This window comes from Schistocerca gregaria, chromosome 6 (genome assembly GCF_023897955.1).
Source record: "Schistocerca gregaria isolate iqSchGreg1 chromosome 6, iqSchGreg1.2, whole genome shotgun sequence".
Lineage (NCBI taxonomy): Eukaryota > Metazoa > Arthropoda > Insecta > Orthoptera > Acrididae > Schistocerca > Schistocerca gregaria.
In genome coordinates this window covers 282955051-283181120 of record NC_064925.1, presented here as the reverse complement: position 1 = coordinate 283181120, position 226070 = coordinate 282955051, and the positions used below count along the sequence as shown (strand labels likewise).

General features: G+C 40.9%; 1 protein-coding gene across 5 annotated transcripts; it reads left to right on the top strand.

Annotated features, from left to right (window-relative positions):
- The first annotated feature begins 1338 nt into the window (after positions 1 to 1338).
- Positions 1339 to 190105, top strand: LOC126278387 (protein Spindly-like). 5 transcript variants are annotated; one of them, XM_049978480.1, is made up of 13 exons: positions 1339 to 1444; positions 2010 to 2183; positions 68056 to 68229; positions 85564 to 85737; positions 86224 to 86397; positions 108967 to 109140; positions 120511 to 120642; positions 146431 to 146610; positions 155861 to 156070; positions 156192 to 156293; positions 156410 to 156522; positions 163190 to 163362; positions 189659 to 190105. In XM_049978480.1, the coding sequence occupies exons 1-13, from the start codon at positions 1439 to 1441 to the stop codon at positions 189823 to 189825; spliced, it is 1953 nt and encodes a 650-aa protein (XP_049834437.1). In that variant the 5' UTR covers positions 1339 to 1438; the 3' UTR covers positions 189826 to 190105. The 5 variants fall into 5 exon arrangements, with proteins under 5 accessions (XP_049834437.1, XP_049834442.1, XP_049834439.1 ...); XM_049978482.1 differs by lacking the exon at positions 189659 to 190105 and adding an exon at positions 168946 to 170696 and having other exon boundaries at positions 1361 to 1444; XM_049978484.1 differs by lacking the exon at positions 85564 to 85737 and having other exon boundaries at positions 1361 to 1444.
- Positions 190106 to 226070: the final 35965 nt, after the last annotated feature.

Here is a 226070-nt window from a genome sequence, read left to right as displayed (position 1 = left end):
TCCACAATCTGTCTGAGAATGGTTGATTATGATGGGAGTGCACCAGTCGCATGTTAATTTGCGGACAATTCATAACTATGGACTCAAAAGATTTCTTAATTAATTTTCCGACGAATCCTGCAGCATATGAGAAGCTATTAATGCTGACTTTAGGTAACATAGAAAAACAAAATACGTCACTTCGAAGTGGAAGTCTTTTTCTAAGTTTCTGTTATATGTAATTCACCAACCTATAGACTTACTGTATCTTCAAATTAACAAAGTCAGGACTGTGGTAGAGAATGGTCTGTTGACCATCCTAAAATGTTACATGTTATGATTATTCTCGCAGAAGTATATTAAAAGTGTTTTCAGTTTTTTGATAAAACATGTCAAGTTCTGTGTCGCAACGAGATCAAGTTAAATCGTATTGTAACCAGTTTTCTATATTATACGAGTAATTTTATTGTATGGTTACTTTATCACAGCCATGTTTAAGATTATTAAAATTATTTTGTGTTAAGAGAGAACATGAAAAACTCAATCTACGATGTGATATCCACGAAGGCGAATTGAAAACAGTACACACTATCGCCATGTGACTGTTCATGAAGCTGTGTCAACATCGGAATGATGAATACTGTCAAAATGTCGACACTTGACGCCATACGTTCAATATGTATTGAAATTGCTAAACATGTTTTAGGGCGATGAATATTGTTCGTCAATATTTGCAATACTGAGAAAACACTACTATAGTACTATATTGGAGCTCAATAGGTTGCCTAAAAAAAAAAGTCACACAACCGGTGAATAATTACTTTACTATCCATATTCCACACTTGACACATGTCAGATTTATTTCTCTCACAATATATCAAAGCGCACCATGTATCCAAGCTTACTAAATCTGTAATTTAACATTGACTGACAGAATAGTGAGTAGTCACCATGCATGTTAATATGCATCTAGAAATGCTCGTATCCTGTTACCCTCTGTGCACTTCGATATCAGATTCTAGAAATAAATCCGATACACGTCACATGAGAAATTTGACTAATAAAATCATTTTGCGCCTGCTTTGCTACTTTCCTGACGCATCCTATTCACCTCCAATACAGTACTACAGAATAATGAAATTACTGCCTTCTACTAGATTTCGTGTCTCATCTATATTAACAATACGTTAATACGCGCCCTTAGTCAGTCAATATATTGTATGTTCGGCAATATTATTGACTGTGTGAGGCCTCCTTTGGATTGCCGCATCCAGAGCTCCAATTTTTCTGCACTCACAGACATACATTTCTATGTCTGTGGTTCCACAGTAGTCAGTGGTGTTGAAAGGAATGTCTTTCATTAATAAAATCTTTGGATGACGTTATCGTTTGGTGGTTACATTTGAACTTCGTTGTTTAGTGACTTAGCGTTGTTGTGACATTTGATTCATAACAGGATATGGAGGTAAAATTTTGTTTATGTGATGTGCTTCGGATGACCATAGAGAATAATTTTGTGCTACTTAATTTGGAGACTAGGTAGTTGTGTGTATAAGGATTTCAAAGTTTAGAAAATAATTGTCGGAACTTGCTTGTTAATAATATAACTTTATCAATGAAAATTATTAGACTTTAGTATGTTAAATATTATCATAATTGTACAAGTCTCAGTGCGCGAGATTAAATTAAGTCAAGTTAAACCTAAAAAAGAGCAATTCTGCAGCTGTCACCACAACCAGTATTTCAGAGTTCGGTCCACTTCCACGTACTGACCATTCCACGCCATCTGCGTTAGTGAAAGGCTTGTAAAGCCACTTGATTTTTGGAGGGATGTGGGGTGTGGTATCATCATCTTTAGTGAGGGAAGAAAGACTTAGAAAATTCCTATTTCATTGTGTGAAGTGAAGACTACATTTAAGGCCATTAACCTACTTTCTTTGCTAAATCATTGACCTCTGAAATCGGGTGGCATGTTTTCTTTTTTATATCTTGTGGTTTTAATTTGTTTTTAATTTCTGTTACCTGCATAGGAACAACAGCATGAAGTTCACAGGCTATGTTTACAGTTATCCAATTTAAAACATGAGAATGAAGGAATGCAGAATGTTATTACACCTTTAGAGGTGGAAAATGAGGAGCAAGATAAACTGGAAGCAAGCACTGAGAAGGTACACGAGACAGAACTAGCTGAACTGAGTAAAGAGGTGAGTGCCTGATGTTTCAACACAGTAGCGTATTTCATGGTTTTTTTTTTTGCAACATCTTTATCACGACCGAGTGAAGTAGCGTAGTGATTAGCATGCTGGAGTTAAGGTCGGAGTAACGATAGTTGAAAGCTATGTCTGGCCATCCTTATTTGTAACAAATTTCAAAATGAAAAGGTATGAAACATTCTAACGACCCGACGGGTTGAAATGTGCATGTCAATGGAATCAATGAAAACCTCGTAGCTCCATCTGTCTGTGAAAGCTTCGTAATTCCAGTAACCACTAACTCCATTATCAAAGAGAGGTTTGAAACTACATTGATTTCTCTAATTGTCAATAACTAGGTTTCTACTGTATGGTTACACATGTAGAAAACTGGAGTTATGAAGTTTTCGTTGTCTACCATTAATATGCTGCTTTTGGGTAACATAGTGAGGCATCTAGGAATGTGAATGTGGTGCATTGCCTTCCCAAAAAATTCAAAGCTGTGCACTAGGCAGGCAAGGTGACGTTCACAAAGTTTTTCAATGTGCGAGGTCAAATACTCAGTCATGGAAAAACCATTAACAAGGTAACACTCTTGTTGGATTGCATTATGGTGAACAAATTAGAATGGGTTGCTCAACAATCTACGCCGCTGACGGTATGGCTATTCAAAGCCTGCTACCCTCTCAACTCGGTGAATTGCAGGGGGTAGAAAGAGGAACTGCTAAATTATATTGACTGAAAGCTTGAGGACTCTGCTGACATATGATTAGTGTGTAAACCAAGTTGGTTGATTTTGCGCTTCGACGTTCGGAACCAGTCGGGTCTTATGCAGAGACAGCTGTGAGTAAAGCTCTGGTAAAGTTTGGCAGTGTTGAAATATGTTGCCAAACTATTTGGCCGAGGGGACAGTTGTAACATTGGTTGTGATTATAAAAGTTTTGCTGAAAACTTACGGTGCATGATATTGGTGGCTTCACCAGTTTTGCTTTTCATGCCACACATGGCTCCATTCTCCATGTATAAAGTTTCAGTAGCATTAATTCAATAAATAGAATTAAAGTACAATGATTTCATATAAATTTCAAATTAATAGAAATATAGTTGTATCAAATGTTGTCCGGTGCGTGAAAAGATTAGTTCATCAGGTCTGCGTCAGCCTGTTGTGAATACCATTACTGAACAATTAGACTTGTGTGTGTCGGTGAGTGGTCTTATTGGAATGAGGTCACTGTACTGGTACAGCCCACTGAAACCATCATACTGGATGAGTACCAGGGCTCCCCCTTGCATGGCCTGTGAATGCTCAGATGTCCTGGCACTGAAATCTGTCTGTGGTGCAGTGTGTTATGTTCGGCATATCTTGAATATATTCATGTTACACTTGCAACATGTCAACAAACAATAAAGTTCAAAAAAGATATGGTAGCAAGATGGTGTGGATCTTAAATAAATAAATAAATAATAATGCTTTCCTTGTGCTAATGAGGTTCAGAATTGAGACTAAAGATCAGAGTGATAAGACTTGCTGATGGCGTTGCTATTCTCTATGAAAGTGAGGAAGAATTACAGTGCCTGTTGAATCAAATGAGTCATCTGCTAAGCGCATAGCATTTATTTAGAATAAATCAAATAGACGAAAGTATGTGGTAGTAGAAATGAGATCTGCAATGAACCTACGGAAATTGTGGACTACATAGCAGACAGAGGTGGAATTCTGCTGCCTAGGAGGCATAAGAAGAAGATACATGCATTTTTTTCTAGTATTAGTCATTGGTCTTAATTTGAGAAAGAAATACCTTAGAATCTACATTTGTAATGCAACATTACATCCCCCCTGCGGGTTCGGGGGTACGAATAGGCCCGCGGTATTCCTGCCTGTCGTAAGAGGCGACTAAAAGGAGTCTTCAAAGTTTCGGCCTTATGTGATGGTCCCCACTTGGGTTTGACCTGCCATTTTCAAAATTTCCGTTGTTAGTGCGTGCCATTTGGGGAAGGACGCCTTATGTGGTGTTTTTCTATTGGTCCATCGTGCACCTCCATATTACATGCTATCTATTGTCGTGTGGAGGGATTTACACACCATGTCTTCTGGGTTGCCTCCTCGTCTTGTGCGCAATCCCCTTCTTAGCGCCCACGGCAAATGTGGACCCTTTCAACACCTAAAATCCAGCACGGTAGCCAGTCCGTTGTGGTGGGGTCGTCAAGTACCCTCTTGGTGGTAGCCCCCTGACCACGCAGGGATCGCACTACAGATGCCAGAGCTGTTTCCTCCCCATGCATGCCAAGGAGTATGTGCCCATCTTGTCTGGGGCACGGGGACTCCGGGCAATGGGATATCGGCCAGGTACCCGTTGCTTTGGCTGGGTGGCGCCCTTGGGGAGAGCCCTCATTCGGAGTAGGTGGCATCTGGGCGGATGTGGCGCAATGAAGCGCAATAAATCTCAGCAAGCTGGTGGCCGCACTGCCACCAGCGTCTCTAAGCGAGGTAAAATTGAATTCGATGCTGCACAATATGATCCTCAGTCGTTCCCCTCGTTGGCTGCGCCATGGGAGGGACGCAGATCTTTTGCCAAGCAAGAGCCTTATGTACCACAATACCTTGTCTGCAGCAGAAGTGATGGTGACTCCTTTCTTTCGACAAAGCCTATGTTTTTTTTGGAACACCTGGAGGATAAGTTTGGGGAAGTGGCGGGTTTGTCTAAAATGAGGAATGGGTCCATCCTCCTCAAGACGGCCTCCCCAGCCCAGTCACGGGCGTTGCTCTTGTGTGATAAGCTGGGAGACGTCCCTGTTACCGTCACTCCCCACAGTAGCTTAAATATGGTCCAGGGGATCATTTACCATCGCGACCTCTTGTTACAGTCCGATGACGAGCTGAGAGCTGACTTGGAACGACGTGGTGTGCATTTTGTCCGTCGTGTGCATAGAGGACCCAAGACCAACAGGGTGGCCACCGGTGCCTTTATCTTGGCCTTCGAGGGTGCTGTATTGCCTGAGAAGGTCAAGGTAATGGTTTACCGTTGTGACGTCAAGCCATACGTCCCTCCCCCGATGCGGTGCTTCCAGTGCTGGAAGTTTGGGCATATGTCCTCCCGTTGCCCATCCAGTGCCACATGTCGAGATTGCGGACGCCCCTCCCATCCCGATTCTCCATGTGCGCCTCCGCCTGTCTGTCAACTGTGGGGAACACCACTCTCCATGCTCGCCGGACTGCCCCGTTCTTCATAAGGAGCGGAAGATTATGGAATTTAAGACCCTGGACCGGCTTACTTATCGCGAGGCAAAACTGAAATTTGAAAGGTTGCATCCTGTCCCTCTTCAAACTTCTTATGCTGCAGCTACATTATCGTCGCCCTCGCGGGTGGCAGTTGTCGCCTCCTCTGTGCCGCCTTCAGTTGGCCCTCGGGGCCGTCCATCTCTGTCTGCCCCCCTTGTGTCTGGGGGCAAGCCTTCCTCTGTTGCCCCCTTAGTAGTTGGGGGCAAACCCCCTTCTGTCACTCCCCCCGCACATGCTTCAGGAGTGACATGTGCTCCAAAACCAGGGGGCTCGATCCCTCCCCCTCCCCCTTCTCTGCCGGCGTCGTCTCTGCCGGCTCCTCTCTCGCGGAAGGGGTCCCTCGGGGCCCTCCCTTCTTCCGTTTCTTCTGCTACCCCGCCGGATGTCAGCCAGTGGCTGAAGGTTCATCCACCTGCTGGTCGTAGGGCTTCTGCGTCGTCGTCAGCCTCTGACGCTCCTTCAGAGAAACTCTCCCAGCCCTCTAAGCCAAAGGACAGACGCGAGAAGAAGGACCGGAACGTGTCCAAGAAGAAGGACGCTCCGGCAGTTTCAGTACCGCCTGCTGTCAATAGCTCTGGCTCTGGGGATGCGGTGGAGATCCTCGCCTCTGCCGCGGATCTCACCCTCACGGAACCCTCGGGGACGTCTCCTATGGACACAGCTGGCTCTCGCTCGGTGGCGGCCGTTGACTCTGCGGCGCCGTCTGCCTCTTAGTGGACTTAACGCCCTCCCAGTCCCTTCCTGCTTCCATTCTCCAGTGGAATTGCGGCAGTTATTTCCGCCACCTGCCTGAGCTCCGGATGCTTTTGAGTGTTTCCCCTGTTCTGTGCATTGCTCTTCAGGAAACTTGGTTTCCAGCAATGCGGACCCCTGCCCTTCGCGGTTATCGGGGATACTATAAGAACCGCGCTGACTGTCAACGAGCTTCAGGTGGAGTTTGCCTCTTTGTTCACCACTCTGTCTGTAGCTCACCAGTACCCCTTCTGACGCCTTTAGAGGCAGTCGCTGTCAGGATTGAGCTCTCGCCGGCTATTACTGTTTGCTCTGTTTACGTTCCTCCGTATGGGCAACTCCCTCGACATGTCTTGGCTGCGCTGCTGGCTCAACTCCCGCCGCCATTGCTGCTTCTGGGCGATTTCAATGCAAACAACCCTCTATGGGGTGGGACTGTCTCCGATGACCGTGGTCGCGCTGTGGAGCATGTGTTGGCTCAGCTCGACCTTAGCCTCTTGAACACCGGTGCTCCCACGCATTTCAGTGTGGCCCATGGCTCGTTCTTGGCCATCGATCTCTCTCTTTGCAGCCCCGGACTTCTCCCATCCCTTCACTGGAGAGTGCATCCTGACCTGTGTGGTAGTGACCATTTTCCCATCTATTTGTCACTGCCCCAGTGTCATTCTTCTGGTCGCCTGCCCCGCTGGGCTCTCAACAGGGCTGACTTGCCGGCTTTTACTTCCGCTGCCACCATTGCTTCTCTCCCACAGGGTGACATTGACGAGGTGGTCCGTGTCTTGACCTCGTCAATTATTTCTGCGGCCGAGACTGCCATCCCTCGCTCTTCTGGACTCCCTCGGAGGAAGTCTGTCCCCTGGTGGTCGCCGGAGATTGCTGAGGCTATTCTCGACCGTAGGCGGGCTCTCCAGCGTCATAAGCGGCACCCGTCTCTGGAGACCCTCATCGCCTTTAAGAAGCTCCGTGCCTTGGCCCGTCGTCTTATTGCACGGCGTAAGCAGGAATTCTGGGAGAGGTACATTTCATCCTTGGGCTCCCGTGTCTCCCCGTCGCTCGTGTGGTCCCGCATCCGGCGGATTTATGGATACCAGACCCCTATGGGTGTCCCTGGAATCTCCCTGGATGGCGCTGTCTGCACGGACGCCGCCACCATTGCTGACCACCTTGCCACGCACTTTGCTACGAGCTCTGCGACTGCAACTTACCCTCCTGCCTTTCGCTCTCTAAAGGAGCGCGCCGAGCGGACACCGTTATCGTTCCACACACGTCGTTCTGAAAAATACAATGCTCCTTTCAGCGAGAGGGAATTCCTCGCTGCCCTCGCCAATTGCCCTGATACAGTGCCAGGACCGGACTGCATCCACGCGCAGATGCTGAAGCATCTCTCCAGGGACTGCCAGAGACACATCCTCACCATCTTTAACCGCATTTGGAGCGAGGGCGTGTTCCCGTCGCAATGGCGAGAGGGTGTTATCGTTCCCATCTTGAAGCCCGTTGCGGACCCTCTGGCGGTGGACGGCTATCGCCCCATTACACTAACCAATGTTTTGTGCAAATTGCTCGAACGTATGGTGGGGCGGCGTTTGTGTTGGGTCCTTGAGTCGCGCGGTCTCCTCGCTCCATCCCAGGGTGGCTTCCGTCAGGGCCGGTCTGCTGCGGACAATTTGGTGCGGCTGGAATCTGCTATCCGTACGGCCTTTTCCCGCCGTCAGCATCTCGTTGCTGTATTTTTTGATCTGCGGAAGGCATATGACACAACATGGAGGCATCACATCCTTGCTACGTTGCGCGAGTGGGGTCTTCGTGGTCAGCTTCCAGCTTTTCTTCAAAACTTTTTATTGCACCGCTCTTTCCGGGTGCAAGTCGGTGCCGCCTCTAGTTCATCTTATATACAGGAAAATGGGGTCCCGCAGGGCTCGGTATTGAGCGTTTCCTTATTTCTAGTGGCCATTAATGGTCTGGCTGCAGCTGTGGGGTCGTCGGTGTCTCCTTCTTTGTATGCCGACGACTTCTGCATCTCATTTAGCTCAACGACTACGGGAGTCGCCGAACGCAGGCTGCAAGCAGCCGTTCGCAAGGCGGCATCATGGGCTCTGACTCATGGATTTCAGTTCTCTGCGGCCAAGACTCGAGATATGCACTTCTGCAGGCGTCGGACGGTCCACCCTCATCCGGAACTTTACCTCGACGGTCACCTACTTGAAGTGGTGGACACAAGCCGCTTCTTAGGACTCGTCTTTGATGCCCGGCTCACATGGGTTCCTCATATTACTCAGCTGAAGCAAAAGTGCTGGCAGCACCTCAACGCCCTCCGCTGCCTGAGCCATGCATCTTGGGGTGCAGATCGCAGCACGCTGTTGCGATTGTACAGAGCCCTTGTGCAGTCCAGGCTTGATTATGGGAGCCTGGCCTATGGGTCTGCATCGCCCTCAGTGTTGACGTTGTTGGACCCCATACACCACTGTGGGGTTCGGCTTGCAACTGGTGCTTTCCGTACGAGCCCCGTGGATAGTCTGCTGGTGGAGGCCGGGGTTCCCCCGCTGCGGATTCGCCGCCACCGACTGCTCGCCGACTATGCTGTCCATGTGCATTGCTCACCGGGCCATCCCAATCATCGCCTGCTTTTCCCTGCCAGGGTCCTCCCTCTGCCCGACCGGCGACCTAGGTCTGGGCTTTCCATTGCTGTCCGTGTCCAGTCCCTGCTGTCGGAACTGGGGTCGTTCCCTCTTCTGCCGCCCTTTCGGGCCTGTGCACCCACGCCTCCCTGGTGTATGGTCCGTCCGTCCGCCTGGACTTGGCACGGGAACCCAAGGACTCGGTTCCGCATGTGGCCCTCCGTCACCGTTTTCTTGCGCTCGTCGCCTCGTTTTCAGGCTGTGAGCCTGTCTACACTGATGGTTCCCTGGTGGATGGTCGTCCTGCCTACGCTTTTGCTCACGCTGCCCATGTTGAACAGCGCTCCTTGCCGGCTGGCTGCAGTATTTTTACTGCAGAGCTGGTGGCCATATTGCGCGCTCTTGAGCATATGCGTTCCTGCTCAGGTACGTCCATCGTCATCTGCAGTGACTCCCTGAGCAGCCTCCAGGCTATCGACCGCTGCTATACCTCTTGTCCTCTGGTATCCTTTATTCAGGAGTCTGTTTTTGCCATTACCCGCTCTGGTCGTTCGGTGGTCTTTGTTTGGACGCCAGGTCACGTTGGCATCCCGGGGAATGAACGTGTCGACAGGCTGGCCAAAGGGGCGGTCGACGCCTCCACTTTGGCGATCGGCCTCCCGGCTCGTGATTTGCAGCTGGCGTTGCGCCGTAAGGTGCTTCAGATGTGGCGTGACGAGTGGCGTAGCCTGACTTCTCCGAATAAACTGCGGGCTGTCAAGGAGACGACCGATGTGTGGCAGTCCTCCCTGCGGGCTTCTCGCAGGGACTCTGTCATCCTGTGTCGGCTCCGCATCGGCCATACCTACCTGACGCACGGACATCTTTTGCGTCAGGAGGATCCCCCCCTGTGTCAGTGTGGGTCCCGGTTGATGGTCGCCCATATTTTGTTGGAGTGTCCCCGCCTGCGCACCCTCCGGCAGACTTTTAATCTCCCGGGCACGTTGCCTTTGGTTTTATGCGACGATGCCTCCATGGCTGACGACGTTTTAAATTTTATCCGTGGTAGTCCTTTTTATGGTTCCATTTAGGGGGGACCTGTCCCTTTCCCTTTCTGTGTATCTTGTCCTCGAGTGTCTCATTGGTTGCAGATTTTAATGTGTGTATTCGGATGGTTGACTCTTTCCCAATTTTTGTACCCATGGTCAGTCAACCAGTCTCCGACCCTCTTATTTTCTTCCGTTTCTTTCTGTCCAGTGTTCGTCTGTACTCTTCTTGTCTCTAGTGTTCGCTGACACATTGGTGTTCTTTCAGTGACTGGGGGGAGGAGCGTCTCCTCCCCCCTTGGGGTTTTACCTGTTCCGTAAATTTTGTTTCACCGGTTTTTTGGAATGGGGGACTGATGACCTTAGCTGTTTAGTCCCCCTTAAACATCCCAACAACAACAACAACAACAACAACATTACATGGAAGCATATTACAGGAAATGAAATTGCGCCCTCAAGACTGCTTTGACCTTCCCCCTGAGGTCGGCATTCCATGTCATGGGGGTGTCATGTTGCTCATACAGGATGACATTCATAGTCATCCCATCTCCCTGACGACCCATCTTCAAGCTGTTGCAGTTCGCCTTTTCCTTCCCCGCCTGACTTTTCCCCTCTGTACCTTAAACCTCCATTATTTGATGGCACCAGGGCAGACTTCCTTCAGCTTATTGGGCAGCTTCCTCCCCCATTTTTGCTACTGGGTGACTTTAATACTCATCAACCCCTTTGGGGTTCTCCCAGGACCTGTCAGAGGAGTTCCCTCTTGCCTGACCTCCTTAACCAACTTAACCTTTTTTGCCTTAACACTGGAGCACCTACTTTCCTTTCCAACTCCTTGCACACCTATCCCGATTTGAACCTATTCTTTTGCACTGCCCAGCTTGCCCCTCGTCTTGAGTGGTCCATTCTTTCTGACACCTACCTGAGTGACCATTTCCCATGTGCTCTCTGTTTGCTGACTCCTGCCGCATCTACGTGAACATCCAAATGGCACCTTACTTTGGCTGACTGGCAGCTTTACTTTTCCCTTGGTGACTTTCAGAGAACAATGTTTCCCCAGTTGTTACGACCAAGTGGACTACCTCACCAACATTATCCTTACTGCTGCAGAATGTTCCGTTCCTTGCACTTCCTCTTCACCACATCGTGTCCCAGTCCCTTGGTGGACTGAGGTATGCCGCGATACAATTCACACACAGAGATGTGCTCTCTGCATTTTTAACTGCATTAATTATAAACAGATGCGTGCAAAGTGTCATGTTCTTCGAGGTAGCAAATGAGCTAGCTGGACTTAATTCGCTAGTGCTTTTAACAGTTCCACCCCTTCCTGCATCATGTGAGCCACCCTCCGACGACTCTCTGGGACAAGATCCATTCCCCCATTTCTGGCCTGCCAGTAGCAGGCAGCACTATCGTGGACCCTATTGTTATTTCCATCTCGGGCCACCATTTTGCGGAAGTTTCTTGCTCTTCCCACTATCATCCTGCCTTCCTCTACCAGAAATGAGTGGAGGAGACTCGGGCAATACCCTTCTCTTCTCTGAATCGTGAGTGCTACAATGCTGCCTTTGCTACAAGGGACCTCGATCATGCTCTCAGTTCATACTGATCCTTTGCCCCAGCATCGAACGCGGTCCACGTTCAAATGTTGCAGCACCTTTCTCTTGCGAGCAAGCACTTTCTGCTTCACACATGCAACCACATCTGGACAGAGGGCACATTTCCCAGAAACTGGCGTGAAGCCACCGTCATACCCATACATAAGCCCGGTAAGGACAAATACCTTCCTTCTAGTTACTGCCCCATCTCTTACCAGCTGTGTTTGCAAGGTGATGGAACATATTATTCATGCCCGGCTGGTATGGTGGCTCAAGTTTCGCAACGTCATGAATGGTTTTCTGCGGAAATCGCAGACTGTGACCCTGCCAGGATTTCGAGGAGGCGAATGACACCTGCTGGAGAACTAGTATCATCTTTACTCTTTACATGTGGGGCTTCTGTAGCTGCCTGCCGTATTTCCTTCAGGAATTTTTATAGACAGAGTATTCAAGGTATGTGTGGGTCCTGCCTTGTCGGACACCTTTGTCCAGGAAAACAGTGTGCCTCAGGGTTCCGTCCTGAGCATCGTCCTCTTTGCTATCGCCGGTAACCCTAGAATGGCCTGTTTCCCGCCGACATCTCCAGCTCCCTTTTTGTTGATGATTTTACCATCTATTGCAGTTCTCCACAGTCCTATCTCACTGAGCAGCATCTTCCGCATTGTCTTGATCGTCTTTAGTCCTGGAGGATCAACAATGGATTTCGCTTTTCCACTGACACAACCCTCTGTATGAATTTCTGGCGGTGCAGTTGGTTCCCCCTGCGGGTTTGGGGGTAAGAACATGCCTGCGGTATTCCTGCCTGTCGTAAGAGGTGACTAAAAGGAGACTCAAACGTTTCAGCCCTTATGTGATGGTCCCCTCTTGGATGTGATGACCATAGTTCAAAATTATTCTGAAGGGCGAGCCAATTGGGGAATGGTGCCTTACTTGGTGCGTTGAGTCCATCATGCATTGAGACCTGTAGCCAGCTTATTTGTCATTGCATTGCAGTCCCACTCACTCTCCATCTCTTGGGTGAGGATACATTCCTGGGTGCGATTTCCGCCATGCACTCTGCAGTGTCCCTTTTTGCACTGACGACGACCGTGGACCACTCGTCACCTAATATCCAGCACGGTAGCCAGTCCTTTGTGGTGGGACTGCCATGTACACTGTTGGCTGTAGCCCCCTAACATCACAGGGATCACTCTACTGATGCCTGCACCGTTAACTTCCCACGTATGCCAAGGAGTAGATGCCTATCTCCCTGGGGCATTGGGACTGCCAGGTGGCCCTTGCTGTGGCGCCCGTGGGGAGGGCCTTTGGTCTGAGTAGGTGGCATCAGGGTGGATGACACACGATGAAGTGTAGCACATCTCTTGCTGGTGGCCAACCACCAGCAGTCTCTTGAGTGTTCGAGGGCTCACTTTAATGCACACATGTATGACCCCAAATCGTTCGCCTCCCTGGCCACACTATGGGAGGAACGAAAGGCCATGAATGACAGCAAGACATATTCACCCCAGTATCTAGTCTGTACGAGAGCTGATGGGGAGTCCTTTGTGTCCATGAAGCATCAGTTCTCTCTAGGGAATTTAGAGGACAAGTCGGAGAGGTGGAGGGCTTGTCAAAAATGCAGTCCGGGTCAGTCTTACTACAAACAGCATCCTCTGCCCAGTCACGAGCATTACTTCCTTGTAAGAAGCTGGGAGATGTTTCTGTTACTATCACGCCCCACAAAAGCTTAAGTATGGTCCAGGGCATTATCTTCCACAGGGACCTTCTTTTACAGTCCGTTGAAGAGCTGCGCGCCAACTTAGAGTGACAAGGTGTCCATTATATCTGGTGCATCCACTGGGGTCTGAGGGATAATCAGGTTGCCACCGATGCCTTCATCTTGGCCTTCGAGGGTGACCCATTACCCATGAAGGTGATGTCTATCACTGTGATGTTAAGCCATATATTCCTCCCCTGATGCGGTGCTTCAAGTGTTGAAAGTTCGGCCATATATTTTACCGCTGTGCTTCCAGCGTCATATGTCGCGATTGTGGTAGTCCATCCCGTCCCGATACTCCATGTGCCCCGCCTCCCATCTGTGTCAACTGCGGAGAGCACCATCCCCTTTGCTCACCGGACTGTAAGATTCTACAGAAGGAACAGCAAATAATGGAATACAAGACCTTGGACCAACTGACCTACACTGAGGCTAAACGGAAATTTGAACGACTTCATCGCGTGTGCATGACATCATCTTATGCTGCCATTGTCACTCCTGTTACATGTCCATCCGTTGCACCATATACAGTCAGCTCTCAGAGCCGAAGGACCACACCTGCCCCTTTGATGGTGGGGGGGGGGGGGGCTCTTCTCTCCCTGTTGCTCCCACACCACCTACCTCGGGAGCAGCAACCCCTCCCATCGGGGGCACCAGTACCCACTTCTAAGCTGGAGAAGCGTAAGTCTTCTTTGCCTTCTCTCGCTAGGAAGGGATCCCTTGGGTCGCTCCTTTCCCAGGTTCCTACAAGTGGCAATCCAGACACCCGCCAGGGACTGAAGAAGCCGCAGGTAGCTGGTCATAGGGCTTCACGGTCCTCTTCAGTCCCGGAGACTGAATCAAAGAAGCCCTCCTGGCAAGAACAACCAAAGGAACAGCGTGAGAAATCAAAGACACCTAAGACCAAGGAAATTGTGGTGGCACCCACTCCACCGCTGCCTACAAGTCCTGCATCTGAGGATGCAGTGGAGATTCTGGCGTCCGCTGAGGATCTAGATCTCACTGGTCCCTCAGACATGGATGTCGCTCCTGTCGGTACTCAGTCAGTGGCAGCAGGTGACCCAGCGGTATAATCTGCCTCCTTGGTCCCTTCATGCCTTTCTTGGCCGTGGACAATGTCATCCTCCAGTGGAACTGCAGCGGTTTTTTCCCACCATCTTGCTGAGCTCTGACAACTTCTCAGCCCTCACCCTTTCCTCTGCATTGCTCTTGAGGAAAGTTGGTTTCCAACAAGGCGAACCTGTGCCCTCTGTGGCTATCGTGGTTATTAAAAGAACCGGGCAGCTTATTATAGGGTATCTGGTGGCATCTGCATCTACGTACTTCACTCTTTTTACAGCGAGTCTGTCCCTCTACAAACACCTTTAGAGGCTGTCGCTGTTCGGGTGTGGACGCCTCAGGCTGTTACTGTCTGCAGTCTCTATCTTCCACCGGATGGTGATGTCCCACAGCATGTCATGTCCTGGCTGTGCTGATAGACCAATTGCTGCCACCTTTTTTGTTACTGGGCGACTTCAATGCCCATAACCCTCTTGTCCGGTGGATCAGTGGCAACAGGCCGAGGCAGCATCATTGAGCAAGTATTGTCACGGTTCGACCTTTCTCTTTTAAATACTGGTGCCTTCACACATTTTAGTGTGGCACATAGCATGTACTCAGTATCGACCTAGCCTATTACCATCTGTCCAGTCCAATGGAGTGTGCATTATGACTTGGGCGGGTAGTGACCACTTTCCGATCTCTCTGTCACTGCCACAGCGTCACTCTTCTGGGTGCCCCTGCAGATGGGCTATGAATAAGGCTGACTGGGACTTATTCCCTTCCATTGCCACTATTGAGCCTCTTTCCAATGACGCCATTGATGTGGTTGTTCACTCGGTCACCACCGTCGTGATTACTGCAGCAGAATATGCCATTCTCCGTTCTTCTGGGTCCCTGGGTGCCTTGTTGGTCGCTCGAGATCACCGAGGTGATTAAAAATTGGAACACATCATTACCTTTAAACAGCTCCGTGCCCGAACCTCCCGCCTCATTCGCCAACGTAAACAGGAGTGCTGTCTCCACCATTGGCCTCCGTACCTCTCCATCGCAGGTTTGGGCCAAGATCAGGTGACTATGGCTTTCGGACCCCTGTCAGCTTACCTGCACTTTCACTGAATGGAACGGTCTGTACTGACTCCGACACAATTGCAAACTGCTTAGCGGAGAATTTTCCTCAGAGTTCTGCTTCTGTGAATTTTCCACTGGCCTTCCGCTCCCTGAAAGAGCGGTTGGAACTTCGGAGCCTTTCATTTCACACGCGCCACGCTGAATCGTACAATGCTCAGTCAGTGAGTGGGAATTCCAAATTTTCCTAGCCACTTGCCCTGATAAGGCTCCCAGGCAAGATTGCATCCACTGTCAGATGCTCAAACACCTCTCGGTGGACTACCAGTGATGCCTCCTAGACCTTTTCAACCGTATCTAGATTGAGAACAAGTTCCTGTCGCAATGGTGGGAAAGCATTGTAATCCCCGTGTTGAAACCTGGCAAGAACCTCTGGAGGTGGATAGCTACCGCCCCATTAGCCTCACCAACATTCTTTGTAAGTTGCTTGAACGCATGGTGAACGGGAGATTGAGTTGGCTACTTGAGTCTCGGGGGCCTTCTGGCTATGTCTCGGGGTGCATTCCGTAAGGGCCGCTCTGCCACCAATAATCTGGTGTGCCTCGAGCCTGCCATCCATACAGCTTTTGTACGCTTCATAGTTGGGGTCTTCAGCGTCTGCTCCCGATTTTCATACAAAATTTTCTGTCACATCGTTCCTTCTGCATGCAAGTTGCGGCCTCCCATAGTTCCTCCCAAGTTCAGGAGAATGGCGTACCGCAAGGATCTGTCTTAAGTGTCTGCCTTTTTTTAATTGCAATTAATGGGCTCGCTGTGGCGGTGTGAATGTCTGTCTCAGCTTCCTTGTATGCTGACGACTGCTGCCTATTTGTTAGCTCCACTGTCATTGCAGCTGCTGAACGGCAACTGCAGGGTACTATCCGCAAGGTGCAGTCTTGGGCTGTAGCGCATGGCTTCCAGTTTTCGGCTGCCAAGACCTGTGTTATCCATTTCTGCTGTCGACACACTGTTCACCCTGAGCCACGGCTTTATCTTGACGGCAAACCTCTTGCTGTGGTGGAGACATATCAACTTTTGGGATTGGCTTTTTGATACTCAGTTGACTTGGCTCCCTCATATTCAGCAGCTTAAACATATGTGCTGACGACATCTTAACGCTCTCCGTTGCTTGCATCACACCAGCTGGGCTGCTGATCGGTCTACCCTTCTATGGCTGTACAAGGCGTTAATTTAGTCCTGTCTAGATTATGGGAGCCCGGCTTATGGTTCAGAATCCCCTTCCGCATTGCAGTTGCTGGACTCCATCCTTCACAGCAGGATCAGACTCGCCACTGGAGCTTTCTGGACAAGACTTGTCAACAGCATAGTTGTAGAGGCAGGTGTCCCTCCATTGCGGTTCCGGTGCCGATTACTGGCCACTTATGCTACACATGTTCATAGCTTGCCCGGGCATCCCAATTATCATCTCCTGTTCCCTCAGTTGGTCCTCCGTCTTCTGGAACGGTGGCCCCGTTCAGGGTGTAAGATTGCGGTTCGCGTCAGAGCTCTTCTTTCTGGGTTTGAGGTTTTCCCTCTTCCACCTCTTTCCTGGGCCCCTCTGCGTATACCTCTGTGGCATGTGCCCCACCCATGCCTTCGGCTCAATTTGGCACAGGGCCCGAAGGACTCAGTCACTCCTGAGGCCCTCTGCCGCTGCTTTCTTTCAATCTTTGACACATTTCAAGGCTCTGACGTTGTCTATACTGATGGTTTGATAGCTGCTGGTCATATCGATTATGCCCTTACTCTAGGGGATCATTATGAACAACACTCATTGACGGCTGGCTGCAGTGTTTTCACTGCCGAGCTGGTCGCCATCTGCCGTGCCCTAGAGTATATCCACTCCTGTTCAGGTGAGACCTTTGTTATCTGTAGTGACTCCCTGAGTGGTTTACGAGCTATCCACCAGTGTTTCCCACGCTCTCATCTGGTGATGGCTATCCAGGAGTCCCTCCATACTCTTGCCCTTTGTGGCCGCTCTGTGGTCTTTGTGAGGACCTTGGGTCATGTTGGCATCCCAGGAATGAACGTGTAAACATGCTAGCCAAACAGGCTGTCGGTGCACCAGCCTTGGAGATTCTCCTTTCGGAGAGTGACCTCAGGTCAGTTTTGCGACAGAAGGTACTTCGCATGTGGGGTGAAGATTGGCACCCTCTTCCTTCACCCAACAAACTTTTATTAAGGAGGCTACCGGTGCGTGGCGCTCCTCCTTGTGCGTCTCTTGCAAGGTCTCTGTTGTCCTCTTCCGGCTGCGCATTGGCCACACTTCGATGACACACAGATATTAATGGCACCCTGAAGACCCACTTTTATGTCACTGCGGGTTAGCTTTGACCGTGGTCCACATCTTGTTGGACTGCCCACTTTTAACTCCGCTCTGGCAGATGTTTGCGCTGCCTGATACGCTTCCAGCACTTTTATCAGATGACGTTGCAATGGCAAATTTAGTTTGAGTTTTATTCGTGCAGGGGGTTTTTATAGCTTGATCTGAGTGTTTGTCCTTTTTTTTGTGTTGAGTCTGGCCTTTGGCCTACGATTTTAGACTGGGGTTTTTAGTGCGTTTTTTGGTGGTTGGCTTTTCCTTTTTTGTTTCTGTGGTCGGGCAACCACTGTCACACTTCCATATTTCTGGTCTCTGTCTGTCTGTTTCTTGTGCTGTGTCGTCTCTTGTCTTCTCCATTGTTTGTTGTTATTCTTTGTGGGTGTTTAAAGTTAGTGGAAAAAGAGACTGATGGCCCTAGTAGTCTGGTCCCTTCAATTCCACAACCAACCAACCGCAGTTGGTTTCTCCCACCATTTTTAACATCTTTGGCCTTTTGTCCTTCTACAAAATCGGGCTCATGCTCGATAGGAAACTCTTAGTCCTCCCATGTGTGTTACCTGGCAGCCTGCTGTATGCAGTTCCTCAATAGTGCTTCCTGGGGTGCTGATCGAACCACCCTCCTCTGTTTGTACCGCTCCCTTGTGCGTTCGAAACTCGATGATGGGTGCTTTGTTTATGCGCCTGTGCTCCCATCCCTCATACGCTATCTCGACACTATCCATCTTTGTGGCATCAGTTTGGCCATGGGCACCATTTACACCAGTCCGGTTGAGAGTCTGTATGCTGACACTGCTGAACTACCGTTGTGACTTTCTTCTCAGCATGTATGCATGCCGTTTGTGTACTCTGTGTGGCCATCCGTTCTATGCCTCCTCCTTTGATCGTCAGTATGGAGCTCGTCCTTCTTATGTGTTACCTCGTAGAGTCCGCTTTCTGCACTTGCTACGGCGGCCTAACTTCACACTATCTGCACGTTTTCTGGTGGATCTGAACCCTTCACCACCTTGACTTCGTTAAGTGTCCCATGTTAACTTTGGCCTTGATTCGCTTCCTAAGGATACTATTCCAGCCTTGGTCTATTGCCTTCAGTTTCACGACCTTCACATGGAACTTCGCAATATTACCTTTGTATACACTGATGGCCCACGGACTGACTGTGTGGTTGGGTGTGACTTCATCATTGGCACCCGTGTCTTTAGATTTCGGCTTCTGGCACACTGCTCAGTCCTACAGCCGAGCTCTTCGTCTTGTAGCAGGCCACGGAGTACATCAGGTGACACAGGCTTCTCAATTGTGTCTTCTGCTCAGACTCTCAGTGCCCTTCAAAGTCTGTGTGTGCTGTACACTGCCCGTCCCTTAGTGCAGTGGGTCCAGGAAAACTGTGAACTGCTCACTCTTGGTGGACCCAGTGTGATGTTTCTGTGGGTTTCTGGTCATGTCGGTCTGCCATGAAACGAGGCTGCTAAAGCTGCAGTCCTCGTACCTCAGCCTGAGAGTTCCTATGTTCCCTCCAATTATATCTCTGTTGCCGTCTTTCAGGAGGTGGTGTCCCTTTGGCGTGGCCAGTGGTCCTTCCTTCACAGGAATAAGCTCTGGCTTATTAAGCCTCTCCCAGCGGCTTGGGTGACCACCTCTTGGTCCTCCCGGCGGGCGGAGGTTATTTTAACTCGGCTGCATATCGAGCACTGCCTTTTTAGCCAGTCATTTGCTAAGTGGTGCTACCCCACCACTTTGTACACATTGCACTCAAGTTTTAATTGTCCGCCACTTCCTGATGGAATGTCCATTTTTTTAACCTTTTACATCCCCGTTTGGGTTTGCTGTCTGAGTTATTGGCTGTTTTAGCAAATTACGCATGGCTGTCGACCGCATCATACTTTTTATCTGCCAAAGCAATATGGCAAAGGCCATTTAATTTTTTAGTTTTGGACCTCCATTTCTGTGCGGTGTCGTTTTAGCCCTTTTTCCACGTGCCTGATTTTAGTTGTCTTCTATTATGTCAATTGGGACTGACGTATAGTCATTTTTTAACTCTTCTCTGTCTTTGTGTTCTATAGTTTTGACATGAGCTTGTATGACCACAGTTTTTTTGAGACCTAACGCAAAAAGAGAGAGGGAGAGAGAGAGTGCTTAATATTTATTTGACAAAGATAAGAAACGAGAAGCTTCTCGACGTAATTAGTGACAAAAAAGAGTATGTGCAAAGCACTAATTATATGAAGTGACACACACAATTATACGAAGTGACACAATTAGATGGTTTTTGTTGAGACATCAGGAAATGAAAGAAACAAAGCCAAAAAGATATTTGCAGCATCCCAGAAGAAATCTTGGGAAGACTTTGGAAACAGGTTGGAGACTTTGGGTCAAGCTGCTGGAAAACCATTCTGGAGTGTAATTAGCAGTCTTTGAAAGGGAGGTAAGAAGGAAATGACAAGAATTTTGGACAGGTCAGGAAAACTGCTGGTGAATCCTGTTGATGCCTCGGGCAGATGGAGGGAATATTTTGAAGAGTTGCTCAATGTAGGTGAAAATATGATCAGTAATGTTTCAGATTTCGATGTACAATGGGATATGAATGATGATGGAAATAGGATCATATTTGAGGAAGTGGAGAAAATGGTCAATAGATTGCAGTGCAATAAAGCTGCTGGGGTGGATGAAATTATCGGAACTCATCAAATACAGTGGAATGTCAGGTCTTAAATAGCTGCACAGGATAACTGAAATGGCGTGGGAGTCGGGACAGGTTCCATCAGACTGGACGGCAGCAGTAATCACACCAATCTTTAAACATGGAAACAGAAAAGATTGTAACGACTACAGAGGTATCTCTTTAATCAGTGTTGGGAAAATTCTTCTCAGGTATTGTTGAAAGGAAAGTGCAAGTATTAGTTGAGGACAAATTGGATGAAAATCAGTGTGGGTTTAGGCCTCTTAGAGGTTGTCAGGACCAGATCTTTAGCTTACGGCAAACAATGGAGAAGTGTTAAGAGTGGAACGGGGAATTGCATCTATGCTTTGTAGATCTAGAAAAGGCATATGACCGAGTTCCTAGGAGGATTTTACTGTCTGTTCTACGAGATTATGGAATAGGAGACAAACTTTTGCAAGCAATTAAAGGTCTTTACCTGGATAGTCAGGCAGCAGATAGAGTTGACGGTAAATTGAGTTCATGGTTCAGAGTAGTTTCAGGGGTAAGACAAGGCTGCAACCTAGCTCCACTGTTGTTCGTATTATTTATGGATCATATGTTGAAAACAATAGACTGGCTGGGTGAGATTAAGATATGTGAACACAAAATAAGCAGTCTCACATATGCGGATGACTTAGTTGTGATGGCAGATTCGATTGAAAGTTTGCAAAGTAATATTTCAGAGCTAGACTGTAAATGTAAGGACTATGGTATGAAGATTAGCATCTCCAAAACGAAAGTAATGTCAGTGGGAAAGAAATATAAACGGATTGTGTGCCAAATAGAAGGAACAAAGTTAGAACAGGTGGACGGTTTCAAGTACTTAGGATGCATATTCTCACAGGATGGCAACACAGTGAAAGAACTGGAAGCGAGGCGTAGCAAAGCTAATGCAGTGAATGCTCAGCAAGAAGGAAGTCAGTACCAAGACTAAGTTATCTGTGCACTGTTCAATCTTTTGACCAACTTTGTTGTATGGGAGCGAAAGCTGGGTGGATTCAGGTTACCTTATCAGTAAGGCTGAGGGTACGGATATGAAAGTAGCTAGGATGATTGCAGGTACTAGTAGATGGGAACAATGGCAGGAGGGTGTCCACAATGAGGAAATCAAAGAAAAACTGGGAATGAGCTCTATAGATGTAGCAGTCAGGGCGAACAGGCTTAGATGGTGGGGTCATGTTATGTGTACGGGAGAAGCAAGGTTACTCAAGAGACATGTGGGTTCAGCTGTAGATGGTAGGAGGAGTCAGGGTAGGCCAAGGAGAAGGTACCTGGAATCGGTTAAGAATGATTTTGAAGTAATAGGCTTAACATTAGAGGAGACACCAATGTTAGCACTGAATAGGGGATCATGGAAGAATTTTATAAGGGTGGACTATGCTCCAGACTGAACGCTGAAAGGCATAATCAGTCTTAGATGATGATGATGATGATGATGATGATGATGATGATGATGATGGTGATGATCAGGAAATTACTTCTGTGAACAGCGAACCATCTACTTTTTGTGTGTGCAGTGTAAGCTCTGATACTTTGCCCTGTGTCAAACTAAAAACAAAAGATGTAGATGCTTCTTGCAGTCTTACGATTACACATTGTAATTAATTGATTATGCTGTGCTGAACAAATGAATTGTATTTACTGTCAACACTTCTGCAGCACTAGAGGACCACAAGGGGCAAAAATTGTAGTGCAGACATGGATTGGAATATTTGAAGCATATAATTTAGGACATTGGGTGCCAGGGCTACTCTTGAGCTTGGTACAGGGCAGGAAATAACAAGCTGGATCTAACCAGTTGGAGGAAAACAAAATAACAATTGCATCTATGCTTGATAATGGGAAAGTTATGTTTGTTTAGCTGCTAACATCTAGCTTTCTACTGAACTTGAATAGTGGGCTATGATCTATGGGTTATAGAAATGGATGTGTGTGTGTGTGTGTGTGTGTGTACCACATTTCCTCATAAATCACTGGATCGATTTAAACCAATCTAGGTACACACTAGATACTATTCTGCCAAACTAGTCAAGTGGATCACTTACACACAGGAGGGGGGATTGCTGAGTGTTGCCTATAGCAACTTCAAATAAATTTGCCATTACATGAATCATTTTTTTGTAAAAAGTACTGTGGGATGTGCATGATTAGAGGGTGATGAGCTGGTGGGAATACCACGTGGTGGCGGTGGTGGTTCAGGATGCTGGGATGCGAGCACACATGAAGTGGGGCAAGGACAAAGTGACTGACTCAGGTGTTTGTGTTGATGACAATATGACTAGCCTGGCAGTTCTTATGTTGATTGCAACTACATCTGATCATCCCTCTCCTCAAGCCATGCTCTTTTTCTGTATGCTAGTGACAGTAGTAAACATTTTTTGCATTTGTGTTTATCTGTTAGCTTGTCTCTACACTTTGTTTCATTGTTCTGCCCCCCCCAGTAGAGTGACTCGCATGTAGGTTTATGTTCCCTTTTTTGGTCTCAACTCACAGCTTTGCTGCTGAGCTGCTCTCAGCTCATATAGTTTACATTTGTGCCAGCAATGACGGTTCATGGCATTGTCAAGCCTTGCACAGATATAAAAGTGTGATGTAGGGTGACCTTATGTATGTGATACTTTTCTTTCTTCCTTTTTCATTGGTGTTAAATTGTGGCCATCATAGACCTGACAGTTTTGCAATGCTGGCAGTAGTATTTACATCTCCAGGAGTAACAACAGAAACTTCAGCAGGAGCAGATGCGGGAACTTTTCAGTGAGAATGCGTAACTGCTCCGTAGTCATGCTGTGCTGACAGTGAGTCAGGCACGGGCAGAGTAGCTTTCTCCATGCCACCCCAATGTGATCCTCCCCCTTTGATGAGTCTATGGAAAGTTGGGAATATTACCTGTGGCCATTCTTGCTGCACTGCCAAGTAAGGCACAGTGTCAATCCAGTTGATAAGGCTGCCTCATTAATGTCCCAACAGTACAGGATTATATCTGAGAAACGTGACTTTGATGAACTTCGTCAGTTGCTCACACAGTATTTTGGTGGCCAAACCCATGTGCTGGTGGCACAGTTACAGCTTGACCAGCACCATAGGCACTCTTGCAGTGTTATGCAGTGTGAATTGCTGACCTGCGAAGTCTCTTGCACAAGTGCCATTTTTTTCCCAGTGTGGACTCGCTCATTACAGACACAGTCTGATCCTTGGATCCAAACTAGGGTCCCCCTGCGGGTCCGGAGCTTAGAATAGGCGCGAAGTATTCCTGCTTGTTTTGAGAGGCGACTAAAAGGAGTCTCACAAATTTCAGCCTTTATGTGATGGTCCCCTGTAGGGTTTGTCCTCCATTTTTCAAAATTTTCATGAAGAGCGAGCCAATTGGGGGTGGGCGCCTTGCATGGTGCATAGTGTCCATCATGCACTGAGACCTCTCCCATCCTTCATCGACGTGGAACTGCACTACCGCTCATTCTCCAGCTGTCGGGCAAGGTCACCCTCCTGGGTGAGTTTTCTTCCATCCTCTGTGCAGTATCGCTTTCTGCGTTGTCGACGATAATGGACTTCTTAGCTTGTTTGCACCTGATATCCAGCACGGTAGCCAGTCAATTATGGTGGGGCCGCCATATACCCTGTTGGTTGTAGCCCCATGACCACATGGGGATCGCTCTGCTGATGCCTGTGCCGTTAGCTCCCCATGTATACCAAGGAGTAGATGTCTGTCACCCTGGGGCAATGGGACACCTGACAGTGGCCATCCTGGCAGGTGGCCTTTGCTGCAGTTGGGTGGCACCTGTGGGGAGGGCCCCTGGTCGGAGTGGGTGGCATCAGAGCGGATGATACGCCATGATGTGTAGTACATCATCTCTTGCTTGCTCTAAGTGGTCAAGGTCTAACTTCAGTGCTAAGAAATATGACCCTAAATTCCCCCCCTCCCCCAGGATGGCTGTGAAGCTTATTCACCCCGGTATCTCATATGTATGAGAGTTGATGGGGGATCCTTCTTGTCAATGAAACCTCAGTTTTTTGTGGAGCCTTTAGAGGACAAGTTTGGGGAAATGGAAGGATTATCCAAAATGCGGTCAGGATTGTTCTTAATCAAAACCGTGTCCTCTGCCCAGTCACGGGCCCTACTTGTCTGTGACAAGCTGGGGGATGTTTCTGGTTCCATCACGCCCCAAAAACCACATATCCCTCCCCTGATGTGCTGCTTTATGTGCTGGAAGTTCGGCCATGTGTCTTCCCACTATATTTACATCATCACCTATCGGGATTGTGGACATCCTTCACATCCCAATACTCACTGTGCCCCGCCTTCCATCTGTGTCAATTGCAGAAAGTACCATTTGCCTTGCTCGCCAGACTGCATGATTCTCCAGAAAGAAAGGAAAGTAATGGAATACAAGACCCTGGACCTACTGACCTACACTGAGGCTAAGAGGAAATACGATTGGCTACATGCTGTGCATATGTCTTCAACCTATACGGCCGCTACGACATCTGTTTTACCATCTTCCATTCCCCCCATGTACAGTTGGCTCTCAGAGCTGTCAAACTCCACCTCCCCCCTTGATGGTGGGGTGCACTTTCCTTCCTGTTGGTCCTGCACAACCTACTTTAGTACTTAAGGAGCAACACTCCTGCCCCCCCCCCTTTCCCCCATCCATCAGGGGTGTCAGTCCCCACTTCTCAGCCGGAGAAGCATTAATCTTCTGTCTCCTCTCGCCAGGAAGGGATCCCTTGGGTAACTCCCTTCCTAGGTTCCTATCAGTGGCAAAGCTGATACCTGCCAGTGGCTGAAGCAATCACAGGTAGCTGGTTGTAGGACTTCACAATCCTCCTCAGTCCCTGAGACTGCATTAATGAAGCACTCCCAGCCGAACAAACGTAAGGAGCGGCAAGAGATAATTAACAAGAAAAAGACCCCCAAGAACTAAGGCACTGCAGTGAGTACCACCACCACCACCGCCACCAACACTGCCACTACCTACAAGCTCTGTGTCTGAGGATGAAGTGGAGATTCTGGCATCTGCTGAAGACCTAGATCAAAATGGGCCCTCAGACACAATGGATGTCAATTGCACAGGTAGTCATCTGGTGGCAGCCGGTGACCCTGAGGCGTAGACTGCCTCATTGAGTGTTTCATGCCTTTCCAATCTCATGACCACGTAATCCTCCAGTGGAATTGTGGGAGTTTTTTTACCATCTGGCTGAGCTACGGCAACTGTTAAGCTGTACACCTGCTTTCTGCATTGTCCTCCAAGAAACCCGGTTCTCGGCAGTACAGACCCCTGCCCTCCGTGACTATAAGGGATATTACAGGAACTGTAGCGACTATAATCGAGTGTCAGGTGGAGTTTGCATCTATGTCCTGAACTCAGTATGCAGTAAACCTGTGCCCCTTCAAACCCCTCTTGAAGCTGTGGCTGTCAGGGTGACGACAACACAGGAAATAACTGTCTGCAATGTATATCTTCCTCCAGATGGCGCAGTAGCCCTGACCGTATTGGCTGCACTAATTGATCAAATCACTAAACCTTTCCTGCTTTTGGGAGATTTTAACGCGCATAACCACTTGTGGTGTGGCACCATGCTTACTGGCTGAGGTAGGGAGGTCGAATATTTACTGTCACTCACCCAGCATCATGCCCATGGACACCTACCCAGATGGGCTTCAGTAAGACAGACTGGGAAGCCTTCACCTCTGCTGTCACTGCTGAATCTCCTCCACATGGTGCCATTTATCTTGTCATTGAGCAGGTCACCACAATGATCGTTTCTGTGTCGGAAAACGCGATTCCTCGTTCTTTAAGGTGCCCCCGGCGAAAGACAGTCCCTTGGTTGTCGCCGGAAGTCGCTGAGGCAATTAAAGAGTGTCGGTGAGCTCTACAGCAACATCAGCAGCACCCTTCCCTAGAGCACCTAATAGGCTGTAAGTGGTTCCGTGCCCGCGTTCGCCAGCTTATAAAATGGCGGAAACAGGAGTGTTGGGAGAGGTACGTGTCGACCATTGGGTGCCACACGTCACCTTCCCAAGTCCGTGCGAAGAGCAGACGTCTTTTTGGGCACCAGATCCCAACAGGTGTCCCTGGCATTAACATCAAACAGTGACTGGAAGGGAAAGTCCTCTCGCTTACTTCATGCCACAGTGAATCCTATAATGCCCCATTTACAGAGTGGGAGCTCCTCAGTGCCCTTGCACATTGCCCCGACACAGCTCCCGGACCAGCTCGGATCCACAGTAAGATGATTAAACATCTCTCATCTGACCACAAGTGACGTCTCGTTGTCATCTTCAACTGGATGTGGTGCAATGGCTTCTCCCATCGCAGTGGTGGGAGAGCACCATCATTCCGGTGCTCAACTCAAACCCGGTAAAAACTTGATTTGGATAGCTATTGGCCCACCAGCCTCACCAATGTTCTTTGTAAGCTGCTGGAACATATGATGGGTCGGCGGTTGGCTTTGGTCCTGGAGTCACATGGCCTACTGGCTCCATGTCAGCAGCCTTTTTCAGAAAACAATACATGGTTGCTGTCTTTTTTTGCTTTATAATAAGCGTATGACGTGACCTGGTGACATCATATCCTTGTCACATTATATGAGTGTGGTCTCAGAGGCCCACTCCCGATTTCTATCCAGAATTTCCTACCGCTTTACCGCTTCATATTTTCCGTGTCCAAATACCCCCCCCCCCCCTCCCCCTACCATGTCCAGGAGAATGGGGTCCTGCAGGGCTCTGTTTTGAGTGTGTGTCTATTTTTAGTGGCCATTAATTGTCTAGCAGCAGCTGGAAGTCTGTCTGTATCACTTTCTCTGTATGCAGACGACTTCTGCATTTCATACTGCTCCACCAGTACTGGTGTTGCTGAGCGGTGCCTACAGGGAACCATGTACAAGGCGCAGTCATGGGCACTAGTCCACAGTTTCCAGTATTCGGCCGCAAAGTCATGTGTTATGCACTTCTGTCGGCGTCGTACTGTTCATCCAGAACCAAACTTTACCTTAATGATGATCCACTCACATTGTAGTGGAGACATATCGATTCTTAGGACTGGTTTTTGACTCCCGATTGACTTGGCTTCCTCATCTTCGTCAGCTTAAGCACAAGTGCTGGCAGCACCTCAATATCCTCCTCTGCCTGAGCGCAAGTGGGTAGCAGATTGGTCTACACTGCGGCAGCTCTACAGAGACCTTGTTCAATCCCGTCTTGGCTATGGAATTCTGGTTTACGGTTCGGTGACGCTCTCACTGTTGTGTTTACTTGACCCAGTGCACCACTGTGGCATTCGCCTAGCAACAGGAGGTTTTAGGACGAGTCCGGTGACCAGCGTCCTTGTGGAAGCCAGTGTCTTTATTACTCTCACTGTTGTGTTTACTTGACCCAGTGCACCACTGTGGCATTCGCCTAGCAACAGGAGGTTTTAGGACGAGTCCGGTGACCAGCGTCCTTGTGGAAGCCAGTGTCTTTATTACAGGTTAGGTGAGCACAACTGCTGGCCAGTTACGTAGCACACGTTTGTAGTTCTGCACATCCGAATCACTGTCTCCTTTTTCCACCCATGGCGGTTCATCTCCCACATTGGGCTTCCAATTGCAGTTTGTGTCCGATCCCTTCTTTCTGAACTGGAGTACTTGCCTTTACCAACTATACTTGAGATCCATTCATGTATACCTCCATGCGGTACATCTAGGCCGGAGCTTCGCCTGGACCTTTCACATGGCCCTAAGAACTCAGTTAACCCCACTTCCTCTCAATTTTTGACAAGTACAGCTCGATGGTAGATGCACACATCGGCTTCGCGTATCTCCATGGAAGACATATTGAACAACATTCCTTGCCTGATGGCTTCAGTGTTTTCACTGCTGAGTTGGTGGCTATAGTTCTTGCTCTTGAGCACATCTGTTTGTGCCGTGGGGAGGCGTTTTTTCTGTGTACTGACTCCTTGAGCAGCATAGAAGCTCTCAACCAGTGCTACCCTCATTATCCTCTGAGAACGCCCATCCAGGAGTCCATCTACTCCGTGGAACAGTCTGGTTGTTCAGTGGTGTTTGTCTGGACCCTAGGTCACATCGGAATCCCAGGCAAGTAACTTGCCAACAGGCTGGCCAAACAGGCTATGCGGAAACTGCTTATGGAGATTGGCTTCTCCGCAACTGACCTGCGTTCCGTACTATGCCGCAAGGTTTCGCAGCTTTGGGAGACGAAATGGCATAACCTCAGTACGCACAACAAACTGCGTGCCATTAAGGAGACCACGAATGTGTGGCAGTCCTCCATGCGGGCCTCTCGCAGGGACTCTGTGGTTCCCTGCTGGCTCTGCATTGGCCATGCTTGGTAGACACATGGCTACATCCTGCACTGTGATGGCGCACCTCAGTGTCAGTGCGGCGCCCAGCTGACAGTGGTCCATATCTTGGAGAGCTGTCCTCCTTTGGCTGCCCTGCGATGGACTCTTCAGTTACCGGACTCGTTGCCATTAATTTTAGCTGACATCGCCTCATCAGCTAATTTAGTTTTACGTTTTATATGCGATGATGGGTTTTATCATTCTATATAAATTTTAGCACATGTCCTTTGTCTCTTTGTGGCACATTAAAACACTCACCCTAAAAGCATTAGAGTGGAGAACACAGAGTGGCTGGCTTTTCCTTTTTATTCTGGTGGTCGGCCAGCCACGGTCATCTGCTCTCTTGTTTTTGCTCCTACCTGTTTGTTGCTTCTCTGTATGGTTTTCTTTTCCTGGTTGTTTTGCCCATAGTAGTATTGGTTGCCCTTCTGTCATTCTTCTGGTTCTTCCTTTCTCTTGTTATTGTGCTTTATGTCTCCTTTCTTTTCTTCGTTTAGTTGTGTGATTATTTTACTCTGTACAAGGGACCGATGACCTCGTAGTTTGGTCTCCCCCCCCCTCCCCCCCCCATTTTAAACCAACCAACCAAGTTGTCAGTGTACATGTGGGAAGGAAAAGCTGCAATGGACCCTGAAACCATTCGGAAACTGTCTGTGATGGACTAGGAACATCAACTGCATACTACTGCACACCATCAGAGACTCACTAAGCTGCTCTGTCTACCTATGCAACCAACTTCTCTTATAAGTATGGAATGTGTCAGACAAAAGTAATAGAAAATTGAATAAAGTAGCAACACCACCATTGGATTGATGAGCACGCCCCGTTTCTGATGGTCTTACGTTTGAAGATACTGATATCCACTTGTGGACCAAAGAGCTGGGCACAATCTAATGTTCCCCCTAACCTGTCGGGTGAATCATACCACTGAGTGAGGATGACAATGATAACCTTCTCTAATCAGTGGCTCCCACAGGGACTTCCGTGTTGCAGTAGAACTTAAATGGATACTGATGATTAGAGAATGGATTATATACATTTTCAAGTTGCATATGCATTTGTGTATTTGGCTGCTTTTCACTGGTTATTGCGTATTTTAACTAAAAACTAGTGATAATGCATAGTTTCGTTCTGCTCACAATATTTTAAAAATTTAGATGGGTGGTCTGAAGCTCGATCTAGTTTTGATGTCTCACAGATTGACCGTGACCTAGAATCGCATGCAGTCGCTAACCAAGAGGACACTGCCTAGCGAAATCATTGCGGAAGGGAACAGGAACAGGCAGATAGTCAATGCTCCTGTGCCTGCGCCCCGGTTAATCCCCTCTGCTGTCATACCGTACACATTGGCAACAATTAAATTAAACTACGCAAGCTTTTAGTTGCTCGTCCATTGTTTCAGTTTAGCTTTCTATTTACTTGTACACAGTTGAATGTGTTTGATGTGTAATGTGTGGCTTGTTGTGCGCCATGCTGCCCGAATAAAGAAACCTTTCATGGATAGCTGACGATCCTAGAACATTTACATATCATGGAATTGTTTAAGATTGTAGAGTTTGCAAGAAAATGTTTCATGCAAAACAAGTTTCAAAGAGACCAGCATGTCAAGACAAGTTTTCATATTGCAGGAGTGCAGAAGAAAGGACTGTGGCTACAACTTCTGATAACAGCAAGTTGCACTAGCAGAGATTTGTCCAAAGGTAACCAAAAAAGTTGGTTCAACAGGGATCTATGTGAAGCATTCATTGCAAGTCATATGCCTCTTCGCAAACTTACAAACCCTATCCTCAAAGCCTTCCTGTGCAAATATTGTTTAAATCAAAATATACCGGATGAATCAACATTGCGTAAAAATTGTATACTGACAATTGTCCTGGAAGAAATACGCAGTGTAGTCAAGGACAGTATTATCTGGATTTCAGTTGATGAAACTACAGACACTTGTGGCCATTCCCTCAGGGGGCTCAGCATTCGTTTGCTGGGTACGGACTTGGCGAACCCGGGGTTCTTGAGCTGTGGACTGGTGTGCGCCACCAGTCTGCTGATACCGTAAGCTCTGGGCATGCTTCAGCGACCACAGTTTGGCGCAACGGTGGAACATTGTGTTTCTTAGGGACGGGGGATCTTGGCTTGATTGCCTGGATCACGAGGACGGTACATACCTCTATAAAAAACCCTTCAATCTTAAGGTGTGCTGCTCGCCGATAAGATGCATGGCTGTTGAGGTGGAACAGTCGCTAGCGGGCAACCTCTGGGAACCTGCCGCACCTCAATTGTACAAGGCTTATCCAGGCATGCGGGGCTCTGTCTGGATGGACGTAAGTTTCCCTAGCTGCTCGTGGGACGACCATGAATACCACGAATTCTTCCTCTTTTCCTCATTCTAATTTTTTGCTGGCCAGTGGGATGGGTGGACCGCTGGTAGGCACTACCGCCCAATCCAACAAGAGGGCTAGGTTAGCCAGTCCTCCTGACTCCAGCGTCAGCAAACGTACAGCAGTTCAGAGTAACAGAGCACATACTGAAAACCAGAATGTGTTTTTAATTATAAAAAGGAAAGAGGGTTCCTTTGAAAAGGTTTCGCCATTCTATATTCAAAAGGGTCTAGAAGGAATAGCTGGAACTTTAAAATCAGTGAAGCGTTTACGGAATGGGACACTACTTGTTGAAACATCAACTGCTCAGCAAGCAGTTAACCTTCAAACAGCTAAAAGCTTGGGGGAATACACTATCGATACAGAGCTTCACAGCACCCTGAACTCCAGTAAGGGTGTTGTTACCTGTAGGGATCTCGTGGACATTCCTGTAGAAGAATTAAAGAGTGAGTGGGCTCAGGAGGGAATTGTTGATGTTCAGAACATCATGAAAAGGGTGGATGGGAACCTGGTGAAATCAGACTCCTTCATTCTTACTTTCAATACCCCCAAACTCCCAGAACACGTCAAGGCAGGATTTCTTCGACTAAACATCCAGTCGTATGTCCCAAACCCAATGCGCTGTTTTAAGTGCCAGCGTTTTTGGGCATACAACTCTAGGGTGTAAGGGAGAAGTGATGTGTGGCAACTGTAGTAAGGCTGCCCATGACGGAATTGACTGTTCGTCGCCTGTCAGATGTATAAACGGTTCTGAAAGCCACCCTGTTTGGAGTAGGGACTGTAGAATCTTCCTAGAGGAACATAAAATACAAGAAATAAAAACAACTAATTGTATCCCCTACAGTGAAGCCAAAAAGATCTTTAAGGCCATGCTGCCCCCCACATTCGTTACGTCTATTGCTTCCATTGTTCAGAAGCTGCCTCTGAAGGTCGATGCATCTACACAGACGGAGGTTGTTAGTGTTGGCACGAACACGTGCACATGTCAGTGCACTTGCAAGGCAGCAACTGTATCAGAGCCTGTAGCCCCTCCTAGAACAGCAGAGAAAGGTACAGTAGCTAACACTGAAGAGCCCCAGGCATCTCAGACTTCTGAGGCTGTTCCAAAGCCCAGCATGGTCATAAACACCACAGCTCCGGTTCCAGCAAAGCCCTCTAAACAAAGGAAAGCACATGTGAAGCAGCACCAACAGATTAAATCGGCTGGTAAACCCTCGGATCATGTTAATGTGGTCCCGCTAGACGCTTCATCAGACTCTTCCCCAGAGCTGATGGAGTCTGAGAATATGGGGCAATCATCTCGCCCCAAGACTGAGCCTCCACCCGCTGCAGTCTCCCCACCTCGGCGGAAAGATAGGCAGAAAATACAACCATTGTGATGGCTCCCATACTACAATGGACCCTGCAAGGGTTCAGGACACATGTGGAGGAACTACGTCTCTTGATTCAGGATAGACCTATGTGTGTATGTCTGCAAGAGACAAATTTCAGTGAAACATACACCCCAGAGCTACGTGGTTATGTCCTCCACAAAAAGGACGATCTGGGTGGACAGAGAGCTCTAGGAGGAGTAGGTACCTTCGTCAACACCGACTACCACTCCTCGCCTCTCTCCCTCATGACGGATTTACAGGCAGTTGCAATATTAGTACATGTGCGCCATATGCTAACAGTATGTTCGCTTTACCTGCCTCCACATGATGTGCTTGACGAAGAGGCTCTCAGTGATCTTATACAACTCCCCCACCCCTTCATCCTCTGTGGTGATTTTAATGCACACAATATGCTTTGGGGCTCTGTGAGTACTTGCCCCAGGGGTAGAGCAATCGAGAGGCTTCTTCTGTCTACCAGTGGCAATTTGCTAAATACAGCTCACAGCACGCATTTTTGCATTGCAAGTGGGTCGTTCTCTGCCATTGATCTATCGCTTTGCTCTCCAGCCATCGCCCACACTGCTGCATGGGAAGTGGTTGATGACTTACACGGCAGCGATCACTTCCCCATCCAGATTCACCTGCCACATGCAATGGAACCAGAAAGGAAACCGCCTCGATGGGTGCTCGGTAGAGCCAACTGGGCACTGTATAGTCAACTCGCCCAGTTTGAACATCGGGTCAGTGTCCAGGAATGGGAGAATCATATTACTGAAGTGATCCACCGTGCCAGTGAAGCGTCCATCCCACAGTCCACGGGACAACCGAACCGGCAGCCTGTCCCTTGGTGGAGCGACGAATGCCGCTGTGCAATCAGGGCTAGGCGGGCAGCTCTGCGTAGGTTCAAATGCTGGCCAACTGTAGAGAACCTTGCAGCTTTTCTGGTGGCGAGGGCAAAGTGTCGTCGGATTATACGAGAGAGCAAGAAGAGGTCGTGGCAGCAGTTCCTTAACACCATTAATCGTTCTACACGAAGTTCCATTGTATGGGAGACCATCAGGAAAATTTCAGGGAGAGGTGGGAGGTGCCCTATGGCTGCTATAATGTGGAATGGTACTCTCCAAACGACCCTAAAAGGTATTGCCCAGTCTATGGCGGCTCATTTTGCAGCTATTACTGCAACCGCCAGTCAGAATCCAGCTTTCCAGCCCCACAGAGTGGCTGCTGAGAGGAGCAGTTTTGACTTCCGCTCACCCAATACAGAGGAGTACAACTGCCCGTTTTCCATGTGGCAACTGGATTCTGCATTGTGTGGGGCTCGTGATACATCCCCTGGTCAGGATAGAATCCACTATACATGCTGCGGCACCTCACAGGGAGAAATAAAGAAATCCTCCTCCGACTTTTTAATCTAGTTTGGATGTCTGGTCACTTCCCCGACTCGTGGCGTGAAGCAATTTTAATTCCTCTTTTAAAACCTGGGAAAGACCGCACGTGCCCCGGTAGTTACCGTAGTGTTGCCCTCACTAGCTGTGTGGGAAAGACCTTGGAGCGGATGGTCAACCGCCGCCTTGTCTGGATGCTAGAATCCAGACAACTCCTTAGTTGCTTTCAGTGTGGGTTCAGGAGGTATCGCTCAACCTTTGATAACCTGGCCCTCCTGGAGGCGGCCATACAACAGGCTTTCCTGCGCCAGCATCACCTGTTGGGAATATTTTTTGACATTGAAAAGGCCATACGACACTACTTGGAGGCATCTTATCATCAGGCAGCTCCACGAATGGGGTTTTCGTGGATGTCTTCCCAATTTTATTCGGTCCTTCCTGTCGCCACATTATTTTCGGTACCGAGTCGGAGACGTACTGTCTAGTCGCTTTGAACAAGAGAACGGTGTCCCTCAAGGTAGTGTTTTAAGTGTGACGGTCTTTGCTATTGCTATTAATAGTATTATGTCTGTTGTGAAAAGTCCTGTGCAGTGTTCCTTGTTTGTGGACGATTTCTCTGTATTTTGCTCTCCTTCAAGCCTTGCAACGATGACTCGTCAGTTGCAACTCACTCTCCGACGTTGGGATGACTGGGCACAGAAGAGTGGTTTTCAGTTTTCAACTGATAAGTCGGTGTGTGTACTTTTTAACCGTTCTCGTTCCATTCCTGACTCGCCTGAGTTGAGGATGAGGGACACCGTTCTGAATTTTAAAGACACGGTGAAGTTTTTGGGCCTCACTTTTGACTCTAAGCTTACGTGGCTGCCACACATTAAGAAACTGAAAAAATGGTCTCTTAAGGCGCTGTCTATTTTAAAATGTCTTAGTTACCTCACATGGGGAGCAGACAGGACTTGTCTGCTCCAGTTTTACAGAGCCTTCGTGCGGTCCCGGCTTGATTATGGATGCACGGTATATGGGTCTGCAAGACCCACTTATTTGAAGCTGTTGGATGTGGTGCACCATGAGGGGATTTGGCTGGCCACTGGGGCGTTCAGACCGAGCCCCATACCGAGCCTGTGTGCAGAGGCAGGTGAACCGCCACTTCACCTTCGGCGGTGTCTACTAATGGTGTGCCAGGCCTATCAAACATTATCCACACCATACACGCCTGCAACGGCAACGAGAAACAAGGCCCTATGGGATTCGTGCAAAGGATTGCATTTTAGAGATGCGTGTGGCCGATTTTAACGTTTCATGTCGAGGTTGGAGCAGATACCCACCTTGGCTCCTCCAGAGGCCCAGACTGATTTTAGACTTGGCAAATTTTAAGAAAGACAGTACATCAGATTTTACTTTCAAATCTTTATTTTTTAACATTTTAGATAGGCATCTTGATTTTTCAGTAGTATACACTCATGGATCCCAACAGGGGGATTTTCTTGGCTGCTCAGTAGTGTTCCCCGAACGTGTCATTAGGATTCGCCTTCCCCAGGAATACACTGTTTTGTCCGCAGAACTTCACGCGATCCTGAAGGCACTGGAGCAGATACGGTGTACTCAGGGCAAAAACTTTCTAATTCGCTCTGACTCAATGAGCGCATTACAGTCACTGCAGAATCTGTAACCAGCGGAGAAGTTGGAACAGCTGATTTACGACCAACTGTACATCCTCCAACAACAGGGCAAGCAAGTGTCCTTTTGCTGGGTGCCAGGGCATGTGGGCATATGGGGAAATGAAGAAGCTGATAGAGCTGCCAAGGACGCCTGCAGATTACCGGAGGTGACACAATGTTCTATTCCTTTGCAAGGTATTGTTTCTGTGCTGCGGCGGAAGTGTATGCAATTGTGGGAGGAGGAATGGCTGGCGGTGAGGGAAAATAAGCTGCGATTAGTGAAACCCACCATCCAGCCGTGGTGTTCCTCCTGCCGGTCACCTAGGCGTGACGAAGTGACCCTTACACGTTTTCGCATAGGGCACTGTCCTCTTACACATGCCTTCTTACTACGGCGAGAGGAACCCCCACTGTGTGATGCGTGTGGCGTATGAATCACTGTACGCCACATTTTAGTTGAGTGTGATTTATATTGTTCTGTCAGGGTGGAAGTTAATATTAGTGGGGATCTGCCCTCGATTCTAGCTGATGACGAGGCGAGTGTCAAGAAAGTTTTAAGGTACTGTGATGTTTCTGGGCTTCAGACAAAAATTTTAGGTTGGAATTTTTAGTGTGTTGTCGAGTGGCTTACCACTCCTTTTTGTACTTGTAATAGGCCAGTTCCAAACATGTGCTATGTGTTTCATTTTAACCCTTTCACCTACGTTCTCTTGCAGTTATCCTCTTTATGTGCTGCATTCCACTTTGCAACTGTTGACGTGGAAATTGCGTATGTAGCCTTTCACTTTTAATTTTAGTCCTATTTTAGCACTTGCTGCATTTTAGTGACACTCGTCCGTTGTTGTTTCCATTCGGGCGCTAAAGACTACACTGTTGGGCGCCCATATCCATCCATCCACTTGTGGCCGTTACATTGCAAATTTAATTGTTGGTGCTTTGAAAGAAGAGTCTTCCTCTTCCTATTTAGTGGCCTGCAAAGAACCTGAAAAAGTAAATCATTCTATGATTGCCAGATTTGTGAATGAGGTTATTAGAAAAATATTTCCAAATCTTCTGCAAATGAAAGGGTGTTGGTGTGTATTTCAAGTGCTTCTCCCTATATGATCAAAGCAGCAAAAGCCCTTAGAGTATTTTATACCTTGATTCGTGCGACATGCTTTGCTCGTGGAGTACATTGCCTTGCTGAGGAAATATGTTCTACATTTGTGAATGTAAATAAACTGATTTCATCCACAAAGAAAGTGTTTCTAAAGGCTCCTGCTCACATCCATGCCTAAAAAGGAAAACTACTAATGTGCCTTTATCTCCTGTATCAGTGGTAACTTGTTGGGGTATGTGGGTCGAAGCTGTGTTGTTTTACAGTGAACATTTTGAGCTCATTAGAGGGGTAGTTAATGACTTCGATAGTGCAGAGGCTTTGACCGTTCGCCAGTGCAAGGAAGCTTTTAATGATTCCAGTATTAAAAAAGACATTGCTGTGATACACATTCATTTTTCCCATATACCTGCAAGCAATGAAAAGCTTGAAACTCGAGATTTGGTGTTGAATGAGTCTATTTAGTTAATGAATAAAATTATTCTAGTGAACTCTTCATTGCCAGAGGTGTTCCCAAGAAAACATAGGAAAAAGTTTGAAAACATTTTAAACAATAACCCAGGCTTTGAACCGTTCTGCCAAATTAATAGTTTTATTAATGGAACGGGTGAAATTTTACCAGAAACAATAAGTGGCAACAAAGCACTCAAATGCGAATACTGCCCAGTTACTTCATTTGATGTAGAACGGTCCTTTCCTGCTTGTAAAAATATTTTTGAGTGATCGAAGATACAATCTTACTGCTGAACATTTCGAACAGTACTTGGTTGTTTACATTTACAATAGTAGAAAGAATGTAAAATAAATTGTAAGTGATAATTAGTCATTGATGTTCAAAAAATTCCTAGTCATATGTTGCTTTTTAAATAGAATATTACGGAGTTTTTAAGTGTGTCCCGCTGCGTGTGATATATCTCAATGCTGGTCTGTACATATTGATTGTTTTGCTGCGACTCACACCCATCACATCCACATGTTACCGACAATAGCAAAGGAGGAACAATTCTTGAAACATGGTATACATCCCCATTTTGCAAATTTTTAGAAAATAATTCCAGAAAGACTCCCTTCCCAACCTCTGCCACAAAGTACGCAGAAAATATCAGTGTTCTAAATGTACCAATTTTTTGCGTGACCATCACTCTTCCTCTTGTAATTGGTATGCACAGGTTCGACTTTGACATATAGGACACACAGTAACTACCATGTTTTTTATATTTGATCTTGCATATTTCGACACTTTTCATGCATTTTTAAGCATTTGTAATTCATATTTGCATGTATATTTTAAGATTTTTATGATGCATATAATCTGGTCGCTACGGATGACATTTGGAATTACAGCTCCTGGCCCGAGAGAGACTGTACCAACATCTGTGTACTAGAAACTCATTTTAAAGTCACTAATTCTCCTGAGGTAAGGGTGTACCACTCATCCCTTTTGCTATAGCCATACAAGCAGTTATAGTTTTCACACCAGATAAGATCATTGTGTGTTCTTTACACTTTCCACCTGATTATCTATAGGATGCAGATGCACTGACAGAGCTCTTGCGAGCACTCCCCCACCCATTCCTCCATGTGGGTAGCTTCTCTACACAGTGTAGCTGTGGGGCTCATGTGCCACTTTAGGGGTCAAGACATTTAGTACCTCATCCATTTAGAGCAGGCATGGACAACTTTCGGTGACTCATGGGCCGGATTCACATACATATTTCAGCTTGCGGGCCGCATTGTCACGAGGCGACAGCTGTGCTCCTAACACATAAAGTCAAAACTAATGGGTCTGTTTATGTTTATGGAGTAATGGGGCAATATGAATGACACCCCTTTCTCACAAGTCATGCGAACAAATTATGACTCGAAATCAGCCCTGTTGACTGTAGGTTTATATTCACTCAATCTTAAAATTTTCATTTATTTGCGAGCCTTAAACAGTGTGTCTTTATCTATGACTTTTTGCAACAACTAGCTTAAAACTTCCATTGGAAAATTCTTCAGCTCTGTTAGTAAAGAAACAATGCTCGTGGTATATAAATAAAAGAAATTATGTGAAAATGGCACGTCAGGCATACTGAAATGTTATTGTGGAGAAATAAATTCCTATAAAAGTAACTGGTTGCAGCTACTTCATTATAAATTACCCACAGTTTCAACAGCTGCACTCTTCTAATACATTCAAAACAGAAAAGAATGAGTTGCTAATGTTTATATAAGAAAAACTGTAAACACGTGAACCGACTAGTGATTTGTTAGACTGATGATAATTGTCCTCACACGCTCAGTATATGTTGTAATACAGAGAATATTTTGGATGGCATCAATACTGTTTCTCGATATTTCTAGTATTAACAATAAGATAACACTCACCCTCAGATGGCCATTATATTGACGCACTGTTGTGTGAGGACCTCCTGACTTCAGTGTGAAATTTGTCGTTGCTAATGGTACACACAAATCGTATGTTGTTTATGCTGCGCGAAAAAGCTGAAACTGCCCACACCAATGACAGCAGAGGTTTTACAGTCAGTATAGTCAAAAAGAAGACATTACTCCAGCAATGTGATAGCAGTGCCTGTAATGTTTATGTCGAAGACATCTGTGACATACAGGTTTGCAAATAATATATTTGGACTCATCCCCAAGCTTTTCAAGAGAACCTGTATATTATCGTATCTAGTGAAATACAAAAACTTGGCCATACAGCCAATAGGAAACTCTCCTGGCATGATAGCAGCTTGCCCAGCTAATAAGGTGGAATTTTGTCATCTGTGACTGTGACAGTACATGACACCCTATCTTCCAATGTTTGTTTATTTTTGCATCATACTTTAACTCAACACCTTGGTTCCTTACAATTCATCACAATTACTCAGACCCCAGAATAAAACTTTTGAAGATTACGCAATTGCACAGTAACCCATGTGAATCATGGTGACTGTCTTAATCCAGTACGCTGAACACACAAATTTTGTGATGAGCCATTAGGAAAGCTGCAAAGCTACACTTAATAAATGTATTTACAGTGGTTTATTGATTTAAAAAAATAGTCAACAGCAGATTAATGTGAACTGTGAGTTTGAATTTTTAACACAAGATTGTTGATATCTGGATTTATGTCACTGATACTGAGTCTTAAAATATTTGCTGGGTTGTCGTCTGTTAACCTTGCACATATGTTGCATTTATTTGTTTTCATAAGAGAAAAAAGTTGTTAACACTTATGTGCTTCCAAAAAGACAAATTTTCCTTCTTGCAAATGATCTCAGTGGCAGATATTTATCTTCAGTCAAATAAGTTTTATAAAATTCGGCCAGGTTCATTTCTTCTAATTTAGATTTCAAAGAAAAATGAAGTTCAATATAAGTTTTATAAAATTGGAGTTCGTAGTTTGTCATTTAAATGAGCTGTGATGCCACCAAGAAATGTTAATCACAAATCCACTGGGGAATATTTATTTCAGACAATGGTTTCCCCTTGATAGCCATAGAATCTGCTATTCATTGTCAAAGATAATAAAAATGTGTTAGCATTTCTCCTTTACTCAGCCATCTCGCTTCGCAATTATAAGCTAAATTTTAATGTTTGGAGCACAGGTTGTCCAAATTCTATTTGAATTGGCAATGATTTAGTGCATGGGACTTAATGAAATTGATGATGATGGTAACCATGTCCATTACATTGCATTTTACGTGATTTAGGACACAAATTTTTGGTGAATAATGTAGTGAAGAAACTTTCTCAATATTTAGTTTAGAAGATTTTTCATTTAATATGCCAATAAAACCTTTTCATGAACTGACCATCACAGGTGCACCATCAGAAAAAACTCCAGTGAATCGATTTTACCTGCCTCAAGATGACTTGATGTTTCTGTTGTCCTCATCATTTCATCATCATTCATGCAAGTGGCAAGATTGAACTGAGAAAAGGTTCGGAATTTGTACGGTCGCTGATGACCGCGCAGTTGAGTGCCCCACAATCCCATCATCATCATCATCATCATCATCATCATCATCCAGCGAGTTGACTCCACTGCAGATTGGAGGTTTCAGTGATTTTTTTCAACTTTGTGTAAAACATCTTCACCAGTAGTGGTTCCTTTTAATGGCTGTAATGCTTATAATTCTTCCGTTATTTTGAAGTCCACATCTACACCACGAACAAAAATCGCTAATTGAGCTGTGTCTGACAAATCAGTGCTCTTGTCCAAAGCAATGTAAAATGCTTTGAATGCGGCAGCACAATCACACAAACTTTTTTTTTATGTTACCAGCCATCATCACAGTTGTCAAAGCACCGTTGTTTGTGACAAAATTATTTGTTCAAACACTTCTTTTTTATCAGAACATAATACATCTGCAATGTCTAAGAGGAAATTCTCCATGAATTAATCATCAGAAAAAGGCTTTAATGATGTGGCAATGTTTCTACTCACTATAAAACTAGCTTTAATCAAATTGTTGCAATGTGTCCTCGCTTTGGCAAACTTTCACTCTTGCTTGTCCAAACTGGAAATTAATAACTTAATTTTGTCTTTTTGCAGTTGCTGTGTAATCTGTTATTGAGCAGTGTGTTTCATAGAAAGTGCCTTTTCATGTTAAATTTCTTCACAACAGATAATGATTCACTACAGAACAAGCAAACAAGTTTCTTGTTGTACGTCATGAAGAAGTAATCCTCAGTCCATTTCTCATGGCATTGACAACGTTCAGTATCTCCTCTTCCTAACACCACACGTTATGTGAATAAACTGTACTCACAGACACACATTCATGAAATTAAGAAATAGCTAGCACAGAACTTCACATGTGAACTGACAACAGAGAACTAGTTTGTTCAGTGGCACCTGCTGCTGTTGTTGAAGTTGGCAAATTTTGCGGGTAGTTAGTAATTTTAGTGGCATTGTTGCCTAGTACAATTGCTTGCACTGTCTCAATGTGTAGCACAGACATAGGCTGTAAATAATGTGTGCATTTGACTCCCGTGCTGCAGCAGTGGTGGAAGGCAGCTCTGTACCGCACTACACATGCAAGGTACTAATGAGGTATTGGCAGCTTCCATAGCGATAGCTGACGCAGCAACAGCTAGTCACTGAGGCCAGCTCTTGCCTGTATGATGTCCCCTGCCTTGTAAACACTGGCCATCCAGAATGACCTAAGTTGTCTCTCCAGGCTGTGTTCTGTCTGGCCTAATCTTTAAGCAAGACTTTCACTGATTTGAATCATGCGCTACAAACCTGGGCCGATCCTAGCCGAGCTTTGGCAGGAATACCTGAAAATGTGTCCCGGTTAGAGTACAGTGCGAGCGCCTTGTCCTCTCCCATGAATATTGTCTTCAGGCCGGATTGAAATAAATTGTGGGGAGGATCTGGCTCAGTGCCGCCGGTTGCTCACCTGTAAGGTAGTGTATCTGCCTTTTGAACTCTGGCCAGATGACACTCTTTTCTACAGTTATAGGCTTGTCTTCAGCCATTGACCTTTGGTTTTGCTCCCCAACTATTCCAGACTCAGATGAACGGGAAGTGGCCACAGATTTACATTCCAGTGGCCATTTTAGGTTTGCGAGAGCACAAGTGAGGCAAATGATAAAAGAATGAGAGGAACTCCTGGAATGAATTAGTGATTCCATTAACAGGTCCACTTCCACTGCACGAGTTCGGGACAATAAGGCAGATTTCAGGCATTACGCTTCCCCTTACAGCCTTGTTGAATCAAAGAGTCTTTGTAAATGCACTAAGAAAGATGACTCAGGTATTAGCTCAACACTTTCTTACCACCAATGCACCCTCCAGACAACATCCTGCATTCCAGGTGTTCTGTCAGACAAACTCCTGTATTCCAGGTGTTCCATAGTACTTTGGAGATGTGGAGGCTCCACTTCTCATTTAATGAGATGATCTACAATCTTCAGTTTCCTGTACGGGAATTGGAAACAGCCTATCTGGAGCCAGAGATGCTGCTCCAGGACCGAGTCAGATTTATTATGCCAAATACAGTCATCTGCATTCTGGAGTCAAAAACAAAACCACATCTTGTTTCCATCAGATCTGGTTTGATGCACAATACCCTGTCACTTTCCTTTATGGAAACCAGGCAAGGATCACGTCAGCTCTAACAATTGCTGGAGTGTTCTTCCCATATGTATGGGTAACAGTCTAGATTGTATGGCAAACCAGTGTCTTGTCTGGCTCCTCAAATCCCTTACAGTGCAGTTTCAGGCCCCACTGTTCTGCCTTTGACTACTTAATTCTACTGGAGACAGCAATGCAGGAGCCTTAATAATGCAGCAACCTTTTCATATGTGTGTTTTTTGGTCTTGGAAAAGCACATGATACCCCTTGGAGATACGTCTTTCACTGACTTCATGAATGGGCACTATGTAGATGTCTATCGCTTCTTATTTAATCCTACCTCGAGGTCAGGCACTTTTTCTATTGTGTAGGTGATTCCCTGTTTGACCACTTTGTTCAGGGGATTGGGGTCCCACAAGGTAATGTTTTCAGTATCAAACTGTTCACAATGGCATCTCCTCTGCAATCAGAAGACCAGTTCAATGTTTTTTGTTTGTGGATGACTTCCCAGTCCCACAATCTTCCTCTGTTCTTATGACAACAATGAGATCAGACTCCCTATACCAACAATGCTAATTTCTGTCAACATGTATAGCATTATTTCTGAAACTAGTGAAGATATCACTACCAATTTATTACCAATTTAACATCTGGATATATTTATTTCATTGACCTAAAATGAAGAAGGTACACATACTGAAAATTGAGATACAGTTTTTTAATGTATATTCCTGTTCTTTGAAAAAAGAATTATTTCATACAACACAACATAAATTATATCACTCTCAAAACACTACTTGTAGGTCAGTGTAAGCATGTCCACTATATGAATAACTTCCACAAATTTTATGTTTATGTGTGTATTGGTTTCTGAGAAAATGACTTGTCAGAAAATTTTAGGGATTTGAAAAAAATTAAAGGTACAACAGTAAGTCTGTAGAAATGTTTCTCCCTGAAAAATCCCCATAATTGAAGGAGATTATTACAACACACACAATCTAACCTCAAAGTTTTCATGCCTATAAAGAAATTTTTTGGAATTGGAGTTAACGAAGTTAAATGCCTCTTTAAGATTTTGTGTGTTCAGATGGAGGCATTTCTTTAACAAGTCTGGAATTGCTAAGTTTTGAAATATAGGCTTAATGGCTTCTGTTACTGCAACAAGTATTGAATGTTTGTTTGAATGCAGCCGCCTTTGCCTTTCTATATTTGGATCAGGTATATGGTGCTGGTGGGCACAGGTTATGTACAGGGTTAGTATCTTGTGGAGAGCTTATGAAATTGTTACCCACACTGCTCTTCTCATACTACTGTAATCGTGTGTTTTCACCAATGTATTTGCTATAGTATTCCTGAAATTAATAAAGAACTTCATTAGCAAACCTTACATGTATTTCATACATCTTGTAATTTGATTTCACCAAGTTATTCAGCTGGCAAAAGTGGGCTCCCGTATTTTTTTTACACGGCGTACAATTTCAAGCTGTGTAAAAGGTTTATCATTTCCCCAGGGGGCTTGCGGTTCTTTCGTGAGTTTGCGCATGGCGCACATGGGGCCCCGAGCTACTGCAGCCAATTCTTCTTTCCCTGGCTGCATTTCCTTCACCCTGCCCTCCCTCCCTATCCTTGCTCCTTCCCCTTTGCCACCTCCTTCCCCTCTCTCGGTGTTCTGATTTATGTCAACCTAGCTATCCACTTGGTTTCCTGTATTGGTTGCAATTTTGTTGCTTTTGCTTGTCCTTTCATCCATTCTGGCATTTAGGTCCCCACTTGAGGTTTCACGTCCACTTCAAAATTTCCAGTTTTTAGAGTGAGCCATATGGGGAAGAACTCTGTCCCTAGCACCTATGGTGTGGATTCATCTCTCCTCTTTCTTCCCCTCTCCCTTCCCAATTGTAGCCCCCTTCCACTCTGCAAGGTCACCAGCACGTGTAGTGAGTCCATGTGGTGGGCCCTCTAACAACACAGGGATCCCACTACTGATACCAAAGATGTTCCCATCCCATGTATACCAAGGAGTGGTTGCTTATGGCAGTGGCAACGGCCGCTGTGGCAGACGGCAGAACCCCTAGTCAGAGTGGGTTATTTTAGGATGGATGCTTGGCGCATGAAACTGTTATGCCAGAGCCAATGTAGCCCCAGAGGGCTGGTCACCCATATTACACTGCAGAGGACGAGGTGATCTATGTCCAAGGCGTTCCAAAAGCACCATGGTAAACACTGACTATTTACATAGAAGATAATGGAAACAGACATTCTGAGCACTATTTCCTGCAGGGGAGCTCGAACCACGGCCTGCAGGATGTATTGCTACACCAAAACTAGATTGGCTGGAGACAGCTATTTAGGGGCTAGAACCAGCCCCGAAGTTCAGTTCACTCCGGATGCCGACTGCGTGTACTTCGACCATGGAAGATTACGTCTTAGTCTCTGAATTGGACTCTTACGTGTGTGTGTGTGTGTGTGTGTGTGTGTGTGTGTGTGTGTGTGTGTGTGTGTGTGTGTGTGTGTGTGTTTTACCATGAACCTTTGTGGAAAATTAGAAGTGAACTTTTGTTTGCCTCAATTAGACTTCTACTGGCATTGTTATTGTTACCTTTTCGTTTGTTGTTCAGTCATCAAACTTGTGAACTTACCTAAATACAAGTTGTGTTTGTGAAAAATTACGAATTGTCAGTCACAACAGAAATGTATCAAACTGCAAAAATCTGGCCGTTCTCAAATAGCCATCTCTTCGAATCATGAAGGATCATTGAATGCAACCTTCCCTTCTCTGGCTACACCATGGGAAGAGGGCCAGGTTCGCCATCTTGGTATGAAACCGTTTCCCCCTCACCTCTTCTGTAGTAGCCATTGCTTTTTTTGGAAAATATAGAGGGCAAGTTTGGTAAAATGGAGTCTCTTAGCAAGATGCGGTTGGGCTTCCTGTTGAGCAAAGCTGCTTCTGTCACCCAATCCGCAGCTCTTCATTCCTGTGATCGTATTGGAAATGTCCCGGTGTCCATCACTCCGCACCATTTTCTGAATATGGTCCAGGGAGTAATTTTTCCTAGGGACTTAATCTTGCAAACTGAGAGCAACTCTGGACTAATCAAGATCGATGTGCTGTCCATTTTGTTCGACGTGTGCAGAAGGGTTGCAAAGACAACTGCGCCGATACTGGCACCTTCATTTTGGTTTTCGAGGGGAGTACCCTCCCAGAGAAGATCAAGGTTTTGTGCTGCAGATGTGACATGAAGCAGTATGACCCTCCACCTATGCGGTGCTTTCGGTGCTTGCGTTTTTGGTGTGTGTCATCGCACTGTACGGCAGACCCTTTGTGTGATGACTGTGGCCACCCACTCCATGAGGGAAGCCGATGTTGCGCCACCTGTGTGTGTTAATTGCGCTGACTGCCACTCCCTTCACATTAGGGTTGTCTGGCTTATAAGAGAGAGAAGAAGATCCAAGAATACAAGTCCCTAGATTTTCTGTCTTATGCTGAGGGTCGCCAAAAGTACAAGAGACTCCATCCAATGTCATTATCTTCAAGTTTTGCCCCTGTTGCTTCATTTTTTTCTCCTCCCCCATCCCTCTCTCCCCTCCCCCACCCCTGCAATTTCCACGACCTCCTGTCACGAAGCCACTCTCCCTCTCCACCCGAAGAAGTGCTCCCCTTCTTCGTCATCTGCTGGTGACCGGGCTCCGTCCCAGGATTGCTCTCCCCGACATCTCTCAAGCCAGAAGACTGTTACCACCACTCGGCCTCGAGGTACACCAGCTGTGCGCCCCAAGGTTGCATGCTCTCTTTTGGTTCCAGATCTTGCAGAAGCCTGTACTCCCCCTGTGCCCTGCCTTCCTCCACTTTAGAAGAAGAAGAAGAAGAAGAAGAAGAAGAAACAACTTAAATACCAGGACAAGGTGCCCCCAGTGCTCCTGAACGTGCCATCTCCCCCCTTGCAACTTGAATCTGACATTTTATTAAGAATGTCACTCCATTCTTGTCAGTGACCTGACCTCCTCCTCGGCTTCATGTCTACCTTGGACTCTCATCACACGATCATCCAGTGTCTAACAACCCTACCACAACAAAGGTCAGAATTTAATAACGATTGTGGCGTTGCTCACGCTGCTATATATTGCATTTTCGGGTAACAACAGTCATATTATGTGGCAGGTGTCATTAGAGCACAGTTAAGTCATTTCATATAATAATTAATAAACTAGGCACTCATCTTTTCGAGTTTCCAATGCTGGTCTCGTCGTAAAATCATGGCTTAATCGTTGAAAATCTAGGTGGTTATGATTCCAAGCTCGGATGCAAAGAGGCCTAGGTGTTATTCTGCTATATTCAAAAGTTTTGTAGATGGGCTTCACAAACCATTCTTGAAGCTTACACTTTTACTGGACAATCGTGATGTAAAAAAAAAAAAAAAAAAAAAAAAGTAATCAGCACTCCGAACTTAAGTTACATTTTCTTTTAGTTGCTTTTATTGCAGTATCACGTGACACACAAACATCACTTCATGATACAAAACATACTTGAAAACATCTTCCTCACAGCCACTGTTAAAGTTCACATTTTATAAGCTGACGACAATATTTGTCTTTCCAACATGACGTCCACGACTTGACTTTTTCCACGTCTGACTCTTTAACAACTTAACTACTAACTAATTAATAATCGCTTACGCACCCAAAAATCAGAGTTACAAGTACGTCAAAGATCATAGTGATAAAAGAAAGAATACACATAAGAATAATATCATTGCAATGTAAACATATCGATGTATCACAAATGAAATCAAATCTGAATGTTGTCTCAGAAATATGACGAGTAGTTAACAGAAATGCTTCAGGTGAGGTACCATAATGGTTGTGTAATTCAAGTACCATTACAATACACCCCCTCCCTCCCACACGCCCGCCCCCCCCCCCCCCCCCCCCCCCCCCCACACACACACACACACACAATTCCATGCACAAGCTGCATGGGATTGGGTGTCCCAAACAGCAAGATAATAAGGTAGTAAGTTACAGTAATCATTATACAGAATAATAGTATCTTTGAAACAGTACATAAAGATTATTGATCCTTGTGGTATAATATTAAAGAAATGAAATGTAATAGATTAAAAGTTGCTTTAGCCATATCTTTTCAAACTTGAAAAAATTACTAAATTTTACAACAGGCCTCCCTTCACTCTCTTTACAGCAGTACATATAAATATCAAAATGTAATCTGTAACAATTGTATGCAAAGAAAAACTCATAAAATTTTTGAATCTTAGTTACAACTATGTACAAGAGTACACAATATGTCTCTTGGCAATAAAATAAGAAAAGTATTAAAAATTTTTCAAACAAGAGTCCAATTGTTATTTTCAGTCTATCATTTATATGTAACTCACTGTCCATTTCACCACTGTAGTTCCTGTTCTCCTAGTTAAGTTTTTCCTCTAATAGCAGGTCCATAGATATTCTCTTTACATAGTTCCTTTTAGCTGGTGGGTTTTTTATCTGAAATTATTACATAGGCTTTACTGTTCAGTTCAGTAAAAGTTCCTACACAAATATTCAGTGTTATATTGTGTCACCAAGAATGATCATACACTAGTAGAATGACGTAAAAGAAACAATATGAAAGATTATACCAGTCTACACAATTATGATTCATATTCAATAAAAATTCTATATATTACAACACACATTAAATTTCTCATTTTCTAACATTACTTGAAAAAAAATCTTTTTTGTGACATGTCATTAGCAAGCTTTTATTATTCATAGACCTTCAACATTCTGATTGAAAATAATTGGAATTTTTACTCTACTATAATAAGGTATGATTGTATATAAATAAATTTGGAAATTAATTTCAAAGTTACTCAACCAGCTACAGTTTACTACATTAACATGGAATTTTGTGACAAGGAAAGGTATTATCAGACAACATTTAAGAAAACAATTGCTTGTTGATCTGTATTGAAGAGCATGAGAACACGGTACAATTACAGACACTGCAACAAGGGAGGAGCGATACCTCAAAATATGTGTAGGGAAAAGAACGATAGAAATAGGTACTACTGGAGAGTTCAGTCTAGCCCCCTCTCATCATCAGCAGAAGAAAAATATAACAGAGCAGAATATCAACAGCTGCCCACCAATATAAAATACAGTGCAGACATGGCAGAATGGACGACTGTGATAATCCCCATACAGTAGAGTAAGAAACCCGTCACTGATATATATTGTCTATCCCAATATTCACACCCCCCCTCCAATACAGATCCAATCTAACTGTAGCATAAAAACCTACAATATGACATGTACAAAGGAAGAAAAGTGCTCAGGGCTACACTGAGTCTCACAAAAACAGAAGGAATATTATCAAAATGACAAAAGTAGAGGTTGGATTTTACAACAAGCATCCTCTTAATTTCATCGACATAATATGCAATATATCAAAAGGTATCACATTAATCCTAAACATCTTATATAAAAAGACAAAATTAAGAAAAATGACAATTATTAGTATCTGTGTGTTGCCTCCATAGGCAGACAGAATGGTTCATCAATAATATACAAAAGAATGATTTAATTCCACAGTGTGGAAAGTCTTCAATTTCATAAATCCCAACTGTCAAGTGGGCAAATAAGCAGCATAGCCTGTTCATAACATTCCAGTTTCAGTCTTTTCCAACATATAGGCTCAGAAAATATAATAGCAGCAACAAAATGTTTTCAGCATAAATGACATCAGTACATGATGAAAATAGTAGTAAGCACAAAATATGATTGTCAAAATGTTCACCAACATGTCTAACAACTAACATGAGTAAACTAAAACTACAATAGCACATGTCCTACCACACAAAGAAAATAAAATGCAGAAGCAACCAATAAATTATTTTCTTACATCTAGCCATATGTTCAATGAATAGTATGTATATTACATGTTATCAAAATAGAAATTACATTGAGTAAGCTTCAGTACCAAATATAGTTCCCATATCACATGAAAGAAAATTACTTCATAAACAATATAAAATGTGAAAATTTTTCCTTGTATTCCAGGTTATTGAGATTTGCAAATTTCATTCTAGGTATCAGACTTACAAGGTTTCAATTCAGTTACATTCCTCAAACCAAATAATTTCGTCAACTTTGGATAGATCAATCTGTAAGCATTTGGGTGAGGATTTTCTTTCACCTCAACTGGTCCTATATAAATATAAAAAAATTCCTTTAATTCTGAAGTCATAAGTTTAGATTTTTCTTTCATTTTAACCAAAACCAATTCACCAATATTAAAGTGTGAAAACCTGCCTTTTGCATCGTGTCTTTTCTTTCTCTAATCTGCTTGTTTTTTCATGGTGTCTTTTACAATTTGTTCTCTCTCCTGAGGTGACAAAATCTGACAAACTGGAAAGTCTGCGTGTTGAGTAATTAAGCTAGTGGGTCTTTTGTTAAACATAATTTCGAATGGTGAAAAGCCAGTGGATGTATGTTGCAAACTGTTCATTATGTCTTCGAAATCATTTACATATTCAATCCAATTTACATGGTTCTTACTACAATATGTTTTGCACAACCTCCCTATCTCTCTCATGTACCTCTCTGCCGGATTACTGGACGGGTGATAAACTGAAATCAAAATATGTTTTTATGTTTGCATTTTCAACAAAATCTTTCCATACTTTTGATGTAGATTGTGAGCCATTGTCTGACAAGATTGCTTGTGGAGTACCTACCTTATTGAAATAATCACTGGTTAATTTAGATAATCTGTTTATGTGTGGCTTTCCTTAATGGATACAATTTGTTGAATTTTGAGAATATGTCAACAATCACAAAGATAAAACTGTAACCTCCTTTTGACTTGGGGAGAGGTCCGTAAATGTCACAAGCTGTCAGCTCTAAATTTTTGCTGGGCAAAATATTTTGCATCATCCCTCTGCATGTTTGATTACTCACCTGTACTCTTTGGCATCGGTCACAGGCTGCTAATTTTTTCTTCACTCTTCTGGCATTATTATAAAAATAGATGTTTTCCTGAGTCTTTTGTATGCATTTGGCAGAACCACAATGTCCAAAGCTCTCGTGTATATACTTAACTAATGTGCCTATGTGCTGCTCAGGCCAACATAATTTCCAGTCATCCAAATCAGGTCTTAATCTTCTGAACAGAATCCCTTTGTGTACCTTATAATCGTCATCTACCTTTTGCTTAACTCCCAAATAACTTTTTACCAATTTCCAATTTTCATCGTGATTTTTGTGTCTCCTAATGTCATTACAAATTTTTAAATTTTCTCCTTCCTCTCTTATCCCCTTCAAATACATAATTTTGAAATTTAGGTCATCAATGCCTGTTTCATTATCAAAATTTAGCCCAATTGGTGACCTAGAAAGTGCATTAGCAATAACATTTTCCTCCACCGTAATTATTTAATTTCATAATCAAATTGTTCTAAGAATAATGACCATCTGGTGATTTTACTGTGATAAAGCCTACACTCCTGTTAGTAATTTAAATTGTTCTAAGAATAATGACCATCTGGTGATTTTACTATGATAAAGCCTACACTCCTGTTAGTAATTTAGTGCTTTGTGATCAGAGTAAACAATTACTTTGTGTCCAAGAAGACAATTTTTAAATTTGTTGAAGCCCAATGAATAGCCAGAAGTTCTTTTTCAGTCACAGTGTAAGTCTTTTCATACTTTTGTAATACTCTGCTAGAAAATGCAATGGAATGGTGTTCAATATGATCTGTTATTACTTTTTCCTGAAATAAGTGTGCTCCTAATCCTGTATCACTGCTGTCAGTCATTAAACAGAAGGGTAAAGACATGTCAGGCCTATATAGAATTCTGCTCTGTGAAAGTTGTTTCTTTATCTCATCAAATGCTTTTTGACAATCAGATGACTAATTCCAGACAGTATTTTTCTTTAATAGATCACGTAAACAAGAAGCGTTCATATCTTGAGAACTGACATACTTTCTGTAAAATCCAGCAAGACCAAAAAAAGATTTTAATTGTTTTTTATTTTTAGGAACAGGAAAATTGCCTATAGCTTCAATTTTTTCTCTGTCAGGTTCAATCCCCTTTTCCGAAATAATGTGTCCCAAAAATTTCAATTCACTTACTCCAAATTTACATTTTTCTAACTTTAAGGTCATACCCCCTTCCCTTAATTTTGTACACACCTGTGTTAGCAATTCAAAATGTTCTTCCCATGTTTTTCCAGAAATCAAAATATCATCTACTTATACAGTAAGTTTAGACAGTAGTTCATCCCCCAAAACAAGATCTAATGCTCCAATAAACTCAGCAACAGAAACAGTTAGTCCAAATGGTACAACACAATAATGATAACTTTTTCCCCCATACAAAAATGCAGTGTATTTTCTAGAATTTATTTCTAAAGAAATTTGGTGAAAGCCTGAAGTTAAGTCTAAGCTGCTCATGAATTTCACACATTCAAATTTATGTAACAGTTTATCTATGTTTTTCTGGATGAACATTTTCTATTTTCAAAAATTTGTCAACGTGCCTAGAATCAAGTACAAGTCTAACACCACCTCCACGTTTGAAAACCACCACCAAAGGATTATTATAATCACTGTTACTTCTTTTGATTATACCCCATGCTTCCATTTTTTGTATCTCACACTCTACTTCTTTTCTTTTTGCAAAAGGAATACTATAAGGCTTGAGGAAAAAAGGTTCATGATTTTTAAGGTGTAAAGTGCACTGATAATTCCTAACTCTTCCAGGTTTTTCATTGAAGACATCTTGAAATTCCCACAATAAATTTTCCAACTGTCTCTTCTGATCACTGTCCAAATTAATTGCTTCCTCTACTTTGCTTTTAACTAGGTTTTCATAATTTTGACCAGAAAAATTTAGCTCAGGCTTGTTATCACAACAGTACAAATTCTCTTCATAGTCCATGATTTTCCTGACATGATTGCAACCTTCTCCACAGTGTTTTATAATAAAAAGTTGTGTACACACAATAATATTGCTTTTGGGTTCACACACAATTAACTTTATCTCACTCCAGCTAAATGCAGCACTTACCAAACACCCAGTCCATGCCAAACAATATGTTCTCTTCTAAACTTGGAATAACAAGACAATCCTACTCAAATTTTACATTTTCTATTTCAAATGATAAAAATATTTGACTTTTGATGACTTTACTGTGTTTGCCTGTAGCTCCTCTTATCTTTACCCCCATCACAGGGGCCTCAACAAAATCAACACTGTCTTTAATTTTATTTCTGAATTTTTCTGAAATGACTGAAATAGGACTCCCTGTATCAATGAGACATTTACCCTCCCAACTGTTTACTTTAGCTTTAATGTATGGACACCCTAATTCACATTCTTGTACTTTTTCTTTTAATGGTTCATGTAACAGGTCATTTTCAATTTCTCTAAAATTACACTCATTATTTTCTTTATCAGTTTTTAACAGCTTCACACAAACATTGACACTTTCGTTATCATCATCTATGGATACAACAGTTTGAGCATACAACAGATATTCATTACATTTTGCACTTTGCCACCAGTGAGGATATAACCTTCTACAAATTTTAGCTAAATAGTTCCACAACTCTTCCCTATCTGTTTTGTAATTGCTACTGTTCCATAATATTTTTAAAATTTTTCATCTTTTTCTTGATAACTTGTATGTGGGTTTAAATACTTCATACTATTAGCTGGCATAACATTACAGTACTCTGCTACACTAAATTGGTTACACTGACTTAACTTTACCTGTTCTTCAGATGCATGAGTGTCCTCTTCCTCATTACTAACCACACTTACTTCATCGTAATGCTCACAATTATCAACCTCATTATCACATAGCTTCACTACTTCACTTGAAATAATCTCGACGAATACTTGATACCCAACCACTGCATTAATCTCGCCATTACTTACCTCTGTACAACTCTCAACATCATTAGCTTCAATATTTTCATCAAAATCAAAACTTTCCTCATCATGCATCCTATCCACAGTCACATTAAGTTCCATTTCTCTCTCTTCACATAACTTTTCATTTTCATTAAATAACTTATTCAAACCAGAGCTGTAATGTTTGTCAGATACTTCAGAATTACATAGATTATCATTCTCTACCCAATTATAAAATTCTGCCACAATTGCAATATCCTCATCTGGCTTGTTCTCAGAAGTAGTTACTTTACTGCTGTCAAAATTATTATTTTCTCTTATTGTATCCCAAAATTTTTGATCAAAATTTAAAGTATTAATTTGATATTGAACATGAGTGGTGTGTATTTGTTTTGTCTTCCACTGGTTTTATTATTATAATAAGTTACATTTCTCTTTCGTCTGTGTGTAAATTCCGAGTTGTTATTGTAGGTCCTATTGTGATTAAATTTTCTCGCCCCAAAACTGTGGACCCTCATTGATGCGGTCCGGAATTTCCCTGCTTGTTTTCTCTGTTTGATCTCCAATTTTGTGCCCCCATGTTTCTGTCATCCCATATGCTTCTATTTACTAAATTTCTATCCCTGTCTCCGTCATTACCATTATGATACCTATTGTTTTCGCTGTGTTGTTCATATCTATTATCTCTGCAGTCTCTTCTCTCTCCATACCTGTTTGAATACACCCCCCCCCCCCCCCCTACACCCCCTGTTGGTGTTCACCATTGTTAAAATTTTGCATATTCCGTCTTTCTAATGCCCTATCTAATTTATCCACATATTTTAAAAATTCTTCCAAAGAATCATCAGGCCCATAAACTAAATCCCATTGCAATTTTTCAGGTAGCCTTCTTTTCAACGCATCTATTTGTGTCATTTCATCAAAAGGATTATCTAAATGTATTAATTTTCTCAAATGATCTTTACAAAATGCTTTCATGGTGCCCACTCTCCCTCTGAAAATAGGTCCATTTAAAAATGTGGATTTAATCTCCCCTGTTCAGATTCTGACCAAAATTTGTTTAAGAAGCTTTTCTCAAAATTTGCAAAGGTTTCCCATTGATCAAAATTTTGGTTAGCCCAGGATAGGGCTTCCCCTTCAAGAAATTTTTTGACAAATTTAATTTTTGAATTATCAGACATTCCTGGCACAAAATTGTCCTTGCATTGATGTTGTGAACTTCGACACCTCTCTATCGTAGTCCATTGATGTAATCATGCAATGCGTTTCTGCCACCATTCTTCATGCTGCTGGCACTGCTGTCCCCCTATCCACAGGTCCCCATTGTGGCCCAAGGATGTTGCAGTCACTGTCCAGCACCACTGACAGGTGCTGCAACGATTTAAGTGACACCCTTCACAGACCAACTTCCTCACTTTTAAGCATCTCCATGCTAAGGTTCTTTACCTTAGTAAGTGGAGTAAAAGGGAATGCTGGGAATTCTGTTTCCTCCCTGAGGACATATGCCTCTTCATAGAGGTTTGGTCCACGTTCTGTAGCCTTCTGGGCCACCAGCTACAGGGTCTAAACCTCCATGGTGCTCTGTGCACTGATCGATGTTCTTGCAGAACACCTTGCAACACACTTTGTGATTGCATCGTTGTCCTCTTCCTACCCTGCTTCTTTTCTCCGGCAGAAATGCAGAATTGAACAGACTCCCTCTGTTTCATTCCACACCACGTTGAGCCCAATAATGCACCCATCACTGAATGGGAACTGCTGCAGGTTCTTAGCTCTTCATGAGACACAGACACAGGCCCATGCCCAGATTCCATCCACAACCGGATGATCCAACACTTGGACTTTCCCCTAGAGGCAACAGCTCCTCAGGGTCTTCAACCACATTTGGCTCATGGGTGCTTTTCCATCACATTGGCGAGACAGTATAGTTATCCCCATCCATAAGCCCAGGAAAAACCCAATGTCTCTATACAACTACCACCCAGTTAGCCTGACAAATATACTTTGACAATTGTTTGAAAGGATGGTCAACTTCAGGTTATGTTGGGTACTCTAATCTTGGGGCCTTTTTCCCCGTATCAGTGTGGCTTCCAGGCAGGGCAATCTCCAACTGACCATTCACTCCAATTGGAATCAGCCATCCAACAGGCTTATACTCACCGCCGGCACCCTGTTGAGGTCGCCTTTGACCTACATAAGACATATGACATAGCTTGGCACCATCACGTTTTAATTACCTTCCATGATTGGGGCTTCTTTGGTCCCCTTCAGATTTTTATCTGCACGTTTTTCTCTCACCGGCTCTTCCGGGTTCGAGTTGGCACTTTACTCAGTGCTCCTCAGATTCAGGAGAATTGTATCCCACAGGGTTCTGTGCTAAGTGTCACACTCTTCCTCATTGCCATCAATGGGCTTGTGACCTCTGTTGGGCCTGTGGTTACACTGGAATTGTACATTGACGATTTTTGCATCTGGTGCAGCTCCCACTTGGTAGCATCTGCTGAACGCCAGCTCCGAGGTGCCATCTGACCGGCCTCTGTGTGGGCTACTGCCCTTGGCTTCCAGTTTTCTCCCCCCAAAATGGGGGTTACGCATTTTTGTCGTCGACCCATAGTACACCCTGATTCAGAACTTCTCAGGAAACCAGCTCCTCAATGTTGTTGCACAGCCCCGTTTCTTGGGCCTTATTTTTGATAAGCTGGCATGGCTGCCCCATTTTTTTTGGTCATCAGTCTACTGACTGGTTTGATGCAGCCCGCCACGAATTCCTTTCCTGTGCTAACCTCTTCATCTCAGAGTAGCACTTGCAACCTACATCCTCAATTATTTGCTTGACGTTTTCCAATCTCTGTCTCCCTCTACAGTTTTTGCCCTCTACAGCTCCGTCTAGTACCATGGAAGTCATTCCCTCATGTCTTAGCAGATATCCTATCATCCTGTCCCTTCTTCTTATCAGTGTTTTCAACATATTCCTTTCCTCTCTGATTCTGTGTAGAACCTCCTCATTCCTTACTTTATCAGTCCACCTAATTTTGAACATTCGTCTATAGCACCACATCTCAAATGCTTCGATTCTCTTCTGTTCTGGTTTTCCCACAGTCCATGTTTCACTACCATACAATGCTGTAGTCCAGACGTACATCCTCAGAAATTTCTTCCTCAAATTAAGGCCGGTATTTGATATTAGTAGACTTCTCTTGGCCAGAAATGCCTTTTTTGCCATAGCGAGCCTGCTTTTGATGTCCTCCTTGCCCCGTCCATCATTGGTTATTTTACTGCCTAGGTAGCAGAATTCCTTAACTTCATTGACTTCGTGACCATCAATCCTGATGTTAAGTTTCTCGCTGTTCTCATTTCTACTACTTCTCATTACCTTCGTCTTTCTCCGATTTACTCTCAAACCATACTGTGTACTCATTAGACTGTTCATTCCGTTCAGCAAATCATTTAATTCTTCTTCACTTTCACTCAGGATAGCAATGTCATCAGCGAATCGTATCATTGATATCCTTTCACCTTGTATTTTAACTCCACTCCTGAACCTTTCTTTTATTCCCTTCATTGCTTCCTCGATGTACGTATTGAAGAGTAGGGGCGAAAGGCTACAGCCTTGTCTTACTCCCTTCTTAATAGGAACACATCGTTCTTGATGGTCCATTATTCACTGAGGCTTTTTGCAGATGATGCTGTGGTGTATCGAGAGGTTGCAACAATGGAAAATTGTACTGAAATGCAGGAGGATCTGCAGCGAATTGACGCATGGTGCACGGAATGGCAATTGAATCTCAATGTAGACAAGTGTAATGTGATGCGAATACATAGAAAGATAGGTCCCTTATCATTTAGCTACAAAATAGCAGGTCAGCAACTGGAAGCAGTTAATTCCATAAATTATCTGGGAGTACTCATTAGGAGTGATTTAAAATGGAATGATCATATAAAGATGATCGTCGGTAAAGCAGATGCCAGACTGAGATTCATTGGAAGAATCCTAAGGAAATGCAATCCGACAACAAAGGAAGTAGGTTACAGTACGCTTGTTCGCCCAATGCTTGAATACTGCTCAGCAGTGTGGGATCCGCACCAGGTAGGGTTGATAGAAGAGATAGAGAAGATCCAACGGAGAGCAGCGCGCTTCGTTACAGGATCATTTAGTAATTGCGAAAGCGTTACGGAGATGATAGATAAACTCCAGTGGAAGACTCTGCAGGAGAGACGCTCAGTAGCTCGGTACGGGCTTTTGTTAAAGTTTCGAGAACATACCTTCACCGAAGAGTCAAGCAGTATATTGCTCCCTCCTACGTATATCTCGCGAAGAGACCATGAGGATAAAATCAGAGAGATTAGAGCCCACACAGAAGCATACCGACAATCCTTCTTTCCACGTACAATACGAGACTGGAATAGAAGGGAGAACCGATAGAGGTACTCAGGGTACCCTCTGCCACACACCGTCAGGTGGCTTGCGGAGTATGGATGTAGATGTAGATGTAGATTATTCCCTCTTGGTTGTTGTACATATTGTACATTTTTCTTTAGCCTTGCTTCCATTATTAGCCGTAACGTCAGAATTGCCTCTCTCGTGCCTTTACTTTTCCTAAAGCCAAACTGATCGTCAGCTAGTGCATTCTCAATTTTCTTTTCGATTCTTCTGTATATTATTCTTGTAAGCAGCTTCGATACATGAGCTGTTAAGCTGATTGTGCGATAATTCTCGCACTTGTCAGTTCTTGCCGTCTTCGGAATTGTGTGGATGATGCTTTTCCGAAAGTTAGATGGTATGTCGCCAGACTCATATATTCTACACACCAACGTGAATAGTCGTTTTGTTGCCACTTCCCCTAATGATTTTAGAAATTCTGATAGAATGTTATCTATCCCTTCTGCCTTATTTGACCGTAAGTCCTCCAATGCTCTTTTAAATTCCGATTCTAATACTGGATCCCCTATCTCTTCTAAATCGACTCCTGTTTCTTCTTCTATTACATCAGACAAATCTTCACCCTCATAGAGGCTTTCAATGTATTCTTTCCACCTATCTGCTCTCTCCTCTGCATTTAACAGTGGAATTCCCGTTGCACTCTTAATGTTACCACCGTTGCTTTTTTTAATGTCACCAAAGGTTGTTTTGACTTTCCTGTATGCTGAGTCTGTCCTTCCGACAATCATATCTTTTTCCATGTCTTCACATTTTTCCTGCAGCCATTTCATCTTAGCTTCCCTGCACTTCCTATTTATTTCATTCCTCAGTGACTTGTATTTCTCTATTCCTGATTTTCCCGAAACATGTTTGTACTTCCTCCTTTCATCAATCAACTGAAGTATTTCTTCTGTTACCCATGGTTTCTTCGCAGCTACCTTCTTTGTACCTATGTTTTCCTTCCCAACTTCTGTGATGGCCCTTTTTAGAGATGTCCACTCCTCTTCAACTGTGTTGCCTACTGCACTATTCCTTATTGCTGTATCTATAGCGTTAGAGAACTTCAAACGTATCTCGTAATTCCTTAGAACTTCCGTATCCCACTTCTTAGCGTATTGATTCTTCCTGACTAATGTCTTGAACTTCAGCCTACTCTTCATCACTACTATATTGTGATCTGAGTCTATATCTGCTCCTGGGTACGTCTTACAATCCAGTATCTGATTTCGGAATCTCTGTCTGACCATGATGTAATGTAATTGAAATCTTCCCGTATCTCCCGGCCTTTTCCAAGTATACCCGCTCCTCTTGTGATTCTTGAACAGGGTATTCGCTATTACTAGCTGAAACTTGTTACAGAACTCAATTAGTCTTTCTCCTCTTTCATTCCTTGTCCCAAGCTCATATTCTCCTGTAACCTTTTCTTCTACTCCTTCCCCTACAACTGCATTCCAGTCGCCCTTTACATACTGCATTACCCTTTCAATATCCTCATACACTTTCTCTATCTGTTCATCTTCAGCTTACGACGTCGGCATGTATACCTGAACTATTGTTGTCGATGTTGGTCTGCTGTCGATTCCGATTAGAACAACCCGGTCACTGAACTGTTCACAGTAACACACCCTCTGCCCTACCTTCCTATTCATAACGAATCCTACACCTGTTATACCATTTTCTGCTGCTGTTGATATTACCAGATACTCATCTGACCAGAAATCCTTGTCTTCCTTCCACTTCACTTCACTGACCCCTACCATATCTAGATGAGCCTTTGCATTTCCCTTTTCAGATTTTCTAGCTTCCCTATCACTTTCAAGCTTCCGACATTCCACGCCTCGACTCGTAGAACATTATCCTTTTGTTGATCATTCAATCTTTTTCTCATGGTAACCTCCCCCTTGGCAGTCCCCTCTCGGAGATCCGAATGGGGGACTATTCCGGAATCTTTTGCCAATGGAGAGATCACTTCAACTACAGGCCACATGTCCTGTGGATACACATTACGTCTCTTTAATGCTGTGGTTTCCATTGCCTTCTGCATCCTCATGTTGATCATTGCTGATTCTTCCGCCTTTAGGGGCAATTTCCGACCGCTAGGACAAGAGAGTGCACTGAACTTCTATCCGCTCCTCCGCCCTCTTTGACAAGGCTGTTGGCAGAATGAGGCTGACTTCTTATGCCGGAAGTCTTCGGCCGCCAATGCTGATTATTTATCAAAATTTAGGCAGTGGCGGGGATCGAATCCAGGACAGAAGACGTTTTGATTATGAATCAAAGACGCTACCCCTACCCCACGGCTGCCCCATATTCACCACCTAAAGACTACAATGTATGCTCTCTGCCTTCTGACCTACACATCTTGGGGTGCGGTCTTCTGCATCTTAACTAGGCTCTGGTCTTATCTAGACTAGATTATGGTAGTCCGGTTTATGGCTCAGCAGCTCCTTCCACTTTGAAACTCGTTGCCCCTGTCCATCATCATGAGGTGCATCTGGCTATTGGTGCCTTTCGCACTAGTCCTGCTCATAGCCTTCTCACAGAAGTGGGTATGGCCCCTCTACACATCTGACGGAGCAAACTTCTTGTTTCTTATGCAATTGCCATTCCGCCAATTCCGTGACCACCCTGTGCTCTTCGCCAATGAGGGATGCCTCCCACCTAACACTTGCCCACGGGAGGGATTGCTGGTTGGAATGTGTCTCACTTCCTCCTGTTAGGTCAGGATCTCAATCTCTACTCACTGGACTGCACCCTGTGACAGTTCCCCCCACCCCCACCCTCCCACCCTGCCCCGCCCCGCCCATTCTGATTTAGGTTTTCCGCGATTTCCCTAAATCGCTCCAGGCAAATGCCGGGATGGTTCCTTTCAAAGGGCACGGGCGACTTCCTTCCCCGTCCTTCCCTAATCAGATGACCTCGCTGTCTGGTCTCCTTCCCCCCCCCCCCCCCCCTCCCTCCCCCTGGAATGCCATTTGGAGTGCTACAACAGCTCATAGTAATAAAGTCCTCACAATCGAGGAGTCTACTGCAGTTTGGCACTCCTGTTTTTGATCCTCTGAGAAGGAGTTCACTGTTTTATGCCGTTTGCGCATTATTCATACCCGGTTCACCCATTGTTTCCTCCTATGTAATGACCCGCTCCTACAATGTGGGTGTGGAGCCAGACTGACGATATCTCACATTGGTGGAATGTCCCCTTCTTTTGGCCCTTTGTGTTAAGTATAGTCTTCCTGATACCTTAAATTTAATATCAGCAGACAATCTGCGGATGGTTGAATTGGTCCTTAGTTTCCTCTGTCTTGGCGCAGGGGACCTCTTTTACAGTTTTCTCAGTCCAACCCCCTTTTTCCAGTTTTTAGATTTGGTCTCACCTATTATGCCTTTACTGCGTGTGTTTAACGGACTGGATCCCCTGACTGGATCCATCCACTTTTAGTAGACCCTTTTTCTTCTGTGACTCACTTCGGAATTGCAGGGCTGATGACCTCGCCATTTGGTCTCGTAACCCCTCTCAATTACTCAATCAATCAACAGATTCACCATAGGGTTTGTGCTTTGAAACAGTATCAAAGGATTTACAGTCTCCACCTGACATATATTTCATATATCAAACTAGTCACTCAGACTGTGATCAGTGAAAAATAGCCATAGCAACTTCTGCACCCATACTGCAACTTGACCACTCACAGTTCTTTGTACAACAAGGCCTGTGGACACTGTTTCCTGTTCATTGTCACTTCTTGGCAGTTTTTTGGTGAGAACTTCAAAACCCAATATTTTACTAGTATCAGTAGTTGTTGCAGTAGCAAGTACGTTTTTGGAAGTGAGACCCCTTTTCATGTCATGACCCATCAGATGCTACACTAATGTCTGTTACACCACCATTCTTATTTACTGCTTGTGCAGCTACAGTTTTCATAGATTCTGTTGCAGCCGAGCTCTGCATTTGCCAATAATTTCAGTGTATGATTTTGTTCACTGCTGCAGTTCAGCAGCTGCAGAATGTTTCAGAAAGGATAGTGTCTGTCAGCTGCACAAGAAAACCTTTATTTGGTTCCCTTTACTAGCTTCAACAGTTTAAACTGTCATCTTCAAAAGTGGAATAGTCTCAGATTATTGATAAGCCAATGTCAAAATAAGAATATGATGGTAGTGTCCTTTGCTACAGAATCAATCAGTGTCATTGCTGAGAATGTGTGAAACGTGTGATGAGTAACAAACAGTTAATTGATTCTTGCTGTCAGATTCCTATTTTGGCGTTGGCTTATCATTGATTTGAGCTTGTTTCACTTCTGAAGATGACAGTTTAAACTATTGAAACAGTAAAGTGAACCAAATGAAGGTTTTCTTGTGCAGTTGATGACTGACTTTGTTTATTAAATTTCAGTGTAGATTCAGGAGAGCACAAAGCAGTCTACCACCACCGCTGTCTTTTCCAATGCACCTAAGTCCATTTAATGACCTCACATTGGCTTCATATTGTTTGTTTGAGCATTTGGCAGAAGTTACATATGAGCTATCAACACCACAGTATGTGCACATAATTTTCAGTTTACAGTCTAGTCCATTCCTAGCAGTCACTTCTTTGAAAAACACTACACCCTCATTACATAATATGCATGCTACGTTTCTTTCAACACTGACACTAAAATATTCAGATCTGTAATTATATTTACACGAATACCTTCATCGATAGATGATGTCTCATATGCACTGAGCTCTTAATTTTCTTTTGGTGCACTGGGAGAAGTGTCAACCAATTTCTCACCACTGCTACTATCATTTTGCATTATTTCACTACTAACCATCTGGTGTAGTTCTGTAGTACTGTTTCCTTTGTTTTGGTGTCTCTAGAAGATACCCTTTGGTTCAGTGAGTGTGAAGTGAGAGCTCCAACACAGAATTACTTCTCTATAAACACAGCAAGCTACCAAATATCAAAATACAAATCATTCAATAATTAAAGAGACAAATTGGTCTGGAGTAAAAAGTGTTTATTTTTACAAAACAATACTTTTTCTACTTTTCAACATAATACCATTGAACATTGATGTTTGGACCAATTTCCCACAAACTTTTTCATGTCCTTGTCCTGGAACCTCGTCTTGCGTAATGCCATCTTCAGTGCCCCAGGCAAATGGAAATCACTAGGTGCTAAATCAGGACTGTAAGAAGGATAAAACAGTACTTTTCAGCCCATTTTGTTGATGGTTTCACGGGTTAGTTGAGCAATATGAGGACGTGTGTTGTCATGCTGGAGAATCGCACCTCTCCTCGGAGATCCATGTCGTCTCTCTCTCTCTCTCTCTCTCTCTCTCTCTCTCTCTCTCTCTCTCTCTCTCTCTCTCACGGCTCGCTCAACTCTCATGGCTCAACTATCATTTCTACAGTCACACGGCAGTTGTCATGAATAATGTCATCAATTTCACTTTCAAGTGAGGCAGTTGAAACTGCAACTGGTAGGCCAGGACGGTGTTCGTCAGTCACTGAGTTGCGACCATTTTTTAACTGTTCTACCAACTTCTAAAAATTTGCACGGTTCATACAACCTTCACCACAAACTTAAGACATTCTGCAGTATATATACACTCCTGGAAATTGAAATAAGAACACCGTGAATTCATTGTCCCAGGAAGGGGAAACTTTATTGACACATTCCTGGGGTCAGATACATCGCATGATCACACTGACAGAACCACAGGCACATAGACACAGGCAACAGAGCATGCACAATGTCGGCACTAGTACAGTGTATATCCACCTTTCGCAGCAATGCAGGCTGCTATTCTCCCATGGAGACCATCGTAGAGATGCTGGATGTAGTCCAGTGGAATGGCTTGCCATGCCATTTCCACCTGGCGCCTCAGTTGGACCAGCGTTCGTGCTGGACGTGCAGACCGCGTGTGGTGGGTCTGACACACCGGTGTCAATGTGTTCTTTTTTCCATTTCCAGGAGTGTATTTACTGGTACCTCGCCTACAGCAAGTAAAAAACGAATAACAGAATGTTGTTCAACTAAAGTGGATGTTTCAAGCAGACTTCTCAGTTATTCGTTCTACCCACCTGATCTTCAGCAATCTTCTGTAGCACTACTCTCTTCCTGCTGGAACTGTTTATCGTCCATGGGTCACTTCCATGCAAGGCTATACTCAAAACAAATGCTTTTCTAAAAGATTTTTTAATATTACAATTTATGTTCAGTGCTGACATTCCATTGTCAGATTTTTTGGTGTTATTGCCAGTCTAGGTTTCCTTTTTACTTCTGCCACCATTGGATGGTTTATTATCGAAAAAGTAAAATTTGTCTAAGGTATTTAGTCTCTCATTTCCTAATTTTTCTTCACATCATCTGATTTAATTTGACTAAACTCCAGTACTATTGTTTTTATTTTGTTGATGTTCATGTTATAACCTATTTCTGATGCATCATCTATCCCATTCCCCTTATCTTTCAAATCTTCTGTTACCCAACTTTCAAGGAATATGTACTTTTTCAGAGTTCGTGTTAGGTATGACAGTTCTAGGGTTCTCTTTACAAAATTTTAATAGTTCTACAGAATTTTGCAAAGGAAACAGTAATACTTGGGAAAATTTTAATCTTATACAAAAAAATTGCCTAATTTGTGAAAAAAATTAATGATCAGTTCCGAATAGCTCCTGATGAGTTCTACAGAAAGCTAACGACATTTTTTGTGCTGATAATAGTTTGAGATAGTGGCAGTAATAATGGACCCATTGGCACCTGACATTAGAGATACACATTTTTTCAGAGTTCTCAGTAGATGTGCTGCAGTTCTAGAGTTCTCTGTTCAAAATGTGAATAGTTATGCAGAATTTCGCGAAAAAACACCAGTAATTGGAAAAAAATTTAATGTTGAATAAAATTTTTTTGTGAAAATAAAACTGTCACAATTCTGAAGAGCTCTCCAAGTCGTCTACAGAAAACCTTAATGATATTTTTTGTGCCATGTATTGATTTGTGAGATAATAGCAATCACTACAGAAAATGTACAAAATCGCACAAGGCTTCTGATTAGAGTTGCGATCACAGTTCAGGAAGAGTTTTATTGTAAAATCATATGTAATTTCTTGTGAAGATATTTGTAATTGTGGGATCCTCGTCACTAATGTATAGCTTGTCGACCACAAGCTGAGCTGCCCTAGTTGTGATAGGTGCGTGTAAGTACAAGCGAGCACACATTGTGTTGGCAATCATGTATCTGACTGCTGACAACAGTAGTCGTTTCATTTTTGGTCTACTTATTGAGTTGTATGTAACAACTGTAATTTAATTTTGGTACTCTTTGCTACAATTAAATATTGGATGTGAAGATAGCTGTCTCTATAATGTGCTTTCACAAACTCCTGTTACTTCAGTATTCGATACGTACTGAAATTTTCCGACGGTAGAAAGACATAGGCTATTTTTTCACAAGGAGCGTCATACAGTTCAAGCACCTTTTGTGCCGGCACATGTTTAGTGTCAGAGTTCGATAACAGGGATGGGGGTAGGATCTTGTTCACTTCGAGATGGTGAAAGAATAACTGACTTAAGTGATTAGATCGATTAATTTACGTCAGTTTGTTTGTTTACATTGCTGTTATCTGTACCACATTCACTCTGTTTTTTCAGGTATGGAAATTGACTCAAATTCCCATTTTATAACTGAGAAATGATTAGTTCTAACACATTTTTAAATGGACTGATGCTTTTGCCTTCTAGTTTCAAATTTAGGCTTTGAGATAGCATCGAACTTCAGCTGAAAATGTGAAATCAAATTGATGATTGTCATGTCATAGTTTTCTTTTGGTAGTGTATTTTCCTGTTCTAAAAGCAACTTAGAAACAGCATTTTTCAAGTTCGAAAATGTATTGAGAACCTTTCCTTTAGAAATATGCACTTCATGATGATGAGATCATCATACTTGAAATCCAAAAATTCATAGCAGTCTAAGAATTCTTGTGTAGTTAATGTCGTAGTTCTAGGTTCAAGGTTTTTCCACACAGTGATTCTTGGTATATAATGTAGTGTAGTGTTGTTTAAAAAGTTTTTGAGCAACATTAGTACCATTGATCCTACCTATCATTGACGGATCTGTCTTTGGTAGCCACTGGCAAAGTCATGCCGTCTATTATGTGGCAGAGTACTTAATCAGACAAAGCAAAAATATGTTCCTGAAGGATGTGCTATAAATAGAAATAAGGAGTTCAAAAGTGTGAATGAAGTCCTCAAAAGATTCTACCTTTATTAACTTCTGGCTTAAATTACACAGTGAATATTTCCCAGAGCTAAGAACATTTTGTCTCGTATCTAGCTCATGAGCTCTCTCACCCCTGCCCTCCGCCCTGAGCTGTAGCACTTTATGCGGGGTCTATGACAGCTCTTACCCTCTAATCAAGGAGACAATTTCTGACTATTTATGACTGATGCTCTATTAAGCTTGTGTCATTTGAACTGAAGTAAATCAGTTAATGTATTTGTGTGGGTTATATATTCTTTTACCTCTTCTAAGCCAACAAGATCCTACTACAGTCACGGTTTTCGAACCCCGATGATGTGCTTATGAAGATACAAAAGGTGCTACTTTTGTATGAGACATCTGAGCTCGATTGTGGAGAAAAAAAAGCATGTGTCTTTCTACATGTTGGAAAATTTTAGTATATATCAAACACTGAAGTAACAGAAGTTTGTGAAAGCGCATTATAGAGACAGCTATCTTCACTTCTCGTAATTAATTGTAGCAAAGAGTATCAAATTAAACTACAGTTATTGTAATACAATGCAATAAGTAGATGAAAAATGACAACTACTGTTGGATTGCTGAGGTTGGCAGCAGTAGGATACATAATAACAGTTGAGGTAACTAGTAGTACCCCGGTTCGGAAATATCGTTGATCTGGGACTGATACATAGAGCAGACTGAGTTGTAATGTGGAGGTGGGTAGTCTCCACGCAACCCGTGTTTATGTGTAGTGATTTTGCTGTTTCCTCTTACATTATTTGTCTCACGTCAAACAAAAACAAAACGGATTTCTGTGGTGGGGAGCTATCAAGTGACTTAAAATACATTCACATAATTATGGAAGGCTAAAATATGTTGTTAGTTACAGATTTCAATTTATTTCCACCTTTTTGACAGGCAAGCATTAATTACCTTGCAGAACAATGAAGTAATTTCTGTCGGTTTGTTCGTGGGAAAATATTTCGAATGGTGGTTTGAGGAGCGTTACTTTCAAAGCAAGTTTACTTTTACGCAAAATGAACTATGTGCGAGAATGTACGGTGAATTTCTTAAATCACAGAGCGTTTGACTCCCATTTAAAAATCAACTTGTTGAGGATGAGCGTTTAGTAGAATTTTGAGCTCAGATGATAAGACATTTATGTCGTTATTAAAAATTTTACTGACACATTTATGTGATGTATCTTAAAGTGTAACATGGGCGAAGAATATCAATATTATATGTGAAAGCTTAGCTTCTCTTGCAGCTTATTAATCTTGGAGACCAATATCATATGTGAAAGCTTTGCTTTTCTTGCAGCAACACCATGTATATTAATTTAAACCATTAACATTTCCTGTTTGTGTGATCGCATTACTCAATAGTGATGTTGCTGCTATTGGCTGAGTGTGTCAGGTGTCCTCTGCTATGAATATCCGCTTTCATCGGCTGGCGAGATCACATGACTTGAGCTATGTCTGGCTTACAGAATTGGATCACAATCTCGATTTTGATGCTTTGGAAAGTGACACACGGTGTTAGGTGGAATTCCAATTTATACTTTTGAAGTGCGAAAACATGCAGAGCACATGTTTCCGCACAACACAGATACTCCCCCCCCCCCCCCCCCCCCAATCCCCCCTGCCCCAGTTTCATTCCGAAACTGCTGGGAAACTCTACACCGGTGTGGGTAAGGGAAGAAAGAGTTAGTAAATTTGTATTTCATTGTGTGAAGTGAAGACTACATTGAAGGCCATTAACCTACTTTCTTTGCAAAATCATTGACATCTGAACTTGGCCAGCATGTTTTTTTTTTTATGTCTTGTTGTTTTAATATATTTTTAATTTCTGTTAATGGAACAGGAACAGCAGCATGGAATTGACAGACTACATTTACAGTTATCCAGTTTAGAAAATGAGAATGAAGGAATACAGAATGTTATTACATCTCTGGAGGTGGAAAAAGAGGAGCAAGATAAACTGCAAGCAAGCACTGAGAAGGTACACGAGACAGAACTAGCTGAACTGAATGAAGAGGTGAGTGCCTGATGTTTCAACCCAGTAGCCTAGGTAATGGTACCCTTTTTCAACACTTTTATCACTCTCGAGCAAAGTGGTGCGGTGGGCAGCAAACTGAAGTTGGGTCTGGAATGATGATAGTTGATACCTCTGTCCTGCCGTCCAGATTTATAATGAATTAAATGGAAAGGTATGAAACATCGTAAGAACCAAACACGTTGAAATTTGCAAATGATGATATCAAGGAGGACCTTGTAACTCCATTAGTCTGTGAAAGCTTTGTAAATCCAGTAACTCCGTTACCAAAAAGATTTGAATGTGCATAGATTTATCTAATTTGTCAATAACTAGGCTTCTACTATATACTTACACATGTAGCAACATTTTGTATCACTTGAAAATGTTTGTAACAAACTGTTCTTGCTTCTTCTGTAAAATTAAACAAAATGGAGTTTTAGGTTTCCATTGGCTACCATCAATATGCTGCTTTTGGGTAACATAGTGAGGCATCTAGGAATGCGAATGTGGTGTCATCACCTATCACAAATATTGGGTGCTGTGCACTGAGCAAGCAACGTGAAGTTCATGTTTTTCAATGTCAGACGTCCGATACTCAATCGTGGAAAAATCATTAATGGAGTAATACTCTTGTTTGATTGCTTTATGGTGAACAAATTAGGTTGGGTTGCTCAACAGTGCACACTGCTGACAGCGTGGCTATTAGAAGCCTGCTATTTTCTCAACTCAGTTCATTACTGGTGGGAGAAAGAGGAACTGCCAAAGGGTATTAACTGAAGGCTTGAGGTTGTGTACTCTACTGGCACACAATTAGTGTATGAACTGATTGTGTTTGTTGCGTGCTTTGACATTCAGAACCAGTCAGGTCTGTGCTGAGACAGCTGTGAGTATAGCTCTGGTAAAGCCCGACAATATTGAAATGTGTCGCCAAACTCTTAGGGCCTGGGGAGAGTTGTGACATTGATTATGATTGTAAAAGTTTTGCTGAAAACTTAGGGTGCATTATATTGGAGGCTTTATCAATCTCCCTTTTCATGTCTCACATGGCTCCATTCTCCATACAAGTAGTGTTGTTTCTGTTTCAATGACATGTGTAAGTTGTGAATAGTGTTGCTGAGATAGGTGGAAAATGTAAATGTAACACAGCTAGATTCTGACTAAAGCAAGTGCTCAGCTCTGTTGAGAGCTATCAGATCTTAGCGCACATAGCACCAAAAACTTAGAGCAGTGGCAGTAAGACCATTATCACCCCCTTCTACGCGTAAAATATAGCCTCTTGCATGAAATTTGTGTGACGCTTTACAACAGATGATCCCCAAGAAATAGAAATATGGTGGGAAAATGACCCATGTCAAGTAGGGACATTTTTTATTGCAGCAGTTCTTTGGTGTGGCCTATTTGAGAACAGTAACAATGGGAAATGCTCTAAAAGGCTTCTGAAAAATGGGACTCTTCACATGTAACAGGCATGTTGTTGAATGGTTCAAATGGCTCTGAGCACTATGGGACTTAACTTCTGAGATCATCAGTCCCCTAGAACTTACAGAACTACTTAAACCTAACCAACCTAAGAACATCACACACACCCATGCCCGATGCGGTCGCGCGGTTCCACACTGTAGTGCCTATTACCACTCGGCCATCCCGGCCGGTGGGCATGTGGCTAAGACAGTGACTTCGCGATACACTGGGAGTTTGACTCTGAATGCATATTTTGCAGAGGTTGTTTGTCTAAAGACTAACATGTAGAAATGGAACAGTGCATGGAATGATGTCCTTGTTCTTCAGAAGAAAGTTAACTCGAAAAAGAGCTTTTATGTATCCTGAGTGCACTTCTTTTGTGCAACAAATGCAGGAAATGTTGGAGACAGGATAAGGAAGAGAGTATTATTACTTCAGGTTAATCAGGTGTTACATTGATTGATATTGTTTTTTCTGAGTGTCCCATATTAGGACACTTTATATTCAAATTTATTTGTTTCAATGTTTCTAAATCTACATTTATCTAGTGTTCAGGAGCATGAATTCAGTAAATAAAATGTAAAGTATAATGATGTCCTGTAAATTTCCAATTAACAAATGTACAGTTGTATCAAATTTTGGTGTGTAGAGTGGAGTAATGTGGGATGGAGTAGCCAGATGCTGTGGATGAGCAGTTCTAGGCTCTACAGTCCAGCACTGTGCTGCTGCTGCGGTCGCAGGTTCGAATCCTGCCTCAGGCATGGATGTGTGTGATGTCCTTAGGTTAGTTAGGTTTAAGAAGTTCTAACTCTAGGGGACTGATGGCCTCAGATGTTAACTCCCATAGTGCTTAGAGCCATTTTAACCATTTGGGACGGGGTAAGTTTAACACCAGGGATTAGGATAACATGAGAGCCACCCACATTGGCATCAGTTATCTGCCTCTCTTGATGAAACATGGAGGCCGTCAGCGTCGGGATATATCTCTTCATCAGCAAGACTTGCCCATGTATCTGGCACTAAAGTGCGTGTCATTTATGTTGGTGTCCGAGTTTAAGTGCATTCTGCGCATCTGATGTCACAAAACACAATCAGCCAATGAACAGAGAACGACGTTGCCAGGTCTCGACTGCAGTGCAGAGCACGGACGAGTGTCTTCAGTTTTAGAAACGTTCAGTCATAAATAAAGTAATAGGACAAAAGCAATGTCTTGATAACAGACTTTCTTTTATAGAAAGTTTGGAAAAAGCATTCTTTTTACCAGTTGCTCCATATTCTATTAATTAATTAAACCAAACAAGCAATAAGACTCCTAATTCAGGCGATAGCAAGGAAAGGTGTTTGTATCAATCTCACGAACCGCTTTTTCGCAATAAAGAACAGCAGTAATTGTTTATTTTCTATTGTACTTCGACCAAGTGTGATTAATTCATAGTCATACCAACAGTGTTTGTCAGTATTTTACGTGACCTATTAGACTCCTCGTGTAGTAATACTGTAGAACGAACTGCGTTAGCGTAACAGTTAAGGTGTTGGGTTGGTAAGCGGAAAGAGAAAAGTTCAATTCTTGTGCGGAGCATAATATTTTCTTTATTTAAAAACAATATCGAAGTGTCTTACTTCACGAATTTTATTCGTTTGAATGCAATTTTTTGAAATTTCTAGTACTTTGTCTCTTCATTAACACTTTGGCTTCTGCAGACACGTGCTGCCCGCATTCCGCACTGTGCTCGATTTTGTCATCACTGCAGTGCTCACCTGTGCAGACACATGGTGTTCCCACTGCTTTGACACACTTATCATTCGATTTCACAAAAACTATTTGGCCCAAAAATTTGATTTTTACACATCATCTTGACTGATACCTTCCCCCCATAAATGGCTTAATTTTGTTTCGATGTTCAACCCAGTTATTGTGCAGCATTAAATGTAGTAAACCATTGCACGAAATTTTGAAGAGTTTGCAGAGGTAAAAGTCCATAGCGTATAGTTTCCGTATGGTCGATTTTAGTTGCCAAAATGTTGAGAATGAAATGTGGACAAGATACCTAAATTTCATAAAAAATTTACTGTATAACAATATGTCATTTAATTTAAGTATCACATATGTGTCGTATGTAATATTGAGAAATATTCCGTCTTTCGCGACTGTAATAAAAGTTTTATTTACACAGGGCGCGTTTGGCTTTATTTTAAAGCCTTTCAATCAATGAAAGGTATGGCACATACACAATGGTACTCATGTTCTCTTTCTTGTTTTTGTTCCACAGTCACAGTTTTATCAATGTTATTGAAATATATTCCTCTTTTGCAACTGTAATAAGCGACCTTCAGTGGATAGTATTTTATCTCCTCCATTGCCAAGTCACCTTTCGTAGTTTTGTGCTGCGGTAACACAATATTCAACGTTTGTGTCGGCTGATCAGTGTTTTAGCAAATAAATGCTGTTTGTCTGTGCCACACACAAAAATTATATTTGACATAGCTCAGAGCACTTCACTGATAGACGGTATATTCGAGTCCTAATGTTTGTAAGTCCACAGTTTTGTTTAATGTACACTCCTGGAAATTGAGATAAGAACACCGTGAATTCATTGTCCCAGGAAGGGGAAACTTTATTGACACATTCCTGGGGTCAGATACATTACGTGATCACACTGACAGAACCACTGGCACATAGACACAGGCAACAGAGCATGCACAAGTACACTAGTACAGTGTATATCCACCTTTTGCAGCAATGCAGGCTGCTATTCTCCCATGGTGACGATTGTAGAGATGCTGGATGTCTGGATGTAGTCCTGTGGAACGGCTTGCCATGCCATTTCCACCTGGCGCCTCAGTTGGACCAGCGTTCGTGCTGGACGTGCAGACCGCGTGAGACTCCTCTTCATCCAGTCCCAAACATGCTCAATGGGGGACAGATCCGGAGAACTTGCTGGCCAGGGTAGTTGACTTACACCTTCTAGAGCACGTTGGGTGGCACAGGATACATGCGGACATGCATTGTCCTGTTGGAACAGCAAGTTCCCTTGCCGGTCTAGGAATGATAGAACGATGGGTTCGATGACGGTTTGGATGTACCGTGCACTATTCAGTGTCCCCTCGACGATCACCAGTGTAGGAGATTGCTCCCCACACCATGATGCCGGGTGTTGGCCCTGTGTGCCTCGGTCGTATGCAGTCCTGATTGTGGCGCTCACCTGCACGGCGCCAAACACGCGTACGACCATCATTGGCACCAAGGCAGAAGCGACTCTCATTGCTGAAGACGACACGTCTCCATTCGTCCCTCCATTCACGCCTGTCGCGACACCACTGGAGGCGGGCTGCACGATGTTGGGGCGTGAGCGGAAGACGGCCTAATGGTGTGCGGGACCGTAGCCCAGCTTCATGGAGACGGTTGCGAATGGTCCTCGCCGATACCCCAGGAGCAACAGTGTCCCTAATTTGCTGGGAAGTGGCGGTGCGGTCCCCTACGGCACTGCGTAGGATCCTACGGTTTTGGCGTGCATCCATGCGTCGCTGCGGTCCGGTCCCAGGTCGACGGGCACGTGCACCTTCCGCCGACCACTGGCGACAACATCGATGTACTGTGGAGATCTCACGCCCCACGTGTTGAGCAATTCGGCAGTACGTCCACCCGGCCTCCCGCATGCCCACTATACGCCCTCGCTCAAAGTCCGTCAACTGCACATATGGTTCACGTCCACGCTGTCGCGGCATGCTACCAGTGTTAAAGACTGCGATGGAGCTCCGTATGCCACGGCAAACTGGCTGACACTGACGGCGGCGGTGCACAAATGCTGCGCAGCAAGCGCCATTCGACGGCCAACACCGCGGTTCCTGGTGTGTCCGCTGTGCTGTGCGTGTGATCATTGCTTGTACAGCCGTCTCGCAGTGTCCGGAGCAAGTATGGTGGGTCTGACACACCGGTGTCAATGTGTTCTTTTTTCCATTTCCAGGAGTGTATTTTGTCTACTTCTTTTTGATTGATTGAAGTGCTTTAAAATAAAGCCAAACGTGCCCAGTTTAAATAAAACTTTCGTTACAGTCGTGAAAGACGGAATATTTCTCAATATTACATACGACACATATGATACTTAAATTAAATGACATATTGTTATACAGTAAATTTTGTATGAAATTTAGGTATCTTGTCCACATTTAATTCTCAACATTGTGGCAGCTATAATCGGTCACAGGGAAAGTATACTCTGTGGACTTTTACCTCTGCAAACTCTTCAAAATTTCGTGCAATGGTTTACTATATTTAATGCTGCATAATAACTGCGTTGAACATCGAAAAAAAATTAAGTCATTTATGGGGGGGGGGAAGGTATCAGTCAAGACGATTGTAAAAATCTAATATTTGGGCCAAATAGTTTTTGTGGAATTGAATGATAAGTGTCAAAGCAGTCAGAACACCATGTGTCAGCACAGGCGAGCAGTGTAGAGACAAAATCGCGCACAGCGCGTAATGCGGGGAGCACGTCTCTGTAGCAGCAAAAGGATTAATGCGGCTGTGGTGGCTTTACTTCATAAACTGCGTGCTCCCCTCTAAACGTAAGCTTGCGAACTACGCTGTACTATGGCGCTGCTTCTCTTGGCGCATGCGTCGTGTGTAACTGGCAACGCAGCAATCTCCTGCGTCTGGGCGGGCATGCGCGAGCTGCCAAGATGAAAGAATTGAACTACATTTCCAGGGGTCAGTATTGGCAAGTGGAAGTTCATTTTGACTCACAGGTTGTAGTGGAAGTAAAGTTGGATGCTCAAACAAGTTAGACTATAAGGCCAATGTGTCTGTTGTGTAAATCATTTCTGAACAATTGGACTCGTATGAACCAGTAAGTGGTCTTACCGGAGTTGGATCACTGCATTGGGACAGCACACTGAAACCATCATAGTACATAAGTTCCAGGATGCCCTCTCTCATGGCCTGTGTGTGCACAGATATCCTGGCAGAAAAACTTTCGTATATCAATCTGGCGCAGTGTGTTAAGTTTTTCATAACTAGACTATATTCATGTTATGATTGCAGCACATAAGCAAATAGTACTGTCCAAAATAGTGAGAGATTGTGTGGTGTCTGTACTAGTTTGCAGACAATCTTTTGCTCCCCGTGTTATATCCTATTTACCTTTACAATTTCAAAGAATGTTTTCTAGTCTAAGTTGTCAAAACATGTTTACTTGCTCAAGCGTAGTGCTGGAGAATCACAGTTCCATTACTCGACACTTGTAACTACTGGCACTGCTATTAATCCCATTGAGATCACTTTGTAACTTAGGCCTACTATCAAAATGCCCTATTTTTCCCTTTATTTCAGTTACAGTAGTTTCACTTACCCAGTTAAAATTTTATTATGTGTAATTACAGTTGTTTCATTTACCTATTCAGTCTCACTTGGTATGTAATATCTGTTTGTGATTCAGGACATTTTAAGGACAATATTATCTTGTTCAGTCACCCCCTAGGAGCATTAATTTATGTAAAGACATCTGCTGCAGTTGTACTAAAGATTTATTAAAACCACGGCCAGTTTTGGGATGTTTAAATCCCATGTCAGGAGTATAAAACTAACATACAAAGAGGAAGAAGGAAGAAATATAATAAATATATCTGGAAGAACCAGAAGAGCAGGCTAATTAAACAAGATGACTCACTTATGGTATTTGGTAATGCATAACATGCAGTCAGGTCAGTAAGAAAGCATTCAAAATCACAGAATCAAATGAGGATCTAGAGAAAAGAAGTTGTAATAATTAAACAGATCTAAGAATGTAGCTCTGGGTGGGTGGTATGAAGGAGAAAGAAACCAGAAACAAACACTGTACTCACACAGTTTGTTTTGGTTCCTCTCTCTTTCTTCCTGCCTGTCCAGTTCCAACATTCTTAAGTCCATTTTATTACTAGGTCCTATACTTTTTCTAGTTCTACCTAAAATGCAGTGATATGTAGAAGTGAGTCGCCTTATTTCATTTGTCTGCCCTTCTGTTTTTTCCAGATATGTTGTATTATGTTTCTTCCTTCCTCTCCTTTTTAGTATGTTACCATTTTATACACCTGACGATGAGATTTTAACATCCCACAACCAGTTCTGGTTCGAATAAATGATTCGTGCAAGTGAAGAGGATCTCTTCAAATTAATCAATCGTGCCTCTCAGTTGAGCTCCCAAAGGCAGATAAATTAAAGCCTCCAAAATTGTATATCATACGGAATTTCAGCAAAGGAAATACACGTTTATTCCACGGTAAACTAAGTTATGTAAGCAGGTCTGCAGAGCACTGTAAACTATGGCAAATTCTAAAAATTGCTTTTTAGATTTTTTTACTGAAACTTTCCCTTGTAGATCTTGGGAAAAGAATATAAGCAATAAATTTAAGTGGATTACACCAGGAATAAAAATTTCTGTTGCTAAAAAGAAAGGAAACTCCACAATGAGTTAAAATCAAATAGAAACCCTCGTTTTGTTATATATGTCAGATGCTATAAAGCTGTATTCAGGAAAGTTGTAGTTGCATCTGAAAAAATAGCCAATAATACTTTCATCCTCCAACACAGTAATAAGATTAATGGAGTATAGTCAATTGTTCATCAGAATTAGGAGCCAAGGATGTAGTCATAAGATTTTGAAAATTAGATTTGAAAACGATACTGAACATTATGTGACAACTGGAATAGAGCTTTTAAGTGTTACAGGGTTTACGTTGCCATCTCACTTTTGTAGAGCAAAAATGGAGAGAAAGGAGGAGTTATGACATTAATCGGGAATGTCATAAATTTAAGAAAACAGACAATCATAAATTTTGCCTATAACATCGTATGGAAGCATGTGCAACAGAAATAGAAATTCATAAAAAAAAATCCTTGATAATATTAAGTTATATTGAGTACCTGCAGGTAGCTTTAATTTGTTCATAAACCACCTTGAAACTGTACTGGTCCATTTAACAACAAAAAATGAAGAAGTAGTGGTTGCTGGTTACTTCAATGTAGATTTCCTTAGACTCTCCCAATAAGAACTTATTCGAGTTAGTAACACTCTCTTTCAACTTAATTGCCACTATAAAGTTGCCCACTAGGGCAGCCAATTGCTCACAAACAGCCATTGATAATATCTTGTAAATAAAACAGAAAGAAACTTCCACATGGGAAAAATATATTAAAAACAAAGATTCCAAGACTTACCAAGCGGGAAAGCGCCGGCAGACAGGCACATGAACAAAACACACAAACACACACACAGAATTACGAGCTTTCGCAACTGGCAGTTGCTTCGTCAGGAAAGAGGGAAGGAGAGGGAAAAATGAAAGGATGTGGGTTTTAAGGGAGAGGGTAAGGAGTCATTCCAATCCCGGGAGCGGAAAGACTTCCCTTAGGGGGAAAAAAGGACAGGTGTACACTCGCACACACACACACACATATCCATCCGCACATACACAGACACAAGCAGACATATTTAAAGGCAAAGAGTAAGGGCAGTGTCTGTGTATGTGCGGATGGATATGTGTGTGTGTGTGCGAGTGTACACCTGTCCTTTTTTTTCCCCTAAGGGAAGTCTTTCCGCTCCCGGGATTGGAATGACTCCTTACCCTCTCCCTTAAAACCCACATACTTTCATTTTTCCCTCTCCTTCCCTCTTTCCTGACGAAGCAACTGCCAGTTGCGAAAGCTCGTAATTCTGTGTGTGTGTTTGTGTGTTTTGTTCATGTGCCTGTCTGCCTGGGCTTTCCCGCTTAGTAAGTCTTGGAATCTTTGTTTTTAATACATTGATAATATCTTCATAGAAAAGTCCAATGAACAAAATTATATTACAAAACCAATAGTCAATGGCCTCTCAGGCCATGACATGCAGTTCCTTGGTTAAATGTTAATACAGAACAGGATATAAAATATGTTAACTCTGAGCTCAAGAGGGTAATCGATAAGCCAAAAGTTGATTATTTTATGATACTCCTCAAGTGATGAGTGATGTTTACAGTTCTCATGGCGTGAATGAAACATATAACACTTTTGCTAATAAAGTGCTTACCTAATTGGAACACTGTTTTCCCCCCAAAACTAACCAAGGTTGAGCAAAGTATACAAAGAAGCCACGGATTACACAAGGAATAGAGGTCTCTTGTAAAACAAAAGAAAACTATCTGTCAATCCGAAACAGTTCTGATGTCATGCTATAGCACATTACAAGAAATACTGCAAAATGTTAAAGACTGTTATACGGACATCAAAGCAAATATATTACAAGGAAAAGATAGTCGTATCAGATAACAAAATAAAGACAATATGGGATATAGTGAAAGCGGAGACTGGTAGAACCAGACCTGAATAGGGCCGAATAGCATTAAGAGTAAATGATACATTGGTGACAGAAGTGTATACGGTTGCAGAACTTTTAACAAATATTCCATAACTGTTACTGAACGGATGGGGTTGTCAGTTTCTGTAGATGCTGCTATGGAATACCTCAGACCAGACAATTCAAGTAGCTTCCATAATATGAATTTGACCCTCACTACCCCAGCAGAAGTAATGTCCGTCATAAAGTCCTTAAAATAAAAACATCTAGTGGTTATGATGAAATATCAATAAAGTTAATTAAAGAATGTGATTTTGAATTAAGTATTGTATTAAGATATCTGTGTAACCAGTCGTTAATCAGTGGAATGTTTCCTGAATGATTGTAATGCACTGAAGTTAAGCCACTGTTTAAGAAGTGATATTAGGAAAAAGCATCAAATTTCCACCCAATTTCACTTTTGCCAGCATTCTGAAAATTTTTAGAAAAGGTAATGTACATTTGCCTTTGTAACCATCGTATCACAAATAACATACTGTCAAAGTAGCAGTTTGGATTTCTAAATTGTTCTGGTATTGAGAAGGCTATCTACAATTACAGTGAAAATTTAGTTAGACAAAAAGGTAGCAGGCAACTGGTATATTCTGTGACCTTTCAAAGGCATTTCACTGTGTAAATCACAATATCCTTTGAAATAAATTAGAATATAATGGTGTAACGGGAAATGGTGTGAAATGGTTCACATCTTATATCTCTGGCAGGAAACAAAGGATATTATTAGGAAAGATACTTGTATTAAGCTATCAGGCATCACCCAACTGGGAACCAATTACGTGTGGGGTCCCATAAGGTTCCATCTGGGGAGGGCCCTTTTTTTTTCTTGTGTATGTCAATGAACTTACATCAATAACATTCCCAGATGCCATGTTTGTTTTGTTTTCTGATGATACAAACATGACAATAAATAGCAAATCAAGTGTAGTCTTAGAAAGATCATATAATAAAATACTTGTGGACATTAATCACTGGTTCCTAGCCAATTCTTTGTCACTAAACTTTGAAAAAACACTCCTACATGCAGTTCAGAACTTGTAAGGGGTGTATGCGTAACATACAATGACAAACAGATAGAGGAAGTGGACACTGTTGAATTCTTGGGATTACAGCTTAAATTTATTATCAACTGGGAGGAGCACACCACAGAAGTGCTGAAGCATCTTAACAAATCCCTATTTGCAATGCGATTTGTCAGACACAGGTAATATAAAAATGAAAAACCTGTCATACTATGCTTACTTTCATTCCATAATGTCATATGGTATTATTTTTTGGGGGTGGGGGGTGGGGGTAATTCATCAAGCCAAGTTTATGTTTTCCGGGCACAAAAATGTGCGATACGAGTTATATGTGGTGTGAGCTCAAGAACATCCTAGAGAAGCCTGTTCAGGGAACCAGGGATATTAACTACTGCTTCCAAATATATTTATTCCTTAATGAAATTTGTCATTAAAAATGTATCACTTTTTCAAACCAATGGCTCAGTTCATGGAATCAGTACTAGAAATAAGAAAAATCTTCTTAGTGATTTAAAATCACTTACTGCTGTACAAAAAGGTGTGCATTATTCAGGAACACACATTTTCAATAACTTGCCAGCAGCCACAAAAAGCTTAACAACCAATGAAATTCAGTTTAAGAGAAGCCTAAAGGATTTATTTATGGCCAACTCCTTTATGTGTGTGTGTGTGTGTGTGTGTGTGTGTGTGTGTGTGTGTGCACAATCTAACTTCTGCATCATTTCAGTGTAGTGATGTGTTAGTTGTAAATAAGTATTGTGGTAGTTCTATTAAATGTTCATTACCTTTTAAAATTTTGAATTCAGTGCAATAAATGATTGTTTGTAAAATGACTTATTTCATATAGTGTTCATATAAGAAAATGACGATCATTCCATTTGGGGCCTGTGGAAGTTACATTAGCTTATCTGTTTGAGTTGTAAATATTTGTCATCTATTATTGTTTTTCTGACACGTTCTACATCCTGGAGGACCTCCTCAGTATGGATCAATAGGAATGAAAATACATCTAACCTAATAAAACCTGTTGATAAGACATCAGATTGTTTCAATGAATTCTTCTTAAATGTAATAATGTAAGATGAAGGTATAGTGCCCTATCAAGAAAATGTAAATTACATAAACTTGGAAACAACCTGAATACATCTTTGAAACAGTTTGAAAAATCACTTAAAAGGACATGGAAAATAAAATTTTGTCTTTAAGAAACAAAACCTCATCTGGGTTGGATGAAATGCCCACATATGTAATCAACAGAGTGCATAATATAATTTCACAGTCACTGTCAGTTATAATAAAGCAATCTTTTGAGCAGGGATGTTTTCCAAATGTATTAAAATATGCTGAGATGCAACCAATATTCAAAAGGGTCAGCAGAAGATGAGAGGAAATTCTCTATTCTGCTGCTACTTTCTCATGTGTTTGAAAAGGCTGCAGCAAAACAAATTCAAATTGTTTTTTACTGTAAGTGACACATAATTATCACAAACCAGTTTGGATTCCAACAGGGAAAAAGAATTGACTTTAGACAAGGGAAGAAAGGTCACAGGAATAATTTATCTTAAAACAGCTTTAGATTCATGGCATACTCCTTACTTCTACGCATAATTCATGCATATAGAATCACACACACTGCTTTACTATATGTTCACCTCTTACCAGATAGGAAACAGAGTAAGTGTAACTCCAAATTCATGAAATTAAGTCTCAAACTGGAAAATAATTGGCCAAGGAGCCCTGCAGTGTTCTATATTGGGTCCGTCCATGTTCCATTTCTACATAAATGACCTACTATTTTGTACTGGTGCTCATCAAGGTTTATTTTTTGACAAGACATCAGTTCTAGTTCAAAATGAGGCATCTGAAATAATTCCGGAAAGTGTTGTAAATACTTTAGAGAAAATTAAATCCCAGTTCCATCAAAGTGGACTGAATGTAAATGTAACTGAAATCAAAATGGTGCAGTTTGAACTTAAATCATTAGAACGAAACAAAATAAATTTAGCTAGCAATGATCTTAATATCACAGAAGCAAACGTCATTTCAAAAGGTGAAAAATTGCTTTATTATTCAAATTTCTCATGTGATGCAATTTCGGATTTATTTACTTCACCATGTATCGAAGTGCACATATGGTCACAAGATGCTGGCGTAACTAAATGTATATGTAATATTAGCTGATACACTAGTGAGTACTCAGCTTGTGGTACATATACATCTAGAATCACTCCTATCCTGTCACCCACTGTGCACTTGGATATCGGATTATCGAAATAAATCTGAAACATGTCACATGAGAAATTTGATTATTAATGTCATTTGTTTACAGGCTGAGAGACTTTGCTAAAGTGTCCTATTCAACTCCAAAAAAGTACAGTAGGATATGACCATGGTCACCTGCCTCCTACAAGTTTATATGTCTCATCTATATTAACAATATTTTAATAGGCTCTGTCAAGCAGTCGGTGTATTGATGGTTCAACATTATTATTGAATCTGTCGGGGCACTTTCAGATTGCTGTATCTCAGAGCTCCAAGTGGCTCTGATGATACCAATGATGTGTAAATGAATGCCTTCGGTTAGTAATATCTTTGGATGATATGATGATATGCTTGTTAAATTTGAACTTTGTTGTTAAGTGTTGTTGTGACACTTATTTCTTAGCAGGAAATAGAGGTAAATTTTTGTTTCATGTGAATTGCTTTGGATGTTCTTAGAGAATAATTTGGCTTGAAATATGTTACTATGGAAATTTGATGTTACACAGTTGGCATATGTAGTGTGTATAAGGATCTCCAAATTCAGAAAATAGTCGTCGGAACTTGCCTGTTAGTAACGTAACTTTATCAATTCATTAGACTTTATAAGCTTTAGAATGTTAAATTGTACAAGCTGCAGTAAGCGAGATTAAATTAAAGCAAGTTAAACCTAAAGAGCGAGAAAGTTTAATTTTACCAATTCTGCAGCTGTCATCTCAGCCAGGATTTTCAGGGTTGGGTCCGCTTCCATGTTAAACGAATGCGCTGGCAGGTTGATACACACAAAGTTCAAGCATTCGCAACCAATGGTTGCTTCATCAGGAAAGAGGGAAGGAGAGGGAAAGATGAAAGGATGTGGGTTTTAAGAGAGAGGCTAAGAAGTCATCCAAATCCTGGGAGTAGAAAGACTTACCTTAGGGGGAAAAGAGGACAGGTGTACACTCGCATACACACACATATTCATCCGCACATACACAGTCACAAGCAGACATTTGTAAATGCAAGGAGTTCGGCAGAGATGTCAGTCGAGGCGGGAGCACAGAGGCAAAGAAGTTGTTGAAAGACAGGTGAGGTATGAGCGGCGGCAACTTGAAATTAGCAGAGGTTGAGGCCTGGCGGATAACGAGAAGAGAGGATACACTGAAGGGCTAGTTCACATCTCTGGAGTTCAGACAGGTTGGTGTTAGTGGGAAGTATCCAAATAACCCGGACGGTGTAACGCTGTGCCATGATGTGCTGGCTGTGCACCAAGGCATGTTTAGCCACAGGGTGATCCTCATTACCAACAAACACTGTCTTCCTGTGTCCATTCATGCGAATGGACGGTTTGTTGCCGGTCATTCCCACATAGAAAGCTTCACAGTGTAGGCAGGTCAGTTGGTAAATCATGTGGGTGCTATCACACGTGGCTCTGCCTTTGATCGTGTACACCTTCCGGGTTACAGGACTGGAGTAGGTGGTGGTGGGAGGGTGCATGGGACAGGTTTTACACTGGGGGCGGTTACAAGGGTAGGAGCCAGAGGGTAGGGAAGGTGGTTTGGGGATTTCATAGGGGTGAACTAAGAGGTTACGAAGGTTAGGTGGACGGCGGAAAGATGCTCTTGGTGGAGTGGGGAGGACTTCATGAAGGATGGATCTCAATTCAGGGCAGGATTTGAGGTAGTGGTATCCCTGCTGGAGAGCCACATTCAGAGTCTGATCCAGTCTTGGGAAGTATTCTGTCACAAGTGGGGCACTTTTGTGGTTCTTCTGTGGGAGGTTCTGCATTTGAGGGGATGAGGAAGTGGCTCTGGTTATTTGCTTCTGTACCAGTTCGGGAGGGTAGTTGCGGGATGCGAAAGCTGTTTTCAGGTTGTTGGTGTAATGGTTCAAGGATTCCGGACTGGAGCAGATTCGTTTGCCACGAAGACCTAGGCTGTAGAGAAGGGACTGTTTGATGCGGAATTGGTGGCAGCTGTCATAATGGAGGTACTGTTGCTTGTTGGTGGGTTTGATGTGGACGGACGTGTGAAGCTGACCATTGGACAGATGGAGGTCAATGTCAAGGAAAGTGGCATGGGTTTTGGAGTAGGACCAGGTGAATCTGATGGAACCAAAGGAGTTGAGGTTGTGGAGGAAATTCTGGAGTTCTTCTTCACTGTGAGTCCAGATCATGAAGATGTCGTCAATAAATCTGTACCAAACTTTGGGTTGGCAGGATTGGGTAACCAAGAAGGCTCTCCAGCAGGGATATGACTTCCTAAAATCCTGCCCCGAAATGAGGTCCATCCTTCATGAAATCCTCCCCACTCCACCAAGAGTGTCTTTCCGCCGTCCACCTAACCTTCGTTACCTCTTGGTTCATCCCTATGAAATCCCCAAACCACCTTCCCTACCCTCTGGCTCCTACCCTTGTAACCGCCCCCAGTGTAAAACCTGTCCTATGCACCCTCCCACCACCACCTACTCCAGTCCTATAACCCGGAAGGTGTACACGATCAAAGACAGAGCCACGTGTGAAAGCACCCACGTGATTTACCAACTGACCTGCCTACACTGTGAAGCTTTCTATGTGGGAATGACCAGCAACAAGCTGTCCATTCACATGAATGGACACAGGCAGACAGTGTTTGTTGGTAATGAGGATCACCCTTTGGCTAAACATGCCTTGGTGCACGGCCAGCACATCTTGTCACAGTGTTACACCGTCCGGGTTATCTGGATACTTCCCACCAACACCAACCTATCTGAACTCCGGAGATGGGAACTCGCCCTTCAGTATATCCTCTCATCTCGATATCCGCCAGGCCTCAACCTCCGCTAATTTAAAGTTGCCGCCACTCATACCTCACCTGTCATTCAACAACTTCTTTGCCTCTGTACTTCCGCCTCGACTGACATCTCTGCCCGAACTCTTTGCCTTTACAAATGTCTGCTTGTGTCTGTGTATGTGCAGATGAATATATGTGTGTGTGTGTGTGTGTGTGTGTGTGTGTGTGTGTGTGTGTGTGTGTGTGTGGGTGTGTGTGCGCGCGCGCGCGCGCGCGCAAGTGTACACCTGTCTCTTTTCTTTTTTCCCCCTAAGGGAAGTCTTTCTGCTCCCGGGATTGGAATAACTCCTTTCCCTCTCCCTTAAAACCCACATCCTTTCATCTTTCCCTCTCCTTCCCTCTTTTCTTACGAAGCAACTGTTGGTTGCGAAAGCTTGAAATTTGGTGCGTGTGTTTGTGTGTGTGTGTTTTTTTTATTGTGCCTATCAACCTGCGCTTTCCCGTTTGGTATGTCATATATATTAGAGGGAAACATTCCACATTTTGGGTGTATGTTTGTGTTCGTTTGTGTGTCTATCAACCTGCCAGCGCTTTCATTTGGTAAGTCACATCATTGTTGTATATATTCAGGAAACATTCCTCACACACAAAGAAAGGAAATATGTTATGTGGACATGTGTCTGGAAATGCTTACTTTCCATGTTAGAGCTCATTTTATTACTTCTCTTCAAATCACTTAATCATGGAATGGAAACGCACAGCAACGGAACGTACCAGCGTGACTTAAAACACTTTGTTACAGGAAATGTTCAAAATGTCCTCCGTTAGCGAAGATACATGCATCCACCCTCTGTCTCTTGGAATCCCTGATGTGCTGATGCAGCACTGGAGAATGGCATATTGTATCACAGCCGTCCACAATACGAGCAGGAAGAGTCTCTACATTTGATACCGGGGTTGCGTAGACAAGAGCTTTCAAATACCCACTGATGACCTTAGCTGTTTAGTCCCCCTTAAACATCCCAACAACCACCATCAAATACCCCCATAAATGAAAGTCAAGAGGGTTGATGTCAGGAGAGCGTAGAGGCCATGGAATTGGTCCGCCTCTACTGCCTGCCTGCAAAACCACGATCGTGATGAACAGTAACCTGTTGATGCTACGTACTGATGTGCTTGATGCTAGTAAGGTAGAGAAGTGAGTCGCATTTCAACATAAGCACCGAACTCAACATTACCTTCCTTCAATTGGACCAACTGGCGGTGAATCGAGGAAGTACAGTACATACTGACGAAACTAAAATGAGCTCTAACATGGAAATTAAGCGTTTCCAGACACATGTCCACATTCCATCTTTTCTTTATTTGTGTGTGAGGAATGTTTGCTGAAAGTTTGGCAGTACCTTTTTGTAAAACCCTGTATATATTTTTTGTATTTTTTACGTTGTTGTTTTAATATATTTGTAATTTCTGTATACGCTACAGGAACAACAGCAAGAAATTGACAGACTACATTTACAGTTATCCAATTTAGAAAATGAGAATGAAGGGATACAGAATGTTATTACATCTCTGGAGGTGGAAAATGAGGAGCAAGATAAACTGCAAGCAAGCACTGAGAAGGTACACGAGACAGAACTAGCTGAACTGAATGAAGAGGTGAGTGCCTGATGTTTCAACCCAGTAGCCTATGTAATGGTACTCCTTTTCCAAAAATTTTATCACTGGGTAGCACACTGGAGTTGCTTCCGGAATGATAATAGTTGATATCCCTGTCCTGGCGTCCAGATTTATAATGAATTTTCAAAAGAAAAGTTATGAAACATTGTAAGAACCAAACAGTTTGAAATTTGCAGATTGATGGCACCAACGAGATCCTCGTAACTCCACTAGTCTGTGAAAGCTTTGTAAATACAGTAACCAGTAATCTGTTACCAAAAAGATTTGAATGTGGGGGGTGGAATCTTCGTCTTTAGTAAGGGAAGAAAGAGTTAGTAAATTCGTATTTCATTGTGTGAAGTGAAGACTACATTGAAGGCCATTAACCTACTTTCTTTGCAAAATCATTGACATCTGAACTTGGCCTGCATGTTTGTTTTATGTCTTGTCATTTTAATATATTTTTAATTTCTGTTAATGGAACAGGAACAGCAGCATGGACTTGACAGACTACATTTACAGTTATCCAATTTAGAAAATGAGAATGAAGGAATACAGAATGTTATTACATCTCTGGAGGAGGAAAAAGAGGAGCAAGATAAACTGCAATCAAGCACTGAGAAGGTACACGAGACAGAACTAGCTGAACTGAATGAAGAGGTGAGTGCTTGATGTTTCAACCCAGTAGCCTAGGTAATGGTACCCTTTTCCAACACTTTTATCACTCTCAAGCAAAGTGGTGCAGTGGGCAGCAAACTGGAGTTGGGTCTGGGATGATGATGATAGTTGATATCTCTGTCCTGCCGTCCAGATTTATAATGAGTTTTCAAATGGAAAGGTATGAAACATCGTAAGAACCAAACAGGTTGAAATTTGCAAATGATGATATCAAGGAGGACCTTGTAACTCCATTAGTCTGTGAAAACTATGTATATCCAGTAGCTCTGTTACCAAAAAGATTTGAATGTGCATAGATTTCTCCAGTCTGTCAATAACTAGGCTTCTACTATATAGTTACACAAATTTCATTAAGGAATAAATATATTTGGAGGCAGTAGTTAATATCCCTGGTTCCCCAAACAGACTTCTGTAGGATGGTCTTGAGTTCACACCACATATAACGCTTATTGCACGTTTTTGTGACTGGAAAACTTTAACTTGGCTTGATGAGTAAGCCCAAAAAATAATACCATATGACATTATGGAATGAAAGTAAGCATAGTATGACAGGTTTTTCATTTTTTTTCATTTTTATATTACCTGTGTCTGACAAATCGCATTGCAAATAGGGTTTTGTTAAGATGCTTCAGCACTTCTGTGGTGTGCTCCTTCTGGTTAATAATAAATTTAAGCTGTAATCCCAAGAATTCAACAGTGTCCACTTCCTCTATCTGTTTGTCATTATATGTTACGCATACACCCCTTACAAGTTCTGAACTGCATGTAGGAGTGTTTTTTCAAAGTTTAGTGACAAAGAATTGGCTAGGAACCAGTGATTAATGTCCACAAGTATTTTATTATATGATCTTTCTAAGACTACACTTGATTTGCTATTTATTGTCATGTTTGTATCATCAGAAAACAAAACAAACATGGCATCTGGGAATGTTATTGATGTAAGTTCATTGACATACACAAGAAAAAAAAAGGGCCCTCCCCAGATGGAACCTTATGGGACCCCACACGTAATTGGTTCCCAGTTGGGTGATGCCTGATAGCTTAATACAAGTATCTTTCCTAATAATATCCTTTGTTTCCTGCCAGAGATATAAGATGTGAACCATTTCACACCATTTCCTGTTACACCATTATATTCTAATTTATTTCAAAGGATATTGTGATTTACACAGTGAAATGCCTTTGAAAGGTCACAGAATATACCAGTTGCCTGCTACCTTTTTGTCTAACTAAATTTTCACTGTAATTGTAGATAGCCTTCTCAATACCAGAACAATTTAGAAATCCAAACTGCTACTTTGACAGTATGTTATTTGTGATACGATGGTTACAAAGGCAAATGTACATTACCTTTTCTAAAAATTTTCAGAATGCTGGCAAAAGTGAAATTGGGTGGAAATTTGATGCTTTTTCCTAATATCACTTCTTAAACAGTGGCTTAACTTCAGTGCATTACAATCATTCAGGAAACATTCCACTGATTAACGACTGGTTACACAGATATCTTAATACAATACTTAATTCAAAATCACATTCTTTAATTAACTTTATTGATATTTCATCATAACCACTAGATGTTTTTATTTTAAGGACTTTATGACGGACATTACTTCTGCTGGGGTAGTGAGGGTCAAATTCATATTATGGAAGCTACTTGAATTGTCTGGTCTGAGGTATTCCATAGCAGCATCTACAGAAACTGACAACCCCATCCGTTCAGTAACAGTTATGGAATATTTGTTAAAAGTTCTGCAACCGTATACACTTCTGTCACCAATGTATCATTTACTCTTAATGCTATTCGGCCCTATTCAGGTCTGGTTCTACCAGTCTCCGCTTTCACTATATCCCATATTGTCTTTATTTTGTTATCTGATACGACTATCTTTTCCTTGTAATATATTTGCTTTGATGTCCGTATAACAGTCTTTAACATTTTGCAGTATTTCTTGTAATGTGCTATAGCATGACATCAGAACTGTTTCGGATTGACAGATAGTTTTCTTTTGTTTTACAAGAGACCTCTATTCCTTGTGTAATCCGTGGCTTCTTTGTATACTTTGCTCAACCTTGGTTAGTTTTGGGGGGAAAACAGTGTTCCAATTAGGTAAGCACTTTATTAGCAAAAGTGTTATATGTTTCATTCACGCCATGAGAACTGTAAACATCACTCATCACTTGAGGAGTATCATAAAATAATCAACTTTTGGCTTATCGATTACCCTCTTGAGCTCAGAGTTAACATATTTTATATCCTGTTCTGTATTAACATTTAACCAAGGAACTGCATGTCATGGCCTGAGAGGCCATTGACTATTGGTTTTGTAATATAATTTTGTTCATTGGACTTTTCTATGAAGATATTATCAATGGCTGTTTGTGAGCAATTGGCTGCCCTAGTGGCAACTTTATAGTGGCAATGAAGTTGAATGAGAGTGTTACTAACTCGAATAAGTTCTTATTGGGAGAGTCTAAGGAAATCTACATTGAAGTAACCAGCAACCACTATTTCTTCATTTTTTGTTGTTAAATGGACCAGTACAGTTTCAAGGTGGTTTATGAACAAATTAAAGCTACCTGCAGGTACTCGATATAACTTAATATTATCAAGGATTTTTTTATAAAATTCTATTTCTGTTGCACATGCTTCCATACGATGTTATAGGCAAAATTTATGAATGTCTGTTTTCTTAAATTTATGACATTCCCGATTAATGTCATAACTCCTCCTTTCTCTCCATTTTTGCTCTACAAAAGTGAGATGGCAACGTAAACCCTGTAACACTTAAAAGCTCTATTCCAGTTGTCACATAATGTTCAGTATCGTTTTCAAATCTAATTTTCAAAATCTTATGACTACATCCTTGGCTCCTAATTCTGATGAACAATTGACTATACTGCATTAATCTTATTACTGTGTTGGAGGATGAAAGTATTATTGGCTATTTTTTCAGATGCAACTACAACTTTCCTGAATACAGCTTTATAGCATCTGACATATATAACAAAACGAGGGTTTCTATTTGATTTTAACTCATTGTGGAGTTTCCTTTCTTTTTAGCAACAGAAATTTTTATTCCTGGTGTAATCCACTTAAATTTATTGCTTATATTCTTTTCCCAAGATCTACAAGGGAAAGTTTCAGTAAAAAAATCTAAAAAGCAATTTTTAGAATTTGCCATAGTTTACAGTGCTCTGCAGACCTGCTTACATAACTAAGTTTACCGTGGAATAAATGTGTATTTCCTTTGCTGAAATTCCGTATGATATACAATTTTGGAGGCTTTAATTTATCTGCCTTTGGGAGCTCAACTGAGAGGCATGATTGATTAATTTGAAGAGATCCTCTTCACTTGCACGAATCATTTATTCGAACCAGAACTGGTTGTGGGATGTTAAAATCTCATCGTCAGGTGTATAAAATGGTAACATACTAAAAAGGAGAGGAAGGAAGAAACATAATACAACATATCTGGAAAAAACAGAAGGGCAGACAAATGAAATAAGGCGACTCACTTCTACATATCACTGCATTTTAGGTAGAACTAGAAAAAGTATAGGACCTAGTAATAAAATGGACTTAAGAATGTTGGAACTGGACAGGCAGGAAGAAAGAGAGAGGAACCAAAACAAACTGTGTGAGTACAGTGTTTGTTTCTGGTTTCTTTCTCCTTCATACCACCCACCCAGAGCTACATTCTTAGATCTGTTTAATTATACAACTTCTTTTCTCTAGAGCCTCATTTGATTCTGTGATTTTGAATGCTTTCTTACTGACCTGACTGCATGTTACACATTACCAAATACCATAAGTGAGTCATGTTGTTTAATTAGCCTGCTCTTCTGGTTCTTCCAGATATATTTATTATATTTCTTCCTTCTTCCTCTTTTAATGTTAGTTTTATACTACTGACATGGGATTTAAACATCCGAAAACAGGCAGTGGTTTGAATAAATCTTTAGTACAGCTGCAGCAGATGTCTTTACGTAAATTAATGTTCCTAAGGGGTGACTGAACAAGATAATATTGTCCTTAAAATGTCCTGTATCACAAACAGATATTACATACCAAGTGAGACTGAACAGGTAAATGAAACAACTGTTATTACACAACATAAAATTTTAACTGGATAAGTGAAACTACTGTAACTGAAATAAAGGAAAAAAGGAGGGCATTTTGATAGTAAGCCTAATTTACGAAGTTATCTTGATGGGATTAATAGCAGTACCAGTAGCTACAAGTGTTGAGCAATAGAACTGTGGTTCTCCAGTACTCAGCTTGGGAGAGTAAACATGTTTTGACAACGTTTTGACTCTGAATGCATTTTCTGCTGTGGTTGTTTGTCTAAAGACTAACATGTAGAAATGGAGCAGTGCATGGGATGCTGTCCATGGGCTTCAGAACAAAGTAAACTCTAAAGAAAGCTTTTATGTATCCTGAGTGCGTTTCTTTTGTACAACAAATGCAGGAAATATTGGAAGGAGAATAAGGAAGAGTGTCTGCCCTTCTGTTTTTTCCAGATATGTTGTATTATATTTTTTCCCTCCTCTCCTTGCTAGTATGTTACGGTTTTATACACTTGAAGAATGGGATTCATTACTTCAGGGTTAAGCTGGTGTTACATTGATTGATTTTTTTTTCTGATTGTCCCATATTAGGACATTATTTATTTTCAAATTGATTTGTTTCAATGTTTCCAAATTTACATTTATCAAGTGTTCAGTAGCATGAATTCAGCAAATAAAATGTAAAGTAGAATGATGTCCTGTAAATTTCCTATTAACAAGTGTACAGTTGCATCAAATGTAGCTGTCTAGAGTGGAGTAATGTGGGACGGGGGCAAATTAAACATCAGTGATTAGGCTAATATGAGAGCCATCCACATTGGCATCAGTTGTCTGCCTCATTTGATGAGACATGGAGGCAGTCAGCAAGACTTGCACATGTATCCAGCACTAGTTCCAGGGGCTAGTATTGGCAAGTGGAAGTTAATTTGCGCCTACAAGTTTTCAGTGGGAGTGAAGTTCGGTGCTCAAACAAGGTAGTCGATCAGGTCAGTGTCAGCCTGTTGTGCAAACCACTGCTGAACGATTTGACTTCTATGAACCTCACAGTGGCCCTACTGGAGATGGATCACTGCATTGGGACAGCACACTGAAACCATCATACTATATAATTTCCAGGACCCCCTCTCTCCTGGCCTGTGTATGCACAGACATCCTGTCAAGAAAACTTTCATACACCACTCTGTGGCGCAGTGTGTTACGTTTGGCATACCTAGACTACATTCATGTTACGATTGTAGCACATAAGCAAGCACTACTGTCCAAAATAGAGCTAGGTTGTTGGGTGTCTGTAAAAGTTGGAGACAACCTTTTGCTCCCTGTATTTTATCCTATTTACCTTTACAGTTTCAAAGAATGTTTTCTAGTCAATGTTGTCAAAACATGTTTACTCTCCCAAGCTGAGTACTGGAGAACCACAGTTCTATTGCTCAACACTTGTAGCTACTGGTACTGCTATTAATCCCATCAAGATAACTTCGTAACTTAGGCCTACTATCAAAATGCCCTATTTTTTCCTTTATTTCAGTTACAGTAGTTTCACTTACCCAGTTAAAATTTTATGTTGTGTAATTACAGTTGTTTCATTTACCTGTTCAGTCTCACTTGGTATGTAATATCTGTTTGTGATACAGGACATTTTAAGGACAATATTATCTTGTTCAGTCACCCCCTAGGAGCATTAATTTATGTAAAGACATCTGCTGCAGTTGTACTAAAGATTTATTCAAACCACGGCCAGTTTTGGGATGTTTAAATCCCATGCCAGGTGTATAAAACTAACATACAAAGAGGAAAAAGGAAGAAATATAATAAATATATCTGGAAGAACCAGAAGAGCAGGCTAATTAAACAAGATGACTCACTTATGGTATTTGGTAATGCATAACATGCAGTCAGGTCAGTTAGAAAGTATTCAAAATCACAGAATCAAATGAGGATCTAGAGAAAAGAAGTTGTAATAATTGAACAGATCTAAGAACGTAGCTCTGCGTGGGTGGGATGAAGGAGAGAGAAACCAGAAACAAACACTGTACTCACACAGTTTCTTTTGGTTTCTCTCTCTTTCTTGCTACCTATCCAGTTACAACATTCTTAAGTCCATTTCACTATTAGGCCCTCTTCTTTTTTCTAGTTCTGCCTAAATTGCAGTGACACATAGAAGTGAGTTGCCTTATTTCATTAGTCTGCTCTTCTGTTTTTTTCCAGATGTGTTGTACAGTGAAACCTCTTTATAACGTTCCTCTCTACAATGTTTTCCTCTATTTACATCTGTTTTTGTTTTCAGTCTCGACTAAAAGCCCATATAAACAACGTTAAATTTTTGTCTTTACTGCATTTCCTCTATATTACAATTTCTTCCATATAACACTCACATTTTTGGAACCTTGGTCAATTATTTACCTCTTTATAACGTTTAAGTGACTGGATGTAGGTGCATCATTTTCTGTTCTGTGGGTTCACAGTTTGCACCGGCTCGGAATGCCCGCGCTCAGAGTGTTTCTTATGTCAGCGGCAGGACCTGGTCACGTGACTTGTGACGCACATTCTGCTTGCGATCTTTCTTTGCCACTTACTTTCACCCATCCACCCACCGGGCCCCATGTTTTGATTACAATAAACTAATCATTTGATACATTGATCATTTGCAATGAATATCATATTACAGTGTTGTGAAAATTTAAAATGTCATCTATGGCACCATTTGTCAAAGCTGATTAGTGGTATCCCGATCTTCAGTAATGCCCTATAATTATTACTTGGAAGCCTTCCTCTTTATAGTGTTTTCCTCTATACAGTGTTCAGAATTTGTGGTCCCTTGAAAAATGTTATGTACAGGTTTCACTGTATTATATTTCTTCCCTCTTCCTCCTTTTTAGTATGTTAAAGTTTTATACACCTGAAGATGGGATTCTAACATCCCAAAACCATTTGTGGTTCGAATAAGTGATACGTGCAACTGAAGAGGATGCTTTAAATTAATCAATCATGCCTCTCAGTTGAGCTCCCAAAGACAGATAAATTAAAGCCTCCAAAATTGTATATCATAGGGAATTTCAGCAAAGGAAATACAGATTTTTTCCAGGGTAAATTCAGTACTGTAAACAGGTTTGCAGAGCACTACAGTTCGAGCACCATAAACTAGGGCAAGTTATTAAATTTCATTTTAGATATATTTACTGAAACTTTTCCTCGTAGTCCATTAAATTGTGGGGTTGCAGTCGTTCAAATAAAATTTCCTCCGCTGATATTTCGGCTGTGTATTGTCCGGCATCCTCAGAGTGAGTCACAACACTGACGACAAAATGCCAAGCGTGGCCCTACATGCTCAGCAAGTTTTATACCAATGGTCTTCTGGAGGTATGTGGTCGCCACATTTGTGGTAAGGCCACTTGGGATCGATGAATTACATCGATTTTTTGAACGTTTGAATTCCATCCATGCTAGCATCAAATTTACTATGGAAGCAGAAAAAGACATCTGCCTTCCCTCTTTGGATGTTGTCATTCGCTTTAAAGTTGATGGCACATAGGACATGCCATATATCGGGTACCAACAAACACAACTCTGTATCTTCATGCGATTAGGTGCTGTCACCCTTCACAGACCATAGGTGTCCTTAGGACCGTAGTGAATAAAGTGCACTGTATATCTGATAAAGACAATTTGTGGGAAGAGCTCACATACCCCAAGAGCATATTTAAATCGAATGGATTTTCTTCACAGCAAATTCATAGAACATTCAATGCAAAACCTATAATTCAGGTATGTGATGAGGAAGAAGATAGTAATTCCTTCAGATCTAGTGTGTTTTTTCTCTATGTGGATACTTGTTCCTCAAAGATAGGCTGTATTCTTGAGAAACACTGTGTTAAGGGTGATTTTCTGGTCCCCCACAGAGATTGCATATTTACTCGGCTCTGTGAAGGACGATTTACAGCTTCATAAGGCGGGTGTGTATCAGATTCCTTGTGGAAACCGTGAGAAGTCATACATAGGTCAAACAACATTCACTGTTCATGAGAGATGTGTGGAGCATCAAAGATACACTCTTATTATAGCCAGACAAGTCAGCTGTGGCTGAACAGTGTATTGATATGGAGAATTCTATGAGTTGCAGTGATGCGAAGATTTTAACATCCACCTTTTCCTTTTGGGAATGTGCCTTCAAGGAAGCTAATAATTTAATAAATGGAGATAATGGTTTTAATTGGGGCAAAGCATGGAATCTGGCTCTTTAGGTAATTAAACTGCAGAGAAGTCGTCATGGTGTCACTGCTGCCGATCATACATTGATAAGCGAATCGAATGTCTGTACGCCTTTGCCACAGGCGGCAAATGTATAAGCGTATTCTTTTCCACTGACCAGCATCAGTGATCCGCATTCGCAGTACTGCTGTGGTGGGGCATATAAGGCCACACTTGGCATTTTGTCGTCAATCTTATTACTCACTCTGAGGATGGCCCGATGATACGTTGCTGAAATATCATTGGAGGAAATTTTATTTGCACGGCTGCTTGCTCGAAATTTAATGGGCTATTCATTAAACCGCGAGAAGCTGAAAATGCACATTTTCCCCTTAGATCGTGGTAAGAGAATGTAAGCCATAAACTTAAGTGGATTACACCAGGAATAAAAATTTCTGTTGCTTTAAAAAAAAAGGAAACTCCACGATGAGTTAAAATCAAATAGAAACCCTCGTTTTGTTATGTATGTCAGATGCTATAAAGCTGTATTCAGGAAAGTTGTAGTTGCATCTGAAAAAATAGCCAATAATACTTTCATCCTCCAACACAGTAATAAGATTAATGCAGTATAGTCAATTGTTCATCAGAATTAGGAGCCAAGGATGTAGTCATAAGATTTTGAAAATTAGATTTGAAAACAATACTGAACATTATGTGACAACTGGAATAGAGCTTTTAAGTGTTACAGGGTTTACATTGCCATCTCACTTTTGTAGAGCAAAAATGGAGAGAAAGGAGGAGTTATGACATTAATCGGGAATGTCATAAATTTAAGAAAACAGACATTCATAAATTTTGCCTATAACATCGTATGGAAGCATGTGCAACAGAAATAGAAATTCATAAAAAAAATCCTTGATAATATTAAGTTATATTGAGTACCTGCAGGTAGCTTTAATTTGTTCATAAACCACCTTGAAACTACTGGCCCATTTAACAACAAAAAATGAAGAAATAGTGGTTGCTGGTGACTTCAATGTAGATTTTCTTAGACTCTCCCAATAAGAACTTATTCGAGTTAGTAACACTATCATTCAACTTAATTGCCACTATAAAGTTGCCACTAGGGCAGCCAATTGCTCACAAACAGCCATTGATAGTATCTTCATAGAAAAGTCCAATGAACAAAATTATATTAGAAAACCAATAGTCAGTGGCCTCTCAGGCCATGACATGCAGTTCCTTGGTTAAATGTTAATACAGAACAGGATATAAAATATGTTAACTCTGAGCTCAAGAGGGTAATCAATAAGTCAAAAGTTGATTATTTTACGACACTCCTCAGAGACATTCACTTGAGTGATGTTTACAGTTCTCATGGCGTGAATGCAACATATAACACTTTTGCTAATAAAGTGCTTACCTAATTGGAACACTGTTTTCCCCCAAAACTAACCAAGGTTGAGCAAAGTCTACAAAGAAGCCATGGATTACTCAAGGAATAGAGGTCTCTTGTAAAACAAAAGAAAACTATCTGTCAATCCGAAACAGTTCTTACGTCATGCTATAGCACATTACAAGAAATACTGCAAAATGTTAAAGACTGTTATACGGACATCAAAGCAAATATATTACAAGGAAAAGATAGTCGTATCACATAACAAAATAAAGACAATATGGGATATAGTGAAAGAGGAGACTGGTAGAACCAGACATGAAGAGAGCTCAATAGCATTAAAAGTAAATGATACATTGGTTTCAGATGTGTGTAGTGTCGCACAACTTTTTAACAAACATTCCATAACTGTTACTGCAAGGATGGGGCTGTCAGTTTCTGTAGATGCTGCTATGGAATACCTCACCCGACAGTTCAAGAAACTTCCATAATATGAATTTGACCCAGCAGAAGTAATGTCCATCATAAAGCCTTAAAATAAAAAATCTAGTGGTTATGATGAAATATCAAGGAAGTTAATTAAAGAATGTGGTTCTGAGTAGTAGTAGTAGTAGTAGCAGTAGTAGTAGTAGTAGTAGTAGTAGTTGTTGTTGTTGTTGTTGTTGTTGTTGTTGTGGTCTTCAGTCCTGAGACTTGTTTGATGCAGCTCTCCATGCTACTCTATCCTGTGCAAGCTGCTTCATCTCCCCGTACGTACTGCAGCCTACATTCTTGTGGACTAGCTTAGTGTATTCATCTCTTGGTCTACATCTACATCTACATCCATACTCCGCAAGCCACCTGACGGTGTGTGGCGGAGGGTACCCTGAGTACCTCTATCGGTTCTCGTATTGTACGTGGAAAGAAGGATTGTCGGTATGCTTCTGTGTGGGCTCTAATCTCTCTGATTTTATCTTCATGGTCTCTTCGCGAGATATACGTAGGAGGGAGCAATATACTGCTTGACTCTTCGGTGAAGGTATGTTCTCGAAACTTTAACAAAAGCCTGTACCGAGCTACTGAGCGTCGCTCCTGCAGAGTCTTCCACTGGAGTTTATCTATCATCTCCGTAACGCTTTCGCAATTACTAAATGATCCTGTAACGAAGCGCGCTGCTCTCTGTTGGATCTTCTCTATCTCTTCTATCAACCCTACCTGGTGCGGATCCCACACTGCTGAGCAGTATTCAAGCATTGGGCGAACAAGCGTACTATAACCTACTTCCTTTGTTGTCGGATTGCGTTTCCTTAGGATTCTTCCAATTAATCTGTCTGGCATCTGCTTTACTGACGATCAACTTTATATGATCATTCCATTTTAAATCACTGCTAATGAGTACTCCCAGATAATTTATGGAATTAACTGCTTCCAGTTGCTGACCTGCTATTTTGTAGCTAAATGATAAGGGACCTATCTTTCTATGTATTCGCATCACATTACACTTGTCTACATTGAGATTCAATTGCCATTCTGTGCACCATGCGTCAATTCGCTGCAGATCCTCCTGCATTTCAGTACAATTTTCCATTGTTGCAACCTCTCGATACACCACAGCATCATCTGCAAAAAGCCTCAGTGAACTTCCGATGTCATCCACCAGGTCATTTATGTATATTGTGAATAGCAACGGTCCTATGACACTCCCCTGCGGCACACCTGAAATCACTCTTACTTCGGAAGACTTCTCTCCATTGAGAATGACATGCTGCGTTCTGTTATCTAGGAACTCCTCAATCCAATCACACAATTGATCTGATAGTCCGTATGCTCTGACTTTGTTCATTAAACGACTGTGGGGAACTGTGTCAAACGCCTTGCGGAAGTCAAGAAACACGGCATCTACCTGGGAACCCATGTCTTTGGCCCTGTGTCTCGTGGACGAATAGCACGAGCTGGGTTTCACACGATCGTCTTTTTCGAAACCCATGCTGATTCCTACAGAGTAGATTTCTAGTCTCCAGAAAAGACATTATACTCGAACATAATACGTGTTCCAAAATTCTACAACTGATCGACGTTAGAGATATAGGTCTATAGTTCTGCACATCTGTTCGACGTCCCTTCTTGAAAACGGGGATGACCTGTGCCCTTTTCCAATCCTTTGGAACGCTTCGCTCTTCTAGAGACCTACGGTACACCGCTGCAAGAAGGGGGGCAAGTTCCTTCGCGTACTCTGTGTAAAATCGAACTGGTATTCCATCAGGACCAGCGGCCTTTCCTCTTTTGAGCGATTTTAATTGTTTCTCTATCCCTCTGTCGTCTACTTTGATATCTACCATTTTGTCAACTGTGCGACAATCTAGAGAAGGAAGCACAGTGCAGTCTTCCTCTGTGAAACAGCTTTGGAAGAAGACATTTAGTAATTCGGCCTTTAGTCTGTCATCCTCTGTTTCAGTACCATTTTGGTCACAGAGTGTCTGGACATTTTGTTTTGATCCACCTACCGCTTTGACATAGGACCAAAATTTCTTACGATTTTCTGCCAAGTCAGTACATAGAACTTTACTTTCGAATTCATTGCAAGCCTCTCGCATAGCCCTCCTCTCACTGCATTTCGCTTCGCGTAATTTTTGTTTGTCTGCAAGGCTTTGTCTATGTTTATGTTTGCTGTGAAGTTCCCTTTGCTTCCGCAGCAGTTTTCTAACTCGGTTGTTGTACCACGGTGGCTCTTTCCCATCTCTTGCGATCTTGCTTGGCGCATACTCATCTAACGCATATTGTACCATGGTTTTGAACTTTGTCCACTGATCCTCAACACTATCTGCACTTGAGACAAAACTTTTGTGTTGAGCCGTCAGGTACTTTTTGTCACTTTTGCTAAACAGAAAAATCTTCCTACCTTTTTTAATATTTCTATTTACGGCTGAAATCATCGATGCAGTAACCGCTTTATGATCGCTGATTCCCTGTTCTGCATTAACTGATTCAAATAGTTCGGGTCTGTTTGTCACCAGAAGGTGTAATATGTTATCGCCATGAGTCGGTTTTCTGTTTAACTGCTCAAGGTAGTTTTCAGATAAAGCACTTAAAAATATTTCACTGGATTCTTTGTCCCTGCCACCCGTTATGAACGTTTGAGTCTCCCAGTCTATATCCGGCAAATTAAAATCTTCACCCAGAACTATAACATGGTGGGGAAATCTACTCGAAATATTTTCCAAATTATTCTTCAGGTGCTGAGCCACAACAGCTGCTGAGCCCGGGGGCCTATAGACACATCCAATTACCATGTCTGAGCCTGCTTTAACCGTGACCTTCACCCAAATAATTTCACAATTCGAATCTCCGTCAATTTCCTTCGATACTATTGCACTTCTTATCGCTATAAACACGCCTCCCCCTTCACTGTCCAGCCTATCTCTGCGGTATACATTCCAATCAGAGTTTAGGATTTCATTACTGTTTACGTCTGGTTTCAGCCAACTTTCTGTTCCTAGTACTATATGGGCGTTGTGACCGTTTATTAATGAGAGCAGTTCTGGGACCTTTCTATAGACGCTCCTGCAGTTTACTATTAGCACATTGATATTGTTATTCCTTGTTGCATTTTGCCTACTCCTGCCTTGCCGCGTCTCAGGAGGCGTCTTGTCAGGCCTAGGGAGGGAATTCTGTAACCTAAAAAAACCCCATGTGCACTCCACACATACTCCGCTACCCTCGTAGCCGCTTCCGGCGTGTAGTGCACGCCTGACCTATTCAGGGGGACCCTACATTTCTCCACCCGATAGCGGAGGTCGAGAAATTTGCACCCCAGCTCTCCGCAGAATCGTCTGAGCCTATGGTTTAAGCCTTCCACTCGGCTCCAAACCAGAGGACCGCGATCGGTTCTGGGAACGATACTACAAATAGTTAGCTCTGATTCCACCCCGCGAGCGAGGCTTTCCGCCTTCACCAACTCCGCCAACCGCCTGTACGAACTGAGGATGACCTCTGAACCCAGACGGCAGGAGTCATTGGTGCCGACATGAGCAACAATTTGCAGTCGGGTGCACCCAGTGCTCTCTGTCGCCGCCGGTAGGGCCTCCTCCACATCTCGGATGAGACCCCCCGGCAAGCAGACAGAGTGAACACTGGCCTTCTTCCCCGACCTTTCCGCTATTTCCCTAAGGGGCTCCATCACCCGCCTAACGTTGGAGCTCCCAATAACTAATAAACCCCTCCCCCCGTGTGCCTGCTCGGACCTTGCTGAAGGAGCGGCCACATGTCCACTCACAGGCAGATCGGGCGATGCCACACGGCCAGCCTTCACATTGACCCTCCGCCTCGTGCGTGGCGAACGCCGCTGAACCCGCCACTCCCCTTGGGGAGAGGGTGGCCCAACCACGCCCGGTACCCGCGAAGAGGTCTCGACAGCAGGGACAGTGGGTGAAGCATGTAACACCTGGGGTGTACCTTGCGACGCACCAGACTCCCCACTGCCGCTACACTCCGAGGCAGCAGCCTGAAGACGGCTGACCGCGGCTATCAACACGCTCAGCTGTTCGCGAAGAGTGGCCAGCTCCTCCTGCGTCCGTACACAGCAGCCACACATCCTATCCATCCTAAGAAATCAATTTACTATAGAGTGTTAATCAACTTTTAACTAGACTGCTAATTCACTAATGGCGGTTGATTATTGACTAAACTGTGATTGCTAACCACTTCCTGTAGAAAACAAGCACTACCTGTCTCTGGACTGTATTCAAAACAAACACTAGCACTACTAGCACTATGGCTGACTAAAGGGACTCTCTGACTATATTCAAAAGAAACACGAGATCTATGGAACACTTAATAGCACTCGACTATTAAAGCTTCCTAAAAGCAAAAACACGCAGAAGAAGAAGTGACAAGTAAGAAAAATACAGTTAATACTTAAATTAAGGTAGCTCGCTGCACAGCAGACGTGAAGCAGACGGCAGTTAGGGCGACACTACGATTTTTACCCTCCATTCAGCCCTCCAGTACTGGTGGTCCCGTGATGCCTCTGAACATGTCTTACCAACCGATCCTTTCTTCTTGTCAAGTTGTGCCACAAACTCCTCTTCTCCCCAATTTTATTCAATACCTCCTCATTAGTTATGTGATCTACCCATCTAATCTTCAGCATTCTTCTGTATCACCACATTTCCATAGCTTCTATTTTCTTCTTGTCCAAACTATTTATTGTCCATGTTTCACTTCCATGCATGGCTAGACTCCATACAAATACTTTCAGAAACTACTTCCTGACACTTAAATCTAAACTTGACGTTAACAAATTGCTCTTCTTCAGAAACGCTTTGCTTACCATTGCCAGTCTTCATTTTATATCCTCTCGACTTCGACCATCATCAGTTATTTTGCTCCCCGAATAGCAAAACTCATTCATTACTTTAAGCGTCTCATTTCCTAATCTAATTCCCGCAGCATCACCCGATTTAATTCGAATACATTCCATTATCCTCATTTTGTTTTTGTTGATATTCATCTTATATCCTCCTTTCAAGACACTGTCCATTCTGTTCAACTACTCTTCCAAGTCCTTTGCTGTCTCTGACAGAATTACAATGTCATTGGCAAACCTGAAAACGTTTATTTTTCTTCTCCATGGATTTTAATACCTACTCCGAATTTTTCTTTTGTTTCCTTTACTGCTTGCTCAATATACAGAGTGAGTAACATCGGGGAGAGGCTACACCCCTGTCTCACACCCTTCCCAACCACTGTTTCTCTTTCATGTCCCTCGACTGTTATAACTGCCATCTGGTTTCTGTACAAATTGTAAATAGCCTTTCGCTCCTTGTATTTCACCCCTGCCACCTTCAGAATTTGAAAGAGAGTATTCCAGTCAACATTGTCAAAAGCTTTCTCTAAGTCTACAAATGCGAGAAATATAGGTTTGTCTTTTCTTAATCTAGCTTCTAAGATAAGCCGCAGGGTCAATATTGCCTCACGTGTTCCAACATTTCTACGGAATTCGAACTGATCTTCCCCGAGGTCGGCTTCTACCAGTTTTTCCATTTGTCTGTAAAGAATTCGCGTTAGTATTTTGCAGCCGTGGCTTATTAAACTGATAGTTCGGTAATTTTCACATCTGTCAACACCTGCTTTCTTTGGGATTGGAATTATTATATTCTTCTTGAAGTCTGTGGGTATTTCACGTGTCTCATACATTTTGCTCACCAGATGGTAGAGATTTTTCAGGGCTGCCGCTCCCAAGGCTGTAAGTAGTTCTAATGGAATGCTGTCTACTCGCAGAGCCTTGTTTCGACTTAGGTCTTTCAGTGCTCTGTCAAACTCTTCACACAGTATCATATCTCCCATTTCATCTTAATCTGCATCCTCTTCCATTCCATAATATTGCCCTCAAGTGTATCGCCCTTGTATAGACCCTCTATATACTCCTTCCATCTTTCTGCTTTCCCTTCTTTGCTTAGAATTGAGTTTCCATCTGAGCTCTTGATATTCATATAAGTGGTTCTCTTTTCTCCAAAGGCCTCTTTAACTTTCTTGTAGGCAGTATCTATCATACCCCTAGTGAGATAAGCCTCTACATCCTTACATTTGTCCTCTAGCCATCCCTGCTTACCCATTTTGCACTTCCTGTCGTTCTCATTTTTGAGACGTTTGTATTCCTTTTTGCCTGCTTCATTTACTGCATTTTTATATTCTCCTTTAATCAATTAAATTCATTATTTCTTCTGTTACCCAAGGATTTCTACTAGGTCTCGTTTTTTTAACTACTTGATCCTCTGCTGCCTTCACTACTTCATCTCTCAAAGCTACCCATTCTTCTTCTACTGTGTTTCTTTCCCCCATTCTTGTAAATTGTTCTCTTACGATCTCCCTGAAACTCTGTACAACTTCTGGTTTAGTCAGTTTATCCAGGTCCCATCTCCTCAAATTGCCACCTTTTTTGCACTTTATTCAGTTTTAATCTACAATTCATAACCAATAGATTGTGGTCAGAAGCCACATCTGCCCCTGGAAATGTCTTACAATTTAAAAGCTGGTTCCTAAATCTCTGTCTTACCATTATATAATCTATCTGAAACCTGTCAGTATCTCCGGGTTTCTTCAATGTATACAACCTTCATTTTTTATTCTTGAACCAAGTGTTAGCTATGATTAAGTTGTGCTCTGTGCAAAATTCTACTTGGCGGCTTCCTTTTTCATTTCTTACCCCCAGTCCATATCCACCTACTACGTTTCTTCCTTTCCTTTTCCTACTATCCAATTCCGGTCACCCATGACTATTAAATTTTCGTCTCCGTTCACTATCTGAATAATTTCTTTTATCTCATCATACATTTCTTCAATTTCTTCGTCATCTGCAGAGCTAGTTGGCATATAAACTTGTACTGCTGTAGTAGGTGTGGACTTCGTGTCTATCTTGGCCACAATAATGCATTCACTATGCTGTTTGTAGTAGCTTACCCGAAGTCCTATTTTTTTTATTCATTATTAAACCTACTCCTGCATTACCCCTATTTGATTGTGTATTTATAACCCTGTATTCACCTGACAAGAAGTCTCGCTGATTCCAACTATATCTATCCTTTTTAAATTTTCTAACCTACCTGCCCAATTACGGGTTTTGACATTCCACACTTCGATCTGTATAATGCCAGTTTTATTTCTCCTGATAACGACGTCCTCGTGTGTAGTCCCCACCCAGTGATGCAAATGGGGGACTATTTTACCTACGGAATATTTTACCCAAGAGGACGCCATCATCATTTAACCATATAGTAAAGCTGCATGCATTCTGAGTTAAGTATCATATTAAGCTATCTGTGGAACCAGTCATTAATCAGTGGAATGTTTCCTGAACGATTGTAATGCACTGAAGCTAAGCCACTGTTTAGGAAGGGATATAAGGAAATAACATCAAATTTCCGCCCAATTTCACTTTTGCCAGCATTCTGAAAATTTTTAGAAAAGGTAATGTACATTTGCCTTTGTAACCATTGTATCACAAATAACATACTGTCAAAGTAGCAGTTTGGATTTCTAAATTGTTCTGGTATTGAGAAGGCTATCTACAATTACAGTGAAAATTTAGTTAGACAAAAAGGTAGCAGGCAACTGGTATATTCTGTGACCTTTCAAAGGCATTTCACTGTGTAAATCACAATATCCTTTGAAATAAATTAGAATATAATGGTGTAACGGGAAATGGTGTGAAATGGTTCACATCTTATATCTCTGGCAGGAAACAAAGGATATTATTAGGAAAGATACTTGTATTAAGCTATCAGGCATCACCCAACTGGGAACCAATTACGAGTGGGGTCCCATAAGGTTCCATCTGGGGAGGGCCCTTTTTTTTTTCTTGTGTATGTCAATGAACTTACATCAATAACATTCCCAGATGCCAAGTTTGTTTTGTTTGCCGATGATACAAACATTGCAATAAATAGCAAATCAAGTGTAGTCTAATAGAATATTTGTGGACATTAATCACTGGTTACTAGCCAATTCTTCGTCACTAAACTTTGAAAAAGCAAACTACATGCAGTTCAGAACTTGTAAGGGGTGTCCCACGAGTACATGTGTAACATACTATGACAAAAATATTATGACAAACAGATAGAAGAAGTGGACACTGTTAAATTCTTGGGATTACAGCTTAAATTTATTATCAACTGGGAGGAGCACACCACAGAAGTGCTGAAGCGTCTTAACAAATTTCTATTTGCAATGCGATTTCTCAGACATAAGGAATATAAAAATGAAAAACCTGTCATATTATGCTTACTTTTATTCCATAATGACATGGTATTATTTTTTGGTGTAATTCATCAAGCCAAGTTCATGTTTTCCAGGCACAAAAATGTGCGATAAGAGTTATATGGTGTGAACTCAAGACTATCCTACAGAAGCCTGTTTAGGGAACTAGGGACATTAACTACTGCTTCCAAATATATTTATTCCTTAATGAAATTTGTCATTAAAAATGTATCACTTTTTCAAACCAATGGCTCAATTCATGGAATCAGTACTAGAAATAAGAATAATTTTCTTAGTGATTTAAAATCACTTACTGCTGTACAAAAAGGTGTACATTATTCAGGAACACACATTTTCAATAACTTGCCAGGAGCCATAAAAAGCTTAACAACAAATGAAATTCAGTTTAAGAGAAGCCTAAAGGATTTACTGATGGCCAACTCGTTTGTGTGTGTGTGTGTGTGTGTGTGTGTGTGTGTGTGTGTGTGTGTGTGTGTGTGTGTGTTGTAAATCAGTATTGTGGTGGTTCTATTAAATGTTCATTACCTTACAAAAATAATAAAAACTTTTTTAAATTTTGAATTCAGTGCATTAATGCGATCTTCGTAAATGATCGTTTGTAAAATGGTTCTTTCATATAGTGTTCATTAAAAAAAATTACGATCATTCCACTTGGGGCCTGTGGAAGGTACATTAGCTTATCTGTATCCGTTGTAATTATTTGTCATCTGTTACCTATATCTCTAACGTCGATCAGTTGTAGAATTTTGGAACACGTATTATATTCGAGTATAATGTCTTTTCTGGAGACTAGAAATCTACTCTGTAGGAATCAGCATGGGTTTCGAAAAAGACGGTCGTGTGAAACCCAGCTCTCGCTATTCGTCCACGAGACTCAGAGGGCCTTAGACACGGGTTCCCAGGTAGATGCCGTGTTTCTTGACTTCCGCAAGGCGTTTGACACAGTTCCCCACAGTCGTTTAATGAACAAAGTAAGAGCATACGGACTATCAGATCAATTGTGTGATTGGATTGAGGAGTTCCTAGATAACAGAACGCAGCATGTCATTCTCAATGGAGAGAAGTCTTCCGAAGTAAGAGTGATTTCAGGTGTGCCGCAGGGGAGTGTCATAGGACCGTTGCTATTCACAATATACATAAATGACCTGGTGGATGACATCGGAAGTTCACTGAGGCTTTTTGCAGATGATGCTGTGGTGTATCGAGAGGTTGCAACAATGGAAAATTGTACTGAAATGCAGGAGGATCTGCAGCGAATTGACGCATGTTGCACGGAATGGCAATTGAATCTCAATGTAGACAAGTGTAATGTGATGCGAATACATAGAAAGATAGGTCCCTTATCATTTAGCTACAAAATAGCAGGTCAGCAACTGGAAGTAGTTAATTCCATAAATTATCTGGGAGTACTCATTAGGAGTGATTTAAAATGGAATGATCATATAAAGTTGATCGTCGGTAAAGCAGATGCCAGACTGAGATTCATTGGAAGAATCTTAAGGAAATGCAATCCGACAACAAAGGAAGTAGGTTACAGTACGCTTGTTCGCCCAATGCTTGAATACTGCTCAGCAGTGTGGGATCCGCACCAGGTAGGGTTGATAGAAGAGATAGAGAAGATCCAACGGAGAGCAGCGCGCTTCGTTACAGGATCATTTAGTAATTGCGAAAGCGTTACGGAGATGATAGATAAACTCCAGTGGAAGACTCTGCAGGAGAGACGCTCAGTAGCTCGGTACGGGCTTTTGTTAAAGTTTCGAGAACATACCTTCACCGAAGAGTCAAGCAGTATATTGCTCCCTCCTACGTATATCTCGCGAAGAGACCATGAGGATAAAATCAGAGAGATTAGAGCCCACACAGAAGCATACCGACAGTCCTTCTTTCCACGTACAATACGAGACTGGAATAGAAGGGAGAACCGATAGAGGTACTCAGGGTACCCTCCGCCACACACCGTCAGGTGGCTTGCGGAGTATGGATGTAGATGTAGATGTAGATGTATCTGTCATGTTCTACATCCTGGAGGACCTCCTCAGTATGGATCAATAGGAATGAAAATACATCTAATCTAATAAAACCTGTTGATAAGACATCAGATTGTTTCAATAAATTCTTCTTAAATGTCATGATGTAAGATGAAGGTATAGTATCCTATCAAGAAAATGTATATTACATAAAGTTGGATACAACCTGAACACATCATTGAAACAGTTTGCAAAATCACTCAAATTGACGTGGAAAATGAAATTTTGTCTTTTAAAAAACAAAACCTCATCTGGGTTGGTACTTTCTCATGTGTTTGAAAAGACTGCAGCAAAAAAGTTCAAATTGTTTTTTACTGTAAGTGACATATAATTTTCAAAAACCAGTTTGGATTCCAACAAGGAAAAAGCAATGACTTTAGACAAGGACAGAAAAGTCACAGGAATAATTTATCTTACAACAGCTTTAGATTCATGAAATACTCCTTACTTCTATGCATAATTCATGTATACAGAATCACACACACTGCTTTATTATATGTTCACGTCACAACAGATAGGAAACAAAGAGTAAGTACAACTCCAAATTCATGAAATTAAGTCTCAAACTGGAAAATAAGTGGCCAAGGAGCCCTGCATGTTTCTATATTGTGTCCATCCATGTTCCATTTCTACATAAATGACCTAACATTTTGTACTGGTGCTCATCAAGTTTTATTTGTTGACAAGACATCAGTTCTAGTTGAAAATGAGGCATCTGAAAGAATTCCGGGAAGTGTTGTAAATACTTTAGAGAAAATTAAATCCCAGTTCCATCAAAGTGGACTGAATGTAAGTGTAACTGAAATCAAAATGGTGCAGTTTGAACTTAAATCATTAGAACGAAACAAAATAAATTTAGCTAGCACTGATCTTAATATCACAGAAGCAAACGTCATTTCAAAAGGTGAAAAATTGCTTTATTATTCAAATTTCTCATGTGATGCAATTTCGGATTTATTTACTTCACCATGTATCGAAGTGCACATATGGTCACAAGATGCTGGCGTAACTAAATGTATATGTAATATTAGCTGATACACTAGTGAGTACTCAGCTTGTGGTACATATACATCTAGAATCACTCCTATCCTGTCACCCACTGTGCACTTGGATATCGGATTATCGAAATAAATCTGAAACATGTCACATGAGAAATTTGATTATTAATGTCATTTGTTTACAGGCTGAGAGACTTTGCTAAAGTGTCCTATTCAACTCCAAAAAAGTACAGTAGGATATGACCATGGTCACCTGCCTCCTACAAGTTTATATGTCTCATCTATATTAACAATATTTTAATAGGCTCTGTCAAGCAGTCGGTGTATTGATGGTTCAACATTATTATTGAATCTGTCGGGGCACTTTCAGATTGCTGTATCTCAGAGCTCCAAGTGGCTCTGATGATACCAATGATGTGTAAATGAATGCCTTCGGTTAGTAATATCTTTGGATGATATGATGATATGCTTGTTAAATTTGAACTTTGTTGTTAAGTGTTGTTGTGACACTTATTTCTTAGCAGGAAATAGAGGTAAATTTTTGTTTCATGTGAATTGCTTCGGATGACCTTAGAGAATAATTTGGCTTGAAATATGTTACTATGGAAATTTGATGTTACACAGTTGGCATATGTAGTGTGTATAAGGATCTCAAAATACAGAAAATAGTCGCCGGAACTTGCCTGTTAGTAACGTAACTTTATCAATTCATTAGACTTTATAAGCTTTAGAATGTTAAATATTACCATAATTGTACAAGCTACAGTAAGCGAGATTGAATTAAAGCAAGTTAAACATGAAGAGAGAGAGAGTTTAAATTCTGCAGCTGTCATCTCAGACAGGTTTTTTAGGGTTGGGCCCGCTTCCACATGCTAACCATTTCACGCCATGTGCGTTTGTGAAAGGCTTGTATAGCCACTTGATTTTTCGAGGGTGGAGCCTACGCCTTTATTGGGGCAAGAAAGATTTAGTATATTCCTATTTCATTGCGTGAAGTGATGACTACATTGGAGGCCATTAACCTACTTTCTTTGCAAAATCATTGACATCTGAAATTAGCCAGCATGTTTTTTTTTTATATCTTGTTGTTTTAATATGTTTTTATTTTCTTTTATCTGTACAGGAACAATGGCATGATATTCACAGACTACGTTTACAGTTATCCAATTTAGAAAATGAGAATGAAGGAATACAGAATGTAATTACGTCTTTAGAGGTGGAAAATGAGGGGCAAGATAAACTACAAGCAAGTACTGAGAAGGTACATGAGACAGAACTAGCTGAATTGAATAAAGAGGTGAGTGCCTGATGTTTCAACCTAGTAGCCTACGTAATGGTACCCTTTTCCAACACTTTTATCACTCTCGAGCAAGGTGGAGCAGTGGGTAGGGCACTGGAGTTGCGTCTGATATGATGACAGTTGAAATCCTTGTCCTGCCATCCAGATTTATAACGAGTTTTCTATTGAAAAGGTATGAAACATCATAAGAACCAAACAGGTTGAAATTAGCATATTGATGGTATCAAGGAGATCTTCATAACTCCACTAGTCTGTGACAGCTTTGCAAATCCAGTAACCAGTAGTATGAGAGCCACCCACATTTGCATCAGTTATCTGCCTCATTTGATGAGACGTGGAGGCAGTCAGCCTCTGGAAATATCTTATCAGCAAGACTTGCACATGCATCCAGCACCTGTTCCAGGGGCTAGTATTGGCAAGTGGAAGTTAATTTTTGCCCACAAGTTTTCAGTGGGAGTGAAGTTCGGTGCTCAATCAAGGTAGTCGATCAGGTCAGTGTCAGCCTGTTGTGCAAACCACTGCTGAACGATTTGACTTCTATGAACCTCACAGTGGCCCTACTGGAGATGGATCACTGCATTGGGACAGCACACTGAAACCATCATACTATATAATTTCCAGGACCCCCTCTCTCCTGGCCTGTGTATGCACAGACATCCTGTCAAGAAAACTTTCATACACCACTCTGTGGCGCAGTGTGTTACGTTTGGCATACCTAGACTATATTCATGTTACGATTGTTGCACATAAGGAAGCACTACTGTCCAAAATAGAGCTAGGTTGTTGGGTGTCTGTAAAAGTTGGAGACAACCTTTTGCTCCCTGTATTTTATCCTATTTACCTTTACAGTTTCAAAGAATGTTTTCTAGTCAATGTTGTCAAAACATGTTTACTCTCCCAAGCTGAGTACTGGAGGACCACAGTTCTGTTGCTCAACACTTGTAGCTACTGGTACTGCTATTAATCCCATCAAGATAACTTCGTAACTTAGGCCTACTATCAAAATGCCCTATTTTTTCCTTTATTTCAGTTACAGTAGTTTCACTTACCCAGTTAAAATTTTATGTTGTGTAATTACAGTTGTTTCATTTACCTATTCAGTCTCACTTGGTATGTAATATCTGTTTGTGATACAGGACATTTTAAGGACAATATTATCTTGTTCAGTCACCCCCTAGGAACATTAATTTATGTAAAGACATCTGCTGCAGTTGTACTAAAGATTTATTCAAACCACGGCCAGTTTTGGGATGTTTAAATACCATGTCAGGTGTATAAAACTAACATACAAAGAGGAAAAAGGCAGAAATATAATAAATATATCTGGAAGAACCAGAAGAACAGGCTAATTAAACAAGATGACTCACTTATGGTATTTGGTAATGCATAACATGCAGTCAGGTCAGTTAGAAAGCATTTAAAATCACAGAATCAAATGAGGATCTAGAGAAAAGAAGTTGTAATAATTGAACAGATCTAAGAATGTAGCTCTGGGTAGCTGGGATGAAGGAGAAAGAAACCAGATACAAACACTGTACTCACACAATTTCTTTTGGTTTCTCTTTCTTTCTTGCTACCTATCCAGTTACAACATTCTTAAGTCCATTTCACTATTAGGCCCTCTTCTTTTTTCTAGTTCTGCCTAAATTACAGTGACACATAGAAGTGAGTCGCCTTATTTCATTAGTCTGCCCTTCTGGTTTTTCCAGAGTTGTTGTATTTTATTTCTTCCCTCCTATCCTTTCTAGTATGTTACAGTTTTATACATCTGAAGATGCGATTTTAACATCCCAAAACCAGTTGTGTTTTGAATAAGTGATTTGTGCAACTGAAGAGGATGTCTTTGAATTAATCAATCATGCCTCTCAGTTGAGCTCCCAAAGGCAGATAGATTGAAGCCTCCAAAATCGTATATCATACAGAATTTCAGCAAAGGAAATACGGATTTATTCCACGGTAAAGTCAGTACTGTAAGCAGGTCTGCAGAGCACTACATAAACTGTGGAAAATTCTTAAATTGCTTTTTAGATATCTTTACTGAAACTTTCCCTTGTAGATCTTTGGAAAAGAATGTAAACAGTAAACTTAAGTGAATTACACCCGGAATAAAAATTTCTGGTGCCAAAAAAAGGAAACTGCGCAATGAGTTAAAATCAAATGGAAACCCTGGTTTTGTTATGTATGTCAGGTGCTATAAAGTTGTATTCAGGAAAGTTGTTTCTTCGTCCAAGAAAGTAATAAGACTAATGCATATGGTCATTTGTTCAGTCAGAATGAGATATAGGGTATCACAGATGCAATGTATGTGAAGTTCTTAGGGCTAAATCTGAATAAAAATTTTAATTGGAAGTTCCCCATAGACTGCTTAGCAAAGTTAACATCCTAGCTTTTGCAATGCATATTTATTTGTCAGGTGCCACAAGCCTAGATATCATGAAGATAGTCATGACTCTTGCTTTGAGTCAGTTATTTGTTATGCTTAATCTTTCTAGGTACTTCAGCAAATTTCAAGGGACTCCTAACATTAAAAAACATGAATAAATAAATAAATAAAAATAGGAACATGTGTAGTGAAACATAACAGCTAGCAGATTAAAAGTATATGCTGAGTCTTGCTATGACGAATCCAAAGTGAGAAGTGTAATCAGTAGGTCATGCGAGATACTGTACTTGTGAAATATTGTATACACACATTTCCTGAATTTACTGTAGAGAAGACTATTTCATGTTTAAGGGCTGTTGGAACGCCCTATCCCGACAATGTTAAATTTAGTGACTTGCCTTCCCTGTATTTCAGTAACCACTGTAGCCATTGACATGAAACTTTTACAGGACATTAAATTGTACATTCGGAGTCTACCGATGTACAAAAATTGCATTTTACCCACTGCTTTGGAAATACAATTTTTTAATTTTTTAATTTTGTGTACTTTTTTGTACATTCTTCTAAATAATTTTAGTTATATATAACATTATGCTTCTTTAGTTCAGTAGACTCAGGATATGTATGTTATTACTCCTTGAAAATTTGAATACTCTACTCAAAGTAGTTTCTGAGATTTAAGGTAAAATGCAACAGAAAATGTAAATTTTTGGGAACAGCTTCTTAAGTTTCAGAAGACTGTAACTCTCGTAATATATGCTTAATGTTTCATTTTTAGTCCCTCAGAAGCATCCTGCATCATACGGTATATCATCGTCTTGATTGTTTTCAAAGTTTCTTCTTTCTGGACTCCTTAGTGGCCAACTGTGCTGCATACTCTACTTTATGAATGCAAACCTTGTCCATCCATTCAAGTCCCCTGGTTCAGTTTGCTCCAGGATTAATTCCCATATGCTGTAGCATTTTCACCCTAACAATGTTGCCATCATTAAAAGGAATAACAGTTTCATTGACCCTCCACTTTAGTGTCTTCATTCCAACAGAAACATTTTTTGGTTAGTGAGTTCATATAAGATTACTGAACGACTCACTGGGATTTTGAGTCTGACCATGCAGACACTTCTTAAATAACTCAGGATTTGCTATGTGTCTATAAATAGGTTTTATGATATCCCCATCTACTGCTGGGATGGAATGTTTATGGCTGTTTGAACTGTATAAGTATTGGGCATTGTGGTAATTGCACCATGGATCAGATCCAGGGGGGGGGGGGGGGGGGGGCAAATGTGGGGTACTGGTTTTTCATCAGTTGACAATCTGTGGAAGAAGGTAGCCCATACTGCCTGCTTCATTCTCAACAAATCCATCGCTTGATCCTTCATAATTTCTGTCACAGATATGCACTTCTTCATCCCCTGATTTACACTTATAACAAATTTTTGTTTAAAATATGGAAATCTATAACCTTTCCAGTATCCACACTGGTCACAGGAGCAGCAGAAATCTTAGAACTGTAGCCGTGCTTCAGCCAAGTGTCATAAAAAGCTACTGGTATGTCAGTCATATCAGTAACTGATTCCGCAGCAGCTCCAATAAATCGTGCATACTTGTTGATTTTTCATGGTGGGTGTGGCATATTCATCATGGCTCACATTCTTTCTGCTGCATTGTGTCCTTTGCCAAAAACTCTCAATCCATAAAACCACCTAACATTTCCTTCAAAATAATTATCTTTACACTTACCAGAATTCCAAAATGAATGAGTATGTTTACAACTGGCACAATTAGTGATAAGTTTCCTGGTCAGTCCATTTGATACCACACTGTCTTCATGTAAATTGGCCCTCCACATATTTTACAACACACACACATTCACATGACACCCTTGTTAGTATGTGTAAATCTTATCAGAATATAACCTAACCTACCATTTACATCACGTTCGGTTTGAAAAAACTGTACATGACGTTTTATTTTAATCTTCAAATCACTAATGGGTCTTTCTCTCGATACTGACGAGTTTGCCTGTATTTCATGGTCTGTACCTTCACACGCCACATGATGAACACAAGGTTTCCCTTTATTCGAAAATCTGTTACCATGATACTGTCCATGTTTCTTAAACACTTTTTTTGGCGTGATTTTTTACTTTTTGAGACATTTACCAATCCATTCATCACTTTCTTCGGAAAAACATTAGCATTTTGACATACAGTGCATGTTTATACTATGAAACGATACAATACTGTTTTTGACAGTGCTACCAATACAAACACGTAATTAAACCTTCATAACACAGCAATCGACAGCCTTCTATATAAAAAAATAATAATTTTATTAGATCTTGGAGTAATGCACGTAAAAATTTTAAATATATCTCAAAAGCAATTTAAGAATTTGCCATAGTTTATGGTGCTTGAACTGTAGTACTTTGCAGACCTGCTTACAGTACTTAGTTTACCATGGAATAAATCCGTATTTTCTTTGCTGCAATTCCTTATGATATACAAATCTGAAGGCTTTAATTTATCTGCCTTTGGGAGCTCAACTGAGAGGCACAATTGATTGATTTAAAGAGATCCTTTTCAGTTGCACGAATCATTTATTCAAACCACAACTAGTTTCGGGAAGTTAAAATCGCATCTTCAGGTGTATAAAACTATAACATACTAGAAAGGAGAGGAGGGAAGAAATATAATACAACGTACCCGGAAAAACCAGAAGGGCAGACTAATGAAACAAAGTGACTTACTTTTCCAAATCACTGCATTTTAGGCAGAACTAGAAAAAAAGGAGAGGGCCTAATAATGAAATGGACTTAAGAATGTTGTAACTGGACAGGTAGGAAGAAAGAGAGAGAAACCAAAACAAACTGTGTGAGTACAGTGTTCATTTCTGGTTTCTTTCTCCTTCATCCCACCCACCTAGAGCTACATTTTTAGATCTGTTTAATTGTTACGACTTCTCCTTTTCTCTAGATCCACATTTGATTCTGTGATTTTGAATGCTTTCTGACTGACCTGACTGCATGTTATGCATTACCAAATACCGTGAGTGAGTCGTGTTGCTGACTTCCCTTCTCCTCTATGTATGGGAATTAGAGTGTATTACATTTTGTCACTTAAGCTATGGTAATTATAGGCATACTTTCACAAGTCTGCACAAACTTGGTGTTTAATATATTCATTAATAATGATTGATTTTTCAGTTTAAACATTTGTATGCTATCTACTTTTATTTTATAAATGTAAATGGCCATTTAGGAGAACACTTATTTCCTCTTTTAGTTTCCCTGAGATAGATTCTGATCTTCCTGTAGCTGCGAGAAGTTCAAGAACTTTTTTTTTGAAGAAAAAAAAAAAAGGTTTGTAATCGGAATCCAAACTGTGCCACCAGTTGACTTCTTAAAAGATGGGTGGGTTGGTAAAACTGCACATGATTGCTGTGCTCCAAGCTTATTTGTTCTGCGTAAGCTAACCATCACTGCCCATTATAAATACATGCAACTGTTTCATTAAATTCCAGAGTTAAGGGAACAATTTTACTTGTGCAACGATTCTCATATTTTTGTTTTAAAAGCTTCATAGCACCTTATGTTTTCTCCGACATTGTGAAATTTGTGGAAATTTCTTGTGGCTTTGATCTTCAGCTCTCAAATCGCGTGTAAGTTTCTCAATGTGATTAAGAATGTCTCGTTTTCCGACAAGGAACAAACCCGACAAGCCATCTCTCACGCTCTTGAGCATATTTGCTCCTGCGTAGGTGAGTTTTTTCTCATCTGTAATGACTCCCTAAGCAGCATACAAGCTCTCAACCAGTGCTTCCCTCACCATCTTTTGGTAATGACTATCCAGGAGACTGTACATACTTTCAAAAACTGTGGATGTTCAGTGGCCTTTATCTGGACCTCATGACATATCACAGTCCTGGGAAATAAACTTACTGACAGGCTGGCTAAACAGGCTACCGGTAAACCTGCTGGAGGTTGCCACATCAGAGACTGATCTCTGATCGGTCTTATGCTGTAAAGTTTTCGGTATCTGGAATTCCGATTGGCACACCATAAGCATGCAAAGTAAACTGTGTGTTATCAAGAAGACAATGGATGTGTGGAGGTCATCCATGCGAGCCATTCACAGGGTCTCCATTGTCCTTTGCTGGCCATATTTGCTGACTCCTGTTCACCTGCGTCATAAGAACCCACCCTGGGTTTGCTACTGCTGTTGATTGACAGTAGTCCACATTTTGTTGCACTGTCCCAACCTAGCCACCCTGAGGCTGTCTTTTTAATTTTTCTGATGCACTACCTACAGTCTTAAGCTGCAATGCCTCAACAGCTGATGTAGCACTACGTTTTATTAAATAGTTTTTTTTTATCACCCAATCTAAAAATGGGCATCTGGCGTTCTCTCTCAGGCCATCACCCAACCTAAATTTTAACTCTTCCTCGATCCCTGTGGTGCTGTCCATTCTACTTAGTGTTTGCCTTTTTACGATCTGTGTTTCTTTTGCCTTGTGCTTTTAGGCTGGAGATTTTTGTGTGTTGCAGAGTGGCTAGCTTGTACTTTTTTATCCTTGTGATCAGTCATTCTGGGCCATCTGCTATATATACCACCTTTTGCTTCTTTTTTCTTATCAGTTAATGTTCTCCCTTTTGGCTTGCTTCTTTTTTTCCCTCCTTCTGTGCAGTTACACAGTTTGTTTTAACACACCACATGTTGAACACAAGGTTTCTGTTTATTCGAAAATCTGTTACCATGATACTGCCCATGTTTCTTAAAAACACTCCTTTTTGGTGTCATACTTTACTTTTTGAGAGATTTACCAATCTATTCATCACTTTCCCTCGGAAAAATGTTAGCATTTCGACATACAGTGGATGTATATACTATGAAACAAAACAATACTGTTTTTGATAGTGCTACCAATACAAACATGTAATTTAACCTTAATAACACAGCAATCAACAGCCTTGTATATAAAAAATTAACGATTTTATTAGATCTTGAAGTAATGCATGTAACAAATTAACATTTTCAACCAGTGCAGATTATATTAAAAATATATATATAATATTTCCCATGTGGGTTCATAAGTAAGGGATATATCACTTTATATGGAAATTGCAAATTTTGTACGAGGTGTATTCAAGTTCTAAGGCCTCCGATTTTTTTTCTAATTAACTACTCACCCGAAATTGATAAAACTGGTGTTACTTCTCGACGTAATTGCCCTGCAGACGTACACATTTTTCACAACGCTGACGCCATGCTTCCATGGCAGTGGCAAAGGCTTCTTTAGGAGTCTGTTTTGACCACTGGAAAATCGCTGAGGCAATAGCAGCACGGCTGGTGAATGTGCGGCCACGGAGAGTGTCTTTCATTGTTGGAAAAAGCCAAAAGTCACTAGGAGTCAAGTCAGGTGAGTAGGGAGCATGAGGAATCACTTCAAAGTTGCTATCACGAAGAAACTGTTGCGTTACGTTAGCTCGATGTGCGGGTCGTTGTCTTGGTGGAACAGCACACACGCAGCCCTTCCTGGACGTTTTTGTTGCAGTGCAGGAAATAATTTGTTTTTCAAAACATTTTCGTAGGATGCACCTGTTACCGTAGTGCCCTTTGGAACGCAATGGGTAAGGATTATGCCCTCGCTGTCCCAGAACATGGACACCATTTTTTCAGCACTGGCGGTTATCCGAAATTTTTTTGGTGGCGGTGAATCTGTGTGCTTCCATTGAGCTGACTGGCACTTTGTTTCTGGATTGAAAAATGACATCCACGTCTTATCCATTGTCACAACCGACGAAAAGAAAGTCCCATTCATGCTGTCGTTGTGCGTCAACATTGCTTGGCAACATGCCACACATGCCACACGGGCAGCCATGTGGTCGTCCGTCAGCATTCGTGGCACCCATCTGAATGACACTTTTCGCATTTTCAGGTCGTCATGCAGGTTTGTGTGCACAGAACCCACAGAAATGACAACTCTGGAGGCGATCTGTTCAACAGTCATTCGGTGATCCCCCAAAACAATTCTCTCCACTTTCTCGATCATGTCGTCAGACCGGCTTGTGAGAGACCGAGGTTGTTTCGGTTTGTTGTCACACGATGTTCTGCCTTCATTAAACTGTCGCACCCATGAACGCACTTTCGACACATCCATAACTCCATCACCACATGTCTCCTTCAACTGTCGATGAATTTCAATTGGTTTCACACCACACAGATTCAGAAAACGAATGATTGCACGCTGTTCAAGTAAGGAAAACGTCGCCATTTTAAGTATTTAAAACAGCTCTCATTCTCGCTGCTGGCGGTAAAATTCCATCTGCTGTACGGTGCTGCCATCTCTGGGACGTATTGACAATAAACGTGGCCTCATTTTAAAACAATGCGCATGTTTCTATCTCTTTCCAGCCTGGAGAAAAAAAATCAGAGGCCTTAGAACTTGAATGCACCTTGTAATGAGATGGAAAACCCGAACATGTGAAACAAAATTAAAAAAAAAAATTTCCCCATTCTAACTCCCCTTAAGTTGTCCTCCTACCTGGTAGCACTATATTTTTTGATTATCACTGTCAAAATCAAATGAGTTTCATTAATTTGCTATGTTGAAAAAATAAGAGTGACATTATTACAAAACATGCATATTCAGATCCTTTTCACCAGTTTTTCGAGATACTTCAAAGTGGCTGCTGTACCAATGAGTTTAGCAAAAATAAGTGGCTTGTTTTTTTTTTTTTTTAGATAGGTATTTGGAATTGGTTAGTGTAAGTTTTTGGCTTTTGTTTGGTGTAGGGGAAGTAATGGCATCATTGTGGTGTGATGGCTTTTCTTTGTTCCTGTGTAACAACCACAAGTGGTGAATAAGACACTTTGAAGCTATAAGAACAATATGTGTAGCACAAATTAGTGGCATACGGTTGATTGCCTGGCCAGTGGTCATATCACCAAGGAACATTTATTATCTTTACAACTCCAGTGATTCAGAAAGTGGAGAAGAACTTTGCATTGGTGCCAAACAATGGGCATCTTGTTGACCACTATCAAAAATTCGTAAAATACTATCTATTCCTTCTCTTTACATATAGAGGTATTGTGGTTGTCCTATAATTATCAACATATTCTTAATTCTATCTTTTTTTACCACAAACTATGCAACCCATCGCAGAGGTAATTTTAAACTTCCAACACGCAGTTTAAAAGTCTGTCCTGAAACATCAGAGTATATGGGATCAAAAATTTACAATAAAATAAAAGGCAATAATATATTAACATGAAGTTAGGTTCACTGAAAAAATTACTCTATACCTGTATGCCGGAAATGTGTTCCTTGAGGACTGTTTTACTTTTTTTTGAAAAGGAAATTATACATTTACTTCTGTATATTGGATACGGTAGCATCTCAGATATGTATAAAGTCATGTAAAAGTCCTGATATGTCTCCAATACATCAAATCAACATTGATTTGAAATGTATGTTAAGAGATGCATAAGTCTGTGGCGGGACAGTACTTGGCAGTAGCTGATTTGATTTGTTCTTTGTTATGTTTGTCACTACTGTTCCTTGCTTCTCTCCTTGACTGTGGCTTGGGATCTGGAACTCTCCATCAGAGATGGAAACTCTGAGAGAGAGTGCATTTTATGAAATAACCATGCAAGGAGTAGTCTTGAGCAAGTTTGGGATGATAATGCATTTGGACATAGATCAGCAGTTCGTTTGACTGCACGAGTGACCTGGCATTACCTCACATGTGTAGCACCAAGTCTGTAAGCCAGATGACTTTTTTTATAGTATGTAGTGATATATGCAAACATTAATTGTGAATCAGTCTTATCTATTAGTGAAAACCAAATTAAAGTTCGTATGCACTGTAGATCCTGAGATGAGCTACAACATACAGACAGAAAAAAATACGGCAGAGAACATTATCAAATGTATGAGACTCTTAGATGTTGATCATGTGGTTGAAATTGGCCATAGTGAGGTAACATTTTATTGACTTATTATAATCTCAGCAGAGCTGCAAGTTCTTTTAATTGAGGTCTGCTGGCTGTGGGCCCAAGCATAATAGATAAAACTGAAATTCCTGTGTCACTTGCTGGTTTGTAGTTTTGCCATTTCCACTAATTGTTGTTGCTCGATGCAGATGTTGGTTATCAAGTTTGCATTCATTCTTAATCCTTTAGCCTCCAGTATGGGCAGTAGTACTTCTCAGCACTTATTTTCCATTCAGTAAATAATCTTGTGTCTCATCAAGATATTGTTCAGTAAATAATGTCCAATCTTATGTAACCAACTTTTCACCTCCACCGAAGTCCAGACATAAACCCCAATCTTACCCGTTTGGACGTGAAATCTCAGTTAATTATTCTTATCACCCGGAATACATTAAATGACTTCTCCTTTTTATGACAGTTGCTCCTAGCGTCATTGCAGAGGGGGAAAGAAAAGGGATTTGCAGAATAAATCTTCCAACCCAGTTCTCATCCTTTGGCCAGAACATTATCCTGCTGCTCTTCTTTCTCATGTGTATGTGCAGTATCTTCATCAACACACAGTTCACTGCTTTTATTGATTTTACTGTGTTCACTGTATGTTATTGCATGCTTTTAGTTGTTTGGTGTTTTATGCCAAGTTTTACAGCCTTATCATTTGTTAATTGATGTCACTGAATGTTGCAAATGACTGTAGCAATTTGAATATGTCATAACTTGTTAACACACAGTGGGAGGAGATAGTAAATGGGCATAGTATTCTTCTTTCTTTTTGTGCTAGTGTAAACTTACTTGAGGCTGGAATTGTGTAATATTTGTGCTCTTCTTGTCTGAATTTTAAGTGTGTGTATTGCAGTGTGCTCATATATAAGTAATTTAGTTTGTGTGTTGCTTTAAATATTAATTTAAACATAACTTCATCCAGCCTTTTTATAGTTATCAGAGAAAACTGCTTTCAAATAATGCATTTAATTTATGTATTTTTAGATTAATGAGCTGGAGTCAAAACTTCAAGAACTCGAAGTAATTTCAAGTTTGAGACGAGCAAGCATCGAAAAGGCTGAAGAGCAACGTATTAGTCTAATTACTGACAGTTCAGAGGAATTACTGATGCTAGAGGTAAAATGATTTCAACTTACTGTGTACTTTTGATAAAGTAGCTTTCACTTTCCAGCGCCGGTTTTTACAATTCAAATGTAAGTTTACGTATGATTTACCTTCAAATCCCCTAAAACATTATTCGAGGTAGGCAAATTCGTATGATATATCTGTTATATCAATAAAGGCAAAAAATTTTAACAAGAATATTGTACCATGGGAAATATGTTGTAAGGTAGGAAGAACTTTCAAATAATGTCAGCAGTTCATTGTGAGAGATTAATGTGAATACTAACGTGGGAGGTTACTCAGTAATGTCAGTCATTAAAATTAAGGAAAAATTCCCCCCCCCCCCCCCCCCCCCTCTAAAACGGCCTAACTGTGCTGGTACTATGAATGACAAAAAGCAAAGGGAAATTGCAGCCATAATTTTTCCTGATTGCATACAGCTACTGTGTATGGTTGGATGATGATGGTGTCCTTGGGCAAAATATTCAGGAGGTGAAATAGTCCTTCATTCGGACCATCAAGTGGGCACTACTCAGCAGGATGTCGTCATCGGGAGAAACAAAACTGGCATTCTACAGATTGGAGTGTGAAATGTTAGATCCCTTAATCGGGCAAGTAGGTTAGAAAATTTAAAAAGGAAAAAGGATAGGTTTGAAATAAGATACAGTGTAAGTTGGTGAAGTTTGTTGACAGGAGGAACAGGACTTCTGGTGTGGTGAATACAAAGTCAGATAGGGGTAATGCAGGAGTGGGTTTAATATTGAATAAGAAAATATTAATGCAAATAAGCTTCTGTGAACAGCATAGTGAATGCATTACCATAACCAATATAGACACGAATCTTACACCTACCGCATTACAGTTATGTGCCAACTAGTTCCTCAGATGAAGAGATTGATGAAATGTATAATGAGATAAAAGAAATTATTCATATAATTAAAGGAGACAAAAATTTAGGTCCTATAGTAGCAAAAGGAAGAGAAGGATTATGAGCAAGCAGCCTGGTAGAATTTTGCACAGAGCATAATTTAATCATCGCTAACACTTGTTTTAAGAATTGTGAAAAAAGGCTGTATACCTGGAAAACACCTGGTGACTCTGGAAGGTTTAGATTGATTTTATAATCGTAAGACAGAGATTTTGGAACCAGATTTTAAATTTTAGGACATTTCCAGGGGAAGATGTAGACTCTGACCACCATTTATTGATTATGAATTGTAGATTAAAACTGTAGGAATTGCAAAAAGGCAGAAAATTAAGAAATGGGGACTGGATAAGGTGAAAGAACAAGATGATGATGAGTGAGTGTTTCAGGTGGAGCATTGGGCAATGCTTGACTAGAAAAGGGAGAAGTACAGTAAAAGAAGCATGGATAGCTTTAAGAGATGAAATATTGACAGCAGCAGAGGATCAAATAAGTAAAAAGACAAGGCCCAATAGAAATTTGTAGATAACATGGAATATATTGAACTTAATTGATGAAAGGAGAAAATATAACAATGCAGCAAATCAAGCAGGCAAAAAGGGAATACAAACATCTAAAAACTGAAATTGAATGAAGGTGCAGGAATGGCTGGAAGACAAAGCTAAGGATTTGGAAGCATATTTCGCTAGAGGAAAGATAGATACAGCCTACAGGATAATTAAAGAGGCATTTGGAGAAAAGAGTAGTAGCTGTATGAATATCAAGAGCTCTGATAGAAAACCAGTCCTGAGCAAAGAAAGCAAAGCTGAAAAGTGGAGGGAGTATATAGAGGGTCTGTTCAAGGGAGATGAACTTGTAGGCAGTATCACAGAAATGGAAGAGTATGTAGACGAAAATGAGATAGGGCACATGATATTGCAAGAATAATTTGACAAAGCAATGAGATTCACTTTAGTGGTACATATGTTAATATTGGAACAATACAGAGAAGATTAGCATATTGCCATGTTCTTTGATATTACAAAGGTGTACGGCACTACTCATGGACACAGAATCTCATGAAACTCCATAATGGGGCTTTTGTGTCCACCTCCCCAACTTCATACGGTCGGTCTTTCCTGTCGAATTGCTTTTTTAGGTCCTGTGTTGCCTTCTGATCGTTTAGGAGAACAGTATTCTTAAGGCAGTGTTTCAAGTATTGACTTCTTTGCCATATACATAAACAGTTTCGCATCAACGGTAAGGAGTCCTGTACAGTGTTCCTGGTTTGTGGATGATTTTGTTTTCTGTTCCTCCTCCAGTGTTGTAAGACACATCACCACCTTCACAATTTCAAAAGCTTAGAGAGGCATAAGATATTCAAAAGCAAAGCTTTTTACTTATCTTAATTATCTCATTGTTGTTGACTCAAGGTCTTGCATCCATGGTACATTCTTGAGGCTGTAATTTTTATAATGTTGCGGGTTCTTGTTGAGCTGAATCACTGATGAAGACTTGCTTGTATGTTTCTTGAATTTTATTCTTTGTCGCATTATTAAACATCACACTGTCTTTGCATTTTCCAGATTAAGAAAAAAACATTATTTACATTGTTGTTGACAAACATAGAGAAACATCTACTTCCATCAGAGGCATGCCCACTGCTACTTGCGTTCCGTGGCAATTACAATATTCCAAAGAGCTCACAAACTTTCTTGACCAAAGAAGAATCTTCACTAAAATATATCAACACTTTTGAATGAGTCCAGAAATAATTTTAGTGATTAACATTAGATTGTAAAATTAATAATATGAATTTAAGATGTGCTAGAAATTTTGTAATTTCAAATATTTTTAAAAGATGAGTAATTTTAACTGCACACATGGAGTACTAACAAATTAATTTAATTTTAAATATTTTAGCCTGAAAGATAAAACACCTCATACAGAATCATATGAAGTTTATTCAGTTAGACAGATGATATAATGTTCACCTGTACAAGAATCAATAGTATACATGGTATCAGGTATTTCTATGGAAAAAGGTAATGTTAGAGGAGGGTGATCCATTACAATATTCCCTTCATAAAATTTGGAAACAATGTGTACAATCCTTCACCTATACATCGACTCGGCCAATGAACACACCCGTCAACTCCTATCCCAAATCAAAGTCCTCAATCTTTCCTCTCCCACATCCACACCGGCTGTACATAGCATCCTCCTACAGGCCAACCGCAAATTAGAACAACATGCCACCCTCCACCTCAAAAAACCATCCAATTTACTGGTTTCCCACCTCCGGAAAGGCAACTCACTCACCCTCCACAACCTTTCCAACAAACCTCAACCTCCTCTCATTGCGCACAGACCCAGTCTCTCCCATCTACTCAATCTCCCACTTCCAGCTCCACTCCCCCCAACATCTCAAAATTCTAGTCAACACAATCTGGAACCACAACACCCCAATTCAGTAGTTAACGTTTCCTCCAAACCTCTCTCCCAATCCGAAACCTCTGTCCTATCCAAAGGCCTCACCTTCAGCCCCACTCCCAGGTTCAACCAAACTGCCCTTGTCAAAGATTTACTGTCCTACACTCGTAGTCTCTGCTGGAAATATCACTTTGCCACGAAGAAAAACAATCCTGATCCCACTCCTAATGATCCAACTCCCCAAGACACTATCCAAATTGAACCCTGCCTGCAACAGTTCCGTCCTCCATCACAGCGGGACCCACCTCCTCTTCCTCTAAATCACCCTCTCCAAACCTTCCAGGAATTTCTCACTTCCAGCCTTGCCTCTCGGGTATGTGCGGATGGATATGAGTGTGTGTGTGTGTGTGTGTGTGTGTGTGTGTGTGTGTGTGTGTGTGTGTGTGTGTGTGTGTACACCTGTCCTTTTTTTCCCCTAAGGGAAGTCTTTCCACTCCCGGGATTGGAATGACTCCTTACCCTCTCCCTTAAAACACACATCCTTTCGTCTTTCCCTCTCCTTCCTGAAGAAGCAACCATTGGTTGCAAAAGCTAGTAATTCTGTGTGTGTGTTTGTGTGTTTTGTTCATGTGCCTGTCTGCCGGCGCTTTCCCGCTTGGTAAGTCTTGGAATCTTTGTTTTTAATATATATAATGGCTTTATGATTACAATGGTATCCTCTGTTTGGACATATCTGTCAAAGTTCTTTTACTGTTGCCTTTTGAATTTTTTTTATAATTTACAGAATCCCCCACCCCCCCTCCCCCTTAAAAAATGACAACCAGAAAATGTAGATTTTTACCACGTAGTATGGCATAAGAAGTCAGCCTCATTCTGCCAATGGCCTTGTCAAAGAGGGCGGAGGAGCGGATAGAGGTTCAGGGCACTCTCTTGTCCTAGGGGTGGGAAATTGCCCCTAAAGGCGGAAGAATCAGCAATGATCAATGACATCAGGATGCAGAAGGCAATGGAAACCACTGCATTAAAGAGACGTAACTTGTATCCACAGGACATGTGGCCTGTAGTTGAAGAAGTGTCATGATGGTCTCTCCATTGGCAAAAGATTCCGGAATAGCCCCCATTCGGATCTCCGGGAGGGGACTGCCAAGGGAGAGGTTACCATGAGAAAAAGATTGAATAATCAACGAAAGGATAATGTTCTATGAGTCGGAGCGTGGAATGTCGGAAGCTTGAAAGTGGTAGGGAAGCTAGAAAATCTGAAAAGGGAAATGCAAAGGCTCAATCTAGATATAGTAGGGGTCAGTGAAGTGAAGTGGAAGGAAGACAAGGATTTCTGGTCAGATGAGTATCGGGTAATATCAACAGCAGCAGAAAATGGTATAACAGGTTTAGGATTCGTTATGAATAGGAAGGTAGGGCAGAGGGTTTGTTACTGTGAACAGTTCAGTGACCGGATTGTTCTAATCGGAATCGACAGCAGACCAACATCGACAACAATAGTTCAGGTATACATGCCGACGTCGCAAGCTGAAGATGAACAGGTAGAGAAAGTGTGAGGATATTGAAAGGATAATGCAGTATGTAAAGGGGGACAAAAATCTAATAGTCATGGGCGACTGGAATGCAGTTGTAGGGGAAGGAGTAGAAGAAAAGATTACAGGAGAATATGGGCTTGGGACAAGGAATGAAAGACGAGAAAGACTAATTGAGTTCTGTAACAAGTTTCAGCTAGTAATAGCGAATACCCTGTTCAAGAATCACAAGAGGAGCGGGTATACTTGGAAAAGGCCGGGAGATACGGGAAGATTTCAATTAGATTACATCATGGTCAGACAGATTCCGAAATCAGATACTGGATTGTAAGACGTACCCAGGAGCAGATATAGACTCAGATCACAATATAGTAGTGATGAAGAGTAGGCTGAAGTTAAAGACATTAGTCAGGAAGAATCAATACGCTAAGAAGTGGGATACGGAAGTTCTAAGGAATTACAAGATACGTTTGAAGTTCTCTAACGCTATAGATACAGCAATAAGGAATAGTGCAGTAGGCAACACAGTTGAAGAGGAGTGGACATCTCTAAAAAGGGCCATCACAGAAGTTGGGAAGGAAAACATAGGTACAAAGAAGGTAGCTGCGAAGAAACCATGGGTAACAGAAGAAATACTTCAGTTGATTGATGAAAGGAGGAAGTACAAACATGTTTCGGAAAAATCAGGAATAGAGAAATACAAGTCACTGAGGAATGAAATAAATAGGAAGTGCAGGGAAGCTAAGATGAAATGGCTGCAGGAAAAATGTGAAGACATGGAAAAAGATATGATTGTCGGGAGGACAGACTCAGCATACAGGAAAGTCAAAACAACCTTTGGTGACATTAAAAAAAGCAACGGTGATAACATTAAGAGTGCAACGGGAATTCCACTGTTAAATGCAGAGGAGAGAGCAGATAGGTGGAAAGAATACATTGAAAGCCTCTATGAGGGTGAAGATTTGTCTGATGTAATAGAAGAAGAAACAGGAGTCGATTTAGAAGAGATAGGGGATCCAGTATTAGAATCGGAATTTAAAAGAGCTTTGGAGGACTTACAGTCAAATAAGGCAGAAGGGATTGATAACATTCCATCAGAATGTCTAAAATCATTCGAGGAAGTGGCAACGAAACGACTATTCACGTTGGTGTGTAGAATATATGAGTCTGGCGACATATCATCTGACTTTCGTAAAAGCATCATCCACACAATTCCGAAGACGGCAAGAGCTGACAAGTGCGAGAATTATCACACAATCAGCTTAACATCTCATGCATCGAAGCTGCTTACAAGAATAATATACAGAAGAATGGAAAAGAAAATTGAGAATGCGCTAGGTGACAATCAGTTTGGCTTTAGGCAAAGTAAAGGCACGAGAGAGGCAATTCTGACGTTACGGCTAGTAATGGAAACAAGGCTAAAGAAAAATCAGGACACGTTCATAGGATTTGTCAACCTGGAAAAACCGTTCGACAATATAAAATGGTGCAAGCTGTTCGAGATTCTGAAAAAAGTAGGGGTAAGTCGAGTCATAAGCTCTATACATCAAGAAAGCACAGAGAAACTACTAAAACTATGAATGAATACACTACAGCAAAACTGAAAATACTCTTCAAAGTAGAAATTCCATCATCAGAAGAAAATGAACCAAAGCACTCTCGCACGCCTTGCCAGGAATTTTTCACAAATATCAATTCAGCTGTTGAATATTGTGCATCCTACAGTGAAAAAGTGCAAGTTTTAACTATTATTCCATGGACATTTTCAAGCAAAACAATTTTGAACCACGTTCAATCAGTATCAAACTACATGGTAGACAGATCAAGAAATGTGAGTCTGTAAAAGGAGTCTTTGGGACCAGATCCCTATTATGATCATCCTGTAGAAGCAGCTCAAGTTCAAATAGTGCAGTCATTTTATTGGGAAGATAAATGGGACTGTTTTCGTCAGAGTGCCAACAAAAAAACTCATTATAACTGTAACAGTTGAAGGTCAAAAAGTTGTAAAAGTGAAGAGGTACATGACTCGCTGTATAAAAGAAACTTTTGCAATATATAAGAGAAACTATACAACGTCTCATATTGGAAGATCAAAATTTTATGCACTATGACCTAAGCTGGTAGTTTCACACCTACCTAGAGATGTCTGTCTGTGTGTACTGCGGGAATTTTCAACTTTGTGTGCCAACTTTGAAGAACTTTCTGGAGCACTTGACATATGACACCTAGGTTAGGCATGTGAAGTCATTGGTAGTCTGTGACATAAAGCGAGAGACTTGTTTGTCCGAGAATGTTGTGACTGCCCTGGAAATGGAGGACTGTCTTTACACACACTTGGCCTGGAAGACGTAGCAGACAACTGTTCAGAAATTACATATGCAACATGGAAGGAAAATAAAGTAATTAAGAAAACTGTTGCCTTTGACAGTTTCATCGATGAACGTCGTAAATGATCAGTGAAAGCAGTAACAAACCAGCATGCTGAAGCACTATGCTACAAGATATAATATTTCCAGACCAAATACAGCTGTGATTCAGAATGCTGAGGATTTTGTGAGAGTTGTGAAATCTCATACATCAACAGCCCTCATTTTTTTGCCAACGAGAAAATCGAAGAATTCTGTGAGCAGAAAGAACAAGAATGGTTCAAAAAAAACTACTGCTCTGAAAGGAATTCAGAAGACACACTTTTTGACTCAGTGATGGGCGAACTCATACTGCACACACTTTAAAGAGCAAGAAAGAAGGAAATTAGTTCATTCAGCAAACACCTCAGAAACAAAAATATAAAATTAAGATTCGCAACCAGAGAAAGGGGATGTTTGTGGCCTGTGTGTAGGACTGGATGGTGGAATGCAGAGATTATAGGCACCAGTTATGAGTTAAACTAAATTGTAGTGAACTTTATGCCACCACATGGACCAGCTGCTGGATATACCATATTTACTCAAATCTAAGCCGCACTTTTTTGGATTACAAAAACCAGAAAAAAACCACCTGCGGCTTAGAATCGAGTGCAAAGCAAGCGGAAGTTCTGAAAAATGTTGGTGGGTGCCGCGACAACTTACTTCTGCTGTCAAATATATGTAGTGCTACACAGGCATGCTTTGTAGGCACAAAAATAAATACTGGCGCCAAAACCTCTGTGTAAGTAAATAAATTTAAAAAAAAGTGGAAGATGAGCGTTTTTCTCCGCCCCGAGTTTCGACCACTGTATTTTCATACATTATCCAACGAAGTAAATACAAATTCTGTATTGTTCATCTTCAAATGTAGCAGCATTTCAATGTACTATGAAAATCCAACTGGCAAGACTGTTTGGGATGTTTGTCAATATGGCCAACTCTATGTTCTTATCTCTGAGAAGAGGTGGTTGCTAATAGGAGGAACTTCTATAAATCGTGAATCACATGCAGTATTCTCGTCACCATAAGAATAATACGAATATAAACATTTTGCCATGTTTTGTTTCATGTTTGCAGCTGTCTCATTTAAATCCTGTCTGCCTAATAAACTATGAAACTAGGCTGAGACAACAGCAAACGCTTAAGAATATACATATCATGTCATGTTTATATTCATATTATTCTTATGCTGAATACTGATACAGTCAGAAATGAAGCACGGCAACTGACTAGGTTTTTAATTCTAAGGTGACTCTAAATTTTGTGCAGAATGTAATGTACTACAGAAGCGCCTGCAAAGATTTTCAAACGGAGAAAAATTTTCGCTAAACTCTCGTTCAGATCATCATCTATCATACGCAGTCTATTATTTGATTCTTGTTGATCATTATCAATAAGCAATCAATTCAAACCAGACGAAGCATGTGGAAAAGGAAGGGTACCCGTATAAATACGGACGGAGCGCCTGACGCATAACAATGGGTACCTGGGAACGCTTAACTGTTAAGCTTACGACTCAAACCAAACTGCTGTAGCTGTATCGTCATTCATTCAACCTAAATTGTGTCTCATATTACAATGGACCAACTTTGTTTCGATTTGGAGATGCAGCCTATAACTTTTCTCTCTCCTTGAATTTCGAGTCTCAAATTTCAGGTGTGGCTTAGATTCAGGAAAAATTTTTTTCCTTGATTTCGAGTCTCCTTTTTGCAGGTGCTGCTTAGATTCGAGTGTAGCTTAGATTCGAGTAAATACGGTAGGTTTCCACAGCTGAAGGACAGCAACAACGCCATCAGTGCTCACTTCCTGTGTACATTGTTTTGAAGACTGTAAGTGCTCCAGTTCCTATTGGTTCAATGGGAAGGCATCACTGTGTATCAAAGGAAGGTATTGAAGCAGTGGAACACATTTTTAGTTCATTTTCTGGCTAATTTCAGTGCAAAACAGAGTGCACAGAAGTTGTATAAATTGAAGCCTTTTAAGTGTTTGGAGCTTTCACATACGTTTTGGAACCATTTAAACTGCTTGAAAAATGAGTCTCTTACTCATCTTTCAAAACTAAAATTATTTTAAAGAAGGCTAGGTTTTGAATTTTATGAGCTTGTTATGTGATAATGTGATAAAAAAACAGGTTTCATGTATGGCAAAAAATTCCGTTGTTTATAAAACCTGTTCAACCTAAAAGTGGTAGCTCTCCTTTTCAGGGAATTTAGAACTATATGGTACTAATCAACAGCAAAAAAATCAATTTATGGATTGGCATTTTTGAAATTTGAAATTTCAGAACGCTATAGTAAAAGAACTTCGACAGATAAGTCCAAAGTGTGGACTTCTTTGTAATCATAAAGCAGTTACCTTTCAAATAAAGAAAACCCCAACAAAATATCCAAAACTGTTTCAGAGATACAGCATCTAAATTTTTTTTTTCCAAAATTTGCATCTGCAGAGTGGAGGGCTGTACCTCGGAGCAGAATTTTTTTTTTTTGCAGAAAACAAAAAATATGTTTACCTTACTTAGTCCTTCATTTTAAAATATGATAAATTCAATAACATCCGAGACTGTGAAGGTGAGATTTTTTCCTAGCCTGCCTGAATTGATATGGACTACGCCACAAATATAAGTCACAACAAAGATCTAGTCGACAGATGCTAGAGTACGTTACCCAGCACCCATAGTCTCTTGGTAAGTTGACTGGTCCAGTAGGGTACAGTCATCCAGTTCTCGTCACATGCTTCAACGCATAGGTAACTTCCTGTCTAGCATTCACATCAAATCCTGAAACATTGTTTTGTGTACTAAATATGCTGTTCAATACCTCCTTCACATCACATGAGATGTTCTCCTCAATCATTTTACATGGTTAATTGTATGGGATTTATGTCAGCTGCAATTAAAGGGTGTTCATATACGACACATTAATAAACAGAGTTAAATGCAATTTAAAAAAATGGGCTATGGAGGTATTACACACAGTTATGCTCAGATGGGTAATTACGTGTCAAGTGTCCTAGAATAAAAAAATGGTCCCCTCTCGACCATTTGGTTCAAAACTTGTTTTGTATAGATATGTATGTGTTGGGTCAATGAGCAAAATTTTGGCTCAGTTCTTATACTGATTCCAGAGCTAGGGCCACTTCAGTCGACCCATAACAAGTCACAAAGTGCACGGTGTGAAGAATTTGGTTAACTTTTTTATAATTTTGTGCATCTTCTGTGATATCTATCACTCTGATTTTTAATATCCCAGTGCAACTTTTGCGCTGAATGCAGCTAAAGCATTCAAATTCCTTAAAAATGACTATCCATTATGCTACTTGGTCTGAAACTGCCTTGTAAAATTTATTGCAAAAGATTCAAGCCCTGCTTTAACCACCATTTACTATAAGGGGAAGGCAGCTGAAAATTGATTTTTGGATTGCTAGCCAACAACGAGTTCTCCAAATTTCTAGTACTTTTCAGGATCAGTTTTCTATATTGCTATCAACTCTGGTCTTTTTATTGACACCTCTGAAAAGAGCAAATTTTTTGCTACAAGGGACTTGAAAAAGTAGAATGGTAATTTTCCATAAAAGGCGTTTAAAATAGATTAACAGAATCCTAAGCTGTTACACTTACCGAATATATTACTTTGTTGGCAGCTGTTGTGCTGGAGAATGTCAAGGCACTTGTGATGTGATTTGTTAGCACAAATTATTTGCAGCATGATACTCTGATGTGCAGGTACAACTGTTTCATATATGGATTCCAGAAACTTCTGGAAATTAGATAAGCAGGTATGACTGTTTTATAGCTTAGATGCTGATATTGCTGTTTTATAACACATGGCGTGGATTCCATAAACTTCTGGAAATTCGATATGCTAGTATGGCTGTTTTTTTCCAGAAACTTTTGGAAAATTGGTGTGCAGATATAACTATCTTATAACAGGGCATGGGTTCTGGAAATTTCTGTATATTTGATATGCAGGTATGACTGTTTTATAAAACAAGGCATTGATTCCAGAAACTTACACAGTTTCGACACATTTATAACAAGGCACTAGAAACGTCCGGAATTTTCTGTAATGTTCTAGAATGTTCTCCAGTATTCTCATTTCATACATTCACACTATATAAGATGTAATTTGATTTTGGTATCATTCATGTTTGTATGCAAATTGTCAATCATTGTATCATTTGTTATTACCTGTGAATGTTTATCTTGGAGCTTGGTTGATACCTTCATTTTTGAATCATTGCTGAAGTTAAAACTTGTTATGGCTTCAAACAATGGAAATGTGGATCTAGAGCAGTGCACCATTGGACAAATTAACAAGTCTTTGTGTCATTTAACTAAGTTTATCAAGGGCAAACACCTTCTGAAGTCAATTAGTGATCTCTCGACCAGGTTTTAATATTTTAATTTCAAAAGAAGAATCCTGTTCAACAAAGGTCTGCATCCTATTGATGTTGCAACAGTTGACTTTTTGAAACAACTTACAACAGTTGATGTTGAGTGTGGGCAGAAGCTTTGCCCTGCGTGTAGAGTTGATATCAATGCAAAAAAGGCCAAGCCATTGCCATCATCAGAGTCTGATGGTGATGATGCTACAGTTGCTTCTGATAGCTTGAACTCTAGCTTGACAACAATTGTGTATCCACTAAAATTTCAGTGCGTTTTGAACTGGGATTCTACTGGATATGCAAAACGAAAGATAAGACAAGTTCAAATTGTTGTGGCGACCAAAATTGCTGAAATTGGTGGGCTTAAAACAGATGGTGTCACAGAACTGCAACCAGGTCAAAAATGCCTAGATTGCTCCTCGTACAAAGTGCTCATCGGTGAATTGAAAGCAAAGCTGGAGGTGCCCTCAGCTTCGGAGAAAATTCGGATTTTAACTTTGGCTCCTAGCAGTTGGAGTATTAAAAAAAAGAGCGAAGAATTCAACGTGTCTGAGCGAGTGGTGAAAACTGCCAGAAAGCTGAAGGAAGAGAAAGGCATATTAGTGAAACCAGATCCAAAGTGAGGAAAGGCTTTGCAAGAAGATATTACAGAAAGTGTAGTTTGCTGCCATAAGGACACCAGCTGGCCCAAAAGTTCATATGCAGAAACGTTTGCTGCTTTGTTACTTGAAAGAAGCCTATCAACAATATTGCAGACAAAATTTACCTAAAGTTAGCTTTTCCATATTTTGTGAGCTCCAGCCAAAGTGGTGTATCACAGTTGGTTCAGCAGGAACGCGCACAGTTTGTGTTTTTATGGCTCATCAAAATGCTAAGTTGATGCTAGCAGCGACTCCAATTAAGGATGACTACAAGAGTTTGTTAGCCAAAACGAATTGCAATATGGACTCAAAAGATGGCATGCTCTGATGACGTGAGCAACGCCTTGGATTAGAAGTCTTAGAAAGATTTGTAGAAGCTGTATTTGAAGGCAATGACACAGATGAAGCAATTGAATACAAGGAATCGATAAACACTGATAGAGAGATCCTGGAGACAAAGCAGTCAACGATTGAAGAATTTATCCAATACATTGTGACCAAAATTGTGAATCTCTCACCCCATCATTACATAGCAAAGCATCAAAGCAACCACTTAAAAGAAACCGAAGAAAATCTATAGTGTGGAAAGGTGATTGTTCCAATGGATTTTGCAGAAAATTATTCATCTATTGTGCAGGGCACTGTACAAGGCTTCCATTGGGAAAATAGTCAGGCCACATTACATCCCTTTGTTATTCATTACAAGGCTTTGGCTGGAAAGATAGTCTTTTAGCTTCTGCATCATCAGTGATTGCTTGTGACATGATACAGTAGCAGTTAATGTTTTCTGCTCCAAGCTGATTTATCACCTGTGAACCCACTTTCCAGTGCTGAAGCACACCAGGTATTTCAGCAATGGATCAGCTGCCCAATACAAAAATTTTCAAGAATTTCATGAATCTATGTTTGCACTGCAATGACTTTAGTATCAATGCAGAATGGAACTTCTTCGCCACAAGCCATTGAAAGTCTCCATGTGATGGTACTGAGGGCAAAACAAAGTGATCAGCAGCTAGAGCAAGTCTCCAGCAGTCAAATTCTAACACCAAGTGATCTATTCAGATTTTGCGCGAGTTCACAGAATCAAATTCCTTTTTACCACAAAGGAAGAAATTGATGCTGCAGGACCTGTGCTAGAAAGGAGATTTGAAAATGGTTCCACAGTTGCAGGGTCCAGAGAAAACCACTGCTTCAGACCAATCGATGAAAAGCGGTTACAAATTAGAGTTTCCAATGACACAGTGTCATTTATTGCAAGTGTTGATAAATCAGCATACTTTTGAGTGCTCCAATTGACAGCATCCAATTTGGCAATGCATAGCCTGCATTTATGACAGCAAATGGTGGACTGGAAACATCTGTGACACATCATTGGAAGAACGGGATGCCTTAGTAGTTTCTTGTATCCACATGGTCCAACTAATTCATTCCATTGGCCCCTAAGGAAGGACACCAGCTGGATCCTAGAGCAGTGGATAATCACATTTTGCCAGCTCCAAGTGACAATTCCATGGATCGGACATTCTTACCCATCAGAGGTGCTGAAGAGCATTGAAGAGAATTTTAGAGCCATGAAAATAGTGTCATGAACTCTGACAACAAAATTATGATGCTTGGTTCATTTTGTGAACTCATTGCTTTGTGTTCACAACAATGTTTATGTGCTCATTTTCGTAAGTCATTCATCAAAGTTATTCTGTCAAGCCTGTAGTATGCGAAAAAGCTAAGATGTCTTTGAAGCTACTTTAAAAACCTTACATGGAAAATTACCATTCTACTTTTTAATGTTCCTTGTAGCAAAAAAATGATCCCTTTCTAATGGTGCTAGTTAAAAGATGATCCGAGATGGTAGCCGTATTAAAAACTGTTCCTGAAAACTGCTGTAAATTTGCAATTTTCATTTTTCACTTGAGACAAGGATCAATAAAATCAGAACTATATACTCATAAAAGTGTGTAGTATGGTTGTTGGCTAGCAGCTCAAAAACAAAGGTCACAGCTGCTTTTCCCTTACAGCAAAAGATGCATAAAGTATTACTTAAATTCTGCAATAAATTTTACAAGGCACTTTCATACCAAGTAGCAATTTAAGTGCTACAGCTGCATTCAACACTAATTGTTGTACTAGTGTACAAAAATTCAAGGTGATAGATGTCACAACAGATGAACAAAGCTATACCAAAGTTGGCCAAATTATTCACCCCATGAACTTTAGGATTTGGTATGGGTCCACTAAGGTGGCCCTAGCTCTGGAACCACTGAAAGAATTCAGCCAAAATTTTGTGCAGTGGCCTAACACACACATATGTACACACACATATTTTTTTAACAGAATATGAGGTGTTTGTGAGGGGACCCCTAGGGCACTCAATGTGGAACGATCCAGATACTATTCCTAATTTTTGCAGTATAAATTATGATTACATTCCAATTTCAAAATTGCAAAAGGATCTACTCGTACAGTCTCATGGCATATATGTATCAAATTCTAGAGCATATATCTATTACAGAACACAACTATATAGTGTATCATAGATTTTAACTCTGTCGATAGATAAGACAGAACTTCAAAAATCATATCACCTTACGTACTAAATTCCAGACAAAAAAACACAGTTATATATCTTATGAATCCACATACTCAGTCAATGGATAAGATTGAACTCTAGAAATCACATCATCTTACATACTAAATTCATGAAAATGGAAAAAGAACAAACAAAAAATTAGATACTTATGGATCATATCTATATGCTTTTAGTTCAGTGATATTCCATAATTAAATTTAGGGTACGCAAGTCTGTATGTACTAATGTGAATTTTCAAGAATTGCGAATGGCTCAATATAAACATTGAAAAATTTCTTTATTTGAAATATCAACACTTTAGATTTCTCTTTGGCTTTCACCAACACACGATCTCCTACTTCAAACTTAGAAGATCTATCTTTACCATCATGCCTCTGCTTTCTTCTATCTCCCGTTTTTGCATCATCTCCCTAACACACTCTTCCCTCTCTTGTGGTGACAGAATTTTACATCGTGGAAACTCAACATTTTCAGAAATATAGTTAGCTGGTCTGTGATTAAATATGATCTCAAATGGTGAAAAACCTTTGAAGAATGTTGTAAGCTATTCATAATATCCTCAAAATTACTGGTACAATCTATTCAACTTGTACACAATCTATCCAACTGGTATGATTTTCACTACAAAATGTTCTAAACAGTCTTCCAATCTCTCTTGTGTATCTTTCTGCAGGATTACTCGAAGGATGGTACACCAAGGTTAAAATATACCTTATTTTTGTGTGATCGACAAAATCTTTCCTAGCGTGTGATGTAAAGTGAGAACTATTATCTGATAAAATTGTTCTAGGAATACTCACCTGATGAAAATGTGTGTCCAAATGATGATTTGCTTACTGGTAGCTTTAAGAAGAAACTTCGAAAATACATCAACCACAACAAAAACATAACAAAATCCATTCTTAGACGTAAGCAAAGGTCCATAAACATCCATAGACATGAGATCAAGGTTACTTCAAGGTTACTATTAGGCAATATGTTTTGCATTTGACCACTAATCGTTTGGTTACTTACCTTCGCTCTGGCCATCTTCTTCTTGACTCTTCTATGTTATAAAAATATATGTTTTCCCAAATCTTTTACGTGCATTTGGTTGATCCACAATGACCAAAACTCTCATGTGTATGAGTTATTACAGTATCAATACACTGTTCCAAGCCAATCTTATGTCTCCTGAATAAAATACCCTTATGTACCTTATAATACTTTTCTATCTTTTCTCCTCCTCACTTTCCCAGCATGCTCTTAACCAATTCCAATTTTGATACATACGGGTGCCTTTGCAAATTTTCAAGATCTCTTTTTCCTCTTTTACACCTTTCAAGTACATAATATTAAACTCTTTCTCTCTTCTCCAAAGTTGTTAGATGATTCGCTTCCTAAAGGTAGCCCAGATAAAGCATCAGTAACTACATTGTCTGTGCCCTTAATGTATCTGATTTATAACTGAACTGCTGTAAAAACGAGAGCCAGTGAATAATTCTGTTATGGTACAGCTTACACACCTGAAGATAACGTAATGCTTTGAGATCAGTGTGGATGATGACTTTGTGACGTAGTAAACAATTCTTAAATTTGTTGAATGTCCAATGTACAGCCAAAAGTTCTCTCTCAGTTACAGTGTATGCCTTTTCACGTTCCTCTGCAATACTCTTCTTGCAAATGCAAGAGCTCTATGTTCAATAACACCATTAACTTCAACTTCCTGTAATAAATGAGCACCCAATCCAACATCACTACTGTCTGTCATAATACAAAAAAGATGAGAGAAATCCGGTCTGAACAATATCGAACTTCGACACAACTGTTGTTTGATCTCATCGAAAGTGTCCTGACACTCCCGATTCCAATCCCAAATGGTATTCTTGAAAAGTTCACTCGAGCGTGGAGCATTCAAAGCTTTGCTGTTACAAAATTTTCTATAAAATCCAGTTAACCCAAAAAAGATGTAAGCTGTTTTTATTGCGAGGTGGAGGAAAATTAGTAATAGCATCAAGTTTCTCTTTATCAGGTGTAATTCCTTTTTCAGATATATAACATGTCCTAAAAATTTAACTTTTTCCACACCAAATTTTCAGATATATAACATGTCCTAAAAATTTAACTTTTTCCACACCAAATTTACATTTACCTATTTTCAAAGACATACCTCCTGATACTCATTTTGGAAACATTTCGCTTAACAGATTCAGATGTTGTTCCCAAGTCTTTTCTGTTACCAGAATGTCAACATACACAATTAATTTTGAACTCCTTTCACTTCCAAAGAAAGAATCCAGTGTTCTTACGAATTCATTTACAGATACATTTAGCCCAAATGGCACCACACAATACTGAAAACATTTACCTCCATACAAAAAAACTTTGTTTTCTAGAATTAATTTCAAGTGGCTTCTGGTGAAATCCAGATGCCATGTCCAAGCTACTCATGATTTTACATAATCAAATTTGTGTAACAGCTTGTCCACGTTCTCAGGATGATCATTCTCTCTGATAAGAAATTTATTAAGATGTCTGGAGTCCAAAACAACTCTCACTCCACCATTTATCTTACTTACCACAGCTAAAGGATTATTGTAAGCACTCCTACTTCTCTCAATTACAGCTCACGTTTCCATTTTCTGAATTTCTTTCTCCACATCTTTCCTTTTTGAAAATGGTATATTATACGGCTTGAGAAAGATAGGTTGATGGTCTATAAGGTAAAGTATGCCCTGATAACCTTTCACTTCCCCTGGTTTTTCACTAAACATATTTCTAGATTCCTATTACAAATTTCTAAGTTGTTCCTTTTGTACATCATTAAGAGTTGTAGCTTCCCTTACTTTGGAATTTAGTACACGTTCAAAATCTTGATCTTCAGTCTCATCAAAATATATATAATCATCAAACACCAGGTACTCACCTCGGTTCACAATGTTCTGCAAGTATTTAACTTTTCCCACAGTATAAGATACAGAAATTAGTTTTTGCATAAGTATTACTTTTAGATTACAAAATAAACAATTCTTTAGCATTCCATCCAAAACAGTCGCAACTTTCACTCTCCAATCCATACTGAGAATTACATTTTCTTCCAGACTAGATCACTAAGCATCCATGTTCAAAGGTTTTGCCTTTTATATTAAACATTAAAAGTAACTGAGAGTTCACCAGTTTGCTTTGCTTACCTGTAGCTCAGCTCATCTTATCTTTACACCTACAATGGGCATTTCCATAATATTCTTACTATATTGGATTTTGTCTCTAAATTGTTCAGATCTATCACAAATCAGGCTACCAGTGTCAATGAAACAGTTCCTTTCTGACTGATCAATCTTAATCTTAATGTAACGACATCCAAAATCTGAATTATCATCTCTGCTATTAGATGCTTCATGTTAAAGATCACTTTCAGTTTCATTAAATGCTACATCTACACTGTTATTGGAGGGTTTTATCAACTTATTGGTATCATAGCATTACATTGGCCATACACGTTGTCAGGTAAAGATTGAACACACTGGATGAATTCCATTGCACAGCTACCATCAGTTATTACAGAAGGAACCCAAAATATGTTACTTTCAAAATTACATTTCCTACTTAGATCTTCTTAAAACCTCATTCCACCAATTTTGATACAAATTTTGACTAACCGCTGCTAACTTATTCCACTATGTACATTTATCTACATTATCATCAATATGGTCTCAAACAAATTTCGAAATGTTTTCACCATTATTCTCTAGGCTTACAGATAAGTCACCTGTACTGTTAAGATCATTACTCTGCATGACATTAATGAAAAACTGCTTCGACTGGACTGGTGTTCCATGACTCTCACATCATCACAAACATCACTTATCTTACCTGTATTCACAAATAACTCTGAAACATCATAATTATTAAACCCTACAAATACCTGCTGCTCATCATCATCATTATATTCTTCCAAAATTACTTCATCAGCAACATCATTAACAATACAAGTTTCATTACCATCAAAATCGCACACCTCACCTACATTCATTTGCAATAAGCTGCCAGCCCCAGACTTACCAATCTGTCATTTCACAGCTCTCATTCACATCTACATCAAAAATACCACCTAATTCAGATCCAGTACAGTCAACACCTGTTTCGCATACATCAGTAACACTGTTTTCTGAATAAGAGAAGAAATCATTAGTACACACTACATCAAGATTCTCATTAGTCTCACATTTTGGTTTGTGATTACTACCTACATCATTATAATTAAACATAGTATTCCAAAACTTTTGTTCAAAACATAAATGAGAAATCTGATGTTCCTTCTGTCCAATTTCAGGAGATACCTGTGCCACATTTTAATACTGTTATTAATGTCCAAATGAAAGTGTACATTGGCGGTCCTGTATTTGTTATGTTTCCTCGCACAAAAACTGTGGACTTTCATTGAGGTGGACTACCGTTTCCCGAATTGTTTTTTTTTTATGAAGTTGCCCATAGTTATCCTCATTGTTCCTTTTCTGCTGATGTTCAAAACTTCTGTCTCTGTTACTATTTTGACCATGATTGAAGTTACCAGTATCTCTATTTCTGGAGTTGTTATGATTGTGATTTCTATCATTACCACTGTTATGATACATTCTTCTTTCTACTGCCCTATGCAGCCTTTCAACATGTCATAAAAATTGTTCAAGACAGTCTTCAGGACCGTATACTTAATCCCACTGCAACCTCTTTGGTGATCTGCTTTTTAGTGCATCAGTCAATGTCATTTCGTCAAATGGTTTTTCAAGAGGAGTTAATTTCTTAAGTTGATTCTTACAGAACTCTTTCAGGGTATCACCCCTATGCCTATGATTTGGACAATTCAAAAATTCACTTTTGATTTTCCCTTGTTCACCTTCCGATCAAAATTTATTTAAAAAAACTTTTTTCGAAAAAACTTTGGTATGTCTCCCACTGATTTATGAGGTGCATTCAAGTTCTAAGGCCTCCGATTTTTTTTTCTAATTAACTATTCACCCAAAATCAATGAAACTGGCGTTACTTCTTGACGTAATCGCCCCGCAGACGTACACATTTTTCCTAACGCTGACGCCATGATTCCCTGGCAGCAGCGAAGGCTTCTTTAGGAGTCTGTTTTGACCACTGGAAAATCGCTGAGGCAATAGCAGCACGGCTGGTGAATGTGCGGCCTCGGAGAGTGTCTTTCATTATTGGAAAAAGCCAAAAGTCACTAGGAGCCAGGTTAGGCGAGTAGGGAGCATGAGGAATCACTTCAAAGTTGTTATCACGAAGAAACTGTTGCGTAACTTTAGCTCGATGTGCGGGTGCATTGTCTTGGTGAAACAGCACACACGCAGTGCTTCCCAGACGTTTTTGTTGCAGTGCAGGAAGGAATTTGTTCTTCAAAACATTTTCGTAGGATGCACCTGTTACCATAGTGCCGTTTGGAACGCAATGGTTAAGGATTACACCCTCGCTGCCCCAGAACATGGACACAATCATTTTTTCAGCACTGGTGGTTACCGGAAATTTTTTTGGTGGCGGTGAATCTGTGGGCTTCCATTGAGCTGACTGGCGCTTTGTTTCTGGATTGAAAAATGACATCCACGTCTCATCCATTGTCACAACCGACGAAAAGAAAGTTCCGTTCATGCTGTCGTTGCGTGTCAACATTGCTTGGCAACATGCCACACGGGCAGCCATGTGGTCGTCCGTCAGCATTCGTGGCAACCCCCTGGATGACACTTTTCGCATTTTCAGGCAGCCATGCAGGATTGTGTGCACAGAACCCACAGAAATGCCAACTCTGGAGGCCATCTGTTCAACAGTCATTCGGCGATCCCCCTAAACAATTCTCTCCACTTTCTCGATCATGTCGTCAGACCGGCTTGTGCGAGCCCAAGGTTGTTTCGGTTTGTTGTCACACGATGTTCTGCCTTCATTAAACTGTCACACCCACGAACGCACTTTCGACACATCCATAACTCCATCACCACATGTCTCCTTCAACTGTCGATGAATTTCAATTGGTTTCACACCACGCAAATTCCGAAAACGAATGATTGCACGCTGTTCAAGTAAGGAAAACGTCACCATTTTAAGTATTTAAAACAATTCTCATTCTCGCTGCTGGCGGTAAAATTCCATCTGCCGTACGGTGCTGCCATCTCTGGGACGTATTGACAATGAACGCGGCCTCATTTTAAAACAATGCGCATGTTTCTATCTCTTTACAATCCGGAGGAAAAAAATCAGGGGCCTTAGAACTTGAATGCACCTCGTACCCATGACAGAGCTTCTCCTTCAAGACATCTTTTTAACAAATTTAATATTGTGATTGTTGCTCATGCTCGACACAAAACTCTCTCTACAGTGGTTAGAAAATCCACTGGATGTAAATTGTCTGGTGGAAAACTTTTGCTTGGATGTTGGACCACACAATACCATTGTTTGAATACAGACTGTTGTGAATGCAATTTTCCTGAACTGTGAATTTTTTTTTATCTAGAACATTCACATTATTTAGCATACTGTTTTCAACTTTTAAAATTGTTTGATCTAAAGTGCTAAAGTTCTGTTCCATTTATTATGCTACGGCTTTCTGTTCAAATATGACATCATTAACATTCTTCTCCTGTTGTAAAGATTGTGCAACTAACTCATTTTCCAAAACAATAAATTTATTTTCTAAGACATCGACTTTTTCATTCTCACTTTTTAATCACTCTGACAACTCATTTTCAGTTCTAAAACCTGATTAATAAGTTGGTCTGTTTGGTATTGCACTCTGTCCATTTCATTGTCCCCCCCCCCCCCCCCCCCCCCCCCCCCCCCCCCCCCCCCCCCCCGCCGTTCATATTTCCTTTAACTGCACTAAATTTGCTATTGTTATCTGTTTTCATTTCTGTTAACTGATCATTAGCTGCACTCAATTTTGCCAAAATCAACTGCATAATATCAGTTTTCAGTTTCTTTGCTTTCTACACTTTCACTTGGTTCAAATTTGTCTGTGCTGTATCCTACAACTTTCACATCTACATCACTACTCTCATCTTTATTCATTTTCGTAGCAATCACACGAGCGCCCCCCCCCCCCCCCCCACCCACAAAAAAAAAAAGAGAGAGAGAGAGAGAGAGAGAGAGAGAGAGAGAGAGAGAGAGAGAGAGAGAGAACCCACCACATTTAGTTTGTACTTACCATTTCTGATGTCCTTCGTTGTAGTTGTAAAGTCCTCTTTCAATTCATCCAGTCCATCATTATTAATATTATCTCGTCACAGTTGATCCGACGTCGTTGGACATTTCTCGGGTCTTCTTTCATTGAGTAATTGAAGTTCATTTACATAAAAATTACAAATACATACACAATTGTTCTTTCTTCTTCTGCAACAGACAAAACTTTGTCATCAGATCACAACTGATGCCCACACTTGGGATCTTGAGGCTTTAATTTTTATAACGTTGCGAGTTCTTGTTGAACTAATAACTGATGAGATTTGCCTGTGTGTTCCTTGAATTTTTTTATTATTTATTAAATATCACACCATCATTGCATTTTCCACATGAAAAAAAAGCAATAATTATATTGTTGTTGACAAACTAAGAAAAAGTCTACTTCCATCAGAGGCATGCCCACTACTACTTACATTCTGCGGTACTCAGAATATTCCTAAGAGCTTACAAAGCACAAGAGTTTACAAACTTTCTTGACTCGCGCTCGCGCGCAGCGCGCGCGCGCACACACACACACACACACACACACACACACACACACACACACACACACACACACACACACACACACACTTGGATGTGTGTGTGTGTGTGTGTGTGTGTGTGTGTGTGTGTGTGTGTGTGTGTGTGTGTGTGCGCGCGCGCGCTGCGTGCGCGTGCGCGAGTGTACACCTGTCCTTTTTTTCCCCTAAGGGAAGTCTTTCCGCTCCCGGGATTGGAATGACTCCTTCCCCACTCCCTTAAAACCCACATCCTTTCATCTTTCCCTCTCCTTCCTGAAGAAGCAACCATCGGTTGCGAAAGCTAGTAATTCTGTGTGTGTGTTTGTGTGTTTTGTTCATGTGCCTGTCTGCCGGCGCTTTCCCGCTTGGTAAGTCTTGGAATCTTTGTTTTCAAAACTATGTAAAGTAGACTTGCCTTATTAAGGGAAAAATCAAACGAATGAAATATGCAGGATAGCTAATTTCTGTGTAAGCTAGAAATGTAGCAAAATATGAAAAATTATATCTTGGTTTGGCATCAAATACCAACAATGAAATTATTATGGTTCACAAACACAGAGATGCAAGATTGGGGGGGGGGGGGGGGTTAAGATTTTTTAAAAATTAACCCTACCAAAGGTATTAAACCCCAACGTAATCTTCTTCTTTTTTATTTATTTATTTTTTTGACTTGGTACTCTGTGTTATGTTGTGTATCGTACCTAATAGTGTTAAGAAAATTAGCTGTGTTGCTTTATTCCTTCATTGAAATTTTAAGCCTTGAAAAATGTATTTTATTCAATTGTGATTTAAAAGTTTGGTAACCATTTTCTCTAACTATAATTAGTTTTAGGCTTTTGGTTTTAGGTGAGAGTTGTAGAAGAGAATGTTATGTGCAAAATTTTGTGTTTCATTCCTGTAATATTACCCAGTCTGAAGATATTTAGTTTACCGAAAATGTCTGTAAAGCCACAAATATGACCCCAAAGCTCAACAAAAATAGTCGCCTATCTGAAATGGCTAGAGAGAAAAAATTTTAAAACCTATTTTGAACTAATTATTTACTATATTTTAACATATACAAAAATCATTGAAATCAAAAATTTTCAGGCAACATGTAATTTTTTTATCACTTCATATGGGTTGACCAGATGTGTGATTGTGTAGGCCAACGCTCATGATGTGGGAGTGAGTAAGCGATTGTCGCTTTTCTCCTCAGTCTGTGATAACAGTTTGTCATTTTCTCCTCATTCATTTCTTTACACACACACACACACACACACACACACACACACACACACACACACACACACCACTGAAAGATCTAAGTCAAAACAAGACCCAGGAGTAGCTGCAGTAGATGACACTCTATTAGAACGACATCAGAGAGCCAGCTGCGACGAAACTTCAATTTGATATCAAGTTGTACGAGAGAGGCGAAATGCCTTCAGACTTCAATGAGAACGAAATAATTAGAGTTCCAAAGAAATTAGTTGCTGACAGGTGTGAAAATTACCAAGCTATCAGTGTGTAAGTCATGGATGTGAACTACTAACATGATTTCCTTACAGAAAAATGGAAAAACTGGTAGAAGCCGACTTCAGGGAACATCAGTTCAGTTTTTAGAGAAATGTAGGAACATGCAAGACAGTACTGACCCTACGACATATCTTAGAAGAGAGGTTAAAGAAAGACTGGGCATGGGAGTGAGACAGGGTTGTAGCCTTTCCACGATGTTATTCATTCTGTACATTGAGCAAGATTAAAGGAAATGAAAGAAAAAAAAAAAGAAGAAATAAAAACTTTAAGGTTTCCAATGCTGAAGAGTAGATGGGTAGTTCACATAACTAATGAAGAGGTACTGAATAGAATTGTGGAACAAGAAATTTGTGGCACAACTAGACTAAAAGGGTAGATCAGTTGATAGGACATACTGAGTGACCAAGGGATCACCAGTTCAGTATTGGAGGAAGTATGGGGGGTAAAAATCGTAGAGGAAGACCAAGAGATGAATATGTTGGCAGATTTAGAAGGATGTAGGTTGCAGTACGTACTTGGAGATGAAGAGGCTTGCACAACATAGAGTAGCATGGAGAGCTGTGTTAGACCAGTCTTTGGACTGAAGACGAGTACAACAACAACAAGAGTAAGATAAACTTAAATTATTGTTGTTGTGGTCTTCAGTCCTGAGACTGGTTTGATGCAGCTCTCCATGCTACTCTATTCTGTGCAAGCATCTTCATCTCCCAGTACCTAGTGTAACCTGCATCCTTCTGAATCTGCTTAGTGTATTCATCTCTTGGTCTCCCTCTATGATTTTTACCCTCCATGCTGCCCTCCAATACTAAATTGGTGAGCCTAAATTAAGGGACACAAAAATGGATCAACTGTCATAAAATATTTTAATGTATTTACAAATGTCTTGTGTAATGCATTTAATTTAAATCATGTAATTGTTTATTAAGCTTAGATAAAGTAATGCCTGTACTGAAAATGAAATAGTTGGGTATATGATTAGAAAAAACAGCTTTACCTATACACGACAACACAAAGATCTGTGCACGTTACACACACACAAATAAGAAGCCAAAGATGCACAAATAATGTAACAATACAAATACACCTCTGTATGCATAAATTTATAAAATGAATATTAGATACATTTTGTACACTGCCTTGAATGTGACAGGTCTGATGCTTTGCTGAGCATCAGAGATAGGCTAGCTAGGTGGTGGCATGATCTCTAATACAAATCTGTGTACTTTCCTATTATCGTTTATTTCTCCTCTTTAAATGCAAGAATCTAGTTATTTTAGAAGTTTTTTTCCAGGTTTATAATGTCTTAACCTCTTCTCTATTTTCCAAAATTCCTGTCTTCTATACATAAATTGTCAATATTAAGATTCGCCATATCTTAATTATTTTAAAGTCTATAAATATGTAAAGCTGCAACGTTGTTAAATCTTATTAAAAAATAATAAATATCAAATAAGTTTCACATTCTGTACATGTGCAGTTTTATCAGTTTTATATTGTGAAAACTGTACCTGTGTTAGTATCAATGTGACAGGTCATTGGCAGCAAATCAAATAAAAAATCTCTCTCTCTCTCTCTCTCTCTCTCTCTCTCTCTCTCTCTCTCTCTCTGTGTGTGTGTGTGTGTGTGTGTGTGTGTGTGTGTGTGTGTGTGTGTGTGTGTGATTTTGGTATTATTTGTTGCAGGCTGAAAAATGTGAAGCTTGGAAAGCCTATTCAGACTTACAGAAGGGAACTGAAGAACTTAATGCACAAAATAATCTACTGGCAAGTGAAACAAATGAGCTTTCAGAAAAAATTTCTGAACTGAGTTCAAAACTGGCTCTGACAGTTGAGGAGTGCAATATGTCCAATGAAAAAATGGAGGTAAGACATGCTGATTCTAATACTTTACATTTTACAGCAGGCATGGATTATAATTTCGTGATAAGGGAAGGAAGAAACTAGCTTTATTTATACAACATGTCATCATGTTTATTGTATTTTGTTACCTTTTAATTAATAGTGTAGATTTAGATGTAATCCATGACAAGTTATGGATGAAAGAAAAAGGGAAAGGAAGTTACAAACTGTAGAAAACAATATGAAAAGGAAATAACTCTGAGTGCAAACGGGAATTGTATAGGAGGCATCGAGTTAGAATTATGGGTCTTTTGTTGGTAGCCACACTGATTGTAATTCTCCAAACACCTAGTGCATTAACATACAAAGCAGAAAGTAAGTACAGTAATAATGGTCTTGTAACATATATAAACTTAACAAATTAGCAGTTGAACCTTAACTGACAAACATGGCACTTATATCCCGAGAAAGTCTATTAACAAAGTTCAAAGAAATGGCTTTAAATGATTGCTCTAGGAAATACTACAATCCCTACATATTGCTCACATAGGGATTGTGAGAATAAGATTAGAATAATTACTCACACATGGAGGCATTTAAACAATCATTCTTCCCATGTTTCATACATGAATGGAACAGGAAGAAACCCTAATAACTGGCACAGTGGGATATACCCTTTGCCATGCACCTCATGGTGTTTTGCAGAGTATAAGTGTAGGTGTAGATGTAGATGTAGATGCACTATCTAGGAGGCTACTGCTGTATGGTGCTCCTGATCATATTCGTCCCAGAAGAAATCCACCGTCTTGTCACCTCTGTTTTGGCTGTAGCAGATTAACCCCCAGTTTCAAGTTATGTAATGTCATGAGCCAACTCCACATTGTGATTGTGGAGCCTTGCAGACAGTAGCCCACATCCATATGTAATGCCTATCCTCCCAGATCTCTGTGCTAAGCATGGATTCTTTGTCACTGACTGATAGACCAGTTGCCATGTTGGATTCTCTCAAGAGCCACCTGGCAGTTTTATACCTCTGTCACCTTCATCCCCTCTGTCAGATTCCTTTGATGAGATTGTGGGAAGCATCCCTGATGCATTAACCTGTTGCTTAAACAGCCGTCCCCTTTCCTATGGGCTCACTCCACTGGCAGCTGGTATCAAAGATTGTAACAGCTATTAAGAATTGCAGAAAGGCTGTGAAAAGTCTCATGTGACATCTTTCACATACCATCCTGATCACATTTTAAGTGACTCTGTACAAAGTCTTGCTACCTAATTAAATGCAGTAAGAACAAATGCTGGGAATGCTGCTTCTCCTTGGGAATATATACCTCCTCATCTGAGTTGTGAGCCAAGCTTTGTTATATACTGAGCCACCAAAGATCATCAGCTGTTTTGGGTGTTATCCATCACGGTGATATTTGTTCTAATGCGTCAATTCATGCTGAACACCTCATAACCCACTTTGCAATGGTGGTGTCATCCTCTTCTTGCCTTGTTACCTTTCTCTGGGGCGACGATGGTTCAAATCTGCAGCCAGCCAGCCAGCCAGCCATATTTAAATTTTCCATGATTTTCCTAAATCGCTCCAGGCAAATGCTGGGTTGTTTCCTTTGATGGGGTACATCAGATTTCTTCCCCTTCCTTGACAATCAGGAGCTTGTATTCAGTCTCTAGTGACCTCTATGTTGATGGGATGTTAAACCCAGTCTTCCTTCCTTGTTACCTTTCGAACACACATGACAAATTGAAGACCTCCCCATATCTTTTAACCTCTGTAACACTGAATTATATACTGAACCTTTTACCAACTGGGAACTGCTTCAGGCTTATGAATCCTCACATGATACAGCAATAGGCCTTGATTGGATACATAATCACATAATTCAACATCAGAATGTTATTCGGACTCATCTACCCAGTCTTCAACTTTGTTTGGCGAGAAGAATTTTCCTTTGCTGTATTCCTATCTATCTTGCTGTTCGTGTGAGAGGTGAAACAGATGACTACTTTGCTCAGAATCATGACATGGCCACAAATTATGGCTCGAAACATACAATTTCATGTGTGGATGAGTAACTCAGAATATATTAGCAAGATGTGATAGTGTAAATACGGTGAAATAGGGCACAAATCCTGGATACATTATGGCTGCTCAGCATTAGTCTCAACTCTCCTGACAATGCCGGTATAATTTTTCTTGTTTCAGAGTTACACCAAGCAGATCTTGAGAGATGTAAGTTGCTGTCCACATGGGAGGTCTGAACATGCAGAGTGCAACTATCTGAGATCTTGCCTTACTCTTGGCGCTCCCAAAAGCTGCCTGAGAGAGAAACACTGTCTCGTCTGCAAAGGTTAACACTCTCTGCTTCCCAGCCCATGCCCCTTGGAGTGAGAATCATACTACTCTACTCCATAGTTACTGAGACATGACTGTGACCCCAATAGGACTATGGTTGACAGGCTTAACAGTGTCCTTGCCGAATTGTGAATCTTACTTCTTCATTTCTAATACACAATTACCATACAACAACTTACTAATCGTCTGACTTATCAATTTTTGTGAGAGTAGAAGAGCCTGGGACACTTGCCTTTGGGTTGGATCACCAGTTGGACTGCACAGCAAAGACACTCTTCCTGGACCTCTGCCTATCCCTTTTGGAATGTGTTGCCGATATATTCCTGAACACTTCCCCTAGTTAGTACCCAGACAACGAAAAAGGAGTGATTTATTTCAAGGACCTAAAGTTTCAGTTACCTGATAGATCTTTTGACTTATGTTTCTCCTGGTTCTACAGGAGTGGTATCGTCATTTACACTGATGACTCTAAAACTATGGATGGTATGAGAAACACTTCAACAGCTCCCACGAGTCCAGATTATCATTTGCTGTCCGGAATGGTAGCTTTTTTTACTGTGAATCTGGTAGCCAATAACAGAGCCCTACATGTTAGTATACTGCTAGTAATTGCAAGCCTCTCACTGTGTGGGAATAACAGTAAGTATGAGAGTATAGTATGTAGACATGTGGACACGTAAGGTGATTTGTGTCGGTTCTCGAGGCATGCTCGGATGGCAGAGGCGGTTATGCTGACAGATCATGTAAAGCATCAATGTGGGTTCAAGTCCCGGTCTGGCACTAATTTTCATTGTGCGTTGCACAGCCAGAATCTGATCATTCGCAATAGCAAATACATTTCATGTAGCCCTACATTTTTTTAAACAGATCTTTTACGCAAGTGTTCTAATTTTTAGTGATTGAAAGAGCAGTTGCTGGGCCTTTAATTGATGCTACTCTCGTCTCCTTAGTATATGTGCTATTGAGGAGCTTCTCTCTGACCTTAGTTGTACTACCTACTCACTTGTCTTTTGTTGGGGCCCAAGCTGTGGATATCCTGGGGAATAAATTGTCTGAGTGTTTGGCTAGAGAAGCAATTACCCACACAGTATCCACATTGACAATCCCAGGTGTGTATTTGTTGGTGCAAAATAGACCTCTGGTGGACCACGGGCCCCTCTAATAAACCCTACACTATCAAGGAGACTATGGCAGCATGATGCTCCCTTTTCTTTTCCGCATAGAACGAATCTACCATCCCATGTCACTTCTGCATTCGTTATGCCAGATTAGGCCTAAATTTTGTCTGATGTGTTAAGGCTTGCTTAGCATTAGACAGTAGCACACGTTCTGGTAGTATACCACCTTCTCCTGGCTACATATGCCAAGCATGGTTTTCCAGATTCTTTGCCTCTAACATTGGTGGATGATATATGGACAGTTAAGATAGATAGTTTCCTTTGAGAAACTGGTTATTCATAGAGGTAATATTTTAAACTGCTTTTGCAGTGGGGACATGGTTATTGGGTTGGAATTTCTTCTATCACATTCTGGGACTGAGGGGCTCTCAATCATACCTCTTGTGCTAGCTGCCATGGTTGTCCCTCTTTTATTCTGTTTTAATTACATTTGGTTGTGGGTAACCATTTTTTCTGCTTCACCCACTTTTACTTTTTAGGAGTGCTTCTTAAATGAATGTGATATCTTAAGGATTCCTTAACCTCGATACTTGTTGATGTCAAAAGAATGGTTCAACAGGGCTTTATGCTTCCTCCGATGGAGTGGATGCATTTTTATATTTAGCAATTTGCCCATAGGTATCGTGTGGGAGAGACAGGTCCTGTCGCATGCAGAGCTCCAGGCCACTTGGCTGGCCTTACTCAGTACTGATCTGATTAATTCCTTTGTCCAACAAATGTTTATTATGATTTCAGCCTTCTCACTTTTACTGTTATGAATATTCTATCTAGCAGGCCTATTTTCTTCCACTCTGTCTTAGCTCTTAATGGGTCGTGGGGGAGGGAAGGGATAAGATTTGGGTGGTGTGTACTCCACCACAGATTAGTGCTGGGGAACCCTCATAGATTGGCCCATCCATATGCATTTACCTCTTTTTAAAAATTTTTTTATCTCTGATATCAGTTTTGCATTAAGTATCTCATTGTTACTACTACTACATACTGTCACAAGCAAATCAAGTTTGTGGCTGACATCACTAACTCCTGATGGACTGTCTCCTGAACGGGGGACTGATGACTTAACTGTTCATTCCCTTAACCCTGTGGTGCACATGTCAACTTCAGTGAAAAATTTTTAATGTTGCTTCTTTGACATTCTCAATCAGTCCGGAGGTGCAAGTGTATGCAGTCCATTCCAGTGGATATTCCCTACTGGTGCTATGCCCTCGGTGCATTTGCAGCATCACGACTGATAGAAAACACCAAAGAAGTGACTATTAACAACTGTCCACTGCGGCGAAAATGTACACCAGCGAGTTAATTGCTACAAACCAACCAGCCAATCATAATCAGGGTTATACACGCCAGACCAGGCTGAAAGTAATTGTAATTTAATACCTATCCTCTGCTGCCACAGTTTTGCTATTATTATTACTTCATATGAGAGAAAAACATCAAAAATCCTAAAATGATTTAGTAAACGGACCTGGAACATGGGAATCCGTAAAGTCACTAAGAGTTCCTGCCCGTGCCAACTTAATTGTTCTGTATACCGTATCTAGGACCATTGCTGTAATATGAGGGGTAGTTATACAGATTTAACTATCACAAAAAAGAAAGTGCCCCCCCCCCCCCCCCTGCGGTACACATCTGCTGTCTGGTACTTTCTGTAATCCTTGCTCCACATTACAGTAGAATCCCCACAGAGGAGCCAAAACAAAATGGCACAAACTGTTGATAAAGAGTAAATGGGCTTTGCTGTTTTGTTTCGGCTGTAGCAGTGTGGTGTGATTCTTTAGTGTGGGGTTACAATGTGTACCTGGACTGCATACAAAAAGATTTACATAATATTTATTTATTTCTTAAATAAGGTTTGGAGTACTGTTACGCATCGACCAAACAATGGAAAATCCAGGATGTAAAATAATAATAATAATAATAATAATAATAATAATAAAAATAATGCGTGGAGGCCCGGGAAAAGAATAGGCCTCCGGTATGTTCTGCCAGTCGTAAAAGGCGACGAAAAGAACAAACCACTAATAGGGCTAACCCCCCTTTTAGTGTGATTAGTTGATTCAGGACACAACTAAAGAAGCCTTGGACAAGTGCCATCATGGTCGGGGACGACGCTTGAACCCTATGCCCGCCCACAATGGTAACGACACTGCTAGCCAACTGGAAAATGATTTAAATCCAAATAGAGGTGTTTTGCAGGATATGCTTCCTGCAACCACCCTATAAGGAAAACAAAGACAGAAGATGAGATGGTCAGATGAAGTTAATCAACACCTCATGTTCTGTTATTACCAAGCAACAAACCTAGGAACCAACACAACTGGATACAGATCATACATGTTCAATTACCCGAAAGTTCCTAAATGCAATATAACATATACCGTACAGTTAAAAGGAAGTCACGCTTGATCAGGATCCACGTCACTTTCTACTTTTTACCAGACATAACGTCTGAGATAAGAAAGAAATAATAATAATAATAGCAATAAAGTAATAATAATCTTACGAAAAGACCAGTATTTGGGTTCCACAAGAGAATAACTGTTGACAGATGCTGTTGTACCTGGTACCCTGCTTAACATTAGAATGAAGTTCATCACTTTGATGTGCTGTAAACTCTGTTTATGCAAAGGAAGTACAGGAACAGAAAGATGTTGTAAATATGTAGCATCTTTCCAGAATACAATAAATATTTCAGTAATTGTTCCCAACAATTGGGTGATCAGATATAGCAGTATTACAGCTCCTTCATTGTCATAACTGTACTTAATAGTAGTTTAGATAAGTGCCTCAATAGATCGATGTGCTTACGTAAGTCTTGAACTAAGCATGTTTCCAAATAAAAGCAAGGAAATTTCGCAGAAATAATAGATTTTCATTGATTAGTTATTCATCAGTTTGATCAGTTTGTGACAGATTCCTACTCAACTTTGAACTATTGTCCTTTTGGAGCTAGTATTTTTAAATTATCAATCGAAAATATTCTAGAATATTTAATTGTGGAACAACAGAAAGGTCTGGTCTGTTAGGACAGAGTGAGTTAAATGGAAATGAAGAAGCCATCACATTATCACAAATCTTGTTTAACATAACTGTGTGAAGCCTGTTCATGTAATCTTCATCAAATTATCTTTCAGAGTCAAACTTATTTTTTTCCTTGCTGGAGCATTAAAATTCTGTAATTTTCATTAACTAAGGATTAAATATCTATCTGCTTTTTCCATGGGTTCACGAGTATATTTTGATTACTCATTGTTATTTTGACTTGTTTAAGGTAATGTTAATTGTTCATTATTATACTGAATTACTTGCTTTAGAGTGACAGCTTTATGTGCTTCTATACGCAGGGTGAATCACCTAAATCTTACATCGCAAATATTGTGGAAGTGGAAAGTGTTATTGATCTGTGGTTTTCACAGAATTAATTGGTAGTCAGGGCTCGTACTGTTGTCCAGTAAACTGGTTGTAATAAATAAGTTATGTGCAGACACACTTTTTTAAATATGACAATGCCTATTGACATTAACAAACTAAAGGCGGGGGTAAATTTGAATGTTGGTGGTGTAAGTTGCAGGATTCTAGTGTGAACCATTTATGAGATTGTATTTTGGAAAGTTTCCACACCTACCTATTTTGGTGCCATTCAACCTGCCTAGTTCTTCGGTACTAAGTTGTCATGTTTACTTACTTGTGCTTTTATGTTCCTTGAGTGCACTGTGACTTGCTAGTTAGTCAATCCAAGCAGTAGGTCTTGAGTGGATGATGAGATTTACCAGTACCAAAAACGATGGCATGTTCATGGTGTATAGAGTGTGTAGGAAGAAAGCAGTTTGTTCTTGTATAGTGTTTGTCAAGATGTGTTGTTGTGGTCTTCAGTCCTGAGACTGGTTTGATGCAGCCCTCCATGCTACTCTATCCTGTGCAAGGTTCTTCATCTCCCAGTACCTACTGCAACCTACATCCTTCTGAATCTGCTTAGTGTATTCATCTCTTGGTCTCCCTCTACTATTTTTACCCTCCACGCTGCCCTCCAGTACTAAATTGGTGATCCCTTGATGCCTCAGAACATGTCCTACCAACCAATCTCTTCTTCTGGTCAAGTTGTGCCACAAACATCTCTTCTCCCCAATCCTATTCAATACTTCCTCATTAGTTATGTGATCTACCCATCTAATCTTTAGCATTCTTCTGTAGCACCACATTTCGAAAGCTTCTATTCTCTTCTTGTCCAAACTATTTATCGTCCATGTTTCACTTCCACACATGGCTACACTCCATACAAATACTTTCAGAAAAGGCTTCCTGACACTTAAATCTATACTCGATGTTAACAAATTTCTCTTCTTCAGAAACGCTTTCCTTGCCATTGCCAGTCTACATTTTATATCCTCTCTACTTCGACCATCATCAGTTATTTTGCTCCCCAAATAGCAAAACTCCTTTACTACTTTAAGTGTCTCATATCCTAATCTTCCCAGTAGATGTCAACCATCTCAGCATTATTCATCAACCTCTTCAACCAGTTAACTGAAAGTGATAGTGTAACACCCAGACGACAACAAAAGCAAATAGTGATGACAGAAGAGGGAGAAATTAATATTCTGTTACTGTTGCAGTTGATCTGCTCATTAGATCCTGCACAACTGCCTGAGGAAGTTACATGTCAGACAAGTGTCCTATGCATTCTCCGTTGACATAGATTCCATCCCTATCACATCTCTATTCACCAAGAGGTGCATAGAAAAGATTATGAGAATCATGTTAATTTCTGTACATGGGCTTTAAGACAGGCTACTCTAGATGTATCGTGTATCTTGTTTAGCAGTGAAGCCACATTTATCAGTCGCTGAAACACGTTGATAGTTCCCATTGGCTTCGGCAGATGGAACGTCATCGCCCATGTGGTGTAGGATAGTGAACAATCAGCTTACAGGCCTGAACGCAAACAAATATCACGGCCTCCTAACAGGTCATCTTCCACAGATGCTGGTTGGTGATCATCTGCAGACTAAGAGCAACCTGATGGCTGTCCAGCCCATATTGCATGAAGTACTACAGTATGTCTTCAAAAATTGTTTCCAATTGTTGGGTTCTCCACAAAGGACCTGTATATTGATAATTTTCACATTGTGGACTGTCTGACAGCAACTAAATAAAACACAATTTTAGTGCCATATGTGTTTCACCTTTATTTTCTGCAAGGCATCTTCAGTGTCCAGAACCACCTACAAACTGTGGGTGACAACATTGTTTTGTTTGTTTGTTTCGAATCCAGGCGAACTTCAGCAGAATGTGGAGTAACTGAACAAAGCAAAGTGGGCCCTGTTGAGCCAGCACGACGTTTCTGGATGACCTTGGTGGGGTCAGTCCCTGGTACAGAATGAGTAGTTAATTCAGACATTTGACTTCGTATGCATGTGTCAGTAATGACGATGTTCTTCAAAAATGACGAACATTTACAAATCCTTTAAACAGAAAGATTTGAAGAGCACATACTATAAACGTTTAAAAAGTTGAAAACATTGTTTACAGCACCATGGGTGCCATATTCATTTCTCTTGCAGTGCAAGCTTCAGGTGATTCACCCTGTATATTTTTTTAGTGTGTGTAGAATGAAGGTAGAGTAAGAATGTAAAGTTACTGTGGGATGGCTTCAGTTTAATTTATTAGTCTGTAAATATTGTATCATTTAGGAGTAGGCTTTGCAGTATCATGCTTATAATTCTATTTTATACTGCAGGCTCTTCAGGAAGAAAATCTCATAATGAAAGGTGAGCTTGAAATGCTCAAGGGAAAGGTGGGCAATCATTCATCAAAAGGAAACTCACTGTTTGCTGAAGTTGAAGTTAATCGACAGCAATTGAAAAATGAGGCCAAGAAGCAGAAAGAGCAGCTTATGGCTTTACAGAACACATATTCCCAGACAGTGTTTGAGATTCGGAAACTTATGGTCTGTACTGTTGACATTTCTCAGAATTTGCAGTTGTCACAATAAAATGACCTATCATTATTCTTAATTGTTTTTGCTTGAGTGGAATATAGGGCACTTAAGGAATGTTCTTCATTTTTAGAAAGAAAATGCCAAAATGTCTGAAGAGCTAGAACATGCCAAAGAACAGAGATCAACAGAAGAATTAAAACTGCAACTCACTACATACAAACAATGCATAAAGGTAATGTAAGTGCTTTCCTTTGTTGCTTTCTAATTAGTAAGACTGGTAAAAATGAAAAACAAATTAGTGCAAATAAATGTTTAATAAAGTCCTAATAATTGTTACAACTGTCCCAGGATCTAGAAGATGCACAAAAAATATGGGATCAGGAACAAGCTGCTGGACCCATTGTTCGTGGTCAAGATGATGAGACAGGGAGATTTTATGATAATTTATTGAGGGAAGAGAGGTAAGATGCACCACTTATTTAAAAATGAATCTCTCTCTCTCTCTCTCTCTCTCTCTCTCTCTCTCTCTCTCTCTCTCTCTCTCTCTCTCTCTCTCTCTCTCTCTCTCTAAACATTTTATTATTGTGTGTTATTACTTTTATCCTGGAATTTCATGTAATGACATGCTCCTTGACCTTGGAGATGTGCTCCTCAATTTGGTCCGACGGAACTAGATTATTCTCGGAAAACAGGTTCAGATTTTCTGTGCGTTTGCAAATCTACCAATTCGACGTTGCTGGCTCTGCGCTTTATTGACTTCGCATGTTACTATAAGTAAGACTCCAAAAGTAAAATGTTCAGAGACAGTAACAATAAAAAGAAATCGCCAACTGTGATGCAAATTAACATTAGTTGAATTAGAAACTTTCTGCAATGCTGAAAATGTCTATGTACATTTTTTCTTCATAGTTATACCATTGAAGATATTTTGTAGAAGTAAAAGAATAGAATTGCAAGAATATTATCAAACATACTTCAATGTTTTAACAGGTAGTTGTTGGCCTTCACTGTGCTGAGCTGGGTGGAGAACGGAGTTGTATATGGCTAAATGTAGATATCATAATTGTTGGCTTATATAGATATCGAGTTGGAAATGTATAATCTATCTCTCAAAGAGTTAGAGATACCTATGAGGTCACATTTTCTGGTGAAGCTCTTGTTTATGGTTTCTGAGCTTCTGTGAACAAAGGTCCAAGTCAAATTTATCACTCAACAGCGAGCCTAGTATTACACTGCAAAAAGAGGGAAGAGGAATTTATTTATATATTCATCATTAATTAATTCATTGATGAATTAACAGATTTAAGGCAAGATTTTGGGTAAGAGACAGATTTATAAAGTTTTCTTTAAAAACCTACGACAATTATTGTAGTCATGCTCACCTTTAAACAGTACTAACCTTAAGCATAAAAAAACTAAAATTGATGAGAACGGTATGCTGATGATGTGATATTAGAAAGATGATGCCCAGACTATACAAAGTATAAGCACGCCAGATGTTACCTGTAGGACACCGTTCCAGGATGTTGAATTGGAAGAGGAAGAGCGGAATGCGAAATTCATAGCCAGTGGCCTTCCAGCTCCTGAGACTTCACATCTTGTAATTTTTATCTGTGGGGTTATATAAAAGACCATGTTTTTGTCCCCTGTGCCTAACACTCTTGAAAGCCTGCAACATTGCATTGTTGAAGCTGTGAATTCATTAACAAGAGACCAGGGAAAAATTGTGTTTGAAGAATTCCAAACACTGTTTTTCAAACAATTTCACACATTTTAATATCTTCTAATTGGGAAATTACTGGTTCAGTTATCACCAGAAGCAACCTATTTCGACTTTCAGTTCATTTCCATATTTATTAACAAAGGTAAATATTAACAAAACCTTTTTGTTTTTAGTTATTAATTATATGAAAATGAGAGCATTCACAAGAAATTTAATTTAGTACAAAAATGCCAAACATCAAATAGAAAATAAGTTTCCTTACCCTCTCCCTTAAAACCCACATCCTTTCGTCTTTCCCTCTCCTTCCCTCTTTCCTGAAGAAGCAACCATCGGTTGCGAAAGCTAGTAATTCTGTGTGTGTGTTTGGGTGTTTTGTTCATTGTGCCTGTCTGCCGGCACTTTCCCGCTTGGTAGGTCTTGGAATCTTTGTTTTTAATATAGAAAATAAGTTTCCTGTTTCTAGAGATTGAACACTGTTGTTGATTTATATATTTTTAGATTTGAGAGTAAAGAATTTCACATTTCAGCATAAAATTTTAATTTACAATTAAAATTAATTTTTTTTATTTAAAAACTGATATTCAATATTTGTTACTAACATTCCCGTTTGATGAATGGTGGTGGTGGTGGTGGTGAAAGATGAAGAACTAGGGACTTTTTGACTACTAGAGTTTTACTTTATGCTCCCAGCTGCTGGTGGGTAAGATAATTTCACCATGTTTTGGGGGACAATTAAATTTGTAGATACCACATTGTTAATAGTAGCATTGCATAGTTTAGAATGAAAAGTTCGTTTCTTAGGAAGATATGTAGGTTTTATAAGGGGAAAATAAAAAGATCTGGTAAAAAGTATAAAATATTCTACATTTTTATTCTTAACAACGCTAAAAAATCTTTGCTTGCAAAGGCCTTTTTAAGTTTTTTGGAGAAGTGTGCCTACTGCTTTAGGAAATTGGTTTCTAGGCGCTGACCTCAGCAGTATAAGCTTGAAGAAAATTGAAGAGATCATCTTGTAAGTGCCAGTCTTTGACTGGCTGATCATTTAAGTTATGAATATCTAGAACTGTGTGTACACAACTGTACATGCTGCAAGGATAGCAACATAGGGCTGTTTCGCTGACAACCCAGGGGGAGGAGTTAAAACAGCTTGAAATAAGAAGCTGCATCCAGAAGGTGGCTGTTTACTTGGATGACCCTTTACTTGTGACCAAAGAATGGAAAAATTATGGGCTCCAGTTGCGCGCAGTTTTTTTTTATGCATTTCAGAGTCGAACATCTTTCTTTTAATTAATGTGTTCTGAACATTTGTTTATGTTGGGTTGTAGTTTCAAAATACAGGAATCACACCTAATTTAATTAATCTACAACTTTATTTGTAGTTTCCTGTATGGAGGATAACATAAAACTGGGAACAACAGATCTGAAAACGTGCACGTAGTGACATGTATGTATACTAACAATTATCTGTCAGTAGAATTTGAAGCTCAGCATACTTCCTCAAGCTTTACAAACAATTATAAACTGTTAAGTTTATGGTTCTAGGATTGAAGTCAAAGTACTTAAACACATTACCGTGCTTCAGTGCAGGAAGAGCCTTTGGGCATTTGTCATCATGTATTCTGTTGGACCAGCAGCTCTCTTCTTGTGTGAACACCATGAGATTGCTGATGAACCTTGTAGCCTTCCATCAGAACTCGTCAAACAGCCTCCATGAACCTGAAGATTCCTTTGTTGCACTTGATGTAGGTCAGTTACTTTGAAGAATATAAGTATTCGCTTAGGTGCTTACCAGTGAACAAAACCATGGCTGTTACTGCACTAGTTTAGCTTACTGACTGCATAGCATGTGTGGTTTGAGTACTGATGGCAGTGAACATCAATGCCCCATCCAGTTCTGACACCATGATCCTTGACGTCAAATATGACAGGTGATTCATCCTTAATTTGTTTTGTTATTTCTGCACCTGCTGAAACAAGTGTCATCTACTAAAGTGAGTATGAAGACTAGACAGTTTTCATACACTGTTTACAGATATGTGTGGACCAGAATTTGTGGGTTTGATGAAGTTAATGTAAGATTTACATTCAACTTCTCACCACTGTTGGCCAGCTTGGTGCTGCTTATAAATAGCTTTTCTTAGTTTGCACACTGTATCACTGGATTTCAATGTTTGGAACGTGTCACTTGCCGCCTTGACTATATGATTTTCTTTCTCTTCGCCTCTCCTGTTTTGTAAGAATTCACCCAGTATATCTAGCTTTTCAATGAATATTTCTGTGTCAATTTTACCAAGAGAAATGCAGTGATGGTATCCAGTTGGGAGACATACAAGTTAAGCTTGACTGGCAGAGCTATGTGTAGTCCTAAGTATTAGATTCTTGCAATTGGAGAGACCATTTCCACATAGTCAACTCAAGGTTGTTGATGAAATCCTTATGCATTTATTCTTACTCATCTCCTCAGCAAAGATCCATCACTATTGTATTTCTTCCTCAAAACAATTCTAGAGTCAATTACCCTTTCATTCATTGGTCTGTCTGTGATGTCCCATGTAGCATAGTTGACCTGATTTCATCTTACATAGCGTAAAGCACTCTTGGTGATTCGGAACAAGTAATGAATCATTGATGTTGACCGCTGTTGCATTTGCTATGAAATTATCATGGTTTGAAACATCTGATGAGGCTACACCTGGCTCAAACTATTGAGCAGGTGTGACGATTGAAGAATTATTGTCATCGTCACAGAAGTCATTATCAGGGGTGAATTCATGTCCTACAGTGATTGGAAGTCTGTTTGACTTATTTGGAAACACTTGTTTCGTGTTTGCACTAGCTTTGGTGTGCCATCTCTCCATCTTGACGCCATGTTAACAGCATTGCTTGATGGCAGAATAACTTCTTCTTCAAAGCCGTAGAATGGTTTGTTGTGATGACAACTTGGATTCATTGTTTGTATCATCACTGAAATACCCACTCCTGGAATTGATGTTGATACCTTCTCTTTGGTGATGAACTGGCTCGTCTTTGTTGGAGTTTACATAATTTTGCTGGGGCTCAAAACTGTCATGATCAAGGAACCTCACATTGATTATCAAGAGAATCGCGTAATTTCTTGTACCCACACACAGTAGGATTTTGAACAGTTACAATAGCCTACAAAAATCTCTTCCTTGCCAAAGAAAGGAAAGTGCGACCCTCAAGGCAATTTATCTAGGATGGCAATGTTTTGACCAAATGTATGAACATTAGATACATCAGGTTTTCTCTTCAGCCACTTGGATACAGAGTTCCATTGCATGGTCCTTGAATTAAACGACAATTTCAAATGTAGTTAGCTGTGTTGACAGCTTCAGGCTAAAATGATGATGGTTGATGTGACTCAAGCAACACGTCACCCACTGAACAGTTCTTTCATTCAGCAACACCATTCTGCTGCAATTTGTATGGAACTGTTAGACATTGCTAATCCCACCCTCTGAAGATATATCTCTTACTGGTCCACTGATATCCAGAAGTTCATTTGAGTCCCTTTCTTTGTGGATGAAGGAAATGAGTTTTTCCTTCATGACACACAGTGTATCTAGTGAGATAGACGTAACTGAATTTCAAACCTGTAACGGGAAGTCTTATTCGTGCCCTTGTTACAAAAGCTGCATTTGTATGCTGACCTTTTTTTTTATTACCATTTATCACTGTGGCTAACAGGACTTTTTAATTTGTTCACAAAATGCTTACCTTGTTTAACAAACATTGCAGCACTTACATTTTCACTGTCTTTGTGGATCCTTGCAGTATGTTCTTCCAAGATATTTTAATTTTAGTGTCTTGATATCTGGTAGAGGGTACCAGGATTCAATAGCACATTTAAAATTGTCATAAGTGTCCGTAGAGCAGCATTATTGACAATACATTGCCAGTGATTGCTTGTAACTTGTTCACAGCATTGAAGAATTCAGTAAGATATTGTTACATCATCAGTGGGTTGCATTTTGTGAAATGTGAGGCATTTGAGCAGCTTTGCTTAGTCAGCAGATCCTTCAGACACATAGATTGATTTTAGTCTAGGCTATACTTCATGTGACATAGTGCAGTTCTTTACTTGCTTCAGATCTGCCTGATTGATTTAAAAAAAAAATCAAGGTTTCTTTTGCCATTTTATCTGCCGCTAGCCATGCTTTGTATGCAGCTTCTGCCGTAGCAAGCATTTCACCTTCACCACCTACTACAAGTTGCATTACTTTTCCAGATAGATATCCCCATGTGTAATTTTTGAAGAGTACTTGTATGTTTAAACTTGTATTCTCTAAGTATTGTAATTATTTTATGACAGCATTTCTGGTCGAACTCTGTATACAGTGGTCACGTGTGCCATAGTCGTCACATTAATGAGTTTATTTCTACACTTTCTGTGTGTGAAAAATGTTGCTTTTACCAATTGCGTAACCTGCGCCCAGTGTTGTGGTTTGGAAGTAACAGGCACACCATTTAATTATGGAACATCTTTATTTGTACTTTTCTGTTCAGGGAGTAAAATAAATCTTGAGAACAACAGACTTGTAAACTGCATATAGCAACAGCTATGGGCACCAGTGACATTAAACAGTGGTAAAATTTGAATTTCGCCAGCTTTGTGTGTAATAGTCTTATTCTTGAATACTGTCATCCTACTTTTAATCAGTCTAATCATCCTACTTTTACTCAGTATAATTTATTTCACATAGTGCTTATTATTTTATTACACCGTTTCATTACACTTTCCTTAGTGGAGGAAGGGGGGGGGGGGGGGGGGTATTATGACAGATTTCACCATTGAAAACAAATTGTTTAAGAGATGAAATCTAATAACATATTCATTATCTACTATTTAGGACTGGTGTAATTCATTTGGGAAGTGTGGTTTTTCTCAGAACTTCAGAGGGAAGCTGTTTCAGAAAGATGTTGTTTGTAGTAATTATTTTACATTTCTCCTCTGTAACCAGTCTGTTAGTAGAACTTCCATACTGGTTTGTGGTGTTTCATCCTCTGATGCTTTCCTTTGTCCTTCGTAATCATGTTCCATGAGGCTTAGTGTTTCACTGGTTGGCGTCCTCCTTGTCATTGTGTAATTATAGCTTTTGTGAGTATACCCTCATTTTGAAAGAAAACATCCTCTGCAGATTGTGCTACTGAATTCTTTTTGCCGGCTGGAGTGGCCGAACGGTTCTATGCGTTACAGTCTGGAACTGCGTGACCGCTGTGGTCGCAGGTTTGAATCCTGCCTCGGGTATGGATGTGTGTGATGTCCTTAGGTTAGTTAGATTTGAGTAGTTCTAAGTTCTAGGGGAATGATGACCTTAGAAGTCAAGTACCATAGTGCTCAGAGCCATTTGAACCATTTTTTGAATTCTGTTTCTTTCCTTTAGAGAGAAGACAAAACAGGTGTGGGAACGATGTGAAGATATTATGGCAAGGTACATTGCAGCAAGTGAAGAAGTCGCAGCCACTGAACGTGAGAAAGCAGTTGTGGAAAGTATGAAACTGCGTGCTGAGGCAGAAATAGTAAAACTTAAACTGCAGCTCCTGAAGAGTGAAGAAGGTAACTTTGATGGAATATTTTTTTAAGAAGGCTGTCTGTTGTGTGTGACTAATTTTGTTAAGAGGAGCTTGCTTTTATGATTAAGATAATACAGAAAAATACTACAACCAGTTTTGTTATAGTAATAAATGTGTTGATAATTATTACAGGTACGACAGCCTTTAAGAAAAGGGGGCTTTAATAACAACAAGTTGTCACAAATTTAGCAGTTACTTTGAATCAGTAGTGCAAAATCTCATTTGGTACCATATACAAGTATGGGGTCTGTCTGTTTCCCCAGAAATTGCTGAATTTAAGGCACATTTGTCCTAGTATATTGATGCAAATGCAAAATTTCAACTTACTGAAAGAAGTATTAGGCTGCTTCAAAGCTGCAAATCACTGTCAAGCACATGGAGTAGTTCATGTGGTGAGCTCCCAGCATAGAGATAAAGAACGATACAGTGTAGAAACCACAAAAAGCTAATTGGATTTGTCATCTTAAGTTTGAAAGTGTCAGCTGCCAGCCCACATCTGACAAAGTGTGGCTTTCAAAGAAGATGCTGGAAATTAAAAGTGGTTCTAAGTGTAATGCAGAAACGACCATTTGAGTCTAACAGAGCTGTAACCATTTGACCTGGCTTTGTCAACATGAATGTAATATTCATTATCACTTTAGTGTGATATGGAACCTATGTACTTTTGTGTCACAGTTTGACTACTTAGCTACATTAATGAGCCAAAATAAGACCACTGTCCTCTATCAAGTTGTATGCTGCCTGGTGGCAGTGAGCATACTTGATGGAGTAAGAGAAATATATGAGTGGAGCAGAAACAGAACAGTAAAGTGGAGTAGGGGACACTTTCTAGTGCTGATACTGACTTAAACAACTTTTACAAAAATCAGATTGTTGTGCCCCAGTGCTTGGGAACAAGCATTGCAGAAATGCCAAACTGGTTGTCACATATGGAAAGTGGTTGAAGAATGCTGAAACTGCAAGTAGGCAACAAGAAGTTGGACATCCATACTTCATCACAGAACATATGGACCGGAGACTTGCCCACTCTGTAAATCAGGATAGGCAGTGATCTGTGGTATCTCTGATACCAAAGTACAGTGCTGGTGCAGGCACAGGTCTTCTGTAGCACTCAGTTTAGCACATGGTGTTGAACATGACATTCTCTACAGAGAACCCCTGTGTGTTCCCATGTTGATCCATCATTTTCATCATCATCGTCATCACCACCACCAGTCTAACAGAGCTGGGCTTGGTATAATTGAGATTGGACCGCGGATAAGTGGAATTTTGTTGCCTAGTTGGATGAATCCTGTTTATCGCTAAACCAGATCGCTGCTTGTGTCCAGATATGCCATCATCCAGGCAGATGGCTGCTCAAAACATGTAACGCGCTGAAGACGCAGGCCGGTGGGAGCAGTACTATGGGGGACTTTTCACCTTGACTTCCGTGGGACTGCAGTAGTAAGTGAAGGCACTTTAAGGCTGTGGATTATGTGAACATTATTAGGGACTACCTGCAACCCCTTATGCTTGATATCTTCCTCAACAGTGAGGGCATCTTCAGGAGGACAACTGTCTGTGTCACAGGGCCAGAATTGTGCTGCAATGGTTTGACTAGCATAATAACAAACTCACTTTGATGTCTTGGCCATCAAATTCGGCCTATCTGCAGCTGATGAAACCAAATTGGGAGGCTTTTGGGAACCCGCTCCATGCCCACAAATGAACCACCCATAATTTCGTGGAGTGTGTGATTTGTACTTGGGGATCTGGTGCCTCAAAACTCTTGAAGCCTATCAAGTACTTGTTGAATCGATGCCTTGCAGAATCACTGCTGGATTGCGTTCCAGAAGAGAACCAATTCACTTTTAAGTAGGTGGTCATAATGTTTCGGCTCATCAGTGTACGTACATATCAGGAGTAGCATTCAGGATCAGTGGTTAGTATAGGTATGGGGGGTAGTTGTGACCACTGAAGAAATTCAGTGTGTAAAATAAGCACTCTGGATGTGAAAGAATACATATGAGGCACTGAGAACCATAAGGGCCCAAAAGACAAACACATAGTTTTGAGAAAAATATGTATGTGAAAAACAGATTCACAGACAAACCACAAGTCTCATAGGTCTGAATTGTTTTTTTTTTTAACCAAGTCTAAACATATTAGATTTGCTAAGAAAAAATAATCTACCCACTTTATATAATAAAATATCAATTAATGTATAGGATTAGATTATTATTAATGTTTATGCACATAAGTCCATGTATAGTTTAGTGGCAGTAGTGTCTTTTGAAAGTTGTAAAATTTGTCATTAATGTGAAACTAGAATCAGATATAATTACAGATAAATAGTTATGACCTATTCCAACACTTCATGGTCATCATATCACCATCATTATCATTTATCACAATCTAAGGCTTGATGCCCTATTACTACTAGATCCAAGACATAGGCACTAAATTCCATTAGCAATACTAGAAAACAATTGAGCACTGCAGAGCAACAAATTTACGCTTTGGGCCCACATGGAAATGAATATCGGCGAAATCAGTGAGGCAGTTTCTCGTTAATGTTCAGATAAACATCGTGCACCTATAGGTATTGGGGAGGGGGGGGGGGGGGGGGCTGGTTCATTATAAAATCAACACGTGCCAGGGGCATGCATACATGCTACAGTCTCAAAATAGATGATGGTGTGCTTTAGGCCCTTATTGTTCTCAGCACCTCATTTACACTGAGAGAATGTTTGCACAGCAGCTTTGCTAACCACAGTTACCAAGACATACTTACTACTTAACGTGAGTTCTCTCATCCTTTTGGGAAAGCTGCTCTCATGAATATTAACCTGTCTGCTCCTACATGCTAGACAGCAGACATATCTTCTTTGGGAGAGCTGCTGCCCCAAATGATACTGTGGCCATTTCAAGTGGTACAGCAGCATCACAAACGTGTGGCAGCAGTATTAACCAGACATACTGGTGCAGCAGCTGCTGCACATTTGAGAACACTGTGGTCCCAAATGGGGGAGAAACTTAATTAATTGATAAGATAGCTGGTAATCATCATGAGGTACTGCAAGCATTGTGATTAGGACAGGAGCTCTACCAATGTCCACTCTGTGTACAGACACATTCATTTATGAAAATATATGATCAAGATAACTAATCTACAAGAAAGACAAGAATGAAAGCAGGGAAGCACTATACTTTGTTTATATATACGGAAATTGGATGTTATTCTGACCTCTTACTGCAGCCAAGCAACAAAAGCTATTTTCCACACTATTAAACACTTACTATCTGACACATCTTGTGACAGTTGTGCAATATAAAAAGAATTAGTGAATTTCCAACTGACAGTGTTGTTTCGGTGCACTTATAGCATGAGAAAACAAGTAAAAATAGTGTGGAATCATGATGACATCTGGTGTATAGAAGTTTCAATCGGTCCTGGAGATGTGCTTGGATAGCCGGGTGGTTAAAGCAACCACTCACTTCAAGGTTTGAATCCTGGTCAGGCATACATTTTCATGTGTTGCAGACAGCTGACATCAATGCATAGTTGCACAATCTGAATCTATTTTCATCGTGTGGAAAGTTCAGGCAGAATGTAAGTAATTTACTGCTCCCGTTATCCTTTGGATTCCCAGACCCATTACCTCATTCCTTATACTCCTTACTAACTATAGCCTCACATGCAGTGCTCCCGCTTTTGAGAGGACAGTATACAAACAAATCAGTGGCACAGTCATGGGCACCCTCTTGTGCGAAAATGTGTACTCACCATCTAGAGGAAGCCTTCCTAGCCACCCACACCTCTTGTTTGTTTCTGGTTCATTGATGATATCTTCATGATCTGAATGCAGGGCTGAGAATTTCACCCCAAGGACAGCCTGGGCACCTGCAAACAGTGTATCAGCAGTGAAGAGAATTCCACTGCCCACCATGCTGTAGGTCTCACAAAGGCCTTTCCGGACAGGTACTACCCTCTAAACCTAGTCCATAAATAGATTTCCCATGGCATATCGCTCACACACCCCTGCCACCTCCAAGAATTAGCTGCAAAGGAGTGTCCCACTCATCACTCAATATCACCCTGGAATGGAACAACTAAACCATATCCATCCCAGGATTTTGATTACCTGCCTGAAAATGAAAGGCACTCTACTCATGATTCTTCTTATTCTTCCTAAAGCAGTGCCCATCGAACCTACACAACATCCTGGCCAATCCCTATACCACTCCTCCTCACAATCCCTTGCCACAAGGGTTGTATCCTTCTGAAAGACCTGTCAAATTCACCCACACAGCACTTCCTAATCCAGTCATGTCACAGGCTTATCCCAAATGAGGCAGACTGTAAACATGACTACCAACCAGCTGTCCATCAGAATGAGTGCCCTTGTCAAACTGTGGCAAAGAACTGAGTTGACAGTGTAGTGGTGGAACGTGCTGTTTAGCATAAAGTACTGGAGTTCAGTGGCTACTTTACCACTTGTGCCATCTCCTTCCTTGCAGCACCAGCTCTTCTGAATTAAGAGGATGTGCTGAAAAGTAACGCCTCAGAATTTTGTGAAAAACCTTACAGCTTTTTAAATGAAACAAACATTATTAAAATTCTACATCTTTATTCTTCAAGGCTATATATTTATATCTCACCATTCCCACCTTGTCGATGAACACATTTCTCCCAATGAGAGACCAGTTTGTTGATCTCATCACTGTAGAATGTTTGACTTTATTGATGGGGCCACAACCTCAACTCTGCTTGCACTGCATCATCACTATCTAAGCGACATCCTTAATGGGTCCAAGTCGAGACTATGAAGGATGATAAATGACAGTGAGTCCAAGGTATCGGATTGTTTCAGATGCCGCAGTACTTGCGTGTGGCCTGGCATTGTCATGCTGAAGGAGGGGCTGCTCCATGTGTGGACGTTCTGATCGCATTTGAAACTCTGTTGCTCAGACACTGACATAGTTACATTACACACCACCATGTTATGTGCTACAGTTCAGAGCCTTTTTGTGGCAGAGGGTTGCAACTTGTGTTGGCGAAGTGGGAAAGTCAACAGAGTAATAAGCACTATTAGTAATACCTAAGCCAATATTGCGAACAGAATAAAAAATTTGGAGGCATTTACTTTTCATCATGTCCTCGAACTTAGATGGGAGTTGTTATTCAATATGTCCTTCACACCTGTAATCCTCCTGGATTCAATCTCCACTAACTTACTGCTGTCCCCACACCCTGTATCTGTTTGCTCTTGCTCTGTCTTTACACCCCTCCTCCCAATCCATGTCTGCATATGTCATCCTCACTGTGTGTGTGTGTGTGTGTGTGTGTGTGTGTGTGTGTGTGTGTGTGTGTGTGTGTGTGTGTGTGTGTGTTCTCTCTAACTCGTCAACGGATTTCTTCAGAAAGCTAGCAAAGTTTTCATTCTTTTTTTCGTGTGTGCCTGTTGATGACTCTATGCTGTTGCTGTTCGGTGCGTGGTCTCCTGTACTTCTAAATTACTTCTGAATAAGAGACTAACAGTAAACATTCGTCATTTGATTGATATTCGTATTTTCTTATTACCAGGTGAAATTCATCCCAGTGAGCCAAGAATATTATAAGACTCTTGCTGGTAGGTGGAAAGGAGCTGTATCTTTGGTTTTTCTTTTACTGTAGAAACCCTTAAAATGATGCGACAGTTCACTTTATTTTGTGGTACACAATGTTTTTGTAGTGATAGGTATGAGTATTACATGCATGCAACCTGCTGCTCAGCTTTTGAACGTAAAGCCACATGAGACAGCACAGTATTGACATGTGTACCTCTTACTCCCATTCTGTATCTAGGACTGTTTTAAGTGAAATTGAAGTCCATACACTTGAGTTCACAAAAACCCAGACACCAAAAAGAAAAGAAAAATACAGTTATATTATTCTTGCCTTCGCTTGACTTAAGACCTTGATAGTGTCTAAATAAATAAATATCAGATCGAATCAACTAACACTCTTCACCAATTATGTACGTACTGTTCAACTTAATGGCCTATTCAGAGCAAACTTTGTGTTGTACTCTTGCTGAAATCTGCAATATTTGTAAGAAAAGTGCCCAGCACATTATTACTTCCACCAAGAAATCCTCAGATTGTTATGAATTGGAATCCCTAGGTGCAATGACAATTTTAAATAATCTCAGTTACTCACCACAAATGCTTCCGCTCTTATGTTGTAGTACTAACTGAACCTCGAAATCCAGCTGGTTGCAATAATCTGTGTTTATGACAATATCCTTGATACAAATTGTATAGAGAACACAAAAAAGAAGAAATAAACAAGTAGGAAAGTAGTTAAATATTTTTAGGAATAGAATTACTGTTCTATTTGGCATGGAAGTGTTTTATGAAAATTCTATGGCATAACTTTCATAAAATTAAGGAAACATGATCTTGCAAGAAGTTATATATCCAGAGATAGTCTTTGCAGAATAGAGTAAAAGAATTAATTTTAAATATTGAAATCTTTCTTCAAAAATTTGTTCTGCCTGAATATTTTTTGATGATTCTTTATGTTAGTGTTTTTACTGCTAAGAATAATGGAATTTGCTGAAATCTTAAAATGTCGACTATTTGTGCCAACTGGTATTCCATGACAAAAATTGGCCCAAAGTACAGCGAAACCCCTTAAAAAAATGCAGAATTGAGGAAAATGTTAAAACCCCCAAAATATGAGCAAAAACACGTGTAATTTGCATATGTGGTTAAAAATCTTAATCCTCTCCAACACTGTGTACAAAATCTAAGGAAAGGAAATTAAATGTACAATACAATGTTGTGCAATATTTTATGGTAATGAATTTAGTCAGTTCTTAAAAAATCACAGATGTGTCACAGCAAGTAAAAACCTGTCAAAAAATTGTAATTGGTATCTGAGTACAAGGTAATTGAGCTGTTTTCTGACATGATATGAGCACAAATTATATGTTCAAAACAAGTGTTTCTGAGAAGTCATTCTATGTGCTCACCCAGAAAAAAAATAAAAAAATGAACATGTTGAATTAAACCAAAATCATCACAGCAGTTACATATTTAAACCATAAGCATAAATGAGGACATCTGCTTAATGACATAGTTTGCCACCATTGCTGTTATTGTTTAATGACTTTCTGACGAGCTGCACTTTGTATGCTGATAACTGTTAAAGTCTTATTTTATGCTTGATGAGAGAAACAGGGATGTGAAGAAATGAGTTCACTTCCTCAGCTGATGTTACAAGCATATTAAAGTTACCTGTACACTGTGTAAAATGTAAGTTTGAAATAAAGCTCAGGTGCTACAATTTTTCTTCATGCCCTCTGTTACTGCTGCCAATCTTTACGATCTACGGTGTGTGGTGTGTGCGATGCAGAGTATATGCACAAGTAGTGTATGTACTTGTTGCAAGTGTATCATCTCAGAAGTCTTTAAAATAGGCTATTGCAAAACCCTTGTTCTATTCCCATGTGACAGCTCTGTCATAGCACAGCATTTTCAGCACTTCATAAAAAGCTTTCACCGTTACATGCTCTCCTGTCACTGAAGGACCACACCACCTCTCCACATTTTCAGTAGGCGAGCTTATTTTGTGTGTGTTAGTGTGGTGTGGTGGCTGGGCTAGCTATTGGATGACGTAACAAGTTACTAATCAATAAGAATTCACTAGCCAGAAAGAGGTGATATTTCCTCGATTATGACCAAGCATATTCTTTGAGACTTGGTTTGAATTTAAAAGGCTGACAATTGATATTGTTGCTGAATACAATACATCGGAAATATGTGCTAAAAGTTGAGACTTATTTATAATTGGCTCAAGAAAAGATGGTGCCTGTGTCCCTTCGTCATGTATTTGCTTGGTCTGGAACACTTCATGTTGACTGTCTTGTTTTTCCTTTACTCCTGTAACCTTGCAGTAGTTCTATCATAATTGTGCGGTGAAGTTAAATGTTGCAAGTTGTGTTAGCACCCCTCTCTGCAGTGGCCAAAAATATTCCCTTAACTCTGCCACCACCCATGGTGTGAGCCATCTTCCTTCTTGTGCCACTTATAACTCGTTCAGTCACTTCAGAAGTCAATAGGAAGAAAACGGGATGAAGTCAAGTGAGACACCAAGTAAGTATTTAGAATCGAAATAAACCTTACTAGGAAGAAATATCAAATTGAAGAATTTTTACCATTGATCTTCGGGGATTTTCATAGGGGCTACGAATTTATGGTGTAGAATCGCAAAAAACATAAAATCGAAGTTCCACTGTAATAATGATTGTAGAAAATAAATTATGAGTAATGTTCATGTTCCACTTGAGACGCATTTACGATTCCAATAATGTATTTACTGTGCATCAGAATGGACAAGAAATGTCCCTAGCTTTGTGTGTGTGTGAAATGTTTAAAATCAAAACCAGGTGGTTCATAGACTACATTTATATTTAAAATAAATTACAATATACAGGATGACCATTATTGAACCATATGACAAAGTCATCATAACTTCTGAGTGGTTTACATTAGGACGTTTAAACTGCACGGTTCGCTGTGGGGCATCATGGGAATTAGTATGCGAATGCATGGTTTGGTTTAGCAGTGAAGCCCATTTTCATTTGCATGGGTTCGTCTATAAGCAAAATTGGCACATGTGAGGGACTGAGAATCCGCTTTTCGCAATTTAGAAGTCTCTTCATCCTGAATGGGTGACTGTACAGTTTGCAATGTCCATTCATGGATAATAGAAACAATATTCCTTGATGGCTCAGTGACTACCAAATGGTACGTGAAGGCTTTGGAAGATGATTTCATACTCATTATCCAAAGTGACACTGACTTCAACAAGATGTGGTTCATGCAAGATGATGCTTGACCCCGTCGAAGCAGGAGAGTGTCTGATGTCCTGGAGGAGCACTTTGGGGACCGCATTCTGGCACTGGGGTACCAAGAGACAACTGGCATTGACCTCTATTGGCTGCCGTATTCTCTGGGTCTGAATACATATGACTCCTTTTTGTAGGGCTATATTAAAGACAAAGTGTACAGCAATAACCCCAAAACAATTGCTGAGCTGAAAACAGACAGTAAGGAAGTCATCGACAGCATTGATGTTCCGACACTTCAGCGGGTCATGCAGAATTTTGCTATTTTTCTGTCACACATCGCCTCCAATGATGGCAGGCATATCGAATATGTCAAATTTAGATCTGAATATCTGCAGTACTGTGTTCACATTTCTTTTTATCAGCTAATACACATTGCAACAGGCAGACTAAAGGAATAAAATCACTGTGTGGTATTCATTTAAATCTGTGTAAAATATTGTTATTAACATGAAGTTAGGAACTACACTGTACTCTGAGAACCAAGTGTGTAGTTTTATAATTTTAGCTTTCAAAGCATCTACTATAAAAACTTCTGCAGTTTACAAAAAGTTTGACTTTAATAAACAACTTACATTCGATAACTATGACAATGAATTGACGAACATGATATTAGATGTATTACGTACCTGAAATACAAAAGAAAAGTATGCAGTAACACAGAACATCAGCATCATTCGTATTGTTTTATTTTCATGCTGATTTTTTAAATGTTTCTTTGTACAACATAAAAATACATTTTTGATTTTAGTGTCAGCTGCAGAGAAATCTTCAGTCTTTCTAGTTTTTAAAAATTGTCTGAATAATAATCTTTGGCTTCAACCTGATAGATATAAGGAATTCGTCAAATCAGTGCTAAAGTGAGTGAAAGTTCAAAGTTTTGACATGTAGACCAAAAAATTAAGTAAAAATCTTTGGGTGGTGATTGATTTTCAAACTGGAGACCTGGAGCAGAGCAAACAAGGGCTCACATATCAAGTTCTTTTCATGTTCCCCAGCGGCTCATGGTTCTTTCATGAGTTTGTGCATGACACCCATTGGGTCCCGAGCTGCTGCAGCCCATTCTACCTTCCCCGCTGCCCCCCCCCCCCCCCCCCCTCCTCCTCTTGCGATATTCTTACTCATGTCAACATGACTATCCACCTGGATTCCTGTATGCCTTGCAATTTTGTTTCCCCTTGCCTTTTCTCATTCATCCTTTTTGGTGTTTTTGGTCCCCTTTTGGGATTTGTCTTATTTGCCTTTTGCTTGTCATTCTGGAGCATTGGAGCTCTTGGAAATGGCCACTACGCCATATGGCCCGTGATGTGGCTGGGTGGTGTCTATGAGGTGAGCCACTGGTCGAATGGGCAGTATTAGGGAGGATGCTTTGTGCATGAACCATATTGAGTTCCAAAAATCTGTCCATTCTCCTACGACCATCTCTTCGTTTGGTAACAGACTGTTGAATGCTGCTTCCGATAAGCCTGTGACCTTCCCTTTTGTGGCTGCACCCTGGAAGGTTTGGGGTAAAAAACTTTCCCCACTATCTGGTCTGTGCTAGGACGAATGGGACACATTCACTGACAAAGGGCATTCCCCCCTCCCCCCCCTCTGGAAAATATGAAAGACAAGTTTGATGAAGTGGATTCTTTCAGTAAGATACTGTGGAGTTGGCTGTTGATCAATGCTTCCTCTGCAGCCCAGTCTGCCGCCCTTCAGGCTTATGATTATCTTGGAAAGATTCCAGTGTGTATTACACCTCACCAGTCTGTGAGAATGATCCAGGGAGTCATTTTCCACGGGGACCTCAACTTTTAGACTGATGAACTACAGGCTAATCTGGAATGATGGGTCGTTCATGTTTGACATGTGCAGGGAGGTTGTAGGGACAACTGCACCGATACTGCTGCCTGTGTTCTGGCTTTTGAGAGAGATAGCTTCCCAGTGAAGGTCAAGGTTATGTGTCATTGGTGTGAGCTGAAGCGTACGGCCCACCGCCTGCGAGATGCTTGGAGTTTGCATGTCAGGCATAGATCTTCCTGATGTATCGCGGATCCGCCATTTGGTGACTATGGACACCCGCTCCATGAGGGGAGCACATACGTTCTGCCACCCATGTGTGTAATTTGTCATGACTGACACTCCATGCTCACCATACCACCTGATTTACAAGAAAGAAAAGAATATAAGACATTTCTTGTTCATCCGTTTTACACTGAGGATAGTAAAAATATGGCTGACTCATCCTGTGTTGATGATTTCTACTGGTGCATACTACCCCCTCCTACCTCTTCCTTGCCCCAGTCCTGTCTCCCACCCTCCCTCCTCCTGTCCGTCTCCCGCCGTGGTCTTTCGGCTATCACTCGATGTGTTTCCCACCATCCCTTGGTCTCTGCTGTTCACGACCTCTTGCTGACCTTAATGACTGCTTGTTTGGTTTGATTTTCTTTGGGTTCCTGGCCACATAATTATCCTGGCTTGATGTCAAATCCCTTTTTATTCAGTCATGGCCTTAATCCTGGGAGGCTGTTTCCTGTCTAATGAATTTTGTGTCATCAAGGAGATTCCCAACATGTGATGTTCTTCTCCCTGCCTCTCCTGGTGGGAGTTCACCATCCTCTTCCATCTTAATATTGGCCATACTAAGTTGGCCCATGGTTTTTATTCCGCAATGATTCCTTTGTAGTTGTGGGGATTCTCGCACAGTGATCTATATTTTGTTGGACCTCCCCCCAGCTTTCGGCCCTTCGTACTAAATATGCTCTCCTGCCTTCCTTGTTTCTGGTGTTAGCAGACAATCATCACATGTTTATCCTCAGTTTTCTTTGTGAAAGTGGTTCGTACTCTTGGGTATAAATCCTTGAATTTTCCTTTGGAATTTTGAGTCCCTCAGTTTAATGTAGGCATTGGTTATGAAGACGTTGATCTTGCCTCCACACTGGCCAGATTCTCCCTACGTTTTCCTTACATTTGGTCTTATCTGTTCTGCTTTTTTGTTCCCCTTTTCTAGTGTCTCCTTCCTCTGCTGTTGTCCTGTTGTATCATGATAATAGCATGGTGTGAGTGTCAGAACGAATCAGTGGCTGTTCTGATGCCCCACCGTGCATAACGCTTGTGGGGGCACCCCTGATTTCCCCATTTCCACCCACCGCACTCCTGTTATTTCCTCTTCCTGCTGTCCTGATATCCCTTTCTCCACTTTGCATGTTATACCTTCCACTTGACTGAACTGTGATGAGTGTTGTTCCTCCCTCGATTTCTGCAATCCAGATCATGGGAACAATGACCTCGCTGTATGGTTCCAGACCTCGCTGTTTGGTCCCCTCCCCCAAAATCAACCATCTTTTCATGTTAATTGTATCAGCGCATAAAATACCCATTGAAACTAATAATGAAGTTCAGTCGATATTGTCATTTTATTTCAAACAAATGATGGAACTTTTCTCCACATCTATGTTTTTAGCTGTCTTCTCTTCTGTCAGTTGGTATTAAGGTGTAGTTGATTTTAACTCCTCTCTTTGTCTTTGTGTTCTACAGTTTTGATGTGGGTGCTTATGGACCTAGTTGTTTTTGTGTCCTAAAACAAAACCATAATCAAAATTAAATTCTTGATCTAGTGGCGATTACAGACTTTTAAGCCCTATGAAGGAGATAGAAACTGCTGCTTGTCTTTCAATTTTATAACATGAAACTTGTGATGTGTCCCAAACTGAAAAAGTATCTTTGAGCATCAGTCATTTACAAAACATAGGAACTGTTAATGTTTCACAAGTTATCACTCTCAAAAGTAATGGGCCAGTATTAGGATGAGGCCTCAAATGTTTTTGGCTAAGTCTGCAGACATAGATACACAAGCAAGAGCCTTGAGCATTGTTTTTGAATTGTAATTCTTATAATCTTAATTTCATCATGCAATATGGAATTCAAACATTTTTACCAGTCAGAAAATTTATTGGAATAATGAAAGATTTAGTAAACTTTATACAGGAGTCACCGAAGCGCTTTGCTCAGTTCAAAGAGTTGCAGTTTGAAAGTGAGAAAGAAATTGAAAAATGTTTACCTTCTCCATCAGCCTACAGTCCAACAAGTTATATATTAAGATTTAACATTTTATGGAATTGTGGTTGATGTCTCATTTTGGTATACATTCCTATTTGACAAATGTGTAGTACAAATAGAGTATATGAAGGTTGTAATGGCAAATTATAAATAACTGATGTAGCTTCTGTATGACATTTCTATTGACAAGGGAATTAGCAGCAAGGTAGCGGCCAAAGCATGGGTATCTATGATTATGATTATTTGCAAAGGTGAAAGGGTTATTTCAATTTAACAAGGGTTATTATTGTTTTTCATTGGTTAAAAATTTTAAATACAGAATTACAGAAATATAATCGTGTGAAAAAATACCAGTTACTGATAAGTGCTTCTTATGATTTTAAATTTGAAGAATTTTCGCATAAAAGTGCTCAAACAGTTGCTGATCTTGGTTCTAACTCAAAACATCTTGATGAAAGTATCAAATTCAGAATGCTTCAAGAATTTTTCAGAAAATCTTTTTTTGAAGTTTTAAATCAATTTATTGCATCAGTCTAGTGTTGATTCAGCGTTGGTTCCTTGAAATTTTTTTAATCATTGGAAAAATATACCCTTGGACATAATACAGACTTGGATGGAATTGTAAAATCTTACAAAAATGGGTCTTATGGAGAGAGATTAAGTAAGAGATGTGTTTTTGCAACTTTTTAGAGAGAGAAAATGAGCAGTTAGGAAAACTGCGGAGTTTTAAAAAGTTATGAGCGGACAAGACAATTAATTCCAAAGCTTGCGTACTGTGTTTGCATTCTTATTAAGCTTCCTTGGTCATTTGTTGTAATAAACAATGCTCTTGTAAGTTTATGAAAAACTTGTTTAAGATAAAAGATGTTACAAGGTAGACTGAACCATACGATTATTTTGCATGTGGTCTGTGACATTAATAATGAACTAGATTTAGATTATTTCTTAAATACATTTCTTTCATGGTTGACGAAGTGTAGCACAGTTTTTGCATCATGCAAAACATATTTTTTTTTGTATTGGAATGCATTTAATTAAATAAATATTTTAAGAAGAGTTGAATAATATTCTATTTTTATCCCTAAAAAGTCTCCAGTTCTTGAATTTTTCTTCTGTTTAAAATTTCTTCCTTTTGTGGACAACTACACACTGGGGCAAAATATGAACTCCTGGCCATGGTAACAGTGACAGTTGCCTGAAAGCAATAATACTTGATTCACAGTTTAAGATGAAAAGAGATAAAAGCAACTGCTACTCTTTCTCAACCAAATTAAATGACTGCCCTTCAGGCAATCATTAAGACCTTGAAATCGGGTCCCTGTAATAAATAATTATCTTTTCTTTTATCTCCGCTGTCAGCCATGAAACAGGAGCTGTCTTTGACTGTGCAAATGAATTCTCAATTTCATGATCTAATATAGTCTCATTGCTTATGTCCTATCATTGGATATACGTCAAGTTATGGCTAGTGTTTTTTGTGTGGAACTTAGGACAAATTCGCTCTGGCAATGTATACAGTGTGTGTTAAGACTTTCACACTGTGGTTGAAGGCCGGACAAAAGTTTGTGTTACTCATATCACTGTGTCCTTTTCGTTGGGTCGCACCTATAGATAATGAATTTATGGCTTATGACGGATTTTCTGAAACCAAACATCTGAACTTGTGAAGAATTCAGGAAATAACATTTTTAGGTTTCCTAAATGCTTTCAACACCATCCCTGAAAGCGACTTCTATCTATGTTACAAAATCACTATCCTGGTATGTGGTTTAGTCCCAGTTGCAAGAAGCCTGTTGAATGATCTTCAGAGGCTACAGAAATTTGATTTTCAATATCTCACATAATTATCAATCAAATTTAAAAATTTAAATTTCTGTCATAACCTTCACGCTATGAGAGATAATTTTATGTTGAAACCATAACATAATAAGTCAAGTATTACAATTAGAAACTGTGTGCGCCTTGAGGCTATGCAATGACATTGTGCAACACTATATTCATCTGGTGTTTGAGAATGATAGCACTTGGTTACTTGCAACAAACTTTACACATAATTTTTTCAGTTATACAATTCAAGTCAAATATTTAATGCATCAAAAGCAGTGGAAATTCCTGGATGGTGCAGTACGTAAAATAAGGGAAAGGCAATGGCAATGGCAACCACTCACCTATAGCAGATCTATGGATGGAGGACAGTAACATACAACAGAAAACAGCATTCACACTAGCTTTTGAGCATTCACTCTTTCTAGCAACAGTACACACATTCACACACACCAATGCACACTTCCTGACGTGTGTACTCATGCAAGGAAAATGGCTGCAGGAGTGTCTGTGTCCTTACCAATCTAGCCTCTTCCCTATTCCCATTCAACACTAAACAGCCCACTATTTCACCAATGCACCAAGTCTTTTCACTTCTAACTTCTCAACTGCACCTTAATGCCTGACCCACTCTCCACCTCGTCCCTGCACACTCCCACTAGCAGTATTTTACCCTCCCTGCCACTACCCTGCCATCCCTCCCCCTCCCTACTTCAACTTCCTAGGTACCCCACCCGGTTGCCTGTTGCATCATGCACTGCTGCTCGTAGTCTGGCTTCAGCTGCCAAAGACTGCATCGCGCGCGCGCATGTGTGTGTGTGTGTGTCTGTGTGTGCGTGTGCGTGCGTGCGTGCGTGCGTGCGTGCGTGCGTGCGTGTGCGTGCGTGCGTGCGTGTGTGTGTGTGTGTGTGTGTGTGTGTGTGTGTGTGTGTGTATTTTTGATAAAGGCCTTGTTGGCTGAAAGCTTATTTTGTGACAGTCTTTTTGTTGTGCCAGTCTGCGACTCAGTAGCTCCACTATATGGTGAGCAGAAACTATCCTTTACATAACGTTATTACATTCTAGCCTGTATTTTCCATTGTTAATATTATGAAAAGGATAGTTGCTACTCACCATACAGCAGAGATGCTCAGTCGCAGATAGGCACAACGAAAAGACTGTCAGAAAGTGAGCTTTCATCCAGCAAAGCCTTTGTCAAAAGACACAAACACAGCAAACAAACACACGCACGCATGCACATGTGCTCACAATAGCAACTCTCACACACATAACCTCAGTCTGTGGCAGCTGAAGCTAGACCATTTCTCAAGTGCAGTATAGAAAGTCATTGTGGGAAACTTATATGAGACAATAGGTAATAATGCAAAGAGAATGAAAATAATAATGATTAAAAGCCTTGAAATTATGACACTTTTGACATCAGTTTCTCGTGCTGTAAGTGGCACATAACAAACTGATAGGGAACACAGGTCAGATTCAGACTGCACCAAAGAATAAGAAAATTCACGAAGGCATTTGATGCGTGGATATCTTACTTTTCTTAAATATTGTGCCCACATGATTTGATAGCTACCTGAGACAAAGTATCGACAAGACTGGAGAAGGGCTATCACATGTGCTCTTAGGAGACCTGTGGGTTTCAACGCGTGTTCTGTTGGTTTGCTGTAGTAGTATATCAAGTGTTACATTCTTGTTACTGACAACATATCTAAGTACCAGCTCTAAGAATGCCACTTCTGCTTTTCAGGCATGATTAGTCATCTTCCTTCAGTTTCAAGATGAGCACACTCTGACTGAACTCAAAGAAGTTATACAGGGTGTATATGCCTCAGGACAACCAAGAAAAACCAGGGAATTTTTTCATCTGGGAGAAAACCGGGAAAAACCCAGGAATTTTTCATTGTTTTAGTTTTCAGTTAAATTTTTGTAATGTTGATTGGTAAGAACTGATACTCTAACAGAATAATATTGCGGCAATGGGACTTTAATGAGGGAGAGAAAACCAAAGTAAACTTAAATTGCAAAGGAAATGCGCCATTTCAAACAACAAAACACAGTGCACACACAAATGTCTGCCAACACCAAAATGTGTCAAAGGCTTTAGGATGAAGACTATGCAATACTTCACAACAACAAACTGCTTCCAATGACTGTGATGTCACGGCAGTTTACATTAGGTTCGTTTGAACAGATGCCAGCGGGCTCGTGTGTGTGCTCAGTTCAGTCGTGTATGAGTAGTACCTGCTCGTGCTTTTGGCTGCTTGAAGTACGGCTGTTAGCTGTATCAGCAGTAGCAACAAGCAGTCAGACACTAGTTGGAAAACTACTTCTGGTGAGCCCAAGCTGCCAGATACTCGCATGCGCAGAGTGCAGTTGCAGTGGAGAGGGTGGTAGTCTCCATGTGATAGTCTCCACATGCCCCATGCTTAGGTTTACTGATTTCACTTTTTTGTCTTTGTTTACAACTCTTGTATCAAATGAAAACAAAACAGATTTATGTGAGAGCTAGCGAGTGAATTAAAATACATTTACATACATATGTAAGGCAAAAATATGTTATTACTTTTAGTTTACTGCCTTGCACAACATTAAAGTTATTTTTGTCGATTTGCTAAAGAAATTTGGCTTTTATTAATTTTTCCGAGAGGCAGTCAATTTATTTGAAAGAGAGTGTTTCATTCTACAGAATTGGCTAGTGTCAACTGTTTGCTGAATTAAAAGTGCGCATTTTTTACTTCCTGGCACATATGACGTTATGCCATAATAAAGAACCAAACATGAGATAATAGAGTACTGGTACTCCAAGAAAATTTGCAGCCTGAAAACCACACTGAAAAGCTTAAGATAAGGTTGGGGCCTATTTCTTTGTGACTCTGGACATACACATGTACACTTTCAGCCAAATTATGCATTTTAGTCTGGTTTGGGAAATTCAGGTTCTCTTCGAGTACCCTCTGGTGTTCTGTTTCATTTACGATGTAATGCAAGATCTCGTAAAGCTATATAGGTACGAACATGTGGGCTTCCTACATCATCGTAACTGAGCATGCATTGTAACATCGTTTTCTGTCGCTCTCTGACAACTGCTGAAACGAACTGTAACAGGTCGCGGAAAAAAAAAAATTGCGAATGGTGGTTGAAAAGCATTACTTTCAAAGTAAATTTCATTTTATGCAATATTAATTATGTTACATGTGCGAATGTGCTTTGAATTTCTGAAATCACAAGGCTATTGATTCCCATTTAAAGCTTAATGTGCTGAGGGCCAACCTCTTAGAAGAATTTTGAGCCAAACATTTATGTATTGTTTAAAATTTTACTGGCACATTTGTGTGATGTATATTAAAGTTTAACACGTGCGAAAAAGACTAATATTATATGTGAAAGCTTAGTTTCTCGTGTAGGTACACTATGTATATTAATTTAAACAAATAACTTCTTCTATTTATTTGTTCGCGCTACTGGACAGTGATGTTGATTGCTATGGCCTGACTCGTGTGTCCTATGCCTGGACTATCTGCTGGTTGCTATGGCCTGACTCGTGTGTTCTGTGCCTAGACCATCTGCTGTCATTGGTTGGCTATGATTGGCCTACTAACGTGCATCACAATCTAAATTTCAATGCTTTGGAAACTGATGTGCTGTGTTTGATGGAATCCAAACATATACTTTTGTAATACGAAAATATGCAGCGTACATGCTGCTGCACATCAAAGATCTTTCCAAATGCCCCCCCCCCCCCCTATGGGGGGGGCGTTTGTTTTCTAAAGTGCAGGGAAGTTTTATGCCGGGGTATAAAACCTTAATCATGCACAGGGGCGATAAGTTTTATGGTTTCGGGAGAGACTATTCTGGCACTTAACATGGAAAAAGTATATTTTCACCTGGGAAAAAGTATATTTTCACTCAGGACACCCAGGAAAGATCTGGGGATTTTTTTCCTCCTGGTCCACATATACACCCTGTTATAGCTGATTCTTAAATCATTGTCGGTCAAGACTGTCATGAAGCAGCTCCTCCCACACATCCTGCTGATGCCTCATTACCTTGTCAAAACAGTAAAAGCTTCCACCATGTTCCCTAGTAAGAATTTAAATTGGTCAAGAGTGTATCACAATATGCTGAAAATCTCACTTGCTAATCTGCATTAAAAAAAAAAAAAAATTCAGAGAGAATTTATTCACTTACAATAAAATCATGGAGTCCAGTAACTGTCGTGCTGATAAAGGTAGAACAAATAGTCATCTGAAGTTTTCAGAAACCATGCTTGTGTAAGATTTGGTTTTTTGATCATGTTAATCCTCATCTTTGTTAGTTAGGGTGGCTGTATCCAGATAAGTAATGAGATTTTCTTAGTCAGTGCACTGACAATAGCTTTCCTTACTCCCTCTTTTTCTTCAATATCCTATGCTGCTTCTGTAATAATTGTTTCTCATAATTTTTACCAGTTATTGTTTAGCTCTCTTGTTTTCCAGATGTGATTGCTGAAGTGCTGTTGTCATGTGGTTCAGGTAACACACTCACAGGCAACTGTATTATAGCTAGATACACTGGGAGAAAGCATTCTCTCAGTGAATTTAAATAGTTTGTGTGTTCCATGACTGGGATGTCAGATATTACATTTGGCATGGCAGTTGAGTGAAAGCTGGATAAGGAAAACATCAGCATATTTGATTGTAGGCAGAATATGGGTGCTCATGCTCTTTGCCCTTTGCATCTCATGGGACGCACTAAGATTTCTTGTTATGCCACATTGAGTGTGCTGAGAGTGCTAAGATTTTGGAAAATCTGGTTTCAGAGACAATGAACATGAGAAACAATGTGCTGATGACAAGAGTCCATGTTCACTATCTGGGATTGTACCAGTGGGTTACTGGTTGCACTGCAATTTAATGCTGAATGACAGTTAAGCAGATATACTACCCAGAATCACATCCTTGCTTTTAGGTACAGAAACCACTACCCTATACTTGCATCGCTGCTTGCAAAACCACCCAAGGCATACTAATTAACACAGGCACAAAAACACAATAAATCGACACTAAAAGCATTAAGTTTTTTCACCTGAAGTGGAGAGTCAGTCTATAAGTTACTATAAGCTGGTGGTGTGGTATGAATGCATTGAAAACCACGTGAGGCCTCACATTTCTCTTGCCAACAAGGACACCATTCAGGCAGGTAATGGAGTATTTTTGTGTAGTGGGTGTTTACAAAGAAAAGAACACACACTTGGCATTACCTTAGTGTCAGACAATAAAGACACTTTCTGTTTGACCATGTGGATCTGTTTCTTCAACTACAGCACCCTGCTTGTCATGTACCTTCAGAAGGACAATTTGTGGGGATTGTTTCCCTAACTAATTTTCTAAAACTAAATACATAAATCATTCAAATAAGTGGAGTTTGGAGTGCTAGGTTCTAGATGTGGCTAGAAAATGACACTTTTATTAAAAACCAAATTGCTACACCAAAGGGATATGAATTTGCCTCACAGATTAACATCCTTGCAGGAGGTCACTTGGTAAGTTCTGCTGTGCTAAGTAAAGGCGCGCGTTGCAATCGTCTCTCGCGGGAAGTATCGGTGGCAAGATGGCGAATGGAGAATCAAGTTTTGCATGGCGATACCCACGTAGCCACAAAATGCACACCAGTCAGAATGTTTGTTGCACATTATTTTTCACTCACGGTGTAGGTGAACCTTCACCTTCAAACTTGACGGCACGTTTGTCAATGACAAATGTGTTGCTGCATGGTGTGTCCACCGAAACACAGTTGCGGGACTGGAACGATTCTAACACAATGAGGAAAAGGGTCAGTCTGAGCAAAACTAGGCTGGCAGCCTTGTCATGCCCCGAGCAACATCCTTTGCACTTGTAGCCAGTGACCATAGTGTGCAGGTAACCGATCATGCAGCAGTCTGTGGTGGAAGTCGGAGTTCGAAGAAAAACTTGCTGCTGTAGCAGGCAGGCCACCACAAATTCATCATCCGCAAAATGTTATGGATGTTAGAATGCTTGTGTGGCATCCCAGTTCACCCAATTTGCATCCCATTGGGCACATCTGGGGCACCATTGCGCGATACATGTACACCGTGGATCCAGTACTGACAAATGTTCGTAAGTTATGGGTGGTAATTGCGTGGTCATGGACCTGGGTGGCTCCTTGATGTAAGTGTCCTGTAGGGTATATGCCACAGTAAATTGCCCCCATCATTATGGTTAAAGAGCATGCTAAATGCTTGTTAAATTTGTGTCTTTTGGTTGCTTAGAAGTATGTACAGTACCCCCATTTTACATGAATGTTACACTCTGAGAAATTGAGAGGTAGTATTGCTTGCTAGTACTTAACTGCAGGAGGTGAACTAGGTAGTACTAGTACTGCCAATACACACTACTTAGCTTTTGGAGCTAACAGTTTTTGTGTGGCAGAGGAAATAGGGACATGCCGCTGAAGGTTAAAAGGCAAAGTCAAGTCATTGTGACACTAGGACGAGAGACCCACCAGTAATTATGATGAGGGTAGACAAAGATGAAGGGGGAAGCATTGGAGAGAGGTCAGAGGTGGTACATTGGTAAGTACTGTGCCAGCTTCATTCTAGAGATACGGACAGAGTGAGAAGTAAAGATACAGGAGAAGAGAAATTAGGATGTGTATGTAAACAATCTGATCAAAAGTAACCAGACATACCTATGTATTGGGGAATTTACCACTGGATGTCGTGAGAGACAGATGTGCCTGTAAAAGGAGCCAGGGAGTATTGTATTGTATTGTTTGTAGAGAAGCAGCTATAGCACAATGTGTCAATCAGGAGAGCTCAGTGAGTTCGAATGTGGACCAGTTATGGGACGTCACCTGAGTAGCAAGTTTATCAGACACATTTAGACTCTTCTGAAGCTGCTCAGGTCAACTGATGATGACGTGATGGTGAAGTGAAAACGTGAAGGGACAACAACCACAGCTAAACAAAGACCAGGGAGACCTCATATACTGAGGGATAGAGGCTATGGAGTGCTATGGGAGTAGCATTAAAAAGTCACATGATATCTACAGAAGGAAGTACTCAAGAGTTCCAAAGTTCTTCCATCAGTGCAGTGAACATATTAACATCCACTAATAGTTGTCAGAAAACTTCTGATGTGATACTGTCTCCCATAATATATGGAAGTAATATGAATCAAAGTATGTTCAACATTTTGAAGTACCTCAGCAGTTGGGCATGGAAAGTAAATAAAAAAAAATTTAAAAAAATCATTAATTTCACAAATATCTCCATACCACCTTCAACTGTCTATTGTCACCTTTGGTACAAATAACTGTGGGACACATCATGGAACAGCAGCAATGAGGCCTTTTAGGTTGCTGGAGGGGGTTGGCACTACATTTGCACACACATGTTGCCTAATTTCCATGAATTTTGGAAATGGGGGCAATGAGCTCTGATGCCCTGTTTAATCATATCCCAGATGTGTTTGATCATGTTCAGATCTGGCAAGTTGGGGGGCCAGCACATCAATTGGAACTCACTTGCACAAGCTCCACTGGACCCATGGATGCCCATGTGAATGTTTCCCAGAGCATAATGGAGCTGCCACCATTTTGATTGTGGTCTGCAGTACAGGTATCGAGAAGCTGACGATGGATTAGTGTCCTCCCTTCGGCATGATGACAGAGGTATCAGGATTCATCAGACCATGCAATCCTCTGCCACTTTACCAACATCAGTGCCGATGGTGACACGCCCATATCAGTTGTAGCTTCTGGATGTCGTGGTGTTAACATTGGCACAAGCATGGGTCATCAGCCCATCATTGGGAGTGTTTAGTGCTCTGTGTATTCATACACTTCTCTACCTTGTCCAGCATTAAAGTCTGATGTTGCGCCACAGTTTGCTGACTGTCCTGTTTTATCACTTTTCCCAGCCTATAACGTCTGACATTGGGACATGGTTTCACCATGTGTTGAAGTCATTCAGATTGATTGTGTGCCTTTCCCATTCTACACATGGACGCCATGCTCACTGATACTACTTACACCCTGTCTGTGTCTGACAAGCAGTCATGCCTTGGCCCAGTGATGCTGTTATCGCCTGGATGGCTTTATATTGATAGTAGGTTGGTGGTCATGTTTTGGCTCCTTAGGGCATATGGGTTGTTGAATCCTGTCTTGTGCAGTGTGTTGAAATACAAAGTAGGAGTGTCATACTTATGATTCAGGATCCAAACACATCAAGAAAAAAATCCGGACAAGGAACTGAAAGTGAACTGAGTGTTTGCCAACTGTGAAGAAAAAAATCCGGTCAAAGAACTGAAAGTGAACTGAGTGTTTGCCAACTGTGAAGAATTTGGGCATGGCATTGAGAGCTCTGATTGGAGGAAAACAGTTCACATGCGTTAAGTTGAACTCTCAAGTAATTTTAATCAGATTACAGCAGTCACATTCCAACATTGTGACTCATGTTCAAAGCCAGGAACAAGGTATGTCAATGTGTAAGACAGCAGAAAATTACTATAGAATTATACATCGCTTGTTTGTCCTCTTAAGATGTACTTTCTGACCAATAAGTAGTTTTGTTTGATATCTATTATGTTACATTATGCCAATTGTGTCATATTAGCAACTTTAAGAATGTACTTTGGAAAGGAAAATGAGGTAGGCTTAGGAAGGAAACAAATTCAAGAAGTAATGTAAGTTAAGACCAGGTGAATAGTGAGGAGTGCTTGAGGAAATTATAATCTTGATATTTGTAGATTTTTGACCAGGATGAAACTTGAGAAGGCAGTAGTCTTTTGTTTTATAGTAGCATCATGGTTTTGAGTGGGGTATATATAGCAAAGATATTTGTTTGCTTATGTGTTCAATATGGTAATTATGGGTGTAAAAGCAGTTACAAGATTGTTGGTTCATGTACTGAGAATATCTGTCAGAACACGTCCACTCAGTTAGAGAACATTTAATTTGTAAGTTGTGGCAGCTGTTAAAATGACTATTAATTATCCTCTTTTGGTGCTACTGAGCTTGGTGTGTATTAAGTTTCTGGGTAGAACCATTGGCTGAATGTTTACAGATAAGAACTTCCATTTTGCAAAGGCTTTATATTAATTTTCATGTTGGCTCATAGCTCATATTGGGGTAAATAGGCTTCCACACTGTATGTTTGTAGATAGATTCATGAATAGTCTGCGTGTACTGACTATGTGCAACAAGTGAGAAGAGTGTTTGCTGACTTTTGCATTTGTTATTATATTATATCACCTAGTTATTTAGGAGAATTCTGCATTATTCAAGTACTCTCCAACAGCATAGATTCCCTGAATAAAAAAAAAATACACTCTTTGGTTTTAAATAATTTAATGACTGACCCATTAATGGAGTACAAATTACAACTGTTGGTGTGTTAAGGCTCACAGTTCCTCAAACATGCAAAAACTTATTTTTTCTTTCATGGAAACATCATGAAGTGACTTATAATAATGTATAAATTTCAGTTTAAATATTGATGACACCAAAGTAGGACTTGTGACAGTTCTGTGAGTTTGCCATAGCACTCGAGAGAAAGTCACATAAATGAATATAAATATGAATGAAAACCTCAATGTGAATTTACTTATGCTGTTGTATCTTTAAAACTTCAGAGTTTTGACACCAAAATAAGAGACCATATTTCAACTGCAGCACATCTTTCTCATGACTCTTTTAAGTTTGCACAGTCTGCTGCCTAACTCCCATACCCTATTGCTTTACCTTACATGTTTTACCTTCTGATAACTGCAGCAAATGAAGCAATCAAAAAGGGATATAGTTGTATAAAAATGAGATTGACAGGAAATTCAGGAAGACAGGAAAAACAGGAATGGTTAAAGAACAAATGCAGAGCTGCAGAAACATGTGTGACTAGGAGAATAACAGGTGCTACCTATAGGGAAATTAAAGAGTCCATTGGAGAACAGAAAAGCAGTTGTATGGATATAAAGAACTCAAATGCGAAGCCAGTTCTAAGCAAAGAAGTGAAAGGAAATGTGTAACAAATATATAGAGGGTTTGTATAGGGGAAACAAATGTGAAGACAATATTACAGAAAGAGAAGAGGAAGTAAGTTGAGGTGTGATGGGAGAGGTGATACTGCGAGAAGAATTTGACAACATTCCTTCATAACTATTTAAATTGTTGGGAGAACCAACTATAATAAAACTTATTCCTCCTGGGATGGAAGACACATGTGACAAGCAAAATAACTTCCTGAAAAAGTGTAGTAGTAATACCAACCCCAAAGAAGGCAGATGCTGCAGTTGTGCATACTTCTGTACCATCAGTTTAATGAATAATGTCTGGAAAATATTGACAGAAATTGTTTACAGAAGAAGAGAAAAGTCGCTCTTGGAGAAGGTAAGTTTGGATTTCAGAGAAATGTAGGAAGGCGAGAGAGTACTGTCCTTACATCTGATTTGATAATTTAAAGAAAGCCAAACCTATATTTAAAGCATTTATAGGTTTAGAGAAGTCTTTTGACAATGTTTACTGTATTCCTTTCTTTAAAATTTTGAGGGTAACAAGGATAAATACAGGAAGCTAAAGGTTATTTATAGATTGTACAGAAACCTGACAGTGGTTATAAGAGTTGAAGGATGCAAAAGGGGAATAATAGTTGAGAAGAGAGTGATATGGGGCTGTAGCCGATCTCTGAAGTTATTCAGTCTGTACATTGAGCAAGCAGTAAACGAAACTGAGGAGAAATTTGTAAAGAGAATTAAAGTTCAGGGAGAAGAAATAAAAGCTTTGAGGTTTATCGATCACATTGTAATTCTGTTAGATAGAGCAATGGACTTAAACAAGAGTTTTTATAGATCCATCATACAGATGTGGATGGATTTTGCTATTTGGGCAGAAAAATAACTGATGATGACTGAAGTAGAAAGAATACAAAATGCAGGCTGGCAGTAAGTAGAAAAGTTTTCTGAAAAAGAGGAATTTAACAGGTGATATAATGTAAAGTGTTTGGGAGTGTTTTCTCATGGTATTTATCCGGAGTGTAGCCTTCTGTGGAATTGAATTAGCAGCTCAGACAAGATGAGAATAGAAGCTCTTGAAATGTGTGGCTACAAAAGAATGCTAAAGGTTAGAGGGTTAGATTGAATAACAGATGAGGAGATACTACATCTAATTGGGAACAAGTTAACTAAAAGAAGTGATTGCTTGACAGGACACATGAGGCATCAAACAATAGTCAATTTGATAATGGAGGGAAACCACCACCACCACCACCACCACCACCACCACTGCAGGTAGATTCATCAAAGCTTGATATTATGCAATAAACTCTTATGAAGACATTGTTCCTCATTGGTTGTAACAGGCCTTTGTCATTGATTTCATGACAGTTGCATTACATGGTTGTGACAGGTATTAGCTTTTTATTCATTAATTACTTACTTTGTAGTTTTCCTTCGGAAAAGGGAGCCATATTGAAAATGAATTATTATAGAAAATATGTAAATTATTCACAGATGAGTTTTTGAGATTGTCATGGTTGCAATTTTACAGATAACCATAAAGAGAATGTGCTGCAGCTAGTTGTTGAAAGATGTCCTCTTAAAGATGTACAGAACATAAGGAAGAGCAAGTTTGCTGCAGAAGAAGTAGATTGTTCTACAAGAAAACTTGTCACCAAGAAAGAAGCGGATAAAAGAGGTCGCTTGACTTGTAGTTAAAAATGTAAGTGTGTGTGTGTGTGTGTGTGTGTGTGTGTGTGTGTGTGTGTGTGTGTGTGTGTGTGTGTGTGTGTCAGTTGTATATGCTTTTGAGATTTTATGGTAGTGTGTCAAAGGTTTTTTACATAATATTTATTTTGATGAAGAGCAAAACCTGTACATAATTTTTACTAAAATTTATGTATGAAGATTATTCTGTGATATTGTATGAAGATGAGGGAAATGTCATATGTTTTCTGTGAGAACTTTATGCCTTGTAATAAATGCTCATTACAATCTCTCTCTCTCTCTCTCTCTCTCTCTCTTTTGTGTAATACCTGGTTCTTATGTCTTTTATAGCGGTCAGTACTATTTCCTCTTATGGAGTGCTCTGTGATTTGAATTCTACACAAATGTTAATATCTCACAAAAGTATGGTTAATGTAACAATAGGAGAGAAGGAAAGTTGCATCTCTGCTATATGGCAAGTAGCAACTTTCCTTCTCTCATATTGAAAGTATGGTTTAAGTAAGTTTGGTACCTCTATGCAGGCAATACTGCACCCTTAAGTGTATTCTGAATTCCACTGTGATAGACAACTATATAAATAAGATTATAAGTAATGTGTCATTGTGTATTGTCAAAGCAATTGTCTAAGTGGACATTTTAGTGATTATAATGTAATAAAAAAATCCTATCTTGTTCTCTCATCTGCATCCACATAGATACACGACAAGCCATCATTTAATGTGATTTGGAGGGCACTTTGTATCTGTTAATAGTCATTTCCTTTCCTGAGTGAGGGAAAAGCATCTGTCTATATGCCTCTGTACAATACATAATTTGGTCCTTAAGCTAAATGTAAGCTAGAGGCAGAAGTTCTGCAGTCAGCTTCAGATGCCAGTTTTCTAAATTTTTTTGATGGTGTTCCTCAGAAAGAACATTGCCTTCTCTCCAGAGTTGCCCATTTGTGTCCCCAAAACATCTCCATAACACAAGCGTGTTGATTGAACCTATAGGTAACATGTATTGCAGCCCACCTCCGAATTGCTTCAATGTCTTCCTTTAATCCGACCTTGTAGGGGTCCCAAACACTCAAGCTGTAGTCAAGAATGGGTCACACTAGTATTCTGTACATGGTCTCCTTTCTAGATAAACCACACTTACCTAAAATTTTCCCAATAAACCAAAGTCAGCCATTTGCTTTCCCTGCTGCATACTCTACATGCTCATTCCATTTCATATCACTTTGTGACATCATGCCTCGGTATGTAATTGATGCAGTGTGTCAGGTAGCTTACTATTAATATCGTATTTGAACATTACAGGATTGTTTATACTATTAATTTGCATTAACTTATATTCTTCTATTTCTGGAGGAAGCTGTCACGTACCACACAAACTAGAAATTTTGTCTAAGTCATCTTGTATCCTTCTACAATCATTCAGCAATGATACTTCATCAGCAAAGAGGTGCAGATTTCGCCCACCCTGCCCATCAGACCACTTACGGATAGAGAAAATAAAATCTTCAATGTGCTCTTCAAACTTTGTTTCTGCTTTCTGGATAAGCTTGCAACCTAGATATCATTAAGTTTTACAGGAAATTTGAATAATGTAGACCTCAACAAATTCTACATCAGCTCACCACCACACTGAGTAAAATTTTATCCAGAGTGAAAGCAACTTCTGGACTGTGTCCATTCACAACTGCTGCTACAACAAGAAGAGCAATAAACACCTTTTTGATTTTTCTCCTTACATTGGTAACAGATGGAAAAGAGTCAGCAATGGAGAGATATTTAATGAAGTAAGCATCTAATGGATATCAAAAGAAATCTCGAAAAAATAGAGCAAAAACACTACATTACAACCACAAATCTAAACACTGTTGTCGCAGATGGGGAGGTTAGTGAGATGTTATTTGAAGTAAAGCAGTGTGGAAAGTGAACATTTCTTCTTGCTATAGTAGATGTGTTCCTGGGATTAATTTTATGCAAAAGGAAGTCTTCAAATATTGATAAAAATTTATTATTTCATTAATTTTGTTTTTATCTCATTTTATCTGCTGCTAGTTCCGTAAAACAGATCATCCATATGTGATTAGAGTGGATATTGCCATAGGTTAATTAAATTTCTCTCTCTCTCTCTCTCTCTCTCTCTCTCTCTCTCTCTCTCTCTCTCTCTCTCTCTCTCTCTCTCTCTGTTGTGCAACTACAATGGAGGGGTATCTGTTGAGCAGCCAGACAAAAATATAGTTCCTGAACAGGGGCAGCAGCCTTTTCAGTAGTTGCAGCGGCAACAGTCTGGATGACTGACTGATATGGCCTTGTAACATTAACCGACAAGACTTCTGGTCAGGTGAATACAGGGTTATAAATACAAAATCAAAGAGGGGTAATGGAGGAGTAGGTTTAATACTGAATAAACAAACAGGAGGGCAGATAAGCTACTAAGCACAGTGTAGTGACCGCATTATTGTAGCCAAGATACAAGTGAAGCCCTCGCCTACCACACTAGTACAAGTTTATTTGCCATCTAGCTCCACAGATGATGAAGAGATTGAAGAAATGTATGATGCGATAAAAGAAATTATTCAGATAGTGAAGGGAGATGAAAATTTAATAGTCATGGGGAACTGGAATTTGATACTAGGGAAAGTAAGAGAAGGAAAAGTAGTAGGCGAATATGGACTGGAGGGTTAGGAATGAAAGAGGAAACTGCCTGGTAGAATTTTGCACAGAGCATAACTTAATCATAGCTAAAACTTGGTTTAAGAATCATGAAAGAAGGCTGTATGCGTGGAAGAGGCTTGGAGACCCTGGAAGATTTCAGATAGATTATACAATGATAAGACAGAGATTTAGGAACCAAGTTTTAAATTGTAAGGCATTTCCAGGGGCAGATGTGGAGTGACCACAATTTTTTGGTTATGAGCTGTAGATAAAAGCTGAAGAAACTGCAAAAAGGTAGGAATTTAAGGAGATGGGACCTGGATAAACTGAAAGAACCAGAGGCTGTAGAAAGTTTCAGAGAGAGCATTAGGGAATGAATAACAAGAACAGGAGAAATAAATACGGTAGAAGAAGAATGGGTAGCTTTGAGAGATGAAATAGTGAAAGCAGGAGAGGGTCAAGTAGGTAAAAAGACGAGGGCTAGTAGAAATCCTTGGGTAATAGAAGAGATGTTGAATTTAATTGATGAAAGGAGAAAATATAAAAATGCAGTAAATGAAGAAATAGAAATGTCTCAAAAATGAGATTGACAGGAAGTGCAAAATAGCTAAGCAGGAATGGCTAGAGGATAAACGTAAGGATGTAGAGGCATACTAGGGGTAAGATAGATACTGCCTACAGGAAAATTAGAGAGACCTTTGCAGAAGAGCTCAGATGGAAAACCAGTCCTAAGCAATGAAGGGAAAGGCAGAAGGTGGAAAGGGTATGTAGAGGGTCTGTACAAGGGTGATGTACTTGAGGGCAATATTATGGGAATAGAAGAGGACGTAGATGAAGATGAAATTGGAGGTATGATACTGCGTGAAGAATTTGACAGAGCACTGAAAGACCTAAGTCAAAAAAAGGCCCCGGGAGTAGACAAAATTCCATTAGAACTACTGATAGCCTTGGGAGAGCCAGCTATGACAAAACTGAACCATCTGGTGAGCAAGATGTATGAGAGAGACGAAATACCCTCAGACTTCAAAAAGCATATAATAATACCAATCTCAAAGAAAGCAAGTGTTGACAGGTGTGAAAATTATTGTACTATCAGTTTAGTAAGTCATAACTGCAAAGGGGAGCAAAGTAACTGGTGATGGTCGAAGTAGAGAGGATATAAAATGTAGACTGGCAATGACAAGAAAAGCGTTTCTAAAAGAGAGAAATTTGTTAACATAGAGTATAGATTTAAATGTCAGGAAGTCATTTCTGAAAGCATTTGTATGGAGTGTAGCCAAGCACGGAAGTGAAACATGGCCGATAAATAGTTTAGACAAGAAGAGAATAGAAGCTTTTGAAATGTGGTGCTACAGAAGAATGCTGAAGATTAGATGGGTAGATCATGTAACTAATGAGGAAGTATTGAATAGGATTGGGGAGAAGAGGAGTTTGTGGCACAACTTGACAAGAAGAAGGAATCGTTTGGTAGGACATGTTCTGAGGCATCAAGGGATCACCAGTTTGATGTTGGAGGCAGCGTGGAGGGTAAAAGTCATAGAGGGAGACCAAGAGATGAATACACTAAACAGATTCAGAAGGATGTAGACTGCAGTACGTGTTGGGAGATGAAGAAGCTTGCACAGGATAGAGTAGCATGGAGAGCTGCATCAAACCAGTCTCAGGACTGAAGACCACAACAACAACAACTGCAAAATATTGACACGAGTTTTATACAGATGAATGGAAAAGATGGTAGGGAAGATCAGTTTGGATTCCATAGAAATGTTGGAACATGTGAGGCAATACTGACCCTACGACTTATCGTAGGAGATAGATTAAGGAAAGGCAAGCCTACGTTTCTAGCATTTGTAGGCTTAGAGAGGGCTTTTGACAATGTTGACTGGAATACTCTCTTTCAAATTATGAAGGTGGCAGGGATAAAATACAGGGAGTGAATGGCTATTTACAGTTTGTACAGAAACCAGACTGCAGTCAGAAGGGTCAAGGGGCATGAAAGGAGAGCAGTGGTTGAGAAGGGAGTAAGATAGGGTTGTAGCCTATCTCCGATGTTATTCAATCTGTATATTGAGCAAGCAGTAAAGGAAACAAAAGAAAAATTTCGAGTAGGAATTAAAATCCATGGAGAACAAATAAAGACTTTGGGGTTTGCCGATGACATTGTAATCCTGTCAGAGACAGCAAAGGGCATGGAAGAGCAGTTGAACGGAATGGACAATGCCTTGAAAGGAGGATATAAAATTTACACCAACAAAAGCAAAGCGAGAACAATGGAATGTAGCTGAATTAAATCAGGGATGCTGAGGGAATTAGATTAGGAAATGAAACACTTAAAGTAGTAGATGGGTTTTGCTATTTTGGGAGCAAAATAACTGATGGTGGTTGAAGTAGATAGGATATAAAATGTAGGCTTGCAATGGCAAGGAAAACGTTTATGAAGAAGAGAAATTTGTTAACATTGAGTATAGATTTACGTGTCAGGAAGTCGTTTTCTGAAAGTATTTGTGTAGAGTGTAGCCATGTGTGGAATTGAAACGTGGACCGTAAATAGTTTAGACAGAGAGAGTAGAAGCTTTTGAAATGTTGTGTTACAGAAGAATACTGAAGATTAGATGGGTAGACCACATAACTAATGAGGAGGTACTGAATAGAATTGGGGAGAAGAGGACTTTGTGGCACAACCAGGCTACATGTTGGGATCAGTTGGCAGGACATGTTATGAGGCATCAAGGGATCACCAATTTAGTATTGGAGGGAAGTGTTGAGGCTAAAAATTGTAGAAGGAGACCAAGAGATGAATACACTAATCAGATCCAGAACCATGTAGATTGCCGTAGTTACTCAGAGTTGAAGAGGCTTGCACAGGATAGGGTAGGAGGAGAGCTTCATCAAACAATTTTCTGAATTGAAGACCATAACAACAACAGGTAGAATTGCAAAATGAAAAATCTAAATTGGGACAGTTAAAAGGGGATGGGGGTACTGGTGCTGGCAAAAGGGGTGGCCAGCAAAGAGGGGTGGACAAACATTTAATTAGCACATTCAAAAGTCAGGTAACAAATAAATTTGATTTGTTACTGGAATTAGAGGAGGAGAAGCCTTCTACAGACAGGCAGCGGTAAATATGCAGCAGAACACTGCTAGGTATCTCACAGGTAAGTTGGGAGAAAAATAGACTCTGCTGCTAGGTAGTAGTAGTGGGCAGTTAAAGCAAAAAAATGGGCTTAAGGCTCTAGGTTATAATGTTTGTGAAACTAAATGCTAGTCTTAATCATATAAGAGAGAACGTGAGACAAACGTTTAAACATTTACCGAAGACAATTGCTAATAGTCGGGGAAACTGAAAACAGTCTGGCCAAAAATGTAAAATACAATATTAGAAGCAACTACTGAAAATGCAAGCGTAGGTTTTGCACAGACCCTGTGGTGACATTGTCAGTCCTGGGTTAATCCTACTGTTGAGAGAAAAACTTTCAAACTGAGACGAAATTCCTTAAAGGTACTTACATTTAAGTAGTAAAATTTCAGGTTAGCAGATCTGTTAGCACAAAGTGTAAGATGATCCACCTGCATATGACCGCAAATCCGTGTTGTTATTAGGATCAGATGAGACTACTGTTTAAGCTACGTTCTGAAACTAAGAGACGCATTTGTTGCATAAGAATATAGGGAATGGGAAATAAACTTGCTTCATAACAACACTTAATAATGGCGAAAATGAAAGTAATAAGAATTTGAAAGGTAATAACACAAAGGAAATGGGTTGCTTTTGTCAGTCTCCTTCTAAATGTCTTTCTGTGAAACATGTAAACTGTGTTCTGTGTACTTCATTTTTGTGTTCTTCGAGTCTGTAGTTGCTCTACAGTTATTAGAACACACAAAATCTTTCTTTGCAAAGCTGTTTTAGTATACTTCTTAATATTTATTGTCTTTTAGATGTTTGTCACTCATTTAACTGTTTGTTTGTGGTATTTTCTGTGATGGAAAATGGGAACCAATGCAGAGTTTGCCTAAACAAGCATAGAAAACTCTCTCAGCCTGGCTAGTGTACCAGACCAATAGTTGTTAATCCACAGTGTGAATTTGTTTCAGGTTTGGCTCACCTCCCTGTCTTACACAATAGCATGCTGCAAGTCAAAAATACATGAGCAGGTAATTCACAAAAATTCAAAAGTATAGAAACACAGCAGGGTTGCTGCATGTTCTGGAAATCACAGAATATAAGGGAATTTCAAACGTGTTAGGGAAATCAAGGAAATTCAGAAAAACACCGGAAAAATGTATTTTTTGTCTCAGTAGATGAAATGGTTTTTTTACTGGGATATCATGCATCGTTGCTGGCTGGGCACAGCTGAGTATGTGAGCCTCTTCCCTACTCCATCATTCTTATTGCTTCTTCCCTTTCTACCACTCCCCTCAGCTTTCAGTCAATGCTGCCACCACTTCTTGCTGCTAGCCCAGTAGCTGCCGACGCAAGGCATGAGGAGAGGTTAGTTTGGATCTGATTCTCGGAGACTGTTGATGCAGCGGCCAGAGACAGCAGTCGTGTGCATAAGTTGTGTCTGAATGATTGTGTGAATGTGTGTGCGCTCTCGTTTCCTCACAAAGTCTATGGCCAAAAATTTAGTTGTGAGAGTGTGATTGTCTTTTCTAAGTGCCTGTCTGCAGCTCAGTGATCATTTTTACAGTGAGTTGCTGCTTATCCTCATCAGTATTGATTTTCAGAGTATTCTTGAAAGTTATCTGTTGTATGGATTGATCATTGTGGTCTCATTTCATCGGCATGGTATCTGAGACATGTAAATAGCTGCCCACACCAGTGGACTTCCATGATGGCTCAAAGCCACAGGCCATTACTGTGGGTATCTCTAACGGATCAGGCTTGCCAGTCTGAAGTCCATCATTTCCCACTAACGTGCAAGCCCTACCCGTTGCGTCTAGTCTCACCAATATGCCCACATGCCAGGTCTGTTTGTGTGTGGTGTAATGTGGCAGATTTTTGTGGTTTATCCATGGACTCAGGGCTGTGGTGCTTCTTGGCAGGCCAGAGGCCATGGACAATGGATTTCAGGAATTATGACTGTCTCACTGCAAGAACATTGTACAGTGGGGAATTTTATGGACATTTTATTTATTCTAGTACATTTTGGCATTTTGAAAGTAGTTTATATATTAGGAAGTATGGTTGATAGGAGGAAGAAAATAATGGCAGTCACTGGCAATTTGTACACTATGTACTCACATATTTTGTGAAAGAAAAACCACGCAATACCTGTGTAATAATAGACAACACAGTGTGCAACAACCAACAATAACAAACATAGTAGAACCAATATTTTATTGGCAGTCACCTGTACTGTTGATTCATAGAACTCTTCCCTGTCTTATACACTTCTGTCAAGAGGCCTACTTTTATTCTGACATCATAATGTAACGCATATAACATTTGACTTGCTTTCCCCATTTAAAAACAGTTCATTGCAAAAGATGTTAATGTTAGTACTTAAGAATTTTGCTCTCATGTTTAGAAATATAGAAGTCCTTAATTTATTTTTGTCAACTTACTTTGTTTACCTACCCTTGAGATCCAAAAATTTGTCCCTACAGCGGGCCAACAGCTGTTTGATGGCTATTTGTGTGGTGGGCATGGGTCCCTGAGCTATTTGAAGGCTTTATTCTTTTCTGGGTTGCTTTCCCCTTTCCCTTCCTTCTTCTTCCCTGCCCTCCTTCCTTTCCCTTTGCCCCTTCCATTCCTTCTCTTGGTGTTCTTCTTTGTCGGCCTGGCTATCCTCATGACTTTGCTTCATCTTGCAGTTTTGTTTGGTTGCTTTTCCTTATCCTTTCTGGCTTTTCTTTATCGGTCCCCCTCAGGCGTTTGACCTCCGTCTCTAATTGAAATCTGTCGTGTGAGCCAGATGGGGAAGAACTCTCTCCCTAGAGTATTTGGCGTGGATTCCTCTCCCCCCTCCTCCTCCTCCTCCCCCCTCTCTCCCCCCTTCCCACCTCTCTCCCACCTCCCACCTCTCTCCCACCTCTCTCCCACCTCTCCCCTCTCTCCCACCTCTCTCCCACCTCTACCCCCTCTCTCCCGCCTCCACCCCCTCTCTCCCGCCTCCCCCTCTCCCTCTCCCCCTCCCCCTCTCCCCTTCCCCCTCTACCGCTCCCCCTCTCTCCACATCTCCCCTCCCCCTCTACCCCTCCCCCTCTTCCCCATCTCCCCTCCCCCCTCTACCCCTCCCCCTATTCCCCATCTTCCCTCCCCCTCTACCCCTCCCCTTCTTCCCCATCTCCCCTTCCCTCTACTCCACCCCCTCCCGCTTCCCCTCCCCTCCCTCTCCCCCTTCCTCTCACCCTCCCCCTCCCCTCCCCTCCCTCCCTCCCCTCCTTCTCCCCCTCTCCCTCACCCTCACCCTTCCCCTCTCTGTCTCCTTCACCTTCACCCTTTTCTCCCTTCCTCTCTCCATTTTCTCCCTTCCCCTCTCCCTTTTCTCCCTTCCTCTCCCTCCCTACCAAAGTCCTTTCTCATTCTTGCTAGGTCACCAGCTTGGTATCCAGTCCATGTGGTGAGGCTGTTATGTACCCACCTAACTAAGCCCCTCGATATCACAGAGATCATTCTCCATATAAAGACAACTACTGCCATTCAGCCAGCCTCCCTCTGTGCCTGCAACCATTTAGGAGACAACCCCGTGTCTATAACTCCTCAAGTCACTCAGTGTGACACAGGATGTAATGTTCCATAGGGACCTTCTCCTCGAGTTGAAACGACATGGCATTTGAGGATGATACCCTGCCCGAGAAGATCAAGGTAATGGTGTACATGTGCAATGTGAAATCGTACTTTTCACCTCCATTGCCTCAGGTTTCCCTACCTGTCCTAGCGATGCATTGCCGCTCGCATCTGTGGTGACTGTGGGTGCCCTTTTCATGTGGCGAGCCCTTGCACACCACCGTCTAATTGTGTAAACTGCTCTGGTCTCCATTCTTCCCACTCACCGGAGTTTCCATTGTACGTGAAGGAAAAAAGAATTCAGGAAATAAAGACACTTGACTGTCTCAGGTGGTTTGAAGCCCACAAGAAATTTGATTTACTTCGCCATGTAAATCTCTCCTCTACCTGTGTCTCAGTTATGCCTTCACCTCTTCCCCCCTCACCCTTACCGCCATCCTTGCCCTCCTGCCATTTCCTTGCCATTAGTGGCTTCTCCTCCTCCAAGAACTTCTCCTCCTCAGCCAGGGAAAACTTCCTATTCTCTAGCTCCTGCTAGGGATGGGGCTCCACCTCGGAACACTCCTCCCCGGAACACTCCTCTCCGGAATTCTCAGGACAGGAAGCCTGCACCCTTGGGCAGGAGGAGGGATCCACTCTCCAAGGCACCCAAAGCCACTCATTCTCTGTCCAATCCTGAAATCTCTGCCACCTATTCCCTTACTGAAAACGCCTCCTCCCTCCCTCCAAGGGTGGAGAAGAAGAAGAGGAAGAAGAAGAAGAAACAGTGCAAGTCAATGGATGAGGCTTCTCTGCTTTCCCGGAGGGCTTCATCCGTCCACCTCATACTGAATCAGACCCAGTTTTAATTCATGTCACCCCATCCTCATTGGTGAAGACCACCGAGAAAGTGACTTGACCTTCCCTCGGATTCATTATGTCTCACCTGGACTCTCACCAAACGATAATCCAATGGAATTGTGATGGATATTATCACCACCTCCCGGGAATAAAATGCCTTGTTCCCTCCTACTCTTCATTCTGTCTTGCTCTTCAAGAAACTCATTTTCATGATGGCCACTCTCTAAAGTTTCGTGTTATTGAGCATTGCGTCAGAACTTTACCGGCTCCTGGATAGTTTCTGTAGGGGTCTGCACTTTGGTTCGCACTGATATCATTAGTGACTGGATCCCCCCATCTGGGAGTGCCACTTCGTTGGATAGGGGTCTTTTACTTCACCAACTTACTACAGACTTTGATTTGTCTCTCCTTAATGACAGTTCACCGACCCACTTCACTGCCGCTCATGGAACCTGTTCTGCTCTCGATCTCACCATCTCCTTCGCTGCTCTCATGGCTTGCCTACATTGGTCACCCCTTGATAATCTTTAGGACAGTGACCAGTTTCCAGTGATTCTGTCATTCCCTTGCCTCCACTAGGCAGACAGGCCCCGACGTTGGGCATCCCACAGGGCTAATTGGCCTATATATACATCTGCTGTGCACTTCAACATGTCTCTCGAACTGCATCAATACATTCGTGCAAGGTATTTCTGCCACTATTCTTCATGCTGCTGGCACTGCTGTCCCCCTATCCACAGGACCCCTCATCATCGACCAGTACCATGATGTGCCAAGGACATAGCAGCCGCCTACAGACACCCTTCACAGATCAACTTCCTCGCTTTCAAGTGTGTCTGTCATACGGCTCGTTACCTTACTAAGCTGAGTTATAATGTATGCTGGGAGTGCTATGTTTCCTCCCTGGGGACAAATGGCTCTTCATTGCAAGTTTAGTCCAAGCTCTCTAGCCTTCTGGGCTACCAGTGACAGTCAACTGTCCTGGGGCTTATTCTCCAAGGTGCTCTTGTCTTCTGATCCATTGGTCCTTGCAGAACACCTTGTGACACACTTTGTGACAGCATCGGCATCCTCTTCCTATCTTGCCACCTTTCCCTGGCAGAAGCATGGAGTTGAATAGACCCCCTACTGTTTCAACTTTTACAAAGCTGAACCCTATAATGAACCCTTCACTGGATGGGAATTCTTGGAGCTCTTACCTCTTCACATGACACGACACCAGGCCCAGATTCCATTCACAACCAGATGATCCAACACTTGGACATTACACAGAGGCAATATCTACTCAGGGTCTTAAACCACATTTGGCCTACTCAGGTTCTTCAACCACATTTGGCTCGTGGGTTCCTTCCCCTCACAGTGATGACACAGTATAGTTATTCCCATCTTTAAGCCTAAGAAGAACCCAACATCTCTTGACAGCTACTGCCCAATTAGCCTGATGAACGTACTTTGTAAACTGCCTGACAGGATGGGTACTTCCGATTATGTTGGATACTCGAATCTTGGGGCCTTTTGTCTGCATATCAGTGTGGCTTTCAGGAAGGATGATCTCGACTGACCATTTATTCAGTTTTGAAACTGCAATCTGACTGACTTTTACTAACTGTCGACTCCTTGTCACAGTGTTCCTTGACCTACATAAGGCATATGACATGGCTTGGTGCCATTGTGGTTTAGTTACCCTCTGTGACTGGGGCTGTCATGGCTCCCTTCTGATTTTTATTAATGATTTTTTATCTCACCACCTCTCTGGATTCCATTTGGCACTCAGCATCCCTCAGATTCAGGAGATTGGTATCACACATAGAGAGAATGGTATCCCTCATAGCCGTCAATGAGCTTGTAACCTCTCTTGGCCCTCAGATTACCCCGGCGTTGTATGTCAACAATTTTAGCATCTGGCGCAGCTGCCACTTGGTAGCGTCTTCTGAGTCACGGATCCAAGACGCCATCCAATGAACCTCTGTGTGGGCTGTCTTCCTTGGCGTCCAGTTTTCTCCTTCCAAAATGCGGGTTACACATGTTTGCTGTCAGTTCCTAGTACACTGTAATCCAGAAGTTTATATAGGCGACCAGCTCCATGGTGCTACAGCACAGTCTCTTTTCTTTGGCCTTTTGTTTGATGAAAAGCTGATGTGTTTGCCCTGTATTCATCGCCTGAAGACTATGTGCATGCGGATGCTTATTGCTCTCCGCCTCCTGACCCATACATCTTAGGGTGCAGGCCATGCTAATCTTCTCCATATTTACAGTGCTCTGGTCTTGTCCAGACTAGATAATGGAAGTCAGGTTTATAGTTCAACGGCTCCTTTCACTCTGAAAATACTTGATCCTGTTCACCATTGTGGGGTGTGCCTGGCTATTGGTGCCTTTTGCCCTAATCCCATTGGCAGTCTCCTCACAGAAGTGTGGATTCTCCCTCTACAAAATATTGGTAGACTTTCCCCTTCATGCTAAGTATAGTCTACCTTAATTTTAATATTAGCAGACAATTCACGGATGGTTGAACTGGTCATCAGTTTCCTCTGTGAAAGTGGTTATTTCCAGATATAAGGTTTTGCTTTATTTCTGGGGCAGAGGCAGGGTGGTTGTGATTGAGGCCTCTCTTCACGTTTTCTCAGTTTGAGACCCCATGACCACTACCCTGTGGCAAGATCACTCTTTTTTTCCAGTTGTTAGATTTGGTCTAACCTTTTATGTGTTTTACTGTGGTGTTTTTTAATGTCCTTGTTTTATAGTTTGAATCACCTGAGTGGATCCATTTACTTTTAGCTGATCCTATTTCTTCTGTGAGTATCTTCGAAATCACGGGACTGATGATCTCCCATTTGGCCCCATAAACCATCTCAATTAATCAGTCAGTCAATCTAACTCCAAATTTGTCAGAGAAAGATGCTAAAGCGTGTCTGGAAATCAGGGAAATGAGGAATTTCACTTGGGGAAAAACTTGTGGTGTATGTTTGTGTTGGATGGAATCTTTGCACCTCCATGCCTCCCCCCACCCCACTCTTCCCCTCACTCCACCACATGATCAGACTATAGAAGAGCACAAAACAGGGCGGCTGGGAACAAAATACCCTTTGCTGCTTTGAATTATGTTAGAGTTTCATCAGACAGCTTAGAATGTTCCATAGTGGTTCCATTGTGTACACCAGAGCAAAAACAGTGATCACGATACACTCCAAAGAGGATCTTATCATGTTTCTTCGGGTAGCAACCCCTTAATGTCTTTAGAGGAAGGGTTGAATCATCCAGGTGGTGTCAGCAGTGTTGAACATTGCCAAGAACGTCATCTTGTGTATCACACTACTAAATGTTTTCAACCTCAAAATGTGTGGAAATCAACACTCCAAGGGAAGGGATGGTTTCATTGATACACTGTATGCCACCCCCCAGTGACCTTTTCATGTTGATTTTGTATTTTCCTTGGCCATACATAAGAAAACCACATGATTTAAACACCGGACATCATGGTTCTGAGTTTCATCACAGAATTGTCAAAAGAAGGGATAAAATGAGGGTAAGAAGAGGTTTGATGAGCTTCCCATCATGAGACGTGTTGATGTGGCATTGGACAGAATTGTTGTGAAATTTGGTGTCATTGTGATATCATTAACCCACGTTACATCGCACATGAGCACCTGAGCGCTGACCTTTCTTTCACATGTGTTATCACCTTCGTGTTTGAAGCTTTGCTGAGCCTGAGGGCAATGTTGCAGAGCACCACAATTTTGCAGCAAAGTGGGGAAAGGTTTTTGGCACCTTGGATCCTAATATGAAACTTTTGCATCCAATGGACGACAATTACAGGTTTTCGAAAAAGTGACCCTTTAATTTTTGTTGCAGAATGTAAAACTGATCTGCACATCCCTATAATGGATTCAACTTTGGCACAGAAAGGAGTGAAACCGTTGCAGAAATGTACCACTGAAATCTCCTGATGAGGTTACAAGATACTCTCAAGGCGAAGTTTTATGGAGGCAGAATCTTGTAGTAAGCTGTCTAGGAGATATTTTTCTGCATGATAACACTATGGGTCATTCTGAACAGGATGGTCACAGATGCTGCTGCTGTGGTCTACCCAATTTTGCTTCACCCCCTCCTTGTATTGTCCTGACAAAGCAGAACAAGGTGATTTTTGAGGTGGAATGTTTCCTGAATAGCCAAAGTACAGACTTCTACAATCAAAGTCTCGACCAAGTCATCCAACATTGGCAAAAAGATGTTGCATTGAAGGGCATTTATGTAGAGGAAGACCAACACCACTATAACGTCTCGTAGTTGCAGCTTGAGTTTTTTGAGGTGATAATTAATACTTAGACTGCCCCCCATACTTTTTTTGCCTTGTGGATATCAGTGCCAAGGTATTAACTATCACCAATCAGCAACCATGTTTTTCAGCTATGTTCACAATCCAGGAGAAAGTTTACACAGCTTTAGAAAGGGGATTATTGGAAAAAAACGATGTGAGATGACACTAAATGTTGGAGTACACCAACTGGGAGCATGTTGGGTGGTCCCACTGAGGAATCTGTAGATACCCCTTACTGCCTGTATCTGTACACTGAGGTGACAAAAGTTGGGATATTGGTATGTACGTATACAGATGGCAGTGATATTGTGTACACAAGGTATAAAAGGGCAGTGCAATGGTGGAGCTCTCATTTGTACTTAGGTGATTCATTCATTTCAGGCAGTACCTCTCACCACGGACAACACAGTTACTGGCGGCCTTCATTTAATGACTGAGAGCAGCAGCATTTGCCTAGAGACAAGCAGCACTGTGTGAAATAACCACATAAATCAGTGTGGGAAGTAAAACAAATATATCTGTTAACAGAGTGTGGTAGAATGTGGCGTTAATAGGCTATGGCATTGGAAGACTGATGGGACTGCCTTTGCTAACAGCACGACATCACTTGCAGTGCCTCTCCTGGACTCGTAACCATATTAGTTGGACCCTAGGCAACTAGAAAATCATGGCCTGATCAGATAAGTCCCAATTTCAGTTGGTAAGATCTGATGGTAGGGTTCGAATGTGATGCACCTCCTCAAGAAGCAATAAACCCAAATTGTCAACAAGGTATTGTGCAAGTTGATGGTGGCTTCATAATGGTGTGGGCTGTGTTTGCATAGAATGGACTAGTTCCCATGGATGTTCAGCCATTTTGGAGACCATTTGCAGACTTTCATGGACACCATGTTTCCAAACGACAATGAAATCCTTATGGCTACAAAGTGCCGTGTCACTGGGTCACAGTTGTTCATGTATGGTTTGAAGAACATTCTGGACAGTTCAAGCGAATGGTTTGGCCACGCAGATTGCCTGATATGAATTCCATCGAACATTTATGGGTCTTAATCGAGATTAGTTCGTGCACAAAATGCTGCATTGGCAAAGCTTTTGCAGTTACGTATGGCTAGAGAGGCAGCATGGCTCAATATTTCTGCAGGAGACCTACGATGACTCGTTGAGTCCATGCCACTTCGAGTAGCTGCACTTTGCCAGGTAAAAAGAGGTATCCCATGACTTTTGCCACCTCATTGTATTCCAGAATAAGGAAAAGATAAAGTGAATTGTGATTAATGTTCTGTGCACTCTCCCACAAAAAATAAAAATGTTCCTTATAGTTCGATGATTGTCTTAGAAATCAACCTGAACCTTTTACCCTCAAGTAACTATTTCCATTTGTGGTGCTTTGCCATCATTAGATATATTCTGCAAACAATTGTGCACTTGTTCTCTAGTCTGGTGGCAGACGCATCGTCAAATTTCTTTGGTGCAAGATTGCCAGTTTTGGAACTGTGGAATGTATACATTGAGGACAGTAGTAGTTTCTTGGTTAAAACTAGAGTTTTTCAAGGTGAGCCAGTTTCAACTTGCTGAGTGTTTGTAGGTTGCGGGATGGAAGAAAACTATTTGATCCCCTTCTGTAAGATGAAAAAAGCAAATCAAAATTCCACTGGTATGAAAGCAATGCAGGTGACCAGAATATGGAGGACAGAAAGTGAGGGGGGGGGGGGGGGTTGAATGCAATGCACGTGACCAGAATATGGGGGACAGAAAGCAGAGATATTACAACTGACTTTACTGGGATATCTACAGATCACAAATGCTAACAAGATTTCTTCAGCCCTTCATCATCAATAGGAAAGTACCAATTGATAACACTCAAAAATAATTTGTGTGAACTCAAGAGTAACATCCTTCATGAGAATTTTTTCACTGTCAAAGTCCATAGTTCTGCGAATCACTGTGAAGTGCAGGGCGTAGTGTACTTTCCATTGTACCAGGGCTTTTGCCTGCTCCATTCAAGTATGGAATGTTGGAAGAAAGGTTGCGTATTCACCTCTGTGCCTGCTGTAATTAGTCTACTATTATCTTTGTAATCACAGTGGGAGCAATACAAAGGGGGTTGCAGCATGTTACGAGATTCATCAGTTAAAGTTGTTTCTTGAAACTTTGTAAGCAGACTTTCACAGAGTAGTTCACATATATCTTAACACTTACACCAGTCCAGTTTCTTCAGGATTTGTGTGTCACTGTCCCATGAAGGAAACAAATGTGTGAAAATTTGTGTTGCTCTTTTCTGTATGCATTCAATATCCTGGTAGTCCTGTTTGGTGCAGAACCTGACAGCTGAGCAGTATTCTGCTATGTATCACAGGACTTTTGTTATGTGAATGTTCCTTTTCATATCTGTACAAATTGATAACCCAGGATGTTCGTAAAAGCTTGCCGATTTCAACTGTGGCTGAGTGATATTTTAGTTATACGATAGTTTTTTTCTGAAGTGAAATAGTTTAATTCCATTAACAACAGAATCTCCAAGACTGCAATTGTTTTCTGTAATAGTGACTTACCCTTGATTAATGCACACACAGCCTATGAGGTTAAGGTGGAATTTTGCACTGAATTTGATCATGTCTGTAACTCATTTCCAAACCATAAGGTGATTTTAATGCCAAAGTGGTTGAGGAAGACATGTATAAACCTGTGACTGTTAATGCAAGTCTGCATCAAGAGAGCAGTGGCACAGCAGCCATTTGATCAGTTTTGCAATTGACTATAATATCTGCATCATGAGTAAACGATTTCAACATGAAACATACCTAAAGGGACATCGGTGGCACCAGACACTAGGGAGGCCATGTATGTATCCAGAAACAGTATGGAAACATCATCAAAGGTATGCATGCAGGCTGCGACACTGATCACTTCCTGGTGATAAGTGAGATGAACATTAAATTTAAGGAGATGCTTAGACTGCCAAAGTAGACTATAGATTACAGTATAAATAGATTTAAAGAAATGAAGATTAAAAGAAAATAAGAATCAACACTAGCAGGCAACCAAAATAAATGTGAGGAAAACATAGAAGACTGTGGTATCAACCATGACTTATCTCAAATTAGAAGACCGTAAACAGAGTAGTTTCCAGAATTCTAGGGATATGGAAGTGGTCAGATAAGATATGGTTCAATCAAGTCTACTTGCAAAACGATGACGACAGAAGAAGAAAGAAATGGCTACTACACTAAGACAGGAGAAAAACAAATATAACAAGGAGCTAAAACAAGTGGAAGGAAGATGTATTCATCACAGGGCAACACAAATGTACCGAAACGTAAAGAAGGTAGCACAGAAGTATAAGAAAAACAAAACATTTATTAAAGGCACAGGAAGATACTCATGAATGTCACTGAAATAGAATAGTGATGGGCGGAGTACTTCACATAATTATTAAGCTGTGATAACCCTACTGAGTCTTCCATTTGAGGTACCAGATACCATAGACTTGAGGTAACAGATAGCATAGACAGCAAAGTAAGAGGCCTCAAATGAACAAGAAATAAGACAAATAAAAAAAAGGAAGCTAAAACACAATAAGGTTTTCGGTGGAGATCAAATTGCAAGAGAGCTAATATGGAGTGGAGGAATGGTTAAACTAATAACAAAAGTGTGAAAAAACGTTTGGAAATATGACACGTCACCTGAAGATTGGAAAATGCCCATAATCAGTCCTATGCTAAAAAAGAACAACCCCCTGGTAAGTGATAACAATAGAGGAATCACACTCCTTAACGTAAGCTACAAAATACTATTGCAGTGCCTACTGAACAGAACAATCCCAGTTGCGGAAGGAAGTGGAGTGGACTATCAATGTGGTTTCATATGGACACAATCACTAGTGTCTTGTCACCAGGGTCTTGAAAGAGTTTTTTTTCACATAAGTACATATGTGAAGAGAAACTATATGCTTCAGATAGCTTTTCATATCTCAAATATTTGTGATGAATATACATGCAGACAGAAGCAACAAATGAAAACTTGTGCTGAAGTCAGGATTCAAACCCAGGTCTCCTGCTCATTAGACAGATATGTTAACCACTATATAGCCTGGCATAGTGGCTTTGCACAACTGGACAGACTACCATAGCACTCCTCCCTCCTCAATCTAAATTTCCATTCATGCCTCAGCCCACTTGGTATTCCCTCTAAATCTGAACAGCATTGCAGAGTGTTTGTTCATTGCTGAGGTGCTATTCTGATACAGTTGGAGAGCCTCTGCAATGCTGTTTGAGTTAGGGGCACACCAAGTGGGCTGAGGCATGAATGGAAATTTGGATTGACGAGGAAGGTGTGCTAGGGTAGTCCGTTCAGTTGTGCAAAGCCACTGTGACAGGATGACATAGAGGTTAGCACATCTATCTAGTGAGCAGAAGACCTCGTACCAAATCTTGGCCTTGGTACAAATTTTTGTTTGTGTTTGCATATACACCGAGGTGACAAAGTCACGGGGTAGCGATATGCACATATAGAGATGGTGGTAGTATTGTGTACACTAGGTATAAAAGGGCAGTACATGGGCAGATCTGTCATTTGTATTCAGGTGATTCATGTGATTCATGTGAAAAGGTTTCTGACTTGATTATTGTCTCATGAGGGAATCAACAGACTTTGAACATGGAATGGTAGTTGGCACTAGACGCGTGGGGCATTCCAATTCGGAAACCAGTAGGGAATTCAATATTTTGAGATCCACACAGTCAAGAGAGTGATGAGGAAACCAAATTTCAGACATTACCTCTTACCATTGATAACACAGTGGCCAATGGCATTCTCTTCACAATCGAGAACAGTGTCGTTTGCGTAGAGTTTTCAGTGCTAACAGACAAGCATCACTGTGTGAAATAACCAGAGAAATCAATGTGGACATACTACAAATGTATCTTTTAGAACAGTGTGGTGAGATGTGGTGTTAACGGGCTAAGGCAGTAGACAATCGATGTGAGTGCCTTTGCCAAAGCATGGCATCACCTGCAAGCACCTCTCCTGGGCTAATTGGTGACCATATGCAGCCATTCATGGACTTCATGTTTCCAAACAACAATGGGATTAATGGATGACAATGCTCCTTGACACTAGACCACAGTTGGTCATGATTAGTTTGAAGAAAATTTTGGGCAATTGGAGTGAATGATTTGGCACTAAGACTTCCTGACATGAATTCCATTGAACATTAATGGGACATAATCAGGAGGTCAGTTCACGCGCAAAATCCTGCGACAGCAACACTTTCACAATTATGGAAGGCTATAGAAGCAGTATGGCTCAGTATTTCTGCAGGGGCTTCCAACAACTTACTCAGTCTATGCCACATTGAGTTGCTGCACTATGTTGGGCAAAGGATGTCTGATGCAATATTAGGGGGTATCCCATGACTTTTGTCACCTCAGCATCTAATCTTAGTACAGATGTGTGTACAGGAAACCTGTTGCAGAGTAAATATCAGTACAAGAATGCAGAGTATTTCAGAGTCATAACAGGTGTTAGACAAAGAGACACAATGTCTTCAATAATTTTTAATTTAATTTTAGAATACAAAAAAGTAAACCCAGCTAGAATAAGGCAACACCATAAATCAACTTGCATATGCAGACCATTTGTTTATGACGATCTTGTATAATTTGTTCAAATAATAACAGTTAAATAAATGAATAATAGTCACGACTGATGGGAAATGAAGTTCCACAATCAGTGGACCAAATTTATAGAAGTCATAGATATGATCGCCTGCTACAGATGTTGCACTGCCAAGAACAGGGCACCTGCTCCTTGCTCTCAGGACCCCTGCCTGCACCCCATGCCTGATGTCACATCTGCAAGCTACCTGAGGATGTTTTTTCTGCACAGATGTGTCTTTGACTACAAATGTAACTATATATTATGTTTTATCAGAGGCTGTGACTTATACTGTCTCTGTTACCACCCAATACTTTGAAATAAATAAAACGAATAATAAAATTGTTTAAATAGGTGGCTGCTGGCTATGAAATAAGTGGCATTGAAAGAAAAGAAAAAAAAAAAAAAAAAAAACATTTGCTATAGTATGCAGGGGGAAGAGAGTGATGGCAACAACAACAACAACAACAATAATAACAATAATAATGATAATTGTGATAGTAATAATAATAATAATAACTTTTAAGCATCTCAGTGATGAAACTTTTCTGTGACATATTGACTCTGCCTTGTTATTTCAAATGCATGATCCCTGACTCCTTTCTTTGTTCCTTTTTACCTGTACTCCTTTTAATACCTGAACTTACATCATCTAATAATGAGCCTTCTCTCATGTTTTTTTCTCCTTGTTCATTTTACCACAAGTTACTACTAACAGCCACGTGGCTAGAGGTGCCATGTCACAGATTGCGCAGCACCTTCTGCCGGAGGTTCGAGTCCTCCCTTGGGCATAGGTGTGTGTGTTGTTCTTTGCAAAGTTACTACTAACAGCTGCACGCTGCACGTAGTGGCTGAGCGGTTTGAGGGGCCTTGTCATGGTTTGCGCGGCCCTTCCCACTGGAGGTTCAAGTCCTCCCTCCGGTATGTGTGTGGGCAGGCTTTTCAGGAAAGTCTTCACCTATCAATAAATATTTGTTGTCAATGGCTGTCTCTAGGGATTTATTCATTACCACCAGAATATAAACTTTATGTGTATTATTTATTATTAAAGCAGTCACACTCTATTCACATAAAAAACAGTGCAATAACATAGTCATCTGTGTTTACTTCCGTGAAATGTAGTCTTTTCCTCATTTCTATTGACAAATGCTCACTGTCTGTAAGGTAGCTTCTTGAAGTCTGTTGAGAATAATTCTGTTTGCTCATAATCTTTATTTAATCTTTCCAGTATTTATAAGGTAAGAAATGTCTACTCAATACTTTGATTTTATACCTCCTGACAAAATACATTAATAACTATTGCCGGTTTTATTTTATTTACTTGAGTCATTTATTCATCAGCGTTCTCTCAACAGTGATAACTCAAGGCTTATTTACTGTTTTCATGAGCCCTCTCTTGTCAGGGATAATTCATGTCCTTTTTTATTTATGTTGTTATCTTTGCTCATCAGCTTTAGTTGCACTATTTTGTGGTACTACCTGATCATGTTAGCTTGTCAAGGTATTCTTTATAATCATAGGTTCCTTTCCTACCTCTTCCCTTCCTTTTTATGAAGTGCTTATCATATATTTAAACATAAATCATTTGTCCAAGGGAAAAAAATGGCCTGACTCACTTAACAGGGTCTGTATCTCATCATCATACTTGTGTTACTTCCCCTGCTGTCCTATGTTAGAATTTGGTGGGCTTGGAGAGAGAAAGGTGATAAGAGTCCTAAAGACAGAGTCCTATACCACTCCCCAACCCAGGATCTCCTCCTTGATATTTTCATCATCGAGATGCCAGGGGATGAAAAACATCCTGCATACTCAAAGAAAAGACTTGTGTTGGCTTCACCTGTAAAACCCTGAAAATTGAGCCTAACAAAACCATACAATTAGCATGAAGAGAGAATAACTACAAGTTTATAACTCAGTGAGTTGACATCAAAGTTACTATGCTTATCTGTGGTGATTACCTCCACAACCTCATATTGCCTTATGGTGTATAAACTCCCTTTCAAAATGTTGTTCAAACTGAAATATAATACATCAAAGTATAAAAAAATTATAAAATTCTTATGATACGTATCATAACACGATTATATAATGTACACATGTTATTGGGGTGAACTCTGTTTGTATATGTATTTTGTGAAAGCCAATATCACTTGATTTTAAGACCTTTATTCCAATTACTAGTTTCAACAGACTCATGCTGTCATCTTCCAATTGGCAGTGCACTGTATGAAAAGAAAATAAATAATTGGTTATCTGCACAAGATACAAACATTTTTTGGATGACCCAAATTTTACAGAAACTTGCATATATGTTCAAATATATGTGTCGTCAACATTTTGAGAACAAAATTTAAACATATTAAAACCTCCACACGGTTTGTCATTTATAAAACAGAATCCTCCCTCGTGAGTTGTCAAATGAATAAAAGGTAGAAGTACAACATCCCTAGCACCAGTAGAGTTAAAACTACACACCTTGTTGACGGCCTCATGTGAACTAAACTGAGGTGCCACAGAGCCCTGATGACTTCCCGTGTAGACATCAGGTGGCGCCATTGTATTAACCGGCAATGCATTGAAAAATTTTGAAATTAGTCTAATGAAAATTTTACGCAATATAAAAAGCATCTTGTATACTACAGGAATCACAAAGGTAAATCTTCTCACCTGATTCATACACACAGATATCGTGCATCTCACTAGTGTAAATAACATGTGTGGAAAAATGTAATGGTAAAAATTTTTTTAATCTTACTAGATTGTCATTATGTGCTACAATGCACTCCATACACCACAACAGCCAATGAGCTCACCCACTGCACACGACGATATTTTTACTAATACCCAGTACATAACAGTCACTAATCCATACAAGTCATGTTATACGAAAAATAGTTGTATGTGCCATAGAAAAATAAATCTAGAAACCAGGTGGAGTGGGTGGGAGGATGGTGGGGGGGGGGGGGGGGGCGGAAGGGAGGGATTTGGAAGAGGGAAAGATAGGGGGTGGGGGAGGCAAAAGGGAAAGGGGGCAGGGAAATTGAGGTAATAAGAGAATGAGTTTCAGGTAGTAGATAGAATCCCAAAGGGTTAGGGAGTTGGGGCAGAAACAGGAAGGGGGCAAGGGGGATAGAAATGTAATTATGCTTAGCTGCACCATGTGATCAAAAGTATCCGGATACCTGGCAGGCATTCGTTCCACCACATGCTGGAAGTTTTCTAGGGGAATGGCAGCCCATTCTTCATGGAATGTTGCACTGAGGAGAGGTATCGATGTCGGTCTGTGAGGCCTGGCACAAAGTCGGCGTTCCAAAACATCCCAAAGTTGTTTCATAGGATTCAGGTCAAGACTCTGTGCAGGCCACTCCATTACAGGGATGTTATTGTCATGTAACCACACTGCCACAGGCCGTGCGTTATGAACAGGTGCTCGATCATGTTGAAAGATCCAATTGCCATCCCGAATCGCTCTTCAAACATAGGAAGCAAGAAGGTGCTTAAAACATCAGTGGAGGCCTGTGCTGTGATTGTGGCACGCAAAACAATGAGTGCAAGCCTCCTCCATGAAAAACACGACCACACCATAGCACCATCGCTTCTGAATTTTACTGTTGGCACTAAATAAGCTGGCAGATGACGTTCACCGGGCATTCGTCATACCCATGCCCTACCATCGGACCTCACATTGTGTACTGTGATTCGTCACTCCACACAATGTTTTTCACTGTTCAATCATCCAATGTTTATGCTCCTTATACCTAGCAAGGCATTGTTTGGCATTTACCGGCATGATTTGTGGATTATGAGCAGCCGCTCAAACATGAAATCCAAGTTTTCTCACCTCCTGCCTAATTGTCATAGTACTTGCAGTGGATCCTGATGCAGTTTGGAGTTCCTGTGTGATGGTCTGGATAGATGACTGCCTATTACACATTATGACCCTCGTCAATTGTCAGCGGTCTCTTGTCAGTCAACAGACGAGGTTGACCTGTATGCTCTTGTGCTCTACATGTCCCTTCTTGTTTACATTTCACTATCACATCCGGAACACTGGACCTAGGGATGTTTAGGAATGTGGAAATCTTGTGTACAGACATATCACACAAGTTACACCTGATCACCTGACCACATTCAAAGTCCATGAGTTCTGTGTAGCTCCCCATTCTGCTCTCTCACGATGTCTAATGACTACTGACATCGCTGATATTGAGTACCTAGCAGTAGGTGGCAGCACATTGCACCTAATATGAAAGAAGTACGTTTTTGGGGGTATCCAGATACTTTTGATCACTTAGTGTATCAACTTACTCTTATGATTGTTAGTTCGTCCACACCGTGGCATTAGTGTGTTATTATTTACTTTTAAGTACCATATTTTAACTGTTGATCTTTACAAAGATACTGTACATTTAATATGACATAACTTTTAACAATGTACCACCTCCCCGTTTCCTCTTTCCACCCCCGTTCCCTACACAATTCCCTAACCCTCTAGGATTCCTTCCACTTTCTGCCACTCCTTTCCTCATTACCTCGCCCTCCCCCTCCCTATCTCCATCCCCATACCCATGTCCATCCGCATCCACCTTGTTTTTGGATAATTTGTTCAATGGTACGTATAGTATTTTTTTGTATCACTAGGCTTGAATGGACTGGTGAATGGTATGTGTAGGGTATAAATAAAAAGATTGGTTTGTGCAGTGGGCAAGCTCATATGTTGTGATGTACTGAGCGCCCTCTAGCACAGAACAACCATCTAAAAGGATTATAAATGTTTGTTACCACTATGTTTTTCCACACATGTAATTTATATTGGTGAGTTGCATAATATTTGTGTGTATGAATCAGGTGAGAAGATTTACCTTTGTGATTCCTGTAGCACATAATATGCTTTTTAAATTGCATAAAATTTTCATTAGACTAATTCCAATATATTTCAATATATTGACGGTTAATACGATCGCGTTACCTGATGTCTACACAGCAAGTCATTAGGGCTCTGTGGTACCCTAGGTCAGTTCACACGAGGCTGTCGGCATGGTGCTTAGTTTTAACTCTATTGGTGCTATGGATGTTGTACTTTTACCTTTTATTCATTTGACAACCCACTAGGGAGCATTCTGTTTTATAAATGACAAACCATGTGGATGAATATAATAGAGGGAAACATTCCACGTGGGAAAAATATATCTAAAAACAAAGATGATGTGACTTACCAAACAAAAGTGCTGGCAGGTCGATAGACACACAGACATACACACAAAATTCAAGCTTTTGCAACCAACGGTTGCTTCATCAGGAAAGAGGGAAGGAGAGGGAAAGACGAAAGGATGTGTGTTTTAAGGGAGAGGGTAAGGAGTCATTCCAATCCCGGGAGCGGAAAGACTTACCTTAGGGGGAAAAAAGGACAGGTATACAATCACGCGCACACACACATATCCATCCGCTCATACACAGACACAAGCAGACATTGGTAAAGGCTTCCGCTCGCGGGATTGGAATGACTCCTTACCCTCTCCCTTAAAACCCACATCCTTTCGTCTTCCCCTCTCCTTCCCTCTTTCCTGATGAAATCCTTGACTCATACTAAGCCCTCAATGTGGAATGCAGATGTAACTGTTTTTTTATTGTGTGTCTTTGTCCAACATTGCACTGGTTTCTTTAAATTTTCCTGTGCCATATTCTGTACATCATCTGTTGTAATTTCTATTGAAGGTTGCCTCTTAAGTAACCTTGATATGTTCATCAATGAACCTGTAGACATATGCAGTAGTTTACTCAAAATAGTTAGGAACTCAGCAATCATCTGAGCCCATGTGGTATGCTTGTTAGAACAATATGTTCTATACAGATGTCCAATCTCTTTCGTGGTTACACCTGTTCGCATTGCTGAAATTTAGTGCTAAAATATTCGTGTGTTTCTATTTCCTGGTTTATTTTTGTGGCTATGGTTCTAACCTCATTACTGGTATAACTTGAGTTACAAAATTGATTGCAAAAGTAACACCAGGTCCTTCAGTCCTTTTGCATTTGACTCGTACCTAGAGGTAATCTTGACAATGCATCAGAAACTTGGTTTTGAGAAGCCTTTATGTAATGAATTTGTATTTGGAAGTATTGTCAAAGAAAGGCCCACATCATTAAATTGATGTGTAATAACCTACTCTTCATTGAGAATGCTGACACTTGAAGGTTGGTTGAAATAATTATTTTTGATCCGCTAATCAACATTTGGAATTTTTGAATGCTCCAAACAATAGCTAATAACACCTTTTCCATAGCTGTGTAATTTAACTTGTGCTTATTAAGGCTTCTACTTGTGCAACTGATAGTCTTGTGCTCCTGAACTTCATAATTCCAATGCTCTTGAAAAATTTCTGAAGTGACTTCTTATTTTGAAGCATTGGTTGCTAATTTAAATGGCTCATGCTTCATAGGATGGCTCAGCATAGGTGCATTTACTAATGCTTGCTTGAAATTCTTAATATTTGCTGATGCCCCTTCACCCATATCCATCTTGATCTTTGTTTTAATAATGTTAATAATCAAGGATTGTTTATGTACCGACAATAGAAATCTGCTTGTCTTAGGAAAGAGTGTAATTGGTTCATGTTCTGCTGTTCCAGACAATCATTTATAGTCCCTTTCCTTTCAGGATAGGATTTGATTTCATGTACGTCTTCCTGATGTCTTAAGAACTTTAGTTCCTTCCTGTTGAAAGGAGATTTCTCATAAAACCTGTGCAGAGTTTTTGCTAATAACGTATAACCTTCTTCCCACATCTTGGTCACTAATAAAATATCATTCATGTAGATAACCAGTTCTTGTAAAAATTTGTTCCCCAGAGGCCCATCTATAGCAAAATAAATACCAAATCTGAAATATTTAATTATGTAAAAGATTCTCAGAATGTAGATATGAATGAACTGGACTTTCTACATCTAAACTCTGCAAATCACTGTGAGGTGCATGACAGAGAATACGTCTCATTGTGCCAGTTTTTATGGTTTCTCCCCTTCCATTCCTGTATGGAGTACGAGAAGAATTATTGTTTGAATTTCTCTGTGTATGCAGTAATTACTCTAATCTTATCCTCATGAACCCTATGTGAGCGATACGTAGTGGGCTATAGTATATTCCTAGAGTCACCATTTAAACCCAGTTCTTGAAATTTTGTTAGTAAATTTTCTCGGGATAGCTTATGCCCATCTTAAAGAGTCTCCCAGTTTAGTTTCTTTATTACTGCTGTAACACTCTCACATGGATCAAACAAACCTGTGACCATTTGTGCTGCCATTCCCTTTATATATTCAGTATCCCTGTTAGTCCTATTTGGTATGGGTCCCAAACATTTGAGCAGTATTCTAGAACTCATCATATGCGTGGTTTGTAAGCAATCTCCTTTGTAGACTGATAGCATTTCCCCAGTATTCTATCTCCTCCTTTACGCACAACAGAACCTATATGATCATTCTATTTCATATCCTAACAAAGTGTTATCCCCAGGTATTTGTATGAGGTGGCCAATTCCAGCAGTGACTCATTGATATTATAGTCATAGGATACTATGTTTTCGTTTTGTGAAGTGCGTAATATGACTTTCCGTCAAACAAGAAGTCTGTGTAACGTTTTGAATGTTCATGTAACTTCAACTGCCAATCAAACTGAAATATCCAGGGAACTGGGTGTTTGTGTCCTTATCATTTCATCATCATTGTCATCATTTGTGAGAGTGACTGGATTGGATTGTGAAAAGAAAATGGACTGTGTAAAATTTGGGACTTCGTATGGGTGCTGATGATGTGCAGTTGAGTGCCAATCATCATCATCATCATCATCATCATCTTCATCATCATCATCATCATCATCATCATACCCAGTTCTCGCTAACTTCGGAAACTCCTTCTGGGTTCTACAGTATTACCCAATGAATTGGTGGTACAGCTAGCAGACTTAACATTATCTTGCACTTTTTGTTCAGCTAGTTCCTGTGGATCTTCCTACAAACTAATTAATGTGTATGGGTAACTAATTACTTCACCAAATTCTCTGCTTTGTTCTAATGCCTCTTCAGATTTCTGTATCTGAGATTTGATTATATATACTTTTGAATTCATTGGTTTTAGATTCCTCTGTTTGTTTTATCTTATTGTTTTGTTCTTTAAACTGTTCTGTAACCTACTCCCATAATAAGTCACATTGTTTAACTGTCTTCATTTGTAACTCATTGAGTACTTTTTAGTGCTTTTCAGTATGACTTGAACTGTATTAGACACTTCCTCTATTTTTTTTAAATATTCTGTGTTGTGGGCAGTAACTGTCATACAGTATAGGCAACAATATATATCTTTACTCTTTATCACTTAAACACTGTTGCGATGTTTTGACACCACTGAACAAAGCCCGTGAATTCACAGAATAAATTATATATTAAAAAAATCTCAGGTCCAACTGTTTACAGCTCACATTATCAGGTGTACAGCTATCTACAAGGTGTCACTTGTGGGCTAACCGATGTAGCAATGCCCCCCTGTGTAGACACTGCATAGCCAGCTGATTGATCACTACGCAGTGAAGCGGGACTGCACTGTTGTTTTGCTGGTTGGTTGCCAGAGGAATGCTGTCAAGATCTATGCTGCAGCTGTAGTCTTGATATCACAATGTAGAATTCCTCTCTGTTGCTAATGAAATTCTTCTCTACTCAAGTGCGGAAGGTTACTTAAGCATGTGAATATCTTTCTCCAACTCGTGATTGTCAGTTAACATGTGTTTGATCTTAAGCAAATGAAACTAATTTCTTATTAAATATTCAAATTAATTCAGGCAGTACCACTGTGTATGACTGTTCATATTTTCCCAGTTACTGACTTGGGTTGCCCTGGGCAACACTATGTCTTCTTCCCTTGTTTTTATCAAAACTCTTGTAAATTATTTGTGTTATTATTAAAGTTCTTTTCTTTTAGCACGTCTAGTTCATGTCATGAACTAAGACGACAAATGGAGTGACACAAATGTGATTTTGATATGTGTTCCACTTCATACACAATGTCACACAGCTGATATGTGCAGATATCTTGTGTGGTCATCATTTTTAATATTATTTCAGGTGTGCCAGAGGGGAGTGTCATAGGACCATTGCTATTCACAATATACATAAATGACCTTGTGGATAACATTGGAAGTTCACTGAGGCTTTTTGTGGATGATGCTGTAGTATATCGAGAGGTTGTAACAATGGAAAATTGTACTGAAATGCAGGAGGATCTGCAACGAATTGACACATGGTGCAGGGAATGGCAATTGAATTTCAATGTAGACAAGTGTAATGTGCTGTGAATACATAGAAAGCAAGATCCTTTATCATTTACCTACAATATAGCAGGTCAGCAACTGGAAGCAGTTAGTTCCATAAATTATCTGGGAGTAGGCATTAGAAGTGATTTAAAATGGAATGATCATATAAAGTTGATCGTCAGTAAAGCAGATGCCAGACTGAGATTCATTGGTTTGCTCTGTAGTGTGGGATCCGTACCAGATAGGATTGATAGAAGAGAGAGTGAGACGATCCAACAGAGAACAGCATGCTTCATTACAGGATCATTTAGTAATCGCGCAAGTGTTACGGAGATGATAGACAAACTCCAGTGGAAGACTTTGCAGGAGAGATGCTCAGTAGCTCGATACGGGCTTTTGTTGTTTCGAGAACATACCTTCAGCGAGGAGTCAATCAGTATATTGCTCCCTCTTACATATATATTGTGAAGAGACCATGAGGATAGAATCAGAGAGATTAGAGCCCACATAGAGGCATACCAACAATCTTTCTTTCCACAAACAATATGGGACTGGAATAGAAGGGAGAACCTATAGAGGTACTCAAAGTACCCTCCGCCATACGCCGTCAGGTGGCTTGTGGAGTATGGATGTAAATGTAGATGTAGATGTGTATTAAAGGACGCTGTTTCCACTGTATAGTTTCATTACAGTTGTAGATGAAACAAATCTCTCTCAACTTGTAGCTCACAATATATCACAACATGTATAGATTTACTGATCTGATGTTGCAGAAAGACAGCTCTCATGTACATTCTTCAGTTGTTCTGGTGTTGAAATTGTTGTCGAAGTCCTTTGGTCTGTGGCTTCTAAGGCACCACCAAGCCACAATGCGAAAGCATAAGCGGCGTTCCCCAACAGGTGGAGGTGCTCACTTGCTGTCGTGCCATGTCTATGTTTTGAGCCGAAGTCTTTTACACCCATCTGAACGTATGACAAGCCAGAGGTGGTGCAGTGGGATGTTCCACACTTAACAAATACATAAACAATGTTTCTAGTTTCCATGAACATCTTTCACTGGTCTGAGTGGTTAGAAGTGGAACACGTTATTCCACAGAACATTTAATTAAAATTCTGGTAGTTAAAAATGTCAGGTAATCTGTACTTAGAAATTTGTTGTGAAATCGATTGAATTGTAAAAATCTAATTATATTGTAAATTGTAACAAAGAAAATTGTAAATTGATTAAAGTTTTTTTTTTTTTTTTTTTTTTTTTTTGTAGATGTTTCTTAACAGCTGTTAAGTGTTTTTGAGGTTCAAGTCATAGAGCTGCTTAAAAGTCTTTCATTACAGCTACTGGGTTTGGTTAATAACCACCATCACAGTATAGATGATCATATGTTACTTATGTACAATGTCATGTCATAAATATGTAGCAATGCTGTTACTATAGTCCCATCACAACTGTTGAATCTCAAAATAACTAATGGATATCTGACTCATCACCCCTTGTGCACAGATATATACTTGTTCTTTGATGTTTAGCAGTTCTGATGGGGCTATTTTGATAATTCTGCTCAAATGATATGTAAATAATGTAGGACCTCTTATACTGTGATGATTATTAGTTTAAATTGGTAGTGATAATAAAGGACATGTAGACAGCTGTGTCGTGAATTTCATAAAATGTAATTTGATTGCCATAACATGATGTAGGCGAATGCAGTTGTGACCACATGTCTCAGTTCAGAGCAGTGTTTGGTTGATATTATGAATTGCTTTGTAGTACTGTGTTATGATGGTGGAGATTGAACCAGAATTTATATGTAAAACTGAAAAGATGACTTTTGAAAGAAGTGATATTAACTGACACACCTATAATGAATAAATTAACAGATTTGACTCAGGTTATTTATGGACCTGTTTATTCAGGATGCAAATTAAGCATATTTCGTTATTGTTCTAAGTGAAATAACAAGAATATGGATGACAAACAGGCTCCAATGACCAGAGACAGTGGTCCAACATGTGTATGTGATTCTGTTTACCTGTCTGCAACTTAGCACCCTGTATGTGGTGATTAGCACTCTATCCTTTGCATATTGTTATTATTGTTGTCTGTTTCAGTGCTTGCATTGTGACAAGCTTTAGGTTGTCTTGTCAACAAAATCTCCTGTTGAACAATATTATTAATTATATTTTTAAAAAGTGAGAAACTTTGTAGATGGAACAAAGAATATCACATTAGAACATACATTAACATAAGACAATTAAATCATAGAGACATAACATGTTCAATATAATAACAGACTTAATGCTAATGCTCTGGTACCACACGCCACGGAATTTGAATCTGCGCCAGACATCATGGACGTCGAAGACACACACATGTCTCTACACCATCGCGCCGTAAGCTGTGGCGGAGCGCGCCTCCTGGCCTGCTTTTAGTGTGAGGCCACCACAGTGGAACACGTGGTCCACAGGGGCCAATAGTGGCGCCCCCGGTAGCATACTTAAGGGCCTGCCTTGCACTCAGCCAGCAGTCTAACATCGCGTTGTGTCTCAGGACATATCGTCTCAGACAGCGTATTGACTTAGTGTTTCTATTCCAGTGGGCGTGGTTGTCTTGTTTGGTTTGTTATGCTGTTGTCTGTTCTTGTTGTGTCATAAGGTCCTCCGTTGGTCGTGTCCTTCCTCTCCATTGTGTTGTTGTTCGCAGGCCACTCCGCGGGTCCCGCCGCATTTCCGTCACTATTACCCCGCAACTGTTCCGGTCGCCGTTACAACATATTTGGTGACGAGTTAAATGGTGGTTGTTGTAGGTATGGAAGCGAAGTTGGTCTGTGTGCTGGAGAAACAGCAGCAACTCATGCAGCAGCAGCAGCTCCATTTAGATATCTTCCAAAAGTCACTGCAGTTGCTCAGGGACAAAGTCGATTCCCGGGACGTGTTACCACAACAGCTTCTGAGTCCTCAGGTGTCTGATGCTTTCACACGTCCACCATCATTTCCACTCTTCAATGACGCAAAAGACGGCTGGGGAAACCTACTTACATTTGCTGAAACAACATTTCATGGCTTTCAAGTCACAGACGACTCCTTGCAGCGGTCGTTATTTTTGTCTTGGGCCTCTCCGGACACGTTCTTTTTTCTCTGCAAGTTGGCACAGTTGTCCGATCCTGTGGCTCTCTCTTTCCAGGAGATCTGCCTTTTGCTGATAAACTATTAATCCCAACGCTACCATGTGGTCGCCTCTCGGCTGAAGTTCCACCAGTACCATAAACAGCCTGGTCAATCGTATCGTTCCTGGGTCACGGACTTGCAGGGTCTCAGCCATCAATGCGATTTTACGTGCACCAATCAACAGTGTAAGGCTTTGTATGCAGACTCCTTGATCCGAGATGTGGTGGTTCAGCTGGATCCTGATCCTGAGGTCCGTACTGCGGCGCATCAAACAAGCTCCTCCTTGGAAGAGATTCTCCGCATTGCCCACTCCTTTGAAATTGCTCAAGCGGCTAACGAGCGTCTTATGGCACAACCGCAGGTGGCAGTGATCACAGCGTCATGGCGGGCTCCTCCCTCGCGGTGCCAGCGTGGCCCGGCCGACAAAGGCCAGCACCGTCAGGACTCCTCATTGTCTGACGTCTCTGTGGCATCGGCGCGTTCCGTCGCCCCTCGTTGTCGGTCACGCGGCCCACTTCCATCTTGCCCACAGTGCTTTACTGCTCATTTGTGGGCTGATTGTCCCCACTGCTGCAAAATGTGCATACTGTGTCACAAGGAGGGCCACATCCAATTGGTTTGTCATAGTCGCTTGACTTGATCCTGTCCTGCCCCTCCTGGGCCTCAAGATACCGTCCATGCTCTGCAATCAGTCGTCCCACAGGATGACCCATCAGGCTTTTCCTCAAGCTCCGCATTTTCACAGAGGATGTCAGTTTTCAGGTCGACACTGAGGCCACCATCTCCCTGATTAATACGTATACGTGGCTGGGCCCTCCTGTGTTGTCACCTCCCTCTCGCTGTTTGGTCGCCTACAGAGATGGTTCCTCGCCTACAGAGATGGTTCCATTCCCCTTCGTGGGCAGTTTATCATCCAGGCAACGTACAAGCAGGTTCCACGGCTCCTTACCCTCTTTGTCATCGGCCATCCATCGGCTTCGAATATTTTTGGCCTGGATGCGTTTCAACTGTTTGGGTTTTCAATTTCCGACAAAGTTAAGGTCATTTCCACAGCTATTCCCTTTCAGGACTTGGACGATCTGTGCTCCACTTTTGCATCTTTGTTTGCACCGGATCTTGGATGTGCTTCCGGCTTTAAGGCGCACATCACCCTACGGCCGGATGCACAGCCTTGCTTTTTCCGGGCCCGGCCGCTTACGGCCAGCCGTCAAGCAGGAACTTGATCGGCTCCAGGCCGCTGGCGTGCTGGAACCTGTAACTTAGTGCATGGGTGACACCATTGGTGGCCATACAGAAACTCAATGGGTCCCTTCGGCTGTGTGGGGACTTCGGCACTACAGTCAATGCTCAGTCCCTCGTTGACACTTACCCCATTCCCAAACAGGAAGACCTTGTCAAGCTTGCTGGGGGAGTGTATTTTTCCAAGATCAACCTGGCTGAGGCATACCACCAGTTGCCCTTGGATGCCAAATCTCAGAACATCATGGTTATTAACACGCCTTTCAGATTGTGTAACTACAACCACTTTCCCTTTGGTGTCTCTTCGGCGCCAGCCATTTTCCAGCGATTCCTGGAGCAGCTTACACAGCCTATCCCTGCATGTGTGAATTATCTGGATGACATCTTAGTCACCGGGCATTCCCACCAGGAACATTTGCAAAACCTCAGCGCCTTATTTCACGCTCTGCAGTCTGCTGGTCTCCGCTGTTGGCTGGACAAGTGTTGTTTTTTTCAACCGGAAGTGAAATACTTAGGCCACTAGCTTAGCAAAGATGGCATTCGCCCTTTGGGTCATAATGTCGCGGCCATTGAGGCCCTTCCTCCTCCCAAAGACTTACCTGAACTGCTGGTGTTTTTGGGCACGTTTACTTACTACTTAAATTTCTTGCCACAGGCTGTCTCCATTGCTCAACCCCTCAATCACATGTATTGCAAAGGGGTACCTTTTGTTTGGACTCCTGCCTGTGACCAGGCTTTTCTCCATTTAAAGGCGATGCTGAAGTCCACCCCTTGCCTTGCTCCCTTCTCTCCGGACCGCCCCTTGGTTGTGGCAGCTGATGCGTCGGCATACGGCAGTGGGGCCATCCTCGCGTACTGGGATGCCGATGGCTCCGAACAGCCCATCGCACTCACAGATTGAAAAGGAAGCCTTGGTACTTGTGTTCGCCATCCAAAAATTTCACACTTATCTCTTTGGGGTGAAGTTCACCCTCCTGCTGGACCATAAACCCTTGGTTACACTTTTTGGGTGCCACTCTCACATTCCCGAGCGGACGGCTCAATGTCTCCAGCGCTGGGCTTGTTTACACCATCCAGTATAAGCCCATCGCCCAGCATGCTAATGCGGACACTTTGTCATGTCTCCCAGCAGGCCCCAGTCCTGCCTTTGACCAACAGGAGGTCCTCTGCTTTCACATTGATTCCACCTGCCGGAATGCACTGGACAGTCTTCCTCTTGTGGCTGCTGACGTTGCTGCGTCCACCTGTCATGACCCTGTCTTGCGGCAGGTTCTCAACTATGTGGTCCACGGGTGGGCATCCTATGTTACTTTTCGGATGCAGTCCGATTTCAGCTCCTGGTGCCACTTGTCCCACAGGCTCTCTGTGGTTGATGATGTCCTTTTGTTGGCCACAGAGTCAGATGCCCATCGGGTGGTCATCCCTCCGGAACTGCGGCTTTGTGTGCTCAGTTTGTTACACCGCGGGCACTGGAATTGTTGAGTATGAAAGTTTTGGCTCGCCGGCATGTGTATTGGCCCGGCATCAGTGGCGATATTGAGTGCCTGGTCCGTGGGTGTACTGTCTCTGCGCGTCACCAGGCAAGCCCCCCTCAGTCGTTTGCACCCTGGCCTGTGCCTCGCCGGCCCTGGGATCACATCAATATTGATTTTGCGGGCCTGTTTTTGGCGTCCATGTTGTTGCTCATCATTGATGCCTACTCCAAATACCCATATGTTGTCTGAATGGCATCCAACACCACGGAGGCTACACTCACAGCTCTGGGCCAGTTTCTCACCATTCAGGGCCTGCCCCCACACGTTGGTCTCTGATAATGGTACCCAGTTCACTCCATCCTCCTTCCATGTCTTCTGTCAGGCCATTGATATCAAACATATCCTTAGCCCCCTTTCTACCCTTTGTCCAATGGCGTGGTGGAGAGGCTTGTCCACACCTTTCAACACCAGTTGACTAAGGTGGTTGACACATCCCCAACGACATCGGCCCTCACCATGTTTTTGAGCACCTATCGCACTACGCCTATTGACGGACGCAGTCCAGCAGAGCTCCTTCATGGGCGACAGCCACGCACCCTGCTCCATTTGCTGATGCCGACCTCCTCTCGCACCCACTCCCAGCCCTCGCGGTAGTATGCCCCTGACACGGCTGTGTGGACCCGCGAGTATGGGCGCAAGGCGCGTTGGACACCTGTTATGGTCGCCGCGGCCCATGGGCGGCGTGTGACGTCAGTGCAGATGTCGAAAGGGTTGGAGCGATGCCATCCTAATCAGCTCCACCGTCGTGCTACTTTGGGACTTGCGCCGCCGCCTCTTTCCCTACCTCCTCCGGGTATGGATGTGGTCCTCGAGTCACCGTC

Excerpts from the sequence above, each read along its gene's own strand:
- LOC126278387 (XM_049978480.1), top strand. Across the intron at positions 85,738-86,223 it reads TAGCTGAACTGAATGAAGAG|GAACAGCAGCATGGACTTGA; the intron begins GTGAGTGCCTGA and ends TTAATGGAACAG. Across the intron at positions 156,523-163,189 it reads AATTTATTGAGGGAAGAGAG|AGAGAAGACAAAACAGGTGT; the intron begins GTAAGATGCACC and ends TCTTTCCTTTAG.